At 40.3% G+C, this 219,665-nt stretch overlaps 1 protein-coding gene and 1 long non-coding RNA gene across 6 annotated transcripts; one reads left to right on the plus strand and one right to left on the minus strand.

Moving 5' to 3' along the window:
• Window positions 1-89,993: 89,993 nt before the first annotated feature.
• On the plus strand, window positions 89,994-194,430 carry CTDP1 (CTD phosphatase subunit 1). Of its 5 annotated transcripts, XM_030508456.1 has the most exons (15): window positions 92,023-92,033; window positions 93,160-93,161; window positions 103,109-103,221; window positions 105,367-105,450; window positions 108,912-109,005; window positions 110,394-110,522; window positions 111,902-112,052; window positions 118,401-118,491; window positions 119,729-119,895; window positions 120,755-121,840; window positions 129,438-129,579; window positions 131,734-131,964; window positions 137,980-138,142; window positions 160,301-160,488; window positions 193,387-194,026. In XM_030508456.1, the coding sequence occupies exons 4-15, from the start codon at window positions 105,410-105,412 to the stop codon at window positions 193,526-193,528; spliced, it is 2,625 nt and encodes an 874-aa protein (XP_030364316.1). In that variant the 5' UTR covers window positions 92,023-92,033; window positions 93,160-93,161; window positions 103,109-103,221; window positions 105,367-105,409; the 3' UTR covers window positions 193,529-194,026. The 5 variants fall into 5 exon arrangements, 3 of the variants coding, with proteins under 3 accessions (XP_030364402.1, XP_030364142.1, XP_030364316.1); XR_003994640.1 differs by lacking the exons at window positions 92,023-92,033; window positions 93,160-93,161; window positions 103,109-103,221; window positions 193,387-194,026 and adding exons at window positions 89,995-90,586; window positions 158,058-158,226; window positions 159,509-159,555 and having other exon boundaries at window positions 160,301-160,330; XM_030508542.1 differs by lacking the exons at window positions 92,023-92,033; window positions 93,160-93,161; window positions 103,109-103,221 and adding an exon at window positions 89,994-90,121.
• Window positions 192,259-216,813, minus strand: LOC115617755. The gene is made up of 3 exons (XR_003994671.1): window positions 216,469-216,813; window positions 211,744-211,883; window positions 192,259-192,907 (listed from the first exon to the last, which is right to left on the minus strand). It is a non-coding gene; the product is annotated as an uncharacterized LOC115617755 (long non-coding RNA).
• Window positions 216,814-219,665: the final 2,852 nt, after the last annotated feature.

Below are 219,665 nucleotides of genomic sequence, written 5' to 3' on the forward strand. Positions count from 1 at the left end.
CGCTGACGGAGGGCTTTTGGGTTGAAAATAACATAAGGCAAACACACTGGGTGTCAGTGGCAGAGGCTTACCAGGGCTTACCCTCAGCCCAATGGCCAGTTCATTGACTTGACTTCATTGGTCCGTAGTTTTTCCAGCAGGACCAGCCACCCAGCCAGGCAGTCATGCAATGCACACAGCTGGTTTAAGCTGCCTGGGTGAATGTGCCCTGCATGTGCTGCTGGGGCCACCACATGACCATGATGCTGAAGGAGTTTGTAAGCAAGCCTTTGGCATCTGAATAGAGCGTGGGTTTGCTTCTGCAGGTGTCACTCTCTTGGCTTCCCCGTGGTGGTTTCTGCTGGTTTCTGCCAGCTCCAGGACCATCCCTTACGCACCATCCATCAGGCTGGTTGGGATGGGGGCACAGGGGCTTGCCAGCTGGGAGATTATTTGTCTGTCACTCCGGGAGGCCCCAGGAGAACAGACTCCGCATTTTCAGATGCATTTCTAGGCCCTGCACTGGTGACATTTACAAACCCAACTCCAAGAATACCCATGGTTGGGGTGTCCCAAAATTCAATGCAGTGGTGTTCCCATCCAGCTGAGGGACATTCCAGTAACACCAGTTTCATGGTACTGTGGGAGAGCAGAGATCTCTGGGCCTCACCAGAAAATATTTCAGTGCTTGGCAGGAACTTTTTAACTGTGATTTTTCTGGTCCAGTTTGTTTTGCTTTTAAATAGGAAAAATGACATTTCCTCTAACATGAAATCTTCTGCTCTGCTTACTTTTTTGCTTCTTTTTTTAATTTTCTGCTCAGAAAATACAAACCTCATTATTTTGGATCAGGTTGATCCAAACAGCACCTTCTTTCCCTCCTCACCGCCCTCCAAAACTCTGGGCTGGGCTGCTTTCCCAGACGATGGCTCCCCCTCCACCCAAGCAGAGCCGCACAGGCGTCACATGCATACTGCCTCTGCCCAATTTCTTGAATGGTTTCTTTACAGGAAACTCCTCATGGATCTTTCCTGCCTCTCTGGCCCCCTTCCAGTGCTCCTGCCTGGGCTGAGCTGATCCAGCCCACTGCTCTCATCCTCCTGGCAATCTCTTCTTTTTATTTTTTCTTTTCTTTTTTTTTTTTACCGTAAGCTTCTTGTATATTTTATCCTATAAAACAGATTGGCTCTAGTTGGATGATGACAATAAATTGAGCACACACCTTTTAGCAGGTTGAATGAGTTACTCCCATGCTTTCTGCTCACCCCATGCGCAGGCAGCCACTCCTCTGGTTTTTAACCCTGTCTGCTCTGCCAGCACACCGGGATGTCTCCTACCCAGCAAAGAGCTCCTTGTGAAGTACCCCACAGCAAGAGGCTGAGACACTAGTTCTACACACAGAGGGACAGAGCTCACCACTGGTGATACACGGGCTTTAGCACAAGGGACCTCATGAAGGACCTCACCAGCCAAGCAGTCCCCATTCCCACTGTTGGAGGGACAGTGCCTGGGAAGGGGTGATGAGACTGGCTCTGACCCACAGCAATCACCCTGCCCTGCCCTCCTCAACAAAGCTCCATCCCCTTCCATGCCTTGTGACAAATCCTTGGCAATCCCTTAATTTCTTGGTGGTAAAAGTACGTTGGGTGTGAAGAGCAGGAGAGGCAGAGGGAGGAGGAGAAGCACCACATGGCGCTAACCCAGTTGCCTTGAGCAACCTGGTCTAGTGGGAGGTGGCCCTGCCCATGGGAGCGGTATTGGAACTAGATGATCTTAAGGTCCTTTCCAACCCAAACCATCCTGTGATTCTATGATTCTGTGACTGCGAGGCAGCAGGATCCGTGGGGCTTTCCCTCTGACAATGTCATGGGCTGGGCAGCAAAAGGAGACCCACCACAACACAGACCAACGGTGCCTTGGCCACTCTGCCCCAGCTGGGGGTGAGTGTGGGCCTGGCTGGGTGTGGGCTGAGAACAGTCACACTTCAGCACACTTGTGGAAACAAACCCTGTCCCAGTGTACCCCTGGGACGTGCCCCAGGGAGACCGCCCGTCACTCTGTGATTAAAGTGGAGTTATGGTGGTTTCTCCATCCAGCAGCAGTGCTCAACTGCTGCTGGGTGGAGGGGCTCAAGGGGCAAGGCTGCACAGCAGCAGTGGTGTGTGGGAGGGACCGAACTCTGCCTGATTCCTGGGATGAGTCTGTGCAGTGGGTGTATGAAAACTCATCATCTCCTCTCTTTAACTTTCCAAGTGAGCAGTGTGGTCTGGGCAGAGAAGCTGTGGGGGGGAACCCCAGCACCGTTTCCTGTCCCTCCTTGTCCTCAGGAGCAGAACTGCTCCATCAGCAGGAAAGTGTCCCTGGGAGAAGGAGGCACCAGGTGTTTTTGGGTGCTCTGGTGCAGCCACTCACATGACTCCTGCTGACCTCAGCCATGCAAATGACAACCCGAGCATCTACATGAAGATGCAGGCTGGCGTAGGAGTTTCTGGTTTGGTTTTCCCTGCAGCGCACGTTGCCATCGACGCTTTAGAAAGTCGATTTCGAGAGTGGTGAACAAGATCAGAAAACTCTCACTCACAATTTAGAAACTCAGTAGTTTCAGGGTTTAACCCATAGAGCATGAGCATGCAGGTGCACACTGGTAGGATGGGATGGGATGGGATGGGAGCCGGGTGCTGCTTTTCTTGCAGTGCTACATGGCTGCTGAACCAGAGCAGTGAAGTAGCTGGCCCATAGCCAGGACCACCTTCCTTTTGGTGATCACAGAATCACACAGAATCCTAGGATGGTTTGGGTTGGGAGGGACCTTAAACATCATCTAGTTCCAAGCCCCTGCCATGGGCAGGGACACCTTCCACTAGACCAGGTTGCTCAAAGCCCCATCCAGCCTGGCCTTGAACGCTGCCAGGGATGGGGCAGCCACAGGTTCTCAGGGCAACCTGTGCCAGTTCCTCAGCACCCTCACAGGGAAGAACTTCTGCCTCAGACCTCATCTAAATCTCCCCTCTGTCAGTTTAAAGCCATTCCCCTTGTCCTGTCCCTACAGGCCCCTGTAAAAAGCCCCTCTCCAGCTTTCTTGTTGGTCCCCTTTAGGCCCTGGAAGCTGCTCTAAGGTCTCCCCAGAGCCTTCTCTTCTCCAGACTGAACAAGCCCAGCTCTCTCAGCCTGTCTCCGTAGGAGAGGTGCTTCAGCCCTCAGAGCATCTTTCTGGACATCCTCTGGACTTGCTCCAACAGGTCCACACCACTTGAACATCCATGTGACCATTCAGTAGCAGCGATCATCTTGCTCCAATGTACAGTAGCAGGCACCAGAGTCCTCTGGCAGTACTCACAGGCACATCTCTAGCAGCCATCCCAGCTTGCAGGGAGGGATGCTGCCTTTAGCAGATTAAACCCTTGGTATTGCTACCAGCGAGCAAAAAAGAGAGGCAGGAACCACTGTGTTACCAGGACGTATTGGTGAAACAGATTGCCACCTAGTAAAAAGCATTATAAAAGCTTAGATCCAGTAAACATATTCTCGTCTACCCAACCCCTTCTAAAACACGTGGGTGTATGAAAAGACAAGTAGAGAAGTAAAACTTGTTGCTAAAAATAACAATGGAAAATGCTTGTTACATTTGTGGTTCAGATGTACATGGCCTGTATGAGTTTTATAAGCCTTAAAGAGTAAAACAGGGCGTTTAGTTGACTAATAATGTTGAATAATTTCTTATATAACACAGTGTGTCCCTAAAACATTTTTGTGGCTGAAGTGTGCACATTTCTGGTGACTCAAGTACGCTATCTGAGCTCTAAAGCAGTGGTCAAGTGCAGTGACGGCACATCACTTATCACTGCTACCTACTGGTCCAGCAGTTGACCTAAAACCCCAACGCTTCCTTTCCCCACAGCCAGAGTTGTGAAGTGCAGGATAACAAACACACCATACGCCGTCTGCTGACGCACTTCAGTCCCAGTGCAGATTACAGCACAGTCTTGCAGAGTGATGGAAAACACAGAAAGGCCTTTTCTTTCTAGGCAGATCTTTATCAGCTTAATGTGTCTGAACTGCTTGGGTCAAAAGGAAAGACACTGAGGCAGCCTGGCCCTGGGGTTTGCGGTTTTACACGCTAGTGCTTTATCTGGACTCCTGTGGCTACCTTGGTTGGGTGTCCCCACTTTGAGGGCACTTCTCAGAAGAGCAGAAGGGCACCCATATTTGCCACCCAGGGCAGGGGACCTTTTGTACCACTGGCTCTTATGGACACGCTGCTGAGTGCTTGCTGAGCTGCTGCAGAACCAGCATGGTCCCAGCAGCCATCGTGGTACTTGGTCAAAACCCCTTGGGATTTTTTGATCCAGGAAATCAAGATTTTAGTCTCTTTGGGCCTTTCTTTAATGTGCTCAGAAGTGCTGACTGCACCTTAAGCATTTCATTTACTAAACCCAGTCAGTTGCACAACACAGCACAGCACTGGACTGTACTATGCGAAGGCTCTAAATATCTTTGTTTCTAGAATTTTTCATGCTTCACAGCCATGCTTCAAAACCATTACAAGGAATGAGTTTAAGCCTCTGTGGTCACACATGCAGTTAATCTGGACTGATAGTCAGCTGGAAGATAAACCCAGTTAGTGGTGGAGTTCCTTTCTCTTCCTGTCTTCTCACACTGCGGCTGCCTGTAGCTTGGCATGGAGACAGGCTTTGGCAAGGCACCACATCAGCAGTTCACTGGCTGTGCTGTCAGCACACCATTGCTTTTCATGCACCCTGGTGAGCTGCTGAGGGTCCAGCCACCTCCAGCCAACCACGAATAGCAGAGGGTTCGTACTTGAGGGGTTCCTAGGTGCTGAAGGCATTGAAACTGGACCTGCAGGGATGGCAGCCACAGCATGATGCTGACCCTTAGAGGGCTTTTTGACTTCTTGGTTGCTTGGAAGCTTACTGAGCATCGTAGCATTAGAGGTCCAGGCCTCTGTACAGAAATTCTGCCTGCTGGATGCTGGTCCCCTCAGTACTGACCTTCCACATCAGGATGGGAAAAGAGTAGTGTTTTTCAGCTTTTGTTTCCTGAATATTCACTTGACATTACTCAATGGAGTTCAGTCAGTGCTCTTTAATAAGTGAAACCACACATCCCAGCACTGCCATATTCTGACTTATAATACAAGTTGCCACTGCAGACAGTATCAGTACTATTTTAAGCTGATGGGAATTTTTCAATTTTTGTTTTCTTCTATAAAACTTTTCATCATAATGCCAAATGTTTAGGTACTGTGGGACTTCTTTTCCCCCCAAAAAACTATTTTTTCAATTAGTTTCAATTAGAGTTACCCAAGAAAATACTGAACTTTGAAGGAGGGAAAAAAAAAAAATCTCCTCCTTCAGCTGGCTCTATTGTTCACATCTTTGCTTATTTTCTTCTTTCTGCAGACCACAAATTTTGCCCAGTTTAAAAGAAGTGGACTGATTTTGATCTTCTACAAGTATAACTGCAGTTACTCCTGAATTATGCCAGAATAAGTGAGAACAGAATTGGGCTCAAAACCCTGCCTCTCCAAAGCTTTATGATCAAAGCTATGTTGTGCAAGAAACACTGAGGGGGCAAAGGGAATAGAGGACAACCAGCTTACTGCAGTCAGAGAAAAAAAAGGGTTAGTGCAGTAGCTGTGCGCTTTGGCTGCTTTACAGAAGAAAAAGCTCATGTGCTCTAGCCCCATCCTGGCTCCTTGGAGAGCATGAAGTTGCATCACTCTCATCCCAGCTGATTTCCAGGCTCCGTCTGGCCACGTACTTGGGCCCATAGATACTGATTCTCGGCATTGCAAAGCTCATCAGCCACCCATCCTGACCTGGGATGTTTGGCTGAACTTGTGGGTCCGAGGTCACCCTCACTGTCCTCCCAATCTGGTCCTCTCCCTTCAGCAGGTCAGCGTTTTATCTGCATGCGACAGGGAGCACAGCAGTGGCAATCCCATAATTTCCTGCCTCTGTCTTCTACTTGTTTGAATGATGGAGAGACAAATCTGGAGAGCGAAACTCGCTGTCTGTGCACCAGCTCACAGAGGGGTCTCATTTTGGATGGTGCAGAGCACTAAGGGATGTATGCAAATGGAGAAACCAGAAGCACCTGGTGAAAGGCTTTAACACACACTGCCAGGTAGGCAATAGATGAGTGACTGGTGAGTCACTTGGCAGACAGTGAGTCAGGGGATACTGTACAGGCTGTCACCAGGCTGCTGGAGACTTTCTCCAGCCAGTGAAGCTTCACCAGGCTCAAGAAGTCTCTCTGCTGCCCAAATGGACCTAATTGGTGAGGATAAATCCTGCCCTTCTATCATTGCAATATCCCAGAGTGCAACCTAGAGGGGACTGAACAGAGTGAAAAGGAAATATTAGTGCAGGGGCAATGATCGTGTTTAAGAAAGATTTGAGCAAAGGTATTCAGTATAAATGCTGCTGCCTTCAGTCTTACAGTATTGCAGATTCCTAGACCAGATACCACACAAAGCAGGTGTCCCTGCCACTTGCTCCTGCACACAATTGGGTGCACCTCATTGGGGAGTGCATTTCCCACCAGGAGTAATCAGGCCATTATCAGCTGCTGCCTTCTTCAGCTGTCACAATCACTGTGATGAAAAGCCAGCCTGCTAAGTCTGATCCTGTGGCCTTCACTGCCTTTATTCCTACTCTGCTAATGTGTGTGGCTTGTGCCACATGGAATTGGGATGCTTCACAACCTAGCAACAATACATATCTACACAGCCTCAAAGATTCCCAAAGTAATCTTTGTCGAGGCTTTACTCACAGGTAGAATAATGCTAAAAGATTGAAAGAAAAGGAACATGCCCCCAAATTATTCTTGTTTTGTTTTGTTTTGTTCTTGTCATTGTTATTCATACTTGAGGTTGGGTTTGCTCCTTATTTTACAAGAAAGTTTTCTTTCTACGTTTTCTTTCTAAGTTTTATATGTATTTTTTTTTTTCAGTTATGCTGTGTAAAAATAGCAGCCGGCACTGTCTATCAATATTTATGCATGAAGGAATTATTTTAGAAGGCCTGTACCTACAGCATAACCCTTCCTCTGTGTAGTTTCCAGCCTAATTTCAAATGGCAAATGGAAGCTTCAGAAGGAGTGTTCTGTCCAGAGCTTAGGACAGGGAATGCACCCTGGTTCACAAATTTAAAAGAGGGGCAATGTTTCAAGTGGCTATGTAGTGAGGACAATGGAAAAACTAGTATTTCGGCTTCAGTTGCATACAATGTTTACTGCCAAATCTCTGAATGTGAGGTTTTGGTTTAACCCTCCTTTGCTCCCATGTGGCTGAATTTTACAGACGTTCCTGAAGCTCCAATCAGTGCCTTCATTCCCGGTGGTCTTGAGTCCTGCTTGCTCTGCCAATGCGATTAAGCATGGTGGATCCAATGCTGCCCTGATGGAAATCCCTGTGGCTGTGGGGCCATAACCCAAGCCACAGTTTGTGCAGCTCACTTTATGCTGCACTGGACATGAACAAAGGCCTTGCTGACTGCGGCTCTCTGTGGAGCAACAGCCTCCAATCAAGATGCAATGGTACCACCAACAGAAAGAGATTATATTCACACCAGGAGTTTTGCTTCACTTTAAATTGCCACCAGAGATTCATTTCTTTTAATAGTTCTTTCTTGGCAAAATTTTCAGTATTCTGTTTTCAAACGTGGGTACCTACATTATCTGTCTGGTCCTGCAGTTTATGGGCTCTATAATAATATCCACTCCCACTTCACCATTCACTTAAAGCCATAAACGGAAGACCTGAATATTCTGTTTGAAAATTTGGCTCAGCCTCTATGAGGATAGGTTTAATAATAAAAAATAATATAAATAAATAAAAAAGAAAAGAAAAGAGAGAAGTAGGGGAGGTTTTGGAAGGGCTATGTTACACTAACAGTCATAAAGCAGCCTCTGAAAGCAAGGCAGTGTCTGCCACTGCCAACCAACCACATTTCATTACTTTGGAGCCACATTTTAGGGCTCGGGCAGCTTGTTTAAATATGTTTATTATGCCCCACCACCATGGGTAGGCCTGCTGCAGCATCACCTTGGATCTCTGTCATTTCTTGTCTGATGCTGTGGGGCAGCTCCCTTCCAGCCCTGTGCCTTGGGCTGCTGCTTATCCCAAGGGATGTCAGAGACTGCACGTGTAAGGATGGCTTGGCCATGCCCTGGAGCAGCAGGGTAGGGATGCAGCAGGCATTCGCCAGCCGTTAATGCACAAATCTGTTGCTATAGAAGGGAAGTGAGGAACAACTCCTGCAATTAGAAGCACAGAGGTGATTTTAAGTAGGTAAACTGCCAGAGCTGGTGATGTGCCAGAATGGGATTTGGCCAGGACACCACAGCTAACACCTGCATGGATACAAGAAATGCCGCGGGATCAATGACTTTGAGTGCTCAGAGCCTCCCACCTCCTGTGTCACCTCAAAGCTCTCCCCTCTGGCAGCACAGCACTGAGGTGCAACATCTGGTCCGCAGTTGACACCAGAAACATCATCATTATGAACTGGTCCAGTGAAGGCTCAGCCTTAAAACCACAACTTAATGAACCTCCAGCCCCACACTGCGCAAAGGCTCTCAGCCTAGTGCGGGCTGATCAAGGGATGGTGGAGGCTGATGGAAAACCTCCCCTGCACACTGCCAGACGCAGACATCAGGCCAGCTTGGTTACTGTAACGTGTGAGCTCCAACGAGAACATAGCAAAAAAAAGAAAGAGCTGACCACAGGCAGATTTCTTCCTAACTGTGTCACTGGTGAACACTGTAATTCCAAGTTGGAGGTGGGAGAAGGAGTTTGTTTTTTACAAGAAACCTGTCGGCGGAGAACAGAAAGATTTGAGGAGAATTTAGCAACTGGCTGAATTTGGCAAATAATTTCAGCTGGAGAAAATAGCTAAAATAGTTCAAACTTGGAGGGGAGAGTGGGAGAAGAGAAATTCTGAAAATCCATTATTTGCACAGCTCTCCTCCAAAGAGCTTGTATTATACTGCCCGCTACCAGCTGGCCCGAGATTTAGGTTGCCTAATATTTTCCGTTATAAAAGATTCTTTCAACATTTTTATTTTTTTAGAAGCTCTAACACCTCCATTGTTTGCAGCAGGCCCTTATAATTTGGCAGGGACAAAGCCCCTGGGCTACAGAAGTGCCTTTTCTTTCATCCATGAAATTCCAGTCAGGTTTGGCTGGATTGAAAAAAAAAAAAAACCTGTTAAAAATCACCATTTCCCTTCTCTCTCTTATGTGCCTCAAGAAAATATGCTGGCGGGCCGCCAGCATAGCAAGTGAACGTGAACGTTCTCATTAAATTGAGCCAGGTTGTCACCAAAGCAGCCGTCCAGACTCTGCTGGGAATGTCTGGGGGCTTCCAGGGCAGCTGCAGCAGCAGGAGAAGAGTTGCGGGAGACCGAGCACTACCCTGAGGAGTTTCCCCAACAGGAGAAGGAGGCAGAGAGGGGAAGGAGCTCCTCCTGCTCCTCCTGTCACTGATTTAAAAGACCTGGCAAGACAACCTCTGTGCCCTGGGGCTTCTGCCCCTGCTTAGGCTGGGGAGAGTAGAGCCAAGTTCTCGCTCAGTCAGCTGTGAAATAGCGACACTAAGCCATGCTTCTCTTTCTCCAGCACCTTGCTCTTCTCCTCCGGAACATCAATCTTATCCTGCCCTCCCCTAATATAATTAACCTTGTTGTTCTAATTGTATCCATCTATTCTGTGATGCCGAACAGAATGGGTTTGGTGTTTGTTGGGGGGTTTTTTGCAGCACTGAGGAGGGGATAGTTGTCTTGGAAAGGTTTCTGGTCTACAGGTTGGAATGGGACCAGCTCAGAAGACTGTGCAGGAAGAGATGAGAGCCCAGGAGCCAGACTTAGTAGAGAGGCAGCTTCCAAACAGTGGTCAGGAAATAGGAATGGGACCATGTGTACAGAAATGAGCCCAGAGAGCTAATTGGAGTGGAATGGGAAATGGGAAAATTTGGACATCATTGTGTGGGATACCTGGTGAAGGCCTGGAAGATCTTAAGTAGCCAATATAATATAATCCTGTCAGAGGAGACTGTATTATGAAAGTCAACATTGAGCGGAATATAGTAGGATGAGCACTAAAGCAGAAGGGAACACAGAAATATACCATTTAGCAGTCCCTCAGTCTAGTTTTTGGCCTCTGCAAGTGACATTGGAAAGGATGGCATATAGAAGCTCAGTAGCCAGCAAATTCCTGCCATTTGTGAAAATTCTAGTTCAAACCTAAATAGCAAAAAAAGTGGTTTATGCCACAGAGTACTGAGTTTTATAAGTCTTCCCAAATCTCTTAGTATTAACTGAAAGTTGGATTGAAAACCAAATGTTAGAGTACACCACACAGAAAAAATTTGTCTTGCCTGTACAGATCTCTTCATTCCCATCGATGTGTAGCTGTCAAGAGAATCTAGCTGACTTCATAAGGGAGGTGCTTATCCACTGAAAAGTTATTAGCGCCCGTTTAAGAAGCTTGGTTGTTGCCTGTAGGCAACAGGGAGAGAACAACAGAAGGTTGCCTTAGCTCTGTCATCCTGCCTCTGCTCTGCTGGCCATACGTGCAAGATTTCAGGCACGGTCTGACCCTTTGCTCCATCCAGAGATGGAGCACAGTGAAAAGCCACTAGCTAGGTTTGGCCCAGAGCTGAGCTTTGCCAAGAGGCATAACTAATTCCTATGGCATAGGAGACCACAGCTTTTGAAACTTGTGCTGCTGTGTCTGCAGAGATAATGCATGAGCTAATGGGCTGGTGCTAATTTACACTTCTTTGCATGGCACTCCATTGTGCCAACTAAACGCAGTGGTAAATATGTTGGTAGAACACGAAAGAAAAGATTGAATGGTAGCAGTGAGAAGGCAAGAGCTGGTACTTTCACCTCTGCTTAAGCGTTTGCTTTACCCTAGAGATAGGCTTCTAAGTTAACAGAGAGGTGGGTGGCCAAAAGTATGCCAAAGCTTGGCTTTGCTTTGATGCCCTTTTCGAAATTAAACACCACTATCACATCTGAATTCAGAGTCCCTCAAGGGAAAGCAGCAGTTCAAAGATGGGTCTTAGTGCTGCTTCCAATTTAAATAGAAAAGATTGTGTATTTTTGCCTTCAGCTGGATATTGTATTAACTAGCATAACTTCTGGAGTGCTACTAATAAACTGTGTGTTCAACAACTTCGACAGTAAAAAACATCGAAGCAAGCATCAGCAATTCTTGAAGACAGAGTATAACTATGAGTACCTGAAGACTCTTTCTTTGGATTGCAGGAGTGGGATAACTTGTCAGGAATGAGTAAATTGGAATCAAATATGTCCACAATTCAGCCTGGCTAAAGACAGAATAATCAAAACCATCAAAGCTTGGCGCATAATGTTTTGAGACAAGTGGTCCAGCAAATATTGTTCTAATATCATCTTAACCACAAGGGCTGCTCAGATGTGTTTCTTGAAGACATTTAAGTTAGCAAAGAGTACTCATCATTAATCTTTTATAATGGCTTTTGGGAGCCACAGTTCATTTAAACATTTTACATTTTTATTACTTATGTATGCAGGGCAGCAATTAAAGCTGTCGTGGTCATATAATGAAGACTAATGAAAGCAAGACGAAAGCAGGTTTTCATTTTCTGTCAACCTGAATATCCATCTGCTTCTGCCATCTCTCTGCTCCCTTCCCCCTAAATAAGTTTTTTTTTCCTTGCTTGAAAACCAGCTCCCCAGTCTTTAGGCATTTAACCGAACACCTTCACAACTGTCCAGGATGAACTATGGAGACTAAGTGGTCCTTTCTTTTCTTACATGGAAGAAATGTATCTCTTAGCAATCAGACAAGTACCATAAAAGGCTCAGTCTTTCTTAATGCAAGTAAATGTGAGTGATGCAATAACAACATCTTTATGGTATGTTTTCTTGGCCACTGTGAAGTAATAGTTTTGGAGGGGAGACAGGGATTAGTCACCCCACAATTAGTCATTCTGCAGTGTAGTTTGATACTTGAGAGATCTGTATTTCAGAAATGTGGTTCTGCAACCATAGGACCTATTTTCAAGTAATTTCTGCTTCCTCCCTCTTTTAATTGGAAAGAGTTTGTAGAAACTAAAACCATTCCTCTTTACTTTTAATGTGCTTCTGCACTCATGTGTATCTGTTTCATCTTCATAAAAACTTTGCATTCCCTTTCTCAGGAACTGTGACCAAAACCTCAATTCAGGAAGTGCCTTCATCCTAGTTTGTCTAAGGGAGAGCTCATCAGCCTGGCCAGGCATCGTAATTCTAGTGCTATAGAGGGCCAAGGGGGTCACACATGTAGGGCCAATGCTCCCTCACGTGTGTCTCCAGTGGCCTCGAAGCCCCACAGAGGCCAGTGCTCTCTACTGCTTGGTGAGATGCAGAGGGGCTCATGGCCATTGCAGCTTGCATGCCTGGAGGGAGCTCTCTTGGGAGGGAGCTGTGAGCTGGGGAACCCGGAGACACCTCCTTCCAAAAGGCCATTTATTGCTTTGGGAATAGTAAAGGTCAGGGATAGCTGAACTAGAAGTCCTCTCTTTTGTAACAGTCAGAAACTTTCCTACAGGAAATTTGTTCCCTTTAACTGGAATTCTTTTGAGTCAAAAAGACAATGTAGATGTTTTAAAGTGTTAATCATAAATATCAGGGGAGAGGGAGCTTAATGGCAGAGCTCCCAATGAGTAACAACTTAATGTTTGACCTCAAATATTTCAGCTGGTAAGATGTTGCATACTTCACCAATCTGTGCATGGCAGCTCCACAGTTGTCTTAACCGTTTCATTTTTAGAGTGAGTAGTTGCAATCTAGCCAGTGTGTTACAGAAAATGTGCCATGCAGCAGGGTTTGCACTAAGCGCACATTCATCATTGTTCCAGGCACCTAGACTGGATCTAGTCCTCTCCTTATGAAGTGGCTTGTTTCATCAAATCTCCCCACCACAGCAAGAACCTGGATCTTCTTTCTGACCGACTGTCCTCCCAGCTCCTTGGTATTTCTCTGTTGCCAAACTCTCATCTCCTGAATGTATTCCATACATACCAAACCCCGCTTGAAATTTGGCACTGAGAGCCTTTCATAATTCTGCTTGCGCTGGTACAAATAGAGTTAATATCTTCTTGCTTCAGGCATGTTGTTATTATTACTTACCAGCCCAAACTCCAAACACAAATATCAAATCTGGCAAAAAAAATACAGAGCGAGTCATGGGCCAAATCGATTTGACTTAAAACAGCATTGAAACAGATGAAATACTGTGTTTCATTTGGAAAAAAAAACGCAGCTGTGTCTGTACAGTAACTACTGTGCTTCTCCAAAGGGTTTTTCCCACATGCAGGGCCAAACTCAACCAAATGTAGCTTGGAGTTAGAAGGTAGAGCTCCCATAAAATTCCTGGATCAAACTGTTTGAAGATGTAAACAAAGTTACTTGATTTGAAGTCAGCCGAAAGTGGTATGCGTTGCACCAACTATGGGAATTCAGCATAATGTCTCTGATGATGGCAGTCAAGAACTGAGAAAAACTCCAGCCCAGAGGACACCAGCTAAAGATAGAGCCTTACTTTTCTACTCTTTCTTCTCTGGCTATAAGCAGATGCCAAGGTCTGTACCCTGCAGAATAGCAATCATCATAATTTGCAATGATTTAATATTAAAATGTCAGCACCGAAGTGCAAGGAATTCTGTTTCTCCCCAGTCCCCGCGTGTGGTAGCTAAACACAGCTGGCATCCTCCCGCAGACCCGGCATGGTATAGGCAACATGCTATGATTACAAGCTGAACTGTTTTCTGGTATACTGGAGAGCCCTGTTTGGTGCAAGCATGCTGCACTGTCATGATGTGGTTTCACCTGTGATGTGGTTTAAAAGCTAAGCTAACCTGAAACGAAACTCTCTGAGTGGACCTGGCAGAATTGGTAACAATACGTATAACTCAGCAGGGAGTTTGGTTGTGTGGTTCCTGGAAGTAAAGTCCCCCGGAGCCAGTGCAATTCAGACTTGTTTTAAATGACTACTGTACAAATGCTATCAGGGTTGGAGCAGGCACTTTGATGCCATTGTAGAGGAAGCAGAATTTGAAGTGATCATTACCTTCAGTGTGGTTTAAATCCTGATGGTTGCTCTGAGAATGGGATAGCTAAAATAACCTGTAGATCCCCAAAGTAGAGTTTTATTTCTTTTTGCTTCACTGGTGGGTTTTGTGCCTTAGAGGGAAGCAGAGAAGCCAGTTTTCTGATGACACTCATAGACCTTGTTTTCCTTTATTCAACAGGGTGTGCACGGCACGCCTGCGTTCCTGAAGTTGAATGCTGTCATAGAGTCAAAGAGGGAGGCATATCCTTGAGGCAGCTCCAGTCCTTTTACACAGGAATGATGCGGGGGAGAAAATCAAGGCAGATGCAATTAGTGAAAATCAGAAACTGCAGTGCAGCTCCTCTCTCCGGCTGTGTTCGTGCAGGGCTCAGCACAAAGAAAGCATCCTCCCCTGGGTCTTGGACTCCTTACAGTCTAACAGAAGGAAGATCACTACAAGCACCAGGTATTTCTGCTAGCGGGAAGCCTGGTAAATGCTCTTTCTGTGCCAGCAACACCTCCTGTTGGCAGGCTTACTTGGCAGGCTCCAGGCACTGAGCAAACGTGTTCCCTGTTTTGCGAGATTCACCAAAGTGGGGGTTATCCCTGCCTCTCAAGAGAGTCTGAGGAGCCAGTTGTGGCCCTTTAATGTGAAGGAATGAAGTGGCCAAAAAATGGAACTGCCTGAAAAAGAGTTGCCCCTAGTTATGCCAAGCAATATGGAAATAATTTCAGGGTGGGTTGTGTTTCACTTTTTATTATTATTATTATTATTATTATTTCATAATCTCACTATATTTTAAGTCTGGGTTTTTCTTTACATTTAATTTTTTTCATAACCTCACTTTAAGTTAAAAGAACAGAGAGTCGGTACCGTGCAAAGGGGGAGAGTGGGGAGGAGAAGACAGGATGCCAAAAGTCTGGGAGAAGCAGCCAGTCTGAGCTGGCTGCTCAGTGGTACCCACAGGGATCACAGTGTGATTCAGGCTGGAAGGGACCTCTGGAGGTCTCTAGCCCAACCTCCTGCTCCCACCAAGGCTCAACCCTGAGATGGAGCTTATGCCCTGAGCCCAAAGCGGAGGCAAGCTACCTGCCATGAAGCTGCTTCATGCAGAGTAACCCATGGCATACAAGATCAACCCACCGATGTGTTATTGGACTTACCCTTTCTTTCCTGGCTTTCCTATGGGCTGGCATGCCATATATTAAGAGGATTTTGTTTAGCCTACCAGTTTTCAAGTAGTGCAAGGGAATGTGATTTATTCCTCTGTATGGAGACCAGCCAGTGGTGAGCTGTGTTCCTTCTCACCTCACTCATGTCCCTGCCCTCTGAGGAGGACCCGGCTGATGTGGTGGGGGAAGCTCCCATCAACATTCTTCCTTCAAGCAGAAGTAAGAGCACTGAGGCCTTGTAGAGCCAGCAACATCCTTTGTGTGCCTGGCTTATGATAACCAGTTATTCTTTACACTAAACCTAGCTGATGGTAAATGTTAGCATCGCACACATACCATTTTGCCTTCTACTTGTTGTTGCCTCCTCTCCCTTTTAATGCACAAATAAACAGAGGCACTTAAAACCCAGGTGACTTGCTTGAGATGGTCTATTCCAGTGGAAATGCAGGGCCTATATCCAGCAACTACCAGCTCGTGTATTCACGTTGTTAGCCCATTCTGCTGTGAGCACATCCCTGCAAAGAGCATCACCGACTGGGACAGCCATGGAAGTTATTCTGGGGGCAGTACACAGGCTGGAATGGTTGGTCCCACAGGTCCTCTGCCTGGCCTGGTTCTGGCTTGGGTCTCCTCTACCTGACCTGCTGCAAAGCCAACAGACCAGAGGAGTCATATCAGTACTGCTGCACCCAGAAATGGGTTATCGCTGTGATATGCTAAACTTTGCCTTAGAGTTTGTTTGGGAAGGGTGGGAAACAGCCACACAGAAAAAAGACAGAGGCAAAAAAACCCTAGAAAAATAAACTGCAGACAATATCTCATTGATATAGTGTCTGGGGCTGGCACCGTAATTCAGGCAACACACAGAGGAGGGAGGAAAGCCCTGGCCCTTGGAGTAGCCCATTATGATCACTGGTACTGCCCGTGCTTCCCCACCTCTGGGCATCACTGTGGCTGGCGGGGGTGCCTTTGGAAGGGCCATGAAGGTATTTTTCCTTCTGCTGGTTTGCCCACTCTCTCATTATGGCAAGACTGAGTGGCCACTGCTGGAGTGCTGCTGAGGGAGGCTCAGGACCGTGCTGCGAGAACATCCCTGTGCCCAGACCTTACCCAAAGAGCTGGTCCAGCAGCCATCACCGCCCAAGTGGGGCCATACATGCTGCTGGCTCCTGTGGCTGTTGAGTCACCCCACTGCCTACTTCTTTTTTGTTGCTTTAGCTAAATCAGGCGATCTGCCCTGCCCTCACAGGGCTAATTGGCAGCTGCTGAGGAGCCTGGGCCGTGCCAACTGCTGAGGGGCTTTGCTCACTCTCAGGCTGGAGTTATTGCTGGAGAGAGAACAGGCAGAGCGCACACAAGGAGAACGGCAGCCTTGTATATCTGTCACATAAAACTCAGAGCCCCTAGTCTGGCTGTTTATCAATTATTAGCCTGCTGCTAAAATAAAAAAATAGATTTCATAAGTGTGTTTCTGTTCCACACACCAGACAGATAGTCTGGCTAAATGATTTATGGGTGTGAGTTAGTGTGAGTTGGTGTATATGTATATGCGCATATGGTTCAAATCCTATAAAGAAGAGTCCTGCCTGTGTGTGCATGTGTGTGTATTTAATGCTTTATATGGTACATCATTCCTTTTTCATGTGTGTCTGTCTGGTTTTTTTGGGCAGAGCCAGTTAAATTTCTTTTTCTTCCTTTTTTTTCATTTCACATGAATTGTGCGGTGGAAGCCAAGAGCATCTGCCAACTCTGCTGTCCCAAAAATAAAAGTTGACACTCTTGTCCTAGAAACAGTTATCTCCTCAGTGTAGTCATGGTCAGACACACCCACACCCATCCCTTTCTTGAAACTGAGGCTGAATTTAATAATGTGCTTGGCCACTTTTATTTCTGACTTAAAATGTCAAAGATTGAAAAGACCTTTTTTAAGAATGCAGAGGATTTAAGCAATCCCAGGACACAGCACTTACTATTCTAAGTATGCACAAAGGGGCGGACTGCTCTCCTCCATCCTAGCAACTGGGAACAGTGCTGCAGAAGCCAAGGGCAAAGGTGGAAGCAGCGATAGGAGAGTCACCTCATCTTCTCTCCAAGTTAAAATTCCTCTATTCTCTCATCTGCAGTAAATGGGCTGGTACAATTTTCAAATTTCTTTGAATTTTTCATTGTGGTTTTTGAGGTTTGGGACCTCATCCTCTTTCCACTCCCCTAGTTTATCCCGCCTACCTGAATAGCATGGGGGGTTTGTAAGAGTTGTGTAGGACACAATCATCCACTCGTAAGTTATACTTGCCCTGTGCAACTTGTTTTCTAAGTCACTTGGCAGAAAAGTGGCTGTTCAGTGTTGCTGCCATAGGTATTTCAGAAATGGTGCTTTTAGTCAGAGGTGGCAACAGGCCATGGAAATGGGCTTTCAGATAGGAAAACCTAACTTAGAAAATGAATGGACAATCTGTTTTCCCAAATCACGCCCATTTCCACCTGTACAATACCTACAGACTAAGTGATGTTCTTTTAAAACAACAATAAGTCATGAATGCGAAGTGACTTTTGCCACTGCTGTTGTGAAGAGCCACGACAAAACATATTTCTTCACTTGCAGAGACAAAACATATTCCTTCTTGGCCTGCAGAAACAAAATATATTCTTTCTTGGCTTTCTCTCAGTTTAGGTGCACTAGTTTCAGGCTCCCATAACATGATGACTTTTAGGCTATGCTAAACAGCTGACTCTAATTTTTCTCTCCTGGAGTTCAAGCAATTGTGGCTCATTGGGTATTTTTAAGCTTCTGGGGTTGTGTAGTTCTCAGTTACAGGAATTGCTCCATGTGGTCTGAGCTGCGAGTGGTTGGAAACCAAGGTCAGATGGAAGAGGGCTGACATGACAATTGAAAAACATATTGCATTTTTCACTGTCCAGGTGATTGCCAGCCGGGTGAGACCATTTGGTATAGAAGTCACTGGCAACAGAGATTTGTCTAAGTACCTGAGGAGGGCCTTGTGAGCCTTTAGAGTCTTGTGGCTATCTAAGTGGGGTGGTTGGTTCATTGCCTTTGCAGAAAAGGAGGTGTGTGTTTAAGCCTCTGGGAACAGCAATTAGTTCAGTATCAATTTCACTATTTTTCTTCCTCAGTGAGCATGGGAGAACAAAGCTCCAGGGCAAAGGGATGTTTTTTGTTACCTTCAAAAGGCAAAGCAATATTTTTGGCACTGGAGGTGCACTTGGAATATGTGCTTTAGCTCTTGTGCTTGTGCTCAGCCTTTGCAAAAGTAACATTAAGTGTTTTGGATTGTTATTACTTACATGGTTTTGCAAATAGACAAGAATTGTGTTATGAATTTGTAAAACTCAAATACCAAGTTAGTCTTGGCACACTTAGAAACCTGGAAAAATTAACTTTCTCAATCATGGGAGACTTATAAATTTTGTACAAGAAGCAGCTTGGATTCAAGGCAGCCCTCTGCCTAACCGCCTGTTTTAAGGACAGGTTTTAACTGATCCACCTGAGTTGTGGATCAGTTAAATTATCAGATCCCATACATGGATTCTGAAAATCAAGAGAGATCCAAGCTGAGATGAATACTGCATTTTGGCTATAGAACGAGTGTCCTTTTAGGCATGCATCTCTGCTCTGAGCTACTATATGAAAATGTCTTTCTTTTTTCCTTTACAGTAAACCTGAGCTTCTAACTAGTTCTGTATGGCTCTGAAATGAGATGTCTGGAGGAAATGGTATGCATAGTAGGCTGAATGTGTGACTCTATTTATGACTGTATAGCACAGCATCTTGCCTGTAATGGGCAATAGCTGCTCATCTTTCCCATTTCTTGAAAACCCTATCCACATTTTATAGACATTAAATATTGTAGCATTTTTGAAGGGGAGTGTTTTCTTCCTCATAACATATTTGTTTTTAATGCAAGTGGTAAACGTTTTGCTGAGTCATAGAATCCTAGAATGGTTTAGGTTGGAAGGGACCTTAAAGCTCATCTAGTTCCAACCCCTTGCCATGGACAGGGACACCTTCCACTAGACCAGGTTGCTCAAAGCCCCGTCCAACCTGGCCTTGAACACTGCCAGGGATGGGGCAGCCACAGCTTCTCCGGGCAGCCTGTGCCAGGGCCTCACCACCCTCACAGGGAAGAATGTCTTCCTAATATCTAATTTAAATGTACCCTATTTGAGTTTAAAGCCATTCTCCCTTATCCTATCACTACATGCCCTTAAAAAAAGTCCCCCTCCAGCTTTCTTGCAGGCCACCTTTAGGTATCGGAAGGTTGCTATATAAGGTGTTCCCAGAATGTGTCTGTTCATCATGGCTGGAGTATAGAGCAGATATGGTTGGGAACACTATGAGAATTTAGAGCACGAGGATCAGTAAGCAGAGTCTGAATCAAACTTTCAGTCTCTGAGAGGTTTTCTGTAGCATTTTCCTGTGAAAGGTGTCAAATATGGTTGTGTTTATATACCAACCCACCCATATATTCACACGGTTAGAAAGACTATGTGCATTACATTTGAGTGCTAGCCCAACACCTAGAAGACTTCAAGTTGGTTTCCTGCACTGCCGAATTTCTGTCAGTTTGATTACTCTCTCTGCACCGTTTCTGTCCATCAAAGGCCAACTGCATGAAACATGTTAAAGGCTGTGATTCTGAAAGTCAGCCAGGTTGTTGCCTAACTTCTCAACACAAAATGTTGAAGAGAGGGCAGTAGGCATCTGAATGTGGCATTCCCCTCTCTGAGGTGGATAGCTAGGGAAGATAACCTGGTTGTGCCAGGAAGTCACAGTAAAATAGAAATCCTTGATGTTATAAGCTTGAGTATTGTGGATTGAATAGGCCTAGGCTCTTACTGGACTCATATAAGGAGACTTGTATAGATAACACTACCAGTAAGCTGCGATACCTCTTAGATGAAGGGAGGCCTCTTGGACCAGCCATCCTTCAGTAACTAAACGTGGCTATCACTATGGGCTAGTGGGAAAAGCTAATGAGTTACAAGAAGGAGAGCCCATGCTATCAGTATAGCAAATTAGCTTCCCTTCAAGAGCTGTATCAGAGTCAATGAGACAAGTTCCCATTTTGTAAATTGCAATGTTCCCCATTAACTTCAGGAAGCCTTTATCTAAGCAATCAGGGAAGGCCACAATAATCAAAGTAGAGGTAATGCATAGGGAAACCCACAATACTTGGAACACAACTTGTTTAAAAGCAGCTTGAATAGCATGATGCATGAGCTAACCTGTCATCTCTGTGCACTTAAAGAGATTGCTGAGCTGCATGCAGGGACTAAGGCAAGAAACCACACTGGTGGGTGGGATGGTGCAGTGAAGAACTGCCATGATCTGGAGCTGAGGTCTAACCTAGAGGTGCCATAAACACCTGCCTGCAAGAATATGGGAATTCAACAGGTATGGACTACTATGAGAGCCCAAGAGCTGGTATGAAGTGTAGCCAGAGAAAAGCTGATTGCAGTGCGCAATAATGTGCTGTATTAATCCTGCAAAACCGAGGAGCTGTCTAGGATAGAGACCAACTGCTGGCGTCTCTCTCCTAGCATATTATCTATTAATAACTATTTACTTACAGAGTGATATAAAGCACTCCTGTAATGAAAACTGACCAGCATGGAAGTGAGACACTGCTGCTGAGTTGTGATAGTGTCTCTTTTAAGGAGGAACTTTCCAGTTTGAAAATGTTAAAGATGAAAGCTTTCCAGTGTGTGTATACCATATGACAAGTTGTTTCATAGCCACATGTGCCACATGTCCCAGTGACTGGGAGAAAAGCCACAAGTAAATGCTGAAGCCATACTGAGACAGAAAGAGAAGGAAATAGAAACCTCTCGAAAAATTGGTGGTACTTACACACTTATTTCACAAGGTGTATATATGAGCATACATATGTGTGTGTGTATGTGCGTATATACCTTGGCAACAAAACTTACTGTATAGGGAAAGTCTACCTTGAAAGCTATCATATATCACTTTTTTTCCTGGGGAGTACACCTGCAAAAAGGGAGAAATGCAGCTTTTTAAAATCAGCAGAAATTGCATATGCATCTAAGATGCTAAGGATCACTGTCCCCTACAGTTACTTATTCTAACAGTCTGCATCAGAGTGCTGTGGAGTAAGTAGAATATTTTTCTTCCCTTTTTATAACATTTTTGTACTCAGATAGATACAGAGGCAGTCTCTAGCTTTAATACAAACTTACGCAAGGTGAAATACAAGATGAAATACTAATAAAAGCTAATCAGACTCTTCTTTAAAAAAAAAAGTAATATACATAGCACTTTGGGTTCTGCTTTTTATTTTTACTGCACAGAGAAATCCAGCAAAGTCTGTATTCACTATCAGAATTGATTTCAGTTGAATGTTGTGGCCCCTGCAGTTGTACAGCACCAGGTCATCTGGGGTGCACGTTCCTTGTCGCTAGCAGTGTGGGCTGCAAGGCTGCAAGATGGACGTCCCTCTTGGTGATCTGTGTTTCAGTCGTATTTGACATATTTTTCTTTCCAGTTTCAATATTTTATTGAACTTTTGACTATAGCAACAATATTCATTAAAAAAAAAAAAGGGGGGGGGGGGTTAAGAATGGAGAATTCTAATCCTGGATTATCCCACTCATTCCTGAGTTCTGCACTCAGGAGCTCAGTGGGTGCTTTTTGCAAATCAAACAATTCTGAGTCATAAAAGCTCCCACTCACTTTCTTGCTGCTTCTTCTTTCTAGCATCCCTAACATAACCAACAACAAGGGAGCACCTAATTAACAGGAGCGGGTAAGTGCTGGGAGAGAACATTGCAGTGGAACAGGCATAGAAAATGAAAATTCCTTTTTCTGAGGAATTGTAGTTTGGGATGTGATCCTTTGCCCTCTTAGATCAGCATGAATCTAGAGAAGAGGCTCTTAGCATCATAATGTTCTATGTTATTGCCAGAACTTCATGAGGATTAAAAAGTCTTACACAAAATCTGTTTATTTGAGTCTATAACAGACAGAAGGAGAATGGTTGAGAGTATCTGAGAATGGTTGCTTCCTTTCAGTGGGTTGCTAGGAAGTAGCAGGAATAAAGCTTTCCAAAGTTTAAGTTAGTTTTGGCCCCTTGGGGACCCAGTATGAATTTTATAAAAGGAGGGAAGGTTAGTTTCTGTTTCATAGGATCACAGAATCCTAGAATGATTTGAGTTTGAAGGGACCTTAAAGATCATCTAGTTCCGACCTTTCTGCCATGACCAGGGACACCTTCCACTAGACCAGGTTGCTCAAGACGGCTACTGTGGTGGAGGCCGCGGGAGTCATGATTCACACAAAGAGAATGTTAAGTAAGTTGGTTATTCTTTGAGAGTTTCACAATGGCAAAGAATGGGAACCAATACACTGGCCAAGAAAACAGGCAACAATGGGTAAGAGTATAAACATGTAGCACAGACTTATAGGGGGCAGGCAGCCAACAAAGAGGAAGGAAGAAGCTAAAATAAGCTGATGAATGAACAGACAGGAAATATTTAGCAGTGAAAGAGATAACGTGTGACTTGGAGGGAAATGAGAGGAAAGAGTTACAAGGTTAAATCTATAAAATAATACAGTGGTTATTTAGGGGAAATTTTCTGATGTCTTGCTGCAAACAGAAAGGACAGAATAAAGAAGTACAGGGGAAGTGCTGTAAAAGTACAAGGAAACAGCCAGCAGTGGGGCAACTTGCCCCAGCAAAGACTAGCCAACACCTCTTGAACTCTGTCTTATCTTAGGCAATCACCCTGCTGCTTTATGCCTTCTCTCACCTGGCTTGCAAAGATCATGCCATGTTTCTGGAATGTGTTGAGCACTTCTTTGCTGCCTTAGGTCTAAATCCCCTCTTGCCTATACCTCTTACAGGTCATACCCTGTGCTCTGCATTCTGCTTCGGGTTCTGGCAGGGAGGGCTGCTGGAGATGGTAGATTTGTGTTCAGGTGATGTTCACACAGAGGGGGACAGAAGCAACCACCCCAGCCTTAGCAAAGTTGAGAGGAAGTGAAAAAGCAGATGGAAGTAACCAAGGAAAAATACTGACTGTTTCAAGCAGATTAGGCTATTAAAACCACATTAGCAGAGCACATCCAAAACCAGTTTGGTATCTCTTCTTGGGCTGAGAAGAAGTAATGGCAGGTCCTTGTTTCTAAGTCCCTGATGTGCTTCTAGTCCTGTGCTTTCCTCCCCTATGGATGCTATGAGCTGGTGGAACCCTTCTGTAGGCTGGATTCAGGCAGATCAGAGAGGAAAAAGGATAATCTTAAAGGCCTGTTTTTACAGGTTAGTAAATAAGGTTACAAACTTTTATAGTGGAATAGAGCCACAATTCTAGACAAAATTGCATGTTATAAAGTCATTTTTTTAGACAACTTAATAGAAGGAACAGCTGGGCCTACACAGAACTCTATTATTTTAGCATAAGGCGATTTATGCAAACGTGTGTGGGGGGTCTCTGTATGATTGGCCTCCACCTTCTTTCTGCATTCTTTGACATTGAGTTCCAGATTTGTGCAGAGTTGAACTCATAAAATTTTTGAATATTTAGGATCTTCAAGTTGCATTTGTAGCATCCTGAAAATGAAAAAGTTCCACATTGTTCTAGTTTGTTTGGATGTGGCTTTTTTGGACAGCTCTGAAATAACATTTTGGGGAGATACCAGAAAATCATCAGTCTGAGAAAACTACTCATCCATCAAAGAGGAACATACGTTATGACTGTAAGAGGTAGGGGATGAAGATGCTCCAGAACAGCTTCCTTATTCAAAATTAGAAATAGGGAAGTGGAAAGGGAAAAAATAATGACTTTGCTTTGCTCAGCACAATACCGTGATTTGAGTGCAGTGTCTGACTTTGCTCTCAGTAACCCTGAGAAATTCAGTGTAATCATAGGGTAAAAGTACTAGAATCAGAATAAGACCTGGATAGATCTCACACATGTTCACATCTCACAAAGCCTTTTGCGTGGGACTGGCAGTGTGCTTAGTATTAGGCAAATAACAAAGGCAGGCACTGATTTTTGGAGCTTACCATTTAAATGCAAGCAGCTCTTTCTAGATTCTGTCTCCTAGATTAAAATGAAAACCGGGAATAAGGTGCATAAGGCTATGAGAGCTTCTTCTAGTCTCGTGCTTTCTGACTGCCTAGGGACAATGCAAATCCGTGGCCTGGCTGCACAGGGTGCAGAAGGCCTGACATCTGTCTGAGAGTGAACTTAGTTAGCCTGGGCAGTAAGAGCACTGAAGACACAACCCAGCGATCAAAAAATCAAGGTCTGTGGGGCTTCATAACCCTGAGGAAGGCGCTGATGCCTTTGCCAGCATGTCTTAACTGCTGCTGTTATGTAAAACTGCCAGACTATCACAGATATATCTATTCACACTGCAATCACACCTTCTTTTTGTCGTATGGGCAAGCACTTGGATACTCTCTGTAAATGGTGGCAGTCTTCCAGTTAGCAATGGCGTCTGGACTCCCTGCAGTACTACCTGCTGAGGTGTTTCCTACAACATGCCACGTCTTTATTTACTCTTACTCCTGGCTCTTTCCCCTCAGACAGAGCTTGGCAAGCAGCCCTGTGGCCATTTTCTGCACTGAACATGTGCCAGAGGAAACCAGCTTGGATAAGGACTGGGACATTTTGACCAAAAGCAAGGTTGTGAGTCCCAGTGGATATTCTTTTTAATGTGTTTGTTAGCATCATTGTTTTTCCTATTTTTGCTGTATGAAATAGTTTTCTGTCCTTGACCAATGCAGCGAGTTATTATTTATAAGCTTTTCTCAAAAGTCCCTACTTTGGTATGAAGGACAACAAAATTCCCTTCATTAAACTTTCTTCTTTCCTTGGAAAGCAATATAATAAAAACTGTATGGCAGAGACTTGAATGTATTTGAAGTAACCCTTTCTCATTTGCTTGGATTTCTAAAAGTTAACTTAAAAAATGGGCTTTTGTAGTAAATGTGTTTTAACGACAAGGTGCTTTGAAAAAACAATTCACAACTGCCAAGCTAGCTTGGCCAACCTTTGCTTACATCTTAACTGTGCTTCATATAGTGGGGTGCCAGCTTGAGACCTCTGGATTCCCCTCTGCAAGAAACAGTGCTAGCAGTAGTTAGTTGCAACATAAGGAAAACAATGCCAATCACTCTTTCAATGAGTTACATATTGGTATCAAAGATAAAAATGATTAATTCGTTCATAAATTAATAAAAGACCTGCTGTTTCCATTTTCTTTTTTCAGATCAAAGCTGTTCTTAAAATCTCTGAGCCCACAGTGTGCCAATTTTTAACTTTCATTTTCTCCAGTTCATTTAAAAGATTCAGCTAGCAGACTTTTAGCAAATTCAGCCATGTTTATGGACAGCAATCTTTGCTTAAGAAAGAAGTGTCATGCTGTACCTTGTGAAGTTATGATAAACATCCTGGACTTGTACACAGAAAAAGGCCGAAGATCAAATAGATTTCCTCACCAGGGAATTGCCCTGTAAAACACAATGATCCTGTTGTTTGTATGGTAACAAGGGGGTATGGACTGCAGTTGATGATGATGTGGACTATATTGAGAGGTTTTGAAAGACACATGTACGATGTTGGACCTTTCAAAGACAACATAGTTGATGCTTTGTCACTGTGGCTCCCGGGTTTAATCCTTCTCATGATAATGGGTGAAAGGTGTGTGAAATGAATACTTGCTACTGGCCTTTTACTGGTCAGAAAGCAGAAGAACAATTCAGCTGGGTCACATATAATCTAAATGAGGCTCTCCTCTGCCTCACGGGATAAGAGCTTTCAGGCAAAAGAAACTCAACATTTAATGGTGTTATGGAGATGCCAGTGACTATAACCATTAAACAAACTAACAGCAAGTGCTGGGCTGCGTCTGTGTGCATTCATTTCAGCGCTTGCTTCCTTTTTGCTGACTCGATTGCCTTCAGCTAGCTGTTGCTCAGACAGGGGGAACACGTAAAGTGAGACCAGCTGAGTGTGCAGACAGCACTGAGGTGTTCCAGGGGAGCAGTTAATGTTACTGTCTTCATAAGATTTCCAAGTTCCAGTCAGCCTGGAGTTTGCATTTATTTTGGGAATGGAGTCAGCATTGGTTGGCTGGACAATTTCATTGTCAAATTAAATGTTAGTCCAAAGCAACATTAATATTACTTAGTCCTACTGCTCTGTGGACTGTTGTGTAGCTCACAAAATCTGAGGTATGAGCTGCCTTTGCCTGTATTGGGAAAACTAATTTTTCAAACAAGACAAAAATGTTCTTTGCCCTATAAAAAAAAAAGAAAAATATGAAGCCAGGATGTTTCTGTTTGGGTCTGCTTGGTGTTCGTGCTGTCTTTTGTGCTTCTGTAATACTTGTTCATCTGGCATTCTCATTATGTCAAAGGTACCATCCTCCAAATATATACCAAGTGACAGCTATCTCCTCTGGAGCTGAAAATCAAAATTATTACATGATGCAACAAGTCAGTGTGATAAATGAGTAGAGGGAGTGGAAGAGAAATGATGAGGCTAGCAGTGACAGGAAACAGAGCTATATAGACAGTGTGTAAAGTTTGTAACTTTGCAATATGTGTTAGGCTTGTTTCTCTAAGATATAAAAAGAGGAAAAAGATTGATGGTGTCAGTAGTTCCTGCTGGCCACCTGCTTCACTGTTATGTTGAAAAGATGAAAGTGCATTCCCTTTATACATCAGGGTACATATTATGTTTTCTGTAACAAAGCATACCATGGTGTTTTGCACAATTGCGTTTTCTGTTTAGTCATAAGAAAATGAATCTGAGAAAATGGAGCAGAAGTCGTAGATCCCAGAGCACTATGAGCCTGCTAATTTTGTAGTTCACAAATGTCTAGCGTGTTGCTTTGCCTTTCCCTTATAAATATTTTCCAGAGGCGTGCTATCTCTTGACTGGACCATCTTGTGACCATTAATAGCGAATGGAGAAAACAGTGATGAGTGCTGTGTTTGGACGAAAGCCTGCCTGAACCAGTAATAGAGAAACACACAACACCCCTGCTCAGACTTTAAAGCAAACATCAGACTAAATAATCCATTTTTCAAGGGTGGGATAGTGGTGCAGCTGACAGTTACATGGCAGAACATATACACAAGTACATATAATATAATTTTTTGTGTGTGTGTGAGGGGGGCCAAGACAGAGAGAGAGAACAGACTGCCATTTTCTCAGTGAAATCTAACAATACATCAGAATATAATTTTGCTTACATTTGCAGGGAACAGGACTCTCTCTTTCAAAAAGAAAAAGTAGGTCCTTGTTCTAAGGAGAGCAGGGAGCGGGAATGAGGAATGAGGCATGACCTCCTAAGGAAGGCCAGTAGCATTGAGCCCCACGCAGGAAGTTTTTTGATAGCTGAAATGACTCAGTGAGTACATCTCAGGGACTGCCAGCTACACCAACAGCAGGGTCTAAGCCAGGTATATGTAGCTCGAAGAGCACAACTCTGTTTCCTCAAGCTTGAGTGAGGGGACCATACCATGCACTCATCTTTTTCATTCAAATAAAAAGGAGGAACTATAACACAATCTGACATGCAAAGTGGCCTTGGGGAATTACTGTGAAAAAACCTGAAAATTATGACTTCAAATGTGAGACGTTAGATCCAGCCTTACACCAGTTAGGGTTAGGGCTTAAGGTTAGGGTTAGACACTTACAGATTTGCTTTCACGTAGGATTAGGGTTTGTCTTGGGGTTAGAGTTAAGGTCATTAGGGTTGGAGTTAGGGTTAGGGGTTAGGGATGGGCTTAGGGTTATAGTCATTAAAGTTAGGGTTATTAGGTTTAGGGTTAGGATTATAGTCATTAAGGTTAGGGTTAGGTTTAGGGTTAGGATTAGACACTCCGAGATTTGCTTTCATGTTGGTTAGATTTACGGTTTAGGATTAGGGTTAGGGTCTAGGGTTTTGGGTAATTAGATTTAAGGCATTGTGCTAGGGTTAGGGCATAGGGTTAAAGTCAGATTTAGGGTTAGGGTCACAGCAGGGCTAGGGGTTAGTCTTAGACTTAGTGTTATATTCATTAAGTTTAGAGACTTCTAGATTTCCCTTCATGTAGGATTGCTGAAGTTTCTGCACCTCTCTTTCATTAGCACATGTATTTTTGTACTTCTGGAATTCTTTAAATGCTAATTACCTGTCCCTTCTAGATCACCGTGACCTCCTTGTCACCCTCATTATCTTCCCTCTGATTTTAATGCGGACCATGCAACCCAGGCTGCATGAGTGCTGTCTTGTTCTTGTATGTTTATATCCAAAGAAGAGCTTCCTGCTCTACATACGAAGCATGTGGTGCCTAATTCTTCCCATCAATTTTTCAGGATCTGGGAAATTTGTCAGATTTTAACTGCTGTGGTGGCTTAGTCATTTGTTTGTGGCAGCACCTAACGGCCTCCGCATTAGAGTCTTGCTGTGCAATGCACCACACAAACATGGAGTAAGAGGAGCTGCCTATCCTGAGAAGCCGAGGAAATCAGGCAGAGAAAGATCAGGTGCCTGAAGAAATGACACAGGGGGGTAAAGCAGTCACCCCACAGGCACACTGCCCCAGGGCACCGTGAAGATTAAGAGCTGGCTTTTCTGATGCCAGGGCTCTACCTGATGGGCTGTGCTGCAGAAGCAACAGTAATGGCCCTTTGAAGAAAAAACTTCTGAACCTCCAGATGAAAGGAACAGCTGTTTACCAGTGATGCAGGACATGGATTCAGTATAGTGCTTTTCCTCACAATCCTCCTATTAATCTCTAATTAATCACAAGCCATTAATTTCTTTTGCGCTTGTACGGATTAATGTCCATGTGTCACAGAAATCTTTTTCTTCACCTCTTGTGCATAAAACAAAGCCAGTGGCTCAGAAGATGAAATGTTCACCCCTGGGATCTTCCAGCACACGTCCTCTTCGGAAGGGTTTCTCCTGGCACTCCACCTGAGGGGCTCCCCATTTCCTGGCCAAACACCACATGGAAAATTAAACTTCACAGAAAATATATATAAAATCCAACACCTCTCTATAACAAGCTATATGGAGTGGCCAGATATCAAGTCGTTAATTCTTACCACTGTTTAATACACAGTGTATAATTACCACTATATAATACTGTACAGCACATGATTCTTTTAATGTGTGATCAAATTGTAATTAGTTTCACTTTTTTGCCTTACCCATATTGGGTCCTCCCTCCCATTTCCTTCTGACAATAGGTCTCTTTTCTCTCTCTCACTTGCTTTCCGTGCAGTAACATATGTGCTTCTCAGCTCTGACCCTGAAGTGTATACAAGATTCCCTTAAGCTTACCAGAACATGTATCTGGGACCAACTTAACTCAAAAGCACTGAAACTGTTTTTCTACATCAGAACCCTGACCAGAGCAGCCCCTCTAGCTTCAACCTAAGCACAGCCCCAATTCTCCTTCTGTGGAGGAGAGAGGAATGGGCAATGTGGAATAAAGTATAAAAAAAAGAAAAAAGTTACTGCTTTGGTTTCTTTTTGCTGTAAAACCTATTCACCTTTATGAGCCTATGCATCTCTACATTTGTATGCATATGAATGCATGTGTATATACATATAGAATCATAGAATCAGTAAGGTTGGGAAAGACCTTTAAGATTGAGTCCAACCGTTAACTTTGCACTGCCGTATATACATATATGCATACACCTATACACATACAGCTTCCTAAAGGTTACTGAGCACTGAGTAAATTTTCCCTTCCTCCTTCCCTGCTTTTAAAGCCATTTTTCAGATTCAGTAAGAATCTGACTACATAATGATGAATGACACATCACTGAAGGGCATCTGGTGAATTTTCTGCCATGATGCAAGGATCAGAGATGGTTACTTTTTTATGCAGGGCTACTTCTGGAAAATAAAGGAAAACAAAGGGGCTCCTGCGGGGAAGAGGAAAGAAGAACCATGAGCAGAAAGACCTTCGGTGACTCGCCATGACTAGCATGTGCCAGTGCCACTAGCTCCGGGAGGCCGGTGCTGCGGGAAGGCGGGACGCCAGCCCCCAGCCCCCAGAAGGAGGCAGCTGCTGCAGGCTCCAGTACCGCTGCCTTTCATTTTGCTTTCGCCCGAGACTCTCTCCAGCCTCCCTTTTTAACGGCTTTATGTAAACTCTGGGGTCCTGCTGGATGAAAGTGCTCTCTGTTTCGCAGCGGAGCTGTGGCTTTTGGATTTTACAGCCCCAAAATTACTTCACGATGATCCGGAGCACACATCACAGCCCAGAAACCACACGGGAGCCGTGCTGGTAAAGGAAGCTCAGAGTTGCTGAAGTAGCCAGACTGAAATTTATAACCGTGACCTGGGCCTTGTCAGGCCTTTACGACACCGTGTAAAGTGAATTGCTGCTTAGTCACCAATTTGCTTGGCAAGATTGGCTGGATTAGGAAATACATAAAAGGTCAGACAGTAGGAGTTTGTCTAGACATCCTATTTTGGATTATATGCTCTACACGTTTCTGTGGCAACCCCTGCAAAACATTCATATTTTAGCAATATTTTTGAAGGCTCCTTTTCTGTAATGAGCTACTGAAGCTTTTGTGAGCAAAATTAACTTGTTTCTCTACCGCCCGCAGCCCGGCAGCTGCCCAGCTACACCCTTTTAGGAAGCTAAGGGGACCCACCTTGGCCAGGCTGCCAGAGCAGCGTAGCTGCCAGCTTGCTCGTGAAGGCAGAGGCCAAGCCCATGGGGCAGCCAGTGGACCTGCCATCGGTGAAGAAGCCGAGACAGGGACTGCATGCTTCCCTGTGGCTGCCAGACCATGCTCCATCACCCTTCACTAGCTCCGTGCTGACCTTTGCAGAGCAGAGGGATGGGGGTATCCAGAAGAAACAGATGCTACCTCGGGTTCTCTGGCTGCAAGCAGCATGCTGAGGTCTGTGAATAAAAGAAGCAGCTCTGTGGCTTGCCACATGCAACTGAGTCCTCTAGGAATCTCCCAGCAGGGAAGATTTAGATGAGATCTGAGGAAAAAATTCTTCTCTGTGAGGGTGGTGAGGCCCTGGCACAGGTTGCGCAGAGAAGCTGTGGCTGCCCCATCCCTGGCAGTGTTCAAGGCCAGGTTGGATGGGGCTTGGAGTAACGTGCTTTAGTGGAAGGTGTCCCTGTCCATGGCAGGTGGTTGGAATAGGATGAGTTTTAAGGTCCCTTCCAACCCAAACCACTGTAGGATTCTATGATTATATGACTTGAGCTGGGGTAGTCAGAACTTTTAACAAACACAAATGCAAAGAAGCAAGAGAGGAAAACCAGTCAGGTAAAAACAGGCTGCACTGCTACTTTTTTTTACTTCTTTGGCATTATTGTTATTTACTCCCTCCAATTCTATCCCTTGTGCAAGTGAAAAGTGGGAATAATTTTATATTTAGATCTCTGGAGTTCTGGAGGGGGGCCTGGGGGGAAGAAAGAGTAAACTCCAGAAGTTTCAATGACACTAATTGGACTTGGCTGGGTTTTCCAGGTTGAATCAAATAGATGCCAATTCAAACTAAATAGAATGTAGCAAGAAAGATTTTATGAAAACTGAGGGCAGATTTACTTTGTCTACTCAAGTAAAAATTAATGAATAAATAAACACTCCAGACAGCGCTTTTGACCAGGTTCATTAAAGTAAGCGCATGCTTTAACTTTATGATTCCTATCATCTGATACCTAGAAAAATGGCTTTCAAATTCATTCCTGAAAGGGCTGGTATTTATTAGGACTGGTCAGTTTTCTTTTCCTTTCCTTGTAATTATCTTCTGGATAAATAGTACTGTGAAAGGGGTATTGCATTGCTGTCTGCTGACATAGCCAGCACCTGGAGTGGTGCTAATTCAGCGGCGCAGCAAACGTTCCTCTGAGAATATCATGCACCTTCCTCAGGCAGTGCTCTTCCTCACCTGCCTCCAAGCCCTTCAGAAAAGTGAGTATCATTATCCCCGCTCTGCAGATGAGGAACAGCTGGAGGAAAGCAGGGCTTAGAGAAATAAGTGAACAGTTCTGAAAAGGTGTGGGCTTTTTGCAGCTTCCCTGACACTCTTGGAGTGAGAGTGCTGTTTCTGTAACTCCTGGCTTTTCATACGCGTGTTGAGAAGGTGTGTAATTAGTTTACTTTGTAAATTAAACTGTAAAATACTGTACTGAGTTACAGCTGGGGTAGACTGAGTTGCTGAACTGAGCAAGATTTCTGAAGGAAGAGCAGAGAAAAGTAGCTGCTGTGCTGGTACCCTTTGAATTTGAAACCTAATGCTCTGGCACTTCCCAGGCAAAGTGAGTCAACATGCATTCCTAGTTGTCTCTGGCACAGGCAGAGGGATTGCACATGAACTGGGGAGTGTAGCAACACCCCCAGGGCTGAGGGTGTGTTCACTGATATACTTGCATATATCGGATTCTGAGCTCTAAAATAATGTAGGCAGATGCATATTTCATGGCCTACCTGTTCACCAAGGCTCGCAGCTGACAGCCTATGAGTCAAATAATGTGAAGCAGAAACACGCAGTGGAAGGGAAGTTACAGGTTTGACCAAGCAAACACCTCTCTAGTTCTAAATTGTTTTCAGCCAGCTTCCCTTGGTCATACTTCCTTGGTGATTTACCTATAAAATGAGCTTTTATTTAATGTTTTGAAATACTGTGTTACTAAGAAGGCTACAGAACCACATCAGATATTTCTGAATTCCAGCACAAATCTGTTATCTATTATTATTATTATTATTATTATTATTATTACACAAACAGCCCTGTTTAGGCAAAGGAGCGTTGCAATACAATTTGCCAAATGAGTAACAGGTCTCTGCCCTAAGGAGTTTACAGTCTAAAGGCAACTTTGGCAAGGTTTTCAAAGGTGCTGCATACCCACAGTTTACAGTGACTTCAATGAAAACCTGTGAGTACAATGACAACTTTGAAAATCATGCCAAATATAAATAATTATTGTTTTTTTCCTTCTTTGAAATCTGGAAGTCACTCATAACTTTTTAATTACAAACATCATATCAAATTTTATTGTTTGACTTGCTTAGTCCCATCTCCCCCTTTCAGGACTGATCTTTGTCTGGTTGATAGACATTTATTATTTCTTTCTCTACAATGTAAGAGGGGCCTGACTGTCCTCCTAAGGACAGCTAGCCACTGCTATGCAAAATCCTACTAAATCTAGCAGCTACTGGAGCAAACTATGTTCCTATTTTTATAGGCGAGTATAACTAGAAGGTTGTCTGTTACTTGTAAAGGATAAATTGAGGGGACAGATTTCACTAATTTTTACAAATATAAGGGGCAAGTAGGTGATGAATTTTAGATCTGTGATAGCATGTAGAAGTCTCAGGGATCTGGAGGTTTCGATAGGTGCGTGTGCATAGTGGGGAGGATATTCTTAAGTAGTTTGCTTAAAAAAGGCTTCCTGGCAAGGCAATACCTTCAAAATGCTAAAACACTGTAATCTGTAGGAAAATATATCATTAAATTTAAAATTTAAGCATGTTGCGCACAGCTCATGGTGTTTTCCCCTATTCATAAAGATAGTTGGATATGTACTGTGTATTATGGATGACCTCTGATCTCCATACTACCTAATCAACAGTGCAACACTGTATATTTCTAAAGTGGGATAAAGAGAATTAGCAGATTATGCCTAGAGTAAGAGGAAAGGGGGTTTTATTCTTCTGGGGACTTGGATTATGTTACTATCACTCTGCTATAGGACTCCATATTCTTCACTCTTTTACTTTAAAACTAGGCTATGACATATCAGCATTTTTATGAAGTAGAGAAGCAAGTGAGAAGATAAAGCTATTGATGTGATTTAGGTACTAAACAAAACACAAAAGCAGTGTAGAACATGTGAAAGGCTTGAAGTTAAGAAGAAAAGTAATTCTGTGTACAAAAGGAAAAAGATTTTAGTCCCACCCAGCTTTTAATTAGTGCTTTTTTCATGTGGACCTCAAAGTACCTTAGAGAATGACTGAGTACCGCAACCTTATTTATTGATGGGGAAAGTGAGGAACAGACAGGGAATTTCACATGTTTAAGGCTGACCAGTATACCAGCTAGGAATAGCAACAATATCTAGTTGTGGCAGTGCTGCATGCACTAGATTGTATTACGTTCAAATGCTGATTCAGCTGAAATACATGCAAAAGCACTGTTGAATTATCATTAATGATGGCTTGCAAACTACAAAAGAAATTAGGTTTCTCTCACCAAAAGTATGACATGAGAACGGTCTGTTTTGTCTGACCATGACATCCAAATTCAAACCTGCTATGAGACTAGAAAAGGCAACAGGCTCTTTTGATGACCTGCTCAGCCTTTCCTCCTCCACAGGTGAGCAGAGGCAAAAGACTTTGCCTCTGCTCCAAACTTTCCACACAGGTTGCCCTAGAGAGTTTCCATTCCCTCCAGGAAAACTGATGGATTGTCCTCCTGCGAGTTTCCCCGGTGCATGGCATCTTGCCAGAGCTACGTTCTTTGGTAATCTCCTCTTCACCTTCACATTGCCTATACACATGAATTAATAATGGTAACTATAGTTAAGTATTATCTTATTTTGGCAGCACTTTTCTAAAAGATAAAATAAGAAATCTATCCTTTTGTTGATGTCGCTTATCTCCCTTGCCAAGTCCTCACCTCCTTCTCTTCTCCTTTCTTGGGTCTTTTCCAATGTCTGTTTTCCCTCCACATAATTTTCTTTCCTGTTGAATATTGTACTGTATTAATACTTTTTTTTTCCCTATTTCCGTCTGCCTTTTTGCCTCTCCCACACTTTGTTTCTGTCCATGAACTCGATCCTTCTTTTTCGATGTCTCCTACATTCCTCCTTTTTTTATCTGGTTTGTCCCAGTCTCCTCAGCCAGAGATAGATCAATTGTGTCGGGAGGTTTGGGGAGTTTCAGAGCAAGTGCATGAGCAGGAGTCGATCAGACCAAGTGAAGTATCTACATTCAGCAATTTCTCAGCTGTTTTTCATCTACCTTCTGCCTAGTCTGAATATATGGAAGAAGGCACAAGCTGTCACATCTGCTGGAGAGGTGCTCTGTAGTCATAAGGGATGAAAAGATGATATAGCTTTCTAGAAACTAGAGTGCCTATGCATTTTCACTCTGTTTGCCAAGCTGGATTTCACCTCCACTTTACTTAGAAGTTTAGAAAAAGGTTTTGGAATGAGCTAGGGCAGGGGTAACCCGTTAAATATTTGCAACCCTCAGATCAGGTCACTTCTGTGGCTAAACTAGAACAGCAAGGTCAGCAATGTTATTTAAGACAGTGAAGAAGACAAACTGATACAAAATTGCCTGCGTTTAAACACAGCTTTGGTGATGGTGTTCCATGCACTTAGAGACACTGCACAGTCAGCATCTCAAAAGTATTACTTCATGAAAAATACCAATCACAGAGAGGACACGTGTTGTTAATCGCGCAGTCTGATTCAAAGGAATTAAGAACAAAATCTATACAACTGCCTGCCTCCATACCTAGTTGTCAGTCCATGCAGAAGAGTGTATATGGCACCATATCTTGTGACTGCTGTACGAGAGAATAATTTTACCAGTATAGGAAAGAGCATTCAAAGAATATAAACACCTCAAAGTGTGCCTGTTTTTAAGGCTGAGACAGTATGACCAGAGAATTCACCAGCTCAATGCCTTAAGCTCCCAGCTTGTCCTTCTGCCCGCAGAAGTGGCTGCCACAGGAAGGATGGGACGGCAGATGGTGCTTCCCAAGCTACTGGCCTTTCAAACACCATCCCATGCAGATGTGCTTTCAGTGGGGACAGATGCTTAAATTGCCTGGGGCCCTGCCTACTCTGACTCCCATCATTGCTACTGCCAGTGGAAAAGTTGTAGACCAAAAAAAGCTTCATGTAAATAGACTTTTGTTTAAAAGCTTAGTGCCTTCAGCTGTTTCTAAACGAAGCATGTCAAGGTGTAGGAGGGAAGTCCTAATGGTGTACAGGGAGCTGGGAAACACCAGCTTCCGTGAAATGCCTGTGGCCAGCTTTAAATGTTCTAAGAGGTTTTATTTTTAACTGTTTCAGTAAGTAAGAGATCTTGAGTGGTTGTTTGGAGGTTAAGTAAACAAAGTGTTGGTAATTTAATATCAGCTATGTAATTGGCCTCATCATTTTTCTCTCCTCTGTCAGTTCTTCTTCAAGCCACACAAACCAAACCTTAATCATCATCTCTTCCTCAAAACAACATAATTGCTTTTGCAGTTTTTTCCTTGACAAGCTGCCAAAAGTGCATTATCATATACACAGGATCTCACAAGACTTTTAAAAGCTGCATATCATCACAAGCTGTCTTCTTGTTAAGAAATAGTGTAGTGTTTGCTCGACTGAAACAGTAGTTAGCTGTGAGGTATAAATTTCTAGATGATGACTGCAGAGTTTGGATGGTGATGTAAGGGCTGCAGAGAAGGCAATAACTCTCCAAGAATGCCTGCCCAGGATTCCTCATCGCTGAGGAGCAGCTAAATATACCATAAATTGCAGGCTGATTGGCTGGAAGAGACTTCAGCTCCTAATTATCATCTCCTTCTAATGCATGCACTGGAATGAGACGTCTAACCAAGTTACTATGATGCACGGGCAATCCTCCAACCTACCCTAGCCCCAGCTTTTTTACACTCTGTTCTTTAATAAAAATGCTTACCATTTTTCTCCCCCTTCTCGATTTTGCTTTTTTCCATTCTCCTCTCTGATACTCTTTTGAATGTGTCTGCCTGCTGTCTACACTGAGTCACGAAACAGATCACAGGTGGTTTCCAAAGGGAAATTGCCCATTCCCTTCATCTGATTGGTGAGGTGAAACTTTGGTCTTTGGAACTTTGTTCAAGCCAATATTACATCCGTCCCCTGACACATATACAGATTTAGTATCTGCTTCCTATTTCTGTTCTGCAAAGATGTAGGGCATCTGGACTGCTGCTTCTGCTGGTACACTTCCATAGAGTTGAGCTATCTGTAGTGTGCTCAAAGAATGCTTCTGCAGATAACCTTGGTGAAATAGAAACATAGTTCTATACAATTTTCTTTCCATAAAATGGTTCATTTAGTGGAATTGTAGAGATCACTTCAGGTTTGCTGGATTTAGCTGTTACAAATCAAAGTAATTCATCTCTTAGAATTTGTCAGGATATCCCCTTTTAGATTTATGTTGCCTTCAGTAATTAAAAAAACCCCGAGAAGTTAACTAATGCTCTCAGTAGAGCTGAAGTTTTGTTGATTTTATATCTAAAATCTTCCCAATTAAGTTTTCTACTTAACAGTTAATCTCATTCATAATTAGGCTCAGCAAAACCCTGGTATGTCTTTCCTAGTCATCACACAACCAAAGTCATAGATTGGGATCCAGAAGGTAAAAGTAAACAGGCTATGTAATGAATAATCACAGATAATTACAGTGCAGAGAAAGGAGCAAGAGCACGGACAAGTTGTCCTTGGAATAGTGGATATCCCAATAGCTGTAAGAATGTGGGCTGTCAGCTACTCACACTTTGTTAGTCAGATGATGGGGAGCTACTTGCTGCCAGCAATTCCCTACTGCTGGAGTCCAGACTAGGCAGATCAAAGTCAGCTGAGCACGGTGCTGACTCCAGGCATGGCCTTGCAGACCACAGAGGCCAGGGTTCCCCCTCAGCTCAGACACTGAGGTGTTCCAGGTTCCCCAGCTTAGGAGCCCATTTACAATGCTGACATGAATCATATTGGGGGTTTATCCTCTTTAAGAATGTCTCTGTAATTGTATAAGGGCACAGCTTAAACTGACAAATTAAAATATGGTGCCTAATATTTAGCCAGTTAAAATAAATGATCTGAATTCTGCACCAATTTTGAACTTTTCTAGTTTAACAGGCTTACAAAACTAAACCATGTTGTAATATTGGAAGTGTTAACATCCAACCATATTTGTTAACAAACCAAGAGCTAAGAAGACATCAGGCAACATGTCTGGAGGACATTCATTCCCCTAATGTTCTTAAAAATATTACTGAGGTGAACAATGCCAGCTGAGAAAAGCCTCTGTTTTCTTTTGATCGTAGCTGATGAGCTCCATTTGCACTTCTGCCTTTACATTTTTTTGTTTTGCTGTTGTTTGAAAGGAATGTATAAGCCAAGGATCATTTTAGCATGCAACTGGAGCCATGGCTTCCAGGAATAAGGTGCAGTGAGTGAGGGCTGTGCCAGCACACCTCCTGGCTCTGAGGAGCTTCATTCATGTGAGCTGCTGCTGTTAATTTGCATGATCTAGCTCTTCATCAGTCTTCCAGTCATTTTGTTCAGGTTTTCACAAGTGAGAAGGAGCATTTTATTTTAGAAGAGAAAACCCTCATAATGGAAAGTGCAAAAAATTATTTGGAGGGCAGGGTCTTACCACCCAAAAAGGCCTTGGCTCATTTCTTCTTCTTTTTCTTTCTTTTTTCTTTCTTTCTTTTTCTTTTTCTTTTTTTTTATTTTTTTTAAACTTCATGAGAAAGTAGAAAAGGTTGCTCCTTTGAGTACACTTCATGGTTGGCTTTCCACAGAAATTCTTTGTTTTGTTTCATGGTTTTATCTGTGGTTTTGAATGAGTGAAGGAGCAAGGGTTAAAAAAACTGCTTGAGTTTGAGAAGGATGTAAGGCCAAATGTTGTTAGAAAGTTTTTGCCAGATGTCTGCATTTAGTGATATTTTTCTAACAGAGTTGGTATATTTTCTTGAAAAATAGGATGTAGTTCTACCAGACACTTTACACGAAAATATTTTAAACCCATTTCACCTAAGAATTCATTGGTTATATATACTTTTAATAAGTTGGGCCAGCAGAAACGGCCACAGAGTTATGGCAGATTGGTTTTGAGTCCTAACTTTGGCATGGGTAGGTGGGAAATGCTTTGGGAAGAGCTGAGTTAGTTTTCCAAGACAATCTGAAAGAACAAGTTCTGGTATGCCTGACTCTCAGTTACTCGGTTATGACCCGGTGAGTGTAATGAGCATGGCACACATAGCGGGAGGAGAGGAGGCATTCTTGCCTCATTCCTCTTAAATCAAGAGGTAAGGTGGGAGGGATTTCAAGTTGTTATCACCAAGGCATATTTTGCTGGAAAAACATTTTTATCCACGATCTAAACTCAGAGCCAAAATTAAAAACTTCTAAAGTAAAGAAGAAAAAAATCCCTTGGGATCCTATCAAATGTTTTCTTGGAACCAAGACTGCGAATTAGGCTTCTATTTTGTTCCACTAAAGGTAATGAATAATATTTAATAACCTCCTTATGTTATTGTTGGCCTGCCTCTGGAGGGGTTACCTCTTTGACTGGTCAGAGTGGATAATGGATGTCAGAAAAGGTGCTAGGCTATTTGTATATATGTTGGCGAAGATTTTACCATCCCCGGTCCAAAGTGATATGGGTCTTTATGAAGTGTATGATTTTACAGCTTCTTTGGAAAAATAGTCATTCCTGCATTTAGGAGAGATAGAGAAATAATTTGGAAGGCTGTCCATGAGGTGCACATAGGGGATAAAGCATTTAACTGGCGGAGTAGCCTAATCTGGATAGATTTCCCATAATTAAGATGGGGTTCCGTGTCAGAGGGGTCAGCCACTGCCCCAACAGCAGGACTGTAAAGTCTCAGCCTGCCCTTCAGCACTTCCTCTCATCTCTGTGTGCCTCACCACATCCACTGACCATCACTCATTCAGGAGCTGGTGGGTAGAGCCATGATCATACAGAAGAGCATTAGCTGACTGCTCAGTCCCAAACAGTTGGAGATCACTCACTCAGCAGCTGTGCAACCAAAACTCTCAAAGATCCCTCTCTCTGACCGAATAAATAAAACCAATGTCAAATACTCCACCTTTGTGACTGAAATTGTTGCCTGTAATGTAACCAAATAAGCAAATTTCAACCTCGGTTACCCCTCTTAAATTTAACTTATATTTACAGAAAACCAAATTAAAGCTTTTCAAGTTAAAAAGTCATTATAATTAGCTGGCATATCCCATATTTTTCTTTTTCTTCCATTTTCTGCAAATGAGCATATGCATAGATTCTTTGGATAGCCCAAATGGTGTTTCTTGTCTCACTACAGAGTTTCTGGGCAGCACATGTGAGCATATGGACCATTTGTGTTCCTTTGAACACTTTCATCTTTTGATTTAGGGCTACTTTCTGATTTTTTTTTTTTATCCAAAGGTGCTGAAAAGTGATGGCTAAGTGTTACTGGTTTGCCCTCATTTAGAGGGGACTTCTTACTGGTGCACAATGCTCATCTGTTGTCATACCTCTACAAGGCTGAAACTTTTATTTTTGATCTGAATTCTCTTGAAGTTTCTCTGCATTTCATTGTGTTATGTTTTACTTACACTGACATAAAAAATTGGCAGTTTCAGATCCCTGGGTTTTGTTTCTGATCTCCTGGCTACAAGGAGAAGGAATCACCATTTCAAGCCTCTCTTCTGCCAGGGTCTCCATGTGTTCCTCTCCAAGAGTCAACCAGCATTGCAGCTAACAGAGGAACTTGCCTGGAGTCATGTTTTTCGTCCTGTTTATTCGAAGTGGAATTTACACTAGATTTTGCTATTTTTGTTGTTTAGCAGCTGCAGCTTTCCAGAGCAGTCCTCACCACCTCACTGCAGAAGGTCACTCAGATGTCACAGGGTCTGAAGCCAAAGTGACCAAAGTTTCTGCTTTCTGCAAGAAGTTCGATTGATTGGTTTGGTTAGGTAGAGTCAGTGAGAGCTAAGCACTTTCCCAGAAAGTATTAAAAGGGTCCTGCTGTTACAACGTTTAAACCCTTAGAAGCACAGCTATCCATGTATCTCACAAAGCACACGTGCAAGTTCTTTGTTGCTCCAGGTGTCACTGGTGACCACATAGAAAGCTGCAGCTGAGCCTGGGGCTTTACATCCTGTAACTGGCATTTTTATGCTCATCTACGTAGAATGGGTACCTGATAAGAATATAGTACTTCAGGCTTTTTATTCAAGACATAAAAGCCTTTTCCATAGATTTTTGCTTAGTGTTCACATTATCGAAGCTTTTGGCAGGCAGCTCCTCCAAATAACCTGGTGTCAGTGCCACATAGAATCATAGAATCAACTGGGTTGAAAAAGACCTTTAAGATCATCAAGTCCAAACATTACTCTAGGACTGCCAAGTCCACCACTAAACCGTGTCACTAAGGGACAGTTTTTGAACACTTCCAGGGACAGTGATTCCACCACTTCCCTGGGAAGCCAGTTCCAATGTCTGACTACCCTTTCGGAGAAGAGATTTTTCATAATATTCAGTCTAAACCTTCCCTGGTGCAGCTTGAGGCTGTTTCCTCTTGTTACTTGGGAGAAGAGACCAGCTACTTCCTTGCTTCATCCTCCTTTCAGGTAATTATAGAGAGCACATCCACCACTGCGTCGCCGCCTACTTCCCTCCACCGCCCTACCACAGCCTTCACACTGCAGCCAGCAGGAGGGTGACAGGTCTTTCCTGACCCACCAACCCCTCTTTGATGTCCACCTCTCCCCACGATGGGCAACTCCACCACTCTGTTAGCTGTGGGGCTCCTTCCAACCTGCCACGCACTGCTGCCTGTGTCTGCCAGTCTCTGCCGCCTCCATGGGCAGAGGAGAAAGGGAAAATAAGAGGGTGTGAATGAGTAGACAGGTAATGGCATTAGAAACTCCCTTCTGGCAGTGCCTTAAAAGCTTTGAAGAGCTTCCTGAAAATACGAGCACTAAAACATATGATGGGGATGTCAAACCTCAGGCTAGCAAGCCATCGTAGATCACCCAGGCCAGGTTATTGATCCCACATCTTTCTCTCAGCCAATCTCTTTCCTCACAGCCACTTAAAATTAGAGTGGGAACATTGGCTGCCAGCTGTCACCTTTGCAGGGTACTCTGCCCCTCTGCTGTGATGTGACTAATTATACAGGTGTTTCTTCTGACCCATGCTTATTCAGTGCAGAAAAGGGCTCCAGGCTGTAGCTGTAGGGGCAACATCACTTGCCACAAGAGGACATGTGGATGTCGCTGGTGTATGGCTTGTCCTCGAGCATTTAAGGCTAGAGCTACTTTTCGTGTGAAATGACAGCAATGGGATAAATCCCCCATATTAAATAAGACTTTGATTCTTGCAGTTGTAAAATTGCACTGCAGTTTACAGAACAGAAATTACTATGAGTTGTTGGTATTATGGTACTGCTGAGTAGCCTCGCTCCAGGGCTGTGTTCATACACATGCTGAGTAAGAAAGACTGTTCCTTAGCTACAAAGCTTAAACCATCAGCAGCTGAGAAGGTAAAACAGGAGACCAAACCAGACAAACACCTAGGAAAGGATGAGAGAACAGAGAAACAAAAGCCAGTTGATTAGAAAAACAAAACTGTAATTCACAAACCAGATCAGGATTTAATCTTTTTGCTTTCTTGGTGGTAATAATTTAGAGACATGCACAAACGTGGGAATTTGGTTCTTGCATTGTAATAGCTATGGGTCTGGTGGAGCAGCTGCAGTTCCTAAACACACTGTCTCTGGGATGCTTCTGGGATGGCGAGGAGGCACCCTGGAAACCCTCTGATGCTGCTGCAGTGGTGGTGAGCACAGAGCACTACCTTTTACCCTTTTGGTCTTGCAAACTCACTTCACAAAGAACTTCCTTACAAGACTGTTGGCTGAGACCTCTCCATCCAAGGAGCAGCACCCTGCTGCTGTGACTCTTGCCAAAGAGACTGTTCTTGCAACTTGGTTTAAGCACTGACCCCTCCTTTGCTGCCCTTCCTTTTCTGGTCTCTAGATAACTCTTATGGCTCAGTCTTAAGTTACACTGAGTCAGCCTGCGGCTTCCCAGGAGTGCGAAGGCGCTGTGCAGCTGAGTTTGTTATACAACTCAGTGGACTGCACAACCTGGGAGACCTAATTCATAGTTGTTCTTTGGCTACACCCTTATGTTCAAAACACATGAATCAGGTCTTGAAAAATCATAGGACTCACTTAACGATCATGACATTTAATAAAAAAAGCCACGGGTTTCTTTGTATTTGTTTTTAAAAATTATTTCATTTTTATACTTTTAGGTGGCTCTCAGATTAACATTCAAAGCTCTTCTCCATACACATGAGAGCTGCAAGCAGATGTAAATCCAGGACCTGGGCTTTTAATTAAAAAATTGAATACTGAGAGCTTTATAGTTAAATCAGAAGCACTAGCAGCCTTGAAATCACAACAATTTACATTGCTTCACACACCCCAGCTTTACAGCAGTGCTACCTAGTGCCATCTTCAACCTGAGCAGAGGACCTTGAAAATGAAAGCTAGGCTGGAATAGGGACCTCAGTTTGGTGTCCCTGTTGAAGAGTGCAAGCCACATCACACTAGTCCCAGACCCCCTGAATGTGCGATGCCGTTCGGAGAAGATTTCTTTCTGGCAAGTCTACTTTTCTGACCCAATATTTTTTGTCTGCAATGTGAAGAACCCATCTAATATCTAAAATGCCATGAACACTGGTGGTATTCTTGGAGAGCTCGTTCCAAATGGGCTATAGGAAAAGTAAAATTAATCTGTGGCTTTCGGAGGTGGAAAAGAGGAAGAGTTGTAGTAAAATGGCAGTAAAAAAAAATTGTATTTTAAAGTGAAGGTTCCCCCTCCCTTTGAATGGACATGTCTACCCAGAGCAACTGAGAGCACTGGAAGTCTCAGTGATCCAGATCCATCACACGAGTAAGACTGGCTGGCTTGTGAATCTTACTCCTGAGGTTTTGTGCAAGTGAAAATTCATCCTCGTCTTCAAGCACAGCCTAATTGGAAGGTGGAATTTCTGTAAAGCAGCTAAATTTGGTCAGATAAGTTTCCTGGAAATTAGAAATGAGTTCAAACTGCACCATTGAAGCCTGTTTTTAAACAGTGCAGGCTCTAGCCTAGTTGATCAGCTTCTCTTTTCCCCTTCATGCCAATCCATTAAAGATTTGACCTCTGGAACGACATTGTTAAAGGTAGGAGAAAACTGCAAAATGCACATTTTGAACCAGTTTTGGCTTTTGGAAACCTTGATTTACTGAAATACTTAAACTCTCCTTGCTGAATATAATTCACAAATTTGAGGTTTCTGATGTTAGTCTGAGCCTGGAGTTTGGTGTCACAAAAATATGAGACCTTTGCTTCCTTCAGTCTTTGCTATTAAAGTATTGTGAAAAATGGGCAGACCCTGAACTCCTGCCCCTAAAATAGCAAATTTTGTATATTTTGAAGTTTGTGGAGTGATGCAGAAACTACAGGTGAAAAAATTACTTGTAAGTACAGCCCCAAAGTGGATACAAATACTGCGATTAATTCACATGAGGAAAGCAACCTAATTTGAATTGTGGGGTTTGGGTTTTTTTTTTTTTCTCTGGTCATTTCCATAATTGGTTAGAAAATCAGCTCTGATCAAGGAATGTTTTTATTTGTTTTAACTATGTCCTACTTAATGGACATGTAATAATTCAAAACAATTACATTAAGGTAATTATATTTTAATAAACATAAGCTTGGCACTTCAGACTGGAAATAGAACCTGTTCTCTGAGCCAGTTAGGAGCTGTGAAATGAATAGGAGACAGCTGACTGAAGTTTGTGGAGTGCATTTATTAAACCAGTAACAAATAATCTATTAATCTTTCTCTAAGCACCAACAACATAAAAGAGTTCCTCACCTCAAAGTCAGTGTTGCACTAAATAAATTCATGTGAACAAAATGAGACGCCAGAAGTTTGCATGTCAGAATATGATTTATAGCATGAATTAGCTGCTTTTGTGTGATGAAGGGTATAATTAAACTCTGGTGGCCGCGTGTGGCCATGGTGAATGGCTTGGCAGAGAGCTGGTCTCTGGAAGCCGGATCACAGGGAACAGGGTTTGTGTTGCTGGTGGCACCGGCAGGTCAGCAGGACAGCCTGGTCCCTGGGCAGGCTCCTTCCTACCTTTGTCAAGCTCAAAGGAAACGCGCGGGTTTACCAGGAGCAAGGCAAGCCAGAAGGTACTGTACATGCCCAGCAAGCAAACACAATAGCCTTTGTAAAAACAGAAACATTTCACAGAAGCCTTCTGGCTGAGACTAGCAACATTGCAGGTGAAAAATTTAAAGGGAAGTGGTCAACTAAAAAATGGCAATATTTTCTGAGTGTGCTTTACTTGTGATGCTTGTGTTACTAACTGGGATGATACAGGGAAAAGCTTGTGTATTTTCCTATGGCTTCCTCTCTGTCTCAGCCCTTTAAGTGCAGCTAGGTCTCCCAATTCTCCCTGTTGCTTTTATTTCTGACTCAGCAAAGGAGAGAAAAGCATTTTAAAAGATATAATATTGTGAATCTGTAGGCTACACAGAGAAATGGGAAAAGCCAGAGGCACTTGGCATAGATGTCATTTCAGAAACTGCTTCTCATGTTCCCTTTCTGTTAGGCAGGATCTCTAAATAGCTGGGATCTTCTAGCAGGGCCCCACATTGAAGCTCCCAGAGTCTGCCAGAGCAACAGTGTGCACAGACTGTCAAGCCTTCTACGTAAAGCTATCAAACGTTCTTATTTGAAATCTATCTGCTCAAGTAGATTATTTCTTCATTCATTTAACACCGTGCAAGGACACACTGCTACTATTGCTGTTGGTATTTTCAAGATTTTATATGGATTGCTTTTAGTTCATTAACACACATGATCTCTATCATATGCCAGGCAAAAATAAATAGCTTAAGTTTGTTGGCAGTGAATCACAAGCTTCTCATTTATTTGAAAAAATAATGAAACAATCTAATATTTTATTGGTCTGATGTGCCAACAGAAAAATTGCAAACAAATACATTTTCACTCCATCACTGCAAGTGATGGAGTTAAACTTCAAATTCCCTATGTAAGTAACTCTGCTTGTTATACTGGTTCTCTGTCTTCACTTTCTTCACTTTTTCTCTAAATCCACATACTTCTGCCTGTTTTATTTTCTTTTACTCTCTGTAATGCCACATGGTCTTAAATGCCTTAGCTAACAATCTTAGCATCTTTTTAGGGTCTCCTATATCTATTGCCCAAAGGGGTGTTTCTGCAGAGATTTAGCTGATTTGTATTATTCAACATTATGGACTATAATAATTTATGTAATTTATCCATGAACTGGCTTCAGTATATCATAGAAGTTACCAGGGTGCTTGTTTTATGCCTATGTGCTTTTGAATGCAACACAGGTTGCTGGAATAACAGTTGAGAGCCCAGCATGCCATCTCCAAAGATGCAAACACTGCTTTGTGCTTAAAAGGGTACTAAGTAGAGCTGGAAAGCTACATCACAGGATTTTTTTCCCCCTTTTCCTGGCACTACATTCCTTTGTAAAAAGTCCTTCTCCAGTTTTCTTGTCGGCCCCTTTAGGCACCAGAAGCTGCTCTAAGGTCTTCCCAGAGCCTTCTCTTCTCCAGGCTGAACAAGCCCAGCTCTCTCAGCCTGTCTCCACAGAAGAGGTGCTCCAGCCCTTGGAGCATCTTTGTGGCTGCCTCTGGGCTTGCTCCAACAGCTTCATGGCTTTCTTATGTTGAGGCCCCAGAGCTGGATGCAGGACTCCAGGTGGGGTCTCATGAGAGAGGAGCAGAGGAGGAGAATCCCCTCCCTTGACCTGCTGGCCACGCTGCTGGTGATGCAGCCCAGGACACAATTGGTTTCTGGGCTCAAGCGCACACTGCCTGGTCATGATGAGCTTCTCATTGACCAACACCCCCAAGTCCTTCTCCTCAGGGCTGCTCTCAATCCAGTCTCCACCAGCCTGTATTTGTGCTCGGGATTGTCCCAATCCAGGTGCAGGACCTTGCACTTGGCATTGTTGAACTTCAAGAGGTGCGCACTGGCCCATCTCTCCAGCCTGTCCAAGTCCCTCTGGATGGCGTCCAAGTCCCTCTGGATGGCACCCCTTCCCTCCAGCACGTCAAATGTACCACAGAGCTTGGTGTCATTGCCAAACTTGCTGAGGGTGCATTTCTATGTTGTTACGTATCGTTTTTCTCTCTTGTGTTTTTGTTTTTTAATAACTCTGTTTTAGAAAGTCAGTTTGGTTTCCTGACTTGCCATTGTCACAGCACCTAAAACCACAGATGCTGAAGGTAATTCAGGCTACCAAGGCAGTCACACATAATGAAAAATGGGTACAAGCTGCATCCTTACCTGATGCCACCTCAAGGGAGGAGATGTAGGTTAAGGTCTGAGCAGATGCAGCTGGAAGGCAGGAAGGATAAGAGCTGCAGTTAGCCCAGGAGCTATGACCAAGGCTCTCTTAATCATAGCCTCAAGTTACTAGCTGAACGGCTTCCGGTATGAGCTTCTGGTGCCTTGTGCAAGGAAATGGTTTTCTTCAAAACGGTGGGTTTGAACGGGTAGCCAAAAACTCTGTAACTCAATTTCCAAAAGAGCTGATCTGAGAGCAAGGGCAAGAAGGGTTCATTATCAAAATTGTCTTCTGTGGTTTCTATCTCTCTTTTCTAGGTGTCTTTCATCATTTGCTGGTTAAGACTTAATACCTAAAAGAGAGCATAACTTGGCACTCATTGCCAGAGCTCCAAAAGCAAACATTACTGGGTTTTTTTTAACCACAGACAGCAAATCTTTCAGAGCACTTTCCCCAGCAGCCTGACCCCCACTTTCCTCTCCCCTGCATCCCTTCTTTGGCAGGGCAGTTGTAGTATCTCATAGCCTAACACTGAGCCAGGACTGCATGTGCTCAGCAGCAGCGAGCGTGGCACAGGGGTCATGGCCATGCTGCCACCTCAACACAAGGCAAACACAGGCCAGAGAGCTTTGAGAGCACCGTGGGGAAGGCAGTCTCATGCCATGGCATAATGAGGCCAGCAGGTCTCCACTGGTGCACTTTCTCCCCCCTCACAGGGCATGAGGTAATAGCGAACTCCATAACCTCAAAGTTTACCAACAATTCAGTGAGCTTAAAGGTATTATCACAATACATCCTTCAAATCACAATGAGCAACGTCTTCCAAATTACCTCTCGTGTTAATCAGCAAAACAATTTCACTGGCAACCAAGCACTTTATTTCTGTTTTATGGGTTAGAAGCAAGTAGCTCTTGATTGAGAGGCATGAGACAGTGAAGTCATACATGTCAATCAATCTCCCAGGGAAATCCTCTGTGAAATATGAATTCTAGTACCCTATTACATAGCTTTTCCATCTTAGAATCGTAGAATGGTTAGGGTTGGAAAGGACCTTCAGCTCACTCAGTTCCAACCCCCCTACCATGGCAGTGACACCTCCCACTAGACCAGGTTGCTCAAGGCCTGTCCAACCTAGTCTTCTGAACCATCAAGGCTACAAGTTATCATGGGAAGCCTCCCATGATAAGGTAGGCCAGGAGCAGCAATGCCTCAGCCCATAGAAACTTAAAACACAGAGCAAGAGTGATTTTAAAAATACACCTTTAAAAATTGTTGGGTTTTTTTTTTTTCTCCCCTTGCACAAATATTCTGATGTATTTTAATCAGACAGATACATAGACACATTAGTGCAACAGAATTTTGAATGGCATGGTAAGGCTGTAGGCAATCAGAGTTTTATTTCTAGGTCTGTGTAAGACCTAGTAAGTAACTTACTGCAGCTTGATTTTAAACAGCCCCCAGTTTCCTCTGACTTCAATGTGAGCTGAACACAAGTCCACTTATAGTTTCTGCTATTCTGCAAGTTCAAACCATGTGGTCAAGAGTTCTGGAGTATCATTTGGGTTTTAGTAGCTCATGTAGTTTGCTTACAGCAACTTAAAGAGGAATTCTTAGCACCTAAAACTGCTAATATCTGACCAGAATCAATGGCTGCTTTCCCAGACATAACCCTTTATTTCTCAGCAGCTGAAGTTTGCTGTAGTGATATGGAATAAAAATCTCACTCTGCCTTCTGGAATGTTCAGGTGGTGAATTGTGCAGACACTATAGTGACAAATGTAATAATTGACCATACCCTTTTAGTGTTAGTATTCTGCTGTATCTCATTCCAGTTCCAGAAATCCTATTACTTTATCTTAATTTGGACTGGCCTTTTTTTGCCATTTTACCACTCTTGTTATTTACATCAAATGGATGCTGTGTTCTCTCCCTGCAATACAGGCAATTAGTACAGCTCTATATATTTTGCATTTAACTGAATTCCATATACTTCTAACAAGACTGCTGATCTCATCCCAGTGCAATAATCTCCTTGACATGAAATTTCATTGGAAGAATGTTTTCTGCCTGAGAACCATTCGTATATATGAACTGCTGCAACCAATTAAAACATTAAGGGACCTACAGTTGAACAAATATCAGTGAAAATTTAAGAAGAACAGAGCAGTAATTTTCAGCCAGTTTTATGGAAAGTCAATAGGTAACCAGAGGTCCAATTACAGGAAATGTTTTTGCAGTATGAAATAAAATTATAAGATCTAAAGAAGTAAATGAGAATGTTACAGGCACCTAGCATGCTTTTGGTGGTGGCATAATGAATTCATTAAGAAGAATCAGCATTAAGCAGTAAAGTTGAAATCCGGCTGTGAGTTGCACCTCTTTAAATCTGGCATAATTTCATAGACTTCACAGAAATCACACTGGATATAAAAGTGAGAAACATGGAAAACTCTCACCCTGACAAGCCAAAATTTATCATCCCTTTTGGCCTAATGTCCACCTCCCCCTGCCTATTTAGTGCAGTTCATGGGCCAGTTCGAAAGCCAATGCCCTCAGTTAATACAGAGCAGCAAGATAAAGGGTAGCATTTTATTCCCACTGAGCTGCTTCAGGGTGTCTGAGCAATGAAGCAGCTTCTTTCTTTATCTGTGTGTTTCAAAAAGAGTGAGGAGGAAAACTTCTGTTCCTATCCTAGATTCATTTTGGGCCATATATTCTCCCTGGATTCATGCTCCTGCATGTTCCTCTCTTTTCTTGCAGACAACCTGCCAGCAAGCCCCATCTGCAGCATACATAGGACGGCAGCATCGCCCTGCTCTATCTACCTGCTGTTTGCCTCATCAGCACCCATAAGTGCTGTTTGCTGTTTAGACACCGAGCTGCACACCTCTAGTGCTGCCAAGTGTGCTTGGTAAAACCTATCAAGCCATTCATTTAAATACTTGTTAAACAGGAAGCTGCTGCTGGAAAGTTGAGCATTGTTTTTTATACTTAAACAAATAGTAGGAACAGGCATGAGTGTCATTCCGTGATGGAGTGGAAAATTTGAATGACTTGCATTATCCCACGAGTATCCCCTTGAAAACAAACCTGAAAGGCCATTTAGGACCCTGCTCAAATCTGTAAGCTTCTGCACTGGTAACAGCAGCAAAAGGGTTAACTTGCACAGTTCTTTCACTGCAAACGTAGGCGTTAAGTAGAAGTGATGCACACAAATGGTGTAGCATTGGTGTTTCCCTTGTGATTGAAGGAAAGTAGTTATTAAGGTCAGCCATGCTTATTTTTGGCTGATGTGGAGCCCCTTTCAGCCTGAACACTCCTAAGGAGTGTACTTAAGGTCAAGAAAGTTGCATATTTTGTGAGTGAAGTAAACAAGGGAAGCAAGAAATGTTGGTGTGTTGAGTACCTCCTTTTATTAGCTACGGAATATTAAGGCTTAAGATTTTGATTTAGCCACTGTCTCCAGCGAAGTTGGGCATCAGTATTTTCAGGGATGCCAGCAAGGTCAGTTGCAGCTGTGGTGTCTCCAGAAAGTTTGATGCCAGGTCACAGAGGCGTGGGAAGCTCGGAGACGCGGCTGAAGGGTGCGTGGGTCACAGTCATTTGGGCCTTCAGATGTTTTGTGAGGGCGTCACTTCACGCCTGTGTTTTTTTGCCAGCTCTTTCTATTCTGCAGGAGGTTTTTGACTCCCTTGGTCTCTTTGCTTGTGTTCTGATAGGCCATCCATCTGCATGAAGCACATAAAGTCCGGGAAGAAAGCAGCCCTTTTCTCCCTCTGTTATCCGGTGATGGTGTGAAAGCCCCCACAGTGACACAATGCCTGCTTTACCCACTGTAGGCTTACTCCTCATCAGTGACCGCCACAGTAGTTTACACAGCTGACAGTGCCTGCCAAACTTCACAGCATAGCCAGGAGAGCTTTCCTGAGAACGCATTTGGAGACATGTGTTAGGCTATCATGGAGACGCATATTAGGGTGAAAGCAGGAGAGAGCCTTACATTTTAGCCAAGCAACCAAAATGGTTAGCAACTCTAGTCTGCTTCCCAGATATATCACAATATTTTTCTAGTCATCACCACACTTCATTCTTCATTCTCTTCTATTTGCCTCTGTCACTTCATGTTGACAAGTGCCATGTAAACATTCTTACTATTAATAGAAAAAAATATATGTATATGTTTATAATGCATATATTGTATAGTTTATATGACATTTGAATTCCTATTTCTAATTTATGCTCCACAAATGAAGAGGTTATTGATGGTCTGATGCCAACAAAATACTTTCAGTTCTAATCACTCTCTCCTCACTTCTTGTAATAATTCTCTTTTTGTGCTTAGGCATGCACTGGCATTACAATATTTTGGAAAGATGCCCTTTTTCTTCAGTGTTAGAAGGCCTCTCCATTTAACATTTAATATATTCTTGTCTGCTGGCATGTTAGACTGAACTCAGAAATGTATTGCAAGCTACAGGCCGAGTTGTTTCTCCTGTGAATATCTTAAATCACAAGAAAATATTTTTCTCGTCTTGAAAATGGGGCCTGAAAAGCATGCAAAATGATTGTCTGCGCAGTGGGTAAGATGTTGCAGAAGCTCATCCATGGCCAGGTAGCATCTGTGGCTGCTGGCAGCCTGCTTCCTCCCTACAGCCCAAGCAAGTGCTGATCCCTTTCCCCTGCAGAGCCCACCCTGATCCCAAGATAGGCAGGTGAGGTAATGCAGCTGCTTCATGACTGTGACCCAAGAGGGTGGTGGGTTGTTTTTTTTTTTGTAAGATTTTGCCAAAATAGAAAGTCAGAATTAGCACATACAAAACATATCTAAACAATGGAACACATACAAATTAGAGTACCCACCCACAACGCCTAATACATAACCAGTGAGTCATGCCCGGAGCCCAGTGTGAGAAATCTGTGTAGGTGGGTTTTATTTAGTTTTCTTTTTGATTGCAGTTGTGCTTCTCTCTTGCTAATAATTATTGCACTCCGAACTAATAAACAAGGATCTGAGCTTTCCAACACATCCAAGTAGTAAATATTTCATTTGTTAGACTTACAGTTTTATCCCTGTGGAAATGCAAATGAATTATGTCCTAGGACCCTAAACACCTTGCTGCACACTTGAGTTCGGGGATTAAAAGCGAGATACCAAACCACTGGAATGAACCCAATTTGAGGTAGTAGTGACCAAAACAGTCGCTGTTAGCAAGTTATTCAATCATCTACGCAGGATGTGAAATGAAATGAAATGAAATTAAATGAAATTAACAGTGATAGACTCCTATGGATAAAAGGACACATCACAAACATCACTGGCAGTACTGGCTTCTTTCTTATTAGCCTCAGCAAAGATGCCAAAGGTTTCAAAGGTGTGGAGCCTGAGCTGCCTTCTCACGCCCAGGGATGGTCCCTCCGGGTCAGGGCTGGGGCTCGCTGGCAGGGCAGCACCTGGAAGCACTTGATGCCACTCCCTCCTCTCTGATCGGCCTTTGATAAACAGGGAGAAGCCCAATCCACGGAGACACAAACTTGGCACTTTTCCTGAGTGCTGCACTTAGGAAACCAGCATAATGAAAGAGCACATAGAAGCCTAAGCTGTTTGTAAGTGCAATTTGACTTTTAGTGATTTCATTTTAATTATTCTGAGAAACAGATTGTTCTAAACTCCACAATAACGTATATTTTTACATGATTTAAAACGAGTGAGTTTTCTAACCAGCCTCTGAGGGCCTCACGATGTTTCTATATTGTAATTGCTGCTGGTGTCTTAATGCCACAGACATCTGAGGTTTTCCAGAACATCTAAGTGGACACTGGCTGTAATTTAGTAGCCATGAGTATTACTTGACGTCATTGTTGCAGCAGAAGTTGTAAGAAAGCAATGTAATTCTAAGGTAAGATTTTTTTTTTAAGTGCTCATTGTTAGCCTGACTCTGCCAGCCCTACTTATTTTTGTTGCCTGCATCAATGGGAAAGTAATTACAACTTTTTAGGACAGTAAGGCACTTTTGAAAATCCTGTCCTTAATTTACTGCTTCTGCAGTGCTTCCACTTCATTCTTCCCCTTTCTTCTTTACTTCTAAGTTTTCCACATCCATTCCCTCCATCTCTTCAGTACTTCAGTATCATCCTTGCCTTTGATCTTAATGTCTTTTCTCTTACTGTCTTCCAGGGTTGTTTTCCTATTGCCATAGACAAGGTGACATATGGTGACCCATCCTCATGTTCTGACAAGCCACAAAAATCAATATTTCCCTCCGTTGGAGTCTCCTTTCTTTCACATACTCACTTAATCTTATGTTTCTGATCTTATTTAATTGTTCATCTGACAATTAAGAAAGTCATAAAAAACAGTGCTTAACAAAGAAGATTTTTTCTAAAGTAATTCTGAAAGTTGCTTTCTCAACCAGCACTTATTCCAGGAAATTCGGTGAATGGATAGACTTGTTCATGTCTACGGTTAATGCAGTTCAGTATTCAATGAGATCAGGCTAAGTTCAGTACTTTCTGACCTATGAAAATGCTCATTCAGTTACACAGACAGTGTTTAGGACCCCTGCAGTTCACATTTCAGGTCTTGGTGAGAATAGGCCAGCTTATCTGCTGGTATGTCAAATGCTGAATGGTATGAGTCACTGAGACCCTTGACACACTGCAAAAATGCACATTAGAGGGAAACCTTTATTCAGTCTCTTGGATTCATGCAGTTTTCCTTCTTCCATCCTGAATAGAAACACAGCCAGGGCTGACTAGTGTTTCCACACAGAGTCTCCTTAAGTCATGGTCTAGACTCAGCAGTTTTGGAATGGACTGTAAATTACACTCTACTACCCAGCCCAAAGCAGACACCACAGCAAGGAACTTGGATGCTGGAGCTTTTAGTCCCCAGTGAGATTTTGGTATTCCAGAAGGATTAAAATTCTTCCAAAGCGGATGTCTTGCATAGCCATAGCTCTATGCATCCTAAGACATTTTTTCAGAGCATGTGAGTTCAATGGAAATCTGATAACTCATTACAAGCTATGGAAGCTCCCTTTCATTTGGACACCTTTCACAGCCAGCCTAACCCACTTTCTTCAAATAGCAAATGCATTTTCTTCCCTCATTCCACTCTAAGTGTTGATTGTTCTTCAGTCTTTTCTTGGAGAGAAGTGTCTCTTGAAGGATGATAAACACTTGGCAGCTTTCTCCCAGGCCATGATAGACAGCACTTCTGTGCGCTCATGCAGCTTGTTTACACATGACCTGCTACACTCTACACATTCAGAGCTCTGTCTGTGGTAAAAGCAGAAAAATAACATCTCTCTTGTACTGAAAACTTTATTTATTTATTTATTTACTACTATTATTTGCTTGGAGGGGAGAAAACACTAGTGCTGCCTGGAAATCACAAAGGCATAGAACAAAAAAACTCATATAACCACAGATGCCAGATGCAGTCCACAAGTAGCTCCGGTATTATTAGTTGTCCTTTCAGTAACCTCTCTCTTGGGAGCATAGATGAGTGCTTGCAAGGCACCTGCTTCTCTGAGAACAGCAGGTAATTTAGCTTCCTTGGTAGTTACAAGAAGCTCCTCAGCCACTAAGTGGGGATGTATAGTCCCAAGAGTGAAACTCATCTGGAGCACAGTTCTCCTTAAAATAAGGTGATAAGTTTAATGCAGTGCTATATTAGACATAAGAAAAGGAAAAATGTACCATTTTCCCCACATTCAATGTTTTCCAACTGACCACAGGAGCAAACGCAGGGAATAGTGCTCAATGAGATTATGGAGTGCTACTAAACTGTTCCAGTGAAGTGTTTTCCAGATGTGCTGAGCAAGACTTCCACTGCCATGAGCTGATTATAGAGTTCATCAAGTTGTTCAGGTTCAGAAACTAAGAAACTACAAATACAGAAGTTAATGGTAGTTTTGCTGTTGATGTACAGGAAAAGTGAGTAGATCCTATCTTTGCAAACCACGTTTTGCTTTCAGTCTGCTCAGCAACATTACTGGGGTTTGGAAGTGGTATGTCACCTGAATAATGTTCTGTGTCCAGCCTGCAGGGATGGAATACCTCCGGTGCTGGTGTAATGTCACACATGCAAACACTAGCAAGGCACAGAGCCCCAGGCCTGCAGTGTGGATTTCACTGATGTGGCACAGCTCCTCAAACAGTAGCCAGTTAAAAGGAAATAAGCAGTACAAGTGCCTGTCTGGACTGCAGTGTCTGAGGTGTGCAGAAAAGGACCTGCAGCTTTAATAACGTCACTAGGGATATGTGATTGAAACCCTCTCTGTCGACAAATAGAGCTGGATCATCCAAATGCATTTTCAGTTTATCTTGTCCCAAAGTGTCCTCTGATCTCTTGCCTGATCTGTAAGCCTCTTATCCTTTCTTGTAGACTGCTCCTCATTCCTGTTCTCACCCGATATTTTAACCTTCACAAATCCTGTTTGGAGCCAGTTGTTTCCACTGTGATGACTCATGGAAGGGACCAGCACAACTTTCTTGCCCTCTCTTCATTGATGCCACTTTTGCTCCCTCCCAGTTGTCACCTTTGGCTGTATGGATTGCTAAGACTCTGAGACCACCAAGCAATTCCACACCAATTCACTGGCAGCAGAATGGATGTCGCTCAGCTCCAGTTCCAACCATTTTAACATTTTGTTAGCGGAAATCCTGTACTCTGACACTGTACTCTGTCACTTTCTGTGACAGCTTGATGTCACTTGTATTTAGGTAATTCTTTTAAATCACATGAGCAGCTCCAACCAAAGTATTATTATTAAAGTGAAGTAGATTTCCAAAAGGCAGGGATATAAAGTCTAAAGTCAAGTAATGTTACTCTGCAGTCCATCACTGTTTAGAGCTTAGGGCTTCTAGATAGCACACAGTAAGTACTACTCAGTACAGTGAGGGTATTCAGTTTGTGTCTCTCTGCGGCTGTGTTTAGAAGGAAGATCAAGCTGGTGATCTGCTATTTCTGATGTTCAAGGTCAGTATCTGAGCTGGTAAACAGGCATTGTCAGCTACCAAAAAAACCCCCATATATTCATATGCTCTGTAAACCAAGATGATGCTGTTCCTGGTGATAACTGCTAGGAGAAGGATGCTGCACTCCTTGTAGTGCTTCTTCCCACCATCTTGCAGAAGTCTTTAATTCCACCAGTGCCAAGAGAGTCTCAGCTCCAAAATGCTAGAAAAAGTTAGTAAATACAGGTTCACAGTGATGCTCAAGTATATTCTACCAGTGAGGTCACCCGTTTAGAGCATCCAAACCTGTTGCCTCTCCTGAACAGAAAACTATACAGAAATTCTGAGATAAATGTCCTTGATTTTTCAGCCTGCTACCTCTACCTGAGAGCAACTGAACACCCTAATTTAGCCCCAGTGAAGAAAACTGGAGTCAGGCCAGGGCTTAATACGGCACCTGTGTGGGTCTACCCTTATAATAAGTTTCCTCCCGCTGTTAGCAGTCAGGCTTAGATTTGGCTAGTCCTGTGCAGAGGAACCCAATACTTCTCTGGTCATCTTCCTTCCTGTGTCCAGCCAGGAGATATTTACTATGAGATCTGGAAAGTGTTGGGATGAGGGACAGTCTCTGTTTCACATCTGTAGGAAGACTACCCAGGCCACTGAGACAGCTAGAGCTCATAGGAGGGAAGGACTGTCATTTCCACCCCTAGGTCAAGAATGGGACTAAATAAGGAAAAGGCACAAACTGAGGTGGGATCACTCAGTGAAAAGATTTGGTGTCCACTGTCAGTTAATTCAGCCTAAGAGAAAAAAACCCATACACTTTGTGGTCCCAAATCAACATTTCACATTGGGCTACCTCAGCCAGCTACGTTTACCCCTATCATGCTTCCACTGCATGAGGTGGCTTAACTCGGTTTGTTTCTTGTCTCTTATGACATCTCAGAAATTTTAGAAAATACAGTAACTTCTAGGTTTTTTGCTGATAAAAATATTTTCTTCTGTTTCAAATTAACTAAACATCCTAATGTCTCTCCTACAACCCAAGTTAAAATATGGAACAAATCACACACACTTCCTGGAAATTTTAGCTCATAATTTGCTCTGAGCTGCACTTTGTTCTCTACTGGCTACTTCAATGTCATTTCTTCTTAACCATGAATCTCAGGTGGTGGTGAAACATCTTGGATAAAACATCATGATAGTTGCATTCTCATCTCATCTATTTTAATTTTTATTTGTTTGCTTGCTTGTTTTGATGGCACCTGCTTTCCAAAATGATTATTCTTAAAAAAATGATGGAGAGAAATGAAAATTTGGGTAAACACTGAGGACTGAAAGATTCCTACTTGGACAGAGCTCCCGTCCTTCACATTCAGCGGAACTTCTTTAATCATGAAATATAGGTTCAGGCGTGCAAAGGAATGTAAATTCTTGATTCTGCAATTAGGGCAAAACTCACATTGGCCTGAGATGAATTTTAATCTACAGAAAAGCTGTAGGGTTTTATTCTGTGTGTAAAACACATAAAACAGCCCTTTCTTCCTCCTCTTTAATTAAAACTAACACAATGGTCTGAGTTCCTTTTATCTGCCCATTCCTTAACTGCAATTCAGGTTTTTATATATTTTTCAATGGAAATACTTTAGACCCCTCTAGGTAGACCTCCAATATTTTACTGATCCAACAAAAAGTATCTACCTCAGAGATACTTTGGCTGTTAGATCTATGACCAGGTAAAGCAGCACTGTATAGAAGGGTTGCTAAATAAAAAAGAAAGCATGGGTGGTGCTGTTTGGCATCCATGCAGCAAGCGATGTGTGATATATTATTAGCAAGACAAGTACAAGAGGAGATCATCATCCTAAGGAGTCTCAGGCTATGGCTCTGTGACACATTTTACTTGCTGCTGCTCCTACATTCTGGAGGGCTGTGCAACCTCAAGGCCTGGAGGCATTTTGCTTGCACTATGCTTTGAGGTGACCAAAGAGCCCCAGCAATGTGGAGCTAAGAGTTTCTTCCTGCCACAGCCCTGCTTAGAGTGTTTTTCTCTCAAAAATTGGTAACCAGCATTTCATGTTAGTGCAACTGCATGCAAGAAGAAGCATGGAGGTGGGCTTTCTGTGCTACATTATTTCTTTCTATGCACCACATAGGAGGATTCAGTCCATCCCCAGATTAGATAAAGTGAGCTTATTAAAATTCCTGTTAACATTTATGGTAAACTTCCTACCGATTTTAATGGGACATGGATCAAGCATAGGAGTCACAAGTATCCAGAAGTAGCAGTGGATACTTCTGATCTTACATTTTTAGTTTGTGTGCATGTGTGTAAATACGAGCCAGCAGAAAGGATTTTTAGTGGCAGTAGATTAGCTCAAGCTTTACTGACAGATGAAATATAGGCATAGAATCCTGTGGCGATGAGTGTGATTGAAATTTCTAAGACAGGCAGAATGAAAGAAAACACAAATGTAGAAAATCAAAGACTTGGTCTGTGCAATTACTGAATATGTGTTAAGAACAACCACAGAGTGCTGGAGCCCAGAGCTGACCCAAAGCTGAGGAGCAAAAAACACAGAGGCATGGACAAACACCATAAATCACTCTGGCAGACCTATCATTACATCTGTAGGAAAGACCACCTAGAAGGCCAGAGGGAAGGACTCACCAAGGCTGTGTCTTATGCTGGAAAACATTATGGTTGGAGATACGCTGCTTGCTGTAGAACTGCAGCTATTCTGAACATTAATGATACTATTTCTTTGCAGTTAGTAAAAAGCAGGAATTATTTCCCATGTGATAGTCCAACTATTTAATTTACTAGACGGGCCTGTCATAACCCAAGAGCAAAGAGTTATGAGGTCATTTCATTATCACTTCAGCATTAAACTATCTTGATGAGCCAGTAGAAAAATTATTAGATGTGTTTTCTCACAGCTTGAAAACATTATGTGTATTTTCTTTTCAAGGAGTTGTTATGACCTCCAGTACAGATAAGAGTTTTCCCTGATGGGGATAAAACGAATTTGTTAAATCATGCATCTCAGCAGCATTTAAACAGGGTGTTTTGGCAGAGAGAGAAAGAGAGAGGTTCTGCCTTTTCTCCCAGCGGCAAAGAGTGTATCTGATAAAAATGTAATCCTCCTTTCCTTTCTGTGTTTCAAAAAGACATCTATTGTCAGCTCAATTTGTTTATTTACTTTTTTCACTGGGAGGAGGAGTCATTTATTAAAAAGTTCACTTGGGAAAATTGAAACTACTGTAACTTGCTTACAAATGTTCTATTGACAACCAGCGATTCTTAAATTTCATGAAGCATCCTAATATGCCACAGAGGACATACTAGCATTTGCAAGGATACTATCAAACATGGGCTACTGTTGGTCTTTCTTATTGAGGTGTTGGTTATGCTAGTTTCTCATAATTCTTGAAGGTAGACTAGGCCTGCTTACAGATATCTTTCCCCTCTCTACGTAAGAGAACAAACTGCAAAATGCAGCCAAGGGAGTATCAAACAGGATTAATCTGATGTTTGAAAAGTTTAATGAGATTCCTGGTGCATGGGTCATTCTTGATGCCTGGCAATAAAGTACTCCAGGCTGGGCTCTATATGGTTAAGCCAAGTGACGCTCCACATGTGTGCATAGCAAAGGATGAGGCAGAGCTTAGTATTTCCAGCCTCCTCATGTGTGCATTACTCAGCAATGGCTTGTCCTAGAGTCTCATACTAATTATGACCTGAAAGAAAGGGTAAGGTGGTGTGTGCTGGCTTTCTGAAGCATCAGCCTAACAGTTTCATGGCCAGTTTTTCACTGTACTTATTTCTCCATTTCCCAAGTCAAAAGGAAATGCATGTGACATAGGCATCCAGCAGTTTTGCCTAGCAGTATTAAGTATGATATAAGATTTTAACGACAGCATTTTATTAACATGGAGATACTACTTTTGTATTTCTTTCACCACAAGTATTGAGAGTTCCATTCAATACCAAACATAAGCTTCCCAGCTGGGGCTGAGCCCCATGCTGCTGCAGTTCAAGTGCTAATGCTGTCACACTTAGCTAATTTAAAGCTAGCTCAGGTGTTGCTGTGCTACACCAGACATCCACAGCGAGGTTAAGTGACCGGCAGTTCTTCATGTACGAATAGAACTGCATCCTGCAGTCTGTAACAATCCATTTCACATCGGTATTGCTTTTGCCACTAGTTTCTGCTAAAACTGGGACACTGGATTAGATGAAAAATCTTGTCAATAGGTTAAGAAAGAAACAATAGACATTCTGAAGAGCTGACTAAAAACAATTTCCAGTCTAAAAAGACAAATCAATATGTGAAGTAACTTCTGGTTTTGTACCTCAGTGCTTAGTATAAATGCGCAAAATGCACTAGCTAGGAGACTGTAATACCACGAAAGAGTGAAAAGAAAAGGTGGTTAATGCGTGAAGATCAGTGGACCAGTATGATTTTTCTACATCTCCATCACTAATCTATTGTGTGATTTTAAACAAGTCACTTCTCTGAGCTATCTACTTGAAGAAAAGAATTTATGAAAGCCTCATTTCACACATATAGAAACGATCCAAAAAAGGCTGGAAAAGACCTCAAGGATCATCTGGTCCAACCTTTCTATGCAAAGCACGACCAAGACTAGATGTCCCACCATCCTGTCGAGCTGAATCTTAAGTGTCCACTGTTGGGGAATCCACCACTTCCCTGGGGAGACGGTTCCAATGGCTGATTGTTCTCACTGTGAAATATTTTCCTCTTGTGTCCACTCAGAATCTCCCCAGGAGTAACTCGTGCCCATTACCCCTTTTCTTTTCCATGTGACTCCTTGTAAAAAGGGAGTTTCTGTCTTTTTTGTTGCCACCCTTTAAATCCTGGAACATGGTGATAAGGTCTCCCCTGAGCCTTCTTTTCTCAAGGCTCAACAAACCCAGTTCTCTTAGCCTTTCCTCATATGGCAGGCACATTTGCCACATTTGAAGGAGCTCTATAGACAACACGGTCATTTCTTCAAAGTATTTAAAACTGCTATCCAGTTTGCTGCTGTGGCAAGCTTACTTGTATCTGTCTCAAGCACTGAAAAGCACCATTTTTATTTGATCAAAGGTGAAAATGTGTTCTCATTATGACAATCCTTGAATTTAATCAGTTATTTTTTCCATTTCTTCTTAGCATTCCTTTAAAGTAAATGGTAGGGTTTTGTTTGTTCCATGGTTTGTATCCATTCCTCTTTATCAAAGCAACAGTCTAAGCTGGGGAAGGGCTGGTCTGACTTGGGTAACCTATAATGCATTTCCATAGCATGTGATTCCTTGAATCAGATAGAACCCTCCTGTTGTTCCATGAAAGTTGTACCTAAAGTCAGAGCCTGCACATTGCAACTTCCCTGTCATTTGGACGATGGCTCAGTTTTTCCTCTAAGTTTCACAGATGCCAGGAAAATAGGATTTACCTGTTTGGAGTGCAATAGGATACTTTGAGGGCAATAGGATCTCGATGTCTGCTCCACACCACCTGCAGTGATCCTCAGGGTTGAACACACCTGACCTGTGCAGCAATAGGGCCACTCCATTGACATCGGGCCTGTATATGGAGAAGAGCTCCTTGGACACCAAGACGAATAGCTTCTCATTGTAGTAGCTACCTTTCTTAATCCCTTTCATAAACTCATCAGTCCAAAATGGTCTTTGGTAGTTGCAAAATGGTAGTGTGGTGCCTGGGCTGTAAATCTGGAGCAAAGGAGGGGAGAGTGGTATTAAGAATTAATTGAGAATTAAGAATTAATTATTAAGAATTAATAAGAATAAGAATTAATTAATAAGAATAATAAGAATTAAGAATTAAGGTGTTATAACTGCCCATCAGCTTTAATAGTAGGGAAGCAGTTGAAATATTACTGTTTTAAAACTTACTTCAGAGAGCAGTTGTTGGAGGGGTTTGTACCCCAGAGAATATCTTTGCCTGTTTGCCCAGCCACCACTTCCTACGTGTAAAAAGTTGTAGCTGAAATTGTTCACGGTTGTGGAACTGTGTTGTTAGTGGCAGCAGGTTAAAGAAACAAGAAAAAAAAAAAAGAAGAAGAAAAATAAAATAAAAGAAAAATGGAGAAGTGGGCCAGAGACTCCACTTCTGGCTGCAGGGGCCATTCTGGGCAGAAGCCACAGAGCAGGTTGGGCAACTGAAATTCAGCATGTGGCTCCTCACCACTTCATCTGCACTCAGATCATCATGTTCCTCTTCTGCTGGACCACCTCTAACATCCCAGACCTCAAACCAGCACCAAACATCAAGCTCTTCTTTCCTCCTCTGCTGTTGTGAGAAGTATCATTCTTTTAACAGGATTAATTTTTTTTTTGTCTCAAATAATAGTGGCTTGAGATTTGGGCTGGCAGCATTGAGACTGGGAGAAGAAAGGCAAAGCTAAGACCTACCATCTAGAAATGAAAAACTAGCCAGTGAAAAATATCCTTAGCAAGTACCTAGCAAAGCTCCTCTTTTCCCCCATAACATAAAGCATTTTATTCTATTTGTAGACTAGACTTCAGTATCACTTAGAAAGAAAAAAAAAGCGTTTTCCTCTTTTGCTCTCGGAAGGGTCAGTTTTATGGTATGTGTGCCACCCTTGCTTCCTGAATGTTTGACACACCACATTAACTATGGCTCGATTTTCAACTCTGGGAAAGCCAAAGAGGGACACAGTGATGTGGTATTCGGGTGTAGTGGGCTCTCCTGCCTAAACTGTTTGTGGCTCCAGCATCCTTGAACCACGTGGGTTTTCCCAAGCTCCTGCCGGGAACCTTCACACCCCCTCTTCCTGGATCTGCACTCACTGCTTCTGTTCCCTTCCCTCCCTCAGGCCACTCTGTCATTTATATATGTTGTAGGGCTGGCAGCTGAAAGTGTTTATTGCTGATGTTTATCTCTGTGTACTGATCGTTGTTCTCCCCCTCATGTAATTTTATTGTTTTTCTATCTTTAACGCCTGTTATTTGTTGGCAAAGGAAAGCTACTGAAAGAGCAACAAAAAGTGCTCTAGCACAGAGAAGTGCGCAATGAAAAGAGGGATTGACAGAGCATCTTGTTTACACTCAGTGGACAAGGCTTGCAGTCATTTAGAGTGCAGCATTTTTCCCGTTGCTCCTTTTCAAAAGCACATCTCAGCAAGGAGCCTGGCAGGGATGTGGCAGCTGCTCCAAGCTGTGGGGTGACCAGGGACCCTGGCAGCAGTGGCCATGGGGTTGCTTAGGAGGAGCGGGGTGACCAGCAGCAACAACAACCCCCAGCACTCCTAATGCATGTTATTAGTTAATGCTTTAACATGTGGGTTTGCTCTCTACTTACTTGCACGTTTAAGAATGGCTTCCAATTCAGAAAGCAACTCCGGACAAAATTTTTCATGAGGTCTGACCTCCAGAAAGTCATCAATGCCAAAAGGAGAGAAGCTGACAGCAAAGAGCAATGCAGCACCTGACAAAGTGGGAAGATGTACTGCCTACACAGTTGGGACTTGGTGTTTCTGATAAGGAATGACAGACACAAACCTCAATTATGGATCTTTCATTTCAACAGTTTTTGAACAGCCATAGGGTGCAATGTTTGCACCCAAACCTGATCTTCCTTGAACTTTCAAGGTAGTTGGTTTAAGACCATCTTTGATATCTAAAGCCTCATTGATGTTCTGTTCAAAAACTTTTGTTTAATCTCATCGCTGTTGATCACTCCAGCCATAATAGTAAATCCTGTAAGCTTAACTGCAAACAGAGTTTGCAGCAAGAGTGTCAGAGCACGCTGCAAGTTTGACACATAGGTAGATCAGAGGATTTGTTGCAGAAGTGGTAGGAGACAGAAAAAGAAAGAAAAGGGTACTGGAAATTATTATGCAGTGACAGACAGTGTTGAACTACTTTGTTTAACACTGTTCACACCATGAGCTGCAGCCTGCTGCTGATGTAAACATTTGGGCATATCCTTAGGACACAAAGAGATGGAAATCAGACAGTTTATACCAATTAAGATGATACATTTCCAGTAAAATTCCTGGTCTTGTTTTCTGTTCACTGGAAAGCAAATTTCAGAATGAGAAGTAACCCCACAGCAGAGTGTACTAACCTTAAGGTTGTCAATAGCAGCTTATTGTCTACAAAAGTCTTGTCGTGGCTCATGCCACAATTTCCTGCTCTTGTTAGGCTTTTTATTTTCTAACATTTTTACTCATCAATTTTATTCTGAATCCCTGATTGAGCCAGATGCTCTTGTAGAGAATGAACCAGAAGCCCTGAAAAAGTCTATTCCCCTTTAACAATGCATTTAAGTACAGGATCGGTATTGAGCGTATTAGTAATTTCATGGGTAATGGCACATCAACTTAAGAAGGTTTGGGCATGATTCAGCAACATATCCCTATTCAGCAAAACATTTAAGCATGTACTTTAAATTCTATGGACTTCAACAAGATTTAAGCCTGTATTTAGGAACCTAAACATTTAAATAGATTTTTTCCTTCTTTCACAGCAGGAATTACTTACTTTGCTTTTTAGTAACTTAAGATGGAAAAGACATCATAGTCCATCCCCATGCGAGCATGAGAGAGATTAAACAGGTAGGTGACACAGAGCTAGGATCTAAGTGAACTCACTTTCATTTCACTCCAGGGGCAGAACTCTGAAGCATCTCTTCCTGAGTCTTCAAGTCATCTCTTCATCATCCAAACACCCCATTTATCAGAAGGCTTCATGTGTCTCCCAAGACCTTGATATAAGCAGAATTTTATTGTCAAAGCCATTTGAAGTTGAAGAGAAGCCATTTCTCACTTTTTTAATAAATAGAGATACTGTTTATATGAATAAAAGTGAAAAGTACTTTCCCTAGATACTTTTGAAGCTTCCAAAAATAGTCCTAACTCTCAGCCAAAGTTACTGTTGCTGAGCTTCCCCAGGAGAGCATCAGTACTTGGTACTGCTGTGTGAAATATTCTCACTGCCAGCTAAACTGGTGAGAAATCACGTTTTGGTGGTTTTGTAATAAAACAAAATATTTTGTGGCCTGGCCCCTAATTCTTGGCTTATTCCTAAAGAAACAAAAGGCTGTTTCCATAGCTACAAAAATAGGGAAACATATCTGTAAAAAATTAGGCTGCAGTCTAAAACTGAGAAATTTCACAATTTGCCCATAGTTAAGCAGTGATTCGATCTGCAAAGAGAGCTTTGTTTTGTTTGCAGTAAAACACTGAACTGTTTGAAAGATGTGTTTTCCTTTTGATCAGATCTGAGATGTGCATGTGGGCAGTTTTCACACAAGTTACTGCAGAACCACGCTCTGTCACAGGACCTAATCCTGCAAGGTGCAGAGTGCTCTCAGTTCCCAGTTGTGTTAGAAAGACAGGAGGTCACACAGAACCTAATTTTTTGTATCAGAAAGAGCTAGATTTTGGACTTGCTTCTGTATTCCTTACCTACCTGAATAATCACATGGGGCAACCAGATAACGGAGTAAAAGCTGTGGTAATGGATCTTCTACTTTTGACATAGCAATAACTGTGAATAGCAGAGCCACTCAGACAAACACTAAGGACTAGGGGATGCAGTCAGTGATACTTGCTTATTATTTTCTGTAATGGAGAGACTATTTACAAGCTAAGCAGTCTTTAAGGCTGGGTATGTTTAATGTCTAAAAATATTAAGGATATCAACATAGTAAAGTAGAAGGGGACCTGCTGAGCACCAGCCATCAATTTGTTTTGAATGGCATCACTTCTAATAGTAAGTAGTCGTTGGTAAAACTACCTGTGCGAGGGTTTTTTTTTTTTCAAGCATCATACTTATCCACTTTCTCTAGAAAATGTAGCTTTATGAATGCATGTGTGAATACATAACTGTTTGTTAAGCAGGAATTTATTCTAGTGTTTTAAAGCGTGTCTTTAACATAGCGATGTGCACTTCTATGAATGTGTAAGAAGTACAGAAGTTATCAAATTATAGCACCTTCATGAAGCCCAGAGCACTGCAAAGAACAGCAGAGGCTACCCTTTAGAGACAACCCATGGTTATTGTTTTCACAAACATAATGGTTGCTTAGGGTAGACAAGGGCTGCATACTTCTTTTGAAAGAACATACAGCCTGGGATGATGTGAACCATCTCTTCCAAACCATTCAAAGATCTTCTGAAATAATTTCACACTTCAATTCTGCTTAATTATAAATGGGGTTTTGTTATAGCTGCATCATCATAACTAGGTTCCTGTGCATGTTTCAGCATGCAACTGTCACTTCACTTGTCACTGAAGAGAAGCCCCTTTTAGGAAGTAGAAATCTCCATTATTGCTATCAGCTTCTGCCTTGTACAATCGCTTAAGAATTATTTCTAACTCTATTGCTACTTCATATTCAGGACTCTCCTTCAGTAATATGCATCACTGCATTTTCTATTAGCACTGTGGATGGTAAAATCTAGTATTATAGCCAGGGTCACTTACACAATTCATTTACTGTCAACATACAGATGCTTGAATGTTCAGCCGTTTCTAACACCCAAGAGAAAACACTGTGTTATAACTGGACTTTATGTTAACTAGCTTAGATCCTGTTTTTCCACAGGCCAGGTTTGGAACAAGCACTGAGCACTTGTCTCTTGTGTCCCATTGACCTGATACAGACATTTCTCATTGAGGCACAGTAATTAGATTTGCTCTTTAGTACTTTGTAAGGTAAAACAGAGGTTCTGCTTAGATGGGTATGTCAAGCCTGCAAGTACAGTAAAGCCTGCATCTCAGGTGCTAACTGCCAGCATATTTTAATCTAGTTCAGATATTGTGTGTTTATTTATAAAGTGTGGTGAAGCCAGGTACATCTATACTAAGCTCATAAAAGAGAAAAGCCAGTTATTCCCTCAGCTTATCTTTCTCAGATTCATAAGAAAAAAAAAATAGGAGCTCAAGCAGCACATCTGGCAGTTTAGTGCAGTGAATTGCTGAGCCAAGGTGGCTTTGGCAAACCATGCTCCACTGGCAGTCTTTTCCACCAGCTGAGCTGCCACCCAAATGCTTCCACTGATGGCCATCTGGTAGCATGCTTTGAGAAGAGAGTCTGCATCCAGAGTTTTAAAGGTTAGCACCAATACCTTGAATCCTGCCGTCAGCCAACGCAGCTTGGAGAGCGCTGGTGTTACATGCTCCCAACTTAAGATCTGATTAATAAGTGACTGCTGCATTCCTGACTTGCTTCAGACTCTGAATGATCTCAAGCGATAACCTGAAGAAAAGCATATTACAGGAGGCTAATCTTGAGGTGACAAGACTGTGAAGAAGCATAGCAAGTCCCATTTAGAAGGATTTTTTTTTTTTATTACAGGTGGATCACAAATTGTGGGCTGGAAATTAAAATGTGTATGCACCGTTTGAACTGCATCACATATGAGTGATGGCTGTTGAGTGCACTGAAGTGATTTGCTGTTAGATATTCTGGGCATGAAGCAAATAGCATTTCATTTTTCTACAACTGCTACAAGTTTGCTCTGAGTGCCTGGATCTACCTACAGTTTCTTCCCGTTCTTTTTCAACCCACTGTCAAAGGGATTGTGATTCTCACCCTGGACAACTAGTGAAATGTTCTGTTTCAACTTTCCTGTCTGCAACATGGATACACAGAAATTGTGTTTGGGTCTCGATAGCAGACTGCTGCTATTGTTCCAGCCAGTTAGAATAAACACTCAGAAAATAATACATTAAGTCCACTCAAATAGACTTGTATGTTGCCCACAGCAGTAGATGAGTTGTGTTTAGAAATGTGCATCTTATGTTACATGCGGATTTTTTTGGAATATAATGTCCCACTAATGTTGGCTAGATTCCCATATTCACCAAAGGTCCCTGACTTTTACAAGATAAATGGGGATTTAAATTCTAGGAAGCAATTTGCTGTGTTGCATGAAAATTAATGAAAATCTTGCTGCTTCAACAGTGGTAGACAGAATGGTGGAAAAAATATTTAGCTCTGGGACTAATTAATAAACCAAGGGGGTTTAATGCTTTGGGTAGAGCTGAGCCAGAGATTAATTTGGCCCACATTACACATCCTTTGTGTAACGAAGTATATTAAGCTCCCTTATAATACAGTGTTGTAGGATTCCTATACACACAAAACAAGGCTTCACCGGTTTCCAGTTGCTCAAAATTGAGCCTTTCGCAGGGATAGTGGCTGAGGTATGGTGTGTCACTTTTGCTTTGTATTGAATTTTGTCTATGGTTTTATTTTCCTCTATACGTAACACTTCATGGCCATAATCTTCTATCCTTTCTAACGATGAGCAGTATCTTGTCTTATTGCTTTCAACAGAGCGTTACACACAGATATCACTTCAAGACTGTATAGCTGACGGAATCCAGTCCTGAATCAGGAACTCTAGTTAATCATAACTTAAATGTTTGTAGAAAAATCTGCAAAATGCCAAATTGTTGCCAAGGCTCTTTGCCTTGTTAGAAGGGAGCTGATAGGAAAGAAACATGCTTGTTAGCTCTAGAGATCCTGCCCCCCAGTGGCAACAAACCCTAGCCAAAGAGGAGGGGAACAGAGGCGGAAGAAGAAAAAGTCAGTTTTCACAAAAGCAAAAGATGGTGCCAAAATTAAGTGCAGCAATATAGCTGTTGCATGGCATTAGGTAAGATCCTTTGGTTATGTCTACACTCCTGAAGCATGGGCCAAGGCGTACTGCGAAATTATCTGTGGCACATTGTGACACTGCACGCTCCTAGACAATTTGTAGGCATGTTTTGAGGTATAAACACAGACTAGGAACCATTTTCAGTAGGTTATTTGAAAATGGCCACCCTGTTTTGGCTGAAGTCTTTCACCATCTGTATGGACATAAAATGCCAGTCATTTTGGTATCAGGAAATGGGCAATGGCCCATTTTCTTATAATTTTTAATTAATACAGAGTTACTGTATACTTAGTATTCTATGTCTATGGTAATTAGGTGATTAGTATAGACATAGCCTTAGAGACCAGTCTGCCTCACTTCATTCATCCAACAACATAAGAATAATAATGTTTGTCTACCCACCTACCTAACAAGGTAGCTGTAAGAATTTACACTCCATTCATGGTAAAGCATTGATGATTTGGGGACAGGAGGATCGGACACACATTAAAGAGAACTTCATACTTTTTATCTAACTTTTGCATTGCTTATAAGTATGCTAACTGCAGCACTTCCTGCCTAGAACACAGTAATTTTTGTTTTCTGATACTGGGTGAAAGGGAAGAGCGCTGGTTAAACTCGTTAGACCCTCTAAATGAGAAGTAAAGAATTTAAGAATTAGCTTTTTTACTCTGCTGGACAACTGCTACACAACCGTCTCCAAAGGATGTGGTATAGTAAGTTTGACTTTATGAAGGGTCTAACACGTAGGCCATAGGCAAAGGGATAGGCATATGCATATCCCAACGTGCAGGAAGACCTGCTCATGTGAAGGTCACATAACAAATATTAGCTATACAAAATAACAAGTTTGCTATCAACTGTCCCTAGGGTCAACATTTTCCAAGACCTTATGAAATCAAGTTGGCAGAGTATGAAAGGTACGTTGTTGCTCCCACATGTCTCATGCAAAACTTCAGGAAATTGAATTCATGTTTCTTACACCAACACTCACAAATGAGATTCACTTTTTCAGTGCAAGGACACTCAGAAAGACATATTAAAAACTGTTATCCTCATCCACTCTGAGATTTCCCAGTATTAAGTATTGTCTGGAAGAGCGAAACCAAGAATATTGGAAAAACACCAGGAAGAAGAAGAGGAGAGGGCAATTTGTCTGCTGAAGATGAGAGAAATAGAAGAGGAGCAAGGCAGCAGGTCAGTCTGCACAGACAGGTCCAGGAGAAAAGCTCTGGTGTTTGCCTGTGTCTGAGCGAGGAGGACAGGGCCTCTCAGGAAAACAAAGGCAGGAGGAGCTCCAACAGGAGTATGGTGTGTGCCCATGCTTTGTGTGGAAGCTGCGGTGAGAGAACATGAGATGTTAACACTCCAGAAAAGGCATTTCAATTTCCTGGTATTGTTCGAGGGCTTAAATATGCTGTGGGATTTGCTTTTTTAATTTTTTTTCATTTTCAACATCTTATATCTACCTCTACTAGGGCATAAAGGAAGAGCAAGATGAACATTTCCCCTTCCCAACCCCCACAGATATCACGGATAGTGAGAAGAAGAGTCCCTAGTGCAGAAGAGATTATGTAGAGTAGAAAAGACAGGCAGTCTGTTCTGTGTCCCCTAATTCACCAGCTCAGGGAATTAATGCTTTCATCAATTCAGTAATAATAACTTCTCAAATCCCCTAATGTGGATGCTGTCTTGCTTATTTTTTTGTTTTGTCCTGTTAATCTAACCTCTTCAGGTAACTTTGATGGTCCAGCAGATGACTTGTGTGTATTTCACCACTGGAAAGCACTACCTGGAAATTATTAATGGTTTGATCTTGTTCAGCTTTGGTGGTTTTTTAATTTTGCACTGAAGCGGACACAGAGTCCTCATATTCCAAATGATGATACTCAGATAAGGAGCAGTATCAAACCAATGAAGCAGGGAGAAGAGACTAACTTACACTGCACCAACTTAGCTAGTAATGCACATACACTTTTACTGCATGAAAAAAGGAGTCTCTGCCATGTGACGCTAGGTTAGCATATGGTTAGCATATAACCAATTAAAATCACTGTCCCAGTCCAAGGACTACTTACGCGTGGGAGAAGTTTAGGTCTGGAACTGTGCTTTAATGCTGAGGTGTGGACAGCTGGCAGAGGTAGCTGTAAAGCACAAACCTGTTCCTCTGATGATGCTTGGAGCTCTCTATGCACTACACATGAAGTCCTAGCAGTCTAAACGAATACTCAAGTTCAGCTTCAGTGATAGGGTCTAACACAGAGTGCAGGCAAAATCCGTGGCTTAGAGGCCACATGAGATTGTGATACTTGTGTCACCCTTTAAAAATCCATTAACTATAAAATTTTTCATTCCATAGAAATGCTTTAGGAGACTGATTTGCCACGAAGACTCTGCCTAATGCACATGAAGTAACATGTATCTCCTGTTGCTGCTATGTTGATTGATTACCTCAATCCATTGAATTGCCTGTGTCCTAACGGAGCACTCTCCTTTGTAAGAGAATGCAAGCTGGGACAGCCAGGTTCAGAAATCATTATGTGTTCTGTGGCAGTGCTTTTGTTGTTTGGGGGTTTTTTAGGGGTGCTAATTTAGGAAAAAAAATAACAAAATTTTGCTCATTCAAACACTGGGTTTCCAGTTTCAGGCAGGCACCTGGGGAACAAGCTAAAGAAACTGGTTTATAATTGTTATTTGCTGATGGCAAAGCTATGAAACAAAGCGCAGTGCTGGGTGTTCAGCCAACTGCTAACTACAGCCATGCTGAAAAGAGGCTGAACCACAAGAGCCAGGCTTAATTTGCACACCGAAGGAGGCCACTGAGAATGGACTGAGGGAAACTCGAGAAAAGAAAATGCTATGATTTCATTTCACAGCCTTGTTGTAACAGCAGCCTAAGGAGTCACCGCTGAAAGTCAGCTTTGCCTGGTGAGTTTTTTCTTGTTGAACTGAGGGCGATGTAGCTCAGGGCCCAAGTGACAGGAAGAGGAAGGTTTAAAAGGTGACTCACTACCTTGCTTGCGAGCAGAGGTGAGCACTCGCTAATTATGGTGAATATGAAATTAATACCTAGACAGCCTCATTGCTGCCTTTTAATAATAAATAGGAGTACTTCTTCTGGTGGCATAACACTGCATATTTGAATCAGCTGTCCTATGAGGAGCCTATGCTTTTTCCCTGGCATTGGAAAGACGCTGCACAATCATCACGTAGGAATACATGCTCTGAGCTTCTGTGCTTCCTGCTTCTAACAGACACAAAAAAGGAACAATCAGGGCTAATTATGACTGCTAGTAAAGAAGGGATTCATGCCTTAAGGCCTCTGAGCGCTTAGCTCAAATATAATTAAAAACAAGAGTTTAAAGGAAAAGAGCAGCCTGGTCCAGTAAGCAGAATGAGCGTAAATTTATCCTGTCAATCTAGGTAGATAAAACCTTTCCAGAGTATCTGAATATGCTTCAAATAAACCCCTAGTAACCTACAACACCCTTAAATACTCTTAATCTCTAGCTCCAAACAGTTCATAGCAAAGGAGAAAGGAATCTGGGCTGCTTGTACGTGTATGTGGTAAAAGCACAGTTAAAAATCACTGGAAGTCAACTGTATGGCTTTGGACTCATACCTTTTCAGGATGACACCATGCCAGCACTGGCTTGTCTTTCAACTCAGCTGATTTTAACCACCACAGTAAGAGGTAGGTCAACAGGCAACACCACCGATTTGTCCAGTATTATTTTCAGGTTTGCATGCTAAAATGGTTTTGAACTGTGTTTGCTGGCAACACTATTAGCGGCAGCTACTTAGTGCAGCTTTCCAAGCAGTGCCAGCATTGCTGATTCATGGGCAGGGTGTTGCACGCCATCATTCAGGCACACTCTGTACCACCCAAGGTCTGCAATGGCAGACCCACACACAGTGCATTACAGAAGTCTACTTTAGAATTATACTAGTTGTGAAGTCCTGTGATGTGAAGGCCATATTTTCTAACAGTTTCAAGTTGAAAGAAGTAGTTTCTGACCATACTTGAAATTTGTTCCCATATCCTATTGGTAGATAGGAGAAACAAGACAAAGAAAACTGTTTTGAATGCCAAAAACCCCCTTGCATCAAACCAGTTGCAACAGGACGGATGCCACCACACAAGTGCCAACCTTTAGACATGCTCCTTCTTAAGCCATTCCTTAGATTCATCTGGTTGACTTCAACTGCTTAACCCCCACCGCTGGGTCTCAGACAGGTGGCAGAACACTACTGAGAGGAATTGATCCCATCCAGCCTACCTAATTGATGTAGTCAGGTCATCAATATCTCATAGTCATCAAAAGCTATGTAACAAATATAGTATTACCTTTACTGAAAGTTGGGTCTCAAAGTTATCCCAGTCATTAGCTTTTCTTTGCTAGACTGCGGTCTGAAAAAAAGGAGACCACAAGACACACTATCTTTTGTCCAGACACTTCTGGAATTATTTACCTTCTGCCTCCTGATTGTGTAAGTAATCCAAGTTACTCCTGTGAATCTGGTCATGATTCGTACACCAAAAAGTGACAACTGGCATAGTTTAGATAATCTGACCTTCTGTCCTATCTGAAGGAAACACGGTTGGACAGAATTCAACCACCCACTGAAATCTGTATTTAACTTTCAAAAATGCTCTCTGAACACTAGAGACTTTGTAAAGATGCATAACTGTGATCTTTAATGTGTGCGTCTGCACTATCAGAGCATTTGCCTACCATAAGTAACATATTGAGGTTCTTTCCAATGTTATGGAGGGTTTGGTGCAATACTGTGAATACATTTCCTAGGAAAAATCTATTTTCTTGTTCTTTTCCAAGTTCTTTTCAAGAACTGTCAGAAATTCTTCAGAAAATTAGATGGTGATATAGAGAGGTCATCAGTAGCATTATCTGTGTTGTACCTACCTGTACTGGGCATAGACAAAAAGTCAATCTTCAGAGCTGTCAGAGTTAGTCATTAGAACATTATTCAGAGAAAACTAAGATACTGGGTGAAAAAGTTTGGCAGAAAGGCCTATGTTTCTTGAGGATAATCAGCACATTTGCTGGCGTGGTTGCATATGTTTTATCTTCATTTCCCTGTGACATTGTGCACATTAAATGATGTAAAATTGCACACCTAAATAATCATCTGCATGGCTAAATCTTGTCTGATGAATATAGTTTCAGACCTACCTCTTCTGCATATAAAATGTTTCCCTTAGAATATACTTCCCAAACCACTTAGGCATCTCCATAGACTAACTCATGAATCATGTAGTTTGGTTACTCTTCATAAATCTTAAAAAGTTGTCATGATGATAAGGGGTATCTATGACTGATGTGCTTATTAGATCTTTTCTTTTTTAATTAAAAAATCTCAATAAAAATGGTGTTTAAAAACACCAGGGACTTTCTTGTCTGAGTATCGTAGCTTCTCTTCAAAGACACTTCAGCAACCACATAGAACACTATTTAAAGAAAAAAAGGAACAGCAACATTTAAAGCAAGATGAAAATAAGTGTGATTGATCTGAACTTCCCTTTTTTTTTTAATTCAAAAGTTTGTCCTTCCATATTGTCCAGGAAAATGTACTGTGTGCAAAAGTATATCATACCTAATTGGTTCTGAAAGTAGAGTTCATCTGCAAACACTTCAGTGGGAGAAGACAATGACAAATCTTCCACCATTACTCATCAAGATTAGAGCTCTTGCTGATTGTCAGTGGCACAGTTCCTGAGCTATCACAATTCTGTTGGTTAAAGTCATATTTCCAGAGTACCATGTATCTGTTTTCTGTACTTGATTTAGTACAGAATATTTAAAGCTAGTGTATGAGTTAAGTCTGAGAGTGCATTTTCTCCTGCCTGGCATTTACGCTAGACCAGAAGAGGGGGGAGGGAAGCAGAAAAAGGAAACCTTAACCTTTTAATATTAAAGCAGTATTTTAAAAGCAAAATTAGGGAAACACAGTTAACAGAAATAACCAGGGGGAATATAACATTTAAAATGAACTAAGGAAGCAGATTTAGTAATATCTTTCAAAGACAGTGTAAAGTCAACAGAGTTTGCAGCATGTATCTCAGTATTGCATTTTTATGCGTATATTTTAGTAGGTTTTCTTATGGCTCAAGCTCTCATTTTCCCCAAAATTCACCATATGGGGAAGAGTCAGGGCTCTGACAGATAAAGATTAGACCCATAAAAATATGAAGTTCAGCTCAATCAAATTTTTTGTTGGATTCCAAACTCCTGTCTGTCTGAAGACAGTTCTTGCATCCAAACACTTTCTCCCAAATCTCCTCGTTAGTGGCATAACTTGGGGGTGACACAGGTACCAAGGAGCTGGTTTCTTTCCACCTTTACTGTTGGAAATGTTCCGTTTCATACAAAATTATAAACTACTATTGGTCTAGAAATTTGAAGTAGAAGGGACAGAAAGCAGAGAGAGAGAAGACACCCTAATCCTCTAGCCCACTACTTGGGAAACAGAGCAGAGTTCATAGCTTAAATACCTCCTCAAATAAATACTTAATTATTGATATTAAATGGAGTACCCTCAAGGGAGAGGAAGAGAGAGATTTACCCCATACTAACCAGTAGCCTGGTCATTCAGGCAGTCACCTAGAGCACAAAAGACCTAGTTCAACTCCCTGTTTGAGAGCAAAGATATGAAAATGTGAGAGGGAGGGTCCACATTCAGGTATCTCAGCTAGGATGCTAAGTTAGGCTCTAACACATCTAAGTCAGCGCTAAATTAGAAATACCAAGTTAGCAGGTACCCCTTGAGAGGCTCAGCTGTTGGCTTATTTTAAGATGGGTCCTTGGTGTTTTCCTGAACTCTTATAACTAAGAAAAGGTTACTTAGACAAATATTTTTGCTCAGTACTAGAAACCCACTTTTTAAAACACATACTTCATGCTATACATGCACGCATTAAAAATGTCTAAATAGCTAGCTACTATCTACTCTGCAAAAAATAAGGTTCAATGGGTCAGACAATTTTCCTGCAACCGACATCTATTAATGCTGTTCTGGGTATTCCCCTGGCATGAGGAAGTAACTGTCATCTTGCTACTAAGGATGTATTCATCATACTCACTGGCCACAAGGAATGAGTGTACGACACCACTTGGGTACCTATACAAGGAATGTTTGTCTGGAACAACAGCTGGATTTCTAAATATATAAATATAGCACATGTGTATACTTTTTTTCCTAAGTGATAACGAATAGACATCCAATAGAATTAGAAACTTGCTGAAGTACTCCAATATATCGTACTTAGCACATGAATTAGGTGTAAACAATAATTCAGCATACTGCTTGCAGATTTGAAACTGTGAATATTTATCAGGAAAGTCTGTTCACTGGTTAACTGTGTTCTGCCAAATGCTGTTAAAAACATTTTTTATAATGTATGTAAACATAAAAGTGGGGGGATGTAATGAATTTCTGTTTAGATCCCAGTACTGAAACAAATGAGAGGTACAAAAGCCTCTTACCTTTCTCATCAATATGTTTGAAATTTCAGGTTAATGTAAAGAATCAGATAGCTATTGGAAGGAGACAAGAGACATATATGTTTCAGCTGATCTACACTTACACATAAGAAGAAAGATGAGCCAATGATAGGGAAGGGAATGAAGCTATTAGTGGATTGTCAAAGGAAAGGAAGTGCTGGAGAAGAGGTTTTGGAATTAGGATACTGATAAACATAAATTCTGGTCTGAAAATTTGGAGAATGGATTTCCCAATGGAAAATTGACATCTTCCAGCAAAGGAGTGGTAACTTCAAAACTATGATCTATAAATGCGACTGCTGTATCTCGTTATAGGCCAGAAAGTCCCACTGCCTACGCAAGTGTCCCCAACAGCCCATGCCTCCCATGGCACAGTACAACTGTCCCCAGCATGAGCATGGCTCCCCCAGCATGATGGGAGCTGAAACCTGGATGGGAAAGCTTATTCATAGCAACAACGTGGAAACCAAGTCAATGCATTGCATTTCTCAGAGATACCGCTATGTCACATTCAGATAAAATATTTTGGTTTGAATATGCTGGCTGAAATGTTGCATTTCCAACATATGTTCAGGCATATTTCCTTGTATTTTCAGGCATTCTCTTTTTCCAGTTACAGCCAACATTTTCTATGGTAAGCAGATCTCTTCTCAGGTCTACACTGCACATACACAAAATAAAAACTTACAATTTCCACTGAAAACAGATTTGAAAATTTCCAAACAACAATCACATTTAAAAACTGTAATTCATAGTAAATTTTGAAGCACTTCTATTTTTCAAATAACTTCTGAAATTCTGGTTAAGGAGTTAGAAAGCTTCCCGAGGAGTGGAATCAATGACATTTCTTGACTTTGTAAAAAGCAGCAATCTCCACAATGGATCCTTAAAGCCAGCCAGTGAAACCAACTTTCTCTCTGATTATCTTTCTACCTGCCTGGCACTGACAGAGAGAAGACAAACCAGAATGTGGCCTCTGAAGGTCTTCAATAAATCGTGCGATTAACCCTTAGGCATAACTCTAGTTACTTTGGAACAATCTTGAAAAAATAGCAGTACAGAAAAGGCAAACCTGCTTTTGTTCCGTTGACTCAGGTATTTGTACATGTCACCTCAACCCTGAATATTGCAAATTTGTCATTGGATCATTTCATCTGATACTTGTTTTTCATTGTTTGGAGCTTTGAAGTCTCAGTGAGAAAAATCTTGATCACAGAAGTAAGTCTTGCCATTGAATCAGTACATGCTGCATGGTATGTTTTGCAAAGATGTGGCAAATGTGGGGGTGGCAGGAAGGGGAAGCAAAGCTGATATTTGTTTCTTTAATTTCTCACATGGTTCCATCAGAAAAGCCATCTTGCTCTGAAGTTTCCCCTGATGTTAATCTCCTAATAGCTTGGTTTCCCTCCACCCCACTGATTCATTGGTCCAATCTTTCTTCAGATTTGGACCAAGGAGGTGGGGGGGGATGTTTTCCCATCTGCAATAGAAATCCCTATGCTGGTTCTCTCCTTTTTGCTATCAGAGGTCTGTGGGTTAATACTTGATAAAAGGGAAGAAGTAGGTATTTGTCTCTTGCCTGAAGAGAAATTCTTTTCCCTCTTTGCCAGGGAAAACATCTGATCCTATTGCAATGATTTTTCTTTTAATTGGAATGCAAAGATCTTATCTTTTTATTACTCCTTTATTGTTGATAACCACTCCACTTGCTCACTCTCCACAAATGTCCAGCTTATATATACAACCAGGGAAGCAGTTCATTTTTCCTCCTTTTTGGCTTTAATCATTTGCCTAACAACTGAATTGTGCCAGAGCGGCTCATATATCCCTTCCCGTGCTGCAGTCTCTTTCTCAGATGCCTGCTCTGTGTCTACCTCTCTCTAATTTCCAGGCACAGATCGGCCCAGTGACTGCCTCTTGCTCTAATAACTGCCTGAGGTGTGGGAGACCACTTTATGGGAATTCAGTCACACAGGCCTATGCAAAAATAACAGTAAGATGAGAATTTGCAGTGAAAGGGAAACATTACATGCAAGTCATACGCCCACTACTCTCTTAATTTAGTTTCTTTGTGGCTTTGCACTGCCATACGTTCTGTAATGTCAGATCAGTGCGTGGGGAAGCGACGGCCTTGTGGATAGAGCTGAGGCGCAGGAAATCTGGGTTTTATTCTCAGTTCTGCCCGGCTGCCGCAGATGTATGGCTTGACCTGCCTGCTCACCAGTGCCCGTGGAGAGCCTCACCAATGGCTGCTTGCCCTGCTGCTCAGCATTGTTGCTGCTGCTGAAGGATGCTTTGGGAGAGTGGCCATGGACACATCCAGAGCCTCAGGGTTCCCACAGCAGCTCAACTGGGTGCAGAGCAGGAAGCATTTGGGGTCTTCTTGTAACCAGAACAGCTACAGATGGCTCAACCCTACCTCTTTCTATGTGAGATGACCTCCTTCCTCCTAACACACATTTTCTGCCAAATCTGACGTGTGTGAGCAAGTATTTGTATACAGGAAATGCCACTTGGTCTCTTGCTCATTGATTATTGTTGCTCTTCAAGAGCACCATCTCCCACCACTGCAGGTCTTCAGACGGTGCCTTAAGTCTCCATGTCCTCTGTGTTTCCTGCCCTCATCCCTTCTCTTTTTTCCTCCTTCCCATATCCCTCTTCCCTTCGCACATTCTCAGTTCTGGTGTTGACCATCTCTTCCCCTCCCCTCTTCAGCCCCAAACTGCCCCTGCCAAAGGAAACCATTTGGAGAGAGGCACTGTGAAGTGCATGAATGTGGATGAACACACATGCAAAAAGGTACCTTCCAGAGGGGGACAGCCGGGCTTCAGCTCGAGTAATTAAAGGCAACAGGTAGTGCTTGTCCTGCCTCCATCACTACTGCTCAGTGTCTGCTCCTTTCTGGCTTGGGGACCTGGTGCCACTGGCTCATCTGTACTCCTGATAAACTACACTGCAGCCCCCACCCTACCCACCTCCCGCTACTGGTCTGGTCTCTTTCATATTGCACACTCCCCAGAAATAGAGTAACTACTTCTTCATGATCCTGTAGGACAACGAGCCTTGTGTGACCTCCATCCCAGCAGTGGTTTACAAGGAGGCTGTCCCACTCCCCTTCTGCCCCTACTCCCCTACGCAGCACCCCACGCAGTGGTGGGTGTTCACGCTGTGGGTCACACACTGCAGAATGGCTCCCTGCTTCCCCACTCGTACCGCAGCTGCAGCCCACCCTGCCACTGGCTGCTATGGAAATCTGTATCGTCACCATCAGGAATCAAAAACTTCCGTGTGCCATGGGGCTTTTGTGAAGCTTAATTCTTTACAGGCTGTGTGATGTGCTCCGGGTTGGTGCAGTTGTGAACTTGCTGTGTCTCTGTTTTGGGATACTGCATCTCAAAACATGGAAATATTAGCTGTAGCACTAAAGGTTTGTTTTCAAAGGGTTACTGCAGTTGCACACACACACTTTATGACTGTGTGTTACTGTTTTCCATGCTTCTGTACAGTTTAGAGTGAAAAGGTCAATGTTTTTTCTTAGTTCTATTTAGACCATGTAAAATGTAGCCACATCTCATACTAAACAGGTATTTCTGTCCATTTTTCAGCTCTCAGTGCACCATTAGAAGAGATGGAGAGAAAGTTATGTCCTGAAAAATAAAAAAGAAAAATATTCTTCTTTTTAGACAAAAAGGAGATTTACCTGAAGCTACCCTGCAAAGAAAAATGCAAGATTTCAGAAATGTTACTGATATGGGCTGAAGTCTAAGACTGACACTCAGTGTAAGAGTAGCTCTTCTCTCAGATATAGCTAAGGCTGCTGAGTGCTCCTAGCTATGGAAAATGCATTTTTCCTCAATTAAGTCTTCCAGGGTAGACTCCCACTGGTTCTGTATCAGATCATATCAGTCATTCCAGAAACCTTCTGAAATATAAAACTACCCTTTATTGGGAAGGGGGAAAGCAGAAGTAAGTGCTGCTCTGCGGCATTTATGTGGAGTCTTTATTGTACCTCGAGCAGCACATAAGCTTTAAAAAAGTAGCAACACTGACAGAGAGTCACCTGAAAAACCCTTTAGCTTTTGTTTATCAAACTATCTGTCTCCAGCAGCAGTCTGAGCAAATAGGTAAGTATTGCCCATGCCCTGGATATGCCTCTCGGAGTTTTTCCTTGATAAGAACATGAGCAGCAGAGTATCAGACCTGAGAGCGCTCAGCATTCACCCCTCTATTCAAACTGAGACCCTAACACCCTTCCTTGCTCAGCCACTGGGGTGATGTGGAAGGGAAGAAATGACAGGGCTGAGAGACTCGAGGTTTAAAAATCATAAAGCAGGTTCCCAGCATTCAAAGCATTATGTTAAAGGTATGGATTTACAAATTACATGTGCCTTCATGTTTTTGAGCACAGAGCTCATATTTTCAACTCTTCTGTTGAATTGTAAAGTTTTCTTAGTGACAAACAAGGTCCTCATTCAATCATAGTAGCTGTGAAATTATGACAGTTGTCAATAGGGCATTCACTCTCCTGGAGCTCACCTGCATGCTCTTTTTGTAGAGATTTACCTGTGCAGTCAGTGCAATTCACTAGCATGGACACGTATCAGTAAGAAGGTGAGTGTACGGGTGTGTTTCAGCAGCAGTTCAAAGCAGGACGCGTTGTTTAAATCCTGCATTGCCCTTGGCATTAATATAGCCCTGATGATACTTTACTGTATTGCATCCTGACAAAAATGTCACGGAGCAAGCCATGCCATGAGCATTTCACTGTGAATGCCAAACCAGAAAACAGCACCTGCAATGGCAAGCCACTTGAATCAACAACCAATGGAGCCCAGGCCTGAAAGCTTTCTTCAGCTCTGCCATCACATTAACCAGCTTGGGCATGAGGTGAAGCTGGAAGGATGATCCCAGGCTCCCTGCTAACTCCTCTTGCTGGTGCTGGCACCCAAGCTGCAAGCCCAACGGAACTAATCAGATTAAAAGCTGTTTGGTTTTGTCAGGTACATTTTCAGACAAACCAAATTCCCTGATTTCCCTTGTGAAAAGAAAATGGGATCTTGAAGCTGGAAACAGGGGAGGAAGGCTGAACTAACCTTCTGGCAACTGCTCGCAGCTCTGTTGGCAGAACGGGACCACACCGGCAGGGAGTGTGCTTTAGCACACAGGCCAAAGATGATTTAGTTTTAGGGCACTAGCTCCCTGAATTCAAAACCCACTTATAATACATTGTCTAAATGATCTTTGCAATATAAGTTGTATACTGGGGGAGAAAAAAAAAAAGGTCTAAATTAATTAAATGCACAGTCAGCACAGGAACAAAGCTGAGGTACACATCTGAAATGTGGCATTTATGGCAACACTTCACATGCAGCAACAGCATTGTTTTCTTATTGGTTCTGTGTTTTCATAATCCAGCTCTATTTGAAAGGAAACTAGTATATCTTTGTTTCTAAAACGGAAAAAAGCACTACTGGTTTTAATTTTCTGTCTAACTACAGTGTCACACGCAAAAGGCACGTACACATACAATTGAACCAGAGGGTGAAAATTAAAATCTTGTACTGCCATCCTGTGGTCAATGTTAGGAAAACATTAGGTTGTCCAGCTCATAGATCCGGGGTTACCCTTTCAGAAATGTGGAGGCTTTGAAGCAGCCAGCAACAGCTCAAGAACCAAGAGTTATGCCACGTATTACCCCAGGAAGCTGAGAATAGAACCCCAAATGCCATTATTTCTCATCATTTCTCCGGCAATGCAGTATCTTCTAGAGACCTTTCTGGAAGACAGGCAGTCCATCCCCAAGAATGTAGGTTCTTTTAAGAGAAAATATTTTGGGTGAGCAAATAGTGAGTAGCATCTACAACACGGGCAGGCCAGGTGAGGTAAGCACAGATGGGCTGGCTGGGGGTCCTTGGGAATCACTGGGAACGTGACACATTTTCTAAAATGCAGTCTTTGGGGTGCTGTGGGGGTTGACTTTGGCCTATGAAAAGTATAGAGAAGTTCACTTGTAAATAGGTCATAAATTCCTGCTCACTGGCTAAATGGATTTTTTTCCAGTGAATCACCACTATGCTTAAAAAGAAAAAAAAAAAAAAGGACAAGCCAAAAGGGCACAAAGTCAGCCAACAAGGGAAAGAGAGAAAATGAGATGTCATGCAAATAGCGTGCAAAATATGCAGTCGAAAAGTAATATGTTTACCAGAAAGTCTTGCTTGTAATTGAATTCTATGTGAGGATGGTTCTAATTTGTGCTATTACACCTGAAGCTTGTTTTTCTACTAGACTATGATTTTGCTGTTATTAAAATGTGCATTTACAACACTGAATATTGATCCCTGGACATATATCCTATTCACTTGCATTTCTAAGACAGAAGCATTTTTGTCAGACTGAGATGCATACAATACATACATTTGTCCAAACAAACAGTGATAGAGCAACCCAGCATACTGTGGCTTCTCAGTTCCTACTATGTCTCCTTTACGGAGACTGATTTCATGAAAGTAGGACTGTGCTAACTGAGAACTGGCCTCTCCACCTGTGTAATGATCAAAAGCTATAAGAAGGTGGCATCTAGAGCAGAAAGGATGCTGATGAAGGCTTCTTCATGGATCATCATTAAAAGCTTCCCTCCTTTGCTTTAAAACTGCCCATCAGCAGAATCAGGGTGAGTTCAAATTTTGCCCTTATGAGAACAAAATATTAAAATGTCTCTCCTCCAAAATAATCCTGAAATAATGAAAAAGAAAAATCTCAGCACCCTCCATACAGCAAGTTTTCAGATAAAGTAAAAGGGGAAAAACGATTTAGCTCCCAGTTCGTGCAGACACCCACACTGTTTCTGCATGTCTCAATGTATGATTATGCGTTTCTTAGTAATGCGTATGGAACTCCACTTTCACCAGTTCAGACGCTCACGACTAACACTACTGCCATAATTTATGGTTTGTAAGATCAGCTTATGAAGCTACCATGCTTGTCTCTTATGCTAATGCAGTATATGGTATGTCTTCTTTGATCATTTATGTGGTTGTACCATCTTCCCCCTTCCGCTTCAGATGTACTTGTTTTCATCCCTGCTTTGAAAAAAAAATGGTGCTTGCCTCACCCTGTTCTCACCTGCTAATGACTTCTGTCTCCAGGCACATCTTTCCTCAGCAAGGCACCACACCAAATGACTTTTTTGTTGTCACTTCTATTGACAGCTGTGTTCTTGATCACTTTTGATTCTGGTTATCTTCTTTGCAGTGCTACGATTTTTCTCTTTGATTAAAAAACACTGCTGACAGCTTCTTCCTTTCCTCCCTGCATTCCTCCTTGGTTTTCTGGCCTTTTCCTGATCCACCACAAACAGGGAATTATTACCTTAAATTCTCCTCTGAACTTTGAATCTTACCTATTACATTTTACCTTTGCCTGTGAAGATGAAAAAACACACTTTTCATATTCCTGCTGCATGGGTTTTTCCCCGTTGCTCTAAATAGATATTTTTCCTGTTTAAAGAAGAGTTGACATACTCAGTATTATTTTCAACATAATTTCTCCTTATGGACCATTCTGCGGCACTTCACTTGAAGGAGACTATAGAGAAACACAAGTCTTCCGAGGCTGGGGACTGGACCAGACCTGCCCACAGCACTGCTCTGCCTATCACCAAAGGGGGGGGGTCCAGCACCCCCATTTTTTTCCTTGCACTGGAGACTCATGGCAATGGGAAGGGAAAGGGTAGAAGGGAAGTGAAAGGCAAAAATGTTTTGGTCTGATAAAAACTTCTTTTTAGAAAAAGTTTTGGTCTTCCATAAAGAGAAGGGCAGGGTAGAAAGTTTTGGTCCAAATAAATTCTTCACACAAGTCTTGTAAGATGAGTGTGTGTTTCATTATGGCAGGGCTTTTTGGCTGTTTGTTGGCTTTCAGCTCTATACATTTTCCAGCGAAGGTGAGGGGAAAAATGTTTCCCATCTGTAGATTGCTAGACAGGAAAGCTTGAATGAACTTCTGCTGTGATGGCACAGGAATCTCTGTCATCAGCTTCCCTTCTGAAATGAAAATGTTTAGACATGTTCTCCTTGTGCAGAGGAGGGAAGATGTTAAGTTGTATGCATCCCTGCTAAGGAAAGGGAGAAGTGTTGATTCATGCTTCCGAGTCATGCATTTCAAGATGTGAAGCGTGACTGTGAAGGCACCATGGGAGTAGCCCCAACAAAGTAAATAATGGTTTACGTTATGAATAACGACAACTACTTATAGGGTTTTCAAGGGCAGGGCCAAAAGGATGTGCCTGTGCTGGGGTATGTATGGGTAGCCAGCTACACTCGTAAAGGTGTGCATGTGGTAACCTCTTGTGCAGTTGATCTGGCACAATGCAGTTTGTGTACTGCTATACAGGAAAACGTCCACACAAAAGTATCTGCACTGTTGAAAATACACCTGTGCAGATCCATCACTGCTCATAGAGAAGGAGCTGTGGGGAAAATGTAACTTCCACAAATGAGACAGTTTATATCCTTTTCTTTTAGGTTGCCCAAGAAAAATAAAAAAGGAGAAGCTAAATTAGTCTCTGCTGTATTTCCATTGAGGAGCACAGAGCTTTGCCAAAGATATCTGCTGGGCAAAAAAAAAAAATATCCTCTGTTAACAGAGCATGAAAATCTGATTTTCAAACACAAAGAGCCAGGTGATGTAAAAGTTGGTGACGGTGCAATTTAAGCAGACTGATAATTGATTATTGTGATGTTAAGAATTTGCATCGTCTCCTTTTGAAAGCAACTGACAGCATTTCTAATAGTTCAGTGGGAGTGGGATCAAGCCCCAGATGCGCACTTTATTGTATTCCTTGTGTTAAAGTCATTCCCTGAGTTGCTTCTGTAAAAGGCAGCAGAAACCCTGGCAGAAGGTCCTTGGCTGAGGAGTCAAGAGTCTAGAAACATTAAAGGATTGCCACAATGGAAACTACCCAAATCTCTTTCACATGGGGCACTCACACATACCAAAAGCTGTTCTAATTTTTGATAAGTCCTGCCAGCTTTTGAGGAGGGTAAAGCTTCCCTTCCTATTGGAAACGCTCAAAAAACAGGATGAGGTTATTCCCCTTCCCCAAGTGAAATCTGTCCCTGGTTATCACAATGGATCCAATGAGGTGTCTGGGCATGGAAGAGCTGTGAGAGCTTTTGAATGTCTCCATATTTTGTTTTAATATTTAAATGTGATACTGCCTTGAGGAGTTCTTGCACTGAGGCATTATATATAAATAGCTATAAACTCCCTGTCATAGGCACTGGCCAATCTGTGACTCTTGAACAACTTTTGCATCACTTCTGAGTAGTTCAGATACAGCTCTCATAATAACATTACATCATGTAATTGGCAACAGGGCTGTCTAGCACCAGGACGGCTGGTTCATTCAAATCCCCAGCCACAGGGGAAAGCCGAGAGTGACTCTACCCAGCCACCCTGCACCGCAGCTGCATGCCCAGGCTTCGGGCGGGAGCGGGGTCTGCGGACTGCTGGTGAGCTGCTGTCACATCCTGTCTGCAAACCACCCCACGGCTCTCCTGGGAGGGGTGAGGTATACAGCACACGCTCTGTGGCTCTTGCCCATTTGCAGATTTCTGTAAGCTGCTCGTAGATTTTGGGAGGCTGGCCACCTCGTGCTCTACAGCCTCCTGAAAATTGCTGTGGAACAGGTTTTAGTGTGGATTAAGTATGCTGTGAGAGGCTTACAGCATCAAAGTCTTGAATAGGAAAATACTCAGCCAAGTCACCTTTCAGAGACATTAGATGATTTATATAATACAATGTATATGATTATATAATGCATTTTGAATTTTCATTAAAGCTAGAACACCCAAAGCAGGGTAACGTGTATTTTACTTTAAAAGAAGTTTCAGCTAAGCATGTTTCAACCTTAAGCAAATAAAATGCAGATTATCTCCTTTATCTTCTTGGAAGTCAGCCGAACTGAATGCATGTATTTTTAGAAAATCTATCACTTTCAAGACATGCTTCCCCGCAAGGCTGTATCTACCACCCCAGTGCTTTCACTCGACAGTTAGATGAAGCTGATATCTACAGCATATGCTTTTGTTCATGCTACGTATTCACATACAAAGGCGTGGTTAAATTCTGATGTCCTTTTTCAGGGGAAGACTGGGGAAAACATCTGCCTCTTGATGGAAGCCATCTGGCATAACCAGACATGAAGTCAAGCATTTTAACACAGTGTGTTCCTTAGAATTATACTTACTTAAGAGAATTACAGATTCTTCCCCTAATGTTCTCATCACACACCATCCCAGGGATTTTCCCTTGCACCTACCTAGGATTGATCAGTGCAATTATCTTGTAAAGCTTTGTCTCAGTGCAATCAAAATAACCAGAAACAATAATAATCATTATGTAGATTTCTGTTGTTATTATCCTGACTTAGCTTTTCATCTGCACATTTACAGGTGCAGAGAAAATCACAAAATAGATTCTGTGGAAGAAGGGGCTGCAGAGGCTTTCTGAGATCAGCAGTACTGTAGAAGCTGCAGCACACCCTTGGTTTGTTCCAGAGGTGAAAGTTAACATATCAGGGTTGGTAAGGAGGTGTGACCTCTTCTTACTTCATCCCCTACTTGTAACATTGCCAATTCTAGCCCTATGTGGCCACACAGTGTCAGACTTCAGTCACTCAATGCTTACATGCATCAAACCTGACAGTAAGGGATCAAGTATTGCCTACCCTTATCCATCCAAGGAGTCTGGTAGGACAGATACAATGTTGAAATACATAAAAGATGTGTGTTAGGCCAGCTGTCAAGAAAATGGCAGGTGTTCAGAAAGCTGCACAACCTTAAATGTACATCTTTGGGTGAGGGGAATTAGCAGGCAAAAGGAAAGCAAAGTAACCATCAGTCTGAGACACTTGCAGGGCAAAGCCACATCATTTTCATGACATGGTTCTGCTCTGCTGCCAAGACTATCATCTCCACATACAATAAGGAGACATCCAGTACCAACAAATGCAGTTTATTTAACTGAGCTAATCTTCAAACACAGGGTGATATTACACTCAGGGAATCTGAAGAAAATCTGTAGTCTTTTCTGGTTCCCTTAAAGAGGTTATTCCCTCTGGCAGAAAAAATAAAATAAAAAATAAAATAAAATAAAATAAAATAAAATAAAATATTGTACAAACATGAAGCTGGTCCCTAGTGCTTCACGTTATGCTCGGAGTGCCCTGTCACTAGTTATCCACTCAGTAGCAGTTTGCCCAGGGGTCAATACTGGGGCCAATACTGTTTAACATTGTCATTAATGACCTCGATGATGGGGCAGAGTGTACATTCAGCAAGTTTGCAGGTGATACAAAGATGGAAGGAGGGCGTGACAGGTGAAATGGTTGTGCTGCCATCCAGAGGGACTTTGACAGCCTGGAGAAATGGGCAGAGAGGAACCTCATGAAGCTCAAGAACAGGAAACGCTAAGTCCTGCCCTGGGGAGGAACAACCCCAGGCACCAGGTCAGGCTGGGGAGGCAAGTGTCTGGAAAGGAGCTCTGCAGTAAAAGCACTGGAAACCGTGATGGACACCAAGCTCACCATGAGCCAGCAAATGCAACCTCTGCAGCAAAGGCGGACACAACATCCCATGACAACACTTGCCTTGGACAAGAACTCTGGAGCAGAATACCATTCTCCTAAGTAGCACCCAAATGCCTTCACCATGAAGCTGAACTACTCCCCCCATAGTTCCTTAGTCTCATCCATAACTTCCAACTTCTGTAGCAAATGAGTGGAGGACTATATATATAGTCGACAGCCTCCTTTATTATATAACCTTGAGGCTTCTCAAAAACTAGGTCACTTCAGTTCATTGTATGAGAAAAGGATCTAGAAAACATACATCATCATGCAATGTGTCATTATGCTTGTGTACATGGAGATGATAAAGGATGTATGGCAACTTTCATTCAAGAATTTCTTTATCTCTGTTAGTAACGGTTGCTGTCTCACAGCCAAACGTTGTCATGAAGTTCACAGCAATGAAGCCAAATTCCATAGTGGTTTTGTTTTAAGGTATCTCTAGTGACGTTAGGAGGAAAAACCTCAACACAACCTGTTGTTTAGACACTGCCTAAAGACTATGCGCTGTCAGGCTTCTCCCTGTCAAAATCCTGGCTGATAGCAAGACAGTCGAACACTCTCTGGAAAGGAGCTCCTGTGAAGCCCCTTGTGCCTGCTGCTTTGAGCTCCTTGGTCCAGACAAGTTAACTCCAGGACTGCCGATGAGGAACAAAGATTTGGCATACTTGCTACACAAGTACTAGAGACCCTAAGGTAGTTATCCATTCCCAGGGGTGTTTATAGCATTTCATCCCTCCTTGGCAAGCTGCACAAGGCTTGGTTCACCGCATGAGGCCTCCCTCCTTGGCATGGGGCTGAAGATAACTGTACTCTGTAATGTGGCTGTCGCCGGTAGGAGGCATGCCCATGGCCTCTTTTGACAGAGATGCGTGCACACCCTTACAAACACCTCAGACCTCAGCTCTGGCCAGCCCTGTGGAAATCATAGAATGGTTTGGGTTGGAAAGGACCTTAAGATCATCTAGTTCCAACCCCCCTGCCACGGTCAGTGACACCTCTCATTAAACCATGTCGCCCCATCCAACCTGGCCTTGAGCACTGCCAGGGATGGGGCTGCCACGGCTCCTCGGGGCAGCCTGTTCCAGTGCCTCACCACCCTCACAGTAAAGAACTTCTTCCTTATATCTAACCTGAACTTCCCCCGTTTAAGTTTAAACTCATTACCCCTTGTCCTATCGCTACAGTCCCTGATGAAGAGTCCCTCTCCAGCACCCTTGTAGGCCCCCTTCAGATACTGGAAGGCTTCTATGAGGTCTCCGCGTCGCCTTCTCCTCTCCAGGCTGAACAGCCCCAACTTTCTTAGCCCGTCTTCGTATATGGACATGAGCGAGGACGACCCGGTTAGGCTTTGCACGCGTAGGGGCTGGTGTGCTCGGAGCTGCCCGCCCCTGAGCTCAGGTCTCCCGACCACCCTCTGCGCCCCCTCCCTCTGCTCCCCGCGGTGCGACGTGGGGGAAGCGGCCGCTAGGCCAGGCAGGGGCGCTCCCGCTCTCCGCCCCCCACTCCTATCCAGAAGAAGAGCGGGCGGAGCAGCGGAGGTTAGCGCGGAGAGCAGCGGAGAGCACCACAGAGCTACCACAAGGCTCCGCAGGGGCCGCGACGCCGACCCGAGCCGTCCCGCCCGTGCTGGTCCGCGCCGCCACGTTTCCCGCTCCCCGGCCCGAGAGGGACAACTACAGCTCCCAGCGTGCCCCGCGCGGCCCGCCCCCCGGCCGGCCTCGCCCCTGCGCCGTGGTGCCTGCCGGGAGTCGTAGTTCTCGCTCGCGCGGATCCGGAAACGTGTTTGCGGTGTGGGCGGGACGCCCCTCCCCGTCCCCGCCGGGCGAGCTGGCTGCGCCTGTGCCTTTAAGCGCGGCCGGACGCCCGGTGCCGGCGCCTGCGCAGAGAGGCCGTGACCTCGCCGCCTGTCGGCGCCGCCGGTGACTATTGGGGCGCCCCTGTTTCCCCCCCCATACTCCCCTCCCCCCCCTCCGCGGCAGCGCCAAGCTCCGGCCCCACCGCCGGGGCAGCGGCAGCGGGTGTCGCCATAGCGACACCCCCCTCCCCTCGGCCGGAACGATGGAGGTGACGGCGGACAGGGGCGATGGGCCCTCTGTGGAGGGCTCCGCCGGGATGATCGCGGAGATCCGGGCGCCGGGCCCGCGGCCGCTGCGGCTGCTGGAGTGGAAGGTGTCGGTGGGGGCGGCGGTGCAGATCGGGTCGGTGCTGGCGCTATGCGCCCCGCTGCCGCCTGCCCCGCGTCCCGCCACCGCCGCCCCGCCGCCCGCCGCCAGTGGCGCCAGCACCCGGCCGCAGCGGGCCGGCCCCGAGCGCAAGCTGAAGGCGGAGCGGCCCGGCGTGGTGCGGGAGCTGTGCGTGCGGCCCGGACAGGTCATCGCGCCTGGGTGAGTGCGGGGCGGCGGCAGCGGCGGCAGGGGGGAAAAGCGGCCGGGCCGGGCGGTGGTGGCGGCGAGCAGAGTGGGGAGCCTGGCCCGGGACGCGGGTTTCGCGCTTCTGCTGAGGGGGCCGGTCCGTCAGGTCCGCTTTCCCTTCACGGCGCTAGTGTGGATCGTAAACCTGTGCCCTGCGCTGCTCTGTGTCTCGGCCATGTAACTGCTGGCAGGGAAAGCCTCTTCCTGGGAAGCTCTCCGTAGGGTAGCGTGCGGGAAGCAGGCTTGCGAGGAGGAGGATGCCGGGGAGGTGCGGGAGATCGTGCTCTAGTCCCTTGTTTCGGAGCCGAGTCATTCGCTGTGAGAGCTGAGCATCCCCTCCACGTGCTTCGGGGCTCCCTGAAAACTGCTCTTACTGCAGAACTATGGGGAAATGCTGTTTTAGGTTTGGCACTTCACTGTTAGGTTGATGCAAAACTTGGGTAGCAAAGGGATCATTTCTTGTTCGATAGGAGAAATTTTAATGGGAATTAACGCTGCAGCAAGACGTTTTTCAAATTACTAGAAGCCATACGTATACCATTGGCAGCCTAAATGCTTTTAATACTGTAGATGTAATGCGTAAGGCTGCACAAGTGTAAACAAGAAGGTGTAATTTGAACTTTCAGGACAGCAAGGGATTAAATAGGACAGATTTTCCATAGTTGAACAGTGGTTTTGTCTCGGTAAGACTGGATATTTGTCGACTTTTACATTCTTAAATGGCTAATAGATAGGGCCTTTCAGATTTCTAGATTAAATTGGACTAATAGCTTGCTACCCTGTACTTCAAGCAGATTGTTTCTCAACAGGAAACCATTGAAACACTCGACTTCCTCTGTTTTATGACAACAAGTTATTCTCTTTTATTGCAGTTCTCTTGATTTTTGGGTGGGTCCTGCCAGACCTAAACTTTCTTGGTTGGAAATCACCAGAATATACAAAACATCTGTGTATGGGGGTGCTCTCAAAGTTTTGGGAGGAAAAAAAAAATCTCAGTAATAGAAGGTGTTACAGAATAAATAAAAGCTGTGTTTTTCTTGCTACAGAGAACATTATTCTTTCTGAGATAAGACTGTGGCTTTCCTTTTGTGCTACATCAGCGTTCTGCTGTTGCATCTGGTGCAGCATGGCCAATCTTTTAATATCAGATTTAGAACAAAGGCACCATAAATGCTAGGTCAGACTAAAAACACAGATTAAAATTTTAAAATACCATATGCATGGTGAAATTAACCTCGATAGTGCTGAGCAGAAGGGGAGATAAAGTTCTGGTGTTGTCTTGTCATTATGTTAGCTAAGCACTTGGGAGGAAAACAAAACAAAATTTTAAATGGTAAATGTAAACAACTTAAAATATGCTGGGTATGATATAGCAGTGTTTTAGGTTTAGCTTTGCTTCGTGTAAACTTAGGACTTGAATGTGCAATTTTTATACAATGCTTTTATTGGATTTGTCTAGTCTTAATTCACGTGATTATAATTATCATGTCCTGGCTTTGAGACAATTAGAAAATAAATACTGTTCTTTTACGGTTGTTCTTGGCTTCTAAACCATTTGTGTGTTATACCACTAAAAGTTAGTTCATAAGTATTGACCAGTGCTGGATATTATTATGCTTCTGGAAATCAGACTTTTCAGTGTGCATTCTCTGTTGCACCCTGTAGTCGTGTTTACTGGGTGAATGTAAAAGTTCAAGCAAAGAGTTAGAAGCATGACCTAAGGGTAGCAGAGCTGGTCACTTAAAGGTTTGTTTTGTGTGTGTGTGAGAGCATGTAATCTCTTCCCTGTGGCTTCCCATTTTGTGGAATGGAAATAATAGCATTCCATAACTGATCAGCAATATTTAAATATATGTTAAGGTTGTGCAATATTAAAATACAGGTATGATTAAGATAGGTAACATTTCTGGAGATGCTGAATAAATTCCAGATTATTTTTTTTAATTCAAACTATCCAGAGTGGTAGGTGCCATTTGCTGCCTTTGAAAAAGTGGGTTGGTCAGTTTAGCTCCAGGTTCTCTATAAACCAAAGATACGTGCAAATATTTATCAGGCACTTAAACATTGTAGAAATACTGTTTCTATTCCAAATATATTTCTTTTTCATTAGAACTTGAGAACATAAGTTGATTAAATCTTTTTATTTGAGAATACGTAATGTGACTGGCTAAGGTGTGAATTTGGTCATTATTTCTGAAAATAATGACATGTTTTAGCACCAGTCTTCCCCTTTTAAGAAGAATTTCGAACTTTTGGTTGTTTCTGTTTTATATCAGGCACAAAATGAAAGCTACATTACATGAAATTAATTTTCCACATACATAGCACTTAATTTTTTTTGTAGATTGATTACCCACTTTTTGGCACTGACAGTGGTGTAAACTGTCCGCAGGGGAGAGGGTGGAAGTGGGGTGGGGGTGACAGCCCAAGGCAGGCAGGAGGTGGTTTTTGCTTAGAGTAGCAGAGGTAGGCTTGCATCAAATGTCAAAACTTTCGTTCGAGAGAGGGAGGTGTTTGACACTGTAAATAGCAGGGATGACAGTAAGCAGTTAATGAAAGGTCTTTGATGTTAATTAAGCGTAATTTCTATGGGTGGCAGAAGCAACAAGCATCAAAAACTGCCGCACTGCTCTGTGTATTCTTAATGTCAGTTAACTATCAAGGTTAATCACTCTGAAGCTGCTACAGGTATGTCAGGATTCTGGGTTGGGTCAGTATTTTATTTTAGGTGAATATTCACATAAGCATTTCTAATATGAAACAATTGTCCCCTTTCTGGCCGTACTGATGGGATACACTACTGAAAATCTTTTTTTGTTGTTGTTCACATTAGTAAAGTCTTCCAAAATACTTATTACCTGTACATTTAAACTGAGTAACTTTCTATCTTATTATATAGTTTTAATAGTTAAAACTTGCATTCTTGTACCGAACATAAAGTATATGAGTGTTGTAATAAAAATCTTGTTTAAACGCATCTGATTTCTAATGAAGCAAAACTTGTATTTTCTCTTTTTGTGGAAGATATCAGGAAAAGGGTAGGAATGTGTTTTCTGAAAGTGTAGAGTTTTGTGTCGTTTGTTGTTGGCGTTTTTTTTTTAATCAAAAACTTGATTAGATAACCAAAGGAAGATATATATTTTAAGATATATAATGCTGCAGAAACTCAGGGCCTAGTTTACCACCCAAGATGAAGACATTTAACCCTGGACCTCAATACTTTTCATCTTACAGTCTTCAAGAGGAAGAAAATGCCGATGAATTACAGTTTATTTTGAAGTGATGACACTTGTAATAAATTACAGGAAAAACAATTTGCTGTTTCAGTTGGACACAAATGTTTTCATAATATCCTGTCAAATATTTAATGAGCCTAATAGAGTCTTAAAAAAAAAAAAAAAAAACAAAACAAACAAAACCCCAACAAAAAACCTCATTGCCAAACACTGAGGATTGTTGAATAACAAATAACAATCACAGCTTAATACATCTCTCTTCTTTTAACTCTTAGATCCATTCAGTTATTTTTTTTCATCTTCTAGTAAGTTTGGTATGCATCTTTCCAACCTGTTTTCTGTGTACCCTCTCCTGAGGTACTACGGAAGCGTGCTTTTTAATGGGTCTGTCTTGTGTTCAGTCGAATTTGATAATGAAAAAGAACCAAGTTATAAATGAGGGGTTTCTGTCCTTCATTGCTTTCTTTTTCTCCTTTATTTCTTTGGCACCTAACAAGTTGGGGGCTCACACTATAGCTAATAGCACTGAATGGTAGCATACAAAGTCTCTTTTCTATTGACCAGACCATCTGTTTTCACAAAACTTGTAGGAACTTCCTTACCTAAGAGAATCAATTTGCTCAGTCAAGTTTGGTTGGAAATGGGCATCAGGCTTGGAAGTTACCAGTTGTATGGCTGTAGCAGCCTTGTGTCTGCAGTTCTTTTGGTGTGGCTTCCTTAGGCCATGGCTTCTTGATCTCTTCAGGCTAGTGTGAGAGTTGGCTGGAAGAGATGCTCATGCTTCTGTGTGCCTCTAGCTTGCGTTAAGTTGGGTGTTGGAAATCATGTAGCTAAAGATGCCTTAGTCTCTGTCTTCTTCCTACTTCCCCTGGAAAAGTTTGAGATATGAAGAGAGAGAGAGAAGACTTTTGCTTTGAATTGTCTTAGAAATTTTAATCTTAACCTAAGAGTTTTATTTTTTTTTTCCTTTGAGAAGTCTTAGTAGTACAACTTGCATGCCTGCCTGGACCTTTCCAATTTGATGACTGCGTGTTTAGTGTTAACTCAAGGGCTGACCCTAGCAGGGATCCCAGCCATTCAGATATTCTAAGTCAGTTTTACCCAGTGGAAGACTCCCCTTAGGTAATTTGATAACCCACATTTGAACTCACTAAATAAAAATGAATATAGGGTGATGGTATTGCAAATTCTTAAATATTACTAGAAGTATATTAAAATATTTTCAGTTGGGACTTTCTTGCCTGAAGGCTCAGTAAAGAGTTACCAGCCTTTCATTTTGGGATCTCTTTTTGGGAACAGTAATAGATAATGCATTGCAAGTTGTCACTTATAAAATATTCTTATGAATATCTGTTTTGTGTAATTAAGGATTAATCCAGCACAGGTGGATAGGTGAATTTGCAGCAGCTTCCTTTTTAAGTGTATAGGGAGCATAACGTGACTTTCTGGAAAGCAGGTAGTATTGTTTTACAGGTTACAGTTCAAGGATCTTGATTAAACATTTTGTCTAGGTTTTGTTTTGCCAAAGCTAGACCTATGGAATTGGAAATCTCACCCTTAGACTGTAGAGGAAGGATAGATCCTGTCACTAACAGGAGGGACTTGTCTATCTTTGAAAGACTTTGGAAGACAGAAAAAGTGTTCCCTTTTTTGGTGTGGACAGGAAAGTGCTTCCATATATAATATGTACTGTGAAACTTGGGTGAGAATTTCTCATCATGTTTTATAGAATCACAGCATAGTTAGGGTTGGAAAGGACCTTAAGATCATCTAGTTCCAACCCCCCTGCCATGGGCTGGGACACCTCGCACTAGACCGTGTCGCCAGCGCTCAACAAATATGTGTTTTCCTTCAGAATCTATATCCCTACTTCTAATGAAGAGGTGATGCTTGTCTGAAAGGATGAGCTATTGTTTCCAGTCAGTAGAAACTACTTCTGTTGCCTTCAGATGAACCTGTTGAAAAGGTATTAGCCAGAGCAAAATACATACGCCGTTTGTCAGAGCACACTGTATCTTTTCTGAAACACTGGTCCTGGTAAAAAAAAAAAAAAAATGGCCAATATCAAAACTCGTTTTCAAAACAAAAGGCAAAGGTTTTGCTCTCTTTCCAGTGCAATGGGAAGGGAATTTTTCTTTAGTCATCTGATGGGACCGAAATTATTTCGATTTAGGGTAACTGGGCTGATGCTGGGTGATTTATACGAGATAGCATTAATCAGAACCACCTAGATCCAGATGGACTCTTTTACTTTGTGTGTTCCTGTATAAAAGATGGCAGTATACCACATAGGTTACGTCTTACAAACACATCCATTTTTTATTAGAATATCCTTTTTTAAGGGAAAGCATGGGATACACTAATAATAAAAAAAAATTGCTTTTCTACATTTTTTATTTTTTTTTTTTTTTAGAAAAACTGTAGAATAAGGCAGTGATTTAGACATTTAAACTGAATAGTGCCCGTATGTTTCTATTGTGCTTCCTAGTTTAAAAATTACATGTGAACTGCATAAATCCCCATTCACAGGAGAGAAGGTGGGTGAGCAGTTCTAGCCGAGGCAGGCATCGCTAAACAAGAAGGGAGCTTAATTAGCTTTCCAGGTAACTTCACAGCTATTTATAATACTTCCTGTTTATATGCTGAGCATATAAAGCATTCTAATCTGTTGTGCTTTGGTTTTGGAGTATGTTTCTGGGCTCACATGATGCTGTAAGGTGTCCTGACAGTGTGTGATGTCAGGTGGCTGTTGCCAAATGTGGCGCTGCTGTTTCCTGGTTTGAATGCTGCTGCGTAACGTATGACAGTCATATTCCTAAGTGCTTTTAAGAGTGTTAAGAGTTATTGTATTTTCCTGTGTGTGTTCATTGGCTTAGCAGCCAGTCCCAGAGGAAAATGCATACATTAGGTAGTGTCAAGGTAAGTTTACTACAATAGCCAAAAGGAAAAGGAGGCGAGGAAGCTGTTAGACTTGATGATTCTCAGCAGTAACAGACAAAGGGACCACGATTGCTGAAGTATCTTGTTCTAATGGAGAACATGATGAAATATTTGGAGAAGGAGTAATGTTCTCTGTTAATAGATGCAGCTTTCTAAGGCAGAGGAGGAAAGGTCACAGGATCCTCCCAGATTTCTTATGCACAGTAGGAAGCAAAAACCATCTATACAGTTTTCCTGCTAGCTCTGTGTGTCTGTCAAACTGTCTCTTTCTTAGTCATCTTTCTCTCCTTTGGTGTTCCGGTTGTTTGGTGTTCATCTATAGCTGTTTTTCTAGATGTGGGCCTGCAGGTGCAGAAAGCAAATCAAATCTATTCAGGTAATCACAGGTGATCTTGGCTGGGAGTAGGAGGAATGCAGTGGTAAATTAGTCTGAGATAAGAGGAAATTATGTGCCTTTACCTGAAGGAGAAGTGGGAGATTTGAGAAGGTATACACCTGAAAAGGACAAAAAGGAGTCAGAAATGGGATTAGTTCAAGACTGTTGTCATCTGGCTTTGCAGCACTTCAGCTGTGACTACTGTTCTTTAGTAGCTGATGTGAAAGTTGAAGTGTGGTTTTGGAAAACTACAGTTTTATGTTAATTGTTGTTCTGTCAATTAGAAGGATGTACAGTCACCTCTCTGCCACTTCATCTTTTGGATAAATGCCAATTAGGTTGGCAGTGTTCATCATACGTACATATATTTATTCCATGTATAGATTTGGATGACTTGGATTTTTGATCCTGCTGTCAGATGGATATTACTGAACTAATGAGCTCGTCTTGAAGTACGTGTGCTGAAAAGCTACACTTAGTGGTTTAGAAAATTAATCCTGGGATAACAGAAGCTTCGTAAAAATGTTTCGTTTGAAAGCAGCAAGTAGATTTTTCTTAGGAGCTGTACCATGCCTCATTCTTCCCTTGCCAGCTTGCTTTTTTTTTTTTTTTTTTGTTTGAGTGGCTTCCTTTTCTTTTTAAACCCGTATCACTTATTGCTTTTGCCCTGTGATACTTATGCAAGCAGGTGCTGATGGCAGTAGATTCATGAAATACTCAGAGAGGGGAAATCATAAAAAATGAAACACTTTCTTTAGTGTAACAATGAAAATCCTGAGTATTTATATTAAAACCACAGGTATGGTTTTTAAATTTGGACACGTTCGTAAAGCTTCTATGTTTTAACTATTTCAGAACATCTTTTATACCCTGCATAATTCTTAGTTTTCTAGGATATGTGGTAGAAGGAAGCTGGTGATGATGTATTATGTTTCTAGCTGTAACTGGCATTAATCTATCCTCAGGCATTACAGTTGCTGTGATGCTTGTGTGTAGAATTTGCAAATAGCCCTTAGAGATGCTGTCAGCAGTTTGAAGTCCCATGGGACTTTTCCAGTCATGTTTCTATACTTAGTGTAAAGTTCTGATGTTAAGCGTAGTCAAGGAGTCAACGGACATGCGTTCACTTTGATTTTACTTTTACTGCTTCAAGTGATAGTCGTCTCTTCAGTTAAGAATATGCAACCCATGTATGAACACAAAAGTTATTTTCCAATCTTTCTGGCATTAAGCTGTTAGATGCAGTTTCTGAGTTCTCAGAGTTGTGCTGCAAGTATTTGGGAAGTGCTGTGTGACTGCTAACGCTGCGGTGGAAGAGGGCTGGGAATAGAAATGCAAATGCATGAAATGGTAATGTTAATAGTTGACAATAATGATAGGGGGGGTCTAACTGCAGAACTGTTTGCTGCTTCAGTGAATTCCTGAGATGTGACAGCCTATTCTGTTACTGTTAGAAGTACCACTTAATACTAAACAAGTTAGAAAGATGTGAGCTCTTAGCTCTGTACTTCTGAATTAATTCTGTATGAATGTCATTGTTTCGAGGGCGTTTTATGCAAAGGTATGGAGAACTGGGTTTGGGATTTTTTTTTGGTTGGTTTTTTTGTTTGTTTTTTGTTTTTTAAAGTACTGTTTGAGTTCTCCCAAATAAAAGATTTTAGCTAAAAAATGTTCTAACTAAACTAAACTATTCCGAATAATAGTTGAAAGACTTACTGGATATTATGCAAAGGGCGCTCCAAAGCCTCTTATGGTTTGTTGATTTTGGTTTTCTGGTTTTTGGGAGGTTTTTTTGTACCTTTTTATTTTACATTATTAACTTCTAACATGTAAGAAGTTATCCATAGATGTGTGCATGGAGGGTCTGAAAGGGTTACCTCCTTCCTTGTAATGCCAAACTCCTTTTCCAGGAAAAAAGGAGATGCTTCTAAAAGACTTGCAAATCATGGAAGTAGACTTACTTCATGCTTAAGATGTCTTTTGGATTATAAATAAGATCCAGAAACTCTGGGCCTAAGTTTTTCTTGGCATTCATGACCTATGTCTAAACCTGAATAGGTATCTTGCCTGGAAAGTAGAAGAAAAATGACTTTTCAGTTTTTCTGTTCTAAAGTATTTTGAAGTTCAAACACATTTTAACTCATAGTTATGAACGGTTTGTGCTTAACAGGGGAAAAAAAATAAATCAATCTCAAGGCCCATGATTTCCACATTAGCCTTGGAGAGATGCCTTAAAGTGTGAACTATGCTTTCTACGAGCTACTGCTCACAGCAGTTGTTATACGGTTGTTGTAATTATGGATGTATCTTTACCCCGATGCCCTCATCATGCTAGGATACATACGGCGTGAGGGTTTAGGGGTTTTTGTTTAATTTCAAGGGGGAATGGGGGGTGTGGTGGTTTCAGAGTAGCTTGCTTGGTTGTGTAAGGCCTTTGGGGCTCCACGTATTTGAAATACAGCCTTCTCTGCTTGCTTGTCCTTGAGTGTAAATCAAGTGGCTTCTACAAAGAACTGAGGAGACAAGTTTCTTGCAGCATCTGGAAGAGGCTATAGGCCTTGTGTTGCCAGTAGGAGCAAGGGCCATGTGTACTTGTCATCCTTGGTATTTTTAATACATTATTCAAGGACTCTGCTGCTTCAGAGATAGTGATGAGGGTTAAATAAATAAATACAACAGTTAAATATCTAAGGAATTACTTACACATGCATGGCAATTTCAAGGTGATTAAGGCTTTGAAAAATTCTTGTAACAGACTGGAGTCATATGTAACAGAGGCTGTGGTTTGGTGTAAGTTGGGCTTGAGGGCTCTTTCTAGTGGTTCTAAATGCTGCAGTCACATACCACAAAATGTTGTTCTAGTATAAGCTAACAAATATGTCAGCGTTTCACAAATTTGAGTAAGTGAAATTGTAAGCTGTAAGTTGAATCAAACTTTATCTGTCTGCCATTCTAGTCTCATGACAGCTAAATGATTGTGTACTTAGTTTGTTCTCGATCAGTTGGTTGATTCAATAATAGTTGATGTTAATAACCATTGATGTGAGATGTGTTCATTTGGTAATTTTACCCCTTGACAATTTGCCAGTAACATTCCCTTGAGCATGCTGCAGAACCTGGGAGGGTGTTTGTTTACCTGTATGCCAGAATCTCATTTTGCTGCATTAGTACAGTTTCATATCTTCTAATGCTAATTGCAAGGTCATATGGCATCAGATTGAGGACAGTGGCTTTAAGTGACCACAGTAACAACTTGGGGTATCTGACATCTGTCTTTATCCCTAACTGATCTGAGGAAATGCAGCAATCTCTTCAATTTTGACAGATACCTGTGAGACGCAATTGAGTGCAGGGCAGTAGCTTTGTCTTGCAACTTTTGTCTATTTTCTCATTCACACATTTGGAAAATTGCACTGTATTTTCTATGCCAGTGCTTGCTGGCAGCAGCAGTGCAGCTGCTTTGATTCTAAACCCAGCAGCAGACCTGGATAGAGCTGGTCAGTTCTTTACCTCCCAGGGTACTGAAACAGTCCTTTTTGGAAGTGCCGAAGGAGCAGGTTGGGCTTTCAGAGGAAACACTGGAGGGGGTGGGGAGCAATCTGTTGCCTTTCCTTGGGTGCAAGCCATTGGAGCAGTTGCCTCTGGAAGTGGAACCAAGCTGTAACAGAAGGCCATGGCTAATATACACTCATTAGACTAGTTCTGAATAACAGAGATAACCTGTTACCATGTTATGCTGGGTACCCTTAAGGTACAGTTCTTTGTAGTTTTCTTCAGGAAAGCTGTCTCATGGCCATTGTACTTGTGTGCTGCATCTGGACAATCCCTCACCCCTCCTCCCCCCAACCATGATAAACTAGCTTAAGAAGTTCTTGTTTCTGTAACTCCTGCACTTGTTGCTGTCATTCTTTGTTGCAGGAAGTGTTGGATCATGCTGGGGTGGGGAACCAAAACCCAAACAAACAAAACCACATAAAACCTGTAGAGGATTGCTTTTTGTTTGCAGCAGGTTCTCTTCAGTGATCTCGTTAACTGGTTGCTACAACTGAAGAGTAGCAAATTGTAGCATAGATAGGAGAGCTTTCTGCTGGCTTTCCCACTGTAATTAACCTACCAGGAACCACACCATGGCTGTGCTTGATACAAAGTTCTTGCGTTTGGAGTCAGCACTAATGACCAGGCCTTCGAATTAGCACAGGCATTGACTTCCTCTGTTAATAAAAGCAAAATGCCTGTATTGGATTTCATGAAAGCTTTCCCATTTTATTTTCTTTCCCATGCTGCTGATTGAAAGCAGATATTGTTAAAAGACTTGTTTTAGAAACAGTCAAACTGTGGAAGTGCTGGGAGAACAGCAAAGGGCTTATGGTTGTCTGCATCCTGAGGCCATTATTAAATGTCTGTCCCTATCCATGATCACTGCAACAAAATCGTTGCACCTAGTGTCTCTGTTTCTTATTTACAAGCACATCTGGAAAGAATGTGTGTAAGATCCTACAGTGGGTTTATTTATGTGTTCAAGTTTCACTTAAACCCCGATGTATTTTGTTACTTAAAAGAAACCGTGTGAGCAGTTTGCTGTCCTGCTGCAGTCCTTTGGCTATCAGGGTGGGTACTGGAAGGATCTATTCCTTCCACAGGTACCCCGCAAAAAACGCATGCCTTATACAGCCCAGTGGCTCTTCCCCAGTGCCTGGCTTACTTGCCCTGTTGTGGCAGTTTGTAAAACTGGAAAAAGAATTTGCATCTCTTGTGACAGTTCCTTGGAATGTTATTGTTGAAGTAGCTGCTGAGCTCTGCTTATCACCAAGTGGGTGCTGGAGAAGTCTACCGAGAAAGAGAAATGCTGTTAATGCTGCCAGCGGTAGAATGTATTGTAATTCTTCAGATTTGGGGGGATCTGTTTCTTCTCTCCAGAAATGGGAGCAGGGAGTGGCTCTGTTCTTTAAGCGGGCTTCACTCATGACCCAGAGAACAAGCAGAAGCCTGAACCCCTATTTGTATATGCAGCCATTTAAAGATAGACATGCACACTCTGATTCAGCTTGCTCTTGTCTGGTAATTGTCTTGGATCTTGGCCATTATATTTTGAAAATCCCTTACTCCAACAGCAAAAGGAGTGTTTCCAGGTCTGAAATTCACAAAAGTAATTTTACTTGATTTCCATGCTTGTTCTTCCAAGGTATATTTCTTTTTAGTAATTGAAGCATATGTACCACAACTTAAGTGAGTAAAACATTAGAGCATGCTTAAGCCTTAGTAGAGTTCAGGCCTTCTTTCTGGAGCATCAAGTGGTATGTGGGTTGTTTGGGCTTTTCCCTCTGAGAAGTCTGCTTAAGCTCCTGAGAGTTGAACTTGAAACTTGACCAACTTGGTTGTACAGTGATCAGAAATTTGACAGTGCTCTGGAGGTCTTCCTCTGCCCTTTGGGTTAAACATCAGTATAGAGAATGGTGTGACAAACGGCTTGGTATGCTGTATTTTTTACCTCCAGCAAGCATAAAATGGGTGTTCTGGTCATATTTAAATGTGCAGGGACAGAACTGATATTTAGTGGTGCTGTTTGGCATGCGATAAGGTATAGGGGTGCTGTTCAGAAACAATTTAGAACTCTAGTTCTCTTATAAGGATGTCTTCTCTATTGAAATCAGAAGGATGAGATGATGTGTACCTATGCATGAATGGAAACTCTTGCATGTCCTAATTTGAATCATACCTCAGCCCAGGAGTATACCAGCTCTTCCTATTGCATTCCTGAAGTGTGAGATTAACCTTGAATGCAAAGTCGAGAATGCCTGAAGATATTTTGGCTTCTAAACTGGCATCAAAAGGCTTTTTACCCCAGTTTAATTAGTTTTCAATAGTTCAGGAAAAAACTCGGTCACTGTAAACTTTTACACACATTTCTGTAACTAATAATGTGAGATTTTTTTTGCCTTTTAGGTATCTGTAATTTCGGTTTCATACGCTGAGCACAGGTTGAAGATGAGCAGTTCTGACATGGTCCTTAGCATGAGTTGGTAGCCTAAAAAGAAGGAGCTTAGTGCTGAACCAAGGTAAAAGACAGCAAGGCAGACATATTGTCAAAGGGAGGGGCGAGAAGAAAAGTCAAATGAAATGATGCAAATGTGGGGGAGTGAGAGGAGAACTAAATAATCAAACAATGAAGTGCCAATAACGAAGGGCCCCAAAACCAGCTTGTCTCTTGTGCAGTTCCTGTACAACACCGAGACTAATGATTTATTATTTGTTTTCTGTGAAACATACTGTGCTTAAAAAAAGGAGATCCAAAATGTTTACACAGAAAGGTGTAATTTCCAATCAGATGATGGCTGCTAGTGAGAAGAGAATAGATCTGTGCTTTTGCAAGTTGCAGTACTGGTAGTATGATGGCTTGTGAAGACTTTTCTTTAAATAAACCTGACTTGAATCTAGTTTTTATTTTCAAAGAGGGAAAAATCCTCATCATGTGTATCAACTGCAGTTTTGTTAGTAGAGTTATCATCTTCTGGTCAGAGAAACGGGTGACACACTCGAATTAAGCAGATGCAGTGACATTTGGAAAGTGGATTTCCTTTTGGAATTCCCAAATGCTTAATAGCCAAATATACAAATGGGAGATTTGAGCATGCAAAGCAGTTTACCTCCTGATGCTCTCTGCTTATTGCAGTACAGATTTGAAGCCAAAAAGAAAACACTCCAACCATGTTATGAAAGAGCTTGGGTTTTGTTTGGGGTTTTTTTGTTGGTTTTTTTGTTTGTTTGTTGGGTTTTTTTGGGGGTTTTTTTGGTTGTTTTTTTTTTTTAATTTAGCTGCTTGGATTTTTATTTTTCTAAAGTATTAGAGAGATGCTGCGGCTCATGGTCACAGAGTTGAGGAAATTTTGTATTATTTTGGAATTTAGGAATATATTCAGAAATTTTGGAAATTGTAGCCAAACTATAGCTACTTATTAGGCATTTAAAAAAGGGGGGGGGCTTAGTTGGGAAGATTGATTCCTTCAAGAAGAAAATTAGAAAACTTCAGTTGGATCATTCAACTGAAAAGCAAACTTTGTTTTCTAAGCAGTTTTCAGAAGTAAATGTCATGCTTACCTGCATTTCAAGCTCTAATTTCTGGTTTGTTTTGGCCGTTGTGTAGAAAAAAGAATAAAATATCCTTTTGCATGTCTTAATTTTAAAATAACTGACAGTCCAAGGCTTAAGGATCAGAAATTAAAATACTTTCGTGAGAAGACTGAAGCAATATATATTTATGCCATGACACAAGAAAGTAATAAACTAAGATGAAATCAGTATAGATCTTGTCCCCCGCTACTTGGCACTGGTGAGGCCATACCTCGGATACTGTGTGGGCCCCTAACTACAAGAAAGACATTGAGGTGCTGGTGTGTGTCCAAAGAAGGGCCACAAAGCTGGTGAAGGGTCTGGACAATAAGTCTCATGAGGGAACTGGGGTTGTTTAGTTTGGAGAAGAGAAGGCTCAGGGTGACCGTATTGCTCTCAACAGCTACCTGAAGGGAGGTTGTAGTGAGGTGGGGGTTGGTCTCTTCTCCCAAGTAACAAGCAATAGGACAAGAGGTAACACCCTCAAGCTACACCAGGGAAGGTTTAGGTTGGATATTAGGAAAAATTTCTTCATTGAAAGGGTTGCCAAGCACTGGAACAGGTTGCCCGGGGAAGTGCTGGAGTCACCATCCCTAGAGGTATTTAAAAGGCACGTAGATGTGGTGGTTAGGGACATAGTTTAGTGGTGGACTTGGTAGTGTTAAGTTTGCAGTTGGACTTGGTGATCTAAAAGGTCTTTTCCAACCTAAATGATTCTATGAATCTAAAGATTCCATATTTGATTTACATTACTGTGTAGCTCAGTAGCATATTAATGGGGAGTTGTATCTAATTGAATGTAAGCTGTTTCTTGACAGGGCTTGTTTTGTTAATATATTGAATTTCTTTGCTAAACTAAGGTTAGAATACATCACTGACATTGATGTATGTTTCAGTGACTTCTAAAGGTGTGAAATTGAATAATTTGAATACTTAGTGTCTTTTTCCCAATGTTGGAGAAAAAGCATGTATCTGACGGGACTGGCACTCAAATCATAACCAGAAGTTATTCTTTGAACTCTTTCAATCTGTAATCATTATTCTGAGTGTCTGAAATCAACCTGCAATAAGTGTATTGCCTACATCTTTTTCAGAGGTGTCTTGGTGAGACTGGAAGGATGCAGCCATCCTGTTGTTATGAAAGGCTTGTGTGCAGAATGTGGCCAGGACCTGACTCAGTAAGTATTTTCAACTCTTTCTTTGACAGCTTCTCCTGGCTTGTGATTAGGGATCCAAGCTCTTCCTTCTCTAATTTCATAGAATCATAGAATGTTTGGGTTAGAAGGGACCTTAAAGCCCATCCAGTTCCAATCCCCTGCCATGGGCAGGGACACCTTCCACTAGAGCAGGTTGCTCAAAGCCCCATCCAACCTGGCTTTGAACACTGCCAGGGATGGGGCAGCCACAGCTTCTCTGGGCAACCTCACCAGAAGTGCCAGTGCCTCAGCACCCTCACAGGGAAGAACTTCTTCCTAATATCTAACCTAAATCTCCACTCTTTTGGTTTAAAGCCATTCCCCCTTGTCCTTTCCCTACATACCCTTGCAAAAAGTCCCTCTCCAGGTTTCTTGTAGGCCCCCTTTAGTTACTGGAAGGCTGCTATAAGGCTGCTGTGGTCTTTGCTTCTGTATTCTGAGTCTTAGTAGTTGTGAACCATACTTATAAGGGTAACTATGAAAAAGTAGATACTAGTAGGGAGGAAGAAGAGTATTCATACTGCCTAACATAAGTAGGTCTACTCAGAGTGCTCTTATAAACAAAGTTGAGAGGGAGTTTCCTCTAAAAGTTAAATTTCAGCACAAAGCACTTCTCACTTTTGCTTAAAAAAAAGAAAATCTATTGAGATTGGCTCATAAAATTGTTGCTTAAAGCTGAGTGGTCTGAATATATTAATTCTGGATCACATTATTAATAGTGTAATCCTTTAATAAAATGTATTTCTTTACTGAAAAACTGCAGCTTGTAGGCAAGAATCTGTGTTCCTTTTGGATAAAACCGAGACATGAAGACAAAATAGGCAAGTTCTGTGCTACTGTTACAAATGCGTGCACTTTTTCCTCCATATATGTCACTGTAGGCACAGAGGCGTTATTTAGAACTATATTGTTTAGCCATTACAGGGATTCATAACTAGAAATATGGGTGAATAAGATGCCATGTGGATACTTATGTTACAGTTCGTGTTACAAATTTATGACTTAATAACTGCACGCTCTCTTTCTGTAGAGGTAATTGTAGGGTAACTTACTACCTTAGGGAGAAAATGTAAAGAGCATGCATACAGACACAAATTCTCATCACAGTGTATCCTTCTTTGCTTTTCATTTACTCATAACTGAGATTGGGAGTTGTAAGGTGTGTCAACAGTGACTTAAACCTGAGTGTTCTACCTGTAAAGGTGTAAATAGTTGTGAGGTAATAGAAGTCTCATTCATGTGACCTTGCTTCATTTGTACTGTGTCTGAATGGGAGCTAGCTTGTCTCCAGTGCTTTCAATTTAAGGTTTCAGAACTGTTTTCAATTTTTTGGTTTTTTTTCTTTTTTTTTTTTTTTTTTTTTTTTTGTGTATGTGTGTGTGAAATATTCTGCCATGAAACTAAAGGAATTTAAGCCTTAGGCCAAAAAGAAAGCAAATTCAAAAGATGATTGTATTTCTCTTTTGCTCTGTCTCATTGCTAATATAATTGGTAAAGAGAATGCTTCTTATGCATATCAAATTACTAATTCAACAGCTGTTTTCCAAAGTGGGCTGTATAGTAGACTGGATTTTAGAAATAAATGTTGTATGCTTATTCCATTTGGAAGGAAATACTTTGGTTTCATTTTAATTCATACTCGTTATTACGAACCATTTTGTGTCCATTATCCCATAAAGCAGCACAAAGTGGACTAAATGTTGAAAATGTTATGCAATATGTAGCCCTGTTAGTGGTTTGGATATGACTTTTCATAAAAAGTTGACTGTTAATACTTTGTTAACAAGTATTATTTGGTAAAATAAGAAACCTAACTGAAAGTTAGGATAGTAGGGAATAGGTCTTTGCCTGCCGTGAATGAATACGTGGTTTGAGGTTTGAATACAATCACGTCTAAATATTGCTATGCTGCTCTTTCATTAAAAATCTAGATAAATTCAGGGTATGCAGTTAATTCAGCTTTCTCAATTGATACTTCTCTACTTCAGATATCTTCATTTTATACAAAATAGCTTGTACATCTGGAAGAATGTGTTAGGTCTGCTGAGCCTCCATGAGAAGGCAATTCAAAAGCATATGTATTAATTGCTTTCCTTGCTTGAAGAAAAGTGAGTATAGCCAATTCACTGCCAACTTGTTGGATGTTAGTGGTGCATCCTTTCTGTTAAGTAATTCTTATGCTTATTCAACAAATGGTCTGAAAACAGTTCATCTCTTTTAAAGGCTGATTTAAAATACCATTCAGTGTTGCATGTAAGAGGTGTTCTGAACTCTGAAGTGAAGGATGTAACATGCTAGAATGTGCATGTTAACTTAAGACCAAAGGAAGTACCTGTCTTTTGTTTCCTGGTATCAGTGCTTCCAAGCACTAAGGTACAGCAAAAGCATATCTGTCTGTGGTTGTGTCTGCTTCAGCACAGCTCAGTAATATTTTTTAACTCAGGTGGTTGCTTGTCATGAAGTGAAAATTGGGTGAAGTTTGACTCTGGTTCTAGATCTGATATCAAATTTTGTCCTTGGTAGGACAGGTACTTGGGAGAATTAAGAGACGTGCATGTGACACATAGGACAAAACTTGTATGGTAGTATTTTTAATGTTGGTGAACCATAAATGTCTTTAAAATTAGGTACCGCAGTTCCCAATAAATCGATCTGTGTAAGCTGGAAGCTAGTGATACTGATGATAGCAGTGGGGTTACTTGGTCAGTTTTCAAGGAGTTTCATACTTCTTTGTGTACACACACACTTTCTCATATATATATATACAGACACATATATATGTACACACAAATGAGGATGATATGTGTACTGTATAAATATTTATCTGTATATACATGCATCTATATATGATTATATGGATAGTAAGACTATATATGTGTGTAAAATACACATAAAATAAATACTGGCACACACATGTAGTACTTCATTCTGTTTGTGCTGAAGGCAAAAGTATGTATGGGGATTTTTTGGATGCTTTTCTTGAGGCAGCATTCACGTGTAAGTCACATAAAGAGTAATCTTGCCTATCCTTTGCTTAAATTTGTTTTATAATCTGGCTTGGAGAAAAGTAGATAATTGCATGCTGAGAGATTGCAGAAAAAGAAGAAAATAGTTTTGAGTGGCTTGGTGGTTATACTTTGTAACTGTTTTCTAATGCTAATCAATACATAAATGTCTGTTTCATCCTAATGTCATTTTAATGAAATAATTAAATGGAAGCATAACTAATTATGGTGACTTTTGCAAGGTTTTTATAGCGAGCTGCTTTGATCTCTGTCCATTTATCCATTTTGTTCAGTAACTTACATCATCAAGAATTTGAAAGAGTGTATTAGTCAAAATAGTTCTTTGATGGCGACAAGTTTGGAACTCCAGATTTAGTGTTCAATTTTTCACTAAGCTATTACTCTCTCTTTTGATGCTTCTTTTCTGTGCATGATTAGGATACGAAGCAAGAATGGAAAGCAGAATGTGCCATTATCAACAGCAACTGTGTCTATGGTTCACAGTGTCCCAGAACTGAAAGTTAGCTCTGAGGTAAGTACCGTCATGCTTTCTTTACTCATACCTTTCACTGTAGCTCTGCAGTTGAGAAGCTTAACTATAGGAGTGTCTTCAATGTTGTGTATACTTCATACAGAAAGTTTGGCTTCCCTCTGAAGAGGAATTTGGTGTTAAGCATCAGTAGCCCAGAGGTTTTGTGTGTTTACCCTAATGCAGATCGGTTGTTATCAGGCTTATAGTGTTCTTTTAGAGCTGTGCACTGAAAAGATGATGCTTTTGTGGCAGCAGCCTGAGAATTACTACTTCAATGTTTTTGTCTCTAAGAATGAGCAGTTTGTGTCAAGTTCAGTTTCCACTAGCTGAAACGTGTTCAAAGCTTGCGATGTCTTTGAAACTTAGCTTTACCCTTCACCTGGAAATTGGTCCCACTAGATACAGCAAAGCTAGTTTGTTAGCAACCTACCTGCATGATAAACTTATTTTTTCAAATATTCACTTCAGCTGAGTTATCAAAATATGGTTGTTCAACCCTCAGTTTCTTTAGAGGCAAAACCATGTTTATTTTGAAGATAAACATTCTATTTATCTCCTTTACCAGCTTGATTGATTGATTTATTTATTTTACTTTTTTTTTTTTTTTTACTCTTTAAAGAACGCCAATAAGAAGAAATGTGAAGATAGAAACATTAGAAGTGTCCTCATCCTAGGGCAGCTTGCACTTGACCCCCGCTTCTTCATAACCCTCCACTTAACTTTGCTTTGAAGTTTAGCTGTGTGTGGGTAACACTGCAGCTTGCTATCAGAAGTGGTTAAAGCAAACACAGAGCTTAATGTGATACTTCCAAGGTTTGGAAACATGCGCAAGAGGAGTAAACTTCGACTCAGATTTAACAAAGTCTTTGATATCAATGCCCATGCAGAGCTATGTAACCTAATTACTTATGTCTGAAGGCATTTATTCTTTAATCTTAGGTTGTCAATTACATTTATTTTTGTTATTAGCAGTTTCAGTTTTATACTCAGCCTAGTGTTGTCAGCAGTAGTGTGCCTAGTTGATACAAAATTGCAAGTTTTCAGACCTACTGATGAACTTGTCCTTTGTGTACCCCAAAGCTACTACTATTTCCTCCCAAGACTCCTGGCCTTGAATTAATTCAGTGGTTACTTATGAACTTTGAAAGTCATTGAGTTTATCATTTCTAAGAGTCACTAGTGTCACTAAGATCTGAGAGTAGACTTTGGGAATTTTTTTTTTTTTTATGTGGAAAGAATGCTGACAAAGCTGCCATCACTATAGTTATGTTGAAGCATCATTTCTTATGCAGTTTGTTTGTAGCAGACCTTCTTAAGTTTACAGTGCACAAAAGGCAATAAGTCTAATTTTATTTCTTCTAAGCTTAGTTATGAATATTTTGTTACAGCAAGCTGAGCAGCTAGGAAGAGAAGATCAACAGCGACTACATCGAAATCGAAAACTGGTGCTCATGGTAGATTTGGATCAGACGTTGATCCATACTACAGAACAGCACTGCCAACAAATGTCTAATAAGGTAAGTATTTGGTGTTAATCTTCAAACCAAAGTAACAACAGGAATATTTCTAACAATATTTAAATGATGGTTCTTTAAGAAAACATTCCGTGATTAGGTGAAATTGTAGTTGGAGACTAACAGAAAATGAGAAACAAGTCTTCTGAAATATATTCATTTTTTCTCTGCATTTAAATTGGTGGTTTGTTTTCTTCCATTTATGCTTTCCTGCACTTTTCCATTCCAATCACTTTAAGAGAGAAGTTTCAGGTAGCTATTTTTAATCTATGCTTTCCTTCCTCTACAGTTCGCAAGCTGAGTGCTCAGTAGTGAGACTTTTTTTTCACTCCAAATTTGAGGTGGATATAGTGAATTACTGTTTGAAGTCCCTTTTTGGATAATCCTGTTATTCAGGATTATCCTAGATATTACTACATCTGTCATTCCTTGAATATGTCTAGAGATTTTTCTTTTTTGATTTTGTTTTTTTGGGGGGAGAGGGAAGTTTGGGTGTTGCTGTTTAATTCTTCATGAAACATTTGTCATTGAACTGATAGGGACTATTGGCTTGTAACATTTCCAGCTTGGAAAATTAAAAAAAAAAAAAAAGGAAAAAAGCATGTTAAAATGTATCAGTGTCTTGTAAAGGAGGATCAAATTCAAACTTGTCATGCAAACTGCAGCTGCTTGGTTCCTCTTTCTCCTCTTGCCACTCTCGCATGTCCAGTAGGTTCAACATGCATTAACACCTGCTAGCAAAAAGCAAGCTGTAAATGTACTTTACAATTGAGAAGAAAAAGAACAGTGAATGTTCAGCTTAAAGATTAAAAAACCTTGTCTGTTTGAAAGGCTATGTCTTCATCTGTATAAATAAATGGTTTAAAGAAAAACATTTTTAAAAGATTGTGAGATTTTTATCTGGGATCTTTATCTGCAAACTTCCTTCCTGGTTTGCTATCTGACAGTATGTTTCTATAGACATAATATTTTTTCATCCAACAAAGTCTTTCTCTGAGCCCAATACGTACTGAAACTAATCTGAGTGAAGTTCACTGAATAGTACTGATTGGATTGAGATCCTGAACTTTCTGAGAAATTTCTCAAGTTGCTTTGTTCAGATTGGTTTAACATAAGTAAAGATTTGAATGGAAGTTACCTTGATCATAAACTTTTTCAAATGCAGGAAGGTACACTGAAAATTTTTGTGTTGGACTGCTTGGCACAGGGCAAAAATGTGCTTTGGATTTTATTCATCCACATAGTCTTTGTGGCTAAAACTTGCTTTAGCTTAGTCAGACCAAATAAAAGTAGTGGAAGTGATGGAAGAGGGAATAGCACTTCTGGAATGCTGGCATTTTTGTTTGGTATTTTGATAATATGAAACATGCTTTTTCTTCTAGGGAATATTTCATTTCCAGTTAGGTCGAGGTGAGCCTATGCTGCATACTCGTTTGCGTCCTCATTGTAAGGAATTCCTGGAAAAAATTGCCAAGCTGTATGAATTACATGTTTTCACTTTTGGCAGCAGACTGTATGCACATACAATTGCAGGTGAGTAGCATGTTACACTTTACAATATTTATGTAATCAGGCTTTATACTCATATAACTAGTTTTCTTTCTTTGGTTGCTTTCAAGTATTTGTTCTTCTTTTGTGCAAAAACACTTCCTAGATATTTCAGTAAACAGAATTCTTGGTTCACTTACAAGGCAGTGCCTGTATGGCCTGTAATTTTAGCAATAATCCTTTTCTTCCTATCAGACATGCTTTTTTTGCTTCCCTGATGGTTAGAGAATCAGACTGTGCCATGACAACTAGTGCCTTCCTATTTAATTAAGAAATTATGTTGATGGGCTCTAAAAATGATCTGCAAATCACTTGTCTTAAAATCTAAAGTAATAATTCCATAAAAATCAACAACATGAAATTCTCTCTTCCTGTGGGGAACATACCCCCCCCCACATACACCCTGCTGTTCCCTTTCACCAAAGGAAGTTTGGCTGCTATAACTCAGTTTACAGAAGTTCTATTTGTGTTCTGGAGCTGAGATGTGCTTATTTGAGGAAAAGCACAGATCTAGCAGTATTTTCACATATTTTTCCTCAAGAACGTAGAATTTTCTCCTAGTAACTGAAAACTTACATTTAAATTATAGCAGTGGTAGTCTATGGTGTGGGTCACTAGCTGAAATGTTTTCTTGTTTCCAACAAGCATAAAAGTAACCTACCGTGTTGTGAAAATGTATGGGTCAAATTCATGTTAGGCATGTGACCCTGTGTTTAAACTGTAAAATTGACTTTCAGTCCCTTGACAGAACAGCATTTTCAGTGCAGACTTTCATTTATGAAGTCTGTCAGACTAAGACAGTATAACTCACAATATTTTAGGTTATGACTCTGCATGTCAGACTGTCCCTGCTGCTGTTCTGTGTCTCCTAGCTTTTTTTCTTTCATATCTGCTTTTTTTGTGTCATGTTGCCACAAGTGCATTGAGCAATGCTATCGCAATGATTCCACTTCTTGGCAAGAAAGGAAGATTCCAAAATAGTTAGATAGCTAATTACCCTAGTTAGCACTAGAACAATTTAGAAAAGAATTGTATAAATAGAGAATTCTTCATGCATATTAAACAAGCCAGAGAAGGTGCTTGTAATAACAGAGTTCTCCAATCAGAAAGTGTTACTTGCTTGTGGTCTCCAGCTAATTTTCCTTGAAAGTTCGGGAGAGGCATATCCTGTCCTGCCCATCCAAGTGAACGTTTCTACATTACTTACTATTTATTGACTGAGAAGAAGAATCTTCTTAAAGCTTTGTCAGTCTCGCTGTTGGATTATATGTTGTGTACTGCTAATGCATTAACATTTTGTACCTTGCTGTCCTCCTTGGTGTGGTTATTTCTTGTGTAGCAAAAGCGGAATGGTTTTCTTACATGCTAGGTCGAAATAACTGGCGAAAGAAAGTAGGTGGGCAAGATTCTTTACTTGGATCTATGGGCCAAAAAACTGCATGTGGCTTAAGGTCGGAAGATGTATACCCAGTGATGCCAGAAGACATATAGCAAATAAGCTTCAGAGCCAGGGAGAAGAGTGAGTTGCAGACGTAGTTAACTCATGATATGTACGTGCTTCGCCAGTGATTGATCATCTCTCAATGTGTGATTCAGTCGTATGTTTGCTCACTTTAATCTCTGAGCTAAAATTTTGGTTACCCTGCAGTCCCCATGCTGGCACAGGCTGGTACTTGTAATGTGACAAGCCTATTTGTGGGCATCATACTTGAGCTGCTCCATCTGTTACATAGAGGAAATAGCCACCAAATAAGCAAATTGGGGTATTACTGCTTCCTGAAATCCCCAGCCTTCTGGATTTTTGCCTGAAGCTGTCTAACCTCATCAAAAATGTTCAAACTGCAAGTGGATAGTTTCAGATGAAATATGTTGCCATGGAGAAACGGTTGATTCAGCCTTTGGTCCACATGCTCGCCTGTGTAACCCAGATGCAGTAACAGAGAAATGTATAGCTAATACATACAAAGAACACTTGATGGCAGTATTGGTTAAATGATCTCTCAGAGAGTTGTCAGTCTGATATTTTACTGTTATCCCTCTGTTACATAAAGGAAGGACTTGTAATAAAGAATCTTTTCGCATAAGAAAAAGGTTGTGTTGTTAGGTCCTCCATATGCATCCTAGATTTCTTTGTGAAATTAGGTTCTCCATATAGGACTATAGGCCTCCATTTCTTGGCGAAATCTAGACTGAGCTGCTCCTTGCATGTTCTGGAAGGCTTTTTCATCATTTTGCAAACAGATGACAGAAGTCCATTTCTCTCATCCCAGCAGACTTGTATCAGCTGTTAAGTGGCATTAGCTGATACTTGTAAACACCATTTATATCTGCCTGAAGTAGTTTATCCTAAATCCTTTCTTAGTTTGACACATTTACAAAGTGGTGTCTTGTAGTATGGTTATAAAGATGAGGTTTTGGATTTTATCTAGAGCGTCCTGTAGTGTTTCTCTTATAAATAATTACTTCGACCAATTGATACTTAATTTTTTTTTCCTACTCTACATCAGAGACATTCAGTCTATTTAGTACTGAAGTTGGCTTAAATGATGTTGTAAAAGCTAATGCAACTGTGAATCTTGAGTTCAGAGGCCGCTAGGCAACAATAATGCAATGTGAAACCAAGTCTTAAGATTTCTAGTGGAATTTAGAAAGTAGGACTAATTTGAGGACATTCATATGTATGGTTTATTACAGCAAGTATATTACAGTATGCATTTCAAGAAATAATTGACAAGAATATGTGTGTATGTAGTCACCAGTGTCTGAAGGTCTCTAATGCTACTGAAAGATTGAGTCAACAGCTCTTTCCAGGTTCTAAAGTAGGACCTGAAGTAGAATTGGAGGTGACTTTCAGTTTTAAATTTATTTTTAAAAGGACTTCTTCAAATTCGTGTTAGATCCTACTGTTACATCACTCCTACTGGGAATTGCTATTTAACTCAATCTGTCTGTAAGATCTGAGACTTCCCCAATATGAGTTGTTTACTTTTGAACATTGCATCTTGTGATGTTTTTTTAACTTAACCTTACAAGTCTTACTTATAAGTTTGCTTTTGTAACAGTCTATGTAAGATCAGGTAACACGGCCAGATAAGCCTGTATGTGCAAAGACCCAGTCTGAGATACTGGAAAACAAACAACTGGGGGGAATAGCCTCTGGGAGGTGAGTCAACTGAATAGTCCCCCATAATATGGTAGTCAAAGGATAATGATAGTTGCTTCAGTTTGTTCAAGAAACTACTTAGAGGTGTACTTAGCATATTGTCTAATTCTTGGGTCTACATGGAAGCTCAGTTTTGATTTGAAACCACAAGTCTGTCTTCAATCATTTTGACTTCTACTAAAGGCTTTAATTTTTTTAGACATGCTTACAAAATGAGAAATTCATCAACATTTATCCTTTTGCTGGAATATTTTGTGCAAACTAATACTTGTTCATTTAAAAAAAGGGAAGTTAAAATTCATTATCAACACTCAGCAAACTGAGTGAAAAATGACTGATCACTTTTCAAGGCATGGTAGTGGGAAACGGATAGAAATAAATGAAACAAAGTTAAGAGTTCATGTTGGGAACACTTTCACTGTTTCTGTATACTTAATGAGTTCATACACAGACATTTTTATCGCTCCAGAGCCATAGGAAATGGCAACAAAATGTCCCCACAGAAAAATAACATCATCAAAACAGATGCTTTTTTGGTGTATCTGTATTGACTTTTATTAAAGAAAAAGCCACCAGTGCTTTGTGAAGGTATCATCAATTTGAAACCTGTGGCTTCATTATTAAAGGTTAATATCTAAACAGTGTGCTATCATAAATTCTAAGTGTTTTAATATATAGGTTGTGAAAAGATTTTTATTTTGAAAGTAGTAGATTTTTTCATAATGAGGGTTTCCCAGTTCTTGTTGCTGAAAGCAGCATAATAATGATTTTTTTAATAAAGAAGTTAAATCTTAGACTTCATTTAGTTTTATCTTGGAGGGTGTATCTGCATCTGCTTATTTTTAATGTAAAGTTTTTATTTCTTCAGATGTATATTCTGTTTGCAGTCATAAACCAATTAAAGCTTAATGTTTTAAGTAACAGTATGTTACATAGCATACATAGCATACAATACATAGTTGTCTTGCTTGCTCTTGCATGGAGCAAAATCATAGAATAGTTTGGGCTGGAAGACAGCTTCAAAGGCCATCTAGTCCAATCCCCCTGCAGGGACATCTTCAACTAGATCAGGTCCTCTGCTTCAAATGATATTCCAGTTATGTCTTCCAGAGTCACTAAATAGGCTAGTGAATAGCCAATATAGCCTTTTCAAAATTTAAAGATGATAGTAACATACTATTGAAGAAAACAAATTATATATGATAAATGAAATGTTACCTGCCATTTCCCTGAAATGTGAATACATCAATGTTGTATTGTTTCAATTGGCTAGGCAACATCCAAGAGAAACCAAAGAGTTTAAGACATGGTCTTTAAATGACCAGTGCTATTTTCCATATTCTTATTCAAGTAGCTTAGCTTTGAAAGACCCTGCTCTCAAGATGGGCTCTTATCTGTGTGGGTACGTCTCTAGTGAGCTGTATAATCAGTGCATTTTTAGTGAATTATCAAGGAGGAAAAAAGTATTTAAATTAGGTCTTTACTAAAGCATTATTGAAAAGCTCCAGAACATTGCCTTATCTCCAATGCCTGGCAGTCAGGGTTTCTGTGCTTGGGCTTTCTTAGTTCAGCTTCCCTTTTCTTGCAGTTTTAGCTAGACAAGACTGCAAATGAATGCGTCATTGTGGTTTCACCATTTAATCAGTGCACATCTGTCCAATTTAGTGTAGAGTATCCCTGTGTATTCAGATAATAGAATACAGAAGAAAAGAATTTGGTTGGGGAGAACAGCAACTTATATGACAGCTTATGTAGTTTGTCAAAATATCTGTGTGTATGGCAATAAATCTTTGTAGCTAATTCTCTCAATTCATTATGCCTAGGTACTGCAAGGGTCTCACTACAGGGGATGATTCTACGAGTTTGCAGCAATTCTTAAGCATAGCCGGGTGAGTTAAGGTTGAACCTCTGTCCTTAACTCGGAATTTTCTTGCTTTTATGGGTTTTAAGTTATTCCAATTACACATTAATATTAACTACATAGAGGATCAACTTTTCAGAAGTGATGGCTGATTTTATTTTTTTTTTTTTTTTTCCTTTTTTATACCTTCTCTTTTCGAAGACCCAGCTTAAACATACTCCTGGGAGCTGGACTTCTAAAAAGAATTGAACATGTGTTCTGTGCAAGTCTCAAAGCTCCTTCTGGAAAGAAAATTAAAGTTGGTCCTTGAAATCTATAGTCATTTTGAACTTTGGTTCTGGCTGTTAAGATAGCCACCATTTAAGATAAAATAAAAAACCTTTAACAAGTTGTCCCAGATAAGTATTGACTGCCTTGTATTACTCAAAAAATGAGAAATTAATGCTAAATTCAACACAAATTCAATCAAATGAAAAATTCAATTAGCATGTAAAATGTCAGTTTCTTTCTGAGCGATTACGTGGCTGTGATCTGCTCATCAAGTTGAACATTATTGGACACTAGGTTCAGAAGCATGTGCATGTGTGTTTGTACACCCAAGTCACCATTTTCCTAAATAATGGCATTTTATATTGATTTTAAGATCAGATAGCACAGCTTCTCTTGGTTTGGTTTTGGTTTGTCTTTTTTTTTTTTTTTTTTTCCCGTGAGTGTAGTCAGAACAGTTACTGCAGCTAGGCCTAAATATTTCTAGGAATCCCAGGATATATTCATTATGTGTAAATGTATTAAAGTAGTTTTTAGAGGTACAACTTAAAACCTACAAATGCAAGAGCTCCGGCTGAAACTGTCCTTTAACTTGCCCATTGTGCTTAAGCATTGCAGCACATTGCCGACTCTTGTGAGACTTCTCTGCAGTCCCTAGGCATAATGAGCTCAGGAGAGCATTTAGCTTTAACGAACCACCTGTAGAGAGATAAATGTAAGTTGCAAAAATCATGTGTATCTATCATCTGCTGTATCTCTTCCAGCCTAATTTATGTGGCTGTCACAAATTCAGTTCTTTTAATTTCAATTTTGGTGCTATGTTGAAAGAAAATGAGATGGGATTTCTAAAATTAATCCCACTGCATTAGTTACAAATACTTGATCCACTGTGCTTACCCTTTCCCCCATATAATACCTCATACCTTAAAATTGTCTGTTAGTTAGACTGCTGTGGCATTGATTAAAAATAACTGAATTATATAGAATATAAGCAAGGAACAAACATCTTGAACATTAACTTTTTAATTTCTTCTTTCAAAAGGATTTTTGGACCCTGAAAAGAAGCTGTTTTCCCATCGAATATTGTCAAGGGATGAATGTATTGATCCATTTTCTAAAACTGGGAATCTTAGGTATGTATATGGGTCTTACTAATTAAAACAGGACAACAAAGACAGAATATGCTAAATATAATAAAAATTACTCCCTCTGTACATAACATGTTTTTATAGTCCTCCTTTATCTGCTTCTTAAATATCAACACAGTCTCCATAAAACTGAGATGTTAGGTATTGCAGCATTTAATCTAGTTAATGTATTCTGTGGTAGTAGAACAGTAAGAATGCAAAGCAATGGCATCACGTTTTCACTTTCACTTTTCTTGTAATAACTTAACCATGTTTCCAATTTATTATTCAAGGCTTGTGGTCTTGTACGATGACTTGTATGTTGCATGGGGTTTTTGGTTTGGTGGTTTTTTGGGTTTGGTTTTGGTCTTTTTTGCTTTTTTTAGTTAAACCAAAATTCTTGTTTGAGGTTAATTCATATTTCAGTATCTAGTATTCTGGCTTTCAAATGCGTTATACATCTAACAGCTTCTGTGGTTTAGTGTTTCTTGAAATTAGGCCATCTAGGGCCTTGAATTAATATTCTAGTCTAAATTCAGGTTCTGATTTTTTTTAAGGTTTAAAAAACAAGGCTGTTTTGGGTTTTTTTTTTTTTCTATGGAGCAGATCTATTTAGTATTTCATAAAGCTAAATAAAAAATTGTTCCCAGCTGACCATAGCAAATGAGAAGTTTGAGGGGTTTTTTGTTGGGTTTTGTTTGGGATTTTTTTTTTTTTCTTTTTTTGTGTGTGTGTGTATTTTGGATATTTTTTTTCTCTTGCTCTGTTTTCATATGCATGTGTATATCAAGTACTCTACCTCCTCCTCCTCAGTGATATAAGTATTAGTACTTTTTGCTTCTGTTGTCCTGGATTGAATGAGTCTGCTCTTTAAAAAACTGTTCTTTTGTCTTTCCTATATATATGTAGATAGTGTATTGACCATGTATATCATTGGCTTTGGGCTGTGTGTTGACCTAAACTGTGCAAACTAGGTTGAAATGTTGTAATGTTTTGTTCTTGCAGAGGCTTGTTGGCTCCTGCTTCTAGCCTCTGGAATAGAGATTTAAAAACAGCTGTTTCCTTTTTTTATTAACTTTAATTAGTAAGTTGATACGTGTGTGTGTGTGTGTGTGTGTATATATATAAAAATTATGTCCTGCAAACATAATTGTACCAAACCAGAACATCAACAGAAACTGCTTTCATTGATAGTATTAATTCCTAAAACTGAATTAATCTTATCAACTCTTTTGTCTCTTAGAGATCTCTTCCCATGCGGGGATTCGATGGTTTGCATCATTGATGATAGAGAGGACGTTTGGAAGTTTGCACCCAATTTGATAACTGTGAAGAAATACGTATACTTTCAGGGGATAGGAGATATTAATGCACCTCCTGGACCAAGAGAAATTCAAATGAAGAAGAAAGGTAATTATATATTTTTTTAAACCACTTTCACAAGATTTTTCACCTTTCAAATGTGTTTGATGTAAGTCATTGTGGTGATCTTACTAGTATTGCTGTTGCAACCCTATATTATTGTAGTTGACAGAGTGCTCCTGCAGCACAAGTGCAAGTAGCTTAGTAAAACTGGACTGTTCTTGTTCATAGCTTTCTTTTTGATGGGTGATCACAGCAAAAGGGGGGTACTGGTAAATAGCATTATGGCTGGAGAGCTGATTTGACAATACAAATCATTCAAAAACATATAGAGGAGAGCAATTTCTCTCCTTATTCTCTGTGTAAAAGAGGGCACAGAGAAAAATAAGTCTTTTCTCCTCTCTGTAGGTTTCTCCTTCTTGGTCTTCTTCCCTGCTCCACTTTGGAGGAATAGTTAATAAACTCTGGTCTGAACATACTGCTGAGAATGAATATTTTGATCCTTCTTAACCTCCCTGCCTAGATCATGCTGCAGTAGTTCCATTGCCCTGACGTGTAATCATCAAACTCATGCTAAAAGATAAATCCTTTCATGTTTGCGTAGTTACCAAATAATCACTGATGTCCTGTGTGATTTTTTTTTTTCTTTTAATGAAGAAAAAAAAGCTGCTTGCACAGCATCTTTACAAAAGTAAAGTTTGATAGGTTTGCCAGTTTTAGTTCTTTCTAGTAATCATTGACACCTAGAGTATCTTAACTTTTGAAAAGCCTGTCACTTCTGAACATAGCGATGTCTAACTGGATATGTAAACTGTGTGTTTAAGGAAAAAGAAAATTCAATTTTGATTAAACCTAAAAAAGAGAGAAAATACGTACAGGTTTTATTTCTTTCTTTCCTGTGTTTTAGTAAACTACTCTACAAAACCAGAGGCACTGGATCCAGCAGTGACATCAGCAAAAGATGCTGAAGAAATAAAGAGTGTTATATGTGTAGAAGAGCAAAGCAATGGTCTCAAGAATGCTACAAAGGATGCTTGCACTGCAAATGGAGGTACTTCTGTAAGCAGTGAAACATCTGACTGGGATATGAACTCTAGCGATAAAGTCATTGCCCAGGACACCTTAAATGATAGCACTGATCACAAAGTGGACAGTGAGGTCACTAATGATTTGACAAATACAAAAGAATCTCAGATTTCTTCAGAACAAGGTGATAGAACAGTGACAGAGAAGCAGCAAACCCAGGACAAGACAACAAATGACTTAGACTTTGAACTGTCTAGTGACAGTGAAAGTGATGGTGGATTGGATACCAAAAAGTCATCCACTTCTGTATCAGATAGTGAGAATGAGGAAAAGAGAAGCTGGAAGAAATCCGAACAACCTCTGCAGGATGAAAATTTGCAGAAAGGGAGTTGCATTGATGTGAGTGAGAAAAAAGATGGTCTGGTGAACCATTCGGGGGACGCGCAATCTCTACCTAGTGAAAATATTCATGACAAAACTGATCTTGAAGCACAAGAAGAAAGTGAACAGGAAAGTCTTTGTGATTTAGGAAATGGGTGTGCAGACAAGAAAGAAGCTGAAACAGAGTCTCAGAATAGTGAACAATCTGGAATTACAATGGGTGAGTCCTTAGATCAAAGTATGGAGGAAGAAGAGGAGGAAGATGATACAGATGATGATGACCATTTAATATACCTCGAAGAGATCCTTGTGCGGGTTCACACTGACTATTACACAAAGTATGATAAATACCTGAAAAAAGAGATTGAGGAAATTCCAGATATCAGAAAAATAGTACCAGAACTGAAAAGTAAAGTGTTGGCAGATGTAACCATAATATTTAGCGGACTCTACCCAACAAACTTTCCTATTGAGAAAACACGGGAACACTATCATGCCACAGCACTTGGAGCTAAAATTGTGAAGAATCTAGTACTGAGTGCTGATGATCCTGACAAAGCAACACATCTCATTGCAGCAAGGACAGGTAGGCATATGAGACAAGTTTTCCATCAGCTTTTTTCCTGTTTCAGTTCATTCATGCCTTGAGTTGTGTTTTTATATAACCTACAGGCTTTAATATAACTGAGATTAGAATTTAAATTAAACGAAAGGCTCTTCTTGAAACAAATTAGAAGCCTTTTTTAAAGGCTTTTTTTGCTGCTTTTTGATCAAGTGTGGCTCTTAATTGTTAAAAGGAGGACTTGCTAAATAACTGCTGATGTAACGTGTCATGTCTTGCTTCTTGGTTGAGAGTCGGTGATACTGAATCTTTTGTCTGTTAAAGATGTTGAATATAAACTTTAACATTCATTTCAGAGAAAAGTTTATTGTAGTCTTGCTGTAAAGTTAGAGGAACGCTTGCTTTCTTGGTTTCTGAGATTTCAGCTCTCATGGGTCAGTTTCACTTTGTATGGAATTCAAACAAATTACCTTGAGACTGGAATCTGATGATAGCCTGTCACTGCTCCACGTGTAGCCTGTATGTCTTTATCATGAAGAGACAATATAATTTTCATGTTTTTCCAATTTCAAATCTTAAAATGCTTAATTTCAAAGTTCCTTTGTCTAACTTACACTAGGTGGCTTCTGAATGTAGTTGTACAGAAGATGCAACTGTTGTGTGATGTTGTAAAATTGATAAGATAAATGTAAATGAAACCCTCCCAAACATACACATTTCTCTAGATGAAAAATATTGAATAGCATTGTGTTAAGGAATATGGCATGTTATAACGAGAAGCAGTTGAGGATTTTTTTTTTTTTTTTTCCCCGATTGTTTTAAGGTTCTACAGTTTGGGGAGGGGGAGGATGTATGCTTATATACGTACATACATTCTTGTGTTCTACTTTTATAAGCAAATTCTTCACTACCTGCACATTCTTAGTGAATCATCCACTAATGTAGATCTTAATACAAAAAAATATTTTAGCTTTAGATTTAATTTCCTTATATTAATGTGCTTTTATGGTATTTGAATTGAGTTTATTATTAATATTTTAAATTAATTTCCAGTGTTCTTTTGAAAAATAAGTCAATTTCAAGGTGGTTCATATTTTCCAGACTTTTTGTCAATCTAGACTCTTCTTCAAAGTAGTAATGGAATGATGGTGTTGCACTTCATACTTAAAATATGTTCAAATATTGCCTGCTAATTAAAACAAGAAATCACAAGAAGAGTACTATTCCTAATTGCCATGGTGAAAAACCTTTGTCAGTATGCAGCAGCAGACCCCTGCTTTTAGTATGAAAAGAATTGCACTGATTCTGAAAGAGGAACTTGGCAGTCTTTTCTGCCTAAGGAGCAAGACTATTGTCATCTTTCACCATCACTTAGTAATTATTTCTGTAACACTAGCAGTGAAATAGGGGAAATTAGAGTGGAAAAAAACCATATTCTCCAATAACCCTTTTTTTGTAAGATTCTTGTGGATTGCTTGTGGTTTTGCGATGGGTTTTTGTCTTTTTCAACTGAAGACTCTATTTTTCTCATGTCTAGTTATATGGGAGTAGTTATGCTGCATCATCCTAATTTCATGAGGGAAACTCTGAAGTTTAATCAGCTTTTAAGGCTATAAATTGTGCCTGGTCACAACTGGATTCGTGATAATTTAGCTGTCAGTGTGATTTCTCATGCTGATTCTGGTGTGGGTAGGCAGCAAATTCTGTAAATCTCTGTTACTGCTGATAAGCTGTATAAATACTGCATCTGTGGCTCCTATGGCAAACATCTGAAGCACTGCTTGATGACTAATTGCTGGTAAAGAAGGGATATGCTTTTGTTTCCCCCTTTGATTTTTTTATTCAGAAGTCAATGACCAGACAAAGTTGCTCAGCTTCTTTGTTATTTTTTTTTTTTCTTCTTTTAATGTGTTTGTGAAAAGGTGATTTTAAAATGTACCTGTCAGTTCAGTGTTTCTGGATGATCCCACTAACTGCAGACTTAGCACTCAGATCTAACAAGCAACTTACATGTTTACTTTGCATTAGCGGAGTGGTAGTAAATGGCATATACTTAATCTGCAGCAGTAGATACTGTTAGCTTTTGAGTTTTGAAGACAGGAAGAATTTGTGAGGAAATAAGATGGGAAGAAGTCAGTGTGAAACAGAGTACACCATAGGTCTTGGAGGGATTGGTTTTCCCCCTGAAAAGTGACCGCATGATAGCTTGATGTATGGAATGAATAGCTAGTAAATACCATTTTATGTTGTATTTACAGCATTCTTGCTAGCCTATTGCAGTAAATAGTTTAGATTTCTTCTTGTCTCTTTCTCTGCAGATAGACAGCTTGTTTCTCTGTAGACACAGGTACTCTGAATTCTGAAAATAAATAAATCTTTCCTCTTGGATTATTAGGATTTTTTTGCATTATATAGAGGGGAAAATACTCACCTGAATTACTGTAAAACACATGGATCTTCGTATCATCTAATCAGATTTTCATAAATCTGAGTGCCTGAGAAAAGGCTGCTCTATTGTCCTTTCAATTTACCTATTGGCTGCATAAATCTTCAGGTTTTGAAACATCAGCTGTTTCGAAACACTGGATGATGACTTGTTACAGCTCTGTACACACTTGACTAGTTACTACACTATTTCATAAAACTTGTCATCTACCTTCCTGAACAGATGTAAAATACTGTAGTTCATTTTTGCTAGTGGAGCACATAAAGGTGATCAGGTCACATAAAAGTTATTCTAGTAGGAGTGAAAATTTACTAGTTTAAGCCCTGACTTCTTTTCTTTTTCAACATATATTTAATTCTATGTCTTTTCCTATACTTTGAAATCTATATGGGAATAATTTCCTTACTTTTGGCAACTTAGCAAAACTTGGCTTAATATCTTTAAGTATCAGGTTGCTTAAAATACCAGTTGTACTATAACTATGGCTTCTTTTACTCATCCTCACCTACCTACTTAAAAATGCTTACTCTTGACTCTGGTCCTGAGGTACTGAGGGAGAACAGAAAGCCACCAACTGAAGTCTTGTTAGCCTGTCCTATGACCTGGTGTGCTGTCTTCACCAGACATAGCTGTGATGTGTCCACAGTTTGTTTTTTCTGAAGAATATTTTCAAGGGCCATGTCTTTGGAGCAGTGCATAACTGCATTTTTTTTATTATTATTTTTTTTTAAACTTGGACACCAACCATTTAAGCTTATTGCTTTTGCTGGTAAAGCACAATGCAGTGTTAAAGCTGAGCTCTAGACATAGCCTCCATACAGCGCATGTAGCACAGTTTTGTTATCGCTTAGTTCTTGTAGGACAACATACTGAAGTCTGTACAACTTGTCTTAGGTTAATGTTGGAGAAGAGCTTCAGGATTTCATCGTAAATCAAGATTTATGTAAAAATGGTCTGAACAGAAACTTTTTATTGATCAGATATTTCCAAGCAGTGTCTGGCAATCTGATTACATACTGCCATAAGGATATGTTGACTTTAGTCTGTTGGAATGGGGAGACAGTTTTGAGAGTGATTCTGGTGGTCACTCACGTTGTCTACTTTAGTTCATCCTGGCACAGCCTGGAGCACACAGGTGGGGCTCCTCATGGGAGAGATTGGATTAGAAGGCAGAGTCGGCTGAGCCCTCACAGGCATTTGGCCCACAGGTCTGGACAGAGCTAATCCAGAGCAAAACTCACTGAAACGCACATGGGGTGGGCGTTGCTCCTCCAGCACCCTTTTGCCCTGCAGATCTCCCTATTGGGCTGCACTGCTTGATAGAATGAACATACCCAAATATGCAGTATAACATTTCTTCTTAGTCTTTGTAGACATACAGCTTAGGTCTCATTTATCTATGTTGCTGAAATACCTAGTGTGCTCCGTACTTTGGATAAGACAAAATTAACTGCTGTAATGAGACTATGTGTCTTGGGGAACAGCTGCTGATGTTTATTGTTACATGATTGATTTTGGTCACTTCTTGTAGTAACGAATTGCCAAGATTAATAGGAAGCTTTTTTGTTGTTTTCAACCTTTGCTTGCAAGTTCAAAAGTAGAACTGATGAGTGCCTTGCCCAGGTTTAAAAACAACCTTTCCCAATATTATGTGCTTCAGGCTGTATCCATCAGAGGGTAGAGGTGATTAATTTGGCCTCTAGCTGCTTCATGCGAAAAGGCTTGTGTGCCTTTTTAACTTCATATAACAATTTTAGACTAAAATTTGAAGTAGGGAAAGCTGATTAGAGAAAAATAATAAAAAAAAAAAAAAGGGGAGGAGGGGGAAAAGTCCAGAAAAACAGGTTGTTTTCAAAGTGATTTTCAGCCTAGTTGGGTGATTCAGATGTTCCTAACTGCACTAAAGTATTATTGCTTGGATGGATTAAAATCGTTTCTGCTGTTTCTTCTTCATAAGCATACTTCTAAAAAGTTACAATGAGGGAAGGGGGACTAGAAGGTAAGGATATTAAGTATTGCAGTACTATTTCTCCTACCCAGTTAAATTTGGTGTTTCACCAAATCTAAGAACATCATATGTGTGAAATCTTGATTAGTGAAGATTTGTGAAATCTTGATTTGTGGCCTTCTTACGATGGGGCTATGGCATTGCTGGATAAGGGAAGTGTGACTGACATCATCTACGTGGACAAGGCATTTGACACTGTCCCACATGACATCCTTGTGTCTAAGTTGTGGAGGCATGGATTTGACACATGGATGGCTCAATGGATAAGGAATTGGCTGCAACTCAGAGTTGCAGTCAGTGGCTTGATGGCCGGAGGGAAGGGATGCCACCCAGAGGGACCTTGACAGGGTCTAGAGGTGGGCCAGTGCAAACCTCATGAAGTTTGCACTTCACAAGGCCAAGTAGAAGCTCCTGCAGCTGGGTCAGGGCAATCCCAAGTACAAATACAGGCTGGGCAATGAGTGGATTGAGAGCAGACCTGAGGAAAAGGACTTAGGGTTGTTGATTGATGAGAAGCTTAACATGGATTATCTTTAAGGTCCCTTCCAACTCTAACCATTCTAGTGTGTATCTGGTATGAAACAGATGTGTGTGAATGCAGAACCTGTATGTGTGTGGAATGGGCAGCAAGGTGAAGCACCTGGTAAATCATCAATGCAGAAACATCAGTTTTAAAAAATAGTTGGAGGAAGCCATCTTCTCGCGTAACTTCACAGATTTAATATGAGGTGAAGGTGCAGTTTTATGGGTTTGTTCAGGTTCCCCGATGAAGTCCAGAAGGAGCAACAATATCTTTAGTTGGGTGAATGGATATACTTCAGTGTCAGATAAGCTTTTCTTCAGGGTATTATAAGCACAGTCAGTCTGTCCAGTAGCACCACCAGCTCTGGTTAACTGTTCTGTAGCTTATTAGTGAAATCTCATCCTATTGTATGTTGTATTCAGTCAGCTCAAGAGTTATATGCAGGGCAGTATTGCTACTCATATCTGATATTTGATTCAGTGTCTAATACTGGGTAAAAGTACCTAAACTTCTACTGGAGTTCTTGCTCTTGTTGCCTTTTTTTTCCCCTGAAACTCCTATGCTTATGAACCTGACCTCAGCATCCTCTTTATAACAGCTTTCTTCCTACCTCTTTGTTCTTATTATGTTGTCTTTGCTTTTTCCCTTTATTCTCAAAAGAAAGCATTTTGCAAGTCAAGTCTTTCACTTTTTTTTAATCCTTCCCTCCCCCCCACCCCGCCCCGATGTCTGAATCTGATCCTTTTTCAGAAACTCTGCTTTCTTCCCTTGCAACATACCCTGTTTATAAATTAAATACAGTTTTATACTGTTTCTAACTGCAGGTATTTCTACATTTCCTACTGAGGTGACATAAGTATTAATAATAATGCCTCCCATGGAAGCTCCCTCTGGCACTGTAAACTGGCTCATTTCCAACAGCTGTTCCTTGAAAGTACTCTGGTTTGCTGATTACGTTTATAGCAGATTAATTGTAAAACACGTTTCTTATCAGGGGATGAATGATCTAGGTGCACTGACCTCCCTTCTTAGTGTTTTGCTTTTTAGCCTGTTAAAACCTCTTATACTGCAAAGGTGCGCTAGGATTAACACAAATGGAGTTCTAAAATTGTTTTCATTGAGTCTTTGTTGGACAGTGGTTTTATTCTTACTTCATGGCAGATTTTGAAATACGGCATTTCTAAATAATTTGCGGTTTGAAAAAGGCTTTATCTCTAAACATTCTGCGTTTATCCTGGATTCTGAAATAAATGCTTTTTTTAGTATGAAGATACTAGTGTGGAGAAAAGCTTTGCATTTACTGTACAGCTCTTATATCGTGAACTGTGGAATTGCTTGCATTTGCTGCTGAAAATAGAAGACATATATTTGTGCACAGAACATTTTTTTTAATTAATCTAAATGTAAGAAAAAATATATTTGTATCTAAAGATACAGGAGTAGGACTACCTTTTCCTCTATTTCGTTAGATTTGGGGGTAGAAAAAGCAGGAAAACAGAAGCATTCAGCACTTTGTGCAGAATTTATGGTCTTCAGCAGGAGTGAATAGTGTTTGAAGTTATGTATTCTTACTTCATCTTTGGTTCTCCTCTTAATCTAGAGGAGAGGGCTAAGTTTTAGTTGAACTCCTGCCTTTAGTTCTTGATGGTATCCCTTTATTTCACATTTTTAAACAAAAAATTTAGTGCATTTAAAGTGTATTTAAATGTCTTTGCACCAACACAGAATACGAACAAATAATTGGGTTTAAGCATTTTGAATAATATGTAAATAAGATTAAATGCTATAGAGATGTAACAAAACGGAAGAGTGATGGCTTTCAGCTATGAGACAGTCAGATGGATGAGAGTTCATTTATCACATTCTAGCCTTGCCAGTATTTGTGTAAAAATATGATGTGTGAGTGTCAAGCCTAGATATATCAGGTCAGAATCCTTTGAGTTTTTCTCTATTGCATATATACTTAATGATTTATTGGCAGATTGTACAATTCTTTGTGGTCTCAAAAGTGTCCAGTCCCTCCATAGATCTCTTTGATAAATGCTGAAACGAGTACCACAATTGATGAAATTACCTTTTCCAATTAAATAAATACCTTCTTCAAACATTTGGACAGTCAGCTGTTTCTGGGAACTGACTACACTTCAAGGTTAATTTCAACCTTTATTTGCTTCTTTCTGCTTACTGTTTTTGATGCTTCTTGGCAAAGATTTATAGCAACTGAAGAGTTTCTCTGTTGTTCTGGCTTCTCCAGAGGGTGGCATTTGAGAACCCTCGTTACTTGCACACTGCATTGTTGATGTTTTCATAGGGATTTTGTGCTAGCCTGCCATGTTTAACTTCACTTTTGTTGTTCTGCTTTGCCCCTGATACTGCAAAAGGGGTTGACTGTTAATTCTAGTGTATGTATAATTTCCATGGTGCCAATGCTTTGGGAAGTTGCAAATAGCTTTCTCCAGCTTGAGACTGAGGTTCTTGCATCTTATTTAGAGTCTCACTTTTATCAGTTGTGATTGTTTTGCTGGATTGAGGAGGAGTATTTGTTTTTTCTGTGAGATTGATCACAAAATGTTCTTAAACCAGTGTGTACTTAAAACTATCTTCTGTGTTTCTGGGAACACTGTAATGTTATGTTTCGTAATAGGCACAGAAAAAGTACGGCAAGCTCAGGACTGCAAGGACCTCCACGTTGTAAACCCTGACTGGCTGTGGAGCTGCCTGGAGCGCTGGGACAAGGTTGAGGAACAGCTCTTTCCCTTGAAGGATGACTACATCAAAACACACAGGTAAGTGGGAACTTGAGGGAGTAGGGGCCCTGAAAATAGTTTATTTATTCAATGATGATCATTCATTAATGTAGCTTTAGAATTGATTTCTGATAAATTGAGTGGTGTGCCATGCCTACAGATTTTATGAAAGAACTCTCCATTTTTATCCACTTCTGTGCTGCTAAAATGGAAGACCGTTAAGAGATCAGGAGGCAGTTCAGCAGCTAGCAGAATCAGGAGAAACCTGTGATGCCAATAGTTTCTTTAGCAGTTGTCATTGTTAGCCATTTTCATCTGGAGCAGTTGACCTTGTCAGTTCATCCACAAACTAACGCAGGGGAAACGTACAAGTTCTTACAGCATGGAAATTTTGTAAAGTATGGCAGTTTTTTTCTGAGTGGTGAGATGGAAGGGAGGAACAGAAAAATACAGAAGAAAGATCTAAGAGGGGCTGGAAGACATGAAGACAGAAGCAAAACCTGGAAGAAAGAAATTAGTGATAGGAAGTTTTGGGATGATAAAAATTCTTGAAAGAGAGAGGGTTAAAAATAATCAGTGCACTAGGTTGATGGCAAATAGAAGGGACAGCCAAAAACTTTATTAACACAGAGGAAGTCAGGCGGCTAGTAAGAACAGTCCCCTTCAGGAAAGTGCCATGGCTACAGTAACTCCTGGCAAGATACTGTAGAGCCAGCTTCTGCTTCTTGACTTGTTACCTGGTTAGATAGACACACATTAATAGTGTCTTGCAAGCCTAACAGAGGACCTTCCCTTCTATGTTCAGGCAGGAAGGGGAATAGCATATTAGACTTTCTGTATCAACTGATACTGGTGTGGTTAACTGAGTAGGCTAGAGATTTGTGTTTTGCTTTGAAGACACTAGCCATTTGAGGCAGAGTGTGTGTGTCTAAGTCCTCATACACACTGAAGACACCAAAAGTAAAAATGTCTGGAAGTGAGGTCACTTACAAAAGGGGACACTAGATGGAGAGCCAAGATTCCTAAAACTGAAGAAAGAGATGTAGCCTACTTGTGGCTTCACTAGGATATTTTGTTTTTAAAAAGTGTTATCAGATATTTTTTTTTTTTTTTTTTTAATCAAACTTTGGAATATTTGTATGGTATGTTTAATTTGTCTCAGAGGCCTGACACTGCAACGTTCTCAATACAAATCTAGGTAGTGACTTTATTAACCCAACATTGTGCAACTTATCTGGAAAAGATTTTTTTCTACTTAATAAGGCTGCTTGAAATAGTAATTACTGGTCCAAAGCACTTATGAACTAGAGGAGGCATGAACTCTAGGAAAATATTTGCATGTAAAATGAGCTTAAGAATATAAAAAAATAATTAAGTAAACTTGTAATTGCTTGACCTTTAAGTATTGACTCTACAAGACAACTTCAGAAATGCCTGAGAAAGCATATGGTAAAACCTCCAGTTTTGTAGCACTTCCAATATTTGTCAAAATGTAATTGGATTTTTTTTCTATAGGATCAGTTTCATGGTGCATAATATGCTGGTTTATTTGATATTTTTATTATTATTATTTTAATTATTCAATTTACTTCCTTTTCAGTTTGTAGCACCTCATCATTATAATTGGATTGTATGCCCTAATTGTGATTCCTGCAGACTGATCTCTGAATGTTCTTGCTGACACTTCTAAAATTATGTTTTAAAATGCAGCAGGGTGATCATAGGCAGCTTAGTATTTTAACAAATGAGTTTGGGTGACTTGCAAATTCATACTATGTGTTTGTTTTCTCTTGGAGCAAATTTGGAGAGCAAATACTAAGATCTGATACAATAGCATGCTTTTCTCTGTGTATATGCAGATTATCATGATACTCTAGTTGTGCAGTTGTTACTATCCAGAAGCAATTTCAGTAACTTTATATGTTAGGACAATTTTTAAGGCACAAATAATAATTTTTTCAGTGATGTGAATATGACATTATCTGTGTCTTTGCATTTTTCTCTTTTTAAGTTCAGTGAGACCTTAACGGAGTGAAGGAGAATAAATGTTTCTTTAGAAATCTTCCAAACCTTTCCTCCTCGCCCCTCCCCACTTTCTCCTTCAGGGAAAAAGAAATGCTCATTTTTTCACATTCTGGTTAGATAGCTCATTTAAATTTCTAAAGCAATTTTTTTCTGAACTTCATCCAACAGAGAGAATAGCCCTGCTACGTTTCCTGATACACACAGCACATTTCAGACAGCTTTGTTTCACCCAACACCCATCCATCCAAAGTCTCAACCTGGTCCTGAAGTGCGGCTTTATGATCCTAACACTGGAAAGTTAATCAGGAAAGGCGCTCAGACCTGTGGCCAGTCAATGTACATCCAGTCTCCAGCTCCTCCCATCACCTTACCAGTCCACGGTGAACACTCATCTTTCAGGTACCTAAAGCGTAGCTAAGAGTCACTTCAACTATATTTTCATGTGTGTAGTAAATTTAACTCGTGTTGTCTTTGCCTTCAATTGAATTGTCAACTTTGCTTTAGTTACTTTATTTGCTTTCTCAAAAGCCAAGGAAACGAGTGAAAGCGAATGGTCAGCTGAAGTGAAATCAGGATACTAGAATTCCAGATGCCTTTTGTGCCTCACCTAAGAGCGTCTAGAAACCTCAAAACAAATAAATGCAGCATGTAGTTTGTGCACTCTAAAGAATGTTAGAATAAATCATTTCTGAAGCGAGGCAGCCTAATGTTTTTTAATGAGTCTTAGAATACTGGATTGAGATTCTTTTTTTGTGTCTATAAAATATATCTGATAGCATTTGGCTTTTGTTTATAAAATTTTCTTCTTCACCTAATTCCTTCAGGTGGGGCATCAGCTTTGTGTTTTGTTTTGAGAAATATCAGGAGTGGTGAGAGAGCAGTGTATCTGAGTGTTATTTTGTAAGGCCATATGACTCTGCGCTAGTTAATAATCCTTAGATCACGAAATCAAGACACAAGAGCAGCAGGAGAAGGAGGTGGCCTGCTTATTTGAAGTACAAAGCATCTGGACTTTGTCAAAATTTGTGGATTTTGTGCCAATGACAACACTTGTCTCTTAAGGCTGCATAAAATATCTAAAATTCATCCCTAGGTATCCACATAAAAGGTCTAACTTCCTGGAATGCTAACAAGTTTAGCAAGGCTTGTTGACTCCAATGGTAAAGAAGTATCCAGTTGAAGGCAAAGCTTTTCTCTTTCTAAATGTGATCAAAATTCTTTACAGTGTGATCAGAGTATAGCAGTTGTTCTAAAGCAATATATAACAACTACAAAAATACAAAATACAAAGCACAGTTACAAATGCACAGTTTTCTACCTTTCTTCTCCCTCTCCCACCACTTTTGTAGTGTATCACTTGTAAAGGTTTTGTGTATTAGTGTAGCTTGTTATGTTTCCACTCTATCTTCCTGTTGCTAAATTATTTCAAGCTATGATTTTTTTCAGCTGACATCTTTTTATAGGCTTTTTTGTATTTCAGCTTCCTTGTTTCTGTCAACCCAGATTTTGTTTTTCTCTCTTGTTTATGAAGACATCTTGTTTTCAGTTCCTTTTTAACTGTCTCTTAAAGCCTGTATTTTACTTTATGACACATTAAACAAACAGAAAGACTTTAAATAATCGAGACACAGCATGTATCCAGAGAGGAGCTGAACAGCTTTTGGTTTTTTTAGTTATTGTGGAAAGGCATTTGTCTAGAAATAGAGCTGGGAAAGTTGTACGTGAATGTATGACACTTCTACGATGCTTCAATACAATGGTTTACGTTGATATTAATGCATCATTCAGTGCTTTAAAAAGAATAGGGTTTGATGTTTGTTGTGCCTTTGTCAACAACTTAGTAGAGTTTTGTCCACACTGACACACTGAAGACTATTTTTTTTTTTTTTAATCACTTAAGCTGCTTTTCTTGACTGCAAATGCTCAGGGTGGAGATGCTTTAGTCTAAGGAAATGAATCCAATTACTTAGTGCTGCAACTTCATCCCATAACTAGGCAGCTGTAATAAGAGATTAATATAAGATATATACTGGGAAACAGTATTTTTTATCATCATTTCCTGTTGATTTGGTTCTAGTGGTAACATTAGTGACCTGTAAACACTGACCTCTTAATTGGGGCATGTCTATATTCATCAAAGCAGTTCTGGTATCTTCAATTAAGTTGGTGAAGAGTGTCTTGTTAAAGTCTAGGAGGAAAGCAGCACAGTGATCAAATCTCACTTTCAGTACTTTTAATGGATAGGAAGTATAGCGCAGGCAGAGCATGAGGGCTGTAAATGTGTAACAAAAAGCTGAATAGGAACAGCTTTGCTGTGCTTTGACTGAGCAAGAGCTGAGGCAGAAGTACTATATTGTTGCCTTGCTTTGTCTTAATGCATAGATCAATTATATAAAAAAAACCAAAACAGACTTTTATGAAAGAAAAAGCTTCACATCCAATTTAAAAACTGATGTGATACTTGGCTTTAGAGAAAATTACCTTAGTGCAACAATTTCTTCATAGAGGGCAATGTATTTTGTGTCCTGACAGACTTCATGTGCTTATATGTTCACCCTCTACAAAAAGATGAGAGTATCTGTAACTAAGGCATTGAATTTAAGCAACGTTAGATAAAGCTGTTAACACTCACAGCTGTTCCTGTTGTGGGTGGATGTAATCAAAGCCTCCAGTAATCGCCTTTGATAGCTTCTAAAAACTTCATCTGCTGCTGAATTACAGACAGCGGGCAAGAAAATTGCACTGCGGCAAGAGGAAACCCTTGGAGATGGTAGCCACACGTGGCATAGCAATGATACTTGGTCTTGTACAGTAAGAACAGACAATTTGTTGTGCTTAGAAGATAACCTCTTGCACAGCTGATTACTGAAAAAGGCTTTAAGTTATCTGAGTACCATTTCATAAGACCTGCTTCAGTTTTCACTTTATTTTGGGTTCAACATTTTAAGTTTCTTTCTGGGGTTCAACTTGAAACATAATTTAAAATAGGATATGATTAGTTTAAATATCTACATGCAATTTGTCACCAGTGAATTACAGATGGTTCAGTTAATTTGGTCAGTGTTCTGTGTAACAGGCATAGATCTTGCCATTGTGCTCAGCTCTGTGAGACTTGAACATTTGTTCTTTGTTCCATGCATGGCTGCTGCAGCCTGCATGTAAGGGTGACAGAGAGTTTGGTCTGTACTGTACTGTACTGCTGCTCTGTGGCTGCTAGCAGCCAGCAAGAGCTCTTCCCTGTCTGAGAACAGGAAGGATTCCACTTTAAATATAACGTGTGTGTCAGAGCTTTGATACTCTGTATGTACGTATCTCAACAATTTGTATTTTCATATGGAAACAGTGCCTGACATTACAGGCACTGAAGTTGTAATAAGTTGTGAGATGTGTAATGTGGTGTTGTCCAAAAAAAAAAAAAAAAAAAAAGTAAAATGCTAATGGTGTCTTAAACTAGAATAAAAAAAATTCAATTTCAATGCTAGCGAATGCTAATCATATGCTAGCAGATGAGGCAAGGCTTAAAATATGGGTAAATTTACATATGAGAGGTTAATAGTGGCACTCTGGTTTTAAATAATGCTAAGATGCATTAAATGTTTGGTTTGAAAAGGTGTGTGAAGCAGAGGTTGGTGGCTGAAGCAATTCTTTAAGATTCATATGAATTAATCTCACATATAAAATTTGTTTCTTAATTTACATGCTTATTGTTACAACTCTTCCTATCTAATGTTCTCAGTCTTCGTGACAGCAAAACTGCAAAGTACCAAATTGAAATAATGAATGGAATTTAAATATTTTTCACATTTTCATGATGATAATGCTGGTTTTGCTTTTGCCCTGATGTTGCATCAGTGAAAGTGTTAAGATGCTTCTTACTTGCACAGATGTTGAACCCACCCTGTAAATGCATGTCCTTGTGTGTGTGAAACCAGCAAGTGCCAACTAACCTATACAGGGATGAATATGGTGGGGTTTTTGAGAAAGTACTTATGAGTCTCATCTGATTAGAAAGAAGTGTAAATTCCTGCATTTGTATGTCTTTAAAGTTTAATCAACTTAACAAGCAGCTGAAAATGTAAAGCCAGAAAAATGTCTCTGATAAAATAAAAGTGTTTGTGACAAAACTTAAAGAAGTCTTTGTTTTATATTGCTTTTGGGAATGCTTTGGTGAGAAGTCCCCCATGTTTCATATCTCGTAGCAGTTGGAAAATACTGGAAAAATCTGACACAAGCTTTTAGAAACTATTCATGCAGTTATTTTACAGTTAATACTTGTGTATAATGGATCTCACGTTTTATTCTGCAAAAGGAGTTCTCACTGTCATCGGTATGATGATGTGTTCTTAAAAAAAATATGCTAGATTTATTTCTAGCCTAAGAAAATCTGCTTGACGCCTGCTATGTGTAACTTGTGCATAATTCTTGGCATGGTCAAGCTTGTCATGTTTTTAATGCAGTCGTGTAAGGTGCTTAGACCTTTTGTCATTCTGTTTTACTAAGAATGTAAATAGCATCACCACCTTTCTCTTGACTAAAGCGTACCTATTAAAAAGGCATAGAAATCATATTTTATAAGAGCCTTTTGGAAAATATGGTGGCTTTTTGCTCTTTTACCTCTGAAAATTATTGTCTGAGAGCAGTTTAATAGCAAAAGAAAACATTGTGGTCTTGTAAAGTAGAAAACATTTAGTAAAGAAAGGAGGAAAAAAAGGGGGGGGGGAACAACCGAAAAAACAAACCCCAGAACTGTTAAGTTGTGAAGAAAAACTCAAAAACAGTTTGATTAGTTCATTTCCACAACATCCAAATCATTGTTTTGGCTTCACAGGAAATTTCACTGTTCAGAAATGAGACTGTGAAGGGGCAAATTTCTGCTGTGTTCGTGAGCTGATGGGGGGTCTTCTGCAGCAGATAGCAAAGTTCTGGGTAGCACAGCAATGACTTGGCTTTCTTTGCCCTTCACCCATCTATCCATGGGATCTGAGAGGAGATGTGTATTTAGGAAATATGAGCCCTCAAAATGAACTTGATTGACAGTTTTGTGTGGCTTTCAGATTTCATACATTCTGGGATTGAAGTACTGATGTAGAAAGAAAACTTGATATTTAAATAACCTTTTTTAAGAAGCTGTCAAGTTCATGACAGAAGAAATGATTTTGTAGAGCCTTACCTATGACTGTGTTTACGTAACTTAATAGTGGGTTTTTGGGGGTGAGGATGCTGATCTATAGCTATTTCTTGAAAATCCAGGCTTGACAAGAAGCAGCTGTCCTGCGCTGAAACTCTTGTCAGCAGAGACCATACTGTACCGCATCTCAATCGCCACCACTCTCAAATAGCTTGATGGCATCTCACCTGGTAGTTACAACTTGAACCAGTTTGTGATTTAAAATACAATCACTTTTATACTTGCTTGTGGTAATCATTACACACATAATCATATGGCTAGCATAAATAATTTGTGACCATTAGCTTTATAACCTGAGATCTTTGAATTCTGGGTGGTGGTGAGCTGCTGCAATGAGTTCCGGAAGGTTAGTGTGACAGCCCAATATTATAATTAAACTGTACTATGTAGCAGTTTTAGCTTCTACCAGTCTTTTGTAGTCGAGCAATGTTCACAGAAAAAATTTACCCAAGAAATATATAGAAGTCTCCTGATGTTGTTTTAGATGTACCTTTTTATTACTATTATAAAGAAGTATCCATGAAATTATAATTATTTTATCGATTGTTACGAACATTTTGGTATTCCTTTTTGTATCTGTGTGTTGTGCTTAAATACTGTAACTAACAAGGTAATAAAAGACAGACTAAAAGAAAGTGCTATTGTATTTGAATACTCTGGCCAAAAAGAAATATGGTCTGCTTTGCATCTCATCCAGGCTTAGCACCTAGGAAACATCTGAAGATTGAGGCTGCAGAAAGGAGCTTTTCACTTGCAAACTTTTTGTCTGTAAGGTTGAGAAACAGAAAGGTATACTTTGCTACTCGAGAATACAAACGTAACATAGATCAGGAAAATACATTAGAATGTAAGAATTGTTTAGTGAATGATGTATGTGTCAAGTGACAGATGAAATCCACTTGAGCACAAACCTTGGAGTATTTTAAGGGCACTGCATTTGCCGCTACTGAAGCTCTTGCTTCAAGAAAGGTTTGATGGTTACTTACAAGAACAGTTGGAAGGCAGGAGAGTGAGTACCTTGTCAAAGGTAGAATAAGAACCTGAGCCATCAGACTGAAAATAAAAACAATCATTGGGAGACTTGATCTTTCTTCTGTTGGTGAACACAAAACCCTATTAAGCAAAGACAGATATTCAGCAGTCATAAATTGTTTATAGGATTTTATTTCTAGACAAGCTGTAAATCAAGTGAATCTTTCTTATGTGGGACCCCTGAAATTTTTCAGAGTTGTTCAACCACATCAGCAACAGATGTTCGAGGAAGACCTACCAACAGGTGAAAATGAAGAGCAGCCTGGTCCATCTAAGCGGAAACGCCAGCCAAGTATGTCTGAGACAATGCCCCTGTACACCCTATGTAAAGAGGATTTAGAGAGTATGGATAAAGAGGTGAGCTTAACTAATTCTGACAGGTTTCTAACATAATGATTGCTAGTTATATGTAACAGTTTAACTTACATTAAATTATGCATGTATGTGAGCTGACCTTGTATGCCAGTACAGTAGCTTCAAATAAAAGCCACAGCAGACTAAGAAGTACAGCTCAGGCTAAAATGCAGTTATGTTCTGCAAACAAACATGAATCAAGAACGCGAGTACTCTTCTATGTAAAGAGGCCTTTAAAGTAGAACTTCATTGAAGTGTAGCTTTGTCATGCAAAACATGTTACCACATTTGCTGAGTGCTTTGCTTTGCCAAATGTCACCTTAAACTTTTTTTTTTTTTTTAAGTAAATCTTCAAATAATCTGGACAAAATCAGTGTTGGGATGGGAAAAGAGAGGTCTGTGTATTTAATAGGCACAGGCTGTAGAAAAGATCAGAGAGCCAAAGGGGAGCATGGACCTCATTATCTGTGGACATGTAATTGCAGTGCTGTTAAATCAGCTGTCATAGATCTGTAGGTGAAGGGAGCTTTCTGTTACAGAGCAAACTGTACTTTTTCACACAAAACCACATTATTTGAAATTCATTGTGAACCTGTAGCAGCTGCTTATTTATTCACTTATCCTTGTGTGCTCTTTTTTCAAATGAGTGACTATATTACATAATACTAAATGATACACAGAAAAAAATACCCCTCTTTGTACACCATATTCATTTCATTGTGTTTGACTTTATTATGAAATCTAGTGACTCTGGAGCTTGGATTCATCTGTGATCTTAGATCATTTGCTGGATTGGAGACAGGAGTGTATAACTTGTCAGCTTCTGGCAGTAAGTTGATCACATGATTCTAGCCATAACAGGCCTCAAGAGTTATCTTCAGAAAATATAATAAAAGTGTGGGAAGGAAACTGCACACTTCACCAAGGAAAGAGTTTATGTATACAGCATAGTGTAATTTTGAGATGTGCTCTTGCTGGAGAGGTCCTGGAAAGACTTTAAGCTGTTATTCTAGGGAAAAATCCAATAACTTTCAATAACTGATGAGCTACTCTGAATTTCAGATGAGTGCAAGCTTTTAAATTTACCCGGTAACTGTCAGAGTCGACAGCTTTGGAAGAAAAAGCAAAAGAAGTAAGAAGTAGTTTACTCACTTGATCTCAGACTTTCACAAGAAATAGTGTTTCTTCTTGTCATGATGTCAGTCCCTAAATCCATCTGTCTATTCTTCCTGTTATCAGCGGTACTTGAAGCAACTTGTTATTATGGGTTGGTTTTATGTTTTTGTGTACTAACACTTTTCTAATGGCATGCTTTAGGAAAACATTAATGAATTGCTGTTGCAATGTGTGCACTGTGCGAAAAGAAAATGTGCATGTTTTCCGGAACTACTGCGTAAAGTATTTATTCTGTTTTTAAAGATAGTATTTAGGGACCTTGTTAAAAATCTGGCACTGTTTATTTTGTGATTGATTGCTCTCTATGCTGCTACAGTTAGACCAAAAAAACAAAAAAAAACAAAACAAAACAAAAAAAAACCAAAAAACAAAAACAAAAAAAAACCCAAATTTTTTCTACCTATCCTACAAATATAAACATCTTAAATTGCAACGGTTTGTTTTTAAATTATGCTTTTATTTAAGGTGCGTATTATGTTTGAAAACTAGACTATGTGAACTTCAGAACAAATGAAGCTCAAATTCCAGTGGATATTTTTTTCATAGTTGACTTAGCTTTGGTTCCAGGAGCATGATTTGAGGTTATACTTGCTGCCGAAAGGTTTCCCTTCCACCAGTCTCTATTGCCAGCTCTGTCTTTATTAAATTTATGTTTCTCTGATCCTTGGGCAGCTGAACCAGTAGAAACTCTTCACTTGGCTTTTTTTGGGGGGCGTGGGAGGTATGTTTTGGATTTGTTCGGTGAGCAAGCGGAGTGGGAGTTTCTGGTACTTCAGCTCCCCAACATGGTTTGATCAAGCATCAAACATTAGCACTGAGACACGGAGGAGGGAGCACACAGGACATATATGGTGGAGGTTGAACTGGACATGGTAGTGCCAGCAGGTTGTCTTCTGGGAGTTGACTGTAGAGACAGCCAAGGAAGACTGGTTTTTTCAACTAGCTTGGAACTACTAGCATAACCTTAAGTAAAGATAATGTACTCATGTACAAGGAATGTAAGTAGTAAAATGGGATTTGGTGGTGGTGTATGAGAGTACACTTGTGAAATAGGGAGGCAACATGTGGTGATGTCCTGCTCCAGAACTATGAATGCTAGTGCTGAGATTTCTTGGGTCAGGAGAACGTGGTCCAAGAATCATAGAATAGTTAGGGTTGGAAAGGACCTTAAGATCATCTGGTTCCAACCCCTCTGCCATGGGCAGGGACACCTCGCGCTAGAGAGTAAAAGCAAGTTACAGTGTGACTTTATTGCAGTGTAAGCCAACCCAAGTTTCAACTGCTGTGTTCCTGCCTCTGATCCAGTGTTGATAATCATGGGACCATACAGCAAGCCAGTTCAGGGAGCTGGCTTAGTCAGGAAAGATCACTTTCCAGGTTAATCTTCATCATTACCAGCATCCTGAAATAACTCACCATTGCTGCTGCATGAGTGCTAATGTTGGGAACAGGCAGAAGATTGGAAGAGGCGGAATGAGCAGTGAAGGCGGAACTGCAGCCTTCTAGCTTTAAAACTGCAACATCAGTACTTCTTGCTGAATTCCCTGGCAAATTCAGATAAGGATTTTTACTAGATCAAAAGAAGTCTTTTAGCTCTAGGCACTGGGTGTTTGGTTTTGGGTTTTTTCTTTTTTGGGGTTTTGGTTGTTTTTTTAATGAAATATGAAATGCAAGCACTTGTATATACTGTTTCTGTGGACATAAGCAGTTAGTAATTCCTTTGTGCTTAACATCTAAAGGAAATCTTGCTTTTTTTCTTTTCAAAAATCTCTGAAGAGGCCACAAGCAATACTGAATTTGAATATAGTTTATGCTTGGGAGAGTGTTGTTAGAAGAATCAAGATGGAAACTAGTAAAGAAACTTTAATTATGATTTATTCCCAAATAAATCTCTTTCCATCCTTAACCTATTTAAACTTCTGTTTGTTGCTTTTTGTAGTAAAAAAAAGCAGTATCTGTTCCAATATTTCATGGGGCAAAACTGCCATGGATAGGCATGTTACTAAAATTTGATCTCACATGGATTTTTATCTTCTCTTGTGGTTTTAGCCATAGTTGTGCTAAATCAAAGGCAAGTAAATCAAAGGAAATGAATAGCATCCAAGCTTATTGCAGTTTAAGGTCACTTAGTCTTTTGTATTTTTTCAGTGACGAAGATCTGGGAGACCAGGTTCCATGGCAGTTAGTTTTCCCTCTGACATGAGAGACTCTTTTAAATTTTAGGGAAGTACAAGAGTATTCAATGTAATAAGATTGCCGTTCAATGGACAATTGTCAAATTGGAGTAAATGCATAAGGAACAGATCCCTGATTGGGAAATACCTGAGAGAACATTTTCCGCTTTCTTTTGTGCTGGCTAAACACAGATGCTTTGCAACTGGTTGCTGTAGTTTACTGACAGAAAACCAGAAAGTGAAATCCAGGCTTCAGGTGACTCTGTTCATTTCCAGAAACAAGATTTGTTAGCTAAAGCAAGTTGTGCAAAGGAAGGTAATGGCATACAAATCATGTAAAGACACACACCTCTCTTCCCATTTATAATTGATGATCTCAGTACAGGATGATGTGTAGTTCTCCTTCCCAGAGGTTACTCATGGATCATCTTGTGAGGATATTTCTTCAGAATTCATTGAGAACTGCTCCTGTAAACTTGTAGCATATTGATTCCTTTCTTCACTGAAACAATTATATGTTTAAAGAAGGCCAGCAAAAATGACCTGTGACCAATATTTAGTAAATTATGTTAGCCTTGCTGATTTAGAAATGTATCTGTTTTATTTAAGTTATTGTTAATTCCTTTTTATTAAGGATGGCTTTCTTTTGAATGTGTATTCCTAAATGATATTTGGAAAGAATCTTATGCATGTACTATCATGTACTATTACCTAGTCAGATTGATCTAATCTTAAGACTGTCATGTCCTTTGTGCTATTATGAAGCTGTGTGTGTTTTTATGTACTGGTTGCTTCCTGACAGACTTTGCTTTTCTGCAAAATTTATTCTTTGTAGATCTGTTGCAGACCTAGAAGGCAACTTTTAGCCCCGTGCATTGTGCTGACTTCTTTTTAAAATGTTTAACTGAATCAGCTTTATATATAATCTTAAAGATTTTCCCTTTTTTAATCAGTGTCCCTTTCGTAATTAAGTTGACATTCTTGTGTATGATAACTTGTGCCTCAGATAAGCAAGTCAAGACTTTTCATTCTTCTATTCCTTTTGGCTACAAATTATTCTCTTGTCCCGTTAAGAGCTGTGGCTGGCAGTATAGTTCCTTTATCTTATTCTTCAGGTGCTGTCTAGCTTGCCAGTCTGTAAATTATAGAAATCCATAGAAAGATTCCAAGATATTCCGTTATAAAATGCAAGTGACAAAGGAAAAAGAAATGACCCTCCTGTGAATTGTGAGCTTGTGCTGAGCTGAAGATCCTGTTCTCTCTTGCTCATACATAGACTGCTGCCATATCCATGGTAAACTGGAATTAGAAGACAGACAGCCATAGGTACTCATATCTGTTGCTGTCAACACTTGAAGGACTGGTCTTAAGCAGATACCTGGTGTGAGCTTCACTGATGGGAAGTTCAAAAAGGAACTTCCAGTAAGGCAGTAAGATTTCAGAAAAGCTTGAGTAAATTCAGCAAGGCAGAAAGACTTCTAATTGCATTTTGCAGTGCCTTCTCATCCAAGATGGCCTGGGATTACTAATGTTCTAGAACAGCTATGCACACGTAGTCAACTACTTATACGTTTGTTATGCTTTTGTGTTTATTACCATGTTCTTGTCAGTGCAGTATCTGTATCTTGTCAAGTGTCATCATCTCTGCCATCTAAGGTAAAATATTTTGCTTGTTTAAATTCCTCTCAGTTTGGGATTTAGAAGGGGAAGAGAGGGAGTGAATCTGATACCAGTCAGACCTCCAGCTTTCCCATCTCTCACTTCAGTTAGTGGAGCTGCAAAGATTCCTGCCATCTGGTTGGATATGTACTTAGCAGCTGCAGAGTGACCACATTGCAAAGGTATGTTCTGTGCATCAGTGCTTTTAAGTATACAAATTTTTTTCTTGAGTGGGAATTGCCTAATGAACTACTTTTGCATCAAAATGATTCTGTTCATTTGGTACATATTCTGCACATTCTTTTAACTTGGAATTTATATGCTGTATATAAAGACTGAAATGACAACATATTCTGCTCTTACATAAGGCCATTTTGTCACTCTGCATTTTGCTTTCATCTAACAGATTTATGCCTTACTTTGTTTTGTATTTTAAGTTGGTGGCTATACCATGCAGTGAATTAAGAGGCAGTGGTTTTCTCCTTCAATTTAGTGAAAGTTATTATCTCAGTAAGTGGTTAGCCTCTTGGTTAGTTTAAAAATACTAATTTAATGCATAGGATGTGGTCTCTAGCACAAAATAATAGCTGCCTGGGGTGCACTTGGGCACTGCATTGCACATTAACAGTTCTTTGAATTTCCACAGCTAGATTTCTCATGCAAAATTTCTTGTGTGACAACTTACCATGTAGCCTGCCATAAATTGTACAAATGCTGAATTTGGTCAGTAGTCTTTTGTTATAAATTGTAGCCTTTTTTGAAGTTAATGAGCCTGTGTGTACACTTGCTGTTGTCAGCAATAGTCATCCAGGCACCTTGGCCCTTGGAAGTTACAAGGTTTACTTTACAGTTATTAGACTGCTTCCAGTCAAACTGAACTTTGAAAAAAACTTTTCGAGGTAACTATTGGTGAAAGTGTATGTACTGTGCTGTCTCTGTTTCCTTACCTACAGCCCTCTTGTCAACTTCCTACATGTACTGGGTCCCACATCCCCTCTGGCCCTGTGCTCTGGCTGGCTTCTCCTGCACAAAAGAGTGGGTAGCGTTGAAGCCGGAAAAACCCCAATTCACTGTCACTGTCAACTTTTCATTTTCACTGTGGAGCACTTATTACCAAATGGCTTAATCCAGCAAGTCTAAAGGTGTTGCTTGCTTTCCTTCACTTGGAGATCATTTTTCTGGAGAGAAATGGCTGTAGTGCTAGGAATCAGGGTGCTGATTTATCTTCATGGAGTGCTTGCTGTGGTGTGGTGGCTGGCCAATGCAATAAGAAATGTTGCTTTGTTTTGTAATGAGAATAGCTTAAAGTTGTTGTAAAACAAAGAAAGTATTTTTACTGCTCTAAGATTTTGACAGTCACCTGTCTGTAATATGGTTAAATAACACAGAATTAATTAAACCTTAAAATACTATAACATTAAAGCAATTACTTCACCCATATTTAATCTGATTATTGAAGAAAACTGAATAAAGTTGTCCAGTACTATTTTTAATAGTTTGGCAGTGAGAATCAGCAGTGTAGAATTAAGCTATTGGTACAGTGGGATGGAGAGAGGAAAGATGAACACTTAAATGAAGCTGGGTATCACTCGTTTGCTTCCGCCTTTCTTTGCTTTGCTTTCAAGAATTCATTTTCCACTAAAAAATGGAAACAGCTCTAAAAAGTATCAATGCATTCCTATTTATTTTAATTACAGAATATATATTTAAAAAAATCAGTATTGGTTATGTTTAAGCTGTATATTTTGGGTTTTTTGGGGGGTTTTGTTTGTTTGTTTTTTGGTTGTTTTTTTTTTTTTTAATAAAGCTGGTTATCTGCTAGTTTTTGTTAAGAGGGCATCATGGTCCAAGCTTGCCCTAGCAGCTATTTTAAGTGTTTGGGAAGAGGCTTTTTTATGTAATACTAAGTTTTACAAGGAGACAACTGATTACTGAAATAGGAAAAGGTTCTTCATCTAGTTTGATATCATCTCAAGTAGACAATCAGGTTTTGGACCACTTCTGGTTTTCTACACAGTTTATTTAGAAAGCATTATTGAAGTGCAGTTTCCAGTGTACCTGGTCATCTTATTTTTATTTTAGATCTATTTTTATCAATTTATATGCGATGAGGAACATGGGAAACATATTGAAACCTTTTGGCATTCAGATAGTACACTGTATAAATATCTGCATCTTACAGATAAAAATGGAAACTACCTATATATGTACAGATTAGTTTGATGGCACTCATGACAAGTTGTTAATTAAAAGGTGATATTACTATATAGAATCTTGTGCGAAAATGAATATGATCTGTCAGATTCTTGGCTGGTCAGGCTATTAGGAGAAAATAGAAGGAAACATATGATTGAGACTGACTCACTTTTATTGTGCGCAGGCATTTGAACAGGTAATTTAATCCTGAGATTAAGTACAAGTGGTTGTGCTGCAATAGCTATTATTAATGGGCTGACTAAATGCACATCAACTACAAGTAGCCATGCTTACTTGAGAGCTGACCTCTTTTTGAGGAATCTGACAAAACTTACAGTAATAAGATTGCCTGCCTGACTTTTGTCCAAATTTCCATGTTTATTCTATTGATAATCCTTCAAAGATTGATTTGATTTACTTGTCAACAAAGATGCTTTTGCCATCTTGCGTGTTCTTCATTCTTTTCTGATGCGATCAACAGTTGATTCGGTTTCTCTGCCATTCTTCTGAAGGTGTTCTCAAAATTGTTTCATTATAAGTGATCTTGGGTATTTAGAAAAGAAGCTTCTTTTTACATGTTGCTATCATTCTGCTAAGCACAGAGTAAAAATTATGCAAAAAAGATTGAATCTAAGCTCTGTGTTTGTTTCTGCATGTCTTTGGATTTTATGCCTGGTAATACGGCAAATGCATTATTCTAATGTTATTCCATATGAAATGGAAAGTAGGTCTATAAAGCTTCCCCTTGTAAAATGTATGTACAAGGTGTAAAAAAAGTTACTCTGTAGGGAAGAAGGCTTTTCCATACATTGTTTGGTTTTTCTAGTAACAATGATAATACATTATGTATCTGCAGCATTCTTTGCTTGGCCTTAGAAAAACAAAGCTCTAAGCCTTTTTCAGCTGTTTGCTTGCTCACTGAAAACAGGGCAAAACTTTTTTAAATAGAGTTTAATAACCTCATTTTAACATACATGTCTACCTCGATATGCTAAATCAAAGGCTGTCAGCACCAGTCAGCCACAGTTAAAAGTGAGTTGTCTGAGCCATGTAAAACAAATTTGCAAGCTGATCCCTGACATAATTCTGAGCAGCTGCGTATAGGGCCTGATTGAGCTTCATCACAAGTCTAACGTGTTCTTACATTTAAATTTGAGCTGATATTCTTCATGAGTGATATTTAAAAGTATCTGTTCAAGTCCTGGTCTGTCTGAGCTGTTTCTTCATAATTTCTTTTTTTGTTGTTGTTTTATCAAAATGCCCCGATACTTGTATTCCAACACAAGAATAAATATAGCTATGCAATATAGCATAATGTATGTTAAGTGCTATGGAGAATCTTTAATAACGCATAATGCTAGTCTGCTAGAAGACTTGTGTTTGGAATTCTGGAGTATAAAAATGCAAGTCTATTTTGGTGACATAAAGGCCAGATTATTTCTAAATCAGCACTGAATGACAGTTTGTGCCATTACTCTCTAATTATCTATTCTTGATCAGCTATCATAAGGTGACTTATTTTTAAATTTAAGTTTTGCTTAATTTCAGTGGGTCACTTCTAAGATATCTTTGAGATAAAATATCTTTGCTTTCGTAGTCTTCGTTCTTGTGAGGTGCCAGCTTCAGAGATAGTGGCACTGAATGTAGCCACTCAGCTCTGCCTCTGTGCGATAGTCCTGCAGCTGCAAGTGTTCTAGATCCCCTGTCAGCATCACTTAAGAAGATTTCTATTCCACATACAGCTTTAACAGAGACTATGAAAAGCTGCAGAACAAGAGCCCCCTACTGATGTAAAAAATTTTCTGCTGCAGTGCAGTCACAAAATGAGTAATTACCTGAATGGCCATGTTGCTATCACTTTTTCATGTCTACACTAGTGCTACGAATTTTAGATTTTAAAAGTACGCCAATGTTACTCTATACTGTTACAGGTCTTGAATATGAGTTTGCACTTTCTCTTTGCTAGGGTCACGGCCAGCTGTAGACAATATTCTCTTGCTCCTCATAGCAAACATGATGATACTGCTTTCTTGGAGATGAACACAGACAGCTGCCTAGCTCACATATTTTAGTGCTCCAACATCAGACTTGCTTCACCAAAGAGGTATTGAGGACTGGATATAGCTGGCATACCACGACATCGAGGTCATACCAGAACCTGCATAGTATTCATCGCCTTGATATTGAGCTTGATCACTCTTCAGCTGCGGGGGTTATTTTTCACTGTTTTGGATTGGGTTTGGGGTTTTGGTTTTGGGGTGGGTTTTTTTGTTTGGCTTTTTGGGTTTGGTTTCTTTTTTTTTTTTTTGCGTGTAGTTTGTGGGGTTTGGGGCTTTGTTTGTTTTTCTTTGGGTTTTTTTTTTTTGTTTGTTTGTTTTCTCTTTTTTTCCTTGATTACTCTGCCTAATTTTGGCTATTGCGTGGGGATAGCTGTGCAAGACACTTCCACATACACAGTTCTCATATTTCTTTACCACTTCATTTAAAAGCTGCATGCTTGATTGTACAGAGCCTGTTTGCAGTCCCATTGCTCAGTTCAAGACTGACCTGTTTTCACTGTCATCTTTAAGTTTCTAATAAAACCAATTCAGAAAGTTTTCACAAATGTTCATTATGTGGGGTGGCTTTGTTAGCTTGAGCACACTGATAAATGTCTTTTGGCCCTTGTGTTAATGAGACCAAGCTAATCGGGCTTGCTGACCACCAAGCAATGTTTCATGAAGCCAGCTGATGTCTGGCAAAGCTAATGTTAAACTAAGATTAAGATTAGTAAATTGCGGCAGATGTAAGCTGGGTCTGCTTATAGCTAGCCTGGATCAGGGTGGGTTTACTAGCTTCTTCACAGATGTGTGAATAGGTCTATACTGGACACAGCGTATTTGTGTTCATATAGCAGTGTTTTTGAGCTAGTAAGCCCTACTGTATCCCAGTTGCTCTACACAATGGTAGTTCCTTTGCAGCTGTGATACCTGCAGAAAACCTGCACCTGCAGATAAATGCAAGTAGTTTTTTGCCTGTCTTTTGTTCTCACCTTAGGATTTTCAGTTTCAGTTGGTAGACTATGACTTAAGAACAGTTTTATATGATGCTGAACAAAAAGTTCAGGAGCCCAACGTTTGAAATGGAAAAAAACTTTCTTTGAAATACGTATCTGTAGTGATGAATATTTATTTAGTCTCTCTAAGTGAAAGGTGTGCTTTCAGTTAACCTTGGGATGGTAAAAGCTAGCACTGTGCTAATAGAGTTGTTAAAACAACTGGCAACAAGGATTCATTGTGATAAAGCTCTGAAACAGTTGAGAGGCAAAAAATATGGCCTGTTGTGTGCATATTGTGTGTACTAGGAACTTTTATGCTTGTATGTATCTTCTAAGGATAATTTGGGTTCTTGTATCTATTGGAGTGAAGCCCATAGCTGCCTTTGGCGATGACTTGAAAGAGAATATGTAGGTTAGTGTCCTGGTACTTCTTTTATAAAAGCTGAGATTTTCCGTTTAGAAATGCAGGCTGTAAAAACCTATACCACTTTTATTACATATATATGTGAAAAGGATTATTTTAAACCTCTTTCACCTGTTCAGCAGATGTTGCCTGATAAAATAGTGAGCATATGGAGAGAAGCATCCCATCCTCATTTTAAAACCAATTGGACAGACAGCAAGTTGGATTGATGGAGGAAACCTGCTCATACCTGTTCAAAGCTGTCTGTGTGTCAAGAAACATGGTATCAACTGGGCCAGAGCCAGAGTGAGTTTTAGCAGTAGATTATACTTCATCCTAGTCTTTATCTAGAAATCCGATTGCTTTTTAGGGTTGGGCAATCAATATCTTATCCTCTACAAAATGCTTATGAAAGTAAATACCATAGCAGATGTGTTCAATCTCTGTTCATTTTTGTTTTGTATTTTAAGTAGCACTTCACGAGAGAAGATGCTTTCAAGAAGGCACTCAAACATATTTTGATGATCAAAAGTTATTGTAAAATGAAGCTTATATCCAAAGAAAACTTGCTCTGAGGAAATGATTGGAAGCAATGAAAGTATATGAAGTATTTTATTTAATGCTAAGTTATTTGTACCCAAATTTCTATTCTTTTTTTTTTTTTTATAACATAATAGAAAACCAGATTAGGAGTTCAGAAATTATATAATGCCTTGATACCAATGCACTGATATTGTGCTACCCTCAGCACTTCATTAGCATCTTGCTGCAGATGTCTCCCCATAGCAGTGAAATGTGTCAGAAAAGATCGCTCAGAGCCTAGGCACTGTGCCCTCTCAAATTGCCACGTGTCATTTTTAATAGTATGTTGAGATTTCTAACTTAATATGTCAGTGGTATTTTGTGATAGTATTTAAACAGCTTTTGCAAGTGTTCTTTTATTAGCAAAGTAGATTATCTTAACTCTTGATTTTTAGACTCTGCATGTCTCTTCCTAAATACCTAGGAATAACAAGAAAGTTAAGACAAGTTCTGGCAAAACTGTGCCTCAGTTAGTGGCCAGACTGGCAATTCTTAGGACACTTGCATAATTGTAAAGTAAAGCTACTTCTTGCTGCATATCAGCAAAATATACTTTCTTTCAAATAGGAAGTATGGCTTTGAGAACAAAAAGCATCATGATGCAGTCTTGTTTTAAAACAAGGATGATCAGCACTATGGTAACTGTTACAACTTTTTAACCTATTGCTATAAAGGTGTACGAGGTGGAAGCTATACTGATAAATGTTTGCAGCCAGCTGAAATCCTGACTGAAGTGCCCATCTCTGTTACCTTTTTAGTTTAACAGGTATGGATACTTCTAGCCTTTCCCAGGCCTTTTTGTTGGCTAGGGATTGATGTTAGTCTTTGTTCATTTTGCACACCTGAAAGATATTTTATATGGATTAAGTTATTAAAGGTCTGTTTGTATAAGAACTTGCTCCTTGACCTTCCCTTTATGAGTTTATGTACATTAGCGTTCTATTTGTACAGCATCAACAGACTCTCTCAGTTTTCCAGTCTCCAGATATTTAGATAGTGCTTATTTCTACAAAAAGAATGTAACAGAATTTGACTACAACAGAGTATTTATTATCTCTGGATTTGCTCGTTAGCTCATTCCTTTAAGATGAAGGTTTGCCTGAGGTGAAATCAGGACACTTAATAAAGTGTGGCACTTAAACTTGCAGCTTGAGTTTCTGTTCCATTGCAGGTTTTTGGGGTTTGTTTTTTAAGAAACAAGAATGGAAAAACTTGAAAGATTGCCCAGTGACACAAATTTTACTGTCCATAAGAGAATCTGCTGTTAGTGTCAGTAAGCAGCAATAGTAGGCTTAGTTCATTAGTTTATGAAGTTCTGTACTGGCCATGAAAGAGCATATGATAATGCCTTTAGCAATACCTTTAATGTAACTTTTCTAAGTCATTGGTCTGTTTACTGTTGCAGACTTCCACTATTCAGGTTGTGGCTGCACATTTCATGGAGATGCTCAAGTCTATTCCCAGCAGTTTGTTCCTGCTGTCATGTACTGTTGTGGGATGGGTGTTTGTGTAGGCATAAAATGAAGTGGGACGGGGAACCCAGGTTAAAAAGGTAGTTAACAGCTTAAATGCTTTCACTGTCACAGAGATGTTGCTTATCGAGCAATGACAGTTTTGTTGCATGTAGGTCAATCAAACCTTGCAGTTAAATTTAAACCTACCACCTATTTGCTGAAGGTGTAGTCACTCATGTTTTTCTCCTTGATGCTTGGTACTGTTATGCAGTGAAGGGAAAAAAGCTTTGGCTAAATCTAACTAAATTCCTTTTCCCTTTTGGTGCTCAGTTTTTTGTCCTGTAACTTCAGCGTTCTTGTCCTGGTGTTCTGAGAAGCAGCAAATTAGAAATTTTGAATTTGTGAAAATAAAGACAAACTCCAGCTTTCCCCTATTTTATTTTTTTTTTCTTAGTTCATAGTCTTGGTATTTTTATTTCCGTTGTCATTAAAGTATCAGCTCTCAGAGATCACAAATGAATGTTTTAGTAAGTTTAACAGTTGATTGTCTGTCCTAATCAAAAAAGCTATGCAGTACTAAACCACACTCCTGCTTAGAGCCTCCCAAGATCCAGACTAGTGTTTTTTCTTTAAACAGAGTTAGACCCTTCCCAAAGGTGGGCAGCCACAGGTCAGGAAGCAACAGAAACAAATTGCAACATGGGATACTTTGGCAACAGGGATAGGGAAACATCTTTTCATCTTGCAGCTAATTAAATGTCGGAACAGATTTCCCAGAGTGGTCATGGATCTCCGTATTTGGAGATACTGAGAACATCTGGACAAAGATCTGAGTTACTTGGTACACCTGGACTGGCTTCAAGCAGGGAGCTGGACCAGGAGACCTTCAGAAGTTCCTTCCAATTTAAATTATTCTGTAGTTCTAGGTATTTACAGACTAACAAACTCTCAGCTGTCCAGTCAGGTGGTGGTGGTTGTTTTGTTGTTTTTTTTTTTTAACCAGGTGGGGTATGTGAAGTAGAAAAAGCAAGATTAATATTCTGCTTAATGAAAATGCTGAACAGTCAGATGGTTTCTGTTTCCTTCAAGCTTGCACGTACTGAGCATGTTTACTAGTCAAATCCTGTGACTTTCAGAGGGAAACCAATACTGAAGAATATGCAGTTCAAGACTGACTATATAAATGTATAGCTTTTTTTCTGACCAGCTTTGGTTTCATCAACTGTTTCAGCAAAACTCCTTTTAATTTAAATGTAGTGATCCAAAACATGAAAGTCAATCTCCAAATGAATTATACATGAAATAAATCTCATAAAAGCTTCTAAGGTTTGGTTATATTCCTTCAACTGTTTACAGCAATTTTTTTTTTAATCTATCAAAGTAGATATAACAGCACTTGCAGACTTGATATTCTAACCTGGAGCATGTCTTTATCAAAAACAAGATAGTACAAAGAGTTTTCAGTGTATGGGGATTTAAATAGAGGGAAAATATATATATTTTATTTTTTTTTAATAGTGAACAAAACTAGGTTTTGTTACATTTCTGATTTTAGATTCATCACCTGCTCAGAAGAGCCAGTGGTAATTGTGAGAGAGAAGAGGAAAATCTGCATTTGAAGTGCTTTGAGACAAAGGGGTGTTGAAGCATGTGCCTGAATGCGCTATGTGATTCTAAAAATCAAGTTAGAAATTTGAAAGGAGAAAATGCTCTAATGACAAGGAAAGAAAATAGATTAAACAGAATGTGAAAGGCAAGTTCTTCTGAGGTTACTCAAAAAAAATGGGACTGAGTTATATCACACATTCTCCCTTAAATTTCGTGTACTAAGGGTTGACTTCAGACAGTTTAACCTTCCAGTGGCATCTTTGTAGGAGAAAATGTTTTATTTCACAGTGACTTAAATTTGGCCCAAATGTCCTTAATACAGATTTTGTGTATTGTGGGAAAGTTTAATTGTTCACAAATGTTATATCATAATATCACCCCTAAAGCAAGTCACGAGTGGTAATATCTTGCTCTTCAGATGATTGCTTCTAAACATTTAGGTGGTAAGAATATATATAAAAAGCTATGCAATTAGTTGAAACCAAAAAAACTAAATGAAAAGTTTTCATACAGAGAGGAAAAAAATAAGAGAAGTTAAAATTATTAGATTTTCCATATTTAGAAAAAGTTTTCCTGAGGTCAAGCTAAGTGGATTCTTTTCTGTCCAGTAAAAAATGACCTCATGCTGCATCTGCTTACAGATATGGAAGTTAGAAGAAATTGATATTGTTAGCTCATTTCAGCCAGACTTAATAATGGACTCAGAAAGAGACACAAGAAGTGTAGAAACTCAGGCCCAAAATGGGGTTTTTCTTTTATTTAAGGTCTTGCAGCTGAGCTATTCAAGTTCTGCAGAGTACGTCCAAATAGTCTAGTCAGTGAGGTTTCAACTGATCACACCTAGCATGCTTTTTGCGATCACCCAGCTAAGCTCGGAGAGGAGGAAAATGTCTTATTCAACTCTGTCTTACCACATCTGCATTTGTTTAATGGTATTTGGCTGCTAATGACTGGGTAAAGTAATATGAGGCACACCATTAAAATGGCATTGCAAAACTAGCTATACGATGTAGCAGAGTGGAATAACGTACCCTACTTGAAAGGCTGTTTGCTGCTGAGGGGGCAGCATTCCCCAAGTGTCAGCAGAGGATTGCTTCCCTGCAGAGAACCCCAGGGCAGGCTTCTTCTGCCTAGTGGCTTTTGTCTTCCCTAAAGCCAGAGCTCTTCATAGGAGTCAGTAACAGACTGAAAACATATTCTTCCTTTGAAGGGCATCTGTAGATGATCCTCTTACTTGCTGGCTTTTAACTCAAATTGTTGGAGCCTTTTCTGGAGTTTTGGCATGGATATTTTCAGCAGTCTCACTCTTCTTTGCAAAAGTGCTTTTTTCGCGTGTGTGTCAAGGGGTTAAACTTTCCAAGTCAGTTGCACAAATCTCATTTCTCCTGCCCCACTCTTGATAAGCGTTTCCTTGCTTTACCGAATGCCTAATGTATGATTTGAGGAGCTTGAGGAAAGAGAGGACAAGCGTTTGTGAATGTGCTATAATAATTTGTAGGCAATTGTATGCCATGTCAGTGTCGGGAACTAGACAGCCTTGCTTGAACCTCTTGAAGAGCTTCATTTTAAAGAGAGTTCTCATTCTTATCTTCTTCGACGGTGGTACTTTGCCAATGAAACAGTGATCCATATTGCCACGACAGTGTGTAGCTTGTTTGAGTGTTTGGAAGCATTGCTTCCAAATTGCATTTACCTTCCAATTGGCATCAAATCTTCCAGGGCTGCAGCACTGTGGTAGAGTGCTGTTGGGTGACCTCTTATAAGCTGAGTTAAGGGAAGATAACTAATTGCACATTCTTTACAGTTATCAGTACCACATTAATTCCTGCTAACTACTTAATAATGTGAAGTTAGTAAATTTTTTACAATAATATTTCCATTTCCTTTGCTACTCACAGAACAGTTTTGTTTTCATGCGTCTGTGTTAGAAGTTTAGAAAGTTCAGCGCACAACTCCAGGAAGATGGAGCCGCCATTCTCACTGATTTGATTTTCAATCTAATACTATCATTCACTGCTAATTTCACAGACTCAGAAGTGCTTTTAAATTTGTAATTTTTAATGGTGCTTTTCCCGTCTACTCTTTCTTTGGCTTCTCATTTTTCTGATGTGTTAAAGTTCCTGAAATAGTCTGCTGATTTAACATTTCATGTAAAAAAAGCTCTGCTGATCTACTGAAAAGCAGAAGGGAATGTTGGAAGTGGAGGCAGGGGTAAAGATTATAGGATCAAATGGACAATTATGGGAGCTTATAAAAGCAAGCTCTCTGTCCTCTATGGAAACTTTTCATATTCTACAAACAGCCCACTGTTCTGCTGGAGAAACAATGACTTACATGGCAGAGCAACTTTTGGCAGTATTACTAATGCACTGCAAAGCAATCAGGATCCAAATGCAAAGCAGCATTTGGAAGGTGCCTGTGTTTCAGGCACAGCTTTCTAATGCAGATAGGGCTTAAGATACTTTAGAAGTAATTGAAGACAATTAAAAAGCACTCTTTTGTTTTCTGCCTGTTTATGCACTTGATAATTTTTAAAATACATGCAATACATTTACAGCCTTCATCAGTTTACATTCTATAGTTTTGAAGTAACCTATAAAACCAAAACACCAGCAAAAAGCTAAAAAACTTCCTCAATACCAAGTAATAAATCTTCATATAAGTCATGCAAGTGTGTAGGAGATCAGTCCCAAAATACGCTTTGGTAAAAAGAGAAAATGTCAAGCAAAACCAGCCTCAAACACTGAACTGTTTTGGTTCTTAGGAACAGTTTTGAGCACATTGGGATTTTGGGATGTATTTAAGTATATTCAAAAAAGGTGTGGTGTGCATTTCATAATTAATTTTTTCAAGATGAGCAGCCTATTACATTTCAAGTAGTTGTACACATACAGTTTGATATAAGTATTGAAAGAATTCCGCATTGATTGTTTACAGTGTAGGAATATCCTCCTGACCAGAAACGCGGGGAGTCAGACTTACTCAGCTAACTGAAAGGACACTAAAATAAATTCAGTGCAGATAAAGCTAGGGAAATTTGATTTGACAGGTGAAATATTTATTGGCCTTTAGTGTGGTATTTATTTGCAGAGCATCCAATTAGTTTACCCACCAATTGGATGGAGTTGGTGGTGTGCTAGCTTTTATGTTTAATAACTACTAAGAGGCCATCATGGTGCCTGGCACCAAACATGGCAGCATTTTAAAGTATTTGTAAAAAGTATGCTGAGGTAGTACGGTATTTCATATAGAGATACCTGCAATTACTGGTGTACTTGGACATCTTATTTTAATTTTAGAGTTATTTTTCTGAACTTATATGCCACAGAGAAATACAAGGTATTTATTGAAACCTTTTGGCACATTCAGATGGCAGATTATTAGTATCTTCAGGTTCTTCCTAAGATGCAGTGTACTCAACACAATCTCAAATACAAGCTTTATGATGAAATGCAGTTGGTTTTTATCTGTACTTACTGTCAGTATCAGTTCAGCTGTTTCAGTTGCTAACAATGAAGTCATTTTTATAGCAGTAGAAACAAACTTGAAGAGCTGCTTGGTTTTTTTCTGTTTTACCCTCAACTTATGTAATCAGTTGGAGCAAAAGGATAATTGGTCTTTTGGGAAAGACTAGGGTGGAGAACACGTATGTATCTTCCATGCAAAACTGGAGCAGAAAATGAACAGCTGTCCATCAAACCTATTCTTTTTGTAGAATTTTCTGTAACTCCAGTAAAGAATTGATTAAAAGCATTCTACTGCTTCTAAAAGAGATCATTTCAGTAGTTACATATGTTGTCCTTTTGCTGTCTAAGGCAGTAACTTTTTCAGTTCTATTCAAACTTGAATTTTCAAATACTTGCTAGTTTAAAAACAAGAATTAAAACTTATTCACAGCTTTTTTTTATATATATATGTAGTTTACATTACTGTATATGTAATTGCTTCTTCCAAAAAAAATGGAAAGCATTGTAGTAGGTCTCTGTCACATCCATAATGCTGCCCCAAAACATTTCCCGTAAATTATCTTTCTAACAGCTTGAGGTTGCTCATGATAGTTTCTTTGTTGGTGTTTTCTTCAGAGTCTTCATTCATTTTGAAAGTGTAAACTCAACTTCTGGAGTAAGAATATTTTCTAGCTGACTTGATTTGTTAATACTACAGAAGGTTTTAGCTTTTTAACAAAGCTTTAGGTACTTTACAGCTCATAATCGGGGAACATGAGACTGAAAATCTCATTGCTCTTTGGTCCTTGTCTGAATGAGTGTATGCTGTGCTCCTAAATAAGAAATAAAACAGCTTTGTCAGCTGAGGATGTTTTCTGGCTTTTATAATCAGGTGTTTAAAAGAATTGTCAGACTTTTCATTCTTTTGCTAAATGGAACAAGTTGGCATCTACAGAGGATGAATCATTCTTCTTTTTCAATGTTAATCATTCTTGCTGTGTTATAAAAGTCTTTAAGTATTTTAAAGATAGCTGCGATGATAGTGTTCAAGCAGTAAACATCCCCTCACTGTATCTTATCACTAAGATTTTGTATTAGCTGGCATTTTCTTCTGAAATGTTATGTGTTCCATTTGTATTAATCATATAAAATCTAATGTTATAAGCAGAAGCTGTAGTTGATACATCAGTATCTGTCTTGGTCTGAATCAGATTGAAAGTTTCCTCTGTTCTTTAAGCTTTTTTATTTATTTAAAATTAATGATGTGTCTAGATAGATAGTTGCTGCTTAAATATTAATGCACTTTTTTTACCTATTAATTTTTTCAAGAGAAGGGCTTAAATCTCAGTGCCACAACAAAAACATTGTTTAGTTTTCCATTTCTTTTGAGAATTCTGGAAGATGAAAATAGGTAATCTTTATATTTTTCAGCACAATTTGCAATTGTTTTAGTCAACAGTTAGGTAAAAATCTGTATTTTGATGCCTTTCTAGTTAAAGTGATTTGTAAGGACCATCCCACATTAATTGTTCTTATATGCAATGCTTTTCAAAATCTGCTGTGTATTTGTATGACTTGTACATACATTTTACATACCCTTCCACAGAATTGGGGCATGTATGTGTACAACTAATTTAGTAATTCTAATATAAAATGGCATTCCAGACTTCAAAAGAGTAATGTCATCTTTGTGCAGAATGAAAAAAAAAGACATGGCAATAACTAGGCTGCTAGTCTGTCAAAACTGTTCACACAAAGTAGATTTTAAAAGACTAAAAGTTCAGTTTGCGAGACATCTGTAATACTGAATGTCTATCAACTGAACTTTGTCCTTTAAAAACCCTAACATATTTTGTAGTGAAAACACAGTTTTAAACATATGACTATCTGGAAAAGTGTTGCTTTTGGAATGAAGCAGTGTAATTTAAATGTAAGACTTGCTGGAAAGGAGTTGTTAGAGCTGTAGATCTGTGCTTCCATTTGACTGTCGATTGTTGGCCATGTTGGCTACAGTGAGTATATTCTAATAAAGCTATACAGGCTTAGTGTTCCTGCCATCTCATCCCAGACTATCATACTTAAACACTTGAGACTTTCTGTGTATATTGTACACACAAAAAAACCCCTTACCTTGTGTACTTTCTGCATTTTCACCAGGTTCACTATTGGCTTATTTCTAGCAGTCTTTTCGGTCTCCCCAACCCTGGATTGTATTCCATGATTCTTATTTTCCATGCATATGACAACTTCTGGTCATGGAAAAAGTATTTTTGGACTAACATGATTTGACTTGACAGCAGTTCCTGCAGTTTCTACTTGAAACTATCATCAGTGTTTAGATGAACTAAGCTGGTGTGTGATTCCTTTTTTGTTACAGTTTCTTTACAGCTTTCACAGTGAAAGAGCTGAATATTAGCAGTATTTCAGGTAGTAAAAATGTACCAAGGCTAAGACCAATGGAAAACCAACTTAAATTGTAGCTCTAAGAAGCTTGCGAGTTATTTATCGCTTTTTACAGAAGTTATTCCCTGGAAGGATAAAACTGGATTTTTAAATCCAGTTTTAAGCTTGAGTCGTGGAACTCTGAAACAACTACATATTTAAAGAAATTGTTTTTCACAAGTCTACTTTGTAACAAAATGTCCTTGCTTTCCCTTACGCTGGAATGTCTCCTCAAAATTATTATTTTACGATGTTTTGAAGTACTACTTACCTTTTTTCTTTTTCCATTATTATTCCCTCTGCATCATTTCTCTTTCGCAACAATAAAGATTGGCAGAATTCTCAGTGCAAAGTAGCACAAGATAAGGAAGAAAAATTATTTGCTACTACCCTCAAACAGGGATAACTGAGTGAGGCTTCTAAAAAGGTAATAAATACGCCAAACGAGTCTGTTTAGCAGAGAACTGAAGACAAATGCCAGATACTCCATCCTTCTGAAGTCAACAGGAGTGTGATAGGAGTCATCAGTGTGCTTGGTGAAATTGCCCTATGGAGCACCTTCATCATCTTGGGTCATAGAAGTTTTCTCTGTTGGGTAGGACATGAGAAAAAGAAATGGACTAGGTCTTTATCTGTTACCAAAGTTCTGTATTTTCTGTTTCCTCTCCCTCCTTGCTTGCAAACTCTCTCTTGAGTTCCCTTTCTCTGAAAAAGGTTGTTTCATTTACCATATTTCCAGTAGAGTACTAGCGAGGTATGGATCTTTTCTATAGGTGCATTTAGTTGATAAACGGAGGGCAGCTTTGACTTTCCTTCAATGCGTATCAACGTACACAAAGAAATTAGACATGCATTTACAAAGGATCAGATATCAGTGATTTTCTTACAGCTTTCTTCTAGCTTTTGGGATTGTCAATGTAAATCAGTGGATAAGCAGTATAAAATCTTTTGGTCCATGTTCATATACAGAGCTTTACTTCTTGATAAAGCAGGTGTGGCATTAGTGAGAACAGAGTATTTGGAAAGCATATTTTAACTTATGCTGAAATAAGCTCCTTTAGGAAAAAAAAAAATCTTAAATATCAGGAGAGAAATACACACATCTTCTTTTTATGTCCTCTGCCATTCACAAAAACAGAGAGACTGTGGGATCTTCACTTGTGTGTTCTCATGTTTTCATCTTTTTCTGAAGATTGAATGCTGACTCAAAGAGAATATAACCTTTTGAAGCTCAGCAGGGTAATTAATGAGTATGATTTGCTTTTAATGATGGTTCCAGACCTGTCAGAGCAAATTAACATGTTCTTAGAGGAGTATCAAATCCCATGCTAAATTTCAGGAGCAGAGGTCAAACAATTATTTAATTAAATGTGTAAACATTTTCATGGATTTGCCTTTATTAAAGTTAGCATAAGCAGACAATCTGGTGAGAATAGGGTTCTGTACATTCCATTCTATTCATAGTGTATTATTTAGGAATAAGTTTCTTTACAGGTATTTCTTGATAGATATAACTTTAAATATAAGAATACTTACTAGCAAGAGATTTTAATATGCCTTGCCCAACTGAATCTATATGTTATAGTAGTATGAAGTATGTATAGTATATGTTATGTGTTACAATAGTATAAACAATCTATTCCTTTAATTTCTTAAAACAGCACTTTTATCATATACAGTTTTTTGTTTACAGCTGTTCCTGTTATAAAGTGCAAACACCTTCAAACGTGACTGTATCATGTATGTGAGAGATCTATATCTATTTTAAGCTAAACATAGACGAAATAGATTTAATTTGAATATAATGTTATTAGAGATGTCACAGAAACTGCATTGAAGACACTGGGTTTAATTTGAATTTTCAAGGAGGTGGTAAGGAAAGTTAAAGCTGCTTATTAATGATTATTTAAGAGCATTCCAAGAATTGTGAAAGATTGATATAGAATAGTCTTAGAGGATACACTGACTCTCTGCTCTTTGGCAGGTGGATGACATCTTAGGAGAAGGCAGTGATGAAAGTGATAGCGAAAAAAAAAAGCCAGAAAAGAAAGGTGAAAAACCTCAGATTAGTGCAACAGAGACTGTAGGAATGAAAACGGATCAGAGACCTGGATCGTCATCGTCATCATCATCATCGTCAAGTGAAAGAAGCTTAACATGCAGTGTACCCAGGTATGAGTTTTTCAAATGGAAAAAGAAGTGTTAATGATGTTTCATTGTGTCTATGCACTATTTAGAGGGTGTTTGGCAATGAAATATTTATGTCCTTGTTAACCTCTGTATGTTGGCAACTCGTTTATTTTGGGGTGGTTTGTAACTGTGAAATTGTCATGCTTATTTACCTCTGCAATATTTTGGGATTGATTTAAAGAAATGCGCATAGTAAAGGTGTGTTGGCAACCAGGATATTGCCTGTTTTGAAAGAACTGTAGATCACTGATCTGTGCTTATTTTAAAGAAGCACTGATCCTGAGCCAGGTAGGGGACAATGTCCTCTGCAGTGTTACTTTAAGTAAAACAAAGCATGGTTTGGAAAGCTATGGGTTTTTTCATCCTGTTTTTTTGAGATACTTTTATATGTGATATTCATCAAAATCAGGTTGTTGAGATGGTTGACTAGAAATTTAAACTTGCTGGTCTCTTCTGCAGAAATTATTTTAGTCTCCCAGCATTGACTGTTGAATGATGACTATCAAGCCATTTGCTAGTAAACTAGAACTTGATAAAATAAGTACTTATTTTGAATGTTAAGAAGTGGTTCTTAGTCTGCAGCCCGTTAATGTTTTTTAAGCCTAACAATGTTTAGAGAACAACATAAGATGAAGATTATAGCACTTTTAATTTAGAACTGCTGTGATATCATCATCCTATACCACAAAGTGCTAAAAGTGCAAACGTGACTTAAATGTGAATTGTAGTTTCTTTCTGCTCTCCTAACTGGATTCTGTTTTCAGTCATAAGAATTTAAGTTCTAATATTTTTTCCTTTAATGGAGAATAATATAAGTAGTAGGACTTAAGTGACTTAATTTACATTTACATTATTTTAACTTTCATGAGCTTTGTTTTAGCGCACAAAGAATGTATGACTGAAATTGCAAAAACCACCACGGAATATGATATATAAATATTCACAAGGAGATTTTGGTTGGGGTAGTAATGTTGCTGTGTGGCAGGAGTTTATTGGAGAAAGAGCTACATGGGAAGCTTGCACAGGCCTTGTAGTTTATAATGGGTATTTCTAATCATTGAGCATCTTCAGAAAAATGCCAGTCTAGAAGGTATGAGACTTTAATCTGTCTCAAATAGCTAGAAGAGTTCCCTCCTAAATGAAATTTGGAAGAGGAAAGGCAAGCCAGTGATGAATATTTTTAGAATACCATTCAAAGCAGCAGGGCATAGTGGTGGCATGTCACTGATAACTCATTCTAATACTGTGATATTTTTGTGTGTGTGTAGAAAATGCACCAAATTCTGAAAAAGAAAAGTCAAAAAGAATAATTGTAACAAATGTTGCTTAGGGCTATTGCTCCATACAGTTTCCTGTGTATGGTTTACAAAGAGCACATACATTTGTAATTAACTTTTCCTTTATATAGGAAAGTTTGTAAGTAAGTTTGGGAGTACTTGTACACTCAGAAGCCATGTAGAGGTAGTAGTGGTTTTGCTAGAATAAAGTCTTTGAGCAGCTTCTTAAGTAACTTTTCAACTTTTGACCTTTCTGTCTCGTAAGAGTTTCTCTGTCAGCCTGTTAAATTGCATCCAGGGTTGAACCTGAATGGAGTGCTGAAAAACACTCAACGTACTGGTTCAGGTGCTGACCCAGTGTCTGCTAGGCAGGAAATTCTGCTTGATAGAAAGGAGCCTTTGCCAGTCATCTTAATTCCATTTTAAGTTTGAAGTTTTAAATTTATGTTTTCACGGTCGGTCAGTGTTGTATGTGCTGAAGATATGCTGTACCAGAAGGTCAATGTAAAAACAGTTGTTAAACAGCAGGGTTAAAATCTCCAGGAGCTTAGTCCGCTCCAACACAAATACTGACTACAGTTTCTGGGGCCACATTTCTAAAAGTTAAGTGCTATACAAGCATATACGTCCCAACAAGACTTGAAGTATCTGTTCTGAAATTGGATTCTTGGAGTGCTAGGACCATAATAAGGATGAAATGGTATTTAATAATTTTCAGTTATTTCTGCTCTGTCATATAACCTGACTCACAAATTGACATGAATACCATCACCTCTTGCCACAGTAAGAAAATAGAGGCTTTGTATTCTAAAAGCCAGTCCCAATTATTCATTATGTAAATCCACCCTGGACCAGCTATTTAAATTATTATTTTGTAACTTGTCATGATCACCCTTATGTCCATATTTTAGTTATTAAAGTTTCCAGAAATCAAAATATGAACAAGAGAAAGGCTGTCCAAATATGATCCGGTACTCTGTTGTTCTGGCTCTGCGGAGACTAGGTTTCTGGTAAGCAATGCCAGGAAGGAAGGTGGCAAACATGAAACAGGTAGTGGTGCAATGAAGTCTTCAAGTGGATTATTTTAGTCCTGAAAGGTTACAGCTGAAAAGAATGGTGGTTATCTGAAATATGCTCATAAACACCACTTCTGTCTGTATCTATTGTTAAGCAGTTATTTTAGACTTCACATATGTAGACAGGTTTGATCATGTATTCACTGAAGACTTGTATGGATTTTTCATTTGATTTTCATAGGTTTTGTTCAGGTTCCCAGTGCACTCTGTTGTTTGTGGGTTTTTTTAAATAAGCTTCTTTCTGAATGCTCTCAATTCACAGTGCCAAGGCCAGTGCTTTTAGTGTTTAGTTCAGGTCTTGGTAATTTCGACTTGTGTAAATCTGATGTGAGGGCTAATGGTTGCTCTGCTGAGAATTTCTTTACTTTGGAACGGAAATTTCAATACTTGTGCTAAAACATGTCTTTCAGTTTAAGAAGGAAGTATTCTCCTCTGAATTACTAGTCAGAAGAAATCTAATAACTAGAAGTGATATCTATTAGCAAAAAATTTTGCTTGCAGGATTTAAACTTCCTTTGCAAAAATATAGCTCAGTGAAATGTTTTCTTTGGCAAAATTTCTTACTGATAATTTCTGCATGAGTCCCAAGAAGATTGGATTTTTGACTGATGGAGAAATCATAGTTCTAAGAACAAATGGGTAAATTACAGAAGATATCTTTATGCTTGGAGTTCAGCTTAATTTCAGAACATCTGAAATACCTTCTACTTTTGTACATTCCCATTGTGAGTTTCTGATACATATTTCTTACTAAATTCAAGAAAGAAGCACTGTAAGTTACTTTGCTACAGAGTAGTGTTGATCTGAAGTCTTTCAGGGAGCCTACAGTGTTTGAAACTCTACATGAACAGATCTTTGAACTCTGTTTGAACTAAAGCACGTTATTTTACTCATTTTTGGCTGGCTGATCAGAAAGAGTCTGCATAGTAAAGCTGTCCTCTGAGTTCTTCCAAAACAGGTTTTGTCTATCTGACTATTCTTTGTTGTCTTAAAAATAAGAATAGTGGTTTAATTTGAAGTACAGCTGTGTTACATGATTCACGATAAAAGGTAAAACTTCAGCAATGTATAGAAAGGGCTTGCTAGTTCATATCAAGGAAGACTGAGCTCAGAATCTCAGAAATCTCTCCATTGTCTTTTCTGTACCCATTTACTAGACTTCTAAAAGGAGCAGTGGTATTTCAATTCTTTTAAGTGTTTTCTCTTCTTTCGAATATAATAGCACTTCCTTTCAGCAGCCACTCTGCTAGAAGACAGAAATTATAGTTTTGCTTTCTTTCTTGCTGCCAGAAAAGACTGCTGCAAACTCCTGTGCAAAATTTCGTTGCTGACACCTTTCATCCTAATTGAAACAGTATATTCACTGTCACTATAGCTTTCTTCCAGTTCCCAGTCTTGAGATACTGATTTGAGAATCTTGGGACCTAAGTTTTTACAGCTCAATGCTTCCCAGGCTGTCAGCCTTGCTTTTGTTATTCATAGTGATCTGGAATTTTTTCAAAAACAATTTCAGGGACAATCTATTCAAAACATATTAAGGAACTAACTGGCTGTCATGGTTTAACCCCAGCTGGCAACTAAGTACCATGCAGCTACTTGCTCCACCCTCCCCACCTCCAGTAGTGTCGTGTCCTCCCCCAGTACACACAGCGGAATGGGGAGGAGAATCAGAAAAAATGGTAAAATCCATGGGTTGAGATAAGAACAGATTAATATTAAAATAATATTATTATAATAATAATGAAGAGGGGAAGGCGGGGGTGGGGCAGGGGAGAGAGGACCTAACAGTGATGCACAGAACAATTGCTCACCACCTACTGACCACTACCCAGCCTGACCTCAGCAGCAATCTGGGCCTTCCAGGTAACTCCCCCGAGTTTATATACGGGGCATGACTTGCTGTGGTATGGAATACCCCTTTGGCTAGTTTGGGTCAGGTGTCCTGTCTCTGCTCCCTCCTGGCCTCACTGGCAGAGCATGAGAGACTGAAAAGTCATTGATCAGGGTAAGTGCTACTGAGCAACAACTAAAACATCAGTGTGTTATCAGCATTGTTCTCAGCCTAAAGCCAGAACACAGCACTTTGCCAGCTGCTAGCAAGAAAATTAACTGTCCCAACTGAAACCAGGATACTGGTATATGGTCAAAGTCTTGAAAGTACCCTTAATAGCCAACAGCATATCTCAAATCTGGATACCAAAATAATTGTAGAAATTCAAGCATTTTGTCCAAGAATGGTGCTCCACTGTTTTCTTATCCAAGAAACTCTTTGCACTGTTTCACAAGTAAAGTCTTAGTGTTATTACCCTGTATAGTCTTCCAGAATTCCCCACTAAATGATGTAAGTATACTGTTGCTTTGATCTTTACAATATAGAAAAGCTGAAGATCTACACTTAGGAATATTGGTGATTTAAAGTCATCTTTTCCTGCCTGCTGGATCACTTGCTGCATCTGTATAGCTTACTTATCATAGAATGGTTTGGGTTGGAAAGGATGTCAAGATCATCTAGTTCCAACCCCCTGCCATGGGCAGGGGCACCTCGCACTAGACCATGTTACCCAAGGCTCTGTCCAGCCTGGCCTTGAACCCTGCAGGGATGGAGCATTCACCAGTTCCTTGGGCAACCTGTTCCAGGGCCTCGCCACCCGCACAGGGAAGAACTTCTTCCTTATATCTAACCTGAACTTCCCTTGTTTAAGTTTAAACCCCTTACCCCTTGTCCTATTGCAACAGTCCCTGATGAAGAGTCCCTCTTTGGCATCCTTGTAGGCCCCCTTCAGATACTGGAAGGCTGCTGTGAGATCTTCATGCAACCTTCTCTTCTCCAGGCTGAACAGCTCCAACTTTCTTAGCCTGTCTTCATACAGGAGGTGCTCCAGTCCCTGATCATCCTCGTGGCCCTCCTCTAGACTTGCTCCAACAGCTCCATGTCCTTTTTATGTTGAGGACACCAGAACTGCACACAGCACTCCAAGTGAGGTCTCACAAGAGCAGAGTAGAGGGGCAGGATCACCTCCTTCGACCTGCTGGTCACGCTTCTTTTGATGCAGCCCCTGGAAATTCCTGTTCTTACGGTGGAGCAAGCAAAGGAAGCTCCGTATAGATAATGCAGTGGCTCTAATTTTATAGATTGTTACACTTTGGAAGTTTCAAGTTGTTGGGAAAAGTTTAAGTTTGTTGCACAGAACAGCCAACATGTGGATCTGTAATTATTACTATGAGTAGCCTGATTTCTTATAAATTCAGTCTAATTCAACATTCTAAATTCAACATCAGGGAGAAGAAAGCATGCTTCAGTAGTAAGAGAATGTGGTTAATACTTGTTTTATGTGAAAGAAAATTCTGATTCAGATTTTTGCAAGGTCACCACAAGGTTTCTTGGGCTTAAAACTTAGCTGATATGGGTAGGTCAACACTTGAACTATCTAGAATGTTTCAAGTCTGTACGGTACTCTTGTGAAGAGTTTTAAGTGGCTATTCAAGAGCAGTATTTTGAGACATTAAGAACTGAAACTTCCACCAACTTCCTTTTCCCAATACTGCTGATTGAATTCAGCTTCCAAAGTGGAAATTTTTTAATTTGTTTCCTGGTGATACAAATCTTTCCTGATATAATGATAGTAGTCATAGTTACAACAACATAAGGATTATATTTAAATGACTTATTTCCCTTGCATTTGTAATGGTTTGGAAGTAAACAGCCTCTTCTCATATAGTACACATAAGCAATTAAAATTACTGCAGCTTCAGTTAGGTTTTTTTTCCAGAAGCAATGGTGAAACACTCCAGACTGAAATCTAGGATCAGCTTCCAAAGACAAACGCTTCTGCTGGCAGCACATCTTGCTGTTTTCACATGAGCCGGCTGTTCTGCAGAATTTTAATGTTACTTCTGTTTGGAAGTGATTTCAATGAAGACTCTAAGGAGGAGGGCTCTGGGCATGCAAAGCATAATGTGCTTCTGTACTTAAATGTAATTATTGAACAAATGTCCACTTGTAAACATTAAAGAGAAGTTTCCATTTAGGAATGTTTTAACTTGAAAGCTCTTGTGTTATCCAAAATTTCTACATAGGGGAAAAAATTATACTGAGGCAATAACAGTTTATTGAAGCCATTTTAATTAAATGAATTTTTCCCTCTAAAGATGACTTCTTTCTTCTTGGGTTTGGTTGTTTGGATTTTTTCAGATGTTTCTAGTAGCAAATGTTGTATCCTCTATATTGAAGCAACAACTCATTTTCACTGTTTGCCAGCTAGAAAATTTAGGTCCTGGTTCCAGAGGGTTGAATCAATGGAAGCAAAACAAAAAATGGCAGAAGACATTTCTCTTCATCAGGGACTGTGGTGATAGCACAAGGGGTAATGGGTTAAAGCTTAAACAGGAGAGATTGAGGTTGGATATGGGGAAGAAATTCTTTACTGTGAAGGTGGTGAGGCCCTGGAACAGACTGCCCAAAGAAGTGGTAAATGCTCCATCCTTGGCAGTGTTCAAGGCCAGGTTGGATAGAACCTTGAGCAATGTGGTCTAGTGTGAGGCATCCCTGCCCATGGCAGGGGATTGGAACTAGATGATCTTGAGGTCCTTTCTAACACTAACCATTCTGTGATTTATAGATCCTTACATGAAACAAAAAAAATAAAAAAACACACAGGAAATGTTTGATTATTGATACTGTGGGGTTTTTTCCTAGCACAGAAATATCTTTGAGTTTATGTATACATTTTCTCATAAAGATTGATACAGTAGAGATATGTCAGTATTTATTCCCCTCTTCACCTCACTTATTCACGCTGTTTGACTAATGTGTTAGAATCAGAATATATTCTCAGAATATTCCTACTTACCTTTATTTAGGATTGTAATGAAAGAGTTATGGATATAAAACTAACTACTGATGTGTGTGCAGTTGTCTTCTAAAAACATATTTTAGTTGTGTGAGGAGGTAAGCAGCAAAGAGTTACTACATAGTTATTGAACTACTGGCTGGTAAAGATTTTTTTTTTTCAGGTAAGGCAAATATCTGAAATATTTATCTAACCCAAACTTTTTGCTGTTGTACCAACTAGAAATCACACTGCTGTAGCGCTTAGGAACCTCTTAAATTCTAAGTTCTTCTGGACTTACTTAGCTTAAAAGGGCTAAAAATGAAACTTGGCGGAACGGGGGCTTTGACAGGTGATAAGTTATGATGGAAAGCATTTGTCTCTGCACATATGGTCTTCAGGTAAACATTTTGATAGGTGGGATTGGTAGCATTAATTTGCCTGACACTTCCTTCTTGCATAACTCCGTTTTACCAGCTTGTAACTCTGCCAGACAAATTGCTAGAGCTAAAATACTCTCAGGCTTGCTCCGTGCTTCACACTGCATTGCTTTTGGAAAAATTAAGTGAAAAAAATTCAGCCATTTAAGATGGGGGGGATAAGGGAGAACACCCTAGCTTTCCAGTATTGGAAAAAAAACCCTGTTTGTTGCTTGGTAGCCCTTGATTTTTGGAGTGCTGGATCTCAGGTGACAGTTTCCATATTTTCAAGGATGCAACTTTTTTAGGCTCTCTTGAAAAGCGTCCAAATATACAAAGTTCCAGGTAGGTGTGTTTCTCCCAGCAATTTTTTCAGGCACGTGTTAGCCCCTCCTTATTCATGTTTTATGTGATTAGTAAAGTATTTTATACCAAGTGTTTCCTGCTGGACAAACTAAAAGTACTGTAATCCAAAATAATTCAGGAAAACACAGGAGTCCTTCAGCTCTAATCTCTGTCTGATTCAGTTAGGATCTGATTAGTGACCACCTTCATAGGTTCATTAGCATTGCTTTAGGCAGCTGGAATGCATCCAATCAATGTTTAACCACATTCTTTAAGTAGCAAGAACATTATTTCTTTTGATAGTTGATAGGGGTTTTTTTAAATATACTGTTAAGGCTGATTCTCAGCTTTTTATCTTTGTGTGTCTCTCTCACGTTCCTGGTAAATCTGACCTCTCCAAACTTTCGTATACCTGAACTAATCATTCTATGCCTCCTCTCTCCTTGGAGAAAAATAATTTGGAGAGATAATTTGTTTTTCCAGTTTTGAATGTCTACACCTAGTAAGGTAGATCTCACCCTGTCATACTTTTCTCTGTTTTAAGGCACAGAAATTTGGGTTTAAGAACAAACTGTGCAAAGGAATGCTATACTTGCAAAATGTAATTATAGCCCATGTTTTTTTCCTTTTGAGTAGCTTCGTTTCATGAAAAGTAAATTTGATTGAAGTACTGTCCAAGCTCTTAAGTGATTCCTTCGCTGTAGAAATCTTTATGGTAAAGCTTCAGTATATACTGGTGGGTTATTCTAAGTGTGTCTTTACTCATTGATCTGTGGAAAATTAAGTGGATTTTGAATCAGAAAAGTTCAACATTATTAGAATGAAATTGCAAATGTCTAGAGAAGACACTGACAAACTCAACTGTTGTAACACAGTATTGGAAGCATTTTATAATTATCAGTGGAAAATTAAAGAAATGAAGGAGGAGGAATCAAGAGATCTGGAAATCTTATACTTAGAATTGCATCAACTTTCCAGCATGTTTCTGTTTATCACTCCACTTATCTTTAAACTAGATTTCTCTTTTTCTTCTTTTTAAAGATGCCAATCATATCATTTGACTGTAAACATACTTCTAAAAATCATTCTTATGCTATGGCCTCACAAATAATATATATACAACAGGTTGTGCTTCATTTGCAAGTGTAAGTTACACTGCAGTTTGCTAAGCCAGTCTTTCTTTCGAAGGGCTAGTTGAAGACTTCTACAATAGAAAAAATAATTATTTAAATGCCATGTAAGTCTGGAAATTTGTATACATATTTTCACCAAAATATTGCCTCTAAAATTTCATTTTGATGCTAGAGGGTTACACTGTACCTGTGTAAAACAGAGGAAAGCAATCATCTTAAACAACTGCCTGAAAGAATTTCACATGTAACTTTTTACTATTGCTCACTAGGCTTGAATCATTGTTGAAGGAAACCTGTAGGCTTCTTAACAAATCAGGAAGAATCTTCATCATATTTATATTGTTTTAAAACCTTTCCTTAGTTTTAGTTGTCATTTGTCTGTAAGGTATATCTGTGTCTGAGGTGCAGGTACTGTAACAGCATGACCAGGAGAATGGGGAGCTCTGTCTCCTCATTAATGAGGTTAAGCATCATCAGTTTCTCTTGTAAAATGCTGAGTTATTCTGTAATTAATTTAAAGCTATTAGAGAATATACTTTTTAACCTGTCTTATCAGAAAAGCTGCTTGCTTTTTCCTTCTGATTATTAGAGCAAACTGGAACATCCAGCATGACTTCTGCCCCAAAGAAACTGTCAGCTGCAGGCAGTGCCTGTCTGCGTTTTCTCAGGGGAGAAGGGCAAGGCAGAGGGATTTGTTTTTTGTTTTGTTTGTTTGGTTGGTTGGTTTTGGTTTTTTGGTTTTTTCTCCACTATGCGAGATCATTTTGTTAGAGCAAAACTACTTTTTATTTCTGAAGCAACCAGAATTGTGAGTTTTGTTTGTTACTCATGGCTTGGAAAGCAAATGACTGCAATGACCACTCGCTGCTCTTTAGTGTCTCCTCATATCAGAAAATTATGTTATGTTGTGTTCAAGACAAGTATTGTTATAGGTAAGTCACTTAGACAAGCGATGAGAAAGGAGTACTTCCTGCAGAAATCAATTTTCTTTTTCAGCATAATATTCTGATGTTTTTCTGCTGTTTTACCACCTTGTCTGGTAGCTTTTTAAGTTTATCTGGAACTTAACTTTTTGGACTTCAACAAGGTTTGTCTCACTCAGCGAAGAGAGTTAATGGTAGGAAAAATCCCACTAATTTCTTAGGTCTCTGTGCCCTCCCTCCTTGTCAGACAGTATTCAGCCACTGGCTATTTTTAGAGTATTGTTCACTTCTGCTTAAAGTCTGCTTTTGTTCTGGAGGCTTTTTCTTATCTGGGCAGAAATACTGCTTTCTTTTAAAGGAGTACAAGGAACACACAGATCTGATAAAAGTCAGTGAGGGATTCTCTCCTTAGGTCTACATTTCAGGTGACTTAGGGAGTTAAACATGTATTTCTATGCCTAGTTTATAGACACACACCCCCCTCCATGAAAAAGTTGAAGGACTTTATGGCTTTACATTCACATTATTTTTCTATTTGAAAAATATACATGCTAAGAAATTCGGAATTTTTCTGAATTTGGCCAAAATAGATGCGTAGACAAATTACTTTGAAAATACCTTTTTGTTAAAGGTTTAAGGTGTTAATGCTACATGCTATTTCAAAGCTATTTTACTAAATGTCCTAAGATTTAGAGGAATCAGGACAGTTTGGGTTGGAAGGGACCTTAAAGCTCATCCAGTTCCAGATCCCTGCCACAAGCAGGGACGCCTTCCACTAGACCAGGTTGCTCCAAGCTCCATCCAGCCTAGCCTTGAACACTGCCAGGGATGGGGCAGCCATAGCTTCTCTGGACAACCTGTGCCAGTGTCTCACCACCCTCATAGTGAAGAATTTTTTTACTTTAATATTGAATCATGTACCTTTTTTTATACAAAATATTTAAAATAATAGTATTTGCAAAATAGCAACAATATTCTCATTTACTGTGCCTCAGTTATGTCTTTTAAGTAACTTGTTCGCTTGCCTTTTCTTCGTCGGATGCACAGGAGAAGTTGTAATGTTTCATAGATTGCTTTTCACAGCAATTCCATTGCTGAGAAAGGATTATACTGAGTGTGCTGTGCTTTGTTCTGTATAATTTTCATAGAAAGTTTTTACGAAGAGAAAGGTCTCTGTAGGTCTTCCTGTGCCAAAAACTTCTAATTTTTTCACTATTAAATTGTCTCCAATCTGCCATAATGAGAGCCCTATAAAACTATAGACTCTATAAAACTAGAGGAAGTTTATTTCCTCCTCCTCCAAAGCTATGAGGTGTAGGTATGCTATATTATGCCTGGGGGACTAACGTTAAGCCATATGAACATGTTAGGTTGAAAAATGGTATGTGTTAGTTTCATCGGTGGCATTGGTCTGCCAGTAGCAGGTGAAGGTGCAGAAGAGTGGGTTTATACACCCTTGTAAACTCATAGGTAGACGGAAAGATGCTAAAAGTTACTGGTAGGTAGATGTGGCCTAAGGAACATAAATGTGTGGTGCTATTTTCAATATGCTATTTGATAGTATTAAAAAAAAAAAAAAAGTCAGGCATGCCTGACTGAAGTGATTGTTTAAGGAATATTATATTTCTATTTAAAAAGGGGGTGGGGATGTGAACGACCCTAAAATAATTAATTTCCATAATTAGCGAAAGGGTATCTGGGAGATCTGCCACAAAAGAGGACAACAGTGTTCGTAAGGGAGGTTGGCACTGAACATGTCTTTGTAGGAAGACTAAATGCGATGCTCTAATACAAGTAAAAAAACCTCAAAATTATCATCTCAGTGAAAAATATGTTTCCTCTTCATTTGCTATTATATGCTATCTGATTGAGGGAACTGTTCCCCAGGGGGATTTTTGAGATAAAGCTCTACCAATTTGCTTGGGTTTTAAGGAGAAGTTATCTTTCTTTTACATCTTAAACCTTCAGAGCTGGTTTGTATGTCCTTCACTTTTAGCTTTAGCGTTCAGTTTTCTGCTGCTGCTGTGGTAAGAAAGATTTTATTCTATTCCTAATTTAAAGGAATTGAGCTTTATGATTTCATGTGGAAAAATTCATTTGGACAAGTTTAAAAACTCATAAATTATAAAGCATAGTTGGAACTACTCTAGCTGTTCAGGAAATGAAATTAGAAAAAGCATGAAATAAACACGTATATTATTTCTTCCAAATTTCTTCAAAAATAAGTCAGAGAAGAAACTGTAGCACATATGGTCATAAATGTTTGAAAGAAGTTGCAAGAAATGGAAAACCCACTTAAGCGAGTCAGAGAAGTGCCACAAAGATGGTCTGAGGGCTGGAGCGCCTCTCCTACGAAGAAAGGCTGAGAGAGCTGGGCTTGTTCAGTGTGAAGAAGAGAAGGCTCTGGGGAGACCTTAGAGCAGCTTCCAGGGACTAAAGGGACTGACAAGAAATCTGGAGAGGGGCTTTTGACAAGGGCATGTAGGGACAGGACAAGGGGGAATGGCTTTAAACTGACAGAGGGGAGATTAGCTGAGATCTGAGGAGGTTCTTCCCTGAGAGGATGGTGAGGCCCTGGCATCAGGAGGGTGCCTTTGCAGCAATGCTTTGGTGCATGTCCCAGAGGGGTCTAGAGGTCCATCTGAGCTTGCCTGCTGTGCTCCAGCCACTAGTGCACCTTCAATCCACAGGATGAGCTTAGAGCTCGTCCAAAGTAAAACTCTATTTCTGTCTTTAATATGCTGTATGGTTCATGTGCATGCATGCCAAATATATTTTCACAGTACATACAGTGTCAACAGGGCAACAGTATAAATAAGTCATCTGGAAAACTATTCTGTTAAAATTTTTGTATGCTTTCAGGGTTGCATTCTTTTTTTATCACTTTTGATACTCTCTTGTATCTAGACAGTGACCATAATTTTGTATTATTTCTTCTTGATTTTTTAAATGTTGGGATATTGCATTACACTGCTTTATTCTCAAATTTCAAGTGGTAAATTGCTTAAACCACAAGAGTGGCACTGATGAATGGCAAAATCAGCTACATAACCAAATGAATGCATGGCTTAGTTTTTTGTAAAAACACTCAATTAAGTAGATGAGACATTCATATCTTCAAGCTTGTAAATGAATTTAATGGCCTAGATTTTCAAGCTATTACTAAAAATACACCTACTATGACTTCAGTTAAGTTGCAGATTAAATTACGGTTGTGTTTCCAGCTGCTGATTAGTCTTGTTGGTACACAGTGTGCATGTGGATGTCAAGAAAACTGTAAGAAAAATACTTGAGAAAATGAACCCGAATATTCAGTGAGTTGGGGAAAGAAGTGGTTGCAGTTTGCCTTCCCCTCCTCCCCCCGAGAAGTTTTCTCCGCAATTTTACAGTTGGCTTTATTCCTATCATATTTTATGTAAGAATCTACTGTCATCCAATTATACTGAAAAAATATTAGAGCACCTTCTCTTGGCTATGTGTATGAATCTCATTTACAGCCATCAGGAAGACTTAAAGGCGAAAAGCTGCAATAATTAAAAGATAGCTTTCCCATAAACGAATTTCCTCTTTAGGATGCTTTCCTAGGAAAGTAAGCACCAGAATTTTGATGTACCCAGCAGAAACTAGAAATCAAATTCATGTTGTCTGTACATAGATGGGCTTCTAAGCAGATGATAGCATTGCTCCAGATAAGGAGTATCTGTCACAAAAAGTAGCCATATAGTGATTTTTGTGTTTTTGAACTGGCAGAAGATCCTAAAATTTGGGTAAAGCATGAAATTGGACCTAAATCTGAGATGGCAAAGAAATTGAAATGAGTGCTTTGCTCATTCATTCAAATAAATGTCTTGCACTCTTCCTGTTACCAGACATCATCTGTATCAGAAACCAGCCAAGCTTTGTCTCGAGATGAGAAAAAAGACTACTAAAACATGTCATGTTTCTATATTTATGCTTTTATTTTGAAGTTTAATTTTGGACAAAAGTATCTGTAATGTGTACAGATGCATTTTCTTACACACTCAGGGAAGAACCTAACAAGCAGTTTGTACTATTCTCAGTTCTAGGTATGTGAGCTGCCACTGCTGCATTGAGAAAATCAGAAAGCTCGATGTGTACTGATTCATTTATTCACTTTATAGAGTCGTAGTCATGAATTACCATAATCTCAGTGTTTTCAGTGGTTGGGTGTTCTCGCTTGAAATTGTGCTTTATCCACAGAAATGTAGGCACAAAACATAGATATTGGCTAGAGAACTCCAGATGAACAAAGGGAATGTTTCACTTGGAAAGCAAGCTCCTTGAATTCTGTAGGATTTTGTTTTGGAAATCTTGAGTAGCTCCTGAGAAAACTTTTTCCTTTGCAGCACTTTGCAAGGAACCCTCCTTCCAAATTCAGAATGAGGACAGATAAGACTGTAAACTTTTGCAGCCACTGAAAGCCATTCTTATTTTCTGGCAGGTTTTTCATGGTCTTCTGGTATCATGAGTTGTCAGGTGAGAAGGGAATAAAATTTTAAGTAGGCTTGCAAAGATCTGTTAATATCTTGTCTTCCTAATGTATAGCCCAGGTCTGTTTAGCTGTGGTCCTTTTTTTCTGTGAGAACTGATGCATGCCTTTAAAACACTAGAGACTGTGCAATGATTGATTACAAATGGCATATCCACATCTGGGAAGTATGTAATGGATGGGTTTGAGTGGTATTTGAGGCAGTAAAAGGATGAAAATGGTGGAGAAAGTAGATATTGTTATAGTAAGTCATCTAGCTATGACAGCCCATCTTTGTGTTGTTGTGGTGCAGGCAGGACCAGCATGCTTTTTTGCAAAAGATTTGGAATATTTCCAAAAGATTTGTCCTTTTGGTGGAGGACAGGGAGAAGAGGCAAGGGCAAGGAAGTGCCAGAGGTGAATATTGTCTCCTCAGCCTGCTGGCTGGATGTCAAGGTCCTCAGCACTACGAGCATCTCGCATAACAGGGGAGATGAAATGATTCTGTATCTCTGCAGGTGTAATCTAACATTTGTTCAGCATCAGGCCCTTCACATGATCATAAAGTTTCTGACATTTCATGACTGAGAAGCATCAAATACTTATGTGTAAGACAGGAGTTCTCAAAATGGATAGAGAGGCAAGGTAGCAGTGCTGCAGTTTTTACTATATCTAAGGATGAAGCCTCAACAACCTCTCTGGGTAACCTGCACCAGTGCTTGATCACCATCACAGTGAGAAAGTGTTGCCTGATGTTAGGATGGCACATCGTATGTTTCAGCTTGTGCCTGTTGCCTCTTGTCCAGTCACTGGACACCACTGAAAAGAACCTGGCTCCATCTCCACTACTCTGTCCCTTCAGGGATTTGTACATGTTGAGATCCATACCCCACCTTTTTGCTGAAGCTGAGGTAGTACAGTATGAATTCAGGTCTAACGCCTCTAAGCAGCACAACTTCCAGCTGGGCACTCATTTTTGGGTAGCAAATAAACCCTCCCAGAACTGAGGTGACTCCATGCAGTACAAGTAAGGTGTTTCCAGGAGGATGTTTCCAGTGTGCTATCTGTGTGGAGGGTTTGGTTTTGAGGTTGGATTTTTTTTTCCCTTTATTCCACCTTTTTTTTCACCCGTCTGAGAACATTCTCTGGAGTTACAGTACAGAAATCTAAGGTCTTGCAGTGCCCTGGCTTCTATCAGTGTATCTAAAGTTTGCATGATGTCGATGTCTCTTGTACTGTGCCCCCACTGCACCTTTTAATACCTGTATTACTTTTCTGTTGTCAAGGATAGCCCAGCTTATCCTGTGATTCTGATCTTTGTATATATTGTTGAAAGGAAGGGGAGGGAAGTGGCCCTCAGTACATGGAGTCTGACTGCCCCTGTTTGTCTAACTGTAAACCTACAGAGTATTGCAGTCAAATATATTCTTTGGAAGGATAGTTTTCTGTAAAAATATTTGATCAATAGCAGCCAGTTATTAAAAGCTGTTCCAAATAAAAATACTTTTCTCTAGATGCTATTGACATACTGCATTAAATTATGGAAGAAAAGAGGGGAAATAGCATGTTCTCCTCAGTAAAAAGGCTCATGTTCCAAAAGAGGTCAACAACAGAGACACAAACACTTGCAAGCCTTGAAAGTTTTCCTTTACCAATTAAAATTTATTTGATATTTGATGTCACCTTCTGCAGACTTTTAGTGTTGCTAGAATTTTAATACTAAAACCCCCTCAAATCCTTACCAACTCCTGTGTTCATGAAGTTCTCCTTCCAGCTCCTCATAGGATTTAACCTTCTTCACTTGTTCTTAAAGGAAGATATAAGAGCTTTAAGCTGATGCTTTATTTCCAGAAGCTGAAGGCACAAGTATTATTTTTAAGGTGAATAGCAGAGTGTAATGCTGTGACATCCATATTGCTTATCAAGGAAAAGACAGCAAAATTGAATCCTGCAGACAACAGAGAGGAAAAAACGCTCTTGTAAATCAAAATCGTGTACTTTGGGTGTAAAGCACCACATAGCTTGCATGGCAGAGCCATCGCTGGAGTTTCTTCCTGCCATGGTGCACCCATTCTGTGAGTGATATGACCGTTTTGGGGATAAGGGGATGATTGCATCTTCTGTTAGATACGCCTTTCAGTGGCTCCCTCCCAAGCTGGAGGAAGAGAAGTTTCTGAATGATTCTCTTAATATCCTAAAGAGTTCAAATACAGTAGTGCCCGTCTTTGTGAGTCTCGCTGGCAGTATTTTAAAGCCTTGTAATTGGTCAGACTTCCTATTATCTGAAGCCACTGTTCTAGATGAAAATGCCATAGCATTTTTCTAAATATAAACATGTGAATGACTAGTTCCCATGGGCTGGCTGAGGCTTTTATGCTCCCAGTTATTCCTGATCACTAATTTTCTCCCTTCAGTGTCATCCGCGAAAGAATGAGGGAAGATTCAGGCTGGATGTGAGGAAAAAATTTTTTACAGTGAGGGTGGTAAAATATTGGCACAGGTTGCCCAGGGAGGTGGTTGATGCACTATCCCTGGAGACATTTAAGGCCAGGCTGGCTGGAGCTCTGGGCAACCTGATCTAGTTGAAGATGTCCCTGCTCATTGCAGGGCTGTTGGACTAGGTGACCTTTAAAGTTCCTTCCAATCCCAACTATTCTGTCATCTTCTGTGTTTCCTTAGGCTTCAGAAAGTTGTCAGCTATTTCAATTACATGAGAAGTAGTTTTAAGATTTTTGAAAGGGGGGGGGGGAATTGGGGAACTCTTCCCAAAACCCAGATATGAGTTTTGAGGAGTAAACCTGGGTCTAACGGAAGGATCTGTGCTGCTCAAGCTGGGCAGCTCTGAAGTTTTGCTCTGAAGGCTCGTTAGTGAATTTTGTAGGAAATAGTGTATTCTTATTAAAATATATTTCGTGTGCTTTTCTGGAAGATAATCTATATTCTTTGTGTGTCTTGTCTATGCTTAAGAAGAAATTGATGAATAGCATGAAAATTGGGGGATTTAAGATGTGTTGCAAGATTAAGCAAGATTTGTGATTGCAGCTTCCTTTGGGAAGCATGCATTACTTTAGTTTTCTTCTAGTATGATTCTTGATGATGATATTTTTCTTATTTATGTGGTAAATTAAGAAATTAAGTAACAGTGTTGACAGCCATTAGCCTTAGGTTTCTTTATAACTTGTATTATAAATTTATAGTAAGATTCCCTGAGGGAAGTAAAAACTGCAAGAAATTTTTCATGGTTTCCTTGTGGAATATTTAGGGAAGATTACCTTTTCCTATTGCACATTTGTGCCTGTGAAGTACTATACATCATGTTTCAGATGAAGGTACTTAGCATGTGTTCGACAAATGGGAGAAACATGTAGAATTCACTAATCTTCAAAAGCAAAGTAGCAAAAAGAATATTGGTTACTAGAGAGGAACCAATATGAAGAACCACACATCAATTCAAAATATACTTTTTCTTTTTTTTTTTCCTTAAAGTATCTCAGGTTTTTCCAACCCTTGTTTTCAAGGAAGAAATATAATGTTTATAGATGAAAATAGGAAGACAACATCACAGATATAAAGCTCTAACTCATGCAGAGCTAGATGCTACTCATATTTGTACATTTTCTCCTTCACATAAAGCACGCTCTTAATTCCATGGAAAGCAGGAAACTCTTAAGTGTACCCAGAAGGTACGTTACCAGAGAAGTAATGGAAGTGATGTGTGTGCATAACTAGCCCTCTAACATGTCGCTGCCCGTGCTGTGATGGAACGGATGTGAGCACACAGTTAACTAGTTTTTAGAGAGTCATACAAACCTTAGACTGGCACAGTAATTTTCTCAAGTCCCCTTTTGTTTTTAAAAATAAATAATCTTTATAGCCTTGCTGTCATGTAACATGTGTAATAGTAATTCCAGAATAAAGGCATGGAAAACGTGCAGTATTTAAAGTACTAGACTAGCTTTGAAAGTACTTCAGTATAATGAGCAGATGAAAAGCAGCTGCTTTTGCCATCCACACTTTGCAGTAACAAAGTCAGTTTTGCAAGAGACTAAAGATTCTGACAAATGGGTTGTCATAGGTAGAAATTTACAGGAAGTAATAAGCTTCATCATATTCTTCTGGCATAAGTTTCTGCTCCATAGTGAAAATGGTTGCATGAAATACAGATTACTCCAGAGCTGATCTTTAATGCCTGGCATTCAAACTTTTGGTTTTGAAACCTCAAGTTCAACAAAGATGCATTTAAATTGGAGTTCTGTATCAGAAAAACATGGAAAATTCTGTAGTAAAGCTTTTCAAACATAATTCTCTGAAATTCCAATTTTCCAGTTACTGCAGTAGGCTTACAATTCATGTCAAAATGGAGAAACATTTTTTATTTTTATATATATCTGTATCTCTATGTATCTATATATCTATATATCTTTCTTTTTGCTGTATGCTTGCACGAAATTTTGTGGGTGTCTCTTTCTTCAGTCTGTTTGTCAGAGATGTATCCTGAATTTTTCTTTCTCCTTGATAAAATAGCTTTTCTGTGTCGAAATCACTAACGTGCAAAGGAGAATAGGATTTCACTGCGCCGAGGGATAATGAGATATTAGACTGGTTTCATCCCCATTTACAGCAAAATCAAAGCTCTCAAAATTACTGGAAGATTAGTGAGGAAAAAACAGGTCTAACTTAAGTCTGTTGTATGTTCAGAGATGCATAAATCAGTAGCGAAGCAAGGGCATGCTTATTCAACTGTCGAAGAGGAAGGTCGTTCTAAGAATCTGGGCACATGTATGTCATTGATATATGTAGCACAAGGATAAATGCAAAGTCTGCTTCAGAAGAAATCGCAGATGGACATTGTTCACTTTATAGCTGTTGCTTATAGATTCTGAAATACTTGTAGCTGCTAATTGGTGAGTTATTGCAAAAGCCTGATACAATATCTGTTAATTAAAAAGGAACATGTATATTGGAAAGCCTCAGATCATTAACTGGCTAAGGGAAAAAAAAGTCACAGGAGGGAACAGCAAGAGTGTAAACTTTCACACATTTAGACTATTAACTAGAGCTAAAATTAACCAAGGTGCCAGTTCACATTTAGATCACGAGACTGAAATGGTCTTGTATTTCTCTGTTTCCTACAAGGAGTAAGTGCACAGTTTGTGCATGTTTGCTGGAAGTATCAAGCTGCCAAGTTTTCGTTGCAGCCTTTTTTTTGTTTTTTTTTTTTTTTTTTTTTTTTTTAATTCTAAAATGGAGGTTCTCATCCTCCTAAAGGCTTTTAGGAAGTGAACTGTACAATCTAAATGTTATGTGGCCCAACCAAACAAACGTTGGTGCAGAATCAGTGGAGAAAGCAACTGGCTTTGTTATACCTCAGACTGCCCTAGAGCCTAGGTTAACCGCAAGGTAGCTCTTTTAAGGTGTAGCTGAGCCATTCCCACAGTCATAAATGATCAAAGTTGTAGCTGCACATATTATATCCATGGCACTTCTCGTAAGAGAGCTGGCTCCTCTCTAGCAGGCAGGGTTAATGCTTACTTTCTCTGCAAAGGCTGCATGTGGTCTGCTCACTGGAGTAGCAGAGTGGAGCTCATGTGAGTATGCTGCTGACTGTTGTTGTAGGGTCCTTATAAACTTCAGTATTATCACTAACACGTGGGGGTTTTTTCATAAATCTTACATGGCAGGTGCCATAGCTGAAGTTCAGGGGAACTTACTGGAGCTTGCTGGTTTCTCCTGGGGTGGTTCTTCTCTTGTACAGTGTTCCTAAACGAATAAATTGTTTCTCAGTAACATTCATATCTACGAAACATGAGGGGTTTTTTGGTTGAGTTTGTTTGTTTGTTTGTTTGTTTAAATCAAACCTAAGATATATAAACAGCAGTTGAATATTTATAACTTTCTTTCCTTTTTCTGAGAGGTTTTTTCCCCAAAGTCACTCCCCTTATGGATATGATGTTGCTTTTTTCCCAAGTTTCTTTAGCATTTTGTGGTATAAGTGAGGTAATCCACATGTTAACTATAAGCTAAATCAAATAAATTTTATGTTAAGAATAACAAGTTGTTATAGTTCTAGAAATACTTTTTTCATTATTTGCTAAATAGCTGAACAGTGGTATTTCGAACTTGTGTGAAATATTTTAATATGATTCTGTGGTATCTTCACGTATCCCTCCACATTGTGGAGGATTAAAATCCTTGCAAATTGTTATAAGGCATGTAAACTGCCTAAGATTGCTTTTCTCACAATGTGGTAGTTTGCAATACCTGTGTCTGTGTTAGACCATGTCAGATGGGAAGTTTGAAAATGCTTTGAAATACAGTCTGATTAGAGTGAGCATCTGCCTTCAGCTTCTTTCACTGCTTGATGTGAAAATACCTAGAAGCTGTTTAGATGCAATAATATTATCCAGTCAAGGTGTGTCTGTGTCTACAGTTAATGTAACTGGAATTGCACATGATATTGAAATTATACCTATTAATGAACATAGTGATTATGCAGTTGAGATCAGGAAGAGAAATGTCTTTGAAAAAGGGAAAAATAGCATAAACTTCTCTTACACTGTTTTCAGTAACAGATTTGAAAGCTAGTTTGTCTTAATACATAGAGAATTCATTAAAAATTAACTAAGATGTCAATACCATTTTTTCTTAATGGGTTTTCCTGCTTCAGTACTAGATGCCTTAACCGTGTAAGTCTACATGATGCTGAAGTTCTAACAGTTCTCATACTTTGGGTGAAGGTTAGACAGGCAATTAAAAGTCTGTATGTTACTAGAACTAGGAAAGTGCTGGTAAAATATATCTTTATTTTCTCAATTTACTTTAACACTAAATAGGCTTCAGTTGCACTTTCCATAAGACGTGCTTGATATCTGCAAAATGAACTGAAAATCTAAGTTGCTACTTTTTTTCTAGATTATACAGGAGAAAAAGTTTGGAACTTCAATGTAGGTCATCAGGCATTATTTACGTGGTTTTCCTTATCTCCTGAAATGTGTCAGTAAATACTAAGGTATATACAGGAATTGCTGTTATTCTTACGTTCCTCTTCTCTAATTCTTACTGTCTGTAATGATTTAGTGAATCTGTGTATAAGTTAAGAGTTCTGGGTGAAGTAATGAAGTAGATTTCTTAGTAATGTGTCTGTATTTGAAATAGAAGTCCTTCTGCAGTCATTGCCTTTTATCACTGCAGAGCCATTAACTAATAGCTTCCATCCCAGGACAATGGAGTGAGTGGAGCCTGAGGGAAAATAATGCTCTATAATAGATCTGCAAGAAGCACCAGTCTACAACAGCTGGATTTTGTAGAAGCAGACTATAGAAACCAAGTATTTGTTACTATAATTTTTAAAAGAGTAAGGGCTGAAAAGTAATGAGTGGCACTCATATAATCAGAGAGAAAAAACAGAGAAAAGAGATGTGCTTTCTAGCAGAGGATTCTTGTTTAACCGTGAGACCAGCTGAAGAAGAAAGTGCAAAGCATTGAAAAACAAAACTTCAGTTTGGAAAAGAGTCCATATATAGCACAGAGGATCTTGGCACCTTTCAAGGACCCCAACTTTAAGCCTAAGGAGTGGTCTAGACTAGTGAGAGGAAGAAAGTAGCTGAACCTGTTTGTCATTTTGTTTAGCTGTGGTTTTCTTGTGCTTCTGCAATAAAGATGAGTTTGTCTTGGAATCAAGAACAAGTGTTTTGTTCATTTTAATTAGTATATCACTGTTAAGTGAACTGTAAATTTAATAGTAATGAGGTCAAGAGTTGGATGAGAGTATGCATGAGCTACGTGGGAGTCAGAAGAGCCCTGGCAAGTCCTAGGAGAAGTCCTAGCAGCCTACGGCAGAGGTACATGAGGTGAAAAAGGAGGAGAACCAGCGCTGACGAGATCCCAGCCTAACCCAAACCCAGGGAGATGGGAGCTGGCTGTTGATCCCATCTGAGGAGCTGCCAGATAGGGAGAACTCTTGATATGTAATGCCTTGAGATAGTTGGCTGTGGGACTGCTCAAAACAAGTCACCAATAGGAGTGGAGAGTTTCAGAACAACACACAAAGGGCAGTTATCTGGCTCTGTAGCCCAGCTGGGAGAGGTGCTACTGTGTGAAACATTTTGTTTCGGTATTACCTAGATCCAAAAAGTGCCAAGAGTACAATTGAAGTTTTAAGAAATTAAAACTGCAAGAAACTAGGATAATAGGAAACAAGTTGGAAGTTCTTGACTTGATCTCCTTAAGGGCCACCTTGTAGAATCAGCAGCTTCAGCTTGGCTCTTGTGATTGCCGAGTGAGAGGTAGAGACCTAGAAACCTGAGTGGATTTTGAAAACCTAAACTTTTAGTGTTCACTCACAAGGGGAGGAGTAGGAAAAACATTTCACTCTGTCTTTGAGTTCAGAGCACTTGTGCCACATGCAGAGGACAGTTCCTTCCTCTGATGAGATCTGGAGATAAGAAACTCTAAGCATCTGATTGTTTTGGAGTTATTTCTGTTTCTCCGCAGCAGCAATTAACTGTACCAGGCCAGTATCCTGCTCCCACTCACATAATTAATACAGTTCCCCCAGCACTGGAATAATAAGGTGGCACTTATTATTACCACCACCACCCCATTTCAGTAGTCCGTGTTGTTTTGCATCTGTGTCTTAGAAGGAATAGAGACAGGTAAGGAAGATGTGAAGTAGAAGTTCAGGGTGAGGAAAACTAGTAACATACTGTTTCAGGTTATGTATCAGTGGGAAAGCTGGCATGAAGACTCTGATGAATAGCCTAGGGGTTGGCCCTCAGGTAATTTAGGCAGCATTTTTTCCTTTAGTCAGGCTGAATGCTTCAGTGCAATTTATAACCACTAAACAATTCATGCTTTTCCTTAATAAGATATATGGATATCTAAATATCTCTTGAGAGTAAGGAAATAAAGAAGCACATTAACAACTGTTAGCAAAGGTTTTTAATCCTTTGTTCTATGCCACTACTGAGACCTAGGACATTAGCAGGAATGCTGTAAGGCAATTTTGTTCCGATCAGGAAAAATAGCTGATATATTACAACACTAGTTTCCCTAATGAATTCTAAAAGTATTTAAATTTCACATAATAGCTAATGTGCATTAATCTTGACCCTTGCAAGTCTGTAGTGGCTGCTAAACAGCAGTGTATATCAACAACTAAAATGCCTGCTTGAAGCATGTGCTAAGATGTTGGTAGAAGAGGAGCAGTGCTGCTGCTTGATGGGGTGGGGGAGGTATAACCGGAGTTAAAATGGGTAAATCTTCCCATTTGTGAGCAGTTTATTAATCAGTAGAACTCCTAGTGGGTTTTTCCATTGGGAAAAACAAAATGAGATTTTGTAGAAAACCTGAACTTATTTCAGAAGTCTGTCGTATCAACCTGATTGTGGAGAATTGTCCCTGTATTGTTACCAACCAAGCACAGGAAAAGCAGAATATGGATGTTTTCATTTCCCCACCCCACAGTAGATGCTGCAGCAGCGAAAATGTCCTTTGCGATGTGGCTCAAGCATATTGCCACCGCGGTGTGTGGAAGGGGTCTGTGTTCACTGAAGGGGAACATCTCTTGTTCAGAGCCTCATTTTGCTGTTTCTCAGACTACCAGTGTGGCTTTAGCGTGCCTTTAGCTATCCCTGGAAGGAAGTACTTACTGGAAAACTAAATTGAATATATGACAGTATTTATTTTGCCAGTTACAGTGAAATAATCCATCAGACAAACCAGATCATGTTAAATGCTCATACAAAATATATTCCTACTAGGCAGAGGACCTGTAGAGCTTGTAGGCACAATCAACAGAAATATAAAAGGCACATCTCTCAGTTGATGTTGCTGTTTACTTCAGACTTCTGAGTCTGGAATGGTATTACCTGAAAGTCTGACAGGAAGGTTTTCAGTGTTTCAGGTATTAACAAGGGTGGGTAAAGCACACCTAAGCTGGGGGACTAGACTGCCTGCAAAATCTTGGTATATGGCCAGGCTTCTTTCTGCCATGGCTGCACACATGCACTATCCCCCCAACAAGGGTAACCTGGTTGTGCAGGCTAGAAAAGAGCCTGAGTAAGTCCCTGCTTCAGACAGTTCAGCATTCTTAGTCGGCTTGGAGAAGGCCTGCAAGGTGATTTTATTCCAGAAGTCATGCAGAGGGAAGTGTCTGGTCTTTCTTCCAGTCAGGTCCCTGCCTGGCATGTTGGACTTTGCTCCTGTCCCTGCACCAGTGTGGCTATCTCATTCACAGCAATTAGAGAACAATTTTTTGCAGTCTTAATTTTTGTTAAATATTTGAAGCACTGTGACTCTCAGTAGTCATTTGGGACCCTGAGAAACACCTTTTCAAACATGTGCGCATCCAAATATCTGGGTAACTTGAGAGTCATACTTTATATGAGCCTATGGCTAGTACCACTACATGTTCCTAGCAGTAGCACAATATCACCCACACCCTCGCAATAGTTCTGATGCCCCAACACCTGCATAATAAGGTGAAAGCTGGCTAGAAAGACAGTGAGCAGCTTGCTTTGCTAGAGGATTTAACTGGCATACTACACAGTTAGGCAGGCAGCAGAGCCAATAAACCAAGTGAATATCAGTTAAATCATAGAATCCTAGAATGGTTTGGGTTGGAAAGGACCTTAAAAATTACGTAGTTCCAACCCCCTGCCATGGGCAGGGACGCCATCCACTAGACCAGGTTGCTCAAAGCCCTGTACAACCTGGCCTTGTTCGGGAATGTGAGGGGGATGAAGGGCTTTTTTTTGTGGCAGGAGAGAGATAGTGTATCTCATGAAAGAATATACTTGCATGGAAAGAATATGCATATTTTCCCTGCTTGGAAAACAGTATTTTAAAGTAATTTTAAGTCTTTTCTTGTGCTCCAGTGGAGATGGACTGTTATCAATATCCATACAGAGTTGGTACTGTATTTTGTGTTATTTTCAATATTTTATGATGAAACAGAGATGTTCTTAGTTAACATTCTTGTGAGGAAAGCCATTATTCAGTGAATGAACATCCTAGAAGGATGCTGGATTTAGCTATTTGAATTTTAATCTCAAAAATTTATTTAAAACAATGACTAATAAAAGAGTTAGTAAAAATCAGAGTTAAAGCTTCTACAAAATCATCTTAGCTTTCAATGTAACTTAGTGTAGCCCATGACATATTTATTAACATACATATTAAGATAATCTGTGAGTATCTAATTTAAAAGTCACCACATAAGTAGGAGAATATAAATTCCTACTTCCAGCCCCCTTGGTTAGCATGGTCAGTATGTTATAAGCTAAATTATATCTTTAGTCATTAAGATGCCCAATGATGCATCTTGAAGAATGTTCTCAGTGTTTGGGTGATGGTGGCAAATCTGACCAGAATGGGAGGGTAAGTGAATTCCAAACATTACTTTGCATCACTGGGTCTTTGAACTATAGCTGCACTCCACTGTGATGGCACTGGGGTACTGCCACCTGGGAGAAAAACGAAGGTAGTTTGACTTTTCTCAGAGAAATCAGGTGCTGTTTCGTTTCCAACTCCTTATTTTGGTGTACATTTTTCCAAATTGCCCATCTTACATTTTTGCCAGCTTTGCGTCTGAATTTTATTCTTGCATTCCTCCATTTTTAAAGCAATAGCTCATATTTAGATCTCTAGTGAGAACATTATTCTTCATCACCATCTGAGAATACCTCCTGCAGTGCTTCCTATAACAGAAATCAGTTTGAGTGACACCATTTTCAAAAGGCTTTTTTCAAACCAAATCCAGATAGAATTGCTGTACTGTAGCCATTAGGCACTCATGAAGGAAGTCCTGAAGCTTCCTTTGCTTACTGCTGATCCTTGGTATTTCTTATTATGGCCTCCCAGAGCTACCCAGAACCTCTACAGAACTATAAATCTATACCATCTGACATCTGTTGTCAGAATGGGTAATATTTGTAAACTAGAAGAAGCTGGAGAGAGAACTTAGTTCAAAAAACAAAGCCCTGGTTTAGCTTTAAAAATACCAATACGTTGATGGGCATGTATTTTTTGTCTGCATATTGGCTTGTTCCCCTGTTACGAGGTTATTCAAATGCAGTCATCTAGAAAGGGAGTGAGGTTATTCAGGAAAGGTAAATAGATCTGGTGTCTCTGTTTGTTTACAATAGGATTAAGAGATGATATGCCTCTGTGCATTTTCCATTATGCAAGTGTCAGGTAACGGTCTGGCATTCCACATAGTGAAAAGGATGTTTAATTTTCTGCTGTCTTCTACAAGTCAATGACAAGAGTATTTGTTAAGTGATATAAAACTGCAACTGTCACATTTGCCTTTTGAAGAAATAGTCAATGCTGTCTGTTGTAAATGTCTTATTATAACTACGGGGATTATTTTTAAACAACTTCAAGTTAATAAAATAACAAGTCATAGTTTAGAGCCATAGTTTGTTTATCTGTGATTTAATTATATGAGCAAAATTGTAGATTCAACTTTCAGTTTTACTTTATCCAATTTTTTGTCTGTAATTAGTTCAATGCAGAGAAAATTAGTTCAGTGCAGTCTTTTGTTTTAAAGCTTCATTGCTTCACTGTTTTTTAAATATCCCAAGCAAATGTTTAATTGTTACGAAGTAACCATTTTCAATGAGTTGGGGTGGAGGGTTTTTTGTTACTAAACTTCTCCGATGGTCTAAATGTCAGGAAAATACACACTTGCCAAATGGACGATTTTAGCAAAATTTACAAAATATCATTTTTGACACAATACAGTGATTTCTGAATTTATTTTAAAATTTATATTACTTCCTGACTTTAAAAACGTACTTTCAACTTAGGTATACATGGACTGTTTACTTCAGAGAACTATAAAGCTGTTGTCAAAATAGTTTTTAAAGTTTCCAGACTAGTTTCTCACCATCAGAATAGCGTGCAGGTTTGCTACCTCTTAAAGCGAAAGGCACTGAAGCTGTACAGAATTTAATTAGATCTCACTTTACCATTGTGTTGGTTAAAATACAGTTTGGAGCTGTCAGTTGGAATTGGTGGATTTCTGCAGAGAGGTTTTTGTGAAGAGCGTTAAACGCATGCTGCTCATCCAACTGCATGATCTCTTTCTGCACGCTACGGCTGTGCAATGAACATTCTCTTTGCATTTTTCTGCATGTTAGATTCTGGATCATTCTGTAATCCCTCAGACAACCTTGGATGAGTTCTTGAGGAAGTATGTGGGGTGTCTGGCATTTGTTCCTGTGACACTAAAGATTGTCCTGTTTGTCATAGTATGAGTGTAAAGTAAAAACTCAAGACTCCAGCTTGCCAATATGGGGCTAGATTGCTCTTAAAGCTGTGTGTTTGGCAGTGTGCTATGCCAGGGCCAGAGAGGAGCACCAGAACAGAAAATGCAATGTTACTGCACAGATGTGTGAGACAAATTGCCAAAGGGTAGACACCTGAGATTTACAAGCTTGTTAAGGACAATTGCTCGCTGTTGTATCAAGCGTACATGAAAGATGTTGTCATGTATCCCGTGTTAAGAAACTGCATAACTTGGAACATCTCCCTGAAAATTGAATCATCTTGTCTGCCCTATGTGATTTATTAATGTCCACAACAATGATCTAAATCTGTGTGTTCTCAGATCTCGCATTCTTTAACCTTGTTAGCCAAGTACTGGGCTGGCATCTTTAAAATTGTTTGAGGAAGAGTTTTCCTAGTTTACTCGCCCTAATTCATAATAACTGAAGCACATTTCCACAGAACTAGTTCATTTAAATAAATTGTTCTCAGTCAGATTCCAATGGAAGGGAGTCGAATTCCTGTTGCATTACCAAACTCAGCATCACACTTTCTCCATTATGGAAGGAGTTTATAGTAAGCTGTGGGGCAGGTGTGTATGGAAACTGGGACAGCCTTTCCACGTCAGACTTCAGAGGTGTGCCTGGGGCTGCATAGGGATTCTCGCAGGGTTGTAATGCAGTAAGCTGTTTCAAAATTCCCTTTTCAAGCCATTGCCTTCCAAAGTGCTTATGACTGCTATTTGAGTATTCTCATTAGAGAGTAACTTGACTGTATTTGGTACGAAATTTAAGTCCTGATTTATGATGTCAGTGCTATAAGCTGATTGCTTGTAAAAGACTAAACACATTTAGTCTGCAGACTTTACTTTGTTACTGTACCAATTTTAGGAGCTATTGAAAAAAATTAGGTCAATTTGCAGTAATTTCAGAGTTTGCTTCTTAACAGAATAGGGATGGGGATTGTGGGTATGTGGAGTTTAAAGTATGCATGAACATTTATTTAAGAACTTGCTATAGTTTTCAAGTTAAAAACAAAGTTTGGAAAAGGTTTAAGTTTGCTTTATTTAAAATAAGGGTTATGTTGCCCTTTGCTTATTAGATGTTTCTATTTTAATGTAGCACTGTATTTCTTAAACAGGTGCCGTTGGGATGCAAAATAGACCAGAGACAATCTGCTTTTCAATTAATAGAAAAAAATGGAGTTTCCAACATCATTTATTTTCAGCTAACTATAAATTAAGGCCTTAAGATAATAGAAGCAACTAATGCTGGACTTTTTTTAAACTGCTTTGTTCCCTATGGCTCTTTCAGTGAACTAAATTTGAATTCAAATTAGAAGAATGAAGTTTTCATTCGACCTTTAGTTGTACTTGCAATTATATTTTAGTGACAGATCAAGAGCTAAATAGATCTTTATTCTCAGTTTTTCCTGTGCTGTTTTTCACATGGATACACTGTGGCCTATTGCAAGTTTTTAATGTCTTCTCTTCCTGTCTCTTTATTTGGAATACCACTAAGTATATTTCTCATTAACACTCTATAGATTAATTTTTCCTAAAAATAGCTTTTATACATGTATAACTACAAGTGGGGGTTTTTTACTATCATGTTGAATTAGACACGTAGTTTATTCAAATATCTTAATAATTCATTTAAATACATGTTTTTTAAAAATGTAGTTATGTTTTTAAAAGATTTCTCCATCACATGAACTAGTAGGCCTCCTAGTATTGGGTATTACAAAGGAAAAATATTAATGCAGCGACAAATCTGAATTGTACAAGTTTTTTCTCAGAGTTGTCAGATATTTAAAGTTCTACACTCAGTTTTTTGGCAAGTTTAATTGTTCGTTTATGAGGTTAAAGATACTCAGTTATTATCCATATGCTTGGTTTTTAATAGCAGTCAAGCAAAATTCCTTTTAAAAAATGCAAATCAGGCTAATGGAAGCCTGCAACATGTTGCTGAGTCATTTTCTGTAAATACTAAGATGGAATCCTGTATGTGCTTACCTTTTACACTCAAAAATGTTATGCACTATGGCTCTCAAACTGGCAATGACAAAGAGTGGGCACAAAATAATGAGGAAAATGTGCGTTTTAAATTGTCTGTTAATAAATATGCTGCCGTGGGTATATACTGCTTTTCTCTGAAGATAGAAATTATTAGTGGAATGTTATCTCCCTTTTCTGAATTTGCAAAGAAAAAGTGCAGCACTGTGTCAATGTTTTTCTCCATACTTCTATCAGAGTTAGCTTTGCATCTGATTTCATAGTACTCATTGAAATGTTTTTTGAATAGCTACAAGGCTGCAGTTTACAGTACACAAATAGTGAGAGGTGTTTATATCTTAATAAGAACAATATTCACATTCCCAAGAGACTGTTTGTTTCTTCTAGCAGAGGACTAATAGTTAGCTGTGTTTTCTTTTTTGGTTTCGATGGATTTTTTTTCTTCCTCATGAGTGAGGAAGTTTTCATAGCTAGATTGAATAGAGCTGTCATTCTGGCCTTGATGAAAGAACAAGAACTGACAAAATAGATCACATTCAGACTTTTGCATTTCCAAAGGTACTGCTTAATACAATCAAATGAGGGATGAAAATATGTCAGGCCTGTCCCTTAAAGTTTTCTTGAAAGTCTTTTTGTAGACCGGAACTCCATTCTTTAATTAACTAGCTATACTGAGTATTTCAGGTCCCTGTGGTTTTTTTTTTTTTTGTTGATTGTTCCCACTGAAATCTAGTTGCTATGGAGTAGATTTAAATTTTGAAAGTGGCTTTATTGCATAAATCAGTAATTTTGCTGGTCTTTGCCTTCATTATTTAGTGAATGATACTGTTCTTTACTTTTAAGAAATTATCAGCTGGCAGTGAGATACTGTTTCTCAAGGTCTCACAGACCTTTTTTCTATGGGATCTTTGCTATTGATTTAGGTCCCAGCAAGATCATGGTATCTGGGCTGGTTCTAAAAACCTGCTTGTCCTGCCATGTTTTTTAATCATTATCTGCAGTTGTATGTGATTCATACGTGTAAATTATAACTGTCAGACTGTCAATTTTATTTTTTCAATTGGTAGATACATCAGTTTCCATAGATGCAGTGTTACAAACTGATGAATACAAATGTTTTCAGCTGTGAGCATTGTGCTATAGATGCACTCCATGTCTGTCTCTGTCTTTATTTCTCATGTATACTTCTTAGCCACTACTTGTTAAATATGCGCAACTTTTTTCTTCTTTTGCTGATTAAGGCGTTTTCAGCTTTCTTTAATTCCCAATTAGCTTTTCTCTAGCTAATAGCCTCGTTAATTCCTAAAATAGTGCTGTGTCTCTGAAGGCTGAAATCATCACGAAGTGAGCAAGTGAAACACCATACATATGTATAGCTTTTAATGGAAATGTGCTAAGATTTCTTCCAACTGGGCATTTTTAGTCTTGAGTTATTTCCCTCCCCGAACTGCATGCTAATGTAAGCTGCATGGAAATCAGCGTTATGCCTGAGAAACTGCTTTTGATTGTTTATTAGGCTGCATTTAGTGCCCTGTAACTCCCTCAGCAGGCCACATTTGAGTTCCAATAGCAAAATACTCAGGAAATGCTTTCACCTCATCCCATTATTCCTTGTTAGGGATATAGACCCCAGGCTGAATCCCAGGGCTTCAGCCTTACCTCCTGGAATATTACTCCTACCACCCTATACTGAACACAAAAACCCACCTAACATACTGTGAGGAAGCACTCAGTAAAGCAGCAGCAGTGTATCTGTTTGTCCCACTGGTGCAGCAGAAAGGAAAACCAGAGAACACAGTACTGCTTGCTTCCCATTTTGATTCGGACTCCGCTCCTGACTTTGCACCCTACCTTGTCCATCTGCCTGAATAGCTGAGAAAGAAGAGGGTCAGGTGTCACTGAACCAGCCAACAAATCAAGCAGTCTGAGAATTAATGTTTCTGGGGAAATGACAGTAAGAATGTCTGTATAAATAAAAATAGCTTTGTATTTCAGTGTTCCTTACAGGCTCTCAAGTTTGACTGTATTTATTTTTACTTATTTGTTTTGGATATACGTAAGTCAGTATTTATAACAAAGGTCTTTCTTCCTATGTGCTACTTCTCTACACTCTCAAAAGTAGATGGATTATTGTTAAATTACTGCTTTTTGCTACAAGGTAAAAGATCAGTTTATTAATTTTTCATGGTAGCAAGTAGATGCATCCTCTTCTGAATGAAACCCCACCTAGCAATAACAAGGACAGTTACTTAAGAGATACCCCCTTTGCATATATTTTTCTGCTTGAAATTTGATCAAATGATCACGAAAGGATTTTGAATGTGTTTCTACAGCTCATTATGAATTCTGCACAATGCAAAGTCTCAACTTTATTTTTGTCTTGGAAGTACATGTCTGGTAAAAAATTCCCATTTGGCAAGGAAAAGAGATTTTAGCATTCCACAAATCCAAATTCTTTTCCTTATGGCTATGTCCCAGTTGAAGCGTTAGGTTTTCCTTGGAGATCTTTCACAACCAGGAACGTGATTCTTTCAGCAGGGTATGGTGCACATCAGCTTCCTGTTGAAACTGGTTAATACTCCGGAGGTGCTAAGAAATGTGTTGTGCAGCCTGGCAGTACTAATCTAAAGAGACATAAAATGGGAAGAATGAGACCCCTATGTTTGGAAACATGAAAGTATAAAAGCTGGGGCAGTGAGATTTGGTTAATCATTATGGTTTTATTTTTATGAAAGAGAAGAATATTTCAGAATCATATTTTGATAATTTCTCATTCACACGGTGGATTTCTTTGTTCTTTTGGGATGCAAGAGGAAAATAAATCAACTCATTATTTTCAGTCTTAAACTTTGTTTTCATTCTTTGTTCAGAAGAATGGAAGAAACAAAATTAACAGTACTTTGTTCTTTGCACCTAGAGCTGACAGTAAATAAGAGCAATTAAAAAATCAATTGTGTGAACTACTGTTTGTTCATTTAAAAGCAAGTGCTGTACTTTCTATCTTGACCTGAAAAAAAGTTGAGTCCTTCAGCGCCATTTTTTTTTCCATGTCATACAACAAGGTACCTCAATTAATGGACGTTATCTCTGTCTACTGTTTCAGGGGTCACAAGCGCAAACTGGAAGAAGATGATGCTGCCAGTGAGTCCAGTAAAGAATCCAGCAATGAAGATGAGGAAGGAAGCAGTTCTGAAGCAGATGAAATGGCAGCAGCACTTGAAGCTGAATTGAATGACTTCATGTGATATTCATGCAGAAGACGGAATCTGTAATTATATTTTACTTCTCATAAACGGATCGGACTTCAGATGAGTCTCTTATGTCAGTACTCAGTGTTTTTCCAAAATGTGTATGTATATTTTGCAAAGCAACACAAGAGGTGACACATTATTTTACAAAATCAGAAATAGATGTTTTTAAGGTGTTTTATTAAAGGAAAATATACTTTTTTAAACAAAAAAAAGTATTAAATGGGACTTGGTGTGCTATGCCAAAGACATGTTAGGAGCTCTGCAGAACCTTCATATACAGGACAGTGATACAAAGATTCATGATTAAACATACAGCAGCTTTTTAAGAATATTGCAGTCTGCAGTTTATGGGTAATGGTCTTCAAAAAAAAAAAAAGAGGAGATAAAGGAGTTGAAATTGTCTGGGTAGTTCAGCAGGAACCTGATGAACTGGTCATCCTTTTCCACAAATAAATGCTATCAAGTATACAGGATTTTTAAAATAAAAAAAAAGAACGATTTATATTTGTATAGAAACAGGTAATGTGATATGCAAGCTTTGTGAACTCTGCACTTGACCCCATCTGTCATTTGCTTCGAAGAGAATACATACTGATCAAAACTCATGTTTTTAAGTTACTTTGTGGAATAGTTGGGTTCTTTAGGGACATCATTTAGATTTTAAACTTTTCTTCTCTGTAACCAGAAATTTAGCACAGCATACTGTGTGATCCTGTATTGCCATAAAAAACATATTCACCCATTTGTGTTGTCTTGGAAAGAACGAGTGCTACTTCAGTCTAGGTAGGATTTAATTTCTTTGACAAGAGTTCTGATGTAAAGTTTTTGTATATTCTATTTCATATTTGACCCACAAAACAGATTTTCTTTCATTTAATAAAAATTCATTTTGTACACTTTGTTTCCCTTTCCTGTTCATTTTCTTCTATCAAATACAACGCATCTTTCCATATTATCTTTTTTTTTAGTCTTCATGAAAATAATAAAAAACATTGAAAGCAAGAGCAAATGTGTAGATTCAGGCAAGTAACCGAGACAAAGAATAGAAACACTGGCTCAGAAGATTCCCTTTTCTTTGGTACATGAACTCTTACTTTCTGACATTTTCTCAGGTCTCTTTGACCGGCCTCTGAAGGTACTGTAAGAATTACTGCTCTGGCATTGGATTTCGGAGTCTAGAACCATGGTTTATTCTCAACTGCTATCAACTGGAGAGATAAATCCTTTTAAAACACGTTTGCAAAAGAAGACTCATAAATTCAGATATAGTTACAGGGAAGTACTTTCTGTTGCAGAAGGACTTAATTTTGCCACTTGGCAGTAAAATGGAGAGAATATTTGAATATTATCTCAGCTGGTTTTCAAATAAGAGCCTAGTTTTCAAAGCTTCATAATGGCAATGAAAGGAAGACTGAGAAAATAGAAACTTTCCAGATTAATACTGATTTTCCCCTTCAGAATGCAATGTCAGCATCCACAAGGCACAAATAGTGTTTTCTTTGGGAAAATGTTAACCTTCTTGGACATTTGCACAGATACCCTATAGCTGAAGTCTACAGTGACCTGCCTGCTGTAGCTCTTCATGAAAACAGTCAGGATGTCTCTGAGTGAGTTGCATTGTATAACAGAAGAAAAAGACTAATGCCTGTAAAATGGGAAGTCAAAATACTTTTTTCAGCAACTTAAGTGCAGCCTCTCCAGCTATCAGAGGATGAGTGCTTGCAAATACTAAATATGTCGTGGGGTACGTTTTGTGTTTTCTTAGATTAAGCCCAGTTGAAATAGTTTGAAATAATACCAACTTTTTGGATCACTGTGATGCTGCAAATGACTTGACAACACAAGTTTCTGCAGAGACTCGTTCCGGCTGATGATCTCTTCCAGTCATGCAGCTCTGGGGCAGCATTCAAGCTCTGAATGCAAACACAGCCAGCGAGCAAACCTGGGTAGGTGGCTGTTAGCTCAGCAATGTGATGCCTTGGTTCAAGCTGCTTGTTGGATGCCATGTCCCTAGCACGGCAGCTGTCTCACAGTGCTCATGGAGTGATTCCCATACACAAAGTTTGACAAGCTTTTTGGTGCAAAAGGCTGTGTCCTCTTCCCAGTTTTATTTTATGGCTGATACTTTTGGTTTAACTGGTGGTGTGTGTGTCTGGGAAGGAGTCCTGAAAGCAATCAGCACTCCACTAAACCCAGTATCATCTAAACTCTGTGTAAACACAGAGCGAGAGCTCTCCGCCAGACTGCGAGCTGCATCTATCTAGGGGTCCGGTGCCAGTGAAGACTGATCTGCCTCTGTGGGAGCTGCAAAATCTGCAATTGGTACTGCACAGAGGTCCCGGGAGCAGACAGCATGCTGACAGGATTAAAGCCAAACAGTTATCTAACAACCAGAATGACACTGAAAATTCTTATTTTGACATTGATTACTCAGGTATCTCTAACAAACCCTGCTCTCAAATCCTTGTGGTGGGGGGACCTAGTACGGGGTGGGGGTTGAGAGGCACCAATCCATTGCTCGCTGCCAAAGCAACCCAGAAACCTGCTTTCTCTCTAGAAGTAGACTCCTGCTCATTCAGGTAGTTGTATGTAGTAAACTGGCCCCCAGCCTCTCTCTGCACAGGCAGGGTGGAGAAATGGAAACTGAGAATTTGATAGATGATAAGTTAAATGCCCTGGTTAACCTGCCAGCAAGAAGTGTTTTCATGTATGAAGTTATCACTCACTCCCACTTTTTTCAAGATGCAGGAGCATCCTAGAAAAGGCAAAAAATGTGTTTTGTGAAATGGCTTTTAACTCATTAAGTAACCCACGTCTCTTGACTGGTTGTTTTATCTTGCTTTCTTGATCCACTTCCATAGGTTAGATAGCTAACAAGGATGTGCTGCCAGGAAGGGCTCTCTTAAGGCGGAATCACAGACGCAGTTCCCACTGAGGCTGTTGAACTTGGGCAGTGCTGGTTTCTGAAGGTGTACCAGGCGTGGAAGTGAGCAGAGAAGGGGCATAAAGTGCACCTTGTTTCATTAAGCTTTCTGAGCACGTACTTTCGCTGCTGTTCAGGAAAGACAGCTCCTAAGGTCTGACACTGGTTTAAGAACAAGTAAGAGCAGTCGTTTCAATTTAAAGACCAGCAGCTTTACTTTTTCCAACTCGTCTTGCCCTCAGCAGTTCTCAAGAGAATGGGAATACATCACAGCTCTTTGTAGAAGGTGTAGTGGGACCCATGACAGACGCAAAAAGCAATGGGTAGTGACTAACCTTTTCTCTTTGTGCATGTGCTGGGGAGGGCTGAAGACGAGGGAACAGTGTCACTTAGCGCTGAGACGTGAAAAACTCCAAGCATGCAAATACTTTCACTGTTGGGTTTTGCGCATATGTGGAGTGGGCCCTTGCGTCTTCTCAGTGTTAGATAGTAACATCCATTGCGGAGGATGGAAAGTCTCAAGTTTCCTTCTTGGCACTACTGCTTGCAGAATAGGTTACTGTCTTACAAACATGACAATCCACACACACAAACCTGGAGCTGTAACTTAGGATTTCTCAGCTCTGCCTAATTTTACTACAGTAAAGATTGCAGTAGATGACAAGTTGGAGAATGAATATATAGTGGTCCTGTTAATGAAGTGTATTTCATGTAGCTGAAAATTCAGCATGAGAAGTCTCCCATAAATTATTAAATCAGACTTTGTCAAAAAGAAAACATTTGTGAATCATTTTTAATTAAAAACTGAACGTGCACCATAAACCCATAAGTTCTAAAAAACTTTTTTTTTTTTTTTAAGTAGAAATGTTCCCTGGTAGTTAAGCCTTCAAGGTGAATCAATACCACAAAAAAAGAAAAAAAAACAGGTGTGTTTACCTGATACAAAAGTTAAAAGAGGACCAAGACTGTGCATTATTTCTTTTGGTTCTCTCCTCAGCAGAGCCTCCAAATGCTCTTTCTTTTCCTTGTTGAATTCAAGTTTATGTGCACTCTGTGGGTCACTCCACACCTCATCTTGGCTGCTCCTGTTCTTTAGTGAACCCTACCCATCACATGCCCAATTCTGTCACCATCGCTGTCTTTATCCAGCAGGTCCCAGCTCTCACTACCTGCATGCAAGTATTTTATAATTTTTTTTTCCTATCCAATAACACCTTCTGGTTTCATTTCAGAAGCATTTGAAGCCCAGCACCTGGCACAGTCCCCTCTCCCCTCCCTCTCTGAGGAACGGGAGGCAGCAGGATCTGATCCCCCAGGCAGCATCACCTACCATGGGCTGGTTTGCTGCAGCTTCATACCCAAGGCTCTTCAAGACCAGGTTGGGTGTGTTTCTGAGCAACCTGATCTAGTTGAGAAGTGCATTTTTTTGCCATACCTGTGGGATGAAAAGCTATGTCCACAGCTTGCTATGTGCTGCCCTCTTCCACTGACCTGTCCTCTGTGAGTCAATGTGTCTTGCCAGGGGACTGGGAAGGGGAATGGAGCCAGATCTTCCTCCTGAGTCACCTCTTCTCTCTCCCTAAGCCAAACTCTTGCCAGAGTTGGCAGACAGTAACCATATTGCAAAGCCATGTAAGTTTAACAAGTGATGATAAAACATCCATCCTTCTCTGGATTTGCTGTGGGACATGAGTGATGCAGAGGTTTCTTCTCTGCCCCTTCCATATCTATCTGCCACAAGAAGTCTTGAAAAACCAAATCACGGGAACCATAAGGGAGAGAAACCCTGGCCAAGGACCCTCAAAAGGGATGCATCTTTCTCCCTTTCCCTTCTCTACAGGAGACCAACATCTGTCAGTCCCCAGGAATGTTTGCCTGCCTTGTCTGTCAGATTTTGGCTGTTGTTGTTGCTCTTTCACAACAGGCAAGCTGTTCTCACTAAAGCACAAGCGACCATTGCTATTGACCAACTGTCAGCAGCAAAGCTCATAGGCAACAGCCTCCTCCTCATCATGCTGCCTTCAGACCAAGCATGAAGAGTAGGTGCTTTTTGGCAGGGAGTACAGCAAGAGGACAGAAAAGCTTTTTATCTTTTCAGACCTACCACTATGGATACATATGACCCTTTCAGGACATAAGTATTAAATGTGTCAGTGCCAATATAAAGGGTCCTTGGGAAGTTCTCTGTTTTAATTAAGTGGATGTGTTTGGTCCTCAGAGAGCTCATGCATGAATAAATGTTTTAATAATTCAACTTTGTCTCTCCTAATCTTATAGCTGCATCCCACAGAAAAGCTTTCTTTTCCTAGGCACTGAATACGAAATGAAGAACGCTCCATTTAATTTCTCTATTTTTTACTTTCTGTCCTTGTATCCAAGTTCTCAGCCAACCTCTGAGACCACAGGGGAGCCCTACCGCAGGACCCACACACACAGCAGCTCTGTGCCAATTCCACAGGACACAGCCATCAGTTGGCATCATCTTTGGCTCTCCCTCCAGGGCCTGCCCAAGGAAGCAATGCCACCTCTGAGCATACCTCAGAGCAACAGATGTGTGTCTTCCAGTATCCATCTGCTTCACTGACCATCACTGGTGGAAATGGCATTTCAGCTTGCCTGCATGAAACACATCTTTCCCTGCAGGTGGCTCCTCTTGTCAGTAATTCAAGCCACTTTTCAGCACTTTTTGGGTTTGCATTGTGCTTTAAATCTCTTCCTTTTTAAGATTCAGGAAGCAGCTAAGGAACTGAAAGCAGGCCCCAGGTGGGCTGTGGGACAGAAAAGAGAAGAAACTCAACAGTCTAAAAGTTGTGCGTTGCCAGAATAACTCATCTCTCGTGACAGAGTCTCTGCTTGGTGTGTGTTTAAGCTGAACATACAGATGAGGCATTTTTCCAGCTCACAGTACAATCTACGATTCCTGATGGGCCTGAGATGTGCTTGGATAAACTGGATTTAGCACTGCAGTTTTGTGATGTGGGTTACTCTGTAAAGTTGTGACCTGAAACAGCCTGTCTGCACAAACGGTGTTTTACTGGGGAAATGTGGAACACATGCCCCACTCCTCCCACACTGTACCCACACACACTGATAAGTCACTATGACACTGATGTTGTCTGGGATGCTTTCAAGGGCAGGAGGAGGAGAAGAAATCTGGCACAGTGAACAAAGGTTGGACACTGAGTCCTTACATGAGAGGGTCATTGGTCTGCAAGGGGAAGGAGGGTGGTAAAACAGCAGTTCATCGGGTTAGAAATTGTCCTCTACAGCATGCGGTTAGTGCTGCTTGCAGCTCAGTGGGACTGTATCAGCTGCCCAACACCTATTAGTGTCCTTGTAACTTGAACCAAAGTCCTGAAGTGCACAGGCCATCAAGCAGGAGCTCCTCATTTGCTTCATTACAAGGAGGGTGGCTCTGCTCATCTGCATGCTCTTCAACTGCCAGTGGGTGCAAACTCTTGCATGGTAGGGGTTAATTTCAGCTGCAGCCTTAAGTAACTTTTATTTTGATTGACTGCACTTGACATCTGTGAGGCCAAGGCACTAACAGCCACAGTGGAAGTGCTGAGGAATAAGTCCCTGAGTAATTCCTGGTTTATCCCCAGTTTTTATCATTTACCTCATTTTGGTACTGCCTGCAGCCTTCAGCTGCTCTTCATTTGCTCAGAATTAATAGATTTCACATGCCTCAGTGCCACGTCCCTCTCTCAGCTAAACTAACTCCCTGCGTAGGCACACAAAATAACTTTCCCCCATGTCCCCCGCCAGTGGGTTAGAGTGAAGATAACCTGAGCACTCAGTAACTGGGATACAGCAGCTGCAGCAAGCCCTGGCCGCAGTGCTTTGCTGTGATGCAGCACGTGCCATGACACGAGTGGCAACACAGAAGCAACTACTGCTTTCAGAGAGCAAACACCAAAAATGCTGCCTTTGCAGGAGAGGGCTGGGCTGCAACTGAACTGCACCTCAGTTGCCTTGGGCTACAATCACCCTGGAGCAACCCCAGAGCAGGGATGTGCAAACAGCCTCTGTGCTCTGGACTCTGTCAGGGTTTGGGCAAAGCAGGTCATCACCGTCAGTATGAGCTGCACGCTTCATCACCCTGCGCCCTCATCTGGAATCCAGGTCTAGGTATTAGGAGCACAAAACGGGTTGCTTTTTTTAGATCCCCCGCATTGCTTGTCATCTCTGTGCATGCCCCTAGTGCTGCATAGGGCTGCAGACCACCACAGGGCTCCCAAAGGGGCAGCTCCTGCCTGGTAGAAACTGACATGGTTCCCTTGGTGTGAATCCTGAAGCCCTCCAAGAAGTCTCTGGCACCTCTGAAGGCTGTTAAGGACCACTTTCTGGATGACAAGTGATAATTAAGAACTAATTCATGATCCTCCTCTGGATCACTGTGGAAGCATGTGGTATTTGGAAACCTGGAGAGCACAAAGGAGAAAATATATTCATTGCTTAGAGTTTTCTGATGAGATATTAAAGGCTCTTGTGTTATGATATTCACTTGGCTTTCTTGGAAGTTATTTAGCTAATCAGTATAATTTAATACATTTGTATGTGTAAATATAGCTGCACAACTCCTACAATACACTTTTGCTACAAAGCTGGCGGTTACCAACCATCTTTCCATTTAAAACTGTGGTTTCTGGAGTTTGCCAACTACAAGAATTTCAATTTACACTTTAAGGAAATGTGGTGGGTTTTTCTTTCTGTGCTGCTTCAGGTCGTGAAGCAAAGTTTGAAAGTGTATCTTGGCTGCACTTTTGAAAAGCACGGCACCAGTGAGGTTACCTGGTGGGTTTTAAGCTAAGCTCATGGCTTTGTGAGGGTTTACGTGCAATTTTGAATGTGAAGGGCTATGAATAATAATAGTGGGCTTGAGGCAACGGGCTGTAAACAGTGTGAGATCTCCCCACTGGGTTGAAACGAAACTCCTTCAAGTCTTTTGTAAAATTTTGACGCAGCTCAAAGAAATGTTTTCTGAGCAGCGTGTGGGCTGCAATATTGGGAACAGGTTCTTCCAGTGTTAACGAGCAAGCATCCTGCCTCAGAAATTATACCCAAGCATTTTCAGAGCAGGGTATCTTATAAATATATTCTTTATGTTCCGATATGTGAGATGCATCTGTTTTCCAGAAGAGATGATCTGAACAATGTGGTTCGAAGAGAAGAGTTTGAGCTTAAAAATAAAGCCTCACTATGAAGTATCCTAGAAAGCAAGAAAGCCAGACAATGATTCAGAGATCTCTGGGACAAGACGCATGCAAACCATCCCAGATACTAATGACTTCACTATAGTGGCATGACTATGAGTCAAAACTCACAAGCATCCTTCATGTATCAGACAGGTTTTGCTCCCGTAAAGGCTACCTGACATGCAGGCACTGAGTAAAATTCGTCTAGGGCAATTAGCTGAATTCCTACTTGATATTTTCTGTCCATTACTCAGGCACTTTGGGCCAAATGTTTTTAAATATTTTCAATATCCCATCTTGAAACTGTCAATATGCAATTCTTCATCACTGCTTTCAAGAGTTGGGCTTGTTCAGCCTGGAGAAGGGAGGGCTCTGGGAAGTCCTTATAGCAGCCTTCCAGTAGGCCCCTTCTAAAGGGGCCTACAAGAAAGATGGGGACAAACTTTTTAGCAGGGCCTGTTGCAATAGGACAAGGGGTAATGGTTTTAAACTAAAAGTAGATTCAGACTAGATTTAATAAATACATTTTTTATAATGAGGGTGGTGAGACACTGGAACAGGTTGCCCGGAGAGATGACAAATGTTCCATCCCTGGAAACATTCAAGGTCATGTTGGACAGGGCTCTGAGCAACATGGTCTAGTTGAAGATGTCCTTGCTCATTGCAGGGGGGTTGGACTAGATGACCTTTAAATGTCCCTTCCTACCCAAACTATTATATGATTCTGTGAAAAATATCAAGGCCCTGAATCTGAGCTGCTGCACCAAGTTGATTTGAAGCCTAAGTTTTGAAAATATAAAAATAGGCTTTTAGCAGCCTGCCTGACTGAGACAGAGACGTTGTGTGGGCAAACTGCTTCAGAAGATGGCTGTGCAATGGTTATTAAGAGCTGTACTTCCATAATAACACTGCTGGGAGGTTTCCTTAGTAAAGAATATCATAAAGCAAGTTTCGACTTCTTCCTCACTGAGACCTGGAGGCAGCACCGTGTTTGGCTAGCTCTGGTGCATTATCCTCTAATAGCTAAGCTACATATTTCACTTGAAGGATGAATAATAGAATGTTTTCTCTCCCCGCACTTCCCCACCACCACTTTACTTTCAGAATAGCATCTTCCATTGTTGGTTATTGTCATTATAAACTAATTTCCCCAACCACTGCTTTAACAATCATTTCCTAGCTTCTAGGCATTAAGCAAAGATTGCTGCAGCATAATTGGATTAATTTAGAGACTGACTTTGAACAGCATAATTGATTTGAATTTTATTCTGTTTTCTCTAGCTGCTTCTCCCACTAAAAATCACAAGGTGGCGAGATCTGTGAGCACAGGCATGGGCTCAAGTCTTCTGCAGGCAAAGCCCTTGTGAATGGGAGCCCTCCCCTTTCTATGTGCGTACCTTCACCCATGCACCATGCACCCCACCTCCAGGGATGGATCCCCATTGGGCTTTATGTCCTTCCTTCTGCCACCCCTTGCAAGGCTTCTGGTGCTGCAGAAATCATGAACTGACTCACTTCTCAAGCATCGCTGCAGGGGTTGGGTATTAGAAATGGTAATGTTCACGATGGCAGGAAGGCCAGAGAGCTGAAAATAAACATGCCAGTATTTAACTGCTGATAAATACACCATGCGTTTAAGTGACTTGCAAGCTGTGGGACCAAGGTGACAACTGACCCAAGGCAGCAGCCGATGCAGCTGTGACGTACTTCATGCTGCCTGAAGAGTGTTGTTCTCTGACACTGACATTGGGCATAGGTGCTGCTAAACCTAGGAGGCTGCCTGCCTGCCTGTCTGTCCCCACGTGGAGCCTGCTTCAGGGGTGCTCTGCAGCAGGCTCGCCTCTAATATCACAGTGGCATTTCCAGGCATTTAGCTGTGTTACTCCAGTACCCAGCACAGGAGATGTTGCGTTTTGCCATGATTTTTTGCTGGGTTTTGATTCCCATTGTCTCCCAGACACAGGTGTGGAGCAGGGAATGCCCTGCAGACACTGCTGCAGGACCTGCAGGTGCCTTGTCAGGTTCATGAAGCACATGCTCACCAGGGATCCCTGAAACGAGCTTCCTGGTTCACTCCCAAAGCTGTCTTTTCCTGTGTACATCTGCTCCTGAGTTTTGTTATGCATCTTCGTTGGTGGTTAGAGAACAAAAAGCTTTAGGTTTTTAATTATAACACAGAACACAGGCTGAGAGAGCTGGGCTTGTTCAGCCTGGAGAAAGAAAGGCTCCAGGGAGACTTTAAAGCAGCTTCCAGGGCCTGAAGGGAGGCTACAAGAGAGCTGGAGAGGGTTTTTGACTAGGGACAAGACAAGGGGGAGTGACTTTAAACTGACAGAGGGGAGACTGAAATGAGATCTGAGGAAGAAGTTCTTCCCTGTAAGGGTGGTGAGGCCCTGGCACAGGTTGCCCAGAGAAGCTGTGGCTGCCCCATTCCTGGCAGTGTTCAAGGCCAGGTTGGACAGGGCTTGGAGCAACCTGCTCTAGTGGAAGGTGTCCCTGCCTGTGGCAGGCGGTTGGAACTGGATGACCTTTAAGGTCCTTTTTAACCAAAACCATTCTGTGATTCTATGAAAAATTATGAAAATACCAGCTGAGCAGCATGGCTGCAGCCCATCCTCCTACATAGCTCTGAGCTCGAGTGCCATTTCAGTTCCTCTCAGCTGACTGCAAAGGTTTGCAGAGGTGCTCAGCATGTGCCCTGCCTGCTGTGTGAAGGGGTTGTCTGGGACATTTGGGCAGTGGTTACCTCAAACACAGACCTGCCCAGTGCTAGTTAGGATCCTAGGCTTGAGACACTCAGGCTTGTAAGTTTTACCTGTCATGACTCACACACAGTCGATGGACCTTTTGAATTCCCATCAAGCCCAAAGCTGCCATCCCACTAATTTCAGCAAAGCCAGGATGTCCCTGCCATGTCTTTGGATAGTTAAATGCCAGCGCTTGCAGTCTGACAAGCTTTGCACCCACCACAGGAAACTTCCCACTTGTGCCGCTCACAGCATACTCCTTCCCAGCCGTCAACCCTCCCTGGCAGCCTCCAAGAGATTCTCCCCCAGCCCTGGTCCCAGTCCTGTCCTGGCAGCATCCACACTGCAGCTCTGGGCACTGCTTGTGCAACAAAAGCCCAATGGTGGCAAGCATGAGCTGCACCAGAGCCATGACAATACTGTGGGGTTACCTGCACCAGCAGACATGTACTCACAAACCTACCCACACACACAGACATCCTCTGTGTGCTTGGCTTTCATATTCATGCATGGCAGTGCACTGCTGTGATTGCAGGAAAGGAAAGGAATGGGATTCAGCTGTGCCACCACTTCCCACCCTAGTACCAAGAAACAGCAGTACCACAAGAGGTGTTGATACTTAGGGATTCACTCCCTTGTCCTTCCTACTTTTTTTGACAAAAGAGAGTGATACTACCCAACATAAAGCTATAAAATCTGGGCCTCCCAGCAACCTGGAATCCTATTTCTAAATACATCACAGACAGCAAGGATGGAGACAAGTCACCTTCATCACCCAGCGATGTGGGGCATTCCCTTAAAAAGTCAGCTGCACTTCAGCTGTCAAACTGCCTATGTGCAATTTTAAGTGGAGTTCATGTCCTTTAGCACATGAACACCAGGACTGTTGTAGACATGTTCATCAAAGAGTGTTTGCTACAAGGCACATAATAGTTTTACCCACTCCTTCTCCTACTTAGTATTCTCTTGTAAATAAATTCCTCAATGATTTGTTGAGTTAGTGGAAAGAATCCAAAATAACAACATTAGCCACTTCCTTAATGTTTTGCCGGAGTAGGCGCCAGCAAACTGATGCCTAGGAAACTTTTCCTCCTGATACCTGAATGATAGTTTATAGGGGTCAGCCTTGCCAACTTTTGCTAACCTTGCTGCTTACATTCCTCAAGAATGTCACAGCCACAAACACTTCAATCTTTTGTGGCTCTTCAGCTCTCAGACTTTGGTAGGAGATGTATGTCTGTGGCTGCCTTTAATCGTTTGCCCTTTAGGTTTCACTCCCAGCTTTCCAGCTTCTCCCTGGTAGCATGAAGCCAAGAAGAGAAAGGGGGACTCCAGAAGTAATACTGCTTGGATCACACAGCACCCCTACCATAACTCCTCTTGCAAGCAGTTCATGTGGCTCAGCCACATTTGTGCCACCTGTTTGCCAGCGCAGAGCTGGAAAGGGGTCACTGAGAAGATGCTTCTCTTTCCCTTGCTGAATAAGTTGATGTTTCAAGCATCCAGCCCAACTTCAGCTGTTGTGTTTTAGCATTTCACTATGCAGCAGACCTGCTGCAGCACTGCCCTACAGGTGGCTCTGCTGACATCCAAGCCCTGCATTCCATCGGGCCACATCTCAACTGGTGGTTTTCTCCTGTGGCATCACCTCAGCTGGGCACAGGCACCTAACAGTAGGTCAAGTGACTTGTAGCCATCACAGTGCCTTTCCCAGTGCCTGGAAAACTTTATTCCTCTCCCGTGTACTTCTCTCCAGTGTACTCCTCTCCAGTCTCCTCTCTCTCTGTTAGTCATGCTCCCCTTTTCACATGCACGCCCTTTCCATGCAGATATTACGATTATGCAGGCTGTAACTCATTGGAAGATTTCTTTTCCCTCCTCCACAAATATCTAAACTTATCCCTAACTACCTACCTAATCTGTCTATCAGATCCAAATGTCCCCAACATTTGGGGGTGTTTGGGTTTGGGATTCTGATTCAGGCTTCTCTACAGAAAACATTGAAAGGTCTCTGCATTTTACTTCATCCAGCAAATGAAGCTGAAAGCCGTTCAGTGCTACTGTATGAATGTACTGCCTAAAACCAATATCTACCTGAAAGCAGTGTGACTAATTTGGGTCTGAAAGAGTTTTGTGTAAGTATTGTTTTACTTTTAATGTTCTCTTCACTTTTCATCACTTCTTTAAATCCCACCGAAGGCAAACATTCTCGCAAATTGATGTCTTGGCATTTTCACTCAATGATATTGACTTTCTAATGGCAGCAGGGGAATAAACCAGTAGATTAAACTGTCCAATCAATTGCCCTCCTGCCTGTATTATGTGCGTTATTTCCCACCGTACTTATTCAGCATTACAGTCTATGATCATTAACACAGTGGGTGCTGTTAGACAATGAAAGCCAGCAGCACGCTAATAAAAGGTTTAATGAATAACATGATATCCTTACCAACAGCTACAGAAAAGTTGGTTTAGGGAAACAGGAACTGTGTGTTAGGGCACATTGTACATGAAATGGGGTTATTTGTGCTAATAAGTGAATACTCCTTTATCACAGGGCTGGTACTGAAACACTGGCCTGGAAAGAGAACTGAGTTTCAGGGAAATATCCCCTTGGATCAGAGGTGGACAGAGCAGACATTACCTCCCAGCAACTCATTTTCTATGCTATACAGCTTAGCTGCTCAGCGGGGCATTAATGCCAAGAAATTTAACAAGCATTTTTCCAGTTTCAGCACTGCCAGGTTGCTGAGCCACAGTGTCACTCTTTGCTCCCTAAATTTGCCATTCAAATCTTACCCACTGTTTTCCTCTGCTTTATGAAACAGGACAGAGAGCTGCCCTTCTTCCCAAAGAGAAGGTCAGCCTTGCAGCTGCCCAGTTAGGGCTTCTCATTCCCAACTGACACCATTTCCCACTGACATTCTTGTACTTGCCAGGCTGAGAAATCCTGTGAGCATCTACTGGACAGTCTGGTTTTGGCACAGCTGGATTTGCAAAACAACAGTGCCATTCATCCATCATAGATTCACTGTGTGACCAAGAAACACTTCAACCAGGGAAGGCGAAGACTGACTTTTGGTGGGATGGAGGTTAATTCATACCTTAAAGAGTCTCACAGAGAGTGAGAAGCAGTTAACCAGCCGTGGGCAGGGCAGGGGCATAGGGGTAGTACTCACAAGGGTTTCCACATCCAGCTGACTTGGTACTTCCTTGTGACATCATCCCTCTGGCAAGAACTGAGAGGGTGAGGGAGGGCAGAGCAACATCAGTAACTTCGAGCTGTGCAGCTGAATCTGCCCACTCCTAGATGTCTTCTCTTGCACAATTTTTTCTCAGTGGGTCAAGTGAAGTTTCACTCATTATGCCTCCTGCAAGATCACTGTGCAAACTAACAGGATGTGCTGTTAGGAAAGGGAAGGTTGACATCCAGTCTGTACTCCTCCTTTCTTAGTTTCACCTATTTACATATGTTTGCTTTTAATTTGCTAGTTAAGTCCCTTTATTTTGAGACTGCTCCTTTGTTCCCAGGCTGTACTTGTCTCTTGATCTAACTAATACGTTTTGAAGTCTTTTCATTCTTCCTTGTAAATCAGACTTTGGACCTTGATGAATCTGTTTGCTGCGCTGATCTGAATTCTTTCCCATTTATCAGATCTTCTTCATCTCATAAAGAAATGAACAGGCTATTCAGGGTGTGACTGTGAAAAGATTGTATCTATATATTCCAGCCTCATTGTATGTTGCTCTGGCTATTTTACCTTGCTACACTGCATTGCAAACACAGTCCCCTAAGATTCTTTCCATTCCACTTCTTTGCAGGTTTATCTGATTGTGCATGTCTTAAATTGTTCTTTCCCCTCATGAATTAGAATAGCTTTTCATTTTGATTGGGTTTTATACCATGAACGGTATCTAATTTTCTCACTTTCTCCCTGTATTTTTTTACTGAGTGAGTTCTTTCCTATATTTTAATGCCTTTTTTGTATTAGTAATTTCCCTCAATTTAATATATCTGTGACTTCCATTAATATCTTCTTTATCCTCTACTTTAGTTAATTAGTAAAAGCATAAAAGAACAGATGCACTTTATTTAACAAATGTCTCTGCTAGTGTCCCTGATGACCTGTAAGTCATTACTTCAACCATTTGTTTACAGTGTTTAACTTTAATGATAAAGGATGTTATCATTTCTTTAACCCTAGTAAATGACGCTGAGATGAAGATTCAATGGACACTCTCACAAAATATTCTACAGACCACTCCAAATATAACAGGATGAGGAGGTCATATGAGATGACCATTGCAGTCATCTTTTGTCTGCAGAGTCGGTATTATATATGTTGTTTTCCAACAGCTGTTTGGCTTGTAATTTTGCTGTTATCTATTAACCTTTGCAAGTCTGGCCCAATACTGACTCCACATGGAAATCACCCTCATGAAAGGTAAAATCCTGGGGTTCGGAGCATAAATGTAAGGTCCTGCTTTTTTGAAGCATAATACAGTTCTTCCAGTAACTTATTGGAAACTTATTGGTTCCCTATATATTTTCCCTCTTTCAAATCTCGTGTACAAGAATTCAAAAAATTTTGCAATGTGCTGTGAGCACACTGTCCCAGGACTGCCAAAATGGTCATTAAATCCAAGTGCTTCAAGAAGAACAAATTGTCCCCGTTTCCCCATTTACCTTTGTATTTTTCTAACTGATGGATAAGCAGTTACTCTTACACTGATCTAATTTCCCTCCTTGTGTTTTTGTGGCATTCCCTGCTTACAATATCCCAGCCTTCACACTATCAGAAATGTTCTCCAAGGCTTTCAAGACCTGCATGCTTGCATGGAGAGTGGCTGTTCCTCTCTTGGTGTTCATACCAAAACCTGGCCAGGAAATCAGACCTCTTCTGGAAATCCTGTACAGATTTTACTGATATTCAGTCTTCTAGAGTGCTTTGGGTTATGCCAAATTCCTAATGTTTACATTGGCTTATTGGCCAATACTACTAGACCCAGCTGGGTTTCACTGACTCTTGCTGTTCAGTGGGAGATGGACAGTCTCAGACCCCTAAGATACTCCCACTCTGATACCGAATGACTTCTGCAAAATTTCTAGGTCTTTGAAAATCAGTTCCTTATCAATATTTCTTCTAATAATGTTTTTCTTCCTGCTCACTTAGAAAAGCCTAAAATAGCCCACACATCTCACATGACCATAGTTTACTTATTGAGAGATCCCACCTGCATTTTGTGTACACAGTGTACATATACCACACCTTTCTTTTGTCTGCTTTTCTTTGTAATGGAAGATTCTTTTACACAGCTATTCAGCACCCCAACCATTCCCCACTCATCGATTTCATATTCTTCATAATTTGCAAATGACATTGCAGAATTGCTCACACAAATGCTGTAAAAGAGATGGTTTAAAGCACGTAAAGGTCTCAGCTGAGTAATCCCTGCCTGTACAGATAGTTGTACTGATGGTAGCTTTATAGGCCCTAAACCAGCATCAAATATTTCCAAAGCAGACCTGATTTGTTTCTACAAAATCAAACTCACAGCAAAAACAGTGTCAGAAGAGCCTTGAATTAATCTAAATGACACTGAAAAAATGTTATAGTGGCACATGACTTGCAATATACAACAAAAGTGGTCCATGGGCGGTGAGTGGCTGTCAGTGTACATATAATTGTATTAGCCTGTAATTACATAGACTAAATGGATCAGTCTGACAAAAAACCCCAAAACTGTTCTCAATCAATTCAGTGAATATTTCCTGCTGAAGAGAGATAACTAAGTGATAGTGCATAATTTTGCTAGTGGAACTTGAACTTCTTGCTCTTTTTCCCCTGTACTGAGCAAAGCCAATTAATCCCAACTGTTGAGCCACTGAGTAACAGTTCCTTTTAGGAACAACGATGTCATATGCCAGTACATATGCCAACACTTTCTTCCTTTCTATTAATTGTACAGAGACCAATGACAGTTTACTAAATGTTGTTGTTCAGTAAGCTCCACAACCAGTAATTTTATATGGTTTAAAGCAAACTAAACAACAAAACCTGAAGCCTACTCCATCAATTAAATCTACAATATAATGATTATACAGCCCTAGTGCGAAAATGAAAATCTTCTTCTTAGCCTTTAAAATTGGTTTAAAATTCTGTAATTTTTATTTTATAACACAGAACCTTTAAAATCATTTCTACACTGTAACTGGAAAAAAAAAATGTACTATAAAACCACAAGCGCCTATACCTATAACACATTTTCCTAAGGAGAGTTTCTGAGGTTTATCGACACTTTCTTCTATTTCCCTTGCCATAAAACAGAAGCAAAATTTTAATTGCGCTAAGGAAGAAACATCAGAGAACAGTGTTGTTCCCACTAGACTGAAAAAAACAACTCCTTTTATGTCACTTCGACCAAAGCACGTTAGCATGCAGTACAGATGGGATTGCAAATAGTTTGGTCTGTGCTCCTTCGCAGCCTTGGAGGTTTGAGTCCATCGCGAGAGATATCATGATGCCCCTGAGGAGGCTGAGATACCCTTTGAGATACCTAAAGCTGACCACAGCCTCTCCATGGCTTTGCACTGGCTGGATCAACTCTTGTTTAAGGGCTGCCCAAGCTTCTGGCTGTAAATCTAGTCTCGCCCTGATGTGCTGATGCTTTGCTCCATGTGTTTCTACTCCAGTGTTAGTGCTGTTCTGACTTCTGGCTGACAGATGAGCTTTGGTCTCAGCTCCCAGCTCCCACTTGCTTTCCTACAAGCCCTCCACAGCTCCCCAGATCCTCACCCCAGTTCCATCTCCACACCCTGCCATGATGGCAGGAGCCTCTTCAAAGCCCAAGAGCAGCAGGCACGGGGCTGTTCTGCACACCAAAGCCTCAGTCTGTGCTGGGTCCTGCCTGTGGCTCAAAGAACAGCCCGAGCCTGCTCAGCCCAGCACACTATACCTTTAGATGACTAAAACATTGCTTGGGAAACAAAATGACACCCTAAGTTGAAGCATGAGCTGGAAAACCAGCCACACTGCACACAGACCTGCCTGAACCTACGCTGAGCTTCACTCCCAGCTCCGCACAGCTTAATGACTGGTTTGATTAGACGTCTGTATCCATCTGCCTCTGAGGTGCCATCTCACCCATCTAGAAGCTTCCTGGAGAATGCAAGTGCTCTCCTTCACACACAGTTTTTCTTATTGCTCACATATTCTCCTTTTGGAGAATAATAAAATATTTAAGCTACAAGAAAGAAAAGAAATGGAAACACATTCACTAAAACTCCAGGGGCTGGCATGCTTCATCTCGTATGTAGGGAGATGACATTTCTCGGCTTACCTCTACTGTGGCAGCTCTCAGGTAACATGCAGCAGCCTCATCTTTTCTCTTTCAAATCCGAAATCCTTTTCTGGATGCAGGATGCAACTACCAGCTAATATTCACTTGGTTGGCATTCTCTGACAGCTGGCTGCCAGGATCTACAAAAGTCAGAAATACACATAGGACCTCAGCTTGTGCTTTAAAATACAGTGGATGTGTAAGGGCTCTGCTGACATGGAGGCAGGGAAAGGAGAGTAACAATCACAAAAAGTGATTTAAAAAGAAAACTATTTACATGTAGTCAGTAACTGCATTGCACTGTGTCCCTCTACACACAAAAATTGCTGGTAGGTCCGTTATTCCTGCCTCTCAGAGCTCCTCCACTAACTCTTTAAGACCAGCAGTGAGCAGCTTTGGAAGTTAACAGTCAATTTGCTGTATCAGTTGCCCTGGCAGTCCAATAATTACGATGGCAACAACTGAACCAGGGGATCCAGGAGGGTTTCTGAAACAGGCAGGGAAATTGGCTTTCAGCAGGTTTCTGACTCCTATTGTAGAACACCTTCATTGTCCACAAAAGACCTCTACAGCTGAGCAGTGACCTAATTATTAAATGCTGCTCTTGACGACCCTATCTCCTGTTTGCTGTCTAATGTCTTTTTGGTGAATTCTGCTTTAAAAGCATTTTCTTTCCATGGTCTTGAATTTTCTTAACTTTGTGCTTATGCCAACAGCCTTCGGGCTTTGCCTATACTGAGTCTGGAAATCTTTCTTCCTCCTCTCCCCAAGCCAACCATATTCAAATACAGCACTTGTGGAGAGGTGCTAATATGTTTTCCCAGGCCTCTTCAGATGTGATTTAAAAGCTGGTAGTTAAAACCATAATGTAAAAAAATGTATTTGCAAATGATATATTTTTCTCCCACTTACTTTTTTTAAGCGGAACTATCTAATTTTCTCTGAGAAACTGAGCCAGAGCTCATTTTACTTTGTCCATATACTTGGTTATAGTCAAGTTACAATTTAATTGCACTATTTTTTTTTCAGTTCCCCACTGTTTCAAGGTCTGTGTGTGGTGGCTCATCTTCAGACTTTACCTGGGTCACTTAATGTCCGCTCCACCAGAGGATCAGTAATGTCAGTAATGGGTGATGCATAATGAAACTGCAAGTAGTTTAGGTTCCATGTGGAAGATGGTGCTTTCCATTTAAAAATAAAGTATTTTCCTGATTTTTCACTGGCAGTCCAAGTTTTTCTGTAATATCCAGCTCTTTGGACATTTTGTTCTTTCTTTTGATTAACTCTTTCAGACCACACATTTGTCTGTCTGTAACTTAGTTTCCTATTCAACTAATATCTTGATATTCAGTCTTCTGCAGAAGAATGCTATTTTATGGTCAAGTTTGCAATTTTTGGAGTTGAAATAACCTGTTCTCTCTTGCTCCACTAAAAGCTTGGCACTTACTTAACTCCATCCTTTCATTCTGCACTTTTACATGTGCCAACACTCTTTTTCCTCGGGATGAAGCTCCTCCTCTCTTGCACTCTTCCAGCCACTGTTAGGCCTACCTCTTGCCAGCTTCCCGATACATTGTGCCGAGGGGTCAAGCAAAGCGGCTACTTAATAGCATTTGTTTTGGTGATTTTTATTATTTTCATAGCTGCCTTTAGCCTCTGGACATAGGCCGCTGATTCCTTTCATATCCAGCCATCTGATTCAATGTGCTGGTTTTCCCTAGTGTTTTATTATGGGTAATCCAATGGATTGAATATAGTTTAGGCTATGCTGGAGCTTGACACAGTATCTATTAGAGCATGAGCATCTTGTGTCACCATAAGCAAATCACTTATGATGAAGAAAATAAGACACATATATTTAGGTGTCTAAATCCTGGCATAAAATCCATCTGCTTTAATCCTCAACTCAACCCTCCTTGAAACTCTTCCTGCAAGGAGCAGGGCTGAAGATAACTTCCAGGGTCTGTGGTGAAAAGTTAAGCTGCAAATGTTGTTCTAACACTTTCTCTGAGACTAGTTTGATTCAGGTTCTTGAATATGTTCAGCCTGGAATAGAATAGGTTGAACTTGCATATTAAACACTTTCTAACACGAAGTGGAACAGTTTGGAGTAAGTGCCATCTGTACAGCCTAGCCTGGGAAGTGGTGAAGAACTATCTTCTTTCAGACCCTGCTTCTATAAACTTGTTAATCAGTTGCTTGACTCAATGTGAATTTCCCACGGTGACCTCATTAGGCATATGCTTTCACTGTCCCTTTTAAGGTGGCTACATGCCATGTGTGTGAGCAGATATTTCTTATTTGGTAGCTAATGGCCCATAATTCATATGCAATAAAGAGCTACTACAAAATATTTGCAGATAAAAATTATTTTCTTGCATGCTGTAATAAACTGCATGGGTTGATATCACAAATAGCACAGTGCCAGGGAGGCTGCCTTAAGTGTAAGCTTTTCATACAGGTACCTTTTGCTTGATAATGGTTGAGGGGATGTTATTCTGAGGAAAAACCATTTGGTTGGTTTGGTTTTGTCAGTAATTTAGCGAGTTGATTTGCTTCCTGCATATGAACATGTTCATGCTCCTGGGCAATTGCTATATTATTATTAATTGAATTAAGTAGTAGGATAAAAAAAGCATTTGAATGGATGTTGCTTATATGTGCAGAACATGTAACACTCTTGAGCTTTACTATGCTGCATTTTTTTAAATTGATATCCCAGCTGTATGGTTTCTTTTTCCCAATGACAAGTCAGTCACTGTAGTAGTGCAAGGTTAAGTCTGTCCAGTGATGGGGCTCTGGTACATGATGTTCCCTTGCTTTAGCAAGGTGGTTTCTCTCTAGAGCTTTGGGTCAGGGAGTAGATTAACAGCTGGCAGACTGACAGTGGCACAAATCCCCAGCCATACGACTGGGAATCTCAGCCCCAGCTGCAGGAGATCTTCTTTTCCCCCACAATAGTGTCTCAGGCAGAATGACCTGTAAATGAACTGAAAAGAGCAGTGAGGAGGGGTTGGAACTGGCCATGTGTAATTGATTAACTTGGTGTTTGAAAGGTAGACAGAGTACAGAGAAATGGGAAGGTTTTAGCAGCCAGGGGAGCAGCACAATGAGAAACACACACAGAACTGGTATGTGTAAGCTCAGAAAAACCTATTGACTTCAATGGGATTATAGTCGAGCACATTATTTTTCTCAGAAATAGGAAATTAAATGAGGAATACCATCTTTGGTAATATCATATATTAATAAAAAAAAGTAAACATATTTCTCTGAAATAGAAATTATAATTAACTGTGGCTCTTCTTCGAACAAGCCTAGGGAAGACAGGTAGGAGGAAAAATTGTAGCCCTGGAAGGCAACCATGTTGAGATTGTCACCTGATAGTCAACTGAAGGCAAATATCTGAAGCTACTTCCAGCCCTTTCAAGCAACAATGTCTGAACCTCAGGTCTTCATAGAAACTTCCTCAGCACCTCCACCTCCCCCGGCAGCTCGACGATTCTATGGGCCATAAGATGAGCAAAGAGATTCTTGTCTGTGCTGCATTGGGGTAGCTTTTTCTCCTAGTAAAATTTAAATGCCTTGTTTTTCTCAGTATTTCAGCTTCAAAGTTAGTGGGTACCAAAAGGTTAAAATACAAGTGTTTGCTACTTTAAAAAAAAAAAAAAAAAAAAAAAAAAAGTTTGCAAAGAGGAGACTGGGGGGGGAAAAAAAAAAAAAAGAGATTGATTTAATCCACCTACAACCTGCTTTGCTTACAGCTTAGGAGCCCCATGGAGTTAAGATAAGGGTGTCTGACCAGTACTGCCTTGAGAAAATAACAGAATTATTGTCCATTCTTTTTTTTTATTGTTCCTGTTATCCAGAAAATGTTAGATTAATACTTTTTGCATAAAAGCTAATGAAAAATGCACTCAGGGAGTGGTCACAGAAATTACAAATACTTGGATGATGGATGAAGAAAGAAAAACACTGTCCTTGTCCTTCTGTATTGACTTCCCTAGCAACATAGAAAAATGTTTCAGGACTTTAGATGCCTTTTTGTTCTGCATTGGGACAAGACTAACACTCTCTCAAAATCATCAGGAATAGGAGTGTCACCCCAATGGAGCCTACACCCCACCAACTAGCCACTGATTCTCTCTAGGGCTTTGACCTGAGTGATCTAATCACCTAGTTTCATGTGTAAGGTGGGGGCGAAGCCTGCTTAGACTTCCTAGTCAGCACCTTTGTAAACAAGGACATCCTTCTCATGCTCAGTTTTCATGTAGCTTTTGGCAATGTACTGGGTGTTTAATCAATTTTAATTTCTGTGGCTTTGAAAGGGTGTTCTGCAATGTGTGCTGTAAGGAAGCAATAGCACCATTAAACTAAATGGTGAAATAAGATTTAATAGCAAATTAATCATAATATAGATAAGTCTTATGTGTCTGCTGACTCACTCAAAGAGCCAATAATTACAAGCAAAAGTGCAAAGGTTGTTGGTGACATTTAATCTGTCACCTTGGTTTTACTGAAGACAAATAGCTAGAAGAAGGAGAGATGTCCTGCTATAGGATGACCTTCTTCAGTCAAGCAAACTCCCTGTTTTCACACTGTACCCAGAGCTGTCTCACTGGGAACACATTTGAATGTTTCAGGCATGCTCTTGCACTCTAAATGAGATGCCACTTCCCCACTAAAAAAACAAACAAACAAAACCAACCAATCAAACAAACAAACCTGGCAAGATCTTTGTGAACAGTCCAGCAAAGATGCCTTCTCAATGTGCACCATCAAACAAAAAGTCTTATGCGATGCATCTTTCTAAAAAAGGCTCAAAAAACAGTATGAAAAGGATTGTTGCATTCTGTTTAAATTAATAAAATGGCATGTCCAAAGTACCTGAAAGAGAGCAATGGATAATGAGTGAAATCTGTCTGCAGTGATTGAGTTCAAGACTGCCCCAGCACAAAGCACAGTTTGATAGGGCTGCTGTGAATGCTGTTGGTCAGGTTATAACTTGTATAAATGAGTCAATTTTGCACTCCCCAGCAGTTTCATCTCCATCACGGCTATTACATGACAATAAGCATTTCACAAAGCAGCAGCCTCATCTTCTAGCCCAGGTTAATTACAGGTCAAGGAGGGGCAGCCTGCCAGCTCCCAAGCAGCCTAGGGCCTACTTTTTCCCCAGCTACCTTCATCTGAAACTGGCAGCACTTCAGAAAATGAGCAGAAGGCATCCAAGATGTCTGCTGCTCCTTGACAAACTGCCTCCCTTCCTCTCCTTGCTTGCCTGTGCTTTTGCTCTGCGACAGTTCCCCCACTGTGGAAGTGAAGAGGGTTCCTTCATCACAATGAGGCAGAAGGAGTCAAAGGCAAATGGCTCTTTTTTATGACACCACTGGTGCTTCCGAGCAATCACCTCAGCTCTATGAATTGTGAAAATCCTTTTTTCTGTTTGTTTGTTTGTTTTTCCCAAAAATACCACTGGCAACTCTGGGCATTCATTATGTGGCATTGCAATAACTCAATTTCCCTGACAATTGTTTGTTTGTTTGTTTTCAGCAGCTCCTTTGCTATTGAGCAGTAAATGTGATAAGCAGTATAGATAGGACATCAGTCTTGTACTCATCAAGACTAAACACTGTGAAAAAAAAACCCAGTTATCACACAAATCTGCTTAAATAATTCTGCAGGTACCCTCACTGAAATTATTCATGTTCTTTACTGCAGTGGCTTTGTTCTGCTTCCTGCTATAGCTCAGCCATGGACATTTGCAAAAAAAAAAAAAAAAAAAGAAAAAAAAGGAAAAAAGGAGAACAAAACCAAGCATCATTCAACTTAACAACTGATGTAACATACATCAGACCTTCTTTTACAAGTCTTAGCAGCATCTTATTTTGTTTTTAAAGACACACTGCTAATGTAAGCCATGCTGGAATTAATGGGGTAACCACATACCCTCCCTCTGCTCCAAACCACCTTCCTCTGCATGTCACCATCTGCACTACCATCCACAAACCCTAACTCTCCCTTTTTTCTTAATCCGTAACTGACAGGGTTCACAGATGACACAATGTGAATATTGCTGCCCTGGCCTTCCCTTTCTGACAGCCATTTCCACCTCTCTCATGCTATTGTCATGTGCAGGAATAGGCTGGTATCTACATGAATAACTTACAAACAGCCCACTGGTGTTCGAAAGCCACCTGAGTCCTAAATGTGACTGTGCCTTAGGTGGATATTTAGGTTTGTGTACAGCTACTTGGGACCCACCTCTGGCCATCTGTTTTCCTCTCAATCTTAATTACTACTTAAAGAGCAAAAGCACACTTGCTGAACCTCACAGTTTTCTCTAATTTATGTTGCAAGCTGCTGGAACAGTAGGTCTGTTGTTTTCTTATGAAGCAGATGCCAAACATACCAGCAACATTACATTAATTGCAACATGAGCAAATCATTTACCTGATTGTCTTCTGTTTGGTCACTCAAGTGCACTCAGGGCCAGAAGACGATACTCACAGAAACATACATAGCTAACAAATGCAAAACTGAAGTCAAGAATAGCACATCCCTTACCAAACCCTGAAATTTGTTTCAAAAGCTTTGCAGTAACTTCAGCACACACAAAGAAGTTGAAAATGTTATTAATAATACAAAGACTTTTTAAAGGCCTGGTTAAATTAATTAAGCCCACTGTCCTCTTGCTTAGTGAATTCTGTGAGCTGCATGCTCATTACATATAGAAGTCCAGCATTTCTGATGCTATTTAACTTTTAACTTATTTGCCACTGTTTCTCATGGCAAACAGGCTGAGGGAAGAAAAGCTTCAGGGCCAGTTCTCAATGCAGTCTTTATAATGTGGTTTTCATAACAGAGTGCTGTGTATGTTCTGAAGAAAGTCTCTCTTATTTCTGCATCAAGTGCTGTGACAGTCTGAATGGTGCCATAGGCATCATGAAGAGTGCTTTTCTGCATCTTTTCTTCCATAAAATGGAAAATACCAACCTCTGATAACTCAGGGAGTCCCTCAGCCATCCTCTAGCAGGTCTCCAGGACACTGATCACCCCAGACTCACAGTGCCTCCAGCCTGGCATCAGACTAGCTCTTCTGTGGAAGCCATCCTCTGCTTGGGTTTGTCTACAGTAGCATTGCAGTTCAGAATAGGACCGTGCTTTTGAAAATAGTTTCTTGATTCTCCCCATTTACTGTGCTTGGGTTCACACTGCCCAACCCAAGGTTATTCTGCAGGAGCTAAACTGAAAGATCTGCTTCAGCTGCTAATGGGCATTGGGTCCCTGGGAGCACACTACAGCTACTCTGAAGGAAAAACTCCTGGAACACATGGAGTGTGGATGTCAGGCCCTCAGCACCATTTTGGTCCTAATTGTAGACACAGCCATCATTCACTGTTTGCACTCTCATCCATTTTGTACCCAAAGTGCTGCAATGTGTGCAAAGCAACCTGAATAATACATAAATTCTACCTATCTGGATGCATGTCTACAGTTACTGTGAAGTAAGCGAGTAGGACTATAAACTAGCCATACACTAACTCTTTCAGTAGACCACTTTTAGCGGTAGTTTACTTTTTCCCAAAAATAGCATATTCTCCTTCAATGAAAATTTAAAAGCTACTTTACAGCACATCCAATTTCCTATGCTCATAAGCTTCCAGATGACAGGAACGCTGAATGATTAAATTTTAATCTGGATCAACTTTCAGAGAGGTTTTGTTAAACTGTTTTAAATTTCTGTGTATTGACATTTAGAATTAAAGGAGATGTACTTTCTCTTTTTTTTTTTTTTTTAAATGAACTGCACTTTACCATGAAAACCTTAGTTCTGAACACGAGTTAACAGAGTAGCTTAGCTTGTTCTAATGATTCATTTCAAAAATCCAAAACTACTCAATTTCGATTTTTTTTTTTTT

This window comes from Strigops habroptila, chromosome 1 (genome assembly GCF_004027225.2).
Source record: "Strigops habroptila isolate Jane chromosome 1, bStrHab1.2.pri, whole genome shotgun sequence".
NCBI classification, from domain to species: domain Eukaryota; kingdom Metazoa; phylum Chordata; class Aves; order Psittaciformes; family Psittacidae; genus Strigops; species Strigops habroptila.

Bases quoted from the DNA above. Each gene is read 5' to 3' on its own strand.
- CTDP1 (XM_030508282.1), top strand. From the start codon at position 90,261: ATGGAGGTGACGGCGGACAGGGGCGATGGGCCCTCTGTGGAGGGCTCC. The intron at 112,053-118,400 runs GTGAGTAGCATG...TTCTTTCAAAAG, and splicing joins GTATGCACATACAATTGCAG to GATTTTTGGACCCTGAAAAG. The intron at 121,841-129,437 runs GTAGGCATATGA...GTTTCGTAATAG, and splicing joins TCTCATTGCAGCAAGGACAG to GCACAGAAAAAGTACGGCAA.